The 270,312-nt window shown below is 40.6% G+C and overlaps 37 protein-coding genes and 2 long non-coding RNA genes across 79 annotated transcripts; 22 read left to right on the forward strand and 17 right to left on the reverse strand.

The window, feature by feature from the left end:
• The first annotated feature begins 5,458 nt into the window (after positions 1-5,458).
• Positions 5,459-7,303, forward strand: LOC120452669 (melanization protease 1). The gene is made up of 4 exons (XM_039637007.2): positions 5,459-5,698; positions 5,871-6,034; positions 6,203-6,374; positions 6,427-7,303. Exons 1-4 carry the CDS (start codon positions 5,629-5,631, stop codon positions 7,149-7,151), a joined length of 1,131 nt encoding a protein of 376 aa, XP_039492941.1. The 5' UTR covers positions 5,459-5,628; the 3' UTR covers positions 7,152-7,303.
• LOC120452670 (charged multivesicular body protein 3) lies at positions 7,273-8,452 on the reverse strand. Its single transcript, XM_039637008.1, has 3 exons — positions 8,292-8,452; positions 7,934-8,174; positions 7,273-7,878 (listed from the first exon to the last, which is right to left on the reverse strand). Exons 1-3 carry the CDS (start codon positions 8,334-8,336, stop codon positions 7,493-7,495), a joined length of 672 nt encoding a protein of 223 aa, XP_039492942.1. The 5' UTR covers positions 8,337-8,452; the 3' UTR covers positions 7,273-7,492.
• A 765-nt stretch (positions 8,453-9,217) lies between these two features.
• LOC120452330 (ATP-dependent RNA helicase SUV3 homolog, mitochondrial) lies at positions 9,218-12,148 on the forward strand. 2 transcript variants are annotated; one of them, XM_039636489.2, is made up of 7 exons: positions 9,218-9,372; positions 9,433-9,753; positions 9,810-10,313; positions 10,375-10,684; positions 10,739-10,873; positions 10,940-11,569; positions 11,621-12,148. In XM_039636489.2, the coding sequence occupies exons 2-7, from the start codon at positions 9,438-9,440 to the stop codon at positions 12,021-12,023; spliced, it is 2,298 nt and encodes a 765-aa protein (XP_039492423.1). In that variant the 5' UTR covers positions 9,218-9,372; positions 9,433-9,437; the 3' UTR covers positions 12,024-12,148. The 2 variants fall into 2 exon arrangements, with proteins under 2 accessions (XP_039492423.1, XP_039492424.1); XM_039636490.1 differs by lacking the exon at positions 9,218-9,372 and having other exon boundaries at positions 9,612-9,753; positions 9,821-10,313.
• Positions 12,149-12,259: 111 nt separating this feature from the next.
• Positions 12,260-17,771, reverse strand: LOC120452332 (synaptotagmin-16). Its single transcript, XM_039636496.2, has 5 exons — positions 17,213-17,771; positions 16,978-17,139; positions 16,585-16,917; positions 16,286-16,518; positions 12,260-14,750 (listed from the first exon to the last, which is right to left on the reverse strand). Exons 1-5 carry the CDS (start codon positions 17,256-17,258, stop codon positions 13,767-13,769), a joined length of 1,758 nt encoding a protein of 585 aa, XP_039492430.1. The 5' UTR covers positions 17,259-17,771; the 3' UTR covers positions 12,260-13,766.
• A 390-nt stretch (positions 17,772-18,161) lies between these two features.
• Positions 18,162-26,996, forward strand: LOC120452331. Of its 7 annotated transcripts, none has more exons than XM_039636491.2 (10): positions 18,163-18,374; positions 20,699-20,883; positions 23,677-24,059; positions 24,138-24,355; positions 24,420-24,631; positions 24,830-25,003; positions 25,083-25,167; positions 25,224-25,305; positions 25,361-25,947; positions 26,089-26,996. In XM_039636491.2, exons 1-10 carry the CDS (start codon positions 18,277-18,279, stop codon positions 26,225-26,227), a joined length of 2,163 nt encoding a protein of 720 aa, XP_039492425.1. In that variant the 5' UTR covers positions 18,163-18,276; the 3' UTR covers positions 26,228-26,996. The 7 variants fall into 7 exon arrangements, 5 of the variants coding, with proteins under 5 accessions (XP_039492425.1, XP_039492426.1, XP_039492428.1 ...); XM_039636492.2 differs by having other exon boundaries at positions 20,702-20,883; XM_039636493.2 differs by having other exon boundaries at positions 18,243-18,380.
• LOC120452329 (zinc finger matrin-type protein CG9776) lies at positions 26,777-32,215 on the reverse strand. Of its 6 annotated transcripts, XM_039636483.2 has the most exons (8): positions 32,165-32,182; positions 31,392-32,106; positions 31,162-31,329; positions 30,460-30,650; positions 29,717-30,394; positions 29,084-29,232; positions 27,120-29,020; positions 26,777-26,956 (listed from the first exon to the last, which is right to left on the reverse strand). In XM_039636483.2, exons 2-8 carry the CDS (start codon positions 32,068-32,070, stop codon positions 26,946-26,948), a joined length of 3,777 nt encoding a protein of 1,258 aa, XP_039492417.1. In that variant the 5' UTR covers positions 32,071-32,106; positions 32,165-32,182; the 3' UTR covers positions 26,777-26,945. The 6 variants fall into 6 exon arrangements, with proteins under 6 accessions (XP_039492417.1, XP_039492418.1, XP_039492416.1 ...); XM_039636484.2 differs by having other exon boundaries at positions 30,460-30,647; positions 31,392-32,215; XM_039636482.2 differs by having other exon boundaries at positions 31,392-32,215.
• Positions 32,216-32,835: 620 nt separating this feature from the next.
• Positions 32,836-33,249, forward strand: LOC120452336. Its single transcript, XM_039636499.2, has one exon. The coding sequence runs from the start codon at positions 32,857-32,859 to the stop codon at positions 33,148-33,150; it is 294 nt and encodes a 97-aa protein (XP_039492433.1). The 5' UTR covers positions 32,836-32,856; the 3' UTR covers positions 33,151-33,249.
• On the reverse strand, positions 33,166-35,427 carry LOC120452334 (S-phase kinase-associated protein 2). The gene is made up of 5 exons (XM_039636497.2): positions 35,270-35,427; positions 34,212-35,091; positions 33,744-34,143; positions 33,526-33,685; positions 33,166-33,469 (listed from the first exon to the last, which is right to left on the reverse strand). The coding sequence occupies exons 1-5, from the start codon at positions 35,326-35,328 to the stop codon at positions 33,283-33,285; spliced, it is 1,686 nt and encodes a 561-aa protein (XP_039492431.1). The 5' UTR covers positions 35,329-35,427; the 3' UTR covers positions 33,166-33,282.
• A 56-nt stretch (positions 35,428-35,483) lies between these two features.
• On the forward strand, positions 35,484-38,147 carry LOC120452335. Its single transcript, XM_039636498.1, has 3 exons — positions 35,484-35,638; positions 35,708-36,007; positions 37,305-38,147. Exons 2-3 carry the CDS (start codon positions 35,791-35,793, stop codon positions 37,763-37,765), a joined length of 678 nt encoding a protein of 225 aa, XP_039492432.1. The 5' UTR covers positions 35,484-35,638; positions 35,708-35,790; the 3' UTR covers positions 37,766-38,147.
• Positions 38,148-44,881: 6,734 nt separating this feature from the next.
• Positions 44,882-46,481, reverse strand: LOC120452008 (zinc finger protein 8). Its single transcript, XM_039636045.2, has 2 exons — positions 45,667-46,481; positions 44,882-45,603 (listed from the first exon to the last, which is right to left on the reverse strand). The coding sequence occupies exons 1-2, from the start codon at positions 46,313-46,315 to the stop codon at positions 45,365-45,367; spliced, it is 888 nt and encodes a 295-aa protein (XP_039491979.1). The 5' UTR covers positions 46,316-46,481; the 3' UTR covers positions 44,882-45,364.
• Positions 46,482-60,942: 14,461 nt separating this feature from the next.
• On the forward strand, positions 60,943-69,690 carry LOC120451861 (probable sodium/potassium/calcium exchanger CG1090). 3 transcript variants are annotated; one of them, XM_039635860.2, is made up of 7 exons: positions 60,944-61,364; positions 63,948-64,181; positions 64,235-64,469; positions 64,883-65,172; positions 65,232-66,204; positions 66,333-66,521; positions 66,580-69,690. In XM_039635860.2, exons 1-7 carry the CDS (start codon positions 61,362-61,364, stop codon positions 66,588-66,590), a joined length of 1,935 nt encoding a protein of 644 aa, XP_039491794.1. In that variant the 5' UTR covers positions 60,944-61,361; the 3' UTR covers positions 66,591-69,690. The 3 variants fall into 3 exon arrangements, with proteins under 3 accessions (XP_039491795.1, XP_039491794.1, XP_039491797.1); XM_039635863.2 differs by having other exon boundaries at positions 60,963-61,042; XM_039635861.2 differs by lacking the exon at positions 66,580-69,690 and having other exon boundaries at positions 60,943-61,364; positions 66,333-66,526.
• Positions 69,691-71,556: 1,866 nt separating this feature from the next.
• On the forward strand, positions 71,557-74,531 carry LOC120450916 (sideroflexin-1-3). 4 transcript variants are annotated; one of them, XM_039634176.2, is made up of 7 exons: positions 71,557-71,679; positions 72,426-72,594; positions 72,651-72,800; positions 72,905-73,022; positions 73,086-73,247; positions 73,855-73,982; positions 74,042-74,531. In XM_039634176.2, exons 2-7 carry the CDS (start codon positions 72,432-72,434, stop codon positions 74,284-74,286), a joined length of 966 nt encoding a protein of 321 aa, XP_039490110.1. In that variant the 5' UTR covers positions 71,557-71,679; positions 72,426-72,431; the 3' UTR covers positions 74,287-74,531. The 4 variants fall into 4 exon arrangements, with proteins under 4 accessions (XP_039490110.1, XP_039490112.1, XP_039490108.1 ...); XM_039634174.2 differs by lacking the exon at positions 71,557-71,679 and adding an exon at positions 71,705-71,984; XM_039634173.2 differs by lacking the exon at positions 71,557-71,679 and adding an exon at positions 71,706-72,016.
• A 99-nt stretch (positions 74,532-74,630) lies between these two features.
• On the forward strand, positions 74,631-80,764 carry LOC120450914 (contactin). 2 transcript variants are annotated; one of them, XM_039634172.1, is made up of 8 exons: positions 74,631-74,784; positions 75,194-76,132; positions 76,185-77,870; positions 78,701-78,867; positions 78,928-79,800; positions 79,855-80,023; positions 80,084-80,217; positions 80,273-80,764. In XM_039634172.1, the coding sequence occupies exons 2-8, from the start codon at positions 75,283-75,285 to the stop codon at positions 80,564-80,566; spliced, it is 4,173 nt and encodes a 1,390-aa protein (XP_039490106.1). In that variant the 5' UTR covers positions 74,631-74,784; positions 75,194-75,282; the 3' UTR covers positions 80,567-80,764. The 2 variants fall into 2 exon arrangements, with proteins under 2 accessions (XP_039490106.1, XP_039490105.1); XM_039634171.1 differs by having other exon boundaries at positions 74,637-74,855.
• Positions 80,765-82,086: 1,322 nt separating this feature from the next.
• Positions 82,087-84,150, forward strand: LOC120453151 (protein Tube). The gene is made up of 2 exons (XM_039637707.2): positions 82,087-82,758; positions 82,827-84,150. Exons 1-2 carry the CDS (start codon positions 82,296-82,298, stop codon positions 83,744-83,746), a joined length of 1,383 nt encoding a protein of 460 aa, XP_039493641.1. The 5' UTR covers positions 82,087-82,295; the 3' UTR covers positions 83,747-84,150.
• A 3,501-nt stretch (positions 84,151-87,651) lies between these two features.
• LOC120451604 (E3 ubiquitin-protein ligase TM129) lies at positions 87,652-89,047 on the forward strand. 2 transcript variants are annotated; one of them, XM_039635437.1, is made up of 3 exons: positions 87,652-87,775; positions 87,977-88,357; positions 88,410-89,047. In XM_039635437.1, the coding sequence occupies exons 1-3, from the start codon at positions 87,725-87,727 to the stop codon at positions 88,971-88,973; spliced, it is 996 nt and encodes a 331-aa protein (XP_039491371.1). In that variant the 5' UTR covers positions 87,652-87,724; the 3' UTR covers positions 88,974-89,047. The 2 variants fall into 2 exon arrangements, with proteins under 2 accessions (XP_039491371.1, XP_039491370.1); XM_039635436.1 differs by having other exon boundaries at positions 87,652-88,357.
• A 332-nt stretch (positions 89,048-89,379) lies between these two features.
• Positions 89,380-92,792, reverse strand: LOC120451606. 2 transcript variants are annotated; one of them, XM_039635440.2, is made up of 3 exons: positions 92,536-92,792; positions 92,185-92,472; positions 89,380-89,528 (listed from the first exon to the last, which is right to left on the reverse strand). In XM_039635440.2, the coding sequence occupies exons 2-3, from the start codon at positions 92,395-92,397 to the stop codon at positions 89,388-89,390; spliced, it is 354 nt and encodes a 117-aa protein (XP_039491374.1). In that variant the 5' UTR covers positions 92,398-92,472; positions 92,536-92,792; the 3' UTR covers positions 89,380-89,387. The 2 variants fall into 2 exon arrangements, with proteins under 2 accessions (XP_039491374.1, XP_043862248.1); XM_044006313.1 differs by having other exon boundaries at positions 92,185-92,790.
• Positions 92,793-94,153: 1,361 nt separating this feature from the next.
• LOC120451607 lies at positions 94,154-95,081 on the forward strand. The gene is made up of 2 exons (XR_005616398.2): positions 94,154-94,750; positions 94,809-95,081. It is a non-coding gene; the product is annotated as an uncharacterized LOC120451607 (long non-coding RNA).
• Positions 95,060-97,104, reverse strand: LOC120451605 (E3 ubiquitin-protein ligase MARCHF5). 2 transcript variants are annotated; one of them, XM_039635439.2, is made up of 4 exons: positions 96,767-97,104; positions 96,197-96,698; positions 95,945-96,141; positions 95,060-95,884 (listed from the first exon to the last, which is right to left on the reverse strand). In XM_039635439.2, exons 2-4 carry the CDS (start codon positions 96,692-96,694, stop codon positions 95,458-95,460), a joined length of 1,122 nt encoding a protein of 373 aa, XP_039491373.1. In that variant the 5' UTR covers positions 96,695-96,698; positions 96,767-97,104; the 3' UTR covers positions 95,060-95,457. The 2 variants fall into 2 exon arrangements, with proteins under 2 accessions (XP_039491373.1, XP_039491372.1); XM_039635438.2 differs by having other exon boundaries at positions 95,060-95,887; positions 96,767-97,099.
• Positions 97,105-97,649: 545 nt separating this feature from the next.
• Positions 97,650-99,089, reverse strand: LOC120453471 (Golgi to ER traffic protein 4 homolog). Its single transcript, XM_039638200.2, has 3 exons — positions 98,808-99,089; positions 98,512-98,746; positions 97,650-98,453 (listed from the first exon to the last, which is right to left on the reverse strand). The coding sequence occupies exons 1-3, from the start codon at positions 98,957-98,959 to the stop codon at positions 97,821-97,823; spliced, it is 1,020 nt and encodes a 339-aa protein (XP_039494134.1). The 5' UTR covers positions 98,960-99,089; the 3' UTR covers positions 97,650-97,820.
• A 439-nt stretch (positions 99,090-99,528) lies between these two features.
• LOC120453555 (BTB/POZ domain-containing protein KCTD9) lies at positions 99,529-101,259 on the forward strand. Its single transcript, XM_039638308.2, has 3 exons — positions 99,529-100,173; positions 100,547-100,678; positions 100,832-101,259. Exons 1-3 carry the CDS (start codon positions 99,613-99,615, stop codon positions 101,144-101,146), a joined length of 1,008 nt encoding a protein of 335 aa, XP_039494242.1. The 5' UTR covers positions 99,529-99,612; the 3' UTR covers positions 101,147-101,259.
• Positions 101,260-102,066: 807 nt separating this feature from the next.
• Positions 102,067-106,242, forward strand: LOC120451156 (methenyltetrahydrofolate synthase domain-containing protein). Its single transcript, XM_039634590.2, has 6 exons — positions 102,067-102,289; positions 103,563-103,733; positions 103,795-104,513; positions 104,574-104,642; positions 104,695-104,914; positions 104,970-106,242. Exons 1-6 carry the CDS (start codon positions 102,211-102,213, stop codon positions 105,356-105,358), a joined length of 1,647 nt encoding a protein of 548 aa, XP_039490524.1. The 5' UTR covers positions 102,067-102,210; the 3' UTR covers positions 105,359-106,242.
• Positions 106,243-106,387: 145 nt separating this feature from the next.
• Positions 106,388-119,462, reverse strand: LOC120451155 (serine/threonine-protein kinase 32A). 4 transcript variants are annotated; one of them, XM_039634587.2, is made up of 9 exons: positions 118,978-119,462; positions 113,273-113,436; positions 109,780-109,835; positions 109,553-109,718; positions 108,988-109,058; positions 108,799-108,925; positions 108,461-108,586; positions 107,107-107,288; positions 106,388-107,051 (listed from the first exon to the last, which is right to left on the reverse strand). In XM_039634587.2, the coding sequence occupies exons 2-9, from the start codon at positions 113,325-113,327 to the stop codon at positions 106,488-106,490; spliced, it is 1,347 nt and encodes a 448-aa protein (XP_039490521.1). In that variant the 5' UTR covers positions 113,328-113,436; positions 118,978-119,462; the 3' UTR covers positions 106,388-106,487. The 4 variants fall into 4 exon arrangements, with proteins under 4 accessions (XP_039490521.1, XP_039490522.1, XP_039490520.1 ...); XM_039634588.2 differs by lacking the exon at positions 118,978-119,462 and adding an exon at positions 115,646-116,580; XM_039634586.2 differs by lacking the exons at positions 113,273-113,436; positions 118,978-119,462 and adding an exon at positions 109,954-110,504.
• LOC120451157 (ubiquilin-4) lies at positions 114,023-115,318 on the forward strand. The gene has a single exon (XM_039634591.1). The coding sequence runs from the start codon at positions 114,161-114,163 to the stop codon at positions 115,196-115,198; it is 1,038 nt and encodes a 345-aa protein (XP_039490525.1). The 5' UTR covers positions 114,023-114,160; the 3' UTR covers positions 115,199-115,318.
• A 9-nt stretch (positions 119,463-119,471) lies between the features above and the next one.
• On the forward strand, positions 119,472-128,089 carry LOC120451158. The gene is made up of 4 exons (XR_005616359.1): positions 119,472-119,588; positions 127,479-127,531; positions 127,587-127,810; positions 127,937-128,089. It is a non-coding gene; the product is annotated as an uncharacterized LOC120451158 (long non-coding RNA).
• Positions 128,090-134,207: 6,118 nt separating this feature from the next.
• Positions 134,208-141,290, reverse strand: LOC120451572 (peroxisome proliferator-activated receptor gamma coactivator 1-alpha). Its single transcript, XM_039635383.2, has 7 exons — positions 140,918-141,290; positions 138,462-138,580; positions 138,303-138,408; positions 137,416-138,228; positions 135,530-137,358; positions 135,325-135,470; positions 134,208-135,265 (listed from the first exon to the last, which is right to left on the reverse strand). The coding sequence occupies exons 2-7, from the start codon at positions 138,557-138,559 to the stop codon at positions 135,066-135,068; spliced, it is 3,192 nt and encodes a 1,063-aa protein (XP_039491317.1). The 5' UTR covers positions 138,560-138,580; positions 140,918-141,290; the 3' UTR covers positions 134,208-135,065.
• Positions 138,647-141,023, forward strand: LOC120451573. 2 transcript variants are annotated; one of them, XR_005616395.1, is made up of 3 exons: positions 138,647-139,698; positions 140,390-140,795; positions 140,856-141,023. XR_005616395.1 is itself a non-coding variant. In XM_039635384.1 (2 exons), the coding sequence occupies exons 1-2, from the start codon at positions 138,743-138,745 to the stop codon at positions 140,878-140,880; spliced, it is 981 nt and encodes a 326-aa protein (XP_039491318.1). In that variant the 5' UTR covers positions 138,648-138,742; the 3' UTR covers positions 140,881-140,906. The 2 variants fall into 2 exon arrangements, 1 of the variants encoding a protein (XP_039491318.1); XM_039635384.1 differs by lacking the exon at positions 140,390-140,795 and having other exon boundaries at positions 138,648-139,698; positions 140,856-140,906.
• A 1,116-nt stretch (positions 141,291-142,406) lies between the features above and the next one.
• Positions 142,407-146,400, reverse strand: LOC120452474 (eukaryotic translation initiation factor 3 subunit A). The gene is made up of 4 exons (XM_039636714.2): positions 146,208-146,400; positions 145,024-146,108; positions 142,720-144,967; positions 142,407-142,660 (listed from the first exon to the last, which is right to left on the reverse strand). The coding sequence occupies exons 1-4, from the start codon at positions 146,254-146,256 to the stop codon at positions 142,611-142,613; spliced, it is 3,432 nt and encodes a 1,143-aa protein (XP_039492648.1). The 5' UTR covers positions 146,257-146,400; the 3' UTR covers positions 142,407-142,610.
• Positions 146,401-146,471: 71 nt separating this feature from the next.
• Positions 146,472-149,661, forward strand: LOC120452479 (tRNA (guanine(10)-N2)-methyltransferase homolog). 2 transcript variants are annotated; one of them, XM_039636721.1, is made up of 3 exons: positions 146,472-146,695; positions 148,137-148,932; positions 148,996-149,661. In XM_039636721.1, the coding sequence occupies exons 1-3, from the start codon at positions 146,570-146,572 to the stop codon at positions 149,538-149,540; spliced, it is 1,467 nt and encodes a 488-aa protein (XP_039492655.1). In that variant the 5' UTR covers positions 146,472-146,569; the 3' UTR covers positions 149,541-149,661. The 2 variants fall into 2 exon arrangements, with proteins under 2 accessions (XP_039492655.1, XP_039492656.1); XM_039636722.2 differs by lacking the exon at positions 146,472-146,695 and adding an exon at positions 147,607-148,075.
• Positions 149,662-149,794: 133 nt separating this feature from the next.
• Positions 149,795-150,661, reverse strand: LOC120452483 (putative lipoyltransferase 2, mitochondrial). Its single transcript, XM_039636730.2, has one exon. It carries the CDS (start codon positions 150,564-150,566, stop codon positions 149,862-149,864), a length of 705 nt encoding a protein of 234 aa, XP_039492664.1. The 5' UTR covers positions 150,567-150,661; the 3' UTR covers positions 149,795-149,861.
• A 158-nt stretch (positions 150,662-150,819) lies between these two features.
• Positions 150,820-154,285, forward strand: LOC120452477 (transcription factor mef2A). Of its 2 annotated transcripts, none has more exons than XM_039636717.2 (6): positions 150,820-153,169; positions 153,229-153,382; positions 153,444-153,568; positions 153,642-153,744; positions 153,807-154,075; positions 154,128-154,285. In XM_039636717.2, exons 1-6 carry the CDS (start codon positions 151,062-151,064, stop codon positions 154,231-154,233), a joined length of 2,865 nt encoding a protein of 954 aa, XP_039492651.1. In that variant the 5' UTR covers positions 150,820-151,061; the 3' UTR covers positions 154,234-154,285. The 2 variants fall into 2 exon arrangements, with proteins under 2 accessions (XP_039492651.1, XP_039492652.1); XM_039636718.1 differs by having other exon boundaries at positions 150,821-153,169; positions 154,117-154,285.
• A 525-nt stretch (positions 154,286-154,810) lies between these two features.
• On the reverse strand, positions 154,811-175,881 carry LOC120452480 (elongation of very long chain fatty acids protein AAEL008004). Of its 6 annotated transcripts, none has more exons than XM_039636725.2 (11): positions 175,568-175,881; positions 161,080-161,320; positions 160,209-160,291; positions 159,870-159,977; positions 159,625-159,705; positions 158,799-158,882; positions 158,073-158,129; positions 157,897-158,002; positions 157,692-157,828; positions 157,483-157,638; positions 154,811-156,403 (listed from the first exon to the last, which is right to left on the reverse strand). In XM_039636725.2, exons 2-11 carry the CDS (start codon positions 161,135-161,137, stop codon positions 156,095-156,097), a joined length of 1,179 nt encoding a protein of 392 aa, XP_039492659.1. In that variant the 5' UTR covers positions 161,138-161,320; positions 175,568-175,881; the 3' UTR covers positions 154,811-156,094. The 6 variants fall into 6 exon arrangements, with proteins under 6 accessions (XP_039492659.1, XP_039492657.1, XP_039492658.1 ...); XM_039636723.2 differs by lacking the exon at positions 175,568-175,881 and adding an exon at positions 166,845-166,970; XM_039636724.2 differs by lacking the exon at positions 175,568-175,881 and adding an exon at positions 163,803-164,108.
• Positions 166,960-169,479, forward strand: LOC120452484. Of its 2 annotated transcripts, XM_039636731.2 has the most exons (3): positions 166,960-167,236; positions 168,088-168,205; positions 168,315-169,479. In XM_039636731.2, the coding sequence occupies exons 1-3, from the start codon at positions 166,960-166,962 to the stop codon at positions 168,427-168,429; spliced, it is 510 nt and encodes a 169-aa protein (XP_039492665.1). In that variant the 3' UTR covers positions 168,430-169,479. The 2 variants fall into 2 exon arrangements, 1 of the variants encoding a protein (XP_039492665.1); XR_005616473.1 differs by lacking the exon at positions 166,960-167,236 and adding an exon at positions 167,835-167,997 and having other exon boundaries at positions 168,088-169,479.
• A 4,563-nt stretch (positions 175,882-180,444) lies between the features above and the next one.
• Positions 180,445-186,351, reverse strand: LOC120452481 (elongation of very long chain fatty acids protein). The gene is made up of 8 exons (XM_039636729.2): positions 185,881-186,351; positions 183,347-183,482; positions 183,098-183,288; positions 182,955-183,035; positions 182,733-182,895; positions 182,527-182,663; positions 182,189-182,467; positions 180,445-181,758 (listed from the first exon to the last, which is right to left on the reverse strand). The coding sequence occupies exons 2-8, from the start codon at positions 183,405-183,407 to the stop codon at positions 181,606-181,608; spliced, it is 1,065 nt and encodes a 354-aa protein (XP_039492663.1). The 5' UTR covers positions 183,408-183,482; positions 185,881-186,351; the 3' UTR covers positions 180,445-181,605.
• A 6,546-nt stretch (positions 186,352-192,897) lies between these two features.
• On the forward strand, positions 192,898-197,937 carry LOC120452475 (dynein axonemal heavy chain 1). Of its 2 annotated transcripts, XM_039636716.1 has the most exons (2): positions 192,898-193,405; positions 194,549-197,937. In XM_039636716.1, exon 2 carries the CDS (start codon positions 194,677-194,679, stop codon positions 197,776-197,778), a length of 3,102 nt encoding a protein of 1,033 aa, XP_039492650.1. In that variant the 5' UTR covers positions 192,898-193,405; positions 194,549-194,676; the 3' UTR covers positions 197,779-197,937. The 2 variants fall into 2 exon arrangements, with proteins under 2 accessions (XP_039492650.1, XP_039492649.1); XM_039636715.1 differs by having other exon boundaries at positions 193,323-197,937.
• A 1,837-nt stretch (positions 197,938-199,774) lies between these two features.
• On the forward strand, positions 199,775-202,292 carry LOC120452478 (pre-mRNA 3'-end-processing factor FIP1). The gene is made up of 4 exons (XM_039636719.2): positions 199,775-201,296; positions 201,361-201,453; positions 201,552-201,622; positions 201,674-202,292. The coding sequence occupies exons 1-4, from the start codon at positions 199,877-199,879 to the stop codon at positions 202,178-202,180; spliced, it is 2,091 nt and encodes a 696-aa protein (XP_039492653.1). The 5' UTR covers positions 199,775-199,876; the 3' UTR covers positions 202,181-202,292.
• A 943-nt stretch (positions 202,293-203,235) lies between these two features.
• On the reverse strand, positions 203,236-261,181 carry LOC120451081. 7 transcript variants are annotated; one of them, XM_039634443.2, is made up of 15 exons: positions 261,048-261,181; positions 259,747-260,011; positions 248,367-249,312; positions 245,350-245,711; positions 231,474-231,573; positions 211,669-211,779; positions 210,390-211,182; positions 208,537-208,627; positions 207,474-208,477; positions 206,977-207,153; positions 206,715-206,907; positions 206,118-206,382; positions 205,879-206,056; positions 205,256-205,267; positions 203,236-205,197 (listed from the first exon to the last, which is right to left on the reverse strand). In XM_039634443.2, the coding sequence occupies exons 3-15, from the start codon at positions 249,001-249,003 to the stop codon at positions 204,057-204,059; spliced, it is 5,064 nt and encodes a 1,687-aa protein (XP_039490377.1). In that variant the 5' UTR covers positions 249,004-249,312; positions 259,747-260,011; positions 261,048-261,181; the 3' UTR covers positions 203,236-204,056. The 7 variants fall into 7 exon arrangements, with proteins under 7 accessions (XP_039490377.1, XP_039490381.1, XP_039490380.1 ...); XM_039634447.2 differs by having other exon boundaries at positions 261,076-261,179; XM_039634446.2 differs by having other exon boundaries at positions 259,747-259,996; positions 261,073-261,174.
• LOC120451083 (trichohyalin) lies at positions 213,560-215,422 on the reverse strand. Its single transcript, XM_039634450.2, has one exon. It carries the CDS (start codon positions 215,255-215,257, stop codon positions 213,653-213,655), a length of 1,605 nt encoding a protein of 534 aa, XP_039490384.1. The 5' UTR covers positions 215,258-215,422; the 3' UTR covers positions 213,560-213,652.
• Positions 251,235-253,189, forward strand: LOC120451082 (translation initiation factor IF-2). Its single transcript, XM_039634449.1, has 2 exons — positions 251,235-251,279; positions 251,355-253,189. The coding sequence occupies exons 1-2, from the start codon at positions 251,255-251,257 to the stop codon at positions 253,010-253,012; spliced, it is 1,683 nt and encodes a 560-aa protein (XP_039490383.1). The 5' UTR covers positions 251,235-251,254; the 3' UTR covers positions 253,013-253,189.
• A 4,474-nt stretch (positions 261,182-265,655) lies between the features above and the next one.
• On the reverse strand, positions 265,656-266,409 carry LOC120452192. The gene has a single exon (XM_039636303.2). It carries the CDS (start codon positions 266,317-266,319, stop codon positions 265,813-265,815), a length of 507 nt encoding a protein of 168 aa, XP_039492237.1. The 5' UTR covers positions 266,320-266,409; the 3' UTR covers positions 265,656-265,812.
• Positions 266,410-270,312: the final 3,903 nt, after the last annotated feature.

Genomic DNA, 270,312 nt, shown 5'->3' on the forward strand with positions numbered 1-270,312 from the left:
GATTTGGCATGACTGTTGGTATATATGTTTTTCTATCTATGTGTACGTGTCTCTCTTTTCTCTGTCTATATCTCTGTATCTGTCACTATCGACCTTCTATCTATGCCTAACTGTGCTCTGCTCCTCCAAGTGCCTGTCTTGCAGTTCAGAAAAGTCCACACCTGAATCCATGTGCGTTTCAAAGTCAAAACTACATAAATATGTACATCGAAAGGCCTAAATTCTGCTGTTTATAAAACTGTTGAAGAAATGTGTTTGGACTATGCCGTGTTATCAGTCGTATATATTCCTTCTGCCAAAACGTACAAACAAGAGTTACCCACATAATGTGAACCATTTTGGGTTGGGCATCAGAAGAGTAAGTATGTATCTGAATACGAAAAAACTAAATATTCCTAGGCTATGTAACTTTCTGTTGTGTACCCACCTTCATCATCCAGGAAAGGTAGGTAATCGTAATTTCGTGCACACTACCACAAAAACATCCAAGTCTAACTTAAATGCCACAGCAACGACGACCTTAGTAATTGAAAGGAAATCCATAAGGGAACATATTTCTTTCTTCCCAAATCAAACTCTTTGCTTTTATTTTAAAAATGTTTCTGCTCCACAGTTTATAGGAAGTTTTCTTTTTAATCAAGCATTACTTTGGGCATGTGTGCAAATAACTGATTTTATCTTATTTGTATTTTCAGCAAGGTTGAAAAAACGTCTTAGCGACGCGTTTAAAAATTGTCCTTTGAGAAACTTGTTCTAAACAAAAGTCTCAAATATGAGAGTCGTACCACGATTCGGTCGGTATCGGTTTCAGATTACCCAAACAGACACCTGTACCACCAGCCCGCCCTCTTGGGCGTAGGTGTAAATGTGAAAGAGTAAAGTACTCGGCTCCTTTGAATTCTTCAACGTACATTACCTGGCATATCCTGATCCAGCCAGTACATTAAATGGCGGCTATATTAACTTGTGTGTAAGCTATGTTTACATCAAATGATTTCGACATGTTGATACGCTTTTACTCAACTAGCCCTATTGCCTATAATGTAAGCCACCAATTATAAAACAATTTTACAATTTTAGATTTTTTTTTACTTTGAGAAAGTTGTTGATGGACCCAGGCATGAGAAGCCACATTTTAGCGCTGGCACGTTAAGAAGAGTTGAATATTTGAGTAGTATTAGAACTTTTTTAGTTAATCGTAAAGCATCGCAAATTGATACAATGAGGCAGCCAGTTCTTTTGTACTAAAATCGAATATTTCATATGCACAACGATAAAAGATAGAAAAATTACGATACTTTTACATACATATACTGGAATAGGAGACAACATAGCAAACAAATGTGAAATCAGAGATGAATTAACAACGACTGTAGTTTAAAGCAATTAGAATAGCAAAATCGCCGCATACCCAGAGTCCTTTAACGATGCCAAAAGCAAAATCTTGTAAAACTCATGATAATCGCGAGTAATTTAGGTGACTCGAGTGCTTTCGTTGTTTGCCCAATAATTCATACGATTTTTAAAGTACCTGAAACAATGGCATTACTTCCCTACTGGAAGTTCAGTATTATGTTAGGATCATTAGAATGATGTTACAGTGTTGCTAAAAGCAGATGACCTTCTCCCTAAACTGAAACCTAAATTACCACTTACAATAAAATATAAATACTTGGCTCGGGTCGCTCGATGCGAACTATTTTTTCAGTCTTTTCTGTCACAAATGCCGATTTAGCCTGGTTGATTACTTATCTTTAAAGTTTGAAATTTGAAATCGTTTAAGTATAAATCTTTTACGCAAAGCAATCATATTTGTCTTGAACGATTTCGTGTCTTAATATTTAATGTTACATAATTTTACAATTTAAATAATCTAAAAACAAGGATAATTCAAAAGAATAGACAAAAACACAAATAAATTACTTTTTATAATATAAGTGTATATAATTTACATAAAAAAAGACCGACTGAACTTATTGTTAAAAGTTTTACGAACTTTACTTGCATATATACATGTATTGATATGATCAAGTAAATAAAGGAATAAGGAAATATATACACACAAGGAATTCATAAAAATATATTAAAGATTCTATACCCTAGTCAATCATAAATTTGCGATTCCAAATATACAAGAATAACAAAATTTAATTAAAGACGAATCAATTTAACTTTAAAATGGTAAAAGACGCATATCCCAATATCAATTTAGTTATCTAGGACGATATACAAAGTGAATAATAATAATAGTTTTGACGCATGCATCATTGACATTTGATATCATATAAACCACTTTTGGACACCTATCATGAGATTAAATTGTACCTGCTTTCGTTACATGCCCCTAAAGAAATATCAAGACTACTTCGAAATAATTGCATTAGATTTTCTTGCCTTCGATAGAGTATGATTTAAGAATGGGATACATTCACAGGAATACCGACAAAGTTCCTGGAAAACCGAAACCAGCTACTTAGGCACTTATTAAGCATTCTAGTATTTCAAAAACATTTTGAAAATAGTAACCTAAGCAATGCCAATGGTTCTGTCAAAGAATTATTACTCATAGGTCAAAGTTCTTGTACACGAACCAAACATCCCCGCCATGCAAGAGCGAGTCAAATGATTGCTGTAGCGAATATCAGTATTGTACGAGTTAAATTGCATTGTAATATGTTGTATTGTATTAACTGTTGAGCTGTATTTTAATATAGAACGAGTTAATTTTCAATAAAAAGTTTTAAAATGCATGAAAAAATCAATAAATAGCGCGTTTTGTTTTATTTTGTGGGGTGACAGTCGATTCACCCTCAAGCGCTCAATTGTACTAAAGGCCAAAGTCCCTTACATTCACCATGCTCACAGTAAGGCATATCATTCATTTGACATTTTCCACAGCAGGACGCGTACATTGGAATTTGTTAAAACTCGTTCTTTGCAATCCGAGCTGCTGTCGTTGTGCGGTTGTGTGGTCTGCATTGATGTGACATTACATTCCTAAGTGTTTGGGAATTCGAAGACTTTTCCGTCCCTGATGACTCTCCACCCATTTAGCCATGCTTTCCTTATTTCGACTTGGCTGTGTAAGCCCTTATGCATTGATGTCATTACTGCAATCAATCAATAAAAAAACAAGTGACGATCCCCTTCAACATAACAGGAAGTTCTGTTTTCAACTTTTGCGCAAAAAAATTATTGTGAATTTGACTAAATACGTTCCTATATTCACTACTTGGGTGAACTAAAACAGTACACATTCTAAGCTGAATTTATGTAGGAATTCATTTCGTTAAATTCAAAATAAGTTTTCGTCACGGAAGGTATTATAATCATTTTTGCACTAGTAGTAGTCTAGTATTGACTTTTTTGTCACAAAATGTGTGTGTTCAAAAAGTACCTTGTTTAAAAATGAGGTGTCGTTCGATGCGTATTTTGATGAGAAATTTGTTGTATAATGTATACTCCCTAGCCCCACCTATTTTCTTATCCATCTAGATCGATTAGCAACTAAGGCAACTAAAACACATTTTAATTTGTTTGTAAAAATAGTAGTCGCCTTAGCACACTCCTCCTGCGCCTCGTCACTTCATGGACTAAGATATGAGGTAGAGCGAAAAAGTGGGCGGAAATGATTGTGGATGGTGGCATTCCAACTTCGTCAGCAGGATTGGTGCTCTTATTATTTAAAACAGTGTATTGGTATTTCGGTACAAATTTTAATAAATCCGACGTAGCCCGTTTTCAATACTTTTATTAGATCGGTTTTTTTTTTTAAATTAGAATTCATTTTTAGCGCTGTGTAGAGAATTATTTAGGCTTGGTGCACAATGACAAACGCCATCTTATAAACATTGCAGAAACGGCATTTAATTATACAAAAGAAAGACCACACATTTCAAAGCTGGAGCTCTTTGCAGTCAGCCAAGTGTGAACAGCGGTGTTTATTAGCCCAAAATCACAACGTCGGGAACGGCGATTCACTTGCTTTTCCGTAGAATCCAATTTAATTTAATAGTAGTAGGAAGTTCAGCTCAAAGATAAACCGGAGGAAAGCCCTAATGAAATGCATTGTCAAATGAAATGGTAAAATTAACTGACGTCCACACTTTCTTGAAGTGGTCAACGGCATTAAATCAGCAAACTAATGGCCACTAAGCAAACTACAGGGCGGCAGACATCCCTTCTGATGGAAGATGGTCAACTGAGGGTGTGTTCGCCTAAGTGCTTTTCGTTCGCATCCTGGCCTCGTGGCCTTACCTTAAGAGAATTTGGAAAAAATTGAAATCAGTTCTTACTTTTTGCATTAATTGAAGCCTACATTTACAGCTAATCTTTACAGAAGTTGTAGTTGACAACATATTGGTAAGTATATATGTATGCGAAACAGAATTTGGATAAGGAAAGATGTAATATTTATTAATTCATTGTAAGCGTTCAAAAAGGTCGTTTTTGGATAATAATTTTTATGTGTTCTGAAAAATCTTTCTGGTGTGGTACATACATGTACATATATAGAAATTTACAGTACTAATAAAAAAATTAAAATATATCAAAAAAGTGTGGGCGAGGCAGCATTGGGCGATTTGTGGGCTTAAGTGTGGGCGTTGCAAAACATTTTTCTGCAATTCTATATTAGAGTACTAATTTAAAATATATCAAAACATTTTTCAAAAGTGTGGGCGAGGGCATTGGGCGGTTTGTGGGCGCTATAGTGGGCGTGGCAACATGCGCTGCGTCTATGACCCTGGAAATTATATGCTCAATCTCAACTCTCTAGCCTCTATAGTTTCTTAGGTCTCGACCTTAATACGGACAAAAAGACGGACATTGCCAGATCGACTCCGCTAGTTATCCTGATCAAGAATTTATATACTATACTCGGAAACGCTTCCTTCTGCCTGTTACATATTTTTCAAAGAATTTACCCTCTTACTCTACTAGTAACGAAGGTAAAGGAATATGATAACTACTATAGGATATGTTTCTTTGATTATTTGCACAACAAAAAAAAACAATTTGGTAATGTTAAGTTTAGATTTAAAAAAAAAAAAGCGATTATTAATTTTTTCACGAGCACATTTCAAACTTTTTCACTTTTGAATACAGAATTGTTTTATTATTAATTTATTAAATTAAAAGAATATTTATAAAAATATGTAAATATACATATGTATAATTTACATTTACCAACCAGATGGAACGCTATAGTCAAGTGTCTCATATTAATATGACGTATGATTAATATTCTCTCTCTCTCTTTCTCTCTCGATTAATAAAGTAGGTTTGCAAGATTTTCATCCCGTTGGTATGAGAAGTTCCCTCCCTGATAAGCAACGCATCAAGAGCGGACCCGAAATTGAGAACAGGCTTTGTTGCCAGTATGGGAGTGCCCAAATCCAGACCCTGAGATAAAGCCAGTCTTACTCTCTATTACTACTCGTGTATTGCCGCAGGCTAAACCAGTCTCTGTGAGAGAACCGTTGATAGCTGTAACTTTGAGCTCGTTCGCTTGCCAGTTTCCAGACACATTCAGAGCAGGCGCCCTGTCAGCGGATCGTTCTTCCAAGTACTGTACTGCCAATCTATAGTACTGTACTGCCCAGCTATAGTACTGCCCAAGATATCACAATGGAACCGCTCTTCGCTCTCACCGTTCTGGGAATTCTTTTGATGAGATCACTCAGCACTTACGCACAAGGCAAGTGGTTCAGGCTCTCAGTCGCAGTCGAGGATTGCTTGTATCAAAGCACAAAGCAATCGCCTATCAGGGGTGAACTTCACCCCGCAGACTCTAACGTCTTGTTGAGTCGATGACTGCCACAGTGGGCTGGCCCCAGATCGCAGAAATCATTGATCCGTTTGTTTTTTAGAAATCTTTGGGTATTGTACTACGCCTGATGAAAACAGCGGCACCTGCATTAACCTCAGGGAATGTGGATACCTTTTCGAACTGCTTCAAGGCGAAGAGGTTACGGACCAGGACCGTCTATTTCTACAAAGCAGTCAATGTGGCTATCGGAATGGACAAGTGCTTGTTAGTAAACCCTTAAAAAGTTGCGGTGCTAAGATCATTTGTAGCTATTTTTATCGCCGAAGAGAACGCGTTCTCGATATAACATAGTCCATATATAATGAAGCATACACAAACATAATTTTAAACATAATAATTTAGGAATACGCATTTTTTTGTACCATTTTTCAGATTTGCTGTGCAAACAGCCGAATACGTAACCAACAACCTACAATACGCCCCAGAACCAACCTACTACCCATGGCGCCCAATTGCGGTGATAACTTTGAAGACCGCGTGGTGGGTGGTAGGGAAACGGGAAAGAGGGAGTTTCCTTGGATGGCCCTAATAGAATACACAAAACGTGAGTAACCAACATCTTCCCTGCTGCAGAGACTGATCCTCCCTCTAACTAGCCGGCAACGTTAAGGGCCACCACTGTGGCGGATCTTTAATCAACAATCGTTACGTGCTTACGGCGGCACACTGCGTCTCGGCTATTCCCAGTGAGTGGCAGCTGACAGGAGTACGCCTGGGTGAGTGGGATGCGAGAACCAATCCTGATTGTACAGTCGGCAAAAATGGACTGCGAGACTGCAACGAACCCTACGTGGACAGCCCTGTTGTGGAGCGTATTCCGCACCCGCAGTACCCGGGAAACTCCCGTGACCAGTTAAACGACATAGCTTTGCTGCGATTGCGGGACGAGGTTCAGTATAGCGACTTTATATTACCAGTTTGTTTGCCCACTTTAGCGTCCCATCGCAACAATATTTTCCTTGGTCGAAAGGTGGTGGTGGCAGGGTGGGGTCGCACGGAATATAACTTTACGTCCAATATAAAGCTGAAGGCAGAGCTGGATCCGGTACCGACGTCCGACTGCAACCAACGATACGCCAGCCAACGAAGGACTGTCACCTCCAAACAAATGTGCGCCGGCGGAGTGGAAGGTGTTGACTCCTGTCGCGGGGACTCGGGTGGCCCCCTTCTGCTCGAGGATTCTTCCAATGGATACTCAAACTTCTATATTGCTGGTGTCGTCTCTTACGGACCCACGCCCTGTGGACTAAAAGGATGGCCTGGAGTGTACACAAGGGTTGAGGCGTATCTGAGCTGGATAGAATACAACGTTAGAGCTTAATCGTAAATGGCGTAAGAAACCATTCTTAGGGCTTGATCGTAAATCGTGCAAATTATCATTGTAAAAAGGACACGTCACAGCAAATATCGATTTTTAAAAAAAGGTAGATTATACAATAAAATAAGTTATATTGTGTATATTTAATGGTAAAACGCGTAGAGTTCAGCACTTCTCGAACTGGGGTACTGTGCACTTACATATAATATAAAAACTCAAATTTAGTTTTTGAAGAATATTTTGGTTTTTACAATTCAACGACGACGGGAGAGTTGCCGTTTATGATTTTAAAAAGGTAAGCCAGTCGGAATCACTTGCTTTATGCAATCCCCATAGCAGTCGATTTAAGATCGCAGCGAGGCCAGGCGGCTCTGCATTTCTTGCAGTTCCTCTCCATCCTCATCTTCTTGCTCAACCTCGACGCTCGCAGCAGACACAGACGCCTTGTCTGCCGGTGTAGCCTCTGGGGGCAGGGGAGCTTCCCCAAGCTTGCCATCTGTGATCTCCCACAAAACCTTATCAACCTCCTTGCCAGCCTCCTCCTCTAGCTCCTCAGACTCCTCCAACGACTCCATGGTCTCGTCCAGCATCTCCTCGATGATGCCTGCCTTCATCATTTCCTTTGACATGTCGCGCATAATGCCTGCAAGCTCTGGATAGCGCACCAGGCTTTGCATGGCTTGCAAGACGTCTGTAGACTTTTGCAAAGATCCAGCTACACGCAAGGTGGCTACAAGTAGGATTCGATAGCCGGGTCGTGTGAAAGAAACGAAGATTCCACTCACCTAGCTGATTTTTCATCTGGATCTGAATCGAGTTGAGGTGCGCCTTTGACGTGTATATGCGGTTGATGGCCTTTCGCGAGTTCACAATCTCTTTGGCAAGAATGACGCAGGTGTCGCGGTCATTTTTCTGGGCTGCTTGTTTGAGGGAGCGTTTTACCTTCTCCTCCTCGCGCTGGATACTTCGGATCTGGCGATCCAGCTGGTTGCTCTCCTTCCGTATCTTGTGCGTCCACTCCTGCACCTAAGATAAATTTACAAAGAAAACCAATACGAAGTGGTGATTTACGAAGCAAAACAATGCCTAATAAAATCAAAACTGTAATGACATCATTCCCCAAAGCAATCTCTGCATCGTTACCTGCTCTTTGGGATCTTTACTGGGAGTTTTGCCGAATAACCCCATTGCTCCAGTCGTTAAGATATTTGCCTGGAATTAATGTTATTAAAACAATTTTTTTGTTAAAAAATTCAAGTGATTCATTTTATTTTGATTCTGACAACCAATACACAGCGTTGCCAATAGGGTTGTTGATAATATATCAAAATATCAATATATCGATATTTTTCTGAAAATGATATATTTATATCGTGATATTTTTTTGCCCAAATATCGGTATTGCGATATATTTTTTTGATATTTCCCCTTCGCTCACTCAGATTTCGACGCGATACCAAGAACCCGAGCACGTGATAAAATGGATATCAAATCGAATTACATAGAAATAAAAAACGGGACTGCAAAATGCAAACTGTTCGAAAGAATTATAGAAACCAGTGGAAACACTTCAAACATGTCCTCGAACCTTAAAAATTTATTTATTTTTATAAATAAATTTATATTTTTATTGTGGGGGAAAAAAATTGTATTTGAAAAAAAAAAATAAAATATATCCATATTTTTTGTGATATTTTAAATATTATCATCATTTTGTTTTGATAAAAAAATATCATCGATACGAAATTATTTTAATATCACGACATCCCTAGTTGCCTATATAATAGGGTTGTATATAGCATAGCAAAACATCGATAGATCGATATTTTTAATAAAAATTATATGTTATTAATTTGAATTAACATTCAATCTGCCGATTTTTAAATAAAATATTATTTGCTTAGGATTGATTGATTGATTTTCATCTTGTCGAATACATCAGAATCATTAATCTGATTCATTTTTGTAATAAAAATATTATTGAAACGATATTTTTTAAAAACTATTTGACAACCTTATTAGATATAGCGAGGCTCTGCGGTTGAGAAATACAATATCTTGCGATGTCAATGCACGATATTAATAGTTGATTATTTTATTTTTAAAGAATACCCGCCAACTTATATTAAAATCCATCGACACGGCAACGCTAGGAAAGCATTGTGACCCGTATTAATCAGCTGTGCATAAGTTGATAGTGATTCTCTGTTATATCAGAGTTAACGTGAGTACGCCAATTTAATTTATGCGAATTTTTGAATTAAAAACACATTTTTTCCACTAGAGTGGATGACCATGCAAAACTGCAGGCACTGCATTAGCCTAATGGCCCTCTTGCGGATGCCACTCTACCTGCGTCCGTCCTTTTCAATGGATTTGTCCCTGCGACGATTACACCGTGCGTCCTCCTTGTTTTCTCGAAAAAGGCCGGAGACGAACTTGTCTGCGCTGTTCAAGCCTGTGCAGGTGCAGGCCAACACGGATTCGGAGGACGTGGGTTCCGAGCTGTCAGGAAAACTGGAAAAGTCCGAGCTGTTGAAGATTCTTAACAAGTTCACCCAACGGCGTGAAATCAAGTCCCTTTGCAGCGAAAACGGACTGGACGGTACGTATACACCAGTTTTTCATGACCCCCTCGTCTTACTTTGGATTCGTTCCAAGCCTACCTACAGCAACAGGCCTTTGGCTCATTCCGAAGATACTGCATCGAGGCAGAAAACCTTCCAGTAGATCTGCACATAACCTTTAGCGATATAACACAAGGAGCAGGTCACATCGATGATATATTCCCGTACTTCCTTCGTCACGCAAGGACAGTATTTCCGCATCTGGACTGCATGGACGATCTAAAAAAGATTTCCGACCTGAGGCAGCCCGCCAACTGGTACAGCAACGCTCGCGCGATCACCCGGAAGATTGTTTTTCACGCCGGACCCACGAACTCTGGGAAGACCTACCATGCAATGGAGAGATACCTGAGTGCGAAGTCTGGGGTCTACTGCGGACCGCTAAAGCTTCTAGCCACGGAAGTGTACAACAAGGCCAATGAGCGCGGCACCCCCTGCGATCTTGTTACAGGCGAGGAGCGCAAGTTCGGCATCAGCGAAAACTCGCCAGCCTATCACGTCGCGTGCACAGTGGAAATGACCTCGGTCAACACTCCATGTAAGCGATTCGAGTCGTTTCCCTATTTCGTCGTTAATGTGTGCCGATTTTTCTGTGTCAGATGAGGTGGCTGTAATCGATGAAATACAACAAATCCGCGACTCCCAGCGAGGATGGGCTTGGACGCGGGCCTTCCTTGGACTGATCGCGGATGAAGTGCATGTTTGTGGTGAGCCAGGTGCATTGGATCTCCTGCTGAAAATTTGCGAAACCACAGGCGAAACTGTTGAAGTGCGACAGTACAATCGACTTACGGAGCTTACTGTCGAAAATACTGCTTTAGTATCATTGGACAATGTAGTTCCTGGCGACTGCATCGTGTGCTTTAGCAAACATGATATATATACGGTTTCGCGAGAAATCGAAGCAAGGTCAGTATTGTTTAGTAATTGTTTCCTACTGATCCCTGCCACAATTTTTTTTAGAGGGAAGGAGGTAGCCGTCATATATGGGGGCCTGCCCCCTGGTACTAAGTTAGCCCAGGCTGCTAAGTTTAATGATCCAGAAAATAGCTGCAAGGTAATGGTGGCGACCGACGCCATCGGTATGGGCTTAAACCTGTAAGTAAATTTTTAACATACATATGTGGCTGGTCCAAATATAATGCGCGCAAAATTTACTTGCAGGAGCATTCGTCGAATCATATTCTACTCACTAATTAAGCCGTCGATAAATGCGCGAGGAGAGCGCGAGATCGACACAATATCGGTTTCGTCCGCTCTTCAGATAGCAGGAAGAGCGGGCCGGTTCCGTACTCAATGGGAGCACGGATATGTTACTGCCTTCAAGACTGAGGATTTGCAGATCCTACAGCGAATTTTGGCTCAAACACCAGAGCCTTTAATGCAGGCGGGCTTGCATCCCACGGCCGATCAGATTGAGCTCTACGCCTACCACCTGCCAAACTCGTCTTTAAGCAACCTAATGGACATATTCGTGAATCTGTGTACTGTCGATGATTCTCTATACTTTATGTGCAACATTGAAGACTTTAAGTTCTTGGCCGAGATGATACAACATGTTCCTCTGCCCCTGCGGGCTCGCTATGTATTCTGTTGTGCACCTATAAATCGCAAGATGCCGTTTGTTTGCTCAATGTTCCTTAAGGTAGCACGGCAATACAGCCGTAGCGAACCTATTACCTTTGATTTTATAAAAAAAAACTGTGGCTGGCCGTTCAAGCTACCCAAGACAATATTAGACCTGGTTTATCTTGAGGCCGTCTTTGACGTGATGGATCTGTATCTTTGGTTAAGGCAAGTCTTGCAAAAAGCGCGTTAGAAAAAAACTAAAATCTTGTTTTGCAGCTATCGGTTCATGGATCTTTTCCCCGAAGCGGCCTACGTAAGAGATGCCCAAAAGGAACTGGACGAGATTATACAGCAAGGCGTCTTCCAAATAACTCGCTTGCTTAAAAATACCGAAGCAAGTCAGGACGGAGTGACTTCAAGCTATGCAATGCGCCGAATAACGCACATGAAGGAACCTCGACTACCCAGCTCGTCGCGTGGACGTCTCACCGAAAGGTTGCTTGCGCAGGGTCTTCTTACACCAGGCATGCTAACCGAGCTACGCAAGGAATGGGACGCCCAGCAAGTCGGCAATTCTAATTCGTTATCTAATGAAAAGTTGGAATCAGATGTGAATAGTGACGACGAAGATAATTTCTCAGGAATCGGGCGAAAGACAAGGAAAAAACGCAGAAAATAAACCTGTCAGATTAGTTAGATTACGATGTAAGTAGGTAAAAAATGTGGTTTTTATATAATGTAATTTTATTCGAAGTGGCAATTAAGTAATATTAAAATTATTCACTTGATAATTAACAATGACAATTTAATTGTTTAAATTTAAGAGTTGAAATATGTTATCTGCCTCAGAAAGAAACAATTTGTTTTCTTGCAATTTATGGAGGGAGATTATACGCAGAGTCTGAAACAAGGCTAACGGCCGTTGTACTGTTGAATTTGGAAATGTGTAATACTGTCATTAACGATTTCCTTTAGTTGGCTAGATTTGGCCTCGCTCTCTTTCCCAAATAAGAGTATAGACCTAGCATATAAATGGCCTTTGTATTAACTAGGAACACATATTTATTCGAATTGCGGTTATAAAATATTCGACACGTAAAACATACAGATTTTTAAAGGGTATAAATACATGAAAGGCAAAATACGCTCCTTTTATTCAACATTCAAATAATTATTACGTTAGATGCGCATGGCAATACCTTAATTGTTTTGTTCTTATGGGTTTCGATTTAATTTTTAGTTTACAAACAAATTTATTTAAATATTTTTTAAAGCTTTAAGTTTTCTTCTTTAAGTTTCTTTTAAGTTGTGTAATTTACGCACCTCAATGCAAAACCAAAGTCCCTTTTTTTTCGTAAAGTACAGCTACAACGACTGTCAACTATCGTCAGACTCTTCTTTTAGTCTGATCCCTAAATATAAATTAAGCTCTAATGAATTCCCTCTTCTTACCCTACACGCGATTTAGCATGCTTGCACTCGGAGATTTCCTAAATTTTTCATCCAACATTTTTTTCAACTTTTCTTCGAATGTAGAAGATGTATTTGTGCGTTTAAATTCTAAGCTACCGATACTTTTGTCTTTTCTTAAATATAAAAACTGGAACATGCGCATGGCTCTTGATCAAAAAAACAAGAGTTCCATACGTAGGTTTGTTAAGGTATGTAAATTGCTGGTTTCATGTATATATGTATGCAGTGGCTACAATTGTTTTTATGTGTTTTTGATTTTCATATTTTGGTAATAAAAAAGTGCTAGTCTCAATAGACTTTGGGCAGCTAGTGCCGGACTTAATGTTTAAATATAAGATGCAGAAAGGTCAATTACAACAATTCGTCCCTCATCCGTAACTTGTACAGATGCACAAATGTGCACTCAAAATCTTTAATACGCTCTGTTCGGCCCTCTGGTATTTCATATAGTATTCTTTATCACAAACAATCATAAAATTTAAATTTGAAGTAGTTATTTAAGTACTGGTATGCACTTTACGTGTCATTGCGTATAAAATTTGAATATTCTAGGTGATTTCTTTGAAGTTTTCATATTTTATACATTTTATGAACAAAATTGATTTCAAATTACAAATATTTTATTGCCCAGTTGGGCTAGATTGTTCGGATGGCCCTACCTCTTAGTTGGTCTCATCCTGGGCCAAGCACTCGTCAACGGCAACCGTCATTTGGCATCGACCCTTGTAAAAACAAATCACAAACACCGACCTCTGCTTTAGACAAAGTCAAGCTGCAGGCCTGGCTCAATATCAAGTGCGACCGCGTCATAAGCATGGAATTGAGCTCCGTCCTCCTTCAGAGGGGACTCCTTCGAGCCCTTCTCGCGGGACCGGTCCTTGAATGCAGCGAAACCCAGTTTTCGGAGGGCCTTTCCGCTGCGTCCGAAGGACTGGCCCAGCTGCTCAAATCAGGAGTCCACCAGCACATGCCAACGCGCCAGCATCTCGCCCTTGGGCATCTCACACACGTCTGCCCAATGGGCCACTTCTTCAGATCCGGACGAGTTCAGTCCCAGGCTGAACCAGCCGACCATCTCGTTTTTTCTCATGTGCCGTTTGGCGTACACGGAGATCATCAGCGTAACATCGTTGAGCTGAAACAGGGCTACCTGAAAGGCAAATGTCTCCTTAAAAAGCGGGTTGGGTTGACCCCTGCGGATTGACGTTTTGGCCCGGGAGATCTCTTGTCCGATGCTGCTGACCATAACCATTTTAACGTACGTGTCGGGCGCCTTGTTCAGCGACACGTTACGGAAGTGGCTGCCCTTAATAATCTCCACGCTCAGCCGCCCGGTGACCCCGTTGTAGCTCAAACCCAGCAGCAACTCAGACACGCCCCCATGCTGCATGGACGAGGTGGAGCCCGCGCTTTCTGACCGAGCAAGGCTTAACAGATCGCTGGTAGAGCCCAGGCCTGAAGAGGTGTTGCGAGGCTCTAGGGGCAGCCATAGGTTTGTCTCCAGTTCAAGGTCTACAGTGGCGAAGCTCACATACGCCTCCCCGATCAGGCGTTCCTTACGCAGCCGCTCGCAGCCGTAAAGCCGCACACGCAGCCCCATGTTGTTCACATCTTCTGGGTTGACGCGGTGCAGCAGGAAGCTCTCCATATACTGTGGGGTTTCGCCGCTGCGGATCTTGGTTTTGAGCTTCTGCTTCTTGCTCGGCAGCATTAACATCCGGACCTGCGTATGGGTGGCCTGTCCACTACCTAGGGGCGGAAGGTTTTTGGCCTGCATCACGTGCACTGTCATTTTCCGCATCGGGGCGTCGTACAGCAGCGACAACTCCAGCTCGATGGGACCCCTCTGAACGGGCGACTCCTTGTGGTCCACCCCCACCAGAAGGTCATCCGACTTGACCGAACGCAAGTCGCTGGTGTCGAAAAGGGGTTCCTGGAAAAGGCAAGGTTCTGTCTTTTAGATAAAGTTCTAATGGAAGAGCTTAAACCATAGTAAAAAACAATAAGAAATGGTATAGTTGAGTGCCTTGACTATAAAGTACTTATTACTAAGCAAAAAGATTTTATAATAAACAATAGAGAACGCTATAGTCGAGTTCCCCGACTATCTGATACCCGTTACTCAGCTAGTGGAAGTGCGAAGGAGAGTCTTCAACACTGACAGTTTTTGGCGGTTTGTGGGCGTGGCAAAAAGTTTTTTTTTGCAAATCGATAGAAATTTACAAGACCAATACAAAAATGTAAAAATATCAAGACATTTTTCAAAAGTGTGGGCGTGGCAACTCTGGGCGGTTTGTGGGAGTTAGAGTGGGCGTGGCAAAAAGTTTTTTGGCAAATCTATAGAAATTTACAAGGTCAATACAAAAATGAAAAAATATTAAGACATTTTTCAGACGTGTGGGCGTGGCAATTTTGGGCGGGTTGTGGGCGTTAGAGTGGGCGTGGCAACATGAATCGACTGCTTCTATATCTCTGGAGTCTGTATGCTTAATCTCAACTTTCTAGCTTTTGTAGTTCCTGAGATCTTGACGTTCATACGGACGGACAGACGGACGGACAGACGTACATGGTTATATTCACTCGGTTATTTATCCTGATCAAGAATATATATACTTTTTATGGTCGGAAACGCTTCCTTCTGCCTACATACTTTTTAACGAATCTAGTATACCCTTTTACTCTACGAGTAACGGGTATAAAAAGCCTGCAGGTATAGATAATTTTCGGAATATTAATTGGTACTAGTGAAGTAACATCCAATTTAAATTATTTTTTTTTAGGTATTACCACAAACTACAACGGTCTAGCTTTTAAAGATAGCGAATGATACAGATCGTTAGTCGAAGAGTTGGTTCGTTAAGGATTTATATGTGTAATTTTTTACTTTTCCCATGCTCATCAAACTGTTCCTCAATTATGTACGCAATCCTTTATCAACTTGACGGAATTCTTTTCGATTTGGCATTACAGGATACGGAAAAGTTAAATGCTGATAAACTATTTAAAGTTAGTTTATTTCTAAAATTCGAAGTTTCGGAACAATTTAATGATATTTCTTTAAAGAATTTTTATTCTTGCACACTTTTACCGAGATTTCTCCTCAACCATATTAATTTTCTACGTGTTTGTATGCAATCTCACTCGATTGTTGTACTTGATGTTATTATTGGTGGAAAACCACTGGAGTGGTTTCGGCTATTCACATTGATTCGGCTTAAGGGTCGTGGTAGATATTGAATCATTAAGTCATTAAGTCATTAAGGTCAAGATAATAAATTCTTAATGTACATTTTCAATACCACGCCGTAATGAATTCAAAATATATAATTAACAGATGTTGAGTTGTCAAGTAAAGAAAACGGACTCCACTACGTTTGTTGGGTACATCTTTCGAAACCGACCAAAAGTTGAATGCTTTTCTAGGGGCATACCTTTTTTAAAGGAAGAGACACATGTAGTTACACTTACGTCATCGTTGTTGTTGCTGCTGGGGTTGTTATTGCTGGTTGTAATCGAGTTGTTGTTGTTGATGCTGTAGCCATTGACCATGGGCACCACCAGCACGTTGTCCCGTTCCTTGTCCAGTTTGGGCGCAGCAGCCAAGTCGACCCGGTGCTGGTACTTCAAAGCCTGGGTTGTGGGCCGGTGTCCTGCACACGGGTTGCGGAAGGCTGTTGCCGGGTGGGGGACTGTGGTTGTGCCTGTCAAAAGGTCGTGACTCATTGCAACGGCTGTCAATTAGCTGCCCCTGACCACGCCATGCTTACCTTTGCTGAGGCCCGTCAGGATGCCTATGTGACTGTCCACTGAGACCTCCATGGAGTCGTTGGAGCTGCACTCACTGTGCGACGACGGGATTCCAACCTTGCCACGCTCGGCGATGGCTAAGGGGTCACGCGTTAACGTCACCCTCTGCAGGTCGGCACCGGCGCCTGCCTGGTGGTAGTTAAAGCTCTGCGCCGTCAGCGGATTAGCCTGGCTTATTCCCAGCCCGTATCCGCCAGGCTTCTCGCCCAGCTGGTGCTGATGGTGCCACCGTAGACGCCGCAGTATGTCCTCCTCCGAATCGGAACTGGTGTTCTCGTAACGCCTCTTGCGAGCTACAATGACAGTTAAAAGTTTGCAAGTCAGCCCCAATACATATTGAACACTGTACTCACTGATCTTCTGCACACACTTGACTGCCAGGTGGCGCTCGTCACAGCAGTTAATTGCATGGCGGTAGTGGAAGCAGCACCTGCGACTGATGAAGAGAAACAACAGGAGCAGTAGAACGAGGACCCCGAAAAAGGCGCCCAGCAGCGTGGTCACCTCTACGGTGCCTGAAGGATTTAATAGTCACGGTTGATGTGGCTCAGGTCAGAATGGGGTGGCTTGTGTGGTGCATATACATACCGAGCGTCGGAGTGCTATCCAGGCCAGAAGCAGAGGTGACAATCATCTTGGGTCATACGAGGATCCTGGCGAACACGAGTCTACTACTCGCAATTCATTGCACCCGGACAACACGTCAAGTCACTTACTTCTCACAGCAGCAGGATAGCAAAAGCTCGGATATTTGACAGCATAGTCTTGCAGGATAACTGGAATCGATTTTTCACAGGAAAACCCGTGTTACCCGTTTTTTTGAACTTACGTTTTTTGCAACTGTTGATCTGAGATTTGGTGGCGAAATATTTAAATAAATTATAGAAGGAACAACAATACTATTCTATCACATTTAATTTCTCGAGGGTGCAATACTGTGAATCAGGCAACGGGAGATTCATAAATAAAAATCAAGCGCCCAGAATTTAATTCAACTGCTGCTTCAAACTCGAGGGAAAAACTGCCTCGAGGCAAGCACTTCGGAGCTTAATCCCTTCACCCCCATTGTGTGGTACATACAGAGCTCGGAAAAGCTCCGTTTTGACAGTTGCATCGCAGGAACAACTGTTGCTGTTTTGTGTTTGGGGAGCACGATTTCAAGCTGACGAGTGAGAAACGGAAATCTTTTTTATTCGAAGCTTTTATTAGGATTGTTTAGAATTTCTCTAATAATGATTCTTTCAATAAATGTTTACAACAAAGAAATTTCGTCTATTATTGAAATGCAAAAATGTGGAAAAAAAACGCAGCGGCTTTGGACATAGAATCCATACACGCTCCTTTCACGTAATTAATTTATGTTACACAGAGTTTTCCGACTGTTAGAAAAATAGTCTTGTATTTTAGACCCTAGTTTTTAAATTTACTCGTACTTACATAAAACGCACTGTTATTCGATAGCAGATAGCAGTACCAAACAGCAGCCACCGATAATGGCAACAATCGTTTCTTCAGCGCCAGTCATCGGCTTGACGGAACATCGTAGATTTCCCACCTCTAAATTAAGTGCTCAATGAATTGCCTCTGCTCCGTTGTGCGGATAATTATCGGGTGCTGTTTAAGCTGCAAGTTTCCGTTACTCAGAGCCGCGTATGCTAAACCTCGACCGCGCCCACGCGCTGCCTAAAAGTCCAATACATTTAATCCGCAAACGTGACGCAAGTGAATTTTGGATGGCCAATGCCACTGCGTAAGTGTGAGTGCCGTGTGTGCCAAATAAAGATGCTTCTGATAATAAGATTAACTCTGCGCCCCCCACAACGTGGAATTTGGCGAGCAATATACATACATATGTGCCTTTAAGCTGGGATGAGCTAGCATGAGGAATAAAGTCAGTTTACGACGGCATCTTATGTCGTTACGCTTTTCATTTTGCAGTAGTCACTCTCACACAATAAAAATCGAATGGAAGTGATGGGGGTGGAACTGGGATTCGAAAACTCAATAGGTGACTTTCCCACACCAAGAGCCCAGACAAGAGTTGAGCGCGTGTCACAACTTCTCAACACGACTCATCTCGAAGGAGAAACTGAAATTAATAGCACGCACGAAAACGAAACGCAAAATTCAGTTTAAAACACAAAACGAGCACGCACGACGAATAAAAAAATATTTTATTATATGTATTTGATCATTAAGCGTTCGTATAAACTATTACAACAAGTTATTGTATACAATTTAAAGTTCGTCTAACGTTAAACCTAACGAAAATACTTTATTTATTTTAGTTAGGTATTAGTACTCCCCGATGTAGAAAATATCCATGCCATGCAGAACTATTAGGAATGTTTAAAATATTCTGTGCAAGTTCTTGCCGTATCTTTAAATTAGAGTTCGCCAAATGCTGCTCCCTAAGCTAGAACAATTACGGAACCAAAATGGGCTGGAGAAGATCAATGTCGTGAGAATCCCAGCTGTGGATTATGGAATTTTCTACAATTTTAAATGTCGTTTAACGGTCTTTTGAGCTTTCAAACTAGTATTAAACTTAATAATCAACTTCATTTCTACCAAGCCCAATCTTTTTATACCCTTGCATTATTAATTTTAGTGAGTAGTTTGTAAATTGGTCTGTACTTTCGTCAATTTTAAAGTTATCTGAGTGAAAATATCCAAAAATATTAATTACTGGTTGTACATACATGTATGTACGTCGGAACAGCTCAAAGAAGCTGGGTCCGCAAAAATCGAATTTTTGAAATTTGAAAGGTGGAATCGTTTGACCATGTTTGACCACCAATTACTTTTTTTTGACCACGTCCAGTTTTGAAGATATGGAATTTCGAAAATTTTCGAACGTCAAAAAGTTGACTTTTTTGAACTTTTTTTTTTAAATCGCAATAACTTTGTTTGCCCACGTTTGCCCACCCTTTAGAATTTTGAAAAAACTTTTAGTTTATAAAATATAAGCACTTAAGGAAATAGGCATTTTCCATACCTCAAAACTAAATATTTTCAAACAAAATCGTTTTTCAAAATAAATCTGAAATTATATGTTATTAAAGAACTGGTGTTCTTGCTCATTTTTTTTATTTACCTTTCGAATACTGTTCCAACGAGCTCAAAGATCAAAAATCGAATTTTTGAAATTTGAAAGGTGGAATCGTTTGACCATGTTTGACCACCAATTACTTTTTTTTGACCACGTCCAGTTTTGAAGAAATGGAATTTCGAAAATTTTCAAACGTCAAAAAGTTGACTTTTTGAATTTTTTTTTAAATCGCAATAACTTTGTTTGACCACGTTTGACCACCCTTTAGAATTTTGAAAAAACTTTTAGTTTAGAAAATATAAGCACTTAAGCAATTAAGCATTTTTCATACCTCAAAACTAAATATATTCAAACAAAATCGTTTGACCATCCTCTAAAATTGCATTCTAAAAGTTTGACCACCCTTCAAAAATTATTTTTTTCGTTTGCTTAAATATTTTCAAAAAAAATCGTTTGACCATCCTTTAGAATTCAAAAAACTCAACTTTTTGAAGTTCGAAAATTTTCGAATTTTTTCGAAATTTCATATCTTGAATACTGGACGTGGGCCAAAAAATCTAATTGGTGGGCAAACATGGTCAAACGATTCAACCTTTCCCATTTCGAAAATTCGATTTTTGCGGATGCGAAAAAATTCATTTGTAGATCATTAATTGAATTCCCATAGGATAAAGCTTGTTTATTATTTGTCAATAAATGGCATTGCAAATGACGTCAACATACATTTTAGGTGTGTTGATATGGTGTGCAACCACCACAAAGCCTGTGATGGTGCTCTTGCAAGTGCTAGTAGAAATGTGACGGGTGTTTTCCGGGTTTGCATACGACTGACTCTTGAGGATTTTTCTTGCTGTTTTACTTCTGTTTATTGGCTCTTCTAACTACATACATAAGGTGCAAAAATTAAGACTTTTGTGTGTTCATTTCTGTGTGCTTCTAGTTTTTATGGTTGGCTGCAGAATGGCACGAATAAAAGATCTCGTTTAACAATACATAATTCGTTTATTTTGTTTCTATTTCAGAAGCGTGGTGCGCGAGGAAATGACTACCATAAAGTTAAGCACAAACGGCGGATGCTTGGATTCCCCCGCAGAAGAGACGTCGCTGATTACGAGCAACAGTTTTTGCTTAACGCCAGGAAACAGAGACGGGATTGGTGTCCAGAAGAAAGCAACTACTGGAGCGGATCTGAACAGTACACACAAAGGTGAGCGGGATCTAGATATCTAGTATGCGAAGAGCCCTAAACGGTACTAACTCATTTCTGCACGTGAGACATTATCACACTGTGTGACGTAAAGTGAAGTAATGTTTTCTTATCATCCGTTAATCTAGGTTGTTCAATTAGTAGAAGTTTTAGTTTTTCCCAACATCACACTTTAAGAAGTCCATTTGACACTGTTATTCAAACACAACTTTTTAGCTTGAAAAGTGGAAAAATACAATAAACAATAATAAATCAATTAGGTTACATTTAAACGTTTCGGTTGTTTTTTTCGAGTTATAAGACTTTATGTTGGTATTACTGTTCAAGATATCGACCGCTGTCAAGTGTTTTATTCTCAATTTGATTTGCCAACGCCTAAACAACGCTTGCAAATAGTTCAATTTTATTTCGAAATATAGGTTCTGTGCGAAATATGTATCGCTCCCTACGTCCATTTAATCGTCGGCAAAATCGCCCATCATAGTAGTTAATTCGATTAATTCGTAAGAATTTTACGATTTCAAATTTTGATTTTAAATCATAGAATCGGTGCTCCGGTTTTCGAATTCGTAGGAATTTTTCGATTTGTAAAACGGGCACTTTTGTCTGCCCGAAATGAAAAAAAAGGCATTTATTTTTACATCAAATCAGATTTTATTAACTATGGGAAAGAAATAGTTGTCTAGTGGTCTATTGATGTTTATTCCACATAACCGCAAGATAGTTATTTTATAAAAGCTCAGATTTGACAAACAAAATGTTGCCGTCGGCAACAACAATATTCGATTTGGCGAGGGGTCGATAAGTACGTCGATAATAACTCGCATCCGCAGAGACGTCGTACAGAAGAAGGTTTTGCTGCAGTAGAGCGTAGCATTGAGGAAGACCCAAATGAGTCCATCCGCCATCGAGCACAGGAATTTGATCTGTTACCATCTACTCTATGGAAGATAGAGAAAATTTTGTTTAGCGATGAAGCGCACTAGTGTTTGAATAGCTCGTCAGCAAGCAAAACTTGTGTGGGGCTATGTGAAGTCATTGGTCTATGCGCATAAGCCACAAACGCTTAACGATTTGAGAGACAATATTCGCCATGTAATTTGCAATACACGGCCAAAAATTTAAAAAAAAAAAGGGCATTGAAAATGTGCCAGCAGTCATATGGCAAAAATCATATATAAAATGTAATGCCACAAGATTATCTTTCAATAAATTAATTTCATGTCTTTCGAACAATCTATCGTTGTTTTAATGCCATTTAAAGTTTTATAGTTAAAAAAAAACCTGTTAGCTTAGAAACTTATGTTAAAAATGTTGAATGAAATATTATGTGCTTTCATAGCAATTGCCAAAATTAACATATTTATATAGTAAATACATTTATTTTGCTTTCTGTTGATCTTGAAACGTCTATCAATTTTCAGACAATCTATTCAAATTGTCTGATTTTACGGTCAGTAATCGATTTAATTTTATTTGTTACGAAGCGTTTGTCCATATAATATCATTGAAATAAGATACCTAACGGGATTTTAAGAGACACTTAAGCCCCTCCAAGAAATATGACGGTTTACACTTTATCAATTGTAACAGGTTATATGGCTTAAATATTAGTCGATGATTTTTTTGGGATCGCAAGGGTGCCCGACTGTCTGCCAAACCAGAGAAATAATCGCATTTCTCGGAAAGAGCAGCGGTTTTTTGGGTGACAATTCAACAAAAAACAAGAGAGAACGCTATAGTCGAGTTTCCGTTACTCAGCTAGTGGGAGTGCGAAGGAGAGTCTTCAACACTGACAGTTTTTGGCGGTTTGTGGGCGTTATAGTGGGCGTGGCAAAAAGTTATTTAGCAAATCGATAGAAATTTACAAAACCCATACAAAAATATCAAAACATTTTACAAAAGTGTGGGCGTGGCAGCTTTGGGCGGTTTGTGAGCGTTAGGGTGGGCGTGGCAAAAAGTTCTTTGGCAAATTGATAGAAATTTACAAGATCAATACAAAAATGAAAAAATATCAAGACATTTTTCAAAAGTGTGGGCGTGGCAACTTTGGGCGGTTTGTGGGCGTTAGAGTGGGCGTGGCAACATGAATCGACTGCTGCTATATCTCTGGAGTCTGTATGCTTAATCTCAACTTTCTAGCTTTTGTAGTTCCTGAGATCTCGACGTTTATACGGACGGACAGACGGACGGAGAGACGTACGGGCAGACGGACATGGCCAGATCGCCTCGGCTATTGATCCTGATCAAGAATATATGTATATACTTTCAACGAATCTAGTATAACCTTTTACTCTACGAGTAACGGGTATAAAAATTAAGTGTGGGACTGGCAGTATTAGGTAGTTGTAAAACAAGGTTTCTAGGTTCGGTAACGGTTTCCTGTGTCTGTCACTACTCTACTTGCTCTATAGGCTTATAATGGTAGGGTGAGTTTGTTTGGTGTTCCTCAGAATGAATTAGCTTTTTTAGATATGTGTCTTTATCAGGCATTCAAGAACCAATTAAATAATAAACTTGACCCTGGATCTCAAATCGAGTCGGCTGAATTTATAAAACTAAACTAACAACTTAAAAAAGAACCAGTACAGCCGCGACATTTTTGTGATATCAAGTAACTAAGGCAATTCGAATTCAGTCGTCGAGTTATGCGGTACAAACAACTATAGTTGATATAGTTTGCAGTTTGTCAATGGTGGAAATGAAAACCGTAGGGCCTTTAAATACTATATTTGTCCACACTAGGATCTGAAATGTTGATGTCATGTGTCAACATATTAATTTGTCTTTTAGCCATGGATGCCTCCAAGCGCAAGAAACTAAGGTCGCGTAACGTACCACCTTCTCCGTTAGCCCAAAAAACGGATGTCATGTCGGCTTCTCTTAATCAGCCGAACTTCGGTGAGGTCAATAGAACCGATCTCAATTATTCCAAGGATCACCTTGATGCCTGGTTGGAGAATTGTTTACGCGATGCTACCAACGCTCAACTGTCTTCTTCATCTGAATTTTTAGACTTCATACCGCCCACAGCACCAGGTCACAAGCAAATGATTTTGACTCAACAGCAGCAGCTTAAACAGCAACTACAGCAGCAGAGGCAACAAGAATTGTCGAGGCCTACTCAACCGTATAGAGTGGGTCCAGGCACGCCCTTTAGCATGGGGATACAGCGCGTGAGTAGATGCTTTTACGAAATCTACATTTTGTAACTATATTGACAAGGCACATCAAACGAAATTTCCTTTTTACAGAATTCGAACTCTCTTAGTCATCGATATCCAATGCTGTTTCCACCTCAGAGCCTTAACAGCTATGGAATGTCCTTCGGTGGCGATGGTGGGCAGGAGTTTGCAAGCTTACCTCCCCTAAACGACATCATGGGAGGGCCGGAAGGGCTTGGGTCCGAGCACGAACCGAATTCCACGGATGTGCTTAATGGCAGCGGAAGCCATCCCAACATTAGCAAAGGGTAAGCAAAAACCATAAGTTCGTAATGAACTATTAAAGAGCCGCGCTTACCCCTGTGATAACAGATTTCGGTTCAGCGATCCGTGCCTACTGAACCCCTCCGATACCGACTTTAAGCTAAGTGCCCAGAATACACCAGATTGTCGAAATGATAACAACAATGGCAGTAGCTGTGATCAGGCACATCAAAACAAGTTTTTCGCGGCACTAATGGAGCAAATAAACATATTGCACGACACCAACTCCAAGATCTGCCGGAATTTGCATGATACAAAAGGTATGTTGTACGTAGGATTAAGTTAAGTTTTCGTTCCTGTCTGCTATAATATAATAGTATTTATATATTGTTCAACGTCTTAATTTACACAAATCTGGGATTTTTTAATCTTGTATGCTAATTTATATTATATAAGAATATGTTGCCTCTCATTTCCTCTTTCTATGTACTCTCTTGCACTTGCGAACACAATCACAGTTGATATCGAAGCTTTAAAGCACGCCCCTAATAGCCAGCCCTGGGCAGGTGCCGGTATTGGGGGCATGCGGCACCGTAGAGATAGCTTAAGCGGACTTAGCACACAAAGTCAACCTATTATTCTAGGCAGTGGATTGGGGGGGACACGGAGCCCAGCGTTAACAGTTCATTCAGGTATAACCTATACGGTACCCCAAACTTTGACATTCATAGGAGTTTATAATAACTTATATTCGCTTCTCATTTTTTTTAGGCGCTTACACTCCAGGAGGGATGACTGATGTCGTGCGGGAAGTTAGGGAGGCAGCGCGCGTACGAGAAGATGCACTGTTAAGTCGGTAAGAACTCAAAAACTATTAAATATATTTTAATATTGATTACTTTTTGTTCTCAGAGTCAAATTAATGGTTGAAGAATGTCAGTGTTCCTTAAACGAGGGAAATATCCGAATTATGAGAGATATTGATAATCTAAGGGTAAGTCCTAAAATAAATTGGCATATCAAATCTAAGTATTCGATTTTGGTTGTAGTCGCAAGTAATGCAGTTACAACTAGAGAAAAAGGAAACTAACAAACGCCTGTCACACCTGGAATTTGAAAACAAGTGCATGCGACAAGCTCTGGCCAATTGCTATAACCAGCGGCAAATCTATAACGACATTATTTACGAAAATGACCGTCCCCACGGATACCAAAAGCCATTTCCGAATGTAAGTAGCGGTGGAGATGTGGGTTCCGGAGCGCTCGGTATTCGAAGGGCGCAGTCCTTGAACCTGCACTATGGCACGATGCATCAAACGCCTTTTCAAGCGACACACTCTTTGGAAGAAGACGACGAAATAGAAAAGGAGCTGTTGGTAGAGCAAGCAAAACTGGACGCGGAAGAATCATCCCTGACTGACAACAAGTTACCGTGTTTGAACATCGGGCTTCAGACTCCCTCAACCTTAACTCTACACTCGCAGATACCTAAATCAGAACATCAAACAGTTAGAAGCCCTCCCATTTCTGACCAGATCAATCCGGGAATTCCACCGCTGCAGCTGCAGCGAAAGAAAAGGCGGGAGCTCAGCGAAGCGGCCTTCGTACCTAAGGAGACAAATCAACGTATTATTGCGTGGGTGTAGTATATGCTCTGTTCCATATTTTTAATTAATCATTTAAAACTATCTGAGCTCGGAAACTTATCTGAAAACTTACAAATTTTGCACTTCTGTTTTTATCTTTCGATGTTTATTTGTACTGTGCAACGTTATAGCCTGGAGAAAATTATTGAACACCTAAGTGCCCAGGTGACCGGTAAGTTGAATTGGAATCCGAACGTATCTGGCACAGCATCTAACCTAGCACTAGCATCGAAACTCAGCGTGGCGAACGGTCCGACAACGGACTTATAGTTTAAGCTACCAGCCGTTTCAAAAGCAAAAGAGTTGCGGCAACATAAAATATGTGTTACTCACTTATAGCATTTGGATGGATAAAAAGTTTTAAAATTATATAATTCAATAACATGTGATAAGCCCTAACTTATTATCAACTGTAATTTAAATAAGTTAAAATTCATTGCTTTCTGGCATCGATAAAACATATTTGGATACTAAAAACAAGATGTCACTAAATTTTTTAATGAATATGGTTTATTATTCTTATTATTATTATTTATTAATTCTTTTTTATTTAATTGAGGTACGTTGCACAACTTAGGAATGATTAACTAAAAAAACTTGTACCTATAGAAATGAACAAAAATTACTATAAAGAAACAAATACTTATAAATCGTTAGAATTTAGATAAATGGAAAAGTTATCTATTGATGTAAATTGCTAACCATATTTGTTAAGTGCCATTTAATTAATCACAAAATGTAATGTATTTATGTCAATAGACATACAAATATACTTTAATATGAAGGGAATTCGTTGATAGTCATTTTAAATTAAAAGTGTTTTAGGGTTTCTTACATATATAACGTACATATATGCGCATTTATTTAAAACATTCCATTAAAAAACACTCATACACATGTGCCAAATTAAATTGTAAACTGTTCCTTTTCTATAGGGCTCCTTGTTATTCGATTCGTCCATCCGCCAAAAAGTCCATCAAACCATATCTTACAACGCATCTATGTACATATATAAAAAACAAATAATTTATAACACAAATTTAAGACTTGAACAAAGGTGTTACTTGAACAAAGGTGTTACATAGCTACGGCTAATGAAATGTTTTAACAAAAAAAGGTTTTTTTTGTAATTATATAGGAAACAAACACACGTTCTACGTACATTGTGCCGCCATGTCACTGCTGTCGATTCCCAGCATAGCCAACTCGTCAAGCTCTAACTGACGGCGAAACTTCTCACTGTCTGAAGGCGATGCAGCCGGCTGTGGTATTTCCGAGATATCTGCTTGCTTGTTGAAGGCCTTGCTTTTCGTCTTATCGTCAAATAACGGCTCAGCTGGAGGCGAATTTGGCATTGGGATATCCTCTGCGTCAATTAATTTTAAGTTTTCTGCAGCGTCAGATTTGCCATTCAAAACCTGTGACTCTTCATCCTTCTTGGTTTTTTGAATATGTGATTTTTTTGAGACTTCTGTTTTATTGATTGTTACAAGGTGAATACCCTGCTTAGCCAAGTCTTGAAGATTAAGCTCACTGAGCACTGCGTCATCCTTAACAATGGTGGTGATAGTCACCTCTTCCTGCTTTTCACTGTTTTCATTTGATGTCTCCAAAATTAATCCGTCACTGGGGAATATTATATCAAGCGCTTCGACCAGGTCCTTTGGGAGTTCATCGTCGCGGGGTTGTGCTGCAGTGTCTAACGGATGCGGTACCAGGTCAGATTCGGTTTCATCAATGCCTGGGGGCAAGACGTCCACGCTGTTTTCATTGTCATGCTGATCGCCAGCCTCAAGGCCATGAGCGTTCCCATCAGAGCCTTCTCCAGGCGGTGGAGGAGGTGGGCAACTCGTCATTAAATTTGCAAACTGGACGGGATCTGGCATTAGCTCTTCGTAATCTACCATCATACCCGCATCAGGATGAAATGGGGGAGCATTGCCAAATGCATCTTCCATCATTGCCATTTGAATCTGAGCAGCTGTCGGTGCTTGTTGACGAGCAACTACCTGACTCGACGCTCCACCCAATGGGGGCGGCGGTGGAGGTGGTGCCTCCAAACAGCCGTTGGTGTAAACAGAAGTAGCATCGTAGTTAGAAGCTGGAACAGACTGTTTTTTGAATACTGGCATCTTACCGATGAAAGGCAGCTTTTTGACTCCCGGCAAGGAATTGCTACAGGGCTTTGATAACTTTAACTTTGACTTGCTTTCTGCATCCTTTTTGTCGCGCTTTATATCTGTTTGCTTGCGTTCCGGTACAGTACGGGGCCGAAACTCGGAATGCTTGATCACGGGACGCTCTACCCGTTCAATTGAGCGACTACGGCTGCGTCGACTTCGACCCTCACGGGATCGACTTCTCCGGCTGGATCTCATAGGCGAACGGGAGAAGTGTCGGCCACGACTACGTGACCGACGCCGGCGACCACGGTCTCTATCTCGCTCACGATCCCGCCAATCTCGATCTCGATCCCGTCCCCGACTTATGCTTCGAGAGTAACTGCGCCGCTTAGATCGTGAACGAGAACGACGTCCTCCACCCCGCCTGAACTTTTCGTCATTCGCTTCTATTGGTACTTCTTTATGGTTGTCCTGGTCACGAACTCCCTTGTAATTTAGCCTTCCTTTAAGCTGTTCCAACAGCTTTTTTTCACTCGCACTTATAACAGGCTGCACATTATTCCATTGCTTGGTATCATCCCGTTTATTTTGATCTTCCTTTTGTTCTTCGACACTGGTTGAAGTCCATTTACCCCGTCCTGAAGCAACTGTGCAATCCTTTATGATTGGTGGCGGTGGCGGCACAGACTGAAAAGGCACTTCCTGCTTTAAATTTGTTGATGTGCTTTCCTGCTTTCTCATGGCCAACCGTATTGATGCTGCAGCAGTTGACTTATCCAATTGACCAATTGGTTGCTGTTCGGCACGACCTTTCTTTGGTTGCTGTCCATTTTCCTCTTCCGACGAAGAGCTATCAGAGGATGACGATGTGCTGTTTGCATCCATTGTATATTGTTTGCTCTTTTTTCCGTGCTTGCGCTTATTTTTTTTTTTCTCACCGCTTTTCGTAAAAACAAAACCAAATATTATCTTCTGCGTCCAAATTATATATTCTAACCCTTACCTCTTTCTTTTCTTTTTTTTTGACGCCTTGTCCTCGTCTTCCTTGGCCTTTTTATTCTTGAAATCATCGTGGTCTTTCTGTTGATTCATGGCCCGCTCACGGTTTGCTTGCCACTCCATTTCATAGTTGGGATTCTGATTTATAAATAGCTACAATGGACGGGTTTTTAAAATGAATAAAATATACAAAAATGACCAGCGTATAATGAGCCATGAGCCGAAGAATAAAAGCAATTACATACAAGAGAGCCGAGTTCCCCGACTGTAAGATACCGTTACTCAGTTAGCTCTCCATTTCACTACAGGGTGTTTTAATTTGAAAAAACCTTTTTAAAAAGGTTTGGCAGATAGATAGAAATTATGGAAAAAAAATGTTTGGGCAGGTAAAAGATAAATTATCTTTGTAATTATAAGCCGATTTGATATTCCAATTGTGATGAAAAGATGACACAAAAGTAAAAGGCAAAATCTACTACAGAGATTGCACCTTTAAAACACAAAATTTTTGATAAAAATCCCCGAAATCGTATATAAATATTAATTAAATACAAAACCCTGCATAGACATGGTAAAGCATTTTCTGGCAATATAAAAAAATATTTCATCGGAGCTAATTTTAAGAAAGGGTACACACCTGATATTTATTTGAGTGAAGCCTAGACTTAAGATGAGCGGAAGCGCAGTGCAAGTCTCCAATCCAAACACTGCAGAGCTTGCAAAACCAAGCGTTAGCCGGCACGAGAAATTGCATGCCCCTAACGGGAACGCGCTTGGCAGGTGCGTTTTCAAATGTGGGAAAGGGATCATGGTCAATACCCACATGCCAGGGAGTTTCTATGGTCTCACGATTCATGTGTTCCTCGGCGTGCAAATGCTTTAAATAGTCTCGAGCAGACTTAGGAAAAACTGCACAGCTCTCGCACCAATGCTGTTCGGGATCAAAAAACACAAAATTGTAATTTTGTGCTGGGGTTGGTAATGTCTTCATTTCACCATGTCGCTGCTTTGACTTCATCGATTTGATGGCGCGGTGCTTTAGTCGATTTGTGGGACTACCTACAGCGCCGCCTGTATCTTCTTTGTCTTCGTTATCGGAAGACGAATCCGATGTACTAATAGATGATGAGCTGGATTCCGAGCTATCTGCCGAACTTTCACTGGAAGAGTGGGAGCGGCTAACCTGTTGTTCAGGCTGAGGCTTGCCATGTGACTTCTGCTTAGAAGGTTCATCATCAACATCTTCGTAGCCAATTATGCCGTTCAGCATGTCTATAACGTTTTCTATTGTATCCAGTTTCTTCTTAATTTGATTCTGTACCAGAAAGAATTGAGTTACATAGAATAACTAACAGATATCGTTTTGGGATTCCAATTCACCTGCAAGCGGTCGTTTTCTTCGATGAAATTCTTTGTGGTTGGTGAGGGTGGTGCTTCGCCGGCCGCCAGGTCCTCGCGCTGGTCTTTAAGCACTTTCATTTCTTTCTTGAGCAGCGTTACCTTTTTCACATAGTTTGCCCGCTGTTTCTTGAGCTCATCCTTTTGCTTCTCCGCTTCTTGGGCCACGGCTGCTGATCGACGGTATATAGATGGGGGATAAATAGATAGGTTCTAATTAAAAGCCATTCTTCCCAGAGAAATAAAAGTTCAAATTTCATTTACAAATGCATTCTCGAGTGCATTTCATCGGCTAATTACACTCGGAAGCAGTCGCCGTGATTGCTTGATCTGCCAGTCCTCGTTGAATGAAGAGCCAGTTGTGGTGACGACGGCGGGCGTCCAGGTCGGCGTAATTGCGTGTTTCGATTACTGCCACACAAAAACGGAAAAACTGCGTTTTCTATTTGGAATGAATTAACATTTCGAGACTCTCGCTCGGGTTGGTCTTGGTTAGGTCTTGCAGCGCGTATACTTCTAGAGTCTGATTGATCTGATTTTTACCCTAGACTTTTGGTAATTTCTGGTATGCGCGCAATTAAGTTACAAGTACAAGTAATCATGACAACAGTAATAAAACATAATGTGAGAGGTTTGCATGTGAATGTTCGTTGTGACCACATTTTAATTCATATCCACACTTACCGTCCTGAGGCGTCAAACCTGCGCCTTCAAGCGCTGGCACCTTCTGCTCCTCGCCTATCTCCTTGTCAGAAAGATTTTCGCGGGGCTTCTGTGGCTGGATCAGGGCGTCTGAAGCGGATGGCTGGACCCCGGCCATGGGCTGGTTCATCCAGACCGGCTGAGCGTACTCTGCAAAGTATATAAGGGCTAATCAATAAAGGGATTTTGACGTTAAATATTTAAAGAGTTACCGTTTACGCCCCACGAGCTTGTGGGGGGCGGACCATAGCCAGACCCAAAAGTGCTGTGGTCAGGCGGGGGACCTGGCATGCCGTACACCGGTTCCTGAGGTGGAAACGAGCCAGGCGGCATTCCGTATTGGTGACCGTAGACATTTTGTGGAGCGACGTATGATCCGTACATATGTGCGGCCATAACTCCATAGGCAGTTGTCATTTGAGAAGGTGGTCCTCCCTGCGGCGACGACGGTTTTTTTTTTGGGGACCAGCGACCTACCCGTCGGGGCGAGACGCTTCGCGATCGGGATCGTCCATACCGGCGTCCCCGACGTGGCGGAGAGCGCCTACGTTCGGGAGAGCGTCGTCGGTCACGATCAAAGCGACGGCGGGGATAACGCCCATAATCGGCCGAATCGTAACGACCACGACGCGGGGGAGTTAGCGAGCGGGACACGGAATGTCTTCGCCGAGTGTTCGACGGCGAGGTGTTGTGGGAATCCGACCGACCACGGGATGAAGAACGGCGCCTGGAACTCGACTTGCCGCGCTTTCCCGACCCACCGCTCCTAAGCTCGCAGTTGTTATTTCCGCTTTTCTCGTCGACGCCGGGTGGCCCTGGGGGCAGATCAAGATCGACCGCTTTACCGAGACGCCCATCCCCCAGCTGTATCAAAGCCGAGTCTTCGTCCATCTGACTGTTGGAAGATGTTTTTTCGACTTAAGCGCGCTATTTTGGAGTAATATCAATATCAGATCGAGGTTTTTCTGGCAATTTCCGAAATTACGTGTGGGTAGCAAAATAGTCCAATACAGGCGAACCTGAATAGTTATCGATACTACCTATGCTGTCATATATTGGCCACCATCAAAGATAACCAAGCTACAATCGAATATGTTTACTGCTTGAGCTAAATAGCATATTCACACCAAAGTCAAAAGTAATCGGTAAATACTATTATATACTAGTGCTGTGACATTGGCATTTCTTTCAGAATATAAAAAAATGAACAATCGGCAGGGAGTGACCCGAAGTATTTCCGGATAGATTTTCAACCAGCAAATTCTGTTATCGAAAATATACTACCTGGAAAATATTAAATTAAAAACCTAAATATTTTTTATTGTTTGATTTTGTTTTGAATTAGGTTTTTCTTGTTAAGGTCCAAAACCACGCTTCTAAAGAAACAAACTTGCTTGTGAGTTACTTATATTTTTCATTTTATTATGTATTTCAAATAGTATATTAACAATCATTTTTGTAATGAAAAATTGCGTGTCTAATTGTAACTATTTTAGTTTGCCCAGATTGTAGTCAAGGGCAAGCACAGCTATCTACTTCTTCCTCTCTCGAGTGTTTACATTATGCCAATTTATAAAAGCATTTTCTGGTAGTAGCTGCACTTGCTTACTATACTGCTGCAACAATGTAACTATAAAAGGCTTCGAGTACTTCCAGAAGACCATAGTTTTTCGGAAGATGAAGGTTCAGCTCGCTCTAACCTCTCTACTGGTGATTTCGTGGGGTGTCGCCCTTGCTTATGATGGTGACGGACAGCCGGGTTGCAAGACTCAAGCCGAGCTAGACATTGCCGTTTTCCGCAACAATTGGGATGCCACATCGTATTGGAAGTGTGAGACACTTAACAAACCAGCAATTGAAATGAAGTGTCCCAGCGAAACAGGATTCATGGATAGTCTCAAGAACTGCGTCAACTGGGAGGAATGGGAATGGGAAAAACCAGTGGAGCCCATCAGCGAAGCGGATCAGTGACCAAATGCACAAAAATAAGAACAGATGAATGTGATTATTTATGATGTTAAATTGAGAATAAAAAAACTACGTTTCAGATGGTTTATGTAGCAAAGCAAATTCTGATAGTAACGAAAGCTGCAGAATCGAGATTTAGTCGCGCGTGCGAAGACCCCAAATAGAGGTGCGTCGCGTGCCAACTGTCGGTCGGGATACCGAGCTGTGAATGAATTTGTTAATACCCATTTTTGGAAGTTGTTTCTCAAGGACTTCCATTGCAGCGTCCGACAGCATTCCAAATATGTCTAAATAGGTTAGCGAGGGCATACTTTTAAGTTCACTGCAACGAAAATGGTGGGGTAGATATTAATCAGACGCGAGCTGGAAAAAGCTTACATAAATTTGGTTGCAGGAATAAGATAACATCGAGAAACGGACAAATATTCCAGCATCTTGAACTTCATAATTGCAGTAATGACTGTTGGGGTTAGACTATTGCAATCAGAAAGATCAAGCTCCAACAACTGAGGGCAGCGGTTTTGCAGCGATGCAACATCTAAATAAAATATTTTTAAACCAATAAGGATCATTATAAGTCGACGCAAACTGCTTACGAGAGTCAAACAAAACGCGGCGACAGCCAGCAATATTTAGCCGAATTACGTTTGAAGAAATGTGGGTAACCAACGCCGTTACAGCATCCGCACTCAGGTCAGTCCAAGATATGTTCAAGCTGCTTAAGCTGATAAGAGACTTCATCATTAGACGAACACTGTTGGCCGTTAGTCCGCTAGCCATAGTCAGATTAACCGCCTCCAAAGCTTTATTCTTTGCGATCTCTGCACAGATGCTGTCATCGAGCTCAGTATTCTCTAGGCTTATTTTCTTTAGATGACGGCAGTGGGACAATAGTCTGAGCAGTGAGCTTCGTGTGATAGAGGCCATACTCAGGTCGAGATATTGTAGTCGCACTGTAAACGCTTCTGTTAATGGGGCAAATGCGGGGTCCTGGATCTACAGTAAAGAGATTAAACAACTCAATGCTCTTGTTCTGCAAAAACAAAACGTTAGCTGTTACTTACACTAGTCTGGGCCAGACGTAGTACAAGGACCCCCCGCCTAACAATTTCCTCTAGGGCACGTGGTCTAATGGTCCGCAAACCCAAATCCAGCCTTGTCCACAAAGAGTCATCATGGGAGCAGCGGTTAAAGCGTCGACAAACGGTAGCCATGCGCAACAGCGTCTTCTTCGGGAGCCACTTAAAGATGTAAAGTAGTATTTCGTCTGAAAGTCTTTCAAAGTAGTTTATGCCGCTGCTGATGTGGGCACTCATGGCCGGGGTGCGGAACACAAAGAAACCGTCCCTGGGAATCATTCGGGTTGTGATCTGTGCTGACGAGGGCTTTTTTGTCAGGCAACCTTGCGCCAACCTGCTGGTTGATGGCTGAAAATTGAGCGAAGCCGTGCCATCAATCTGATTGTTACAGGTGACTGCGACCAGGGGGTTGCGCAAACGTTTGCTGGGCGAGTTTGAATTGCTGCTACCTTCAGAGCATAACGCTGAGCGCTTGGTCTGCGCCAGAATCTGCAGGTTCTCGGCCGATTGGCGGCACATCGCCAGTGAATCCTCCACAGCATGGCTGTCTAGCGTGGTATCCCCCGTAGCTCCCATGCTTAGCCGCTGTGTATGCTGTAGCTTGTGCGTCATACGAGGAACACTGGCGTACGGAGTCGTCTCGTTGGAGTTGTCGTCGCTGGTGACACCAGCACTAACCGCCAAAGCGATGGCCGAGAGCGCTGAGGAGCTGCTTTCTTCGGAGTCCAGCATTCCGATTCCCATTTCTTCTAGGGCCTCAAAAGTAAGTGCCGGGGGCGAGGAAGGGTGCTCGTAGTGCGATGACTTCGTGGTGGAAACTAAAGCGCCCACAACAGAAACTTGGTTCTTATTGGTCGAGCGCTTTCTGCAATAGTCGGACATTGGTTAAAAGTGTGCAGCTCGATCGTGCTTCATCAGCAAGGGGTCAAGAACCCTTCAATTCATTAAGTCACTTTCTTGACCTCGTTTGAACACTTGTGGCGCGTGTGTCGTCACTGGAGAAATTCAGTGCCCCCTTGTTTTACCTTAAGTACCAAGCTCACCTGGTCACCGGGCAAAAATTTTCCATATTTTCGCAGCCTCTGTGTTTGCGACTGCTCATATTTACACGACATCTACTATTTTTCACGTAAACACAAAAACTTCGCGCTATTTTTGCAGGGAACCAGGGCAGTCGAATAAGTTTTCTATGGGAATTGTATCGTTATCGAATATACCAGAAGTGCCGGGGTTGCCAGACCGAATACCAAAAGAATGTTACCGTACGCATTGAGAAAAAATATTTGTTCAGTCTTCTCTTCCGAAAGAAAACAAAGGCAAAAAAGTTTATATCAATTGTTTACTTGTAAAACAACCAGTTGTTTTGTGAAACAAAGACTATATTTGCAATCGGCCAACATTATCATAAAAGGGTAAACAAAGAGCTTCGAGGCCACTGGCTTTGGGTCCTCTGCTAACTTACCAGCCTTTCTTCGCTGCAGCTGGAGTCTGGCTCTATATTTCTTAATGGTGAAAACAGCCTAGCCCCTACCTATATCACCGGTCTTCTAGGAGCATTATTAAGATGAGCTTGCACACACGTGCGTTAGTCTTCTCCACCTTCTTCGGCAGCTGCCTAGCTATTGGCCTCTTGCTCGTCAGCATGACTACTAACCACTGGGTGCGGGCCACTCCACGCCGCAAGAACTCGTTGGATGCCAAAGGCGAATTCAACTTCGGACTCTTTTACGGCAGCTACCACCTGAATCCTGGATTCGGATTCCGCACAAATTCGGTTGATGGTGAGTGAATAAAGTAGCCGGGGATAAAGGGAAGCACTATCTAGGTGGTGATCCACTCATTACCTGCATTGTGAATTGGATTAAACTCCTTGGCATCTTTTTAAATACACGAATCCGCGATTATTAGGGCATGTATTAGTTAAATACGTACACGCACGTATACGTAAAAAGAGAGAACGCTCTACCCGTTACTCAGCTAGTGGAAGTGCGAAGGAGAAATTTAAAAACTGACGGTTTTTGACGGTTTGCGGCCGTAAGAGTATGCTTCGAAAGATTTTTCGCAAGCCAAAAAAAAATGAAAAGATATCAAAACATTTTTTTAAAAGTGAGGGCGTGGCAGCTTTGGGCACAAATAACAAAAGTAAAGTAAAGTAAAAATGTAATTTATATACCTGTGACTTGTAGCTCAAGATGCATGAGCGTTAAAATATCCGGGTAAAAATTGCTGAGACTTTTGACACATGAGCATTGCATGTTTGTTTTAAACGCATTCATACACAAAAACATAAAAATTGTTTATACTTTTGGTTACATATGTATTGTAATTCCTACAAAAATGCTAACTAAACGTGTTTTTTTTTATTATTATTCATCACACAAGAGGCACAATTTTTATTTAGCTTTCAGCCAGATAAAGATAATTTCGTTAAATTTTGGGTTTAAAACGTTAAACACCCACAAAAACGTCTTTCTCTTAGTATTATAAATAACTCATGAGCCTAATTAAATTGTAAGCAACATAGGAGAAAACAGAAAGAGAGAAACTTTATAGTCGAGCTGACCAAATATCAGCTACCTCAGACAGTGGAAATGCGAAGAATTTCAAAAATTTCCTGGCAAACCGATAGAAATAGGAACAACAAAAATAACATGGGAAAATATATGGGAAATAATAAAATTGGGGGAAAACAATCATGAAATTAAAAAATGGTCAAATGGTCAAAACTGGGTCGTGGCCAGTGTTTGTGGTATACCGATAAAAATAGGAAAGACAAACAGTTTTTTTGTATTGTTTGAGATTTCGACGTTCATACGGGCGGGACTAACTGACTTTGCTAGATCGACCCGGCTATTGATCCTGGTCAAGAATATATTTACTTTATATGATGGGAAAAGCTTACCTCTACCTGTTACAAGCTTTTCGACGAATATATATACATATATACACTTTTTACTCTACTAAGAACGGGTATAAAAACGTCATAAAAGCTGCAGCTATCGAGATGCAAATAAAATGTACAATTTCTTAAGTAATGGGATGCACTCTAACCTTCGTTATTGTTCACGATATTTTTAGTGTACACATATGTTCGAACAGAAAATGGCGATACCAGCTTCGGGCTCTGGCTACTTACTACCGTAGGCACCGGCTTCGCACTCCTGGCCTGCGCTGTGGCCGCAATCGCCGCTGTCCTTAAGTCAGCCTCTGCGGCCAAAAGAGGAGGCGCAATGATGCTTCTCCTGACCTCCAACATTTGCGCTGCGGCAGCGCAAATAGTGGCGTTTGTGGCTTGGCTGGTGCAGTTCTACCAATACTTTATACATAACGTTCTTTTAACCGAGCACCAGCAGCAGCACTGGTATAGCAATGGACTGGCCTATCTTGGTTACAGCTTCTACCTGGTCGTGATATCTACCGTCGTGGTGCTGCTGAATATCGCCGTCCTGATGTATGCCCGGCGACGCGACCTCCGCGACCGACAATGCTTGGAGGCGCCAAGTGACGATAAAAACAAGGCCGCCATAATGCTGTACTAAGGAAGACGAGAAAAATTCCCAAATTAACCTCTACAGATCTGCTTGACAAACGTTCGAGCAGCGACATTTAGTAATCTCAGTGGCTCAAATAGTTTTGCCTTACTTAATAATGCCTTTACCTTGCCAACAACAAGGGCTGCCTATATTCTCATTTCAATTTGTGGTATATTCGTTTCAATAAGTGTTTACCCCTATGATTTTTCAGCGAAATAAGAGAACCTTAAGCGCACAGCACTGCCAGCACCTATTTATATATCTTTTACATCCATATACATACTAAAATGTCATTTTTCCATAACGTGTATTTAATGCCATCGGCAGCCAAGTATTTTTATGTGCATATTTACAAATAAAACAACAGTCATTGTTCAAAAAAAGAAAACTCGAGCGCTTTGTGTACTAATTGATCCATCAGATCAAGGCCACCCTGGGGGAATTGGGAATTAGCTCATTGGAAGAGCACACGATACACCTCCGCATAGTAAAAGAAACTCCAAGAACAAGTACATTAAAAATAGGTCCGTATGTCAGATAGCTGATGAATTGTCAAAGAATCCTACCTTCTCCCAAATGTCAAAACATTTCTTCGGTCGGAAACAGTCCGGACCTCACAGTGAGCGCAGTATCCAAATGTCATTACATTCAATTTCGCAAACAAATCAATTATATATTTTCTATAAGAGCAAATGAATATATCTGTTTCCTTTCTGGGACCTCTGACGGCTTGTGCGACCCCAAAAGGAACGCGGCACCTTCGGTTGCAGCAGATAGAGCCAATTATGTCATCATTAGTTTTCAAGGCTCATGTTGATGTGAAAACGGTCCCGTACTTCCGGCACCACCTACTGTTTGCTATTTGGCCCGATGTCCTGCTGGGTAACTCTCGGGTGTTCTTTGGTTAGTTTTTGGTGTGATGCAGTGACATTGCGCAATTTTTGTCGACGCGTTTTTGATTGAATCTTGATCGCTGCCTTTGCTGGCGATGAACAACAGGAACTTTTCCAAACTATCTCTGATCTTTCTGGCCCGCGACTTATCTAGGTAAACAGCTTAGGACCACGTGTGGGTATTTGGGCAAACCAGGCGTTTCTACTATCTGTGTATAAAAGGCATTATGAAAGATCTGGCGTTTGGATTAGACCGCAAATTGCGTATATATTTAGACACTGTTCGAGTACGGGGCTCAGGTGCCTAGGTCGAGCTCGGCGAGATTAGGGAGCGGACAATCAACTTATTGTGAGAGTTTATGTAGATAAATCGTCGTTTAGCGGTTTCGGGACATACCCAGTTATCCGCATAAGATCTGCTGACAGACCCCTGGGAAATACGATCGCAAAGCGCTACAGACGAAAGGAATATCGTCAAACTGGGATTCTTAAGTAATTTTGAAATGCCAGAGACACCTTATGCAAACATAATTAACTGGAAATGATTCCGTTTACTACTGGGAATAGAGCCGCCTACTCCCGCTCGGTCTGCTTGTTTACTTGATTGGACCTTAGATTTGATGGAGCATAGCTCCTCTATTCATCTAAAAAGCATTTCCAGAGCCGCAAAACTGACGGCTAATAAATAAATAAAATTATAAATTTCTCAATTAAATGGATCCTCTGACAAGTCGTACAGAAGTCTTCTACCCCTCATGCCCTCGGTTGCGCACTGTCCCGCTTGTTCTCATTCATCCCTGTCCGAGCCACAAGGGATGAGGGTTGCTCGGCCAGGGGATGAAAATGAAATAGTCATCACAGCACTTTTTAGACTGAGGAGAACTGGCGCTGAGAAAAGTAGCCGACTCCATTTTTTATTCCGACGCACTCTTTGCTTGTTTTGATCCCTGGGGTTTCGCAGTGCTTCTATTTCAATTGCAAAATTATGGCCCGTATATTTTTCTATTTGTGATACAAGACAGTTCAATTCCTCGACATGTGCGCTCTGGGTGGGCAGGATAGTGTCACTGATAGTCCTGTCAATTAGCACCTTGCAAACTTTTTTCGGACCACCCGAGGAACCTTGACTGTTGTTTGGCCTCTTTGTGGTTTGAATGGTCCTACATTGTTTTACGATGTCTAAAGGTTATCAATAGCCAAACTACTTTCTTGTTGGAAAGCCATTTCTTTCGTTTTCATATTGTCTGTGCAACAAAGCAGTATTATACGGAAAAATCTAGAGCAATTTTAAGATATCTTGCGTTTAAATTATTAAATCCAGGAAATCTAATGACTAATATCAATGTTTTCTTTATTTCTTGACCTAATACTGTAACTGCGTGAACTTTGTTTATATAATATTATTCGTTGAATTCAAACTTGATAAAACATTACCCATATGCTACTTTCCACTTTTTGTTGAATATTTACATGTTACTTATATTAATAATAAAACAAGAGAGAACGATATAGTCGAGTTCCCCGACTATCTGATACCCGTTACTCAGCTAGTGGAAGGGAGAAGGAGAGTCTTAAACACAATTTTTGGCGGTTTGTAGGCGTTATAGTGGGCGTGGCAGAAAGTTTTTTGGCAAATCGATAGAAATTTACAAGACTAAAACAAAAATGAAAAAATATCAAAACATTTTTCAAAAGGGTGGGCGTGGAAGCTTTGGTCGGTTTGTGGGCGTTAGAGTGGGCGTGGAAAAAAAAAGTTTTATGGCAAATCGATAGAAATTAACAAGATCAATACAAAAATGAAAAAATATCAAAACATTTTTTAAAAGTGTGGGCGTGGCAGTTTTGGGCAGTTTGTGGGCGTTAGAGTGGGCGTGGCAACACGAATCGACAAACTTGCGCTGCTTCTATGTCTCTGGAGTCTGTATGCTTAATCTTAACTTTCTAGCTTTTGTAGTTCCTGAGATCTCGACGTTCATACAGACAGACAGACAGACGGACAGACGGACGGACAGACGGACATGGCCATATCGACTCGGCTATTGATCCTGATCAAGAATATATATACTTTATATAGTCGGAAACGCTTCCTTCTGCCTGTTACATACTTTTCAACGAATCTTTTACTCTACGAGTAACGGGTATAGAGACAAAATATCAAAATATCAAAACATTTTTAAAAAGAGTGGGCATGGCAGTCTTGGGCGTTATAGTAGGCGTGGCACACGAACAGACAGACGGACAGACCGACATGGCCATATCGACCCGGCTTTTGATCCTGATCAAGAATATACATATATACTTTATATGGTCGGAAACGCTTCCTTCTGCCTGTTACATACTTTTCAACGAATCTAGTATACCCTTTTACTCTAAAGTAAAGGGTATAATTACCACATTTTTGGTTATAATACTGGTCTCGGCCCTGATGTTTTTGGCATATCGATGAAAATTGGGAAGATAAATGCTAAAATGAAAAGGATCAATATATTATATAAAAGTGTGATTAATAAACTTGCATTGCGTCTATGTTATAGCTTATAGTTTCTGAGATCGAGGAGTTTATATGGACAGACGGACATGTCCAGATCGATTCGGCTAGTAATCCTAATTAAGAATTTATATACATAATAGGGTCGTAAACGGTTTCTTCTGCCTATAAGGTCCCGTTCGTTGCTTTCTATATCTAAGGTTCTTTTTAAATATAGCTTTCTGTATCTAAGGTTCTTTTTAAATCTTAACTTTTCAATAATACAAAAGAGATATAATTTTGCAATTGATAAATGTACTTAGGGAAGAGTTAAAAAAAAACGAAAAAGTCACGAAAAGAGTAACAAAACTTTGAATATAAATATTTATAATAGTACAGATAAATTAAGCAAGAATGTAAGCTGAAATACATCGAAAACCTTATTTTTTTTATAATATTTTCAATTAATATTAAGACTGTTATTGTTTCAGCTTTATGATATACATAAATAACAGATTTTCATCAAATTATAGACGATATATATTATTAGAAACAGTTGTATACGGAATTACAACGCTTTAAGAACGAAACCAAATGGGCTAAAATGTATTTTCCATTAATTAGCTAGAATGTACATACCTATGGCAGCTATAAAATAAAGTCGTCCAAATTTGATAAAATAAAACAGAAAACAAAGGGTTTTGAAAAATTTGTATGTACCAAATAAAATTACTTTATAATTTAATACAATAAAAAAAATTAGATTAAAACAGAAAAAAAAATATTGAGAAATTTGTGTGTACCAAATAAAATTCCGGTATGATATTTATACCCGTTACTCGTAGAGTAAAAGGGTATACTAGATTCGTTGAAAAGTATGTAACAGGCAGAAGGAAGCGTTTCCCACCATATAAAGTATATATATTCTTGATCAGGATCAATAGCCGAGTCGATTTGGCCATGTCCGTCTGTCCGTCCGTCTGTCCGTCTGTCCGTCTGTCCGTCCGTCTGTCCGTCTGTCTGTCCGTATGAACGTCGAGATCTCAGGAACTACAAAAGCTAGAAAGTTGAGATTAAGCATACAGACTCCAGGGACATAGACGCAGCGCAAGTTTGTCGAATCATGCTGCCACGCCCACTCTAACGCCCACAAACCGCCCAAAACTGCCACGCCCACACTTTTGAAAAATGTTTTGATATTTTTTCATTTTTGTATTGGTGTTGTAAATTTCTATCGATTTGTCAAAAAAATTTTGCCACGCCCACTCTAACGCCCACAAACCGCCCAAAGCTGCCACGCCCACACTTTTGAAAAATGTTTTGATATTTTTTCATTTTTGTATTAGTCTTCCAAATTTCTATCGATTTGCCAAAGAACTTTTTGCCACGCCCACTCTAACGCCCACAAACCGCCCAAAGCTGCCACGCCCACACTTTTGAAAAATGTTTAGATATTTTTTCATTTTTGTATTAGTCGTCTAAATTTCTATCGATTTGCCAAAAAACTTTTTGCCACGCCCACTCTAACGCCCACAAACCTGCACTTCTACTAGCTGAGTAACGGGTATCAGATAGTCGGGGAACTCGACTATAGCGTTCTCTCTTGTTTTTAACTATTTTTATTACAGCTAAATAATATAGTGGACTGATCCGGTCAGGTTTGACTTATAAACTTCCTGCATTAGAATGAAGGCTTTTGCGAAAGTTTCATGCTCTTTGTTTAAAAAATTATACGATTTATAGGTTTTAACAATATTTTGCATGAGTATAATTAATATTGCAATTGGGCATTTGTACGTGTAGTTTTGTTTAAAGGTTTATACGAATCTAAAAACTAAACTAAAACGATATTTTAGTTGTAATCTTTTGTAGTATTAGCTACTATTTCTATGGCTCTAAGAACAACAGTATAACACATTTTATTTAATTCCCAAGAAATGTTACTAATATACAATTTTAGCATCAATATCATATATCATATCATATCATATCATGTCAATATAGCCACATTCGTTAGTCCGTCTGTGGGAAAACCACCTAAACGTCCACAAAACTCTAAAAACCCTCCCAAAGACTTATTTTTATTGCAAATATAAGTACAAATCGAGTTCCCTGACTACTCAGCCCCGTTACCTAGCTACTGAAAGTGCGAACGAGAATTTATCATTTTCCTGGTATATTTATAGAGCTTAGAAAATACAATAATAAAAATATTAAAATGTTTCAAAAGGGCGGGCATACAAATTTTTGGCGGCCCATAGGCGCTAGAAGGGTCGTGGGCAAATCGCACAGATTGAAATTCTAGTCTTGAAAGTTTTTATCGATATCAAACAACTTTTGAACAATGTTTTGAATCTTTTGAAAAGGGTTTGTTTACCCGCTACTCGTAGAGTAAAAGATAGAAGGAAGCGTTTCTGACCATATATATTCTTGATCAGGATCAATACCCGATGTGATCTGGCCCTGTCCGTCCGTATGAACGTCCAGATCTCCGGAACTATAAAAGATCATTGAGATTAATCATACAAATTCTAAAGGCGTAGCTGTAGTTAGTTGACCCATGTTGCCACGCCCACTCTAATGTTACTTATATTTGTATTAGTCTTGTAAATTTCTATCGATTTGCCAAAAAACTTTTTGCCACGCCTGCACTTTTGAAAAATTTTTTGATCTTTTTTCATTTTTCTATTAGTTTTGTAAATTTCTATCTATTTTCTTTTGGTATCGGAGGTTCAGGAATGATATACTCTACCTGCCCGCTTATTAATTGCCACATATCTCGCTCGGATTCGAGGTAATATACATATAGTGATCTTGAGAAATTATTGTTTGAACATGTTGCAGAGAATGGTTCTTTGGGTACGGGGTGTATTTGGAGCAAAAAGTCAAAATTGTAAAAGATCGAATGGAGAGAGTATAGATCAATGTGTCACTTGTGCAATGTGAACGACGACGCATTGTCTGACCGATATGAAAATATTCTCAGTCCCAAAGGGACAATAAGCAGGTAGGGGACAGGTAATGTAAGGACTGCACGCCCCTATCAAGCGGACAAATTTTCGTTTGTCCGGCAAACTGGGTGTCCACCTAGAGCCGCTTCATAACCTGCTCCCATTGTCCGCTTGTAGAAGTCACATTGATAAAGACCAAGGATCACTGTTCGCACAACGAATTCCGAATAATACTCATAGGTAATTTTTCACTTCTCGCAGACACCATGTCTGGGTCGCTTTGCTCAGGTGAACCACTTCATTGTTCTAATGAATGACGCAAGCTGTCAGGTGAGAAATGGCGAATCTACGTGGGGACATCTGGATCGAAAAAGGACTGTGGGAAAGATTACCCGCGACACCACTGCACTTTTTCACTTAGTTTCGGTGCTGATGCTAAAAGACAAATTCTGCTCGCAGAGGCATGGCCGGTTTCTGCTTGTCTGGGTTGCTGTTTCATTTTTGTTAGTTTGTGAATGAAATTTGGATAGATTCGGACCAAATGACTTGAGCATTTTAATCCTTTTATGACATTGCAAATATGATTTTCCGATTTGCTTTGATATTAGCGGCATGACGAGCGAGTTGTCACATGATCTGGTTAGCGGGAACTGGCAGTAGATAATGATTCTTGGCCAATAGGTCCTAATGCAACTTATGCATCAAATAATTGGGGTGCAAATTATTAAGTTTTATGTACACCGCCTTATTTCGAACACAGCCCAAGTAATAGAGATTTCGGTTTCTTTTTTGTAAAATTTCTTTTTGTGTATTTTGTGTTGTAAATATAAATCGTATAATGTAACTCTCAAATTAAACTATGATCGTATAATTTTATGTATAAATCGTTTGTTTCTGGTAAACCCGATCAGCTTATGTGTAACTTAGGTGTACATGAACATTCGGGTATCTCTTAAATTTCTTAATCGCTTAGCATATGAGAAAGGATCACTTAGGTTTTATTTACACATGTGCCGAATTTTATAACCAGTCACGTAGCTGGAAGTGTAAATATGCGTTAAAAAATAAATATCTCAATATTTGCATATATCGTCGGGGTCTAAAGATAGCTAGCATTGATTGGGCTTGGTGAGTGCGCCACATTGCGCCAGGTACGGCTGAGGTATTTGTGTCTACGATTGGCTATGCAGTTTTGGCTGGCATTGAGTTTCGTTGGATTCGGTAGAGCTTGTTTAAAGCGTGCAAGCGCTTAACAGATCGCATGATAAGGGGAAAGCTGGCCAGGATTCCCCTCTCAGTAGCCATAAAGGTATGGGTACATGGGCACGAAGATGGACGGGCCCAGCTGGCGCTCCATCGGCATGTGCGTCTTCATGTGCTTCTTCAAGTGGTCGCGGCGGCCGAACTTCTTTCCGCAGGCACTGCAAGGATACGGCCGCAGTCCGGTGTGGATTCGTTTGTGGCGCGTCAGTTCCTCGTTGCGGGTGAAGGTCTTGCCGCATGTGCTCACGTCGCACTTAAATGGACGTTCGCCTGCAAGACAAAATGGGGAGTAGTGAGTGGGTCTGTCGGTGTCGGTTGTAGTGGTCGACTTACCGGTGTGGATGCGAATGTGGCCTTTCAGCTGGCCGTTGTTTGAGAAGGCCACGTCGCAGTTGGGGCACTTGAACTTCTTCGGCCGCTGCTTGCGGCTGTTTAGCGCCTTCAACTGTGCGTCCTCGGCCATTACGCGGGCATACTCCTGCTCCATCAGGCCCATAGTGAACGGGTCCATGCCGAAGCCCGGGACGGCAGTAGGCGTGGAGGCGGCAGCGGCTGCTGCGGCGGCGGCAGCGTAGTAGAGATCGCTGGCGGCCGACAGAAATGGTGCGTGCTGGGGCGGGGTAGCCAAAGGTGCGGTGCAGGAGGAGTGCGTGTCCAAGGGCGACTGGGGGTGCAAAAAGACAGGGTGCGGGGCGGCGTCCAGCAGCGGGGTGGAGGTACGGGTGTAGCTGCTGTGGTTCAGGGCATCCTCGTAGCAGGACTTGCTGCTGTTGCTGCTACTTGACGCGGATGAGGATGCGGAGGAGAAGTCCCTGTCGCAGTCATGGCCGAGACTGCTGCTGGGCAGCTCCGTCTTAATGGTAATGCCCTCCGGCTCCTGCTTCACTGTCCCGGGCGCCGACGCCGCCGCCTGGCGCTGACTGTCCCAGGGTCGGAAAAGGCGCGCGTAGGTTTGCGGTGGATGCAGGTTAATCGTTGACATTTCGCAGTCGATTATGTAGTATTGATGGAAGGCGTAAATGGCTCTCTCGCGACAATTAAGCACTTGGATGGATAACTTGTGATTCTGTTTTTGATGGGCTTGGCTGTGCGGAGCTGTGTGTGCGCTGCGAGATCTCAACTCGAACTGAGCTCTCCTGCCCCGACGCCTCTCAATTTAAGCCCAGGACTCTGGCTACCTATCATCGTATACACAGGCAGTCATTTGTCCTGCGCTCACACACATACACATACGCACACGGACACGGAGAGTCGGTTCATTCATCGATTATTTGTCTGTCTGAAAATGTGCGAGCGAGAGGGATGCTTTCGGGGTGGGTTTCGCTTTCAGATACGGGCCCGGATTCGGTTTGGTTTCGAGGGCACAACAATGGCGGCCCGTTTACACACACACTTGCAGCGGAAGTACATAAGGGTCTGGCGTGTGCGTGTAGTTCGGAATCAAACTCTCCGCGCGAGTGGCGGGCAGCTTTCTTAACTTGCGCTTTCCATTCCGTACTACATTTATTGGATTTAGGCGCATCTTTAAGCAGAGTATTTACGTTTCACGCTTTTGAATTGTACCCTGAACCGCCCACCGTGCCCCAGAGGCCCCCGGGTGGTTGTTTTTGCGCTTGGCTTTGCATCCTCTCCCACTCCCAACGGCAGTTTCTCCGCCTGCCCCCCGTCCATACACAGATACTTTGCCAAATATATAACTCGCTTATCTGTGGTTTGGGTTTCCTGAGCCCGATGTGGCAGCAATTTATTATTGAATTAAGTGCTTTTTTGGAGGGTGGGTCAGCGTCAGCCCAAGTATGCAAAGTGCGGGCCAAGCAGCTGTGCAGAATCCGCAGCGATGGCCGGGCTTGAGCGTGTTGTTCAGTTGGTACAGTTGTCCTAAACTTTATTCTTGAGGGTGCTTGAGAAAATTTTACTGCTCCGAGGAGGCGTTTGCCCTCACGCGATTGGGGCTTCAGATTACGAGAAAGATACAAGACTGAATGTGCGTTGCCACACCTAATGTTTGTATACAGTACGCGATTTAAACTTGTCTGAGCTGATTGAACATAGGCCTTTTGATATTACTAAATTTAAAAATTAGTTTTTGATTTCAAAGTATTTGGCAGGAATTAGTAACCTCCAAACATTATGTATGCTTTAATAATGCTGTTAAATTTACTTAAATGGACAATGTATTTAATTTTAACACATAATCGCTAATGTTTCCCAACATAGCATGAGTAGTTGTGTTCTGAGTACAGGCTTATTTTCCAGTCAACAATCATCGGAAGGTAAGACTTACATAAATTATGATAGAGTTCATGATTAATCGATGTACGAGTATGCATGCCTCCTATTGTTGTTGCTAAAAGCATTGGGCACAGAAATATAGTTCTTATATACTTGAAATAATTTCGAAATTTTTCTAATAATTCTGATAAAGATATATATATAATCATAAAAATTATTTAGTTGCAAAGTAGTTGAAAACAGAAAATGAGGAATTGAATGAATAATATTCGTTTTTATTGTCGAAAAAAAGTATAACACTGCTGTCATAAGGCCAACGCAATTTTTACTTCCTAAAAGATATATGCTTTCTAGGGAAGGTGCATTCCGCAGACCTAGCGCCTTAAGCCTCCTGTCCTGTGCCATTGTGAACAAAAGGGAAATCATTTGGATTACGTCCAAAAGCATCGGCCAATGCTAATGAATGCAACGGCATGGCTGAGTTGCTGTTGGTTTCTTAGTACCACCTATGTGGAGAACCTGCCATAAAACGCAGTCCGGGGAGAGCATTTCATTCACTATTCAGCTCATTTAGAAAATTCATTCATAAACTGGGATTGCCGTAATCAGGGCCGATCCTGCGATCAGGATGGTTGGTCGCTTGGCGGATGTTAGGTAGATAGCCGATTGGGTTGGTTTGAAGGTGGCGAAGTTGTAAAATTCACCAGCTTATTTGCGTAGGGTTGGACTTCGGCTTGCAGCCGCCTGGGATTTTCCGCCATAGATTCTTTAATGAGCGCCGGTATTTCCACGCAATCGTCTCACAGCCCGACGGGTCGTAAAATGCAACCTACCTAGAACAATGCGGCACAATACGGCACAGTATGAAAGGATGTTATAAAATAATAAATTAATTAGATAACCACTCGGCCAACGAACGTAAATTCATTCATGGAATGCCAGGATTGCCTGGTACGGCTGGCTGCATTGTCCGATGTCTGATGGCTCGTCACTAGAAAATACATTTGAGATAAGAACACGGCGTAGTATTCATTTCATATTTCATATAAGAAAATGTGGCATGCACTCGTGCTCGAGTTGGGACACGAGACATATGCGGAAAGTACATGGACTGTTGATATAGGACGGACGCAGACCTAGACGGAGACATGATCAGGGGAAACTTCCAGTCTTACTAAACTTCATTCGGCGTATTACTTTGGCCACAGGATACACAAGCAATATTATGTTTCAAAGAAGTGGAATTGCAAGGTTAAGTAAGCTAGACTTAATCCCCGCTAATAATAGCCATCATCCCAAGTGTGTGAACTAAATAGAGTTTCCACGATCACATAGATTACGGGATTAAGATAGGAGGTTTTAATAAGCCTCCAGTCCACTGTTTGGTGATCCCGTGCCGAAAAATTGAAGGTACGTGAGATTACGGAATAGCTAACCAATCGCAGTTTTTCACGACTCTCATCTGAATGCTGTTAATACAGTAAAGGGTTATTATTACTTCATAATAACATGTCACCCAACGCTAGTTCTATAAGGAAACCAAATAACAAGATAACAGATTTAACTTTTTTAATGTAAAACATTCAAAAACCCTTAGGTTTTTCCGATACTCGTAGAGTAAAGCGGATATTACAATCGTTGACCAGTATATTACAGGTAGAGGGAAAACTCGATACCGGTAGGAATAAAATTCATTATGTCTCTGGAGTCTGCACGCTGAGTCTCAACTTTCTAGCTTTTATAGTTCCTGCGATCTTAACGTTCATACGGACGTTTAGTCGGACGGGCATGGCCAGATCGACTCGCCTATTGATCCTGACCAAGAATATATACTTTATATGGTCGAAAATGCTTTCTTCTGACTGTTATATACTTGTTATATACTTTGATCCAACGAACGTAATGTGGAGAAATGGAAATACCAATTTCTTGAGATTTACAATATATGTATACCGTAGAGTACTCGTAGAGTAAAAGGGTATACTAGATTCGTTGAAAAGTATGCAACAGGCAAAAGGAAGCGTTTCCGACCATATAAAGTATATATATTCTTGATCAGGATCAATAGCCGAGTCGATCTGGCCATGTCCGTCTGTCCGTCCGTATGAACGTCGAGATCTCAGGAACTACAAAAGCTAGAAAGTTGAGATTAAGCATACAGACTCCAGAGAAATAGAAGCAACGCAAGTTTGTCGATTCATGTTGCCACGCCCACTCTAACGCCCACAAACCGCCCAAAACTGCCACGCCCACACTTTTGAAAAATGTTTTGATATTTTTTCATTTTTGTATTGGCCTTGTAAATTTCTATTGATTTGCAAAAAACTTTTTGCCACGCCCACTCTAACGCCCACAAACCGCCCAAAGCTGCCACGCCCACACTTTTGAAAAATGTTTTGATATTTTTTCATTTTTTTATTAGTCTTGTAAATTTCTATCAATTTGCCAAAAAAAATTTTGCCACGCCCACTCCAACGCCCACAAACCGCCAAAAACTGTCAGAGTTGAAGACACCCCTTCGCACTTCCACTAGCTGAGTAACGGGTATAAGATAGTCGGGGAACTCGACTATAGCGTTCTCTCTTGTTTTTTTTTTAATTTTACATAACATGGAAAAACTTAAATACCTAGTTATAGTGAAATACAAGGGAACAAATATTTAATTCGGACGATTCAGATAATATTTGACACATTTTTATTTAAAATTAAATTAAGGGGAACAATGTGGATCACTTATACAACTGTCCATTAACGAGCATTTTTGGCGAAGCACGCCGAACTGAAAGCTACCAGAAGAAGCATAAAAAGGCGCTTGCCTGTACGTTCCAAGGACAGCCATCGTTCCTTGTTATGGGTGTCAAAGGCAGAAAAACAGGAGAACCAGGAAACTGGGAAACCGAAATGCGAAAACATAAATCAAATTAGCTTTTCGGGCGAATGCACTCGACTAATTCCTGTGGCAAGCCTCTATGCGGGGAACACGGTTGCTCTTTTCTGGGAGTTGGTACCGCAGCAGTCATCAACAAAAGGTTGTGGCAACCCATACAGACCGCCAAGTACCGATGAGCATTCATCTCGTGACACAATGCCGCGAGTATTGGCCGTGTCGCCCATTAAAAGGCACGTCACAAAAGCCACCCCGCTTTTGACTCGATTCGCGTCTCCCTTTCCCAGGATGTCAATACTCGTGATAGGCTCGCTATCAATTGTATTAAAAGTTTCTTGACTTCTCTGTGGCGCACGCTGATGGCCACCTCCGCCGTCCACAATTTTTGGGGCTCCCGTGGCAGCTGAGTGGTGCATCTCGCCTGACAGCAGAGAGATCTTCAGGACATCTGCGACTGCAGGAACAGCTGCCGGGTCAAGCAATGGCGGTCAATGGGATAGCTCCGCCTTCCGCGTGCGTTTCGACGCCTTCAAGTCAAAACATTTGGGAGAGTCTGAAGCAAGAATTCTATTCCAACTCGGCTGTCAGTACTGAAAACCACTTAACCTCAAATCCCATAATCCGCTTGTAACGAAGACCATTCATGCGATGACAACCGCATATGGATGGTGGCCGGCAGCCCAGTGGCGGGATTTCATTTAAATGTTTCTGCGGGATGCGCTCGCATTTCCTCTATAAGGCTGCTTTTTTGTTATCCTTCAAGTGTTGACCTCGGTGGTAATCGTTCTATTATTAACAGATATTTGCATTCATACAATGACGCAGTTGGGCCGGTCCGCCTAAGTCGCTGTTGTATTTACCTGTAGTGGATAACACGGATTGTCGGCTTACAACAGGACATTTAAATAGTAACAGGGAAGTTAAGTTATGAAAACCCCATCTGTAGCATTAAAAATTGCGTTCCAAGCCCTTTGGTTTTTTTTTATCTTAGGATGAAAATGTGTATTTATAGGAAAAGCGTACTAGCAGGCAGCTTAAGACAAAATCTGGTCTGGGAGATCTTTATGAATTCAATATCAGAGTTTGCGAAGAGTTTTCGACAGAAGTATTCGTAATTTTTTCAGGAGGTTTTTGGCAGCAATACCGTACACTTGAACAGCATAAAATAGGTCAGGAGCTAATATGCACTTAAAGATCTTAACTTTATTTTGCAAGGAAAGCTTCTTCCAAAGGTGAATCTTCTGTCTAGAATGACACCAAGGTATTTGTAATAAGTGTTATGCTTTTCAACTGTTTCATTAGGTGACACACCAGAGCAGTTTTTTAACATTTGTCTGCATTAATGCCGATGTTTCAAATGGCAGGCCAGTTCTGCTGTAGTTGCTAGGTTAAAGCAGCTACTTCTTGTTATGACTGCAGTGTCGCATATATATTTAGCATATTTTGCAATTAAAACATAGTTTCGATTACATCTGCTAATTATTGTATGGGTGGGCATATCTGCGGTGGAATATAATGTTGGCTCCAGAACTCTTTCTTGAGGAACGACTGCATATTAGAGAAGACTTTCCAAATGTTGCACGTAAAATTTGCGTTCTTCCAAGAAACTTTTAACAAGCTGAAACAGCTGTGGTGTAAGGTGTTTCTAGACTTTGTGCAGGAGCCGAGGGTGCCACCAAAAACACACTATATCGAATGACAGTAACTTGTGGATGAAATAAATACAATACAATAACAAGATATAACGCTACAGTCAAGTTCCCCGACTCAAGTCAAGTGTCCGTCTGTCTGTCCGTATGAACGTCGAGATCCTAGGAACTATAAAAGCTTGAATGTTCAGAAATTCAGCATGCAGACTCCAGAAACATAGACGCAGCGCAAGTTTGTCGATTCACGTTGCCAAGCCACTCTAACTCCCACAAACCGGCCAAAGCTGTCACTTTAACGCCCACAAACAGACCAAAACTGCCACGCCCACACTTTTGAAAAATGTTTTGATATTTTTTCACATATTTGTTAGTCTTGTAAATTTCTCTCGATTTGCCAAAAATATTTTTGTCACGCCCACTCTAACGCCAACAAAAGCTGTCAGTGTGGAAATTTCTCCTTTGTACTTCCACTAGCTGAGTAACGTGTATCAAATAGTCGGGGAACACAACAATCTCTCTTGTTTAAACGTAAGGCGTGGCAAAAAGTTTTTGTGCCAATCGATAGAAATGTTCAAGACTAAGAAAAAAAGGAAAAATAAAAATTTGACATTTTTAAAAGTTATTAGACAGTTTGTAGACGTTAGAGTGAGCGTTTCAACATTTGGAAATAAACTTGCGATGATTTGTTGTCTCTTTAACCTGCATGCTAATTACTACTATCTATCCTCATACACTACGAGCAACGGGTATAAAAATGATGTATGATACATCAGGAAACTAAAGTTTTCATGCAGATTTCTTTAAAACTGAGTGACTTGTTGGTGTTGAAACGGACGGACATTGATACATATATTGAATTGGCGCCTTATACTGTCTGCTTTACTGCGCGGCAAGCTTTTCACAAAAAAATATATACCCTCTGCAAGGGAATACAAATTAAATGTTATACTATGCTCTTAGCCGATACTAGTGGACTTCAAATGGAATCGGAGAAATGTCTAAGCCTATGCAATACGTTCAATTGACCGTTTGACACGCTTTGCAGCTTATGGCGGATTTAAAAAAAGAAATCTTCTTAGAGCTCACATATTTTCAAAGGTTAGTGTCAAGGAGGAGCGAAAATCGGTAGCAATTGTTTCTTCCTGGGCCCTAATTACAAGACCTGCTAAGACGATACAGGAGCGTCCCGAGCATTGATCCGCATAGGAATCTAAGGCACTAAGGGTGAAGGGCAATTCCCTGCTGGCTTAATAAGTGGTTGGCTCTGCCACAATAGTCGTAAAGTCAAATGCAAATTGAAATGTACGGTAGTAGTTTTTGAGGGCAAGGAGTTTCCCAGAATGCACACAGTGCTAGCGTTGCTTATCGAGGACTCGTCTTCGGAGTTTAATGAAAAGCCTTTTCACACTTAGTTATCATTGCTCCTCCGGACGACTGACCTCTCAATGGGAAGATTCAAAGATTTGTGAAAGAAACAGTAGGATATGGGCTATTGAAATGGGCCTGGGTGACGCGGCTGTCACACGAGGTGCAATTATGATCGAAAGGTGCAAATAATAACCGATAAATTCGTGTTTACCTAAAGACTTCAGTTCGTGGTCCATCTCCTTCTGTCCACTTTCCATGATGAATGAATGGCAATCCTGTGAATAGGCCGGATGAATGATGAACTGAGCTCGCACTGAGCCGCTTTGAAATTAAGCCCTCACCCATTGTGAACTACATGTAGGTGTACACTGTACGTTGCGCAAATCCCCTCCGGCGATCGGGATCAATCAACCATGCGAATGCATTTTATCACGGCCAACGTTGTCTGAGGTCCTCACAATTGTTGAGAGTGCCAAACATTGGTTTTTGGGTTGATTGATCGGCTTTTGGCTTTCAGGCTTCATGGCAAAAAATTAAAAAAATATATATAAAATTTTGTTTTTCAATAAAAAATATGATTCTGAACAATTGATTGATTGCAACGCATTGATGGTCTCCAATATAGCCAACAAAACGAATTTAATATGGAGTGTTCGTATGTCAATTAATGTAATATCAATTAATGGATATATTAATTTCCAACATTAACAAAATAAGGAAACTTAAGAAAAGCTTATCACAACTCCAAAACCTCTTTTTAAGAAAGCTTAGTCAAATAATTATAAAAAAACTTTTTTTATTGACACGCTCGAAAAGTAAATTAATCGGTGATAACTAACCCAATAATCGTTGATATTAAAATATATGGTAACCTTGTCGCTTCCCGCCCCGCGCGATCCTCTGCGATATGTGACTGTCCAAAAAACCGCAAAAACTATCATCAATTGGGTATCATAAATTTAAATTACTTCCACCCCTCTTCACCCAAGCCCAAATCCAACCCGAGGGTTTGTGGACTCTTGCTATAAGGGGGTTGGACCTGGGGTTGAAACCATGCTAAAAGATCGCTGTGGCAGGGTGAAAATCAGAGCGACGAGAACCAAATGAAAAAATGGGGCGAGAACGAAGCCATCAACACGATTATTTCGCATAAAATAAATTGATTTTGGCTAAGAGTCAAGGATCGCCTTTGAGCCCAAATAAAGAGGAACGCTGTACAGATCGAAAACAGAATAGACAGAACAAAAACTGCGCTTGAAATATGTCGAAATTTGTCCACAATAAGTGTTTTATTGAATCGCTAAACACAAAGGATTGACTCATCCCCGAACCCGAATTCATCACCGCAATAAACCACGGCCCAGCCACTCGATGAGGCAAAGTGAACAATGCCATCGGACAATGGACATCGACTCGGAGACGGCGAAAGTAGTGGCACGTCTTTGCCCCTAGGTATCGAGAATCGAAGGGCCAGCCGACACCTTCCCCCGGATTTCTGAATAGAAAGTGGGACATGAATAATGACAAGCGAGCCAATTGCGGGTAGTTACGTAGTTACGTGAAAAACGAGTCAACTCGAATTCTTTCCTCCATTATGCCGCTGGCGTCTTTGTCTCGGATTGAATGAATTGAACGTGGCACCTTTGGCAGCCGCTCAGTAAGTCAGGACTCCTGCGGTGATGTGGCTATCCCGTCCCGTTTCCGATCTTATGCTTCTGTTGTAGACATTGGGTCGCCGCCTAAATTGAGCGTGCGCAATCGATTAGCAGCCGCATTTTCGTCACGAAATTTGTATTTAGTTTAAAACCTAATTCGAAAGTATGGGGCCCGTGAAGTATGCTATCAAACGAGAGTCTTTCAATACTTTTTTCATTCATTCTAAAACCTGCCATTTAAAGAATGATAAAGTGCTCCCAGTTTTATACACACACAAACTTCTTTAATCAAACAAAAATGTATCCACGCAGACTATGCCAGAGTATACCGCTTCTACATATGCCATGCAATTCCGCTATTACTATTAAAAATGTTCATATCGTGATTTGTATACCCGTTACTCGTAGAATAAAAGGTAGAAAGGAATATGCTTGATCAGGATCACTGGCCGAGTCGATCAGCCATGTCTATCTGTTCGTCCGTATGAAAGCTAGAAATAACAACGTTTTTTTAGACAGTTACCACGCCCACAACTGCCACGCTTTATAACCTTTACTCGTAGAATAAAACGGTATACTATATTCATTTAAAAGTATGTAACAGGTAGAAGTAAGTAAACGTTTGCGCCCATATAAAGTATTTATATTCTTGATCAGGATCAATAGCCGAGTCGATCTGGCCTTTTCCGTCCATATGAACGTTGAGATCTCAGGAACTATAAGTGTTGAAATTTTACATTACCACATCCACTAGATATGTAAGAGATATCTGATAGTCGGGGAAGTCAACTATACCGTTCTCCCTTGCTAAATTTACTTTTAATAAGATTATATCCAAACTGACTTCAGTAAATCATTCACTTGTGGTAAGGAAACTCAATTTAATAGCTTTCATAATCGATCTTTGAAATTAAGTTAAGTTCTCCGTGCCATCTGATGTTTACCTTATTTACTAACGTTCCCATATTTATAATTCATAATATTGTATTTATTAATGCATCTGATTTTAAAATATGCCTGCAGTATAATGACATTTTTTGCGATTTGGCCTTACTTAGTCTAGACCGGATCCAGATTGCTTTCAAAAATTATAGCGTGATATCTTAATAGGCGTAAATGTCCCTAAATCTTACATAAATCCAACATGCACGCTAAGTTTACATTTTCTTAGTGAACAATATAAATCTTGCAGACGATCTTGACGTTCTTTTGGACACAAAACTTTCTGATCATATTTCATCCATGGCGAATTAAGACATTGATCAAAGAAAATCGATTTTTCTTACATAACTAAATCCCTATTCATTTCGCTTCCTTGTCCGGGTCTTTAATACGAATTAGGTCCCGAACACGAAGTTGAAACGGGGCCTAATTTTCTTCTTGGCAGAATTGAAAGCTCTCACTTGGATGGTCTGCTTAGCTTTTTTGGGCAAAGAGGACTAAAACAAAATTTTCACTCCCCTACTTTGTATACCCTTTATTCTAGAAATAATTGATATACATTACTTGCAATTATTAAAAAATACCTTTAGGTGAGCTGGACCTAGCCACTCGTAAGCATAAAATGAAAGCGATATTTATGCCCGTTACTCGTAGAGTAAAAGGGTATACTAGATTCGTTGAAAAGTAAGTAACATGCAGAATGAAGCGTTTCCGACCATATAAAGTATATACATATATTTTTGATCAGGATTAATAGTCGAGTCAATCTGGCCATGTCCGTCCGTCTGTCTGTCTGTTTGTCCGTCTGTCTGTCCGTCTGTCTGTCCGTCCGTATGAACGTCGGGATCTCAGGAACTACAAAAGCTAAAAAGATGAAGCATACAGACTCCAGAGTAATAGACGCAGCGCAAGTTTATCGATTCATGTTGCCACACCAACTCCAACGCCCATAAACCGCCCAAAACTGCTACGCCCACACTTTTGAAAAATGTTTTCATATTTTTTCATTTTTGTATTGGTCTTGTAAATTTCAATCGATTTGCCAAAAAACTTTTTGCCACGCCCACTCTAACGCCCACAAACCGCCCAAAACTGCCACGCCCACACTTTTGAAAAATGTTTTGATATTTTTTCATTTTTGTATTGGCCTTGTAAATTTCTATTGATTTGCAAAAAACTTTTTGCCACGCCCACTCTAACGCCCACAAACCGCCCGAAGCTGCCACGCCCACACTTATGTAAAATGTTTTGATATTTTTTTATTTTTGTATGAGTTTTGTAAATTTCTATCGATTTGCCAAAAAACTTTTTGCCACGCCCACTATAACGCCCACAAACCGCCAAAAACTGTTAGTGTTGAAGACTCTCCTTCGCACTCCCACTAGCTGAGTAACGGGTAACAGTCGGGAAACTCGACTATAGCGTTCTCTCTTGTTTTTTGTTGAATTGTCACCCAAAAAACCGTTGCTCTTTCCGAGAAATGCGAATATTTCTCGGGTTTGGCAGACAGTCGGGCACCCTTGCGATCCCAAAAAATCATCGACTAATAATTAAGCCATTTAACCTGTTACAATTGATAAAGTGTAAACCGTCATATTTCTTGGAGGGGCTTAAGTGTCTCCAGAGCGCTCTCTTTAATTAAACGAATTGTCTATTTGTAGGTGTCAACAAGTAAATTCGGCATTGTTAAAGCGGTTTTTTTGTAGGTGACGATTTAGCAGGACAACGGAGATCTGTCCTTTAAGGAACTGTGTTTTCGCAGAGGCATGCTTAGCTGGCGGCAAGATCTGAGAAAGCGGCAAGTCACGTTGCACCTCTGAAGGATAATGTAGCAAAATCCAGACAATTGCTGTCCTTAGCGGCACTTCAAATAATGCGCTGACAGAGGTTGCTTGTTTGCTGACTATGCCGTCGCAATTGACGTTTGATGGCTAGGAAGGGTGCAAATAAATAATAATTAAACAAATACATACAAATGAAGGCTTCTTAGGCTCAAGAATTTCTCCAAAACAGCCCTGCATGAGGAGCTTTAATATCGATACAAAATTGTAAAGCAGGAATATTGCGGTATATACATATGTATAAAGATATATGTATGTATGTATACGGTGGACCATATAAAGTATATACATATATTCTTGATCAGGGTAAATAGCCGAGTCGATCTGGCCATGTCCGTCTGTCCGTCCGTCTGTCTGTCCGTATGAACGTCGAGATCTCGGGAACTACAAAAGCTAGAATGTTGAGATTAGGCATACAGACTTCAGAGACATAGACGCAGCGCAAGTTTGTTGATTCATGTTGCCAAATTCATGTTTGAAAAATAATGTAATAATTTAATATTTTTTCATTTTGGTATTGGTCTTGTAAATTTCTATCGATTTGCCAAAAAACTTTTTGCCACTCTAACGCCCACAAATCGCCCAAAGCTGCCACGCCCACACTTTTGAAAAATGTTTTGATATTTTTTTATTTTTGTATTAGCCTTGTTGACTTTTATCGATTTGCCAAAAAAAATGTTGCCACGCCCACTCTAACGCACAAACCGCCAAAAACTGTTAGTATGGAAATTTCTCCTTTGCACTTCCACCAGCTGAGTAACGGGTATCAGATAGTCGGGGAACTCGACTATAGCGTTCTCTCTTGTTTTTACTATACATTTAATACTTGGCTCCAAATTTTTTCCAAAAAACACAGTTTTTATACACATTTTTAAGAATTACATACATATACAGTGGCTCAAAGCTTATTTTAACCAGCGTCTATCTGAAACTTCAACGGTCTGTAAAAGCTGAACAAAAAATTTTATCAACAAAATTTAAACGCAACATAATTCTGTTTTGTTTTAAGATATTATTTATTAACTTATTTTATTTTTAATTTTTTTGGTAGTATTTTTTAAAGAATTAATAATGAAAATGCACCTCAAAACAATGCCACAGCTTATTTCAACCAGCTGCTTTAAAGCTTTGCAATTTTTCGTTACTTCGCAAATTAGCGGTTTTTTTTTGGTCTATACCCTTGCCCTATTATTTTCTATGCAGTCAAGATTGATTTTGGAAAATTTTCTGCCAAAGATCGTGCTAAAAAAATCGTTTGGCAATATGGGTCCACGTACAACTTTAGAACAGCGGGACCTTGAATTAAAACATTTTAAAAAATGACATTCGCGCAGGAAAATTGCAGAAATTGTTTCTCTTAGTGATTCTACAGTCTAAAGCATCATTTATAGTTTCGTCCCAGAAAATAGAACGCACGACAAGGGAAGGAATGATCCCAAAAAAAATTTTAATCAGACGGACGAGCGCCATATCGTCCGAAAAATACGGGAAAATCTTAGATTATCGGCTCCAAAAATTGCCAACGAAATAGATTTAAATGGTAGAATTGCACGGAAGAAACCATTTATAAGTGCTAAAAACATTAAGGCACTTTAAAAGTTTGCTAAAGAGCATTTAAAAATGGATTCAGCTTTTTGGAACACAGTTGTATTCGCTGATGAGTCCAAGTTCAATATTTTTGGCTCAGATTGAGCATCATATGTGTGGAGAAAGCCAAATACAGAGCTGCAAGCCAAAAATTAAAAAGCTACAGTCAAGCACGGCGGTGGCAGCGTCATGTTTGGGCCTGTATTTAGGCAGCTGGAGTTGGGTAGCTCGAATTTATTGAGACAACGATAAATAAACGGGACAATTTTCGATTTTATCAAGACAATGACCCAAAACATAAGTCTGGCATTGTGCAAACCTGTCTAGTGTGGAATTGTCCCCATGTAGTGTAACCCCCAGCACAGTCGCCAGACATGAATGTTACAGAGAATTTGTGGGAAATTTTGGATAAAAACGTTCGGAAACGCCAAATTTCCAATAAATCTGACCTAAAAGTAGCTTTAGTAGAGGAATGGGCTAAAATCACCCCACAACTCACCCAAAAATTAGTGAATTCGATGCCGAAATTCGATGCCAAAATAATTAAAAATAAAATAAGTTAATAAATAATATCTTAAAACATAACAGAATTATGTTGCGTTTAAATTTTGTTGATAAAACTTGTAGTTCAGCTTTTACAGACCCTTGAAGTTTTTCATAGACGCTGGTTGAAATAAGCTATGAGCCACTGTATGTATGGATGTAGATCAGCTTTTAAAAGAACAAGGGAAGGAATAGACGAGGTCTCGAATGCTGCGACCCCTCTTGTTTCTTTTTGTCAATTGGGTGGTATGCAATTTTATAATGTGCAAGAAAATAAGCGTAAAGCAATTAAATACTTCTTCATACAGCTGCGAAAAAAAAGGACCACTTGCCCAAGCAATATTTACTTATTCAAGATTTTACGTACATTTTAGGGTTTAAAAGGCGTTGAAAAATAAATTAAATTATTAGGAAATAAACAATTGCTACCTTAGATGTACAAATTCTTAACTTAATTAAGAAACTTAATAAACAAAAACAGCAGACCAGTGTCAAACATTGAGAAATTTGTACATCTATACATATATGTACATATACAGAGGTGGTCAAAAGTATTTACACATCGACCTTTTTTTCAATTGAAAAACAACAGCTCGTTGTGTATTACACACAACGTGTAAATACTTTTGACCACCTCTGTATGTATGTATAGCTTTTTGCCCTTCATTGCCAAAAATGTTTTCAAGGGTGCAACGCTGCTCAGACCACGCCGTGAAAAGCTGTCCACAGATGGCGCTACCGGACCATTCATTCGCACATACGTTCACCACCCGCTCTCACCGAAGACATTTTTCAGGCGTCGCACTTTTTTATTCCACATTTCCGGCCGAAGCGTTCGGCTGTGGTGGGTTGCCACTGGGACGTCCGCTCCATCCGTGCGAGTTTGTGCGCCAGCCGACGCTGCATCAGTTCGCGCTTAGACGTCATCGGTGGAAAACCAGGCCAGCTCGGTCCACTCTAGCCTCGTCTTGTTCTGTCTGGCCTCGACTCGTTTTAGTCCGTGAGGTACTTGATTCGAACCGCACATACTCGCCCATGTTCGTCCGGCGGAGGAAGAGGGCCAAAATCATCGATTGTAAAATGATATGCTAGGTGAAACCCTATTTCAAAGCCCCCAGTGAATCGAGATTAAGTGAAAGGCCGATGGATTAGTGGTGCTTGAACCAAGTTAACTCTACTTTCGGCTGACTCCGCATATGTTTTCCAAGGCAACGGTTTCTTCTGTATCTGTATTCCGCAAAAAATCTACCTACCGCCTGTAATTAACAAGATCACAAATCGGCGGAGAGTGAACCTAAAGCAGCGCCACCAGGAAACAGTGAAAATGGTAAAAAGTGATTATGAAATGGCCCACGAGGTGCAAGCCTAATCCGCTGAGCAATGTTAACGCACATCCTTTGCCTTAATGCAAATTGCGAGTCAATTGTCACCACTCGTTTCTTGTTGAACGAGCAGAAGGGGGCACAAGCAGACGCAGCGTGTTTGCTCTTTTCTGCCCCATTGTTTTGCGCCGCTGAAGTAAAACACAAGCGTGTATGATGTAAGCTGAGCCCCCACAGCTTTCCTCTACTCTCCGCCCGACGCTACTCTCCCCTCGGCTACTTAATAAGCATAGCCATTCATTTTTATGAGATGAAGCCGTCATCGTGGATTCCTTCCTTCTCTACCCATATCTTTTAGCAGCAAAAGGAGGCAACAACAGCATTAGCAGTAACAACAACGATAACTAACGGCAAAAGTCAACCGAAAACCACAGCGCCCTCCCGTTCTAGCAACCTTACTCAACAGCAAGCGGGAGTAAAGGTGCTGTCAGCGCAGGAGGACCAGGGGGCAAAGCAAACGTAACTGTAAATCGATATTTTGAGGCATGACCGAGTGGCCCGAAAGGGGGGCTACTGGGCTTACGGAATGGTGGCTTTGGTTTCGTCGCCGACGACGCCGAGGCTTTTCATTACTCCCCACTCTTACGATGCTAAAACTGTTTGGCAGTGCCGTTCGTGTTTAATGGTGAACTCCCAAATTGCTCTCGTTCTCTCTTCAGAGAGAGGGAGAGGCGAGACCCGTTGCTCGAGAATTTGAGTTAAATGTGCGCTGTTATTACAGCAGCAAAAAAACAAACATAATGACAACTATGTATGTATAATAATTATATCAGATCTGCGTTAATTGTTTATGGTGGATGCAGAATTTTCAGAGCTTTTGAAGTCGGGATTTAATGTTGATGATGTTAGATGGTTTAGAGTATTTCCTTGATACTTTTTTACCCGTTACTCGTAGAGTTAAAGGGTATACTAGATTCGTTAAAAAGTATGTAACAGGCAGAAGGAAGCGTTTCCGACGATATAAAATATCAGGATCAATAGTCGAGTCGATCTGGCCATGTCCGTCTGTCCGTATGAACGTCAAGATCTCAGGAACTATAAAAACAAGAAAGTTGATATTAAGCATGCAGACTGCAGAGACATAGACGCAGCGCAAGTTTGTTGACCCATGTTGCCCAAAAAACGACCAAAACTGCCACGCCCACACTTTTAAAAAATTTTAAAAATATTTTTTATTTAATTTTTAAGTCTTGTTATCGATTTAAAAACAAATTTTTTGTCACGCCCACTCTAATGCCCACAAACCGTCCAAATATGCTACGCCCACATATGTTTTCTTATTTTTGCAGTTTTTTATTAGTATTGTAAGTTTCTATCGATCTGCAGAAAAGCTGTTTGCCACGCCCACCCTACCGCCCACAAACTACTCAAAGCTGCTCCGCCCACACCTTTGTAAAGGCTTTGAAATTTTCTTACATATTTGTTGTTTCTCTCCATTTGCCAAAAATGTTTTTGCCACTACCACTCTAACGCCCACAAACCGGCAAAAACTGTCAGTTTCACTAGCTGAGTAACGGGTATCAGATAGTAGGGGAACTCGACTATAGCGTTCTCTCTTGTTAAACTTGCACCACTAGTCCACGAGAAGTGTTCTTCTTTCTTTTAAGCCTGAATATAAGGAAGGTTAAACAATTAAATGTACTTACCGAAATTTATATTAATTACAGTCAGAAGTTTGCAACGCAGTAATATGTATATATACTCTTGATCGGTATCAACAGTCTAGTCGGTAAATCCATGTCTGTAGGTCCGTTTCCACGAAAACAAATCTCTCAATTTTAAAGATGTAACCATGTAACTTTCCCAAAAGTGTTTTTTATATTGCGTATATACATACATAAGTACATATGTAAGTATGATCGAGTCGAATCGAAACACTATATTATACCGATGCAATGGAATACCGGAAAAATGAATGCTAAGAAATGAACCGACGGCGGTTTTGACCATAATATGCCTTAGGTTTAAATACAGCAGTTTTTCCGCAATAATGTACAGATATGTATACATAGCTATACCAGTTACTCGTAGACTAAATAGGTGTACTAGATTCGTATGTAAAAGTATGTAAATATTTGCCAAAGCACTTTTTCTCACGCCCACTCTAACGCCACGTAAAACTAACACGCCCAAATTAAAATTTTTTTTTTTATTTCTATTCATTTTTTCCAATTTCTGCCAAAAATGTAAAAATGTTGAAATTTCTCGTTCGCACTTCCACTAGCTGAGTAACGGGTATCAGATAGTTGCGTTCTCTCATGTTTTTTAATCATGTCCATCACATTGATTAGACCTACCTTGGTCTGTTATGCTTTAAAACCTAGGGCATGTTTAACAATGAGGCGTCATACAAATATACTAAATGAATTATAGAATTAATTGATATATTGTGAAGCAATGAAACAACAATCGTTTCTAAGTTCCAAATTTGTACTGTTCGGGATCGAACATCAGAGACGCAAACCTCTGTTAAATAAAGGATCTGTCTTTCATATTGTCTGTTAATCGCACTAACTTAAATTTTATAGGTTGTACGCCGTCGATCCCGCCGTGCCCGCATGTGGAACATGGGCCTATTGTTCTTAATCTATTACTGCGTCAGCATATATTCCGCCAAGGGAGACACCAAAGACGGACAGTCTCTGCCTCTGGATGTGGGCGCTTTGGCCGAGGATGCTGGCGACGCCCAGGCCAACGGAGAGGATACTCCAGAGAGAAACACAGAGGGCGATTCCGTCCTGGACACAACCCTGTCGTTTGAGGTACGGTGTCTTATAGATCTAAAATCACTTAGAACTGAAACTTTTTCCGATAGCCTCAGGCGACCACGCAATCGACCCCCATTCATGGCGCAGTTCCGACTTGGCGCCCGAAACGTGACAACTGCACGCCCCCGGCAATCGAGCAGTTCCCACAGCCGCTGATGAACAAGTGGGCGCGGCAGCACGGCGGCCTAATCATTCACATACTGGTAGCAGTCTTCACTTTCTTCGGGTTGGCAATAGTTTGCGATGAGTACTTTGTGGCCAGTCTGGATCGGCTTTGCGAGGGTGAGCTGTCACCCAAAAAAATGTTATTATATTTTTCAAAACTTTGGGCGTGGTAGTTTTGGGCGGTTTGTGGGCGTTAGAGCTGGCGTGGTAACATCAGTTAACAAGCTTGCGCTGCTTTTATGTCTCTGGAGTCTGCACTAGTGAGACTACTTTCTCCAACGGTCCAAAACATTTATTTCTCTAGCCATCTTGTTTACATGTTAATATACTTTTAATTTGATGTTTTATCCTTTATTATATGAACAGAGATTTTCACTAAAAATCACCGTAATGTAAAGAAATTGGTTATATATTTTATTTTGCTAACGAGGTGTGAATACTGAAAATTTCAAATGTTTGGTGCAACGAAAGAAAAGGATATTCTAGAAGTCATATTATAATATCCGTTTCTCGTTGTTTTTACAATTTAGAGCTAAAGCTATCGCCAGATGTTGCGGGAGCCACGTTTATGGCTGCCGGCAGCTCGGCACCTGAGCTGGCCACTGTGGTGATAGGAGTGTTCTTTGCTAAGGACGACATCGGCATCAGCGGAGTCATCGGATCGGCCGTATTTAACATTATGTTCGTGATTTCCGTCTGCGCCCTGTGCTCGGGTACCGTCTGCCAATTGAACTGGTGGCCCCTTGTGCGGGACTGCTTCTTTTACTGTGTTTCTATTCTCGTAATGTTAATAATAATTTTCAACGACGTTATATCCTGCGTAAGTTACAACACAATGAAAACATTCGTCGTCTTATCTCTCTTTCTTTCTTCTTTCAGTTTGAGTCCGTCGTCATGCTCCTCTGCTACGTAGGATACTGCGTGGCCCTCCACTTTAATACGGAGCTGGAACGCTGGGCACTGGGTCTAAATTTACCCTTCAAGCTGCCCAGTAAGGAGGAGCAGTCAGCTCTGGTAACCTACAAAAACGTGCCAGAAGGCTCGTACACCCAGGAAAGTGTCGCCCAGACCCAGAGACAGAAGGCCACAAATGATAGTGAGAGCAGATGTGAGAAGCCGCAGAGCGACTACCAGAACTACAGCGATCCGAATCCGACCTGGGACCCAAACGCGGCCTGGGGAGATGAGAGCCAGCCGAATCCAGTTGCAAATCCGCCCATTGACGACTGGGGCACGGGCCACAGCGGCCAGGAGAACATGGGCTACCACGCCGACCAGCCCGAGTCTGTGGTAACTGGCGAGGAGGCAGCGGCGGCTGCCAAGAGTGGTGGCCAGGGTGTGTCTACTCAGGCCACCTCGGCCGGAGGCATCGACTACTACAAGTCCACGGAGAAGCAGCGGGAGCCGCGACGCGATCCTTTAGTGCGGCCCACGGAAGGAGGGCTGCCAGTCCTGGTGTTCTGGTATGTCGTCTACCCGATCCACTTTCTCTGCAAGAAGACGATGCCCGACTGCCGGCAGGAGCAGTATCGCAACTGGTACCCCTTCACCTTCCTAATGTCGATGGTGTGGATATCGTTCTACTCCTATTTTATGGTGTGGATGATTACCGTGATAGGCTCCACGCTTGCCATTCCGGATACCGTGATGGGTTTGACGTTTGTGGCCGCTGGCGTGTCTGTCCCGGATGCCCTAAGCTCAATAGCCGTTATCAAAGAGGGCTTTGGCGACATGGCCGTGTCGAACGCAATTGGCTCGAATGTCTTTGATATACTAGTGTGCTTAGGTCTTCCCTGGTTTATACAGACGGCCATCATAAAGCCCGGCTCGCACGTTAACGTAATATCCAAGGGTATGTATCGCTCGCGTGTCTCTACCTTGTATTCATCGCCGTGTATCCGTGGCATGAAGTAGCTGAAGTGGCAGCGCACCCGTTAAAGTGTCCCCTTTCTCTTTTTTCCTCACCATTTCGGTTTTTAGGACTGGCTTACTCCACTCTGTCGCTCTTCTCCACGGTTATCTTTTTGATCCTGTCGACGCACTTAAACGGATGGAAGCTGGACAAGCGACTGGGCATCATTCTCATGGTTTGGTATTTGTTCTTTATCACGCTGGCGTCGCTTTACGAGTTGAATGTCTTCGGCTACATGAATCCCCCCGAGTGCCCCAGTTAGTATGCCCCACAGGTGCAATCTTGATTGGCTCTAATCGGTCAGAATCATTTCAGGCAACTACTAAGCTCCGGACGATGACAGCAGTGGAACCACATTTTCATTACCAGCACCAAGTCTCGAATACCATATTTACATTTTCGTACATGTAGAGTTGTTCAAAGCCGAAGCTAAAACAAACTGAAAACACTAAAAAACGCAGAGAAACGACGCATTAGGAGTAATATTTACCTAACGTTAATTAGAGGAAAAAATTTAATACTCAAAACGCGTTTTACATGGATTTTTACATTGCACCAAAGGAATGATAAACCAAAAGTTAAATATTTTAAATGTAAATTTATACTATATTTATTAATACGCGTTGTATGGACACATAGGAAAATAATAACCAAAAATGGTGTAATTTCTTCTCAATTGAACAATTTTTTTATATCCTCGGAACTATTTTAAAATCGCATTAAAAAATGTTCGTGAACCTTAAAAAAATACAAGGTCTTTGTGGGCTCATTTTTTTTAATTTCTACGGTGATCATTGTAAAACTTGCATAAGATGATTGAATGTTTTATATTGAAATTCACGCGAAGTGTTTAAACAATTATATAAAGAGGGCCACTAGCCATATATAATATTGTTGATTTTTAACGGCATAAATAGATTGTTAAAATTCCAGAACTCTTAAAAAATTTCTCAATTTAAAGGGAATTACACATGAATATGTAAGAAAGGAAAAGTAATTGTAAAGCAAGAATACAACTGTAGATAGGGAGACAAATGTATTTTATTAAAAACATAGAACAAGCTAAATTAGCTATATGCGGATAAAGGTTTTAGTTAACAACACAATATGACCCACACAACAATCAAGTAGTTATGCGAATTTATAATATAACTTAGTCGCGTTATGCTTATGTATATACTTTTGAATCACATCGCTTTCGTATACGTTGATTAATTATAGACTCTAATTTCGGATTTTCAAAAGATTGTGGAAATTACTCACCTTCTGATATTAAACCAAGAGAACGAATATTCGGAGACAGACCGGGTATGCAGAGCTATGAGCTGTGGAACAAGAACAACGAATTTTATTTAAAATTTTATTACGAAATGTTTTTATTAAAGAAATTTAAACAAATGTTAATACAGTTTTATAATTTAACTTCATTTGCAATCGACTATTTAACGAAACTACATAAAACGTCCCAGCTGTTCGAAATATAAATTAGCAGTAAAGTGCAAAGACTTTAATTACGACGGCAATTAATCGTGTCAATTTATTATTGTAAATAATAACCACATATAAATATTTATTGAACAATGGAACATATATTAAACAGTTCAGGTAAATTGCGCTGCATTCTTTGTTCAAAACCAGACCTTTTCATTGAGACCACCATCAGTAGCACAACTTACCACGTTTTGCAGTTTTGTTGTTTCAAGAGTTCATAGTCATTCAACAGTACAACTCAAAACACACCAAGAGTATATTTTAAGTATGTGTTATTTGTATATTTTAAGACAATTTAAAGCCCGCGTTATTTGATGTTACCCGTTAGAAATATGTAATTACTTTTCATGCAACCAAACTTCTAAATTTGGTCCGAGTGCTGCTGTTTATTCATCCTCACAAGAATAAGTATCCCGTTGAAAGACGTTGAAGCTGGTGGTGACTCGTGACTCATGACTCTGAAACAGAATGAGGCGTTTAGCTAAAAGCAGTGTCTGAGACAAATCGTATGTATCCAGCATATGCACCCAGTTATCCACATCCAACAACCAATACTAGTCATTTAGTAAGCACTGGTATGTGGACAAGCTCAAATCTTAGTTTAGTACTACATATATATATAAATAAATATTAATTCTACATACATATTTATACTGACCGTGGACATACATACATTTACATATACATATACATATATATGGAGGTAAAATTATATTGTTTAAGGGCTTCAGAACCGAATCAATCACAGGGTAGGCACAGTCAGCTGTGTTCAAAACAACAATATACTTACCTTCCACTTTCCACATTTAAATTATCAATTGGTCTTTTTAGACCCAGCAACCAAGAAAGGACATCAGAGTCGACTTGCGAGCTTTACTATGCAATTCAGAACAAAAATATCTCTTCCCCTTTCTACTTTCAGCAAATTGTTACTTCTTTCTGTTGACTATATTATATAATGTTGGTAATAGTAACAACATATATATATATATATTTCAGTAATAAAAAAGCTTATTATTTAATTGTTTAATATATAATAGAGAAAAAAATAACAGTTACATTTTCAATTTGGCGTTCTAGGTTAATTAAAAAGTATTGAAAAGGACCATGTTCTATGTTTAATAATAGAAAAATATTAATTGTATTTTTTAAAAGTGTGTCAGCAAGTCGGATTGACTTCTTAAAAATGTATTATCTTTTCTTATAGCAATTTACCACAGGAGCCTTAATGGTTGAAGGAAAATTACTATGCAGTCTTGTAATCCACACACACAAAATCAACGTTACAATCGTATGAACAATCCGCCAATAAAAAATGCTCACAGACTTCTCAGCCCAGCCCAAGTAAAAGGTTCTTCCTACTCTACAAAACTTGTCGATCCAAATCTTTAAACTGCCATTATCGGTTATGTTTTGAATACAAAAAAACAGTGAAATTCGATTAAAATTATTTTTAATGTAATACTTTTTGTCAAAATTAAATCAAATATAATAGTTCGTGTTATCTTTAACTGAATATTTTGCAAAAGTGCGAAGAAAGTATGCAAAATTATGCAAGCAACCATGTTAATTGCGGAGGATCCAAGCTATCTTAGGATTCTGAGCATAAGTAGACACTCAACTGAAGAAATATTTCCCATAAAAAGTTATACAATGTACAATAACTGTTACATAACCTTATACATACTTACAACTATAACATGATATACCAAAAATTACAATAAATGTTTACGTCTGACATTTGTGTTACTTAGTCTTAATTGTTTGCAAAAACTATATTAAAAACTGTTTATAAATAAACTTCGAGGAGATAACTTATACCTGTTGGTGGGGCTTAACTTAAAACACGAAAACTATTGATAATATACAAAACTGTTATGTTTAGTTAAATATGAATTTTGAAAATAAATGCATAACTAAAAACATAACGTGCAATTGAACCTCTTTTACTCTACAAAAAAGAATACTAAAGGGTGTGTTTTTCCGAGTTATAGAAATTTATGTTGGCATTACTATTCAAGATGGCGACCGATTTAACCGCTGTCAAGAGATTTATTCTCAGTGTGATTTGCCAATTTATCATGGTTATACTCACGCTTGCACAAGGCGCAATGGCAAAAAGTGCAATGTTATTTCGATAATGGTTCTGTGCAAATTACCTATCACGAATGGACAAAGTGCCATTTTATCGTCGACAAAGTTGTCCATCCGAGCCGATAATTCGATTAGCCATGGATCGTTTCTCTTATTGATAACTTGCACCGCTAAAGACGCGGTACAGAAGAAGGTATTGCAGCTGTAGAGCTGGGTTCAGTAAAATCAAATTTTTAAAATTTGAGAACTAGAAACGTTTGTCCATCAATTAGTTTTATTGTCCACGTCCAGTTTTAAAGATATGGAATTTCAAAAATTTCCGAAAGTCAAAAAGTTTACTTCTTTTATATATATTTTTTTTAATAGCAATAACATCGTTTGCCCACCCTTTAGATGTTTGAAAAAAGTTTAAGTTTGAAAAATATAACCCATTCAAGAATTACCCATATCTTAAAACAAAGATTTTCATTATATAACGTTTGCCCATCCTTTAAAAATAGACTTTATCGTTTGCCCTTAAACAAATTATGAAATTTCATATCTTCAAAACTGACGTGGTAAAAAAAAAAAAACTGGTGGGCAAACGGTGGGCAAAAGATTCCAGTTTGAAAATGTACGCAATTCGATTTTACTGAACATATGTATGTAGCTTCTTTGAGCGGGAAGACTTTTGCGGAAGAATCTTGGTTTGGGTGCTTAAAAATTCAACTCGTGCAAGGAATTAAAGCCAAACGATCATTAAGCAAGGCGTAGATTCGTCGAATAGGCCAACATCAGATTGTCGTTTTTTCCAAATTTTATTAGCGAATTTTGTTTAGCAATGAAGCGCACTTCTGGTTGAACGGCTTTGGCAACAACCAAAACTGCCGCATTTGGCACGAAGATAATCCTTAATTGTATGTCAAAACACCGTTTTATTCATCGAATACATGAAATTTTTCAATGAGTAAAAAGTATTCATATTCTTTATCAGGATCACTGGCCGAGTCGTTTCGGCCATGTACGTGAAAAACATTAAGGCAACGTCCTCTTAAACCGCCCAGTACATGCTCAAAACTGTTACGTCCAGACACTCTAAAAATGTTTGTGTTTTTTTTTTTGTTGTTTTATTATTTTCGGAACATTTTTATTGGTATTCCCAAATAGCTTTGAAGACGCCCACTCTAACGGATAAAAAAAAGGCAAGCTGTCACGCAATTGTTAGGAAATTTCTTTCAAAAGTATTTTGAAACTGCTTCCTAACACTGCCAATAGCTGAGGGACGGATATCTGATACTCAAAAACTAGACTATAGCGTTCTTTCTTCTTTTAATTCTTAACAAAATTTCTAGTGTGGCGTGCCAGGTTTGGCCATTTTGTAGGTGTTTTAATGGGCTTGGCCAAAACGTTTTTGGTATTCCGATAGAAATTGCAAGACGAAAAAATATCAAAAGTGTGTGCGTGGCAGTTTAGGCCGGTTTACTTTCAATATTATGGCTTAAATAGTTCTTGAAATCGAGGCGCTCATACCGACAAAATTAGCTAGATCGAGTCGGCTAATGGTCTTGATCAAGAATATATATATGCTTTTATGTTCAAAAAGGCTTTCTGTTTTATACTTTTCAACGAATATAGTATGCATATACTTTTACATTACGAGAAAGGGGTATAAAAATGTATTTCAAAAAGTCTGTAGCTATAAATTGCCAATTATCAGTAGGCTGTGTTTTCGTAAAAGCGTCTAAGGAGTCACAAAAAATAAACAATCGTCATTCTAAATTTTCAGTTACATATTTGCTATAAAAGCGGAAGCATATAGGTGCCGTCATTAGTGTTCTACCGTTTTAAAGGGTATCCAAGTCCATACCCGAAACATCAAATTCTAGACCACCACCTGGTAGCCCAAGCCCAGCTGTTGAATACCGCGCACGCACCAAAGCTCTCTCCCATTCTCACGCCCTTTCCAGCCCCCGACTTCCAGCTTTTCCCGACCATACAACTGTTACGCATACACATTAGTCAGATGGAGAGGGGGAAAGCTTTCTAGAGCTCCAACCTGTGTCGGTGTCTTCCGTTCAGTCGTCAGTTGAATTCCAAATTGGTAGCAACGTGTGGACAAAAGTGCTCCCACTGAAAAATCCCTTCAAAACCAAACGGTGCGTCTGTGTGCACTGCTACTTTCTTTTGGGTGAGCTGTGTTGGATAAAACCCGAGGATTGGTTAAAACCTTAATATAACAGTAGGCTATTATATATAACGATTATATAACTTTCGGAACTCTTGAATACAGAATAGAACAGGCACGTCTATCGACCACTGCCAATTCGTTTTAAATCTCTATATACATAGTATCGGGTGTGTGTGTACATACATTAATACAGAGTGTTTTCTTGTGCGCCTACATATACATGAGCAAGATGCGTTGTCGGGAGAAACGATAAGGCGACTAAGTACGGTTACGAGCATCGGGTTGATAAGAGCAGTTTTCATGGGCGGACCGGAAAACATAGTTGTCGAAACGTAGAATTCCGCCTTGAGAACGTTTTGTTTTCGCAAATACATAAATTGCGAACAATTCCATACTGATTACTTTGCAGGCAATCATGAGCCCTCTCCCCCGAGTCAACATTGACGAGCCGAAATATGATCAGAACTCCTACTTGGGGAGGGCCAAGCACTTCTTCCTGCTGACCAACCCGCTTAATGTGCTGGCCTCCGACTCGAAGTTAGAGGAGGCCCGCCAGATAGTGCTGAGATACCGGGCTGGTAAGAAAGAGGAGTCTATCACCAATTTAGCTCAATAATCATTTTTGAACTTCAAGGAAAGGATGTTCCCGAGTGCAAGACCATCGACGACGTGTGGCGCGCCAAATACCTGTACGATTCGGCGTTCCATCCGGAGACCGGGGAGAAGCAGATAGTCATCGGGCGCATGGCTGCGCAAATGCCCATGAACACAATTATTACCGGCGGTGCGTATGAGCGGCGTTTTCAGTTCGCAATTGTCGTCAAATAAACTATATGCTTCCGCGCTGCTGATTAAATCGAGTACAATAATAGCTAAATCACATTCCAGGCATGATGGCCTTCTACAAGACCACACCCGCCGTCGTCTTCTGGCAGTGGTGTAATCAGACATTCAACGCCATTGTCAACTACACAAACCGCTCGGGCACCTCGCCCATCAGCCAGCAGTAGGTACCTCTTCCAAGCCGCAGTCCCTGACACTAACTTCGACGATTTCGTTCCCTATCCAGGCAACTAATTACCTCGTACTGTCTGGCCACTAGCGGAGCCTTGGTCACGGCTCTTTCCTTGAACCGCGCAGTGAAGAACATGAATCCGCTCTTGGGTCGCCTTGTCCCCCTAGTCGCAGTTGGTGCTGCCAACTGCATCAACATTCCTTGCATGCGGATGCAGTAAGTTCTTTTAAAAAGAAAACAAGATAGAATGCGGTAGTGGGCGTTAGGGTGGTTTGTGGGCGTTTTCTGAAAACTGTATACTAAATCTTAACTCTCTACAGACAGACGGATTCTGATTTTTCTTATTCTTTCTTTTCCGGGTTGCAAACGTGATTGTTGCTCTTTAATTTCTTCCCTAATTAAAACTTACAATCCCAATTTACTAAGAAAATTTTCGGATTTTTATAACCGTAACTAAAATTGTATTCCAATATTGACACAAAGTATGTATGTGTGTCACAGATAAAAGGAAGCGTTTTCATAACCATAATTATGATTTTAAGGCATAGCATGGTCAATGATTTCGGAGAGTATTGGCCAATAAGTGTAGTCGCCGTTATGTGGGACTGCCCAGAAATCTGGGAAACAGTGGCTGTTTTGCATATCTCACTAACACTTATGTTAGCTGCCTAACGGGTATATAATTGTCCAAAAATGTTTACTAGAGCTTGTTTTTTAAACATTGTATATTATTATAAAGAGGTTTTAAACGTATTTATAATCGCATTGCATTTAAGTTTACAGTAAACTATTGTGTTCAACACATAATCATTATCTTTTTTAGAGAACTACGCAACGGGGTGACGCTTTTTGACGAGCACAGCAACGAAATGGGCATCTCAAAAAAGGCGGCCGTTGTTGGAATCTCAACCGTAATCCTGAGTCGAATCGCTATGGCCATACCGGGAATGAGTACGTCTCCTTGCGCACAAAAAATGTTAATACTTACGATACCTGTTTGTCTATTTCAGCTCTGACACCGGTGCTGATGAATGTCCTCGAGAAAAGGGGATTCTTGGCTAAATACCCGCGATCCAACGCTCCCATCCAAACGCTCTTCTGTGGCTTCGTGCTGCTTTTCGCCACGCCCCTAGGCTGCGCATTTTTCAAGCAGCGAGCGGACATCGAAGTGGACAGCCTGGAGTCGGAGGTCCGTGACACCATTAGGAAGAAGCGTCCGGATTTGGAAACTGTCTGGTTCAACAAGGGCCTGTAAGGCCATAGCACATTACGAGCTTAACGGAGACAATAATGTGGAATGAGCCTCTACTTATTTATCCTTCTTGCATTTATTGGCATTTTGCCTGTTGACATCCGTTCGAAATCCTCCTGATATTAGCCTGACCGCATATGCTTACCGTTCACTGTAAGGCGTCACGTCAGGGAATCCAGTTTTACAGTGTATATTGTAGAGATTGTGTAAAAGTGAAAGAAACCAAAATAAATTCTGTTAACTGTTAACTGAACTCAGTTTTAAACTGAGCGCATCTGAGTGAATTGCGACATACATCGGGATATCGACTATGTTTATCGATGACTCTATCGCACTAGCGATTTCAGTGTTTCTCTGCCGTGACATGCACATACCTAATTGCTGATCCGACTCAGCTTTGGTCTAAGTTTTGTTTTTATTTCATTTAACTATAATTTACAGAGCTGTAAATTGTCTGATATTTGTTTTGGCCGGATCCGCACAACTAGTGAATATTATTTTGTAAGCAGCAGCACCTCGCAGTGGTTGCGTTTAGAATCGTTCGTGTACTGTGTCCTGGAGTCATAATTAAGGTGTGGTTGGTTAAGTGTCTGCCTATGCGATCCATTAGTTTTGCTAGCACGGTCCACTTGGATTAAGCCCTCTTCTTTTGTCAGTTAAAACTGTCTTTATTCAATAGAAAACACAACTCAAGTATGTTTGATTATTCTAATAATTCAGTAAGACGAAGATCAATCGCGGCTTACGACCACGCCTAAGCACATACACACACACTCACACACATGCACGTGCTGACACATCGTATCACGAATTTGAATGACCTGCGATCGACAGATCTGTTTACATTACATTTGTTTATGCCATTAGAGCAGCAAAATAAAGAAGAAAATTGTTTTTCTTTTCCTTCCAGAAACTATTGAATTCCACAGCAAAATGTGCGTTTAGTGTGCGGCGCGCCATCTGAACCCGTCCTCACGCTATTCAAACTAAGGATCAACTATGCTATCAAAATGCGGCATTCTGGCGGGTATTCTTGTGCTCAACTTAGTTTGCCAGACCACGCCCCAATCGCCAGGAGACCTGTCGGATCCGGATCCGCAGTCGGGGCAGCAACCTCAGAACTATCAGCCCAGCTATAATAAGGATTACTCTCCGCGATACAATCCCTTGTATACTGGGCAGCAAAGCGCTGACCCCAACCAGTTCGACAATACGTTGCTCGACGGACAAAGCCCCAGCACCTACAAGGGGTACTATGATGGCAGGGCGGTAGGTGTTAGCCTTGGCGGCAACGTGGTCGCTCCTGGAAACAACCTCGCTGGACTTGGCCCACAGTACGACCCCTTTAATCGGAACAGCATAGGTTCAGCAGGTGTCAGCTACAGGGACGCCTTTACCGATGAAGATAATTTTTGCCCGGAGCACTGGGTCTCGTTCAGACAGACGTGCTATCGCTTTATCCGCTCGCCCAAACGAAACTGGGCAGAAGCTAAAAAGATCTGCAAGGCATACAATGCTGACCTGATAAACGTGGATAATGTGGAGAAGCACTCGTTTATACTCAAGAATCTCATCCTGCAGAATCAGCGGCAGAACCGCTTCTTTATCTCCGCCCGGCAAACGGGCCCCTTAAATTGGGTTAACGACGATAACACCCAGTTAGTCCAGATCGATGACTCTTTTTCCATGGACGAGCAAGTACCCTTAGAAAACGAAGATCTGCACGACAATAGATTCCTTGTGCAAAACGACCTCAGCAACCAAAATATCAATAATCCAAATCAATTTTACAACTTGCCTTCGGGGACTGTTAATCAGCGTAATCAAAATAACCTTCGCGGCTTCATAGGCAAGTTCGACAAATTGAAATTGACGATTTTCTAAAAAACGTTTTTTTCCAGGTCCCAACCAGCCGTATGGAGACAACCGATATGTGCGCGATCGCGTTGTCTACGCGTTCTCGAAGAAAAGGGATCGGTGGATGTTTATGCCAGCATATGAAATTGAACTAAATCTCTTTATCTGCGAGGCCAAAGTACTATACAGTTCAGACAATGTCAACATAAAGTTAGACGACAAACGCCCCTACCATTATGGCCTCGATATAAACGACATGGAACGGATTCCACGGGGTCCTTATTTCGTAAAACAGCCAAACGACACGACTTTTGATGTGAACAAGAATCGCCTGATTAATGATGTAACCCTTAGCTGTTTAGCCAGCGGGTATCCAACGCCTTCGTACACATGGTACCGAGAGGTATATATAGACGACAGACTCGAGTACCAAAAGATTGATCCCCTGGTGCAAGATCGATTCACCATATCTGGAGGAAACCTGATCATTTACGAGCCAAAGCAAGCACTAGACCAGGGCGCGTATCATTGTGTGGCGGAAAACAAATTTGGACGAATCAGATCCGAAAGCGCACATCTAAATTTTGGTTTCATTATGGAGTTCAACCTAAAACGGTCTGCCGAGACAAGCGAAATGAACTGGGGAAAATCAATATTCTGCGACCCCCCTCAGCACTATCCGGACGTACGCTATTACTGGGCTCGAGATTATTTTCCTAACTTCGTGGAGGAGGATCAACGCGTATTCGTCTCCCGCGATGGTGCTTTATACTTCTCTTTCATTGAAACTGTGGACAGAGCCAACTATTCGTGCACAGTGCAGACCCTTGTGTCGGACACTGGCCGCAACGGACCCTTCTTTCCGTTGCGCGTTACACCCAACAGCAACTATCAAGCACTAATATTTGCCAATACCTTTCCCAAAGTATTTCCGGAGGCTCCAGTGGCAGGTGACGAGATTCGGCTGGAGTGCATGGCCTTCGGTTACCCCATTCCGTCGTACAATTGGACCCGTCAAGGCCTACCTCTTCAACGCAACGCCTACACCATCAACTATGGGCGCGTATTAATAATCCAAAATGCGACCACGAATGACAACGGCGAGTACTCTTGCACCATTACGAATCCCCGGAAGACACTGATGAAAAGCATATACATCAATATACAAATGCGCCCACAATTTACCATTCCTCTGAAAGACATGATAAAAGACTACAACAGTGACGTGACTTTTATTTGCGAGGCATTCGCTATGCCGGACGCGAATTACACGTGGTACAAAAATGCCGAACGACTCGACCCAGCGACTATTAATCGCGATCGATACATTATCCAAGATAATGTGTTAACAATTAAGTTTCTAGAAAAGGATAAGGACGACGCAATGTACCAGTGTGGTGCTCAAAACCAACTAAAGACTTCCTTCTCTTCGGCGCAGCTCCGAGTGCTGTCTATGAAGCCGTCATTTAAGAAGCATCCCCTCGAATCTGAAGTCTATGCTGTTTACAACGGCAATACGACAATTGTGTGCGACCCGGAAGCCGCTCCACGCCCAAAGTTTCAATGGAAGAAGGATGGACAAGTGATTGGCTCGGGAGGCCACCGGCGCATTCTGCCCAGTGGTACCCTGACAATAGCACCCACGTCGCGCGACGATGAGGGTATTTACACATGTATTGCATCAAACCAAGCTGGCACCGATGAATCACATGCACGAGTTATTGTATTGCGTAAGTAGAGAATGCCATTTATATAATACTAATAATGTGAATCCTATAATCAAATTTTCAAATTATTATATTATATGCATATATGTTTGATAAATAAAATGTTTTCATTTACTTTAATAATGTTACATTTTTATACCCGTTACTCGTAGAGTAAAAGGGTATACTAGATTCGTTGAAAAGTATGTAACAGGCAGAATGAAGCGTTTCCGACCATATAAAGTATATATATTTTTGATCAGGATCAATAGCCGAGTCGATCTGGCCATGTCCGTCTGTCCGTCCGTATGAACGTCGAGATCTCAGGAACTACAAAAGCTAGAAAGTTGAGATTAAGCATACAGACTCCAGAGACATAGAAGCAGCGCAAGTTTGTCGATTCATGTTGCTACGCCCACTCTCACGCCCTCAAACCGCCCAAAGCTGCTACGCCCACACTTTTGAAAAATGTTTTGATATTTTTTCATTTTTATATTGGTCTTGTAAATTTCTATCGATTTGCCAAAAAACTTTCTGCCACGCCCACTATAACGCCTACAAACCGCCAAAAATTGTGTTTAAGACTCTCCTTCTCCCTTCCACTAGCTGAGTAACGGGTATCAGATAGTCGGGGAACTCGACTATAGCGTTCTCTCTTGTTTAAATTGATGAGTTTAGAAAACTCTATTAAAATTGTTTTTATTGCAATAATCTTTGCGTCTAAGTAACATATTTAAACGCGAATTGCCTTGTTCGTGTCTTACGTGACTTGCTTATTAAACTAACTTTGTAGTAATATAGTATTTAAAGTTTTACCAAAACTTTTCTGAACTTATTGACTCAATTATTTGCAGAGGAAATTCGTTTTATTGAAACCCCACCACAACGCATCGTTTCCAAGGAACACGACCTAATCTTCTTGCATTGCGAGGCCGCCTTCGATGAACTGCTGGACATTGCTTATGTTTGGAAACACAACGGTGAAATCTTAAAAAACAATCATGACGGGACCGGACGTATAGTAAGTTAATTTTATGAAATCTGCACTAAACCTGACCTTATCAAAAAATTTTCATTTCAGATTATAGACTGGAATAGATTGACAGTGCATAACACCAGCATGCGCGATGCCGGGGACTACGAATGCGTTGTCAAGTCGGCGGTGAACGAAATTAGCAGCAAGACCAGTGTTTCTATTGAGGGAGCTCCTGGCGCTCCTGGCGGTGTTCAAGTCATACAGATTAGTAAAACGAAGGCCATAATTGAGTGGGTGGATGGATCCAACAATGGTCGTGCGATCCGCTACTACAACATCCTAGGCCGCACAAACTGGAATCGCACCTGGGCTAATGTGTCGACCCATGTAAAGGCGCGAGAGGTAGATCGATATACATCTCGTCAGCAAGCCGAGGTTGTCAATCTAACGCCGTGGTCGGCTTACGAATTTAGTGTAACTGCCGTAAACGATCTTGGAATCGGAACGCCCTCGGCCCCATCGCCAATCTACAGCACCTATGAGGACAAACCATACATAGCCCCGAAGAACGTTGGTGGTGGTGGTGGAAAGATCGGCGATCTAACTATTACCTGGGATCCGCTGCTGCCGCAGGAGCAGCATAGCCACGGTATACATTACAAAGTGTTTTGGAAGCTTAAGGGAGCCATTGAATGGGCATCTGACGAAATTAGAAAGCAGGATCACATGGGCGTCGCAGTTGTTAATATACCTCTTAATAACTACTATACGGAATACGAGGTTAAAGTGCAAGCTATCAACAGTGTGGGTAAAGGGCCGGAGAGTGAAATAACTGTCATACACTCCGCTGAGGACATGCCACAGGTGGCTCCTCAAAAGCCGATTGCGCTTGCCTACAACTCCACATGTTTTAATGTCACTTGGAAACCTATAGACATGTCACGTGAAAACATTCGTGGCAAACTCATTGGCCACAGGGTAAGCTTACTGCACATAATTGTATTGCATTTATATAAATTTTTTGTTCATCAGTTGAAATACTGGAAAACAACGCATCAGGAAGAAGACTCTGTATACTACCTGTCACGTACTACAAGAAATTGGGCGCTGATAGTAGGTCTACAACCAGATACATATTACTTTGTAAAAGTCATGGCCTACAATGCTGCAGGTGAAGGGCCTGAAAGCGAACGCTTTGAAGGTGGGTTATGAACAGTTTAAAAAAAAATTGTAAACAAATTTTTAAACACAATGGTTTTAGAACGAACATATAGAAAGGCACCGCAAAAGCCGCCATCTTCGGTTCACGTGTATGGAATAAACCCGTCTACGGTGCGAGTTGTTTGGCGATACGTTTCACCCTCGCAAGACGAGGAACCAGTCGAGGGTTATAAGGTACGCCGCCCGGCTCAGTGACCAACAATATTTATTATAATCTAAAACTTTTTAGGTTCGCATTTGGGAAACGGACCAGAACATGATCACGGCAAACAATACCATAGTGCCAATCGGACAGAAACTGGAATCGTACATAAATAATCTTACGCCAGGGAAAAGCTACAACATGCGAGTCCTCGCATACAGCAATGGGGGAGACGGTCGCATGTCCAGTCCAACCTTACGCTTCCAGATGGGCAAGACAACGCGCAACGGTGCAAATACCCGACATGGCCACAACGTCAATACTGCCCTTATCTTAAGCACTTTTCTGCTTATTAGCACCTTTTTCTACACAAGCCACTAAATGCAGCATTAGAATCCCGTACATTTAAGCAGTAAGGACATACATACATACTAAGAAGTGACCTTATAAAAGAGTAAGTGCAGCTATAAAAAAGAAATACATTCCATCTCTCTTTTAAGCCCCTTACCGATGTAAATGCAATTCCGTCCATTTTATAGACTTTTATTAAAAAATAAATTGCTATCCTCATACTTTTAATACTATTATGTGATTGAGTATATTGCTAAAGCCAAAACTTATTTTTGCCCATAAATTTTGATCTTGGAAATTTTGGTAAGGAAAATGTTCTGATTGGGGTTTATTTTAAATTTATTTAAATTGTTAATTTAAGCCGAGGTTAAATGAGAAGAAAAATGTCATTTACGCAACATTGTATATAATTTGACAGAACAATCTTGAAACACTGTAGATTAAAAAAATTTGGAAACTCGGCCTTATCTATGAAAACAGAAAGCAAGCTAGCTTTGGCAAGCCAAAGCTTATATATTACTCGTAAAAACAAATTCATGTGTGCCGAATAGAACAAATTTTGTCTAATAAAGACAGATTTTTTTTATTTGAAAGATAATTCGATAGCATTACTAATGAAATATAACTTCGGGCAAATGACCACCACGTGAGTTTTTAATCCTGGAAGTCCAATTCTCGACCACTTTACTTTTCCAAACACCTGGTGCCGTATGTCGGCAATAGCTTGTTCAATGTTGTCTTCTCGGGCCGGAATCGTGGTGGGCTGGTTCGCATAGACCAACGACTTTAAATACCCCACAAATAATAATTCAATGGTGTTATATCACATGATCTTGGAGGCCATAGCACAGGACCATTTCTGGAGATTCCGCTGTTACCGATATGTCGATGGGTTGACGGGCTGTCGATGTGTTCGGGTCTTCTGTTACACTGGCCTCAACGGCCGTAAATCTATTCGGTGGCCGGATGTCCAAAAGATTGGGTGCGATACTTCTCGATAGTATTGCCCACAGTCTGAATTGATGGCCGATTTTGAACACCATAAATCGGGCGAAGCACTTTCACAAACGACCTCCGATTTTCAAAATAAAGTTTCAAAATAAAATTTCATGAATTGCCAAAAGCTAAAGCGCCATCTAGCGGTGGGGTTACCTTAATTGCTTACGACGGTCCGGCGTTATACAGAAATGTTATAAAAAGAAGGTGCGTGTATTACTAACTAACTCTGTATTTGGAATCCCAGCTTTCTCATGCAGACTGGCAATTCTACTACTTACAAACCTTTCCATTAACTGGTATACCATTTTATTTTACGAGTAGAGTATACAAATTGCTGTTGTAGGGCGCTGCTTGCCGAAATATGTTATTTAAGATCGTAAGAGAATTTAAGAAAAATACAAATTCCTTGTCAAAAAAATAATCAAAATAGTTTATTTTTTTACTATGGGTTCAAAATGAATATGAATTAGTCCAGCTATTTTCAGCATTTTAAAATACCACACAATACCAATCAATTTCGAGAATCCCCCTAATCTTACATGACGAAAATAATATGGTGCTGTGGGATCGCTTCGGTCACACTGCGATACTGCTCGCTGTGGGTATTAGCGAAAACACAGAGTAGATAGAAGCAAACGCAAACATGGTTTTATAGCGCAAATCTGAAACAATCGCACTGGTCATCTAGAAACTTGAACCATTGACCTGCCAGAGGAAAAGACTCTCCCGTAAGGTTATCCTGGATAGCTAGGGGAACACCATGGCGTATGGCTGGAACGGATGCGGAATGGACGTTCAGGTGAACGGGAGCAACGGCTCCATAGGTTTATCCTCAAAGTACTCCCGCAGCACGGAGCTGCGACGCGTCGAGGACAACGACATTTACCGGCTTGCCAAAATCCTAGACGAAAACTCTTGCTGGCGCAAGCTAATGTCTATCATACCCAAGGGCATGGATGTGCAGGCATGTAGCGGTGCCGGAAACTTAAATTTTCCTGCCGAAATCCAAAAAGGATTTAAGTATTCTGCGCAGAACGTTAGCCAGATTGACGAGGCTGCAAGCCGACTGTCGCCAGACCAGAGCAAGTCGCAAATGATGATCGACGAGTGGAAAACCTCTGGCAAGCTCAACGAGCGGCCCACGGTGGGGGTGTTGCTCCAACTTCTGGTGCAGGCAGAGCTCTTCAGTGCGGCAGACTTTGTAGCACTAGACTTCCTAAATGGTAAGGCAAAATATGTTTTCCCTAAGCTTACAAAACTAGACAAACTCTGTTTCCGCTGACTACTGCAGAGTCCACCCCTGTTCGGCCGATTGACGGTCCCGCTGCGCCCATCAGCCTGGAGCTGCCGGATGATGACATGGAAGTGGACAACGATGGACTGAACCTCAGATACCAGTTAAGCACTGCCTCTGTTGGGGGAGGCGCTCAAGGTAGCGTTGGCCTGAACCTGGACACTTTTGAAAAAGACATGGTGAGGAGGGACAAGAGTGTACCCCAGTCGTCAGGGAACGTCCGTCCCTTAGTGCCACCTCGACGACAGCCACGGAATAATACTAGCTCCAGCTCCACCGCAGGCACCAGAACCATGTCGGCGACCATCCCAAATGTGCCCAACTTGACAATTCTAAATCCCAGCGAACAAATTCAGGAGCAAGTTCTGCAGCCACGACCGCCGAATATCCCAGATCTGTCTATACTTGTTGCAAACTCGGGTGATTCAGGGGCAACTCTGTCTGACAACACAAGTAACAGATCCAACTCAACAGATTCGACAAACATACCGCGAATCACTCTTTTAATTGATAATTCTGCAGATTTAAGCTCTCGATCAAATCACGATGCAGCGAAAGCTCCAACGGCTACCACATCAATTGCGACATCAAACAACTTGCCAATGATAAGCGCCTTGAATATAAATAATGACAGCGGGGAGACTTTGCGTCCTGAGAGCAGAAGCAGTTCCAGCAGCTTAAGCAAAGATGATGACGATGATATCGATGGGGATGAGGATGTAGAGGAAGAATACCCAGATGCCTTCCTGCCAAACCTGTGTAACTTGGAGCAGCAGAACTCAAACAATGATTCCAGCCTGACAACGGTTACTGGCACCAGCGGTGATAACAGCTTTGAGCTGACCAACGACTCCAGCTCCACCTCAAACGACGATTACGCTTGTAACATTCCAGACTTGAGTGAGCTGCAGCAATAGGTAAAGGCACCGACAGTCGGCGGTGATGACATTCTGTTTGTCACCCAAGCTTACGATAATTTATACAACCCAGGTGTATTCATTTGTCTGTCCATATTGGCAGCTGGGGTAGGACCTTCTTATATTATGCATAAGGTCCAACTAGAATCTAAAACTTAGTGCAATCATCATTCATTCTCCATATCACAGCTACCGACCAAGTTTATGACAAGAACGGCAATATCAAATATTTCCGTTTAAGAAAAGCCATAACCCAATACCAAAATTAAAAAATTTGTATGTGCTTACAAAATACTCCTTAATTTTCTAGTATAAATTTACTTCAACCCAAAATGGGTTTTCTTCGTATTGGGACAAACAGCTAAATCAAATGATTTTTGATTAAAATATTTAATTTAATAAATAAATAAAACGATATAATGGCTAAATACAAATAAAATATTTTTGAAAACAATAAGATCGATTTTTTCAAACATGAAATCTGTGTTTCCAGAGCTCCAAATCCACTTACGACTTTCTGAAGTTTTAAGTTTTAAAAATCTCAACGTTCATACGGACAGACGGCGAACATGGCCAAATCGACTCGGCCAGCGGTCCTGATAATGAGTCAGTTTAATATATACAAATGAATACTTAAGTCAAAGTCATTTTTTAGGGCTGTAGGTTTAGAAGTTAGAGAAGACACTTATTTTTCCTTGTGTGTTCCGATGTACTATCCGTCAAATCTCATTGGTTTAACAAAGAGTTGACACACCTAAGAAATGTAAAGTCCCGACTTTATACAGTCTGGTTTTAAAATTTCGTTAACACTAAGTGCACAACAATTTCTTTCCCTTCCTCGCTATTTTTTGAAAATACTACCGTAACATCGGATCAGGCAATAGCCGATTTATTTGCCTAGTTTTTTCAATCAACATATTTCACGTTACCTCATTTCCAACAACCTTACTCTTACGCGGTATTAAAGTGGAATTTAATATTTTGCCCCACTCTAAACAAATGCTCACTGCTCTAAGATTCGCCAGGCACCGACGAGATTCCCGGCTGTGTGCTTAGAATCTCTGAGGGCCTTGTGCGAGCTTTTATTTGTTTGTGGGAAATTCGTACTCTAAAAGGGTATTCTAGATTTCTTGAAAAGTTACAGGGAGAAGGTAGATTTTTCGACATTATAAGGTATAAAAATTCTTGATTAGGATCAGCCTAGTCGATGTGTCCATGCTCGTCGGTCTGCCCGTAAAAACGTCGGGATCTCGGGAACGCAACCATGACTATTACTATATTACTTCTTTACTAAGCTAGAAGGTTGAGATCAAGAGACTCATTGCATTTTCCTTCGATATGCAAAACAAAATGTAACGAGCTCAAAGAAGCTGGGGTCAGTAAAATCGAATTTTTGAAATTTGAAAACTGGAACCACCAATTAGTTTTTTTTGCCCAAGGCGACCAGTTTTTAAGATATGGAATTTCAAAAATGTTCAAAAATCAAAAAGTTGACTTTTTTGAACTTTTTTTTTTACATCGCAACAACATTGTTTGCCCACCCTTTTGATTTTTGAAAAAAGTTTTAGTGGTGGGCAACGATGTTATTGCGAATTAAAAAAAAGTTTAAAAAAGTAGACTTTTTGATTTTCGAAAATTTTGAAACTGGACGTGGGCAAAAAAAACTAAATGGTGGGCAAAGGCTGCGCAAACGATTCCAGTTCTAAAATTGCAAAAGATCGATTTTACTACGACCACAAGCTGCAGTACTGCAGTACTACACTAACACTGTTAAAAAATTGTTGTATTTTATTTCATTTTATTATTTATTTGGCCAACTTCAAAAGATTTGACAATACAATTTCGAAATTTCGTCCTCGCAAACACACTATTTCTGAAACGGGTCGAGGAACTAGACCAATGAGTAACGTAAGAATGTAATTTAGATTTAACAAAAAAATGTTCCCGTTCCCTTTCCTAATCTAAAAAGTTTTTTGTTTCCAAATGTTTCCACGGCCGCAAACCGTTCAAAACAGCCACGCCCACACTTTTCAACTTTGGTTTGATATTTTTTCATTTTGTTTCGGTTTGCCAAAAATAACTGTTTCACGCCCACTGTATCCCTTACAATCCACCCACAACAGTCTTCTGATATCCCAGAAAAGGTAGAAATTTCTCGTTCCCACTTCCACTAGCTCGGCAATAGCGTTCTATAATGTTATTTATTTTATTATTATTCTATTATTTCAATAGTCAACTGTCAAACCCACTATTTCATTTTTAGCATTTTTGTAATTTTTCACCATTTTCGACCGATTTTCCGGAAAATGATAGTCAAAATCTGATGAAATCGAAAACTTTTTTATAGAAATCATAACTCTTGAACCAGGTGAGATATTTTCATAATTTTTTTCAATTTTTTTAAATGAAAGGTAATTTTATTACTTTTATGGTGTGATAAATAGTAGATTTTATACTCCAAAATTAATGTTTTTAGAGGCAGTTTTCTCAATTTGTATCCAATTTCGACAAATACTTTTTATTTGTTTTCTCTGAAAATGCAAATATGATACATATTTAATGTTTTAAAAACAAAAAAAATATATAAATTTTAAAGAAAAATTTTATTATTTATTTTTATTTTTTATTTTGTAATTTTTTCATCGATTTTTACCTTTTTTTTACAAATAATTAAAAATAATCATTTAATTTTACTTAATTTAATATTTAAAAATTAATTTAATAATTTAAAAATAATTATTAATTCATTTAAAATCATTACACAGTCAGGGATTGAAAAACAAGCCGCCAATACAGGAAAAAAGGTATGCCCGCAGCCAGGCCCGGCGACAGGAAATATAAGTTATGTTTCCGTCAAAAATCCGGGCCCGGGGGGAAACACCCACTTTGCCGTCGGCGGCAAAGTCCGAATTTTCTACAAAAAATACCTGACTTTTTTGCAACCCAAAAAAGGTTCAATTTTGAACACGTGTAACTTCTAAATTACTAAACCGATTTGAATCATTTTTTGGATTCAACCCTTTTGAACTATTACCTGTCGAATGCGATACGTTGTCATCAAAAATTTGATTTTAGTATAGCTGGAAAGGACTCTCTTTCTCTCTCGATTAGAGCTTTCGACAGGTACAATGAGCTTTGGCTTACAGCAGCCCCGAAATGTGTCACCAGGACATCCTGGACTCGGGCAACTGAGGGCAACTGGGGCAGCGCAGGATAGGATTGAAGGCCGTAAGCTCTATCCGGGCACACAGTAGCCACCCTATAGCTGAGTATATGATAGTCAACGAAAATGACTATAGGGTTATTTTTCGTATTTGAATCACTTGTATGTTCCCAAGGTTCGATTTAAGATTTAAAAATTTCTTGAATAATTTATTGATGGTCCCATTGTCTGCTATAAGTTTAAATTTAATAAAAATTGCTAAAAAATAGTTATTATAATAGTTAATTAATCAATCATTTAATAGATTTGTTAACTTTTTTTTTGTTTTTTGTTCCTTTTGTTTTTTGTACAGGTTAGTTTTGGTTAGTAGTAGTTTAAGTAGTAGAAAATGTCCACTTACTTAAACTCATATGTCTTCTTCTTTCTTATGGACGATACCTTCGGCCTTTTAATCCCCGAATCTTAGAGGTTGGCCCTTTACCTTTATCAACAGAGGCCATGTCCATTACATTTTCCAAATATCTAAACATTTTTGATCTTGTTTTTTTTTTTTTGTAATAACAAGCAGCATTCCTACAAAACTATTCAAATACCTCTGTTACAAGCAGAATAGTTTATCCTTAAACTGCCGACAATTAAAGCGCATGTTGTTTGCATTTAAAATCTCATTTGCTTTGGCGGGCTCGTGCATTCCAGTGATATCGAGTACGATTAACAGTATCGATATTTTAAGAACAATAATCGGGGAAATCGTGGGGCACCTCTTGTGTTCGACAAAACAATTGAGCTAAACGAAATCCAAAATTATTCGCAACATGGACGAGTCGGAACTTCTATTCAATTTGTTTTACTTCCTGTTGTGCATGGTTATTATCTACCCGCCCGAGGAGTTCCAACGCCTGGGATTCACAATCGAGCAGTTGTTCGCTCGGTTCCTGGGAGAGGAGTACCTGGACTTTGTGGGCTACCACCTGCGCCGTACTTCGCTGAATCTCTTCGTGCATTCCTGTCTGCCCTTCTCCTACTTTCTTATCCATAGGCTTAAGTTCTCCGTCTTCGCTACGCAGGAACCCCTGGAGGACTCCGACTTGGACCCGGATTTCCCGATGCCCCAGGAAGCGGTGGCGTTTAAAACGCTTACGTGGAAAACCGCCCAGCGGTTTAGTGTGTTGGCCGTTCTGGCGATGCCCGCTTTGATCTTTAACTGGCACCAGCAAAATTGGCGTAGGCACCCGATCAGCAAGGCCCTATCCAAGTACTCTATCTCCCCGGGCAGCTACAGAGCCGTGGCCAGCGAAATTGGTACAGAGTTTCGGCAACCAGACATATACAAAAAAAAGCTGAACTCCATCAGCTCGGTGATTGCCACGCAGAACTGGATAATAAAAACCACCATATACAATGTCCACTTTGCGCATCAGACCAACACGTCGCTCAGCGTAGCTAAGGTCAGTTGGCCACGATTCCTTTACATGTGAGACCCTAATATTTTTCCTGCAGGCAGAGACGTACAATATATCGCAACAAGACCAAAACGATACATTGCAGATGATAAGTATTATTGTGCGACCAATGAGACAAGGTGTAAGCGACTTTCACATACGAATTAATGCCCTGGAGTTTAGGAATCTAGAGAACCGTGTTCGTCGGCCTATCGCAATTCCTTCTAACATTCAGTTCCACCGCAATGTTATTGACCGCTTTGTGGACGTATTCAAGGCGCAAGTCGCCCTAAATCCCATTTTTGCAGAGGATGCAAATACGGATAAGTGTTTTGCCTGTATGCTAAACGAACCAAACACCAAAATCCACAAGCAGTGTGCCGACTTTGATCGTAATGGCGCTCCCCTGGCGGATGGGGCGTGCTGCTCAAACTGCTACTGCCGCCCCATGTGGTGCGTGGAGTGCCTAGCGCGGTGGTTCGCCGCTCGCCAAAGCGATGTGGATCGCGAAATGTGGCTGGAGCAGAAGTGCACCTGCCCTATGTGCCGAGCCAAGTTTTGTGTGCTTGATGTCAGCTACATTACACCGACAGTCGATGCAACTAACCTTACTCAGTATTAGGGCGCCGAAGGCGAGGCTGATGATACCACGTGATTTACGACTGTTAGATAGAATTAAAGGACTTTTAAATCGAAGCTGGTTCTTTATTGGTCTTATTTTATGTAGTTGCTTTCAAACAAACTTAAAAAATATGCATAATTATTAGTGCATTTATCACGTTTTAATCCCTTACAATCTATGCAAGCTAGAATGTCAAATATTTAAATTTTATTTAAGTACAATTAATCTAAGCATAAAGAGAAAGTGCTCATATGAGACTTATTCCTAAGTATGCCCTGCATATAAAACCTGTAGTGCAATAAGTTCACTATCTTACCGCTTTTTATTTTCTTTGTCCTCTCAGTCTGATAAAAAAGGCGCCGTGCTAGTTTATATACATTTGGATGATACGTAATGAAAAAACCTTATATAGCTCTACAAATTCGTTTCGGAAACACTTTTAAAACTCTCAGGCTGGTCCCGTTGGCTTCTTGCCTGCTGAACTGGAGACGTCATCGGTCCTGTCGAAGAGGCAATGCTCTTGTTCAATGCGCTTTTCGAAGTGCAATTTGAGACCTTAAAAAACAAATACTCATTAATTAGATTCTAACAAAGAAATTTTAATTTTTCTATTTCTTGATTTTCAGTAGAAATCATTTTAAACTATCTATTTTAAAATATGACATTTTAATAGGTCTTCTCATTAACATAGTTTCAAAACTTCCCATTGAAGGTAAGTATTTGAATACCTTTTAAATAAACAAACACATGAACATAACACAGATAAAACACCAAACATTTTTAAATAACGTGGGCGCGTCAGCTTTTTGTCGGCGTTAGAGTGGGGGTGACCTATATGTTTTTAGCATGTCGATAGAATCGGGCAAGTCAAAGAATCTGCATGCTTTCTTTTATTCCGAAATCTCGACTTTTATACGTATAGACAGACATGGCTATATCGACTCGTCTTTATTTGGTTGGAAACTCTTCTACCAGTAAAATATTTTTAAACGAATTTGGTATACCATTTGCTCTGCTATACTAATCGAATTTATTATACCCGTTACTCGTAGAGTAAAAGGGTATACTAGATACGTTAAAAAGTATGTAACAGGAAGAAGGAAGCGTTTCCGACCATATAAAGTATATATATTCTTGATCAGGATCAATAGCAGAGTCGATCTGGCCATGTCCGTCTGTCCGTCCGTATGAACGTCGAGATCTCAGGAACTACAAAAGCTAGAAAGTTGAGATTAAGCATACAGACTCCAGAGACATAGAAGCAGCGCAAGTTTGTCGATTCATGTTGCCACGCCCACAAACCGCACAAAACTGCCACGCCCACAATTTTGAAAAATGTTTTAATATTTTTTCATTTTTTTATTGGTCTTGTAAATTTCTATCGATTTGCCAAAAAACTTTTTGCCACGCCCACTCTAACGCCCACAAACCGCCAAAAACTGTCAGTGTTGAAGACTCTCCTTCGCACTTTCACTAGCTGAGTAACGGGTATCAGATAGTCGAGGAACTCGACTATAGCGTTCTCTCTTGTTTTTTTTATTTCACTTGGGCGCTCAAAAAGGGCTAGTGGTTCCGAACTGCGGAAAATTGGTCCTTTTTTTTGCTTAATAAGTTTTAAATGTGAAGTCTGACGTAATTGAGTGTATATAAAAGAGCTACATAGCGATTCATTTTTAAAGAATCACTATTCCGATTTTCCGGAAATCAGTTTATCTGTTTGAAAAGCACAGATAATATTTGGAAACAACATATAGAACAAGTCTATAGCTTCAGAGGTTCCGAGATTTTTCGAAAGCGGTAGACCTAAAGTTTTCTGTATCGAGCAAAGCAAATGTTTTAAAACACACAAGCACACGCACCGTCTAACTTACTGTTAAAGTTAACTGTTTTAATTTTAGTTTTCAGATATATTATTTTAAAATTAATCTCAAAATACCCATTATCTCCAATTTTGTGCCTATTTCACCTTATTTCTTCTGAACCATTACATATTTATTAAATTTAGTATGCAATAATTCTTTTTTTTTGTACTTGCGTATCAAACGCAGCAGATTTCAATTTTTATACCCGTTACTCGTAGAGTAAAAGGGTATACTAGATTCGTTGAAAAGTATGTCACAGGTAGAAGGAAGCGTTTACGATCTTACGCCCACAAACCGCCAAAAACTGTCAGTGTGGAAGACTCTTCTGCGCACTTCCAATAGCTGAGTAACGGGTATTAGATAGTCGGGGAACTTGACGATTGCGTTCTCTCTTGTTTAATTTAATTCTCTAATTTTTTTGAAGGAACAAATCTTGAGTTTTGCTAATTATTTTAAGTCAAATAAATAATAAATTATCTTTTCAATCTATTGCACCCCAGGGCAAATAACAAAACAAGAGAGATTGCTATGCTGTTCCCCGACTATCAGATACTCGTTACTACGCTAATGCATGTGCGAACGAGAAATTAAAAATGTTCTGGAATATCAGTAGAAGTTTGTGATCGTTAGTGGGGGTGGTAAAAAGTTATTTGGCAAATCGATAGAAATTTACAAGACATATAAAAAATAAAAAAGTATCCAATATATTTTCAAAAGTGTGGGCGTGGCATTTTTAAACAATTTGTGGGCGTGGCAACATTTGGAAACAAACTTGCGCTGTGCCTATGTCTTCTACCATTTATAGTTCCTGAGATCGAGACGTTCATACGGACAGATCCTGATCAGCGAATCTAGTATATTCGTTTACTCTACGGTTAACGAGTATAACGAGTATACGAGATTATTGGTTGAAATATCATGGGTCCTCGGAAAAGTTTGGGAACATAATTCATACGTACATATATAGTTATATATACTAAAACAATCACATTTACACTGGACGTCTTCATAACTGAAATTATGGTGTTTTCAACTTTACAGAATCGACTTACAAAATCGTTTATTTATATTCTTCATTGCCAAAAGAAAGGCCAATTTTGTTTCCTATACGACCATTTTTGATGCACCACTTAGTATTCCAACACACACATACACAGTATTCCTAACTTTGTTGCGACCAATACTAATGAACTAGAGATACACAGATACACAACTCACACCCGAAAATCACGAACGCAGTTCGCAAAACGGGCTGCTCACTTAGTGTTTGTTAGATATGGGTTCTATCAAGTAAAATGGTATGGTGTATAGGTACGATAATGAAAAAGCGGAAAAGCGCAGTGGCACACCTTCTCGATGTCCTGCAGAGATCCTGATCCGGCGTCGAAGAACTTTCCGTCGACCGCATCCCGCTTTTTGTTCTTCGAACGAAAGCGTCCGGATCGGGAAATGGAAATATTGCGCCACTGATGGCCGTAGGAGCACCTCTTTTCCTCCTCGCTTAGCACGCTGTCCAGGTAGTGGATCGTCGGCTCGTGGGCGGCTGATTTGGCTTTGCTCATGGTGCCTGGGGGACGACCAACTCCAAATTGAATAAGTTCGGATCCGTTCTTTTTTGGCCGCTGCGAATGGTGGTTCTGATATTGATACTGCAACTGATAAGACAAAACACAGGGCAATAGTCGAACTCGCACTTCTACCGGTTTGGAAGTCTTTTGTTTTGATTGCGTTCGTGGCGGCCAAAGCTAGTCCGCATCCAATGCCGTCGCGTGTGGTTCCCGTCGAGCTTGTGGTCTGCGACTGCTGCCTTTGCCAGCAAACAAGCCAAATTACAACCACCCGACGCCGAATCCCGCTACGGCACTCAGTCGCAAAAAACAACCGATGGAGTAATGTTGAAAAGATGTTTCCACCGCAGATCCAGAACATGTGAATTTGCTCCTGAAAGCCTAAACAGGTGATCCAGGCCACACAACCGCAAAACACACGCCAATATACATATGTATGTGAATTTGGATTGTCCCGCCAGTGATGACCGAATCCACCTATTGATATAGACATTTACCAGTGAATTGCAATGAACAATCTGTAAATGGAGTAGTATGTTTTTAGGTGTTTAGTGCCATTTCGAGGGTAAATTAATATTGTATTAATTTTTTTTATTTAGAACGTTAATTTATAAAAGTTACTACATATCACTTTGGACGCCTGTTCGCGTAGTGACGAAGCGCACAAGGAATGTAACGTTCATTGACTACCATATGTATAAGTATATACACGAGGTATTGCATAAAATGTACTTATTCGGCATTAAGTAGATATTTTGATAAAGCCTGACAAATAAGTACATTTTATAAAGTATATTTATAAAGTCAAGAGGGGATTATTTATTATTCGTGACATCAGAAGTTTCGAATATTGAGAGAGCTTGTTTTTGACCTCGTCAATAAGGGTTTTTTTGTGACTACAGAAATTTAAGCAAGAAAAAGATAGAACGATATAGTCGAGTTCCCTAACTATCTGATACCCGTTACTCAGCTATTGGAAATGCGAAGGAGAGACTTCGACACTAGCAGTTTTTTTTCGGTTTTTGGGCGTTAGAGTGGGCGTGGCAAAAAGTTTTTTGGAAAATCGAGAGAAATTTACACAACTAACAAAAATGTACAAAATATCAAAACATTTTTCAACAGTGTGGACGTAACAGTTTAGGTCGGTTTGAAGGCTTTAGGGTGGGCGTAGCAAATCGATAGAAATTTACATGATAAATAAAAAACTTAAAAAATATCAAAACCTTTGTTAAAAGTGTGGGCGAAGCAGCTTTGGGCGGTTTGTGGCCGTGGCAAAAAGTTGTCCTACAAATCGATAGAAATTTTCAAAACTTATAAAAAATATATCAACACATTTTTGAAAAGTGTGTGCAAAGCCGTTTTGGAAGGTTTGTGGGCGTAGCAACATTGGTCAACAAACTTGCGCTGCGTCTATATCCCTAGAATCTGTATGCTTAATCTCAACCTTCTTGCTTTTACAGTTCCTGAGATCTCGACGTTCATATAGACGGACAGACGGACAGGGCCAGATCGACTCGGCTATTGGTCCTGATTAAGAATATATATACTTTATATAGTCGGAAACAGAAGGAAGGCCTGTAACATTCTTTTCAACGTATCTAGTATACCCTTTTACTCGAGTACTCGAGTAACGGGTATAAATATAAGTAATTAAAGAGAACATACATAAATAGTAACTAAGCAAAAAGAATCAGCCAACAAATTTAAATTTTTTAATAACTTACTTTACTAATTACCATTCCAGTGGTACATATGTGCTTTATCAAGTCGTAGTCAAAAGCTAAACCGGCATCACAGGTCACTGGTACTATATTTTTGTATGTGTATGACAAGAGTAAGCGATATGTATTGGCTTATAGCAAACTTAACTCGTAAACTTATTCTACACCCTGACCAAGACGTGAACTGGCTAAAAAGTAAGACATTTGTCATATATATTTTCAATGGCTATTCAAACTTTTTCGCTTAGTTTTAAAAATGGAATTTCAGAATGGTTAATTTATTGTCTTGGAGAATTCACACATGCATTAAATTGGTAATTAGAAGGGCATCTGACTGGCGTTGTTGCGGAATTTTGATCAGTCATCGCACTTTAGCCTATCTACCAAATGCACACACGTATTTTACTTATGTTCCCGATGATAAGCGCAAATAGACAGAACAAACAAGCACTTGCTAACAATTATAAATGATTAGATCGTTTTTTGTAGCGTTCACTTTGGACAGTTCTCTAACAGTATATTTCGTATTCGCTTTTGCTACTATACGCATACGCCAAACTGAACACCTTTTCACATAATGAATCGCTTGCCGTTCAAACATCGAAGCCAAGTTAAAGTAATGTGATGTATGTGATGTATAAAAATCAGGCAAACTGGTCAGATCCAAAAACACACATCTTCTAGGTAAAGACCAGCCAGGCGGCTACTGTGCGGAGTTATTATCACGATTCTCAGTGACTCGGCAGTGCAGATGGCTTAGTGGATTTAGTAAACGCACCACCTTGTTCCACCTTTGGAACCAGCACCTGCAGACAGAACTGGCGCAAATTCGTTCGGATAGGCTTTTATCTAATGAGCAATGAATGAGCTCTGCACTACAAAAATATTGAGAACAAAACAATACTAAACTATACAGATTTTCTGTAAGTTATACATAATGGTTATAACTCACCCACAGCCGAGGGTATTTTTTATTTACAAAAAGGGCAACGTATAAATTCAAATGAGTGGAAGCATGTACAAATATAAATCCTTTATCTTCTATTTCAATGTTAGACCTACGCAAGGAAATACCGGTTTTTTCACCATTTATTCTCCAGGGCTAGTCAGCGTCTAGTTTTAATATACATCTATTTTCCGGCAATTACACATAGTGTACTTCAACAATTAATTTAGCTTTGTTATCTGCAGACACAGCAAAAATTAGGTTCACCTTAATTAGGTGGTCATGCAAGTGTTTTGAAAGTGCAAGAGATAAAACAATTAACATAAAACAAACGTTAACTCGTAGAAAACAGTTGGCCCTACAAATTTGATGAGACACCAATTACTTCTAGACAACGCTACCGCCACTATCACCGCGTTGTCGCGTGATTACAGCGTCCACTCGCTGTGCTGGAGGCGCTGGCCTTTGCTCGGGCTGCCTATCCTGTCGCGCCGTCCCTGCCGAGTTATTATTGTTGCGATGCATGAAGTTGCGAATATTTTCCTCCGTGTAGTCCACAATTCGGCGCTTCTTTCGGCGTCCGTATTGCTTCTGCTTCAAATAAATTTTTAGGATTCCTTTGACCGTTATAAAGGTAAGACCTCCAAGCAGAGTGCGATGCAATGTGTTATCCACGGTGTCAAAGAGAATACGTCCGACGATTGACGATATGGTGGGCAGCAAGAGAGCCCCGCAGAAGACCCGCGTGGCCGAGACGGGGTCAGAGAGAGCAGGTGTGGCCGGATTGGTGATGTTTTGCTGATCCTCTTCTTGGCTACTGTTTAAAGGTAAAGTATTAAAAGCTTGCTGACCCTGACATTGTCGATACACTTACAGGTTCGGATAAATAAGGCTTACAAAAGGAAACTTTCGCACCACCGTTCCGCGGTTTCGAATAAGGCGCAGCAATGCATCCTCCCAGCGAATCAATCGACCAAGCACAAGCCCTACTGGAATCGCCGGCAGCCCAATAAGGAGAACGAGCGGATCTCCGGCCTCCATGATGGACATGCCGTGCTCATGTCCGACAATCTACGGACGGCGAATTCGCTTAGCATGACAATTCATTGAAATTCATAAGTTGTACCTGTAAGAATGTTACTGCTCCGTAAGTAACTGCTGTCCAGTATAGCGAGCCCACGAAGAAGCCAGCCGCCAGGAAGGGGCTCAGGCGCTTGATGAGGTTATCTATCGCCTCTAATGCACCTCCAAACTTGCCCATCTGGGGGAACACTATGATATACTCCGTTTGGCATTGCGGGCACGAAACAGTGCGTAGAGCGTTACCCTTCTGGGTTTTTTCATCGATCCAACGGTAGAGGCAGCTCTGGTGTACCCACTTGGTGGTTCCCCGGCACTGGCAGGGCTTAACCCACGCCGCCAGGCGGTTATCCTCATCGGTGGCAAAGCAGATCCAGCAGCAGCGTTCCGCCTCCCCCCCATCGACACCCACCTGGACGGCAGTGGAAACATCAGCGGCATTGTTCGCTGAAGCAGATGGAACAATCATCGTGGTGTGGCCCTCCCCGACTGGTACTGCAGGCGCCGCACAGACCACAGAGGGCGCTGCAGCTTTGTCGGGCATTTCGCTGAAAATATAACACCATGTTTTATGTTTATCCCATGCACTGGGGACCGATATTTAGGTACTGCTTACCTTGCTTTCACTAGGCGTTTTTGTGCGCTAATTGGCCTTTTTGGGTTAGGATTGTGTCTTCTTAACTTTTATTTCGGATGGTCCAACAAAAATAAAACTAACTAAATAAACCAGATCTGATTTTTTCTACCAGGGCAATTTCGATGATTTTTTGAAGGGACCAGATCCCAGGTTGAGTTTTTCAGGTCGTCTTCAATTTACCCTAGCTTCGGTCACACTTTCGCTGATATCGCAACATAAAATACTACTTTGGGAATAAGTAGTGTTATTTTTAAGTGGGGGATTCCAGAAGGAGAACCCCTTAAATATGTTGTATATTTTTAAAAAACAGTCTGCCTACTTATAAAAGATTCAACGGATTTGAATTTTCTATCTGTTCCAACACTGACTTAAAATATTAACCCTACTCTGTTACCTCCCAAAGAACAACCTCACTGAACCTTTCGTCGATAATACAGAATAATAACGGAGATGAATCATAAGTTGAAATTGGAAATTGGATTGCCAAGGGAATAACGTGTTGAGAAGCGACAACTGACTTGTTTAATATAGAATATATACAAGAAGCCGTTATTTAATTTTATTTAGTTTATTTTATACACGATATTTAATGATTTTTTATTGAGGGAACTCATTACACAGATATTCTACGAAAACATTTTGGGTATACTATATTTGACAAAAAAAAACACATGCCACAATTAGAGGGATGCATATTGGACCCTATAGAAAACATATTCTTCTAGGTTAAAATTTTGTTCTTATTACTGCGGACGGCCGTCCACGTTGTGACGAATCGCACCGCACCGCACCGCACTATTACTTAAAAAAAAAAACAACATTTTGGGAAATTGTTTTTTTTTTTTTTTTTTTTAACGCGCGGTTTTGGTTGAATTATTTTTTTTCTTTTATTTAAAATTATTTTGCATACAGCGCTTTTAAATTATAACAAACACAGCACGATGACTTTGTGGCAAAGAACTTCATTATAGCAACCCAAAAGAGCAGCAACCAGAGGGTCCTTCTCCGCTACGCGTCATAACTCAAGTGGATGCTATTCCAGTTCGTTATTCTCGTTTTGCCGCCTCTGCGTCGTGTCATGTTCTTCCACATCATCTTCATCAAAGCCAGCCATTAGGCGATTAAATATGTCACCAAACATTCCGCCCAAGCCGGGCGGACCAGAATGGGCAGGCTCCGGCTCCTCGTCGAAATACAGCACACCAATCTTGGCCACGTACTTTAAAAAAGATGTGTCGCGCTTTAGGGATGGATCGTACAACTTGCGTAAGGCCCGAAACCCAGCCACAAGCTTCGCGTCAATAAGGCGAAAAAGGAAGTACAAGAAGTTGACCAGCGGTTCCTGGTAGGGGTACTCATGCTTAAGCAGCTTTCCGTGGTAGCGTGTGTACTCAGTGAATGTGTCCTCTGCAGTTTTTCGATCCTTGAGGGATAGCTGCTGCAGCACTGCTTGCACCAGGAACAAATCTACCTCGCCCTGGAAACCCCTGCTCTGGCTAATCTCAATTAGCACTCGCCCACAAAGGCTGCCATCCTGGCAGAGTAGATAGTGGTGGCGAGCCGACTCAATGTTGCCCTCGGTCCAAAACACGTGCGCAATTAACTTATGGAGCACCGGGTGGCCATACTGGCCATGCAGGGCCGTGCTCCACTTAATGGTCCGTTGCTAAAAGGAAATACCTCATTATCGCCACACGTCGCGAGTAATATCGTCAGAGACTCACAATAAGAGTTTCGCGCTCCACAGTACTGGCGTTAAGTCCGCGGATCAAGGCTCCGAGGCGTGGAACCCACAGGAAATTGTCGGTATCTTCCGCCTGCGGTCCTCGCTTCTCTAACGTGTCCAGCAGAAGGAGGCACAGGTCAGCCGCGCTGCTTTCCTGCTCCTTGGCAATAAGCTGCTGTGCTCCATCAAAGAGCAGATTTAGGCAGTCCTGATAGCGTTTCTGTGCCGTGTATCTAAGGAAAATAATATTTTATTGGATTACATTTCCTCGCACGCCTTATACAAATAGGGTACCGAAAATACAGCGTCCTATACATCATATGCGCTTCATAGAATTCTCCTCCTGCCAGAGACTGGGACAACTTGGCAAGCACTCTGCTGACACCGCGCTGCCCTGTGAACACGGCACTGCCGCTGGCTATTGCACCTGTTTCGGCGGCAGACATTTGGCTGTTTGTTATGTTGTTTCGTACGCTTTAAGCGACCTTTCCGACTAATTGAAAGCTAAAATGTATAATTTATTTTGTATTTACATATATCAGCTTCCCGATGACGGACTTTCGATGTCGATTACCAAATATTACACTCTTTGCACAGGTGCCTTGTGTGAAAATAATAGGGTTCACACTTTTAGACAACCTAATTTAAAATACATTTATAAGAATACATTGATAGTTTTCTGCTTGCCCATTGCTAACAAAGATTTGAAATTTTTCAATGTTTTACCACATCTGTAAATTCTTCCATTATAGTTTTGCGTTGTTGTAAATCAACTTATATTTTTTGTTATACGGATATTAAATTTCGAATGAAAATATTTTATTGGCTTATGGGCAGTAATAAGATAAAACTTATCCAGTTTTCTGATCCTTATTGATTTTGAGCTAATAAAATTCTTCGTTAAATGTAACGAAAACGTTAAGCTAAATTGACCAAATGTTCAAGGTTCACACAACAACTAATGTATATAACGCTGGTGCTGTTGCGGCCTCGTGTGAACAGGCCTAGTTGATGACTCCTATGGAAAGTTGGGGGGAGAACGGGAAAATACAGCAGCTGAGAATTGCCATTGTGGAATATTTTTAAATTTCCATATCAAATGAATAGTGATCTGAAGAAGAGTGGTTCCGTAGCCAGGATAGACAAACCCGCACCGGTATCCGGAAATCTTGTTGCCGCCAGCGGTTTTGCTCCCAATCGTTGGGTCAAACTGAATGTGGGTGGACAAATCTACGCTACTACCATCGACACCCTGGTGGGCAGAGAACCGGATTCAATGCTTGCTAGGATGTTCCTGCAAGATGGCAGCATGATGCCGAGCGAGAGGGACGAGCAGGGAGCATTCCTAATTGATCGGAGTCCTCATTATTTCGAGCCGATCATCAATTATCTTCGCCATGGCCAATTCGTCTGCGATTCGAACATCAGTGTGATGGGCGTTTTGGAGGAGGCGCGGTTCTTTGGAATCTTTTCGCTCGTCACCCATTTAGAGGAACGTCTGGGACAGCAGGAGACGCCGCTGGTGGACAGACCATTAACTCGCAACGACGTCATCAAGGCCATTATTCAGACCTCTGTGATAACGGAGCTGCGCTTTCAGGGCGTTAATCTGTCCGGGGCCGATCTACGAAAGCTAGATTTTCGAAACATTAACTTTAAGGTGTGCACTAGCGAAATTCTTAATGTACTGCCTACCAATCCTGAAAAAATTTTAATTTTTTACGTCTTATCATACGATATTTTAAATCTTTTCAACCGCGTATAACGACACCTTTTTAATACCTTTGGAGAGAGCATGTAGTTTAAGTCAGTAGTTTGCTACTCAGAAAAGGGGATATTTTTGTCCCGAGATATTTTAGTCAACAGCCTATATAATCTAGCCATATATTTTTAACCGTCTTAGCTGTGTGCTTGAAGCTTATTAATAGTCTGCTGATTGAAAATAGAGTGTAATATTATAGGATAGAAAGGCCAATAGATGTTTTAACTTATAGCCAATAATTATTCTAAATACTATTCCTTTCGCTCTGCAGTATGCCAACATGTCGCACTGCAATTTGTCCCACACCAATCTTAACTACTGCTGTCTTGAACGGGCGGATCTCCAGTACGCCAACTTGGAATGTGCCCAACTAGTGTCAGTTCGGGGACTTTGCGCGAATATGGTAAGCCCTGCCAAACGACATTAAATTAACACTTCATTTGTGCAACTAGTGTTAACAACAGCCATTGTTCTTTAGATTCATTTTTTCTATTCTTAAAAGACTCATAAGCCATCCAACTAGGCTAAGAAAAGGGTAACCTGTCTAATTTTTCAGGAAGGTGCCAATCTGCGTGGGTGTAATTTCGAAGACCCAACCGGAGTTCGAACCAATCTTGAGGGTGTTAACCTCAAAGGAGCATGCCTGGAAAGCAGCAACATGGCCGGTGTTAACTTACGTGTGGCAAATTTAAAAAACGCGAATATGAAGAACTGTAATTTGCGAGCTGCGGTCTTAGCGGGTGCCGATCTGGAAAAATGCAATCTTTCGGGCAGCGACTTGCAGGAGGCAAATTTGCGTGGGGCCAATTTAAAGGACGCAGAGCTTACCCTAATGGTTACCCCATTGCACATGTCACAGGCCATACGATGATTTCTGCGTTGGTTACCTATCACGTTTTGGGTCTTTATAAATATAAATAAATACTTTAACATTATTTACTGTAAATAGCGGTAGTTTTTAAAATAAACAGAATTACGACTATATTTCTAAAGTCGTAGGTATTTTAATTGTTATACCTGTTACTCGTAGAGTAAAAGGGTATACTAGATTCGTTAAAAAGCATGTAACAGGCAGAAGGAAGCGTTTCCGACCATGTAAAGTATATATATTCTTGATCAGGATCAATAGCGGAGTCGATTTGGTCATGTCCGTCTGTCCGTCCGTCTGTCTGTCCGTATGAACGTCGAGATCTCAGGAACTACAAAAGCAAGAAAGTTGAGATTAAGCATACAGACTCCAGGGACATAGACGCAGCGCAAATTTGTCGAATCATGCTGCCACGCCCACTCTAACGCCCACAAACCGCACAAATCTGCCACGCCCACACTTTTGAAAAATGTTTTGATCTTTTTTCATTTTTGTATTGGTCTTGTAAATTTTTATAAATTTTTTCAATTTTCAACAACAAAAGTGTGCGCGTTGCAGTTCTGAGCGTTAGAATGGACATGGAAACATCAGTTGCATATATATAGTTACCTATACATATGTATATAAAAACTAAACTAAAGTTCACATATAAATTTTTTATTTCCTTAATTTTGTAATACAATGCAATACAAAATCGTTTGACCATTTTCGGACAGGTCCTAACACTTCAAGCGGAAAAAATACTTGCATGTAGATCCCAGGAAATTTTTCCGCGGCGTGTAGAAACTCAGATTAATAACTTTTATATTATTTCTAGCTAAAGCAGCGGTAAAAAAGCTAGTTTGCTCAAAAAGCGAACCATCGCAGGCAACTCTATACGAAATGTATCGATGTATCGCCACTGCGATGTTTTTTTACGTCACCAGAGAAACGTCAATTTTCAAACGTGGTTTGTTGGAAGCCAGCGGAGAACGGTAGACGTTGCTTGTGAACTGTGAACTGTGTAGCCGTAGCCTGAGACGGAAAATATTGTGAACAGAACTAAGACACAACTGGCAAGCGATTCGATGGAGGACCAAAGCAACGCAGCTCCCGCTGTCGCCGCGGAGAACGGCGCAAACACCGCGCAGGAGGTGTCTTCGACAAGTAAGTGGCCTCCTCTACTACCCCGTCCGCCCGCCCGGGCGTCTGAAAATTGCATGTAATTCTCGCGAGTGCTGGTGACTTCATAAATATTTTGTGCCGCGCTTCGCCAGCCTTTGTCATACAAGGTGAGTCCTCATGTTCGAGAGGGGCAGTTGCACGATTCGGCCATTTTCTAAGTGCGGAGGTAGAAGCAGAAAATTGTCAGATTCCGCCATATTTATTCTAGGAGACCCTAGCTGTAAATAAGAGTTGCCGAAACGTCGAAGTTGCTTGTTGTTGACACTAATTACGTCATCTTTCCGTGCATTCTACACACAATTACAAAAAGTGAAATGAATCATTTTCGGTGCTCTTGGCCGATTTTAAGATTCTGTGCTCGCAGTGTCAATTCGCCCGCCCGTTTTCGACCCCGCGGCCCGCAACCACTACACACGCACGGCATTGCTCGCACGCATACATATTAATTGAGAAATTTGCGACTCGATGCGCTCATCGCCGAGAAATGTGTGCGTGCGAGTGTGTGAGTGTCGAAGTGTTGCCGACGTATTGTGGTATGCTTTAATATCGATATTTGGGTTCTCAATTTGGTTCAACAAGAAAACCGCTAAGAAAGACGGCCGAAATAGTTTTACCGGCCATTATACACTCCATTTTTTTCGACAAGCGCACACACATGCATGTAAGGTGTGTTCTAGAACTAGCATAGGTGGTAACCCTGCTGACTCGATTTGTTTTCAATGATACGAGCCGAAGTTTGCTGGTGTTTGGCCAATTTCACATCTGATTGCTGGGCGTGAAAACCGGTGTATCAGCCGCGGTATCACTATTAGTCCAGCGCCAACTGGTGTGATAACACCGGTTCATTACAGTCGATAGTGCCCGCGGCTGGGAGCGATTCAGCATATTTGATTTGCACTTGCACAATCATCCTCCCCTAACAAGAATCAACATGTGCGAGTTTGGGAATCGGTTGCATCCGCACAATATCGAACTTACAGGTCTGCTCCGGTTTATAAATTGCTTGAGGATGGGGGTTAAGCTACAAGTACTTCATTTAAGGAAGGCGAGCTAAACATACATATGTAGTTCTTAATCACTAACACAAGTGCGAGACAGCTTGGTATGTTGTGAGCTCACTGCTCCATTAAACTAAAACATGTTTGTTTTAGTCATCTACAAATGTTAGATTTGAGGAATTTAATGTAAGCACAATAATAGATGTGTGTATAAAGATTACAACAAATTTTATTTTAACAACCATGCCTTGTTACAGCTCAGCCCATAGAGCCCACAAAGCGCTCGCTGCGCGTGCAGACCTGGAAAAAGATCCAAGAGGGCAAGGTTGGCATTGGGTTCAACAACATATTCAACCGAATTCCTTCGTTCGTGGGTGCCGATAAGGCTGCTGCCTTGTTTGTCAACGAGGAGGAATTTAAGAAAGCACGTAAGAGAGGAGCATAGCCCTGTTTTCAGTGCACCATTTATTCCTTTCCTCCGTATTGCAGAGCACATCAAGGTAAACATCGATCGCGCTTTGCATGAGTTTAAGGAACTGGCGTTGCTGGCCGACAAGTCTGTTTACTTGCCCAGCACCCGTGAATCTTCTGCACTGTGCCTAAAGGTAGATGTGCCGGCCGATGCCACCGAGGAGCAGAAAAAGGAGGCTCTACGCGTTCAGGATATTCAGAAGTTCCGCTCGGAAATTGGACTGGACAGCGGCCTGAAGCTGGACATCGTGGTAATTGGCTCTGTCGTAGTGTCACGCGAGGGCTACCGCATTGGACGCGGAAATGGATTCGCTGATCTGGATATCGGCCTTCTTATTGAATTAGGAGCCATTACACCGAAGACTGTTATTGTCACAATTGTTCACGACATCCAGGTGGTCGACTCACTGCCCCCGAATCTATTCCAGAAGTACGATACGCCAGTTGACATCATTGCAACGCCCTCGGAAATAATCCGCGTTTCAAAACGCTTGTCTTTTCCTAATGGGATTTACTGGGAGCTTCTGTCCGAGCGCCGTCTTAAAATATTGCCCGTGCTTCAGCAGCTTAAGGAGAGGGAGGAGAAAGCGGGAAAATCGATATCCCTTAAGGAGGAAGACACCGATGTGGAGCAGCATCAAAACAATAGACGCCGACGTGGGCCTGTCCGTCGTCGCTTCCAGCGAGGAAACCCAGGGCGCACCACTTCACAGACTGACAACGAACAACCGCAGGGCGTAAGTCGATTCCGCCACACTGCCAGGACTATTGAGTAACTTTTAATCCTTAATTATTAGGAGACCACTCAGAAACGCACTCCACGCCGGAAAGGTCGTTTCGTCAATCGGCGCAGACGTACAAATAAGGTTAGTAGTTTAAGTATGAAAGTTATCCCAATCATAATCATGTTATTTTTAGTCTGAGGGTGATCAGTCTGGTGTTGAAGGAGGTGCCAAGAGTGAGGATCGTAAGTTAGAAGAGGCTGGCGCTGATGAGCGTCGTCCAAAGAAGAACAAGAATCGTGGACCTAGTGATTTTTGCATTAAGTTGACCAATTTGTCTCGTGATATTCGTGTGAAGGACTTAAAGTCGGAGCTCCGCAAACGTGAATGCAATCCAATGTCAATTTCTTGGAAGGGTACGCCACTGATATTTGGTTTAAAGGATCCAAGCTAACTATACTTTCTCGTTAGGACACATTGGAAAGTGTTTCCTGCACTTTGGAAACCGAAACGGAGTTCCCAGTACTCAGGACGACGTGGAAAAGGTGTTGAAGTCCCTTAACGATCTCTCGCTTACCATTACCACTGGTGGCGAGATATCTCCAGCTGGCGCAACAGGAGATTCCGTTGAGAAAACGGAGCCAGCTGAGTCTGCAACGCCTGTGCAGACTAGGACTATTCTCGTCAACGTGGAACTGATCAATTTTGGAGCGAAGAAAAGTGTAAGCTCTCCTGGTGCCAATGCCAGTGCAGGTGAGGACGGAAAACCAGATGCACAAAACGTAGGAGAGGCCGGAACTTTGGTAGGAGGCGATGTGGGTGGTGCGCGCATCGAGGCTGTCGACACCACTACAGTATAGTATGACTTTGCGCTTGGCGCAGCCAATGAACGGTCGCGGCGGAATTCCGCCGGCAGCGCAACGTTTGGAGTTCAACGAAAAAAAGTAACATTTTGTTTAGAAAAAACCAGAAAATACCAAACAAAAAACTATTAGAAAGCGAACTCCGGACAAACACAAAGGTACACTCAACATACACACAGACAGTTACACTACACGTGCATACCCTGAAGATCATGTCTTGCAACTTGTAGTTTCTTCTTCTCCTTCATTATTCTAACAATCAAAAAATCACATGAAACTTTTTTTAACGAGAACACAAATCATTGACGCTTTTTCTAAACAATTGCATTTGTTTTTTGCCTAAGAAAATTGATACGATTGCAGAAATACTCGTTCCACAAATGCAAAGTGGAACCACATTTCTACTAAATAATCCTTTTACTAACTTCTTGTGACTTGTTACAATTCTGAGTTAGAGATCTTCTAAAAATTTGTTAATTTGATTTCACAACTCAGCACTAAATTCGTTTTGCTGTATCTCTGTTAAGCAGTTGACCTGCTAGTAATAGGGTTTGAAGTTGAGTGCGAAGTTGATAAAATGTTCTATAATGTAATACTAATAGGAATGAGAACTAATAAATGAGAAATACCGCGAGAAAGAAAAAATGAATTAAACTATTTACATGTTGCATTTGGTTAGTCTTTTCCAACTTTCACCGCAGACATCAATAAATTTAATAATATTTTTTAACAAAGAACAACAAATGTGTGAAAGCAACAATTATACAATGCAGAACAAAATTATTTACTTTTTTTTATACACAAAAGGCATTACAAAAAATGTGAAACATGAATGAAATATAACTTGAAATAAAAATTAAACAAAAAAATCGTAAAAATAATCATTGACGGTTATTACCCGTTTATTATGTTTTTGGAGTTACATCTTACAATAAGTACAAAAAAGCTTAGGCCATTTTTATTCAAAAGATATACACTTAAATATGTAAAATGTCATAGCTTTGTATATAATATGCACATATACAAAAAATGAAATTAAGGAGTTCAAAAAATAGGATCTGGTCTCATGGGTCTGGTTATCTGTGCACCTTGAAACCTGTTGCTATTAACCGTGTCATAGATTTTATTAATAAAACGGTCTTGTCGGAATGTTAAGCGTGCTGCTAGCAGATTCTTTAATCTGAGGTGAAGGAGTGCGATCAATGAACTCAATGATGTCCCCCTTTAACTGGGCGGATGCGGATGGTGCGGTCACACAGTCGTCGTCGTGCACAGTGGAAGCGACAGGTTTCTCTTGGATGGGCGTCAGGCTGTTCACGATGGAATTGGCCATGGCCAGTTCCAGTTCGCGCTGCCAGTCGTGTTCCTTTTGTTCCATGGCTTTGCGCTTTAGCTCCTTGTAGCGGTTGTAAACAATGAACTCTTTGACCAGCGCAGTCTCGGGATCGCTGTCACGTTGTGCTGACCTCTGCTTGGCCAGGCGCTTTTTCTTTTTATGCAAGGGCCGTGATTCCACAATCATTTCCTCCAACTCTAGACAGGGATCACAGTTGAGGTGGTCTTCGGGAGGTTTATAGATGGGTTTGATCTTCTTTTCGAGCACCATCTGGAAGTCAATGTTGCGCAGCATCGGCGTTTGATGCAGCTCCTGCCTTGTGCTGATCCTGGCACCCGGATAAGTGGAAAGTAACTGCAATAGTCAAAGTTTTAGCCACTGCCCCTTATAATAAAATTACCCAATCCACCTTCTGCAACAGGTCGACAAAGTTCCTGCTCCAGTAGCGGGGATAGTGCACTGGGGTGTTCAATATATTCTTGATCTCCGCCAGGGGGGTGTTCGAGTGAACTACAAAGGGTCGAATGTTTCCCCGCATTTCATAAGCAACGACGCCAAGGGACCACCAGTCTACTGGATAGCTATAGCCAGCTAAAATGGATAGGAAAAGGATAGGTTTAATAAAAAGACAAATTAAAACATTTTTCAAGTGTGTGTAACAGTGCTGATACTCGTTAATCGTAGAGTAAAAGGGTGTAGTAGATTCGTTAAGGTATGTAACAGGTAAAAGAAAGCGTTTCCCACCCCATAAAGTATAAAATATATATGTACATAGTTTATCAGAATTACTAGCCCAGTCGATCTGCCGTTCTTGTCTGTCCGTATGAACGTCTCGATCTCGGGCAAGCTAGAAAGTTGAGATTACGTTTGTTTCCAAATGTTGCAACGCCTAAACTAACGCCCACCAAAACCTGCAACGCCCACACTTTTAAAAAATGTGTTAATTTCCATTGGTTCTATTATTATATATCTCCATTTTTATCAATATGCCAGAAAAATAATGAAATTTCTCGATGGCATTTCCACTAGCTGAGTAACGGGCATCTGATATTCGGGGTACACGACTATAGAGTTCTTTCTTGCTTACGAAGTGTAATCATTATGGTGGGCGTGGGTAAATTTCAACTTTCTAGCTATGGAGTTTAGTTACCCGATAGAATAGTGATCCTGATCAAAAATACTTTACATGTAGCTTATGTTCAAATTATATACTTAGCTTATCTAAGCATTAGTTAATTCCTATCCAAATAAGAAGGGCTTAATAAAACAGACGCACGCACGAATGCCGAATTATGGTGTTTTGATAGCAATAATAGCATCTTCTCCAAGTCATCCGTCCCAGTCAGCTCAAACCAACTTAATTTTAAATTCTCTGCGTTCCATGAAATTTCTTGTTGAAATAACGTTCTGTTCTGTATGGTTCTTTACACAAGGTACAAATTTCTACCAAGTAATTCAAGAGAATAAACCGAAATGGCCAATTACGTCAAAATTGGTCATTCTACATATGAACATATGTATGTTTTTCAAAAAATTGTATTACATTTATACATTTGTAATACTTAGTCAATAAAACAGATATATATAAGTATATCTATTTCTCTTGGAATAAGCAAATTAAATCCTGGACGATTAGTTTAGAAAATTACCTAACTGCAATCTATAAAATAAAATATTTTTTGATTACTATAACTAATTGCCAAAACAAACTTTGGTATTCAAATATTCTTGAAAATGCCTAGTGAATAGTAGTAGTTACTCACCCACTTCGTCCAAAGCACACAGGAACAACTCCGGCGCCATGTAGGGCTTAGTCCCTGACATACTGCAGGCCAAGGAATTTTTTTGCAACCTCGTTGCAATATTAAAATCAGTCAAATGAGCATGTCCTATATATGATGTATATGTTAATATATCGTGATGGTAATCTTAATAATATCTAAATATCTATCTAATATCTAACTTAGTACCATATTTGCGTGTAAGTATTTGGATTTATGCACTTGTGACCTTGTTATTTTTTTTCTTCTTTTTCGGATATCATATTTCACTTTTCCAATCCAACTACTTGCCTAGTTTTTTTCACTATACAAAGCCTTACCCGTATCGTCCAATAAAATATTGTCGGGCTTGATGTCTCTGTGAACTACACGGTGCGCCTGCAAGTACTCCAATGCACTGCCGAGCTCGCACACTAATAAGGCCACACTCTGCTCGGAGAATTCAACCTAGGGAATAGGGAGTACGTTCGTAAGGATACACAGGTAGTAGTTGTCATGGGAAAACTCACTCTGTTCTGTAAATGATATCTTAAGTCCCCGCCAGTCAACAGGTCGCAAACCATAAACAAGTCCTCCTCATCTGTAAAAAGCAGGAGAATTGGGGGATTATGTGTGCTCTGTGGCTTTAAAGGAAATACTGCAAGTTAATTTGCATTTTGATTGACAATTAGCAAAAGACAGATAGCAAAATTAGCGCTACGAGCCGCTAAGTCGAACAAGCCTCGGCCAAGGTAGAACCATATTCCTATTTTCATATGCTTGTTCTTAAATGTGGAAATAATGAACGTTGGCTTATAGAAAATTTAATTATTTTCTTTTTAGTGTTTGCCAAGAACAATGGTAAATAAAATTACATAACAATGTTGGAAGTACTATACCCGTCATACACTGATTTAAAAGGTATACTAGATTCCTTTAAAAGTGTAACAATAGTGTTTTATACAAATATACTTCACTAGGAGCTGCATGCTATGTATATTTTAAGATTACTTGGCAACTTTACTTATTTTCTCGTTTGAAAAGGCTCATACTTGATTGCGTTCATGTTCGAGAATTGTACCTGTTGAGACTTACCCTGAAACGAGAACCATAAATTGACGAGAAACGGGTGCTCCAATGACGATAGCAGTTCCACCTCTTTAATGACGCCGCCGAGAGCTCCGCGCATTTCGCAGGCAGAGCGACTAACATATTTCATCGCGTACAGGATGCCGCTATCCCGCTTTTGGACAATGCACACCTGGGAATTTATGTTGTGAAGCCGAAAGATTTACCGTAATATTAACAAATACTTCTCCTACCTTTCCAAAACTGCCCTTTCCTATGGCGCGAAGTATTTGGAAATGGTCAAAATTTACTGTAACGTAAGATAGGAAAAGTATTTATAAGTATGTGTTGAATATTCCTCTTCAGAGCATAAACATCCGTAACAAATCTATATATGAATTTTTATTTGCATTCGGCAGCCCACACACCCGATGGCTTATAACTTGGCATTTGGCTCTGGCAGTCTAGACACAGCATGTGCCCCATTGTGACCGAGTGCTTCTCGGGAAAGAATTTCGGAATAATCTGGATCAACTGAAGTCTTTGCCGTGGGCACAGGAAAAACGGGGGTAAAACATCCACTCGCAGAAGCCATAAATTCGGAAAACAGTGCACGATGAGCGCCTGGAAATGCTCCCTACCTAGGTAGCTGACTCTCAGCTCAAGCAGCTGCTGGCAGGCGCTTGCCAAAAGAAACCTGAAGTCATCTCCGAGAAGGGGTATCTCGAGAAGGTTTAGCGAGATCCTGGTCAGCCGGTGACGCCATATACTTCCAAGCAGAGGACGACAGCGCTTGTAGCTCTGCATCATAGCAATCTGATCGGGCAGTTCCAGGAGTCCTAATATCCTAGACAGGCACAGGTCGTCTACAAACTCCATTGTCTCCGGCTTGCCTCGGGTGTAAGTGCTCAACAAATTTAAGCAGTAGATGTTTTAGCCGCCCGCCCACTGCGTTTTTCGATCCCATTGTGAAAAACTATTTGAGGGACGATTGTAACGCACATTTTCAGAAAGTGCTCTATTCTACCTAGATAAATACGTGATATCTTTCAAGTTATCAAGAAATTTCGTTTTTCTTTTAACAGTTTCCCCGATATATTTTGAATCTTTCTTCGGCTTTAAAAAAAGTGAATTGTAGATATTTAAATACAATTTGTTTAAATGCGTGTTGTTCGCAAGGATTGTTAAATGGTCAGGTCGAATTAGAGTTTTTATACCCGTTACTCGTAGAGTAAAAGGGTATACTAGATTCGTTGAAAAGTGTGTAACAGGCAGAAGGAAGCGTTTCCGACCATATAAAGTATATATATTCTTGATCCGGATCAATAGCCGAGTCGATCTGGCCATGTCCGTCGGTCCGTCCGTATAAACGTCGAGATCTTAGGAACTACAAAAGCTAGAAAGTTCAGATTAAGGATACTGACTCCAGAGACATAGACGCAGCGCAAGCTTGTCGATTCATGTTGCCACGCCCACTCTAACGCCCACAAGCCGCCCAAAGCTGCCACGCCCACACTTTTGAAAAATGTTTGGATATTTTTTCATTTTTGTATTAGTCTTGTATATTTCTATCGATTTGCCAAAAAACTTTTTGCACGCCCACACTTACACCCACAAACCGCAAAAAACTGTCAGTGTTGAAGACTCTTCTTCTCACTTCCACTAGCTGAGTAACGGGTATCAGATAGTCGGGGAACTCGACTATAGCGTTCTCTCTTGTTGCTATTGTATTAACACAACCACATTATAATTTCATTTCTTTTGTATAAATTGTTTTCACTTCCGTACAAATTACAAAAAGTGTGAACTTATAAAATAGTGAACAATTTTATTTTACCAGCAATTAAAGTTAAATCATCCATAATTTAAAGTTACACTAGTCGGCATAAGTATTTTAACAAAATATACATTGCAAATTTAGTCAGTGAAGCTTTACTAATTTTTATTTTTTGTGGGTAAGTAATATAAACTTAAAAATGAATAAACAAATATTTATTCATTGAAAATTAAAAAAGATATAACCAACTTAATCAAATATGTTGTTTTTTTATGAGCAAAACTATTTGGAAAAGCCTTTAATACAAATAAAAATATTTTTAAATGTTGCTGGAAAAAATTAATAAAATATATATCCTCCTTTGGCATGAATAACTTTTTGAAAAAGAGACAAGATGTTCTCAATAATATTTATATCTGAACTTTGAGGTGGATGGCCAGTTTAGACGGTAACGCCAAAATATGTTTAAGAATATATCACTTCATACAACATGCAACTAATAGTTGGTACTTCGATTTAGTTGGTAAAGAGATTCTATAAGATTATTACTTTTGAACCAATTCTTGTTTGGTTTGAAAAAGACAAGATTTTAACGTAAATGGTTGCCGATTTAGCAAACCAAAATTGCTAAGGGTTTTATTCTTATGGGATTGGGTAATGTCGACAGTTCTATAGAAAGTACGCATAGTAATTGGCAGCGGAATAATATGGTGGCCAAATTGACTCAGCTAGTGCTGATCATGAATATATGTATATATTTTATATGGTCGGGTACGCATTCAGCAACATATTAAATTTTTTTCATTTTACTCAACGAGTACCGGGTATACATTATTGGTATTTAAGGCCCCAACAGTTTAAAGTTCCCTAAACTAATTTTTCCAAATCTTAATCTTGATAAATCTTAATAAATAACAATAATAATATAACGCCAACATCCTTTAGAAACATGGTTATTATTCGGACTTTATGGCATGGAGCAGTATCTGTCTGCAGGATAAAGAATACCCCAATTAGCCCTACACTCATAGACAAAACTTTCTGCATTTCACAAAATCGCCGTAAAAAAAATACAGCCCCAAAAGTAAGGACGGTTTTTTCTTTCTAAAAGCAAGGCTACGCGCCATGAAAATTTTTATTTCTTGACTTAAGTTAAGTTGGCACTACCCTACAATTTTTTTGGCGGCTTGTGGGCGTTAGAGTGGCAATATGAATCGACAAACTTGAGCTGCGTCTATGTCTCTGGAGTCTGCATTCTTAGTCTCAACTTTCTAGCTTTTATAGTTCCTGAGATCTCGACCTTTATACGCACAGACAGACGGACATTCGACTCGGCTATTGATCCTGATCAAGAATATATATACTTTATATGGTCGGAAACGCTTCCTTCTGCCTGTTACATACTTTTTATCGAATCTAGTATACCCTTTTACTCTACGAGAAACGGGTATAATTATGATCATTTTTTGTGGGTAATTTTTCTAAAATTAAGGGTAAGCCGGCAATGGCTCCTTCTTTAAGTACAAGTGTAGTGTTTTATGAGTGTACTATATTTCCGAAAGGAAATTCTTTTTCGGATAGGGTCGTCAAATATTGCCCTTGGTTCATCAAGACTCTAATAGGTTAAATTTTGTCAAAAGCCTTATGCCGACTTGTGTACTTCATTTACATATGTAAGTGTTGGCATTATTTAAGAGGGCATTTTAATTCAGGTCGGATACATGGCTTCTCCTAACTTATTAAGTACTTATTGAAATTTTAGAAAAGGAAATTTTAGAGAATTGTTGAGAATGTCCGCTTTTTAAACTTTTTTTCTGAGAGTTACAAAAATTTGTTATAAGCCATAATAGCAGAGAAAATAAATTTTTAAGGCCTTGATTCACGGCGCGTACTAGGTTATTGTAAAAATAATTTTACTTGATGCCTAGGGACAGATATAATTTGTTCAATCGAGCCTATTTTGTACTTACCATCGTCATCGGCGAGCAGACTCGCGTCGGATCTGCTCGATGTGTTTGCGCCCATGGTGCTACATCAATGAAGTCGATTAAGACGTCCAGTCTCCCTAAGCTAGCTCTTCTTCAAATAGGATCCAATTACTTTTGGAGCCGGGGACGAAAAGTTGGGAGGAGGTCTTGTTGAGAGAAACGAAAACCAGAGTGAATTACAGATATGTTTAAGAATATAGCACTTGATACAAAATGCAACTAATAGTTGGTACTTCGATTTAGTTGGTAATGAGATTTTATAAGATTATTACTTTTGAACCATTTCTTATTTTGACCTATCGCGTTTGGTTTGAAAAAGACAAGATTTTAACGTAAATGGTTGCCGATTTAGCAAACCAAAATTGCTAAGGGTTTTATTCTTATGGGATTGGGTAATGTCGACAGTTCTATAGAAAGTACGCATAGTAATTGGCAGCGGAATAATATGGTGGCCAAATTGACTCGGCTAGTGCTGATCATGAATATATGTATATACTTTATATGGTCGGGTACGCATTCAGCAACATATTAAATTTTTTTCATTTTACTCAACGAGTACCGGGTATACATTATTGGTATTTAAGGCCCCAACAGTTTAAAGTTCCCTAAACTAATTTTTTCTAAATCTTAATCTTGATAAATCTTAAGCTTAAAAATACTTTTCGGTAACTCTCTCTGTGCTCATCATCGTGGAGTGCACTTTTTCAATTCAAAAGCGAATTTGACATGTCACCCAGAATATATTAAATTCTGACTAGCTGTCGACGTATAGAAATACTCCCGGTGCGATTAATATTTTTATTTTATACAAGGTTTACTGTACAAAACATTTCTGGCTCTGGCCCCATTTATCTTGCACATTACTTAAGCATGAGCACCGAAGAGTCTATAGAAATCTGCGCAAAGTGCAGCGGTCGCGTGGAAACCGTTACCGTGCGCCAGAACGAACTGATCCGGAACTTGCGCGTCCTGGTGGCCGTGCGCTTTGAACAGGCCATTCCTCGGATCATCCTGGTCTTCGCGGGCCAGGTGCTAAGTGACGAGGGGACCATCGACGGTAGGGGAATCGTCTCCGGCGTCACTGTGCACGTGGTTTGCCGCGCGGAAGTGGCAAGCTCAGCACCGACGACGCCGAACGCGTTCACAAAGCTTTCCAGGCCGAGCGAGCGCCTGATGAGATCCTGGCAGGCGGCCCACATAGCCTATCTTCAACAAGAGCCCTCTGCGCTGAGAAATCTGCTACAGGCCGATCCACGAATACGCAGACTGCTCGATGAGAATGCGGCCATGCGACATTATTTTAACAGCGACCAGAACCTACGGGAGATGCTCTCATTGGCCTTCAGCCCGGCGAAGCAAGAGTTGGGGCGCCGCCGCGACCTCCACATATCACGCATGGAGTTTGTGCCTGGTGGGTACAAGATCTTAAGCCGCCTGAACTACTGCATGCTACAGGCCTACGAAGACAACGTGGCCATGTCCTTTCAGCAGGCGTCACATGGCGCTAAGACGTCCTCGAATCCCCAGCGAGGTCGCGAGGTGAAGGACCCGCTTCCCAACCCGTGGTCTTTCTCGTCTAGCCCTACTAATCCAAGGGCATGTTCTTTGGCCAGACGTATTATCAAAGGGCGAGCTTCTGTTGCTCCTCTGCCCGACACTGATATCAATTACAGGCAGAAAATCTCATCCAAAGTGATGACTTCTATTGCAACACAGACCACGTGCGAAGACCGTCGATCCGGTGATGAGGGAACTTGCCAGCACTGCTACCAGACTCAGATGGAACAGTTGGCTCAAATGGGCTACAGAAACCGTAATCGTAACAAACGCGCTCTGCTGATATCTCTGGGCAACGTTGCTTCCGCTGTAAGACTACTGGACCACTGGAATCGGTTTTTGGAGGAATGAACCCCATTTGTACTACTTTTGTTTTGTGGTTTTGCCGAGAGCCTGAGACGCCAATTAATATGCACAATAAAAATATACATACAGCTGCGAAAAATAAAATAGCACCACCTGCCCATAAAACTTTGAATAGGTATCCTACCTGCAATTTAGGGTTTAAAAGGAGCAAAAATAACTTTTTAGAAAGGTTAATAAATTCACTTATTAGGAAATGAAAAGAACTACAATTTTTCTATTTATCTTAACAAATAATCTATCTTATCTATATAAGGAACTTCATTAGAAACGACTAAATTAGGCGAAAAATAAAATATATAACCACTTCATGATAAAATGATTAAATGTTCAATTTTAAACTTGATAGTAACTAATTCACTAATTATCAATGTTTGCGTATTAAAACTACACCCATCCCACTAATTTAATATTTGGTAGTGTATCCCTTATTACCAATAACAGGTGCGCAACGTTTTGGAATGGAATCAACCAGCTCCTGGCACCGTTTAAGGGATGTTTTGCTCCAGGACTTTAATTATAGCCCGAAGTTATTGTTAGTAAGTTAGTTGGCTTTGAAGCTTCAACTGCTTTTTTCATATCTGGCCAAGGATTTGTGGTGGGATTACGGCCAATCCAAAACAGGAAGAGATTTATTTTGGAACTAATCTTTGGCTTTCCTGCTGGTGTACTTGGGGTCGTAGTCTTGTTGATAGTATTCGGCAAAGGGTAGCTTCATCGACACCAAAATATCCACAAACACATGTTGATCCATGATGGTTTTTATCCAATGTATTGCCCCAACCGAATTGTACGATCCATTATACTGGATCCTTCGTGTTTAATTGCTTCTACTACGCAATTTGGTGTTCTTAGGGCGCCTCACATACGATCAAGATCCAAAAATAACAAGCTTGTTCTCATCTAACCATAGAAAGTGCCTTCATTTTTCACCTGGCCATTTTAAATGTTCCTTGGCGAACTTAAAAGAGGGACTTTCCTTGGACTACAGCCTTTTACACCATGTTCCCTTACACATGTGTGAACTGTTTGCACTGTTGCGGATATGTTGAGATCTTTTTTCAGGTCGGTAGCAGCATTAAATGGATCCCTCTTGCACTAGCCTTTTGAAGAGATGGGTGCCCAATGATTGTTTTCTCCCACGTATTTCGGGCTTCTCGTTGTACGTGATTGCATTTCGTATCATTATGTTCGAGCATTGAAGGATTCGACCAATATTTCTGTATGATTTTCCTTCAGAAATTGGTTTTATGAACATGTCACGTTTATCTGAAGTGCAATGCTTTCCTCGTCCCATTTTAATTATTTTTTTAAGGTATGTTTCAAAAAGAATATTGAAAAAATCGATAGTGGTGCTATTTACACCCGTTACTCGTTGAAAAGTATGTAACAGGCAGAAAGAAGCATTTCCGACCATATAACGTATATATATTCTTGATCAGGATAGCCGAGTCGATCTGGCCATGTCCGTCTGTCTGTGCGTATGAAGGTCAAGATCTGAGGAACTATAAAAGCTAATGTTGAGATTAAGCATGCAGAGACATAGACGCAGCGCAAGTTTGTTGACCCATGCTGCCACGCCCTCTCTAACACAAACCGCGCAAAACTGCCACGCCCACACTTTTGAAAAATAATTTGATATTTTTCCATTTTTTTATTAGTATTTTATTAGCTACATCTTTTTTCCCACACCCATTCTACACTCTCATACCGGCCAATTCTTATGGGTATATCAAGAACGTTTAGTCCACGCCCTTTCTATCGCCCCAAAACCTCCTAAAACTGTTACGCTTAAACCTTTAAAACATATTTTTAGCGATAATATTCTTCCACTAGCTGAGTAATGGATATTTGATAATCGGGGAACTCGACTACAGCGATCTCTTTTGTTATATTCTTTACTCGTAGAGTATACAGATTCGTTGAAAAGTATATAACACGTTTAAGGTTTCGTTTCCGATCATATAAAGTACATACGTATATTTTTGAAAAAGGGCAATAGCCAGACGATCTGGCCATGTCCGTCCGTATAAACTTCGAAACGGTAGTTGAGATTTGGATTTTTTTCATTTTATCATTTGTCTTGCCAATTTTTATCGATATGTCGAAAAGAAAGAATTTTCAAAAAAGCATGTAGGATGTGTGGACGTAGCAAAGTACAAAAAACTTAATACTAACGTACTTAACGAATTCTTAGATATTACTACTAGCATACATATATTTCCGCGTCCTTTACTGTCTTCTATATCGCGTCTATCTTCCCGCGATTCGAGCCGTACGATACACGGCAGCGCCCCTCGGTCGGTTGGGCGGGAGGTGTGGCCGTGAGACTCGCGCGTTGTAATAAAAAAAAAAAAAAAAAAAATAACGATATGTTAATTGGCAGAAAATTGTTGAAGAATGCTCAATCATTTATACATTACAAAACAAGAGAGAACGCTATAGTCGAGTTCCCCGACTATCTGATACCCGTTACTCAGCTAGTGAAAGTGCGAAGGAGGTCTTCAACACTGACAGTTTTTGGCGGTTTGTGGGCGTTAGAGTGGGCGTGGCAAAAAGTTTTTTTGGCAAATCGATAGAAATTTACAACACCAATACAAAAATGAAAAAATATTAAAACATTTTTCAAAAGTGTGGGCGTGGCAGTTTTGGGCGGTTTGTGGGCGTTAGAATGGGCGTGGCAGCATGATTCAACAAACTTGCGCTGCGTCTATGTCTCTGGAGTCTGTATGCTTAGTCTCAACTTTCTAGCTTTTGTAGTTCCTGAGATCTCAGCGTTCATACAGACGGACAGACAGACGGACGGATAAACGGACATGGCAAAATCGACTCGGCTATTGAAATTAAACTTTATATGGTCGGAAACGCTTCCTTCTGCCTGTTACATACTTTTCAACGAATCTAGTATACCCTTTTACTCTACGAGTAACGGGTATAACAATACACAGTGTCGTTTTCTCGTTTCTTTTATGATTTCCGATTCTTACGGATCGTTAGGAAGAGAGCGTGTTCTTACAATTTCCATCGAATTTTCAATATCTTTGACCTTCTGGCTATATTGTCACTCCATATTCTTAAAAGGAGCTGCGGCAATAAAGAACACGTTTTATGAAAAAATGCGTTTTTAACAACACATGTAAATCGAAAAAATCGAATAAAATTGTAGCAAGCAACCTGAAGATCATGAAAATAACAAAATTTTTATTATAAGACTGAATCCTCGTACATAGAACCCACCTATTGAATAAATTTAAGTCTATTGGATTGCTGACACTGAATTGAAATCTCTTAGTTTTCATCATTGTCCTGATTCTACGCCCAATCAGTTTTGAAAAAAACGGATGACGCCACATTACGCTCTGGCGCGGAGAAAAAATCTATGTATGTATAAGTTGAAGCGACTTGCTGGAGCCGCGTTTCATATTCACAGAGTTTGCGGGACCATTGAATTTGTGTATATCCAGAGCTCGCAAGTAAACGTCGGTTATATCTTAATATGCCCATCTGCTTTGCATAATCCAAATGAAAATGTTAGTTGGTGTCGCATTAGCATAGACACATAAGTCATTGTTGAAGTAGCTCTCAGCTTGTAACCGCAAAAAGGACGTTAGAAGACACCAAAGCCCTTGGAAATCAAGTTGACAAGCAAAACCAATGCGACGAAAGTGAAATGGGGTTCTAGGGTTCATCGACATTCCCTGTCCGTTCTTTCATTCCAGCTGGACAAACATGTACATACACAGCACGGCCGGGTAACCCCGACGTACCTGCTTCTCTGTTGGGAGAATCCTCACAACGTTTATTTGGAGGACGTCAGAGGTTACCACTTCGCTTCCTTTGAATTTATCGATTGGCGTGCCTCGAAGTCGAGATGTTGGTTTTGCTCACGGATGCACGGTTCATTTAGATTGGACTTGCTTTCCGTGCTCTAAAGTGCTGCAAAAGCATGCCCCTACTCCCTTCGCCAGTGCGAATGTGGCTTACTCCACAAAGGTATGTGTGCCTATGAGCCTGTGTTGGTGCAGTGAGCCGTTGCTGTTGCTCCTTTAATTCCTGGCGGAGTGTACGTATATGAACGCAGAGCTGGCGATGGCGAAAAGTCACGCGATTGTCACAACACCCACACAGCGAAATGCAATGACCACTGCTTGCTTTACCGCCGTCGCGACGCGTCGTCGACAATTATTTACGTTTTCGGCCTAGTAGCCCTTGTATCCTGCTGGACCGTTGAGCCACCGCGTTCAGGCGCCGCAAAGTTGGTACTGAAAATGTTTTGTTTTTAAGGACGCGCTCTGCTCTGCCATGCTGCAAACTTCTCTCTTTCTATCTCTATCTCTCTCTTTGCGCAGGTGCGAGTCCTGCGGACGAAAACAAATCGGTGAGTCTTATGAATGAACATCCATTAGCTAAGTTGGCTAGGTGCATTAACTATATAAATGTGCTTACTTTTGCTCCGATTATGACTGGTAAGTCCCTATTTAAATATCCCACTTTTCGTATTTTTACTTTTACATAGCCAAAAAGGCCCATAATTTGGGCGTAAATTGATTGCGCATATGTTGCACCATTATCGGGGACCCTTCCACCTTACTGATGGTCCGGTCGGGAGTCCTCCATTTTTGTCTTTTTCTCCTTAACGGCCTCAAAATGATGTGGATAAGTTGGATTAATGTTTCGATACTCATGGGGCGGGCACGACCGCTATGTTACTCGTAGAGTTAATGGGTTCGTTGTTCGTGGGGCGGGCACGACCGCTATGTTACTCGTAGAGTTAATGGGTTCGTATTCGTTGAAAAGTATAAGTATAGTTATAAAGTATATATATTCTTGATCAGGAGCTATAGCCGAGTCCATCTGGCCCAGTCCGTTTGTTCTTCCGGATGACCGTCGAGATCTCAGGAACTATAGAAATCTAGAGAGTTGTGACATACCATACAGTTTTTAAAGACATAGATGGAGCGCAAGCTTACCCATGTTGCCACGCCCACTCTAACGTCCACAAACCACTCAAAGCTGCCAGGCACACACTTTTGAAAAAGGTTTTGACATTTTTTAATTTTTTTAAAGTTCTCTCGATTTGCCTTTTTTGCCACGCCAAAAACCGCCAAAAACTGTCAGTGTTGAAATTTCTCCTTCGCACATCAACGAGCTGAGTAACGGGTATCAGATAGTCCGAGAACTCGACTATAGCATTCTCACTTGTTTTTGTTGTCAATCCATGTTGATGTTTTGATTAAAAGTATATTCTGGTTGTTAATTCCGACAAGTTAGACAGCATTGCGCAAGTTTGGGTTAATAATTTATTGTCTGCATTTATGAAGTTTAATTTTTTGGAATTAGATCTATTTTTTGTCAATATTAAATTCTTGTCGATCTTTACTTATTTTATCTATTTTCCTTTTTTTCATTTTTTGAAAAGCATTTTGATGTTTCATTGTTCGGCCAAATTATATAATGTGAATTTGTTTACTATGTATATTCTAAATTAGTAGTTGGCTATTTGGAAAGAAGTGAAATTTTCGTGAAATAATTTGGTCATTTCCTTTATACCTAAATATGTAGTTAAAACAGTTTTTTTTGTGTTCGAAGTATAATTTCTTTTCATAAACTAACATTCTTTAATAGAAAGAAACTGCGAATTACTGTAGTGTTGGTGGTATGAATAATACTTTGTGTGCTTTTTGAATAATTTCATAGTCTGTATATACATAAATGGTAATGGCCTTTCATGTGTCATTACATCATATTGAATTGTGGTAATGGAGTTACCGATTATTGTTGAATGCTCACTTTATTTTTATCAGATTTGCTAAAAATTATTTGGTTTTTCGAAATGAATAGGTTACCATTTTCTTCTTCTGCACTATATTGAGTAACTTTGCTATGATGATTTTCTTCTATTTGAATTCTTAATAACGCATCTGCAACTGAATTTTCCTTCCCTATTTGATCGATTTTAAATTGGATTTTAAATTGTCCTAGTAAATAACGTCGAAAAGTGGTTAGTGGCTCAAACTATAGAATAGAACTGCAATTCAATTTGTTTTCATTAAGTGCACTGCTGATAAAAAATGTAGGATGACCATTTTGAGAAAGTCATGCCGCTACTACTTTTACCCTTTGAAATTAGATACATATGAATCTATGGCTTTAACTTTAAGAGGGTTTTGTGTTATGCAATTAGGGGTTACGATGTGGCCAAGAAAACTGGCTTATTTTTTAATAATTCACATTTATCCAGTTGCAATTTTAAATTTGCTACTGCAAGTCTTGCAAAAAAAATAGTTGTATAAATTTAAGTGTTCGATAAGGGAAGTGGAAGAAAATTATAATATCATCCAGATACACCAAACAGTGTTTGTTAAGCAACGGTCAAAGGATATTATTCATTTCTAAGCCATTTCAAATGGCATTCAAATGTATTGGTAATGACCACTGATGATGGAACATGTAGTTATACCCGTTACTCGTAGAGTAAAAGGGTATACTAGATTCGTTGAAAAGTATGTAACAGGCAGAAGGAAGCGTTTCCGACCATATAAAGTTAAATTTCAATAGCCGAGTCGATTTTGCCATGTCCGTTTATCCGTCCGTCTGTCTGTCCGTCTGTATGAACGCTGAGATCTCAGGAACTACAAAAGCTAGAAAGTTGAGACTAAGCATACAGACTCCAGAGACATAGACGCAGCGCAAGTTTGTTGAATCATGCTGCCACGCCCACTCTAACGCCCAAAAACCGCCCAAGCTGCCACGCCCACACTTTTTTTGAAAAATGTTTTGATATTTTTCATTTTGTATTGGTGTTGTAAATTTCTATCGATTTGTCAAAACACTTTTTGCCACGCCCACTCTAACGCCCAAAAACCGCCCAGAGCTGCCACGCCCACACTTTTTTTGAAAAATGTTTTGATATTTTTTCATTTTTGTATTGGTGTTGTAAATTTCTATCGATTTGCCAAAAAACTTTTTGCCACGCCCACTCTAACGCCCACAAACCGCCAAAAACTGTCAGTGCTGAAGACCTCCTTCGCACTTTCACTAGCTGAGTAACGGGTATCAGACTGTTCCAAGCATCGTTCTACGGTTAGCTAAGGAGGGTAAGTTAATTAACATTAATCTATTCGAATAAGGAGGTAATCTACGTGGACTCCAAACAGGTGATCAATACTCGAGGATCGGACGGACTAGAGAAATAAATAAATTTAAAAACGGCAGAATTAGAGATAATGGGATAGAATCTATTATAGTCAGAACATAATACTCTGTAGGGATCATGCAACTCATAGTTAGATCTACAATGATTTAAAATTAGAGGTACGTAATTTCTAGTAAATCTGCTTGGAACAGTGAAGTTTAGCCGACTAACCAAGTCGGGACTATCCACTTCACCACGAATAAAGTTAAAAATAAAGACTGTTCCAAGCATCGTTCTACGGTTAGCTAAGGAGGGTAAGTTAATTAACATTAATCTATTCGAATAAGGAGGTAATCTACGGTTTGCATCCCAATTAAGGCGCCGTAAGGCAAAAAGTAAGAAGTTCTTTTGAACCGATTCAATGCGGTCCGAGTAAACTTCATATTGTGGACTCCAAACAGGTGATCCATACTCGAGGATCGGACGGACTAGAGAAATAAATAATGTTTTGGTCATGTAAGGATCATCAAATTCCTTTGACCACCGTTTTATAAAACCAAGCACACCCCTGGCCTTATTGACAATAGACGAAATATGGTCTGAAAATTTAAGTTTAGGGTCCAGAAGAACACCAAGATCATCAACATGTGTTATTCTGTCCAAAGAGCACCCACTTAAAGTGTAAGTTGCGTGCATTGAGTTGGCACGACAAAAGGTCATAACTTTACACTTAGAGCCATTTAAGTTTAATACGTTATCACGGCACCAGGTTTGAAAGCAATCTAGATCGGATTGTAAGTCCAAATGGCGAGAAATGTCCTTATATTGCAAGCATAATTTTACATCATCAGCGTACATTAGTACACGCGAATGATTTATTATTAAGGGAAGGTCGTTAATAAATAAGGTAAAAAGGAGCGGACCTAGGTGGCTCCCTTGTGGGACGCCGGATGTGACTCGGAGAATACAAGAAAGAGAATTTTTAAAGAATACCCGTTGCGTCCTGCCATTCAGATAACTTAGAATCCAATTTAGGAGATCAACAGGGAAACCTAATAAATCAAGTTTTTTTATTAAAAGTGAATGATTAACAGAGTCGAATGCTTTACTGAAATCCGTATAAATCTGTTTGAAGATTATTTTTGAAACCCTGTACTACGAAGGAGGTTAGCTCCAGAAGGTTAGTAGTTGTTGATCTGCGTTTCATGAACCCATGCTGACATAGTGATATAATAGACCTACAAAGGTGCTGCAAATGAGGAGTGATAACGTTTTCAAAAAGCTTAGGGATCGCAGACAATTTGGAGATTCCTCTGTAATTGCTTGCATCCGATTTGCTACCTTTTTTATGGAGAGGGATCACAAAGGACTCCTTCCATATTTGGGGGAACTGAGTAGATTCCAAAGATAATTTAAACAGTTTTAGTAGAGGTTTGCACAAGGCTTCCGCACAGAATCTAAGCACACAGCCAGGAATTCCGTCGGGACCTGGCGAATAGACAGGCTTAACTCGCTGAAGATCATAAAGCAGTGAGCTTTCGTTTAAAGTAGGACAGAATATTAAATTTGACTTTGATACCGCGTAAGAGTAAGGTCGTTCGGAATGAGGTAACGTAGAATATGCGGTTTGAAAAAACTTGGCAAATAGATCGGCTATTGCCTGATCCGATGTTACCGAAGTATTTTCAAAAAATAGCGAGGAAGGGTAACTAGTTGTTTTGCGCTTAGTGTTAACGAAATTATAAAACTGTTTGGGATCCTGTGCGAACTGGAACTTACAAATAAATAAATAATTCTTATAACACTGAGCATTAAGCACGGTAAAATTTAACCGAGCAATTACATATTTAGAAAATATAGATTGAGAACAGGTATTTTTAAATTTTATATAAAGTCTGGACTTAACATTTCTTAGATGTGTCAACTTTTACATAGTACATCGGAACACAAGAGTTGAAGAATGATTTAATTGCATTATAAAAAATATCTATGGCATCGGCCATTATGTTGCAAGAATATAGATCGGACCAATTAAAGCCAGATATAAAAAGATTTAGCCTCTGAAAGTTTGCCTTACGAAAACAATGAATTCGTTTGGTTGACTTTTCTGGCCTCTCTTTTATTACGGTACCTGTGTCGATTGTCACCTCGAAAGTTGGATGGTATGGATCTTCAGGTTGACTAAGAGGTGCTACTCTAGTCAGAAACACACTTTCAGGACTTGAAACAAAACATAGATCCAATAAACGACCAAGAGAATTTCGAATATAATTAACTTGCGACAACGAATTATTCATTTGTTTTATAAATGCTATTGTTAGGTAACATTATGAAGTTGTTCAACGTAATAGGGTCATTTGATGTCAAAACTTTACATCTAGTATGTCGAAAAGAAATAGGAAATCTTAAATCGTCAATAGACATTTTGGATTGTTCACTGTCCGAGGGTCTTAGTCGTTTGGTAAACGGGAAGTTCATGATATTAGATGTGGAGGGTTGTTGTAGATGAGAGTATGTATTTCCTTTAACATATGCTGTTAGAGGATTTTGGTTTTTATTGTAATGTTGAGGGAATGGACTTTGTGAATAATTGTATGTTTGGTATTGGTATTTGGTATTTGTATTGACAAAGACATTATTGTTTTAATGTCTTTGGTATTGAATTTGTGAAATTTAGAATTCTGATTAGGATTTGAGGTTTTAATAAGGGTTTTCTGAATTTTTAATTAATTCAAAATAAAAATGTTCCTCATAAATTCCCTCATTTTGTGCAATATTTAATAACGATCTTATGTCTGTAATATCATGATGACCTAAAATAGTAAATAATTGTATTGGTAGTTTTCTAATCAGTATTTTAATGTAATCTTCAATCTCCTGAACATAAATAAGAAAATCTGTTTGATTACCTTCCAGTTGTAATTTCGAAATTAACATTTGACGTGGTCTTTCTGCTTCTTCGCAGAATACTCTCAGATTTCCCTTGTATGGCGTTTTCCTGAAGTTCTCCAGTAGTTTGTAGTTCGGTGTTTGGGGTTTAAATAGCTGCGAATAGCTCGATTTAAGGGTAGGCCAATCTGCGATATTCGGAAGTCCGAAAGTTGGATCAAGTAGGATCCTCTGTTGTCGCACATCATTAGTTTGGCAGAGCGCCACAACGTAGTCCACTCCGCCGACGATGTAGTTGGTTTCTGGATCACCGACGGGCTTCAGCAAGATTGATGTCTGGCTGTGCCATTGTTATTGTAAATTTAAATTTTGTTGTTTCAAGAAAAATTTTGTTTTTTAATTTTGTTTTATTGTAATATTTATATATTATATATTTTATATATACATATACATATATATATATATTATAGTATATAATATAATATATGTTTATATATATATGTTTGTTTAACTTAAATTTTTTAGAATTGTAAATATTGGTTTAAACTGCTAGCTACCATTGAATTTAATGGCTTTTCCACTAATTCCACTTCCACTTTTTATACCCGTTTCTCGTATAGTAAAAGGGTATACTAGATTCGTTGAAAAGTATGTAACAGGCAGAAGGAAGCGTTTCCGACCATTTAAAGTTTATATATTCTTGATCAGGATCAATAGCCAAGTCGAACTGGCCATGTCCGTCCTTCCGTCCGTATGAACGTCGAGATCTCAGGATCTCAGGTAGAAAGTTGAGATAAAGCATACATACTCCGGAGACGATAGTCCATAGACGCAGCGCAAGTTTGTTGACCCATGTTGCCACGCGCACTCTAACGCCCACAAACCGGAAAAAAAGCTGCCACGCCCACACTTGAAAAATATTTTTATATTTTTTTACATTTTTGTTAGTCTAGTAAATTTCTCTCGATTTGCCAAAAATCTTTTTGCCACGCCCACTCTAACGCCCCTAAGCCGCCAAAAACTGTTTGTGTTGAAATTTCTTCTTTGCACTTTCACTACCCTGAGTAACGGGTATCTGATAGTCGACTATAGCATTCTCTATTGTTTATTTTTGGACAACCGAATTGGAATTACAATCAAAGTTGAAGGGTTTTCCCGTGTTTGTGTTGGGAAATACTTACACGAACTGGATTATAAAATTTAATTTTCCACTCGAGGACACTTTTTGTAAATAAAAACATTGGAAAAATAGTTTTACGTCTTTATTTATTTCTTTAATTTCATCTTAAGACTAAACTCTTGGGATACAAATCTTACTTGTACTGCCTTTTTGTTTACATTATTTCGGGAACAAGATCTCCCCCTTTGGGATATAGATTGTATGCAATAATTGAAGATTTAAAGCGCCGCTAGGGGAGAGCGGCATCGTTTGCTCCGGATGTGGATTGTTTACATTGCGTGGAGTCCAACACTCTGCATATTTTTTTTCCTTCGAACAATACTAAATAAGTGATTATGTCACTATATATGTATATCCTGAACGAGCATAAATTTGGCCGAAACAAACTTGGCTTAAAGTATACCCTCGTTAATAAGTCTCCTATAACCAAAATTCCCTAATTAGTAAATTGTATGTATTCTCGTATTTCTGTTGACGTTTTCCGATCCTAATGAGTAATACACGCCAATCAAACGGTAAGGCGAAAACTAAAGAGATGGTTCCGGGTAAGAGCGTTCAAAGTCAAATTCTTGATAACAATTGCCACCTCAGATTTGTTAGTCCTTTTGTCTTTTTGAAACACAATGCTATGTCATAGTATGTAACAGGTATAATACAGGAATCGGTTCCGACCATATAAAGTACATATATTCTTGATCAGGATCAATAGCCGAGAACGTAGAGATCTCAGGAACTATAAAAGCTAGAAAGTTGAGATGAAGCTTACAGACTCCAGAGACCATAGTCCATAGACGCAGCACAAGTTTGTCGATTCATGTTGGCACGCACACACTTTCGTAAAATGTTTTGATATTTTTTCATTTTTTTATTAGTATTATAAATTTTCTTTCGATTTGCCAAAAATATTTTTGCCACGCCCAATCCAACGCCCACTTCGTGTTGAAATTTCTCTTCGCACTTCCACTAGCTGAGTAACGGGTATCAGATAGTCGGGGAACTCGACTATGGCGTTCTCTCTTGTTTTTTCATTTAAAACTAGGACTCGTAATTTCCTATCTTTTCAGATTTCCGAAATTTGTATATGTTACCTTACGCGCAACATAAATAAAAATTCCCGGTAAGTGTGGTTTAATTGAGTAAATACTGCGTACCCCAAAAATAAACGTTTATAGGGGGCTCCCAGCACTGTAATTTCTTTCTGAGGCACAAAATCCTCCGTAAGGTTAAGCTACAGGACACTCGCATCATACCAATAATAATACAGCAACTTGCCGCGGGAAGCTTTATAAGCTGAACAGAATGCTGAGGGCAGGGAGCAAGCTAAGCCTTAGCAACAAAGTGTTGCTTTACAGAGCGAAAGTATTCCCTTCAATGACCTATTGCGTCTAAATATCAGGTACGGCGTCAGACTCTAACATTATGAGAGTGCAAAGGGTCGAAAACCGAGCGTTGCGCAGAATCACAAACGCGCCCAGGTATCCGAGAAATGTTGACCACGCTAACGACCTCAACATCCCCACAGTTAGGAAGCAGATCAATCGTCATTCAAATCGCTACAACAATCGGCTTCAGGCCCACACCAACCACCTAGCGAATTCACAAGCTAACCCGACGACCAGGAAAAGACTGAAGAGGCGTCACCCTGGATACCTTTGGACAAGAGGGAGAAGAAGAACGCGAGTGCTTCACCAGTAGTCAAAACTATTATCTAATGTAATAATCTAAATTTAGATTAATAATATCTAAATTGTAATTAGTAGTTGTAATTGTAACGATACCATGTTTTGTTTGTTGCTACTGTTAGTTCCTACATTCAATTGGAAGCTTAACGTAAAATAAAACAAAAGAGAACGCTGTAGTCGAGTTCCCCGACTATCACATACCCGTTACTCAGCTAGTGGAAAAGCGAAGGAGAAATTTCAACACGTGACTGTTTTTTATAGTTTTTCAGTTAGCGTGGGCGTGGCAAAAAGATTTTTAGCAAATCGAAAGAATGTTATAAGATTAACAAATATGTAAAAAAAATATCAAAACCTTTTTCAAAAATGTAAGCGTGACAGTTTTTAACAAATCGATAGAAATTTACAAAACTATGAAATATGTTAAAAAAAAATTGAAACATTTTTAAAAAGGGTGGGCGTGGCATCATGTGGGCGTGGCAACTCAACTTTCTAGCTTTTATAGTTCCTGACGTTAATACGGACGGCCAGACAGACGGACGGACATGGCCAGATCGACTCGGCTATTGTTCCTGGTCGGAACAATCTAGTATACCCTTTTACTGTACGAGTAACGGGTATAAATATCAGTATCAGACTACTCAAAATTCTGCAGTAAGGCTGTTGCCGCACTTCCCAAGACAAGGCAGAAGCTTTTGCTAACAACCTGGAGCAACCTCGAAACAGCCCATGCGGGTCAGTACCGTTTGCAGTGTCTGTTAGTAAGCTAAAATTAAAGAACCCGGACCTGCTTAATAAAAGAACCATTCGAATGTTACCAGGTCAAGCCTTTCGATTCTTTCGATACGAATTTAAAACAGCATCTTTCTTAAGGGTCATTTCCAAAAATTCTGGAAGTCTGCCAGCATAATCATGATTCTCAATCCAGGAAAACGGCCAGCTGTCTCTGGAGTTTGCATGCTTGATCTCAACTTTCTAGCTTTTATATTTATATAGATCTCGACGTTCATACGGACAGACAGACAGATCACGAAAATATATACTATATATAGTCAGAAACGCTTTTTTCTGCCCGTTACATTATTTTTTAACGATTCGAATGTACCCTTTTACTCTACGAGTAACGGGTATTATCACAGAAGTCAAACCAACGAATACATTGTTCTCGCAAGGCTAATATTCTGAAGATAAATAATTATACCCGTTACTCGTCAGTGTTGGGACAGGTACGCTATATTTTTACCTAGGTAAGGTACAAGGTTTTTTCAAAAATAAGTACCTAGGTAAGGTAAAAGGTTTTCAAATTTTTCTGTACCTAGGTAAAGATAAAAGGTTAAAACAAGTATACGAATTTTTAAATTTTTTATTCGGTACTTTTTAAAATTAAAATAACAATTCATATTTCTTTCTTCAAATAATTACCGAACGCAAATTTTTTTGTTCAGATACCTGGCTTGAGCTTTGGAAACAGAAGAAATTTGCTCGCTTAGGCTCTGATGATTTATTCTCTTCCTTTTTTGCCACTTTTGATTTCATGGCCTCATATGACGCATAGCTGTTTGGATGCACCCTCTACAAAAAAGTATTAATAGAATAAAATATTTTTAAAACTTCATAACATTTAATTTTGTGACGGAATTTTAATTTTGGCGAAATATTGTATGTGCGTATGTAAAAATGAATGGCTACTTCAATATATATTATCAATATTTTGGCGCCAATTATTGTATGTGCGTATGTAAAATTGAATGGCTACATCAATATATATATTCAATATTTTGGCGCCAATTATTGTATGTAGAAATGAATGGCTACATCAATATATATTATCAATATTTTGGCGCCAATTATTGTATGTGCGTATGTAGAAATGAACGGCTACATCAATATATATTATCAATATTTTGGCGCCAATTATAGTATGTGCGTATGTAAAAATGAATGGCTACATCGATATATATATTCAATATTTTGGCGCCAATTATTGTATGTAGAAATGAATGGCTACATCAATATATATTATCAATATTTTGGCGCCAATTATTGTATGTGCGTATGTAGAAATGAATGGCTACATCAATATATATTATCAATATTTTGGCGCCAATTATAGTATGTGCGTATGTAAAAATGAATGGCTACATCAATGTATATCATCCATTTCCAATAAATATTGATGTAGCCATTCATTTTTGATTTGGTATAAGAAAACGTCGACACATCAAAGCACAATTTTTATATTTTCTAAATTAAATGCGCTTTTATTTACAAAATCATTTTTTTCCATGTGCGTATGTATGTACATATGTATAAATACACATTTCGCGCATAAAATATTTTCCGAGAAAATACCCATAACAAAATTTGATTTTCTCAATAAAATGTTAATTTAAAAAGTATAAACGAACTTTTATATCTTGAAGCACAGAACTTATACTTATTTTCATTTACTTTACTTCACTTTTAACTTGCACAGAAATACACACGTATGAACATATAATATATTTATACTATACTTGCCTTTCCAGTCGAATTTTCGTCGAATTTAATCGCTTTATTTACACACAAATGACATCTGGCTTAAAAAATTGGCCATTTAAAACAAAAGGTAGTTCCTTTTTTTTGAGCTTTCTTTTACGGACATTTTTCGTCTCTTATGGACAGTTTTGGGTTCTTTCACAAATTGTTAAGGTATGATCAAATATGAGTGTTTGATTTAAGCTAATAATAACCGAACATCATTTGCGTGGAAAATTGTGCAATTAGAATCGAAACATAAATAATTTCCTATGGTGGAATCAGCTTATTTTTATTATTGTGGAGTTTGATTATTTTGTTCAAAGGAAAATGATCAAAAAGTCTATTTAGTAATAAATAAAACTAACACAAATATTTCAGTACCTTTTTACCTAGCTTACCTAATTCTCTAGGTATACAAAAATTGGTACCTAGGTAAGGTAAAAGGTAGCATAATATTTGTATACCTAGGAAAGGTAAAAGATACCACAAAATGGTACCTAGGTATGTACCTAGGTACAAGTATCTAGGTACTCCACAACGCTGTTACTCGTAGAGTAAAAGGGTATACTAGATTCGTTGAAAAGTATGTAACAGGCAGAAGGAAGCGTTTCCGACCATATAAAGTATATATATTCTTGATCAGGATCAATAGTCAAGTCGATCTGGCCATGTCAGTCTGTCCGTCCGTCCGTCTGTCCGTCTGTCTGTCTGTCCGTCCGTATGAACGCTGAGATCTCAGGAACTACAAAAGCTAGAAAGTTTAGATTAGGCATACAGACTCCAGAGACATAGACGCAGCGCAAGTTTGTCGATTCATGTAGCCACGCCCACTCTAACGCCCACAAACCGCCCAAAACTGCCACGCTCACACTTTTGAAAAATGTTTTGATATTTTTTCATTTTTGTATTGGTCTTGTAAATTTCTATCGATTTGCCAAAAAACGTTTTGCCACGCCCACTCTAACGCCCACAAACCGCCCGAAGCTGCCACGCCCACACTTTTGAAAAATGTTTAGATATTTTTTCATTTTTGTATTAGTATTGTAAATTTCTATTGATTTGCCAAAACACTTTTTGCCACGCCCACTCTAACGCCCACAAACCGCCCGAAGCTGCCACGCCCACACTTTTGAAAAATGTTTAGATATTTTTTCATTTTTGTATTAGTCTTGTAAATTTCTATCGATTTGCCAAAAAACTTTTTGCCACGCCCACTCCAACGCCCACAAACCGCCAAAAACTGTCAGTGTTGAAGACTTCGCACTTCTACTAGCTGAGTAATGGGTATCAGATAGTCGGGGAACTCGACTATAGCGTTCTCTCTTGTTTTATATCTGTCTTAAGCTGGTCCGAAATTACGCTTACAACATTATGGCGGTCCTGACATTATAAAATATTTAAATATACCGGCTCTTTTCAAAATAGCACTCGTTTTAATTTATCCGTGCTTAATGATCAGTGTTACACGAACTATTTAATCGTTACAAATTCCAGCGTGCACATTATCCTAAGCAGTTTTATAGTTTCGTCATTAGCGCCAAACACCTTCTTACGCTTCCTTGCTGTTTTTTTTAAACAACATATTTTACGTTTCCTCATTCCAACGCGGTGTCAAAGTCGGATTTAAAATTTTGTCGCACTCTAAACGAAGGCCCACTGCTTAACGATCTTCAACGTGTTAAGCCTGTCTGTTCCGCTACGTTGTTCCGCTCCTTTTTACCTTATTTATAAACGGCTTAGTAATAAAACGTTCGCTTGTACTTATGTAGGCAGACAATGTCTGTAGTATAAGGAAATTTTTTGTCATTCGGACTTACAATCCGATCTAGATAGCTTTCAAATATGCTGCCGTATTAACGTACCAAGACTGGTACGAATGGCTCCAAGTGTAAAGTCTTGTCAACACACAAAACACGCGGGTGCTCTTTGGACAGAATAACACAGGTTGATGATCTTAGTGTTCTTCTGGACATTTTTCAGATCATATTTTGTATTTTTTCATTAAGGCACACCCCTGTGCTTGGTTTTATAGAAAGGTTGTCAAAGGAATTTAATGATCCTCACGTGACCAAAGTGTATAGTTCATCTGTTTGGAGGCCACAATACGGAGTTGAGGCAATACCGCATTGATGCGGTTTAAAAGAAATTCGGCTTAAGGCGCCTTAATTGGGATGCAAACCTTATACTACCTCCTTATTTCAGTAGACTTATGTTAATTTATTTACCTTCCCTAGCCAACCGTAAAACAATGCTTGAACAGTCTTTATTTGTAACTTCGCGGTGAAGTTGCTAGTCCCGACTTGGTTAGTCGGCTAAACTCCTCGGATTCTAGTTGGTTTACTAAAATTCTGAGATGCGTGACTTCTACAGTGTTAAGTTCCGACTATAATGATATATATTTAAATCTGACTCTCTGTCGCTCTTAACGCGATCATAACTATTGAAAAGAGAGTTTGGAGAGTCAGCAGGTTCAAAGGCAAATAACGAGACAAGTCGAACTTTGGACCGGGCCAACTGTAAAATCGTGGACTTTGGATCCGGAGACTGGAGAACAAAGGGATGAACCGTTAGAGGAGGCCTATTTAAACAGGCCGAACGCTGGAAGCGGGACAGTCAAGGAGAACAGGTGTACAAGTCAACAACGTTAGAACGAAGTCAGCAGAGGAGCTACAGCCGTGGTAGTCAACAAGGAGCAAGATCGCTACGTCAAGACGTTCGGGACGAGACAAGTCTCCGAATTGAGACGCAGGTAGCTGAGGTCCAGTACGACGAAGCACTAGTAGCTCAGAGGCACCCAACAGGCGAAGCCACACTAAGGAGGGCACAGGATAAGCGGCGGGGATTGTGGTCTCAGCCCAAGTTCGTTACACTTTTTTAACACATAATTAGATCTCACTTATATTTCTATATTTATTTTCTTTCTTTTCTGTTTCCTATATCGCGTCTATTTTCACGCGAATCGAGCCGAACGATACACAAAGGCGTCTCTCAGTCGGTGGGGCGGAAGCTTTAAAAATATAAAATATAAAAAACAATCAATTTTAAGGCTGCTTTCAAATTCCTTAGTTTAATCAAATCATGACTGGTTTTAAAAAGAGTTGAGGCATTACGTTCACCGTACGATAAATAGCATAATGAAATATACTGCCAAAAAATATCCGTGTAATAGGAAAGTAGCTGGCTTTAATATGCAAATAAGGACGAGTATAATTTATATCTCAAATATAATTTCCTTATTTTAAAAGGGGTAGCCAATAATTGTTTAAACGTGATTTGGGTAAAATTTATCGGATCGATACTCTGGCGGCTCCCGTATAGTCTTGACTTGCCAGAAATAAACAACAGACCGCTATTGACAAGTTCCCAGACTATCAGCTAAGTGTTACTGTGAACTGCTAGTGGGAAGAGTGTGAACGAGAAATTTTAACATTTTTCTGCCATATCGACCGAAATTGTAATAAAAAAAAATTATCTAAATCAAAATAAAATTTTAAATGACTATATGTTGGTGTTAGAGTGGGCGTGGCCAAAATGTTTCCGGCATATCGATATAAATTGGAAAGGCAAATATTAAAATGATAAAATTGCAACACATTTTTCTCGTTTGGTTAATTGTTTTAAAAAAAATAATTATATTGTTTTCCTTGTATATTTTCAACTTAATAATCCAATGAAATTGTAACAGGGTACTTTCAAAGTCAGTGCTTGGACATACAATTGTTAGATTTCCAGAATAAAATTTGAAAAGAGAAACAAGCCTAACTAATAATTTCAAAGATACATTTTAAAGTATTTATAATAGCTTTAGTGGAGCTTCTGTATTTGATGTATTGCTATTCAAAAATTAGGGAGTAAATTAAAAGTACGTACAAAATAGGCTCTTTACAAACTAATATCAAGGTTTAGTTATCAACAGTTAAATTTGTGGCCAACGCAAGCTGCATGCGCGTTTTTTCTCTTTCTCTCAAAATACATAGTTCGTATACACATTTTGTAGGCTTAATGAATTTGAGTTGTAATTATTGTTGTGGTGGCTGGTCGTTTTAAGTTTCATTTTTTTAATTGTTTGATAGATTATTACAAAGCTTTTATGAGTGGATTTATTTCTATTGATCTTCTGCTAACTTATATGCTTTAAATGACTTTGTATGCATTACGCGGTTATCACAATTCAATTTTCTTTGCAATTCTTGTTGTGAGGTTTACTTCACGGTAATTACAAGTATCCTAATGTACATTGCAATAGTTTTATTGCTTTCAATACATCGCCGCTCTGCCAACTGTTTTAAAATAAATTATGAATTGTAATCAGGCGTTTCAGGTTTTTAGATAGAAAATTCTAAAATTGGTCTACAATTGTGCAAGGATAGTGGTGTTGAATGCTTGTAACATACTTCAATTTAACAAAAAAAAAAATAAAAATACGATATTAAGCAGGTTTCTGCCAAGATGTCATATCTGACTGTGGCCGTGTGGTACAGAATCTGTATCTGATGGTGCATCAAGCGTAGATTTAGCTGCTGGTGACTTGCCAGCGTTTAACTTTGCTTTTACCTTAAGTAACAAAGCTTCGAAAGAGTCTTCGGCTACTTTCGGTGCTGGTGTTTCCTTGGGAAACACGTATGAGTTGTAATTATTAATGCCAGCATTATCTATGAGACAAATTAGATAAAAACGTACATAAAATTATGCTAAAAGTATTACAACTCACCCAAGTCAGCGTAAGATGCACGACAGAAAGCTCGTCTCCCTCCAAAACTTATGTCGTACATGTTTATTTGCGAGTCCCTATGACTCGTGTCAATTGCCGTGAATGCGTCCTGCGCTCTATCGTACGTAACGAACCCGTACTTCATTCTAAAATAAAATGTTTTAAATACTAATTTTAAATAATATTGGAAGCTTTCTTTTTGTACCCATTTTCCTTGTAGTGTATTGTTATTTGTTTAATGCTTCCATAGGGTAGAAATTTTCGACGCAGCATTTCCTTTGTGGTTTCTTGTTCAATGCGACCGACGTAGACGATTCGCCGCTCCTCAACGGCCGGTTGCGACACGTTACGATCTACAAATCCACGCCGATTGTTGTTATAGAGGGAGGTGTTGTTAGGGTAGCGTGTATCAGACTTTGAGCGCGAACGGCACCGTGAGTGCTGCAATTTTCTATGCGGACTACGGCTGCGGCTGCGTTCGCGATCGCTTTTCTCGGAGCATGACGAGCAAATACTGCCCCGCTTTTGGTTTTTGGATCTACGCTTGTTGTAACTGGTGCGGCGCTGTTTACGCTTGTACTTGCCATTCTCAGAGTAAGATGAACAGCTTACCGAGCTGCGATGACGTTGAGTGCTACGAGAAGAATAACCGCCGATTCCAATACTGCTTCCCCCACACGTTGCTGCTACATCTAAGTTACGCAGCTGTTCAATCGAATCGCATCGTGACCGAGATCTGTATGACATCAAGCTGCTGCAGTCGGAGGAAGAGTCACTCGAAGAAGATGACATATTTGAACCCGAACCATGCGTCCGTCGCTTGCGGTAATTCCGTCGCGTACGCTCTCGAGACTGTCGCTTTGGTGGCAGTGTCAATAGGGGAAATTCAGGTTTCAGATCAGTTTGTATTGCAATGCTCACAAGAGTTTTCCGAACCCGATCCTTGGGTAAGTGCATGATGACCATGTCCTCGCCATGCTGAACATTTTTATCAGCTGAAGACATATCTTGTGTTGCGTTGGACTGTATCGTTGAGAGAGTAGTATTACTGGTTTGCCTTACAACCTCGCTTTGAATGCTGGCTATTAGGGAGTTGCTGACGTCCTTATTGGCATCTTGACCGTTGGAGATGTTGTACAGCAAAACTGATGACTTTAAGAGAGAGCGAGGGGAGGCCTTGCTTAATTGATTGGGCGGTATCGTTATGTCTGTATTACAACTAACTGAAACTATTATAATCTCCTCATATTCCGGGTGAAGTTTGTTGCTGAGTGGCGTTATCTCTGTGCCGGCATCCTCAGTTTCCATGCAATAGGTGTCCTTTACAATATCCTTAAGTGGCGGCAGCTTCGTTACGCGTGGCACCTTGGTTGATACTCGGGAATCGATTATCTTTAGCTGTTGGGCACGTTTCATCTCTAACATACGCAGCACCTTGTTCTTGGCCACGGTAATGGGATCCATGGGCAAAGAAGATTGCTCTGCGGTGGGGCATTTAAGGCTGTTTACAATGTTGACTATTTCCGCTTTTTTTGGCGATGGCGTTGGTTTTAAAGGGGAAGGAGCAATGCGTTTGCTAGCAACTTCTACTTTCGCCTGCTTGGGCGGAGTTGGTTTAGGATTTACAGCGCCAACACCGCCACAACGACGCTGTTTGTACTCTTCTAAATTTAGCTTTCGCTTTGCTGGTGGTGGCAACGTTAGGGTTGTGGTCGGAGGGGTTGAGTGTGCTGGAGGTTTTGCCGAACACTCCGATATTGCGGCGTCCCTCTCCTGCTTCAGAAGTGAAAGATTTTTTCCACCCAAACCGATACCCGTACATTGAGTATTTTTAACTGGCGGCTGCTTGTTGCTCATAGCCTCGTTTCCTTTTTTTGTTGTCGCCTTAGCTGGCTTGAACAAAGAGGGAGTTCCAACCTTACGTTTAAGAAAATCGCACTGCTTTTTATTAGGCACCAGGCAAATATTTGTATGCTTCGGTTTGCTTAAGGCTGGGACCGCAGGTTGATGTGTTTCCAGTGGTTCGGGTTTATCCTATATTGAGTACTGTTATAAAGAATTTTTTAAACTAGTATTGGACTTAGGACTTACCTCTTTGATATTAGATGTTACCTTTTTTGTAGACCTCGGACTCCAGGAGGGATCGGCTTTTACATTGTCTACAAAGCATAAGTCATCGGAAGTTTGGGGCACTTTTGCTGGCTTATCTTTTGCCCAGATAGCTTTATTCGTATCGATTACATCGACAGTTTCAACGTCAATAATCGAGTCAGAGTCATAATCGGAATCGCGAGGATTAGAGGAATGGCGTTTTGCCATTATTGTGGCAACGGGTGAGGTAAGAACTAGGGGAACTTCTGCTGAAGTGTTAAATCTAGTATATTCCTGTGCTTGCAGAGATTCTTTTATGCGACAGGCGTTTAAATTCTCAGCAAAATCGTCTTTGGTAATAAAGTCAGCCAGGTCAAAGTTATTAACATCAATATTTAGCCCTAAAGCGTCTACTTCGGAGATGATAGGGTTAGTACTGAGCGTACGTCCCTTGCTCTCACAAGAGCTCTGCAAGTTGACAATGTTGTTGTGGACAGCGAGCAAGCTTGGGTTTTTTTCTTCGTTAACAATGTCATATTCATCTTCGTAATCGCTGGAGTGCGATTCATAATCACCAATCGAAGAGCTGTCTGTGCGAGTTCGAAATGTGGACTGGCTTTGGTTGTCCTCCTCCTCTGTCAGACCGTCGATTTCAATATCTTCTTTGTCAAACTCCATAATGGCGCTGATCTGGCGCTGCTTCTCATAGGACACCTCGACCTCGCTTTCGGCGATGGCCCGATAGACCTGGGCATTGAGCACATTTGCATCGTGGTCGCTGAGCTCCTGTTCCACGAAGTCATTGTAGATCAGCTATTCAAAGAAATAATTGAAATAATACCGGTCGAGTCTGTGTTCACTTTAATGCAACTCGAGCCAAAACCTACCAGATTCTTTCTGTGTTGCTGATCCTCCTCCCGGTTATGGCTGAGCAGTGACTCGTCTGTGGGCGCGATGGGTAGGATGCCACTAAGTGTATCTGTCAGTTGCAGTCTGAAAGGTTTTGCATTAGTTTTTAGTACATTTTTGTAATGACAATCACATACTCATCATTAGAGGACCAGAAATTCGGCTCAGACTCGTATTTGGTATAGTTTCCCTCGAAGGGATCTTCCTGGAATACATTTAGCATTCTAGAATCCATTTTGCGTCAAAAGTAAATTAACTGCAAATAAATAAACTCGGTTAATAAGGGTGTTCCAAAAAACAAAAGCAAACAACGTTGTCTTTTCGTTATCAATCCACATATATATGCTTTTAATAGCAAAACGTCAGATACAATTAAATTGAAAAATCAAATTCAAACCATATAATAAAAAAAACAGAAATGCCAAAAAAAGTGATCACAAGGCGTCAACGCAAAGCTGCAGAGTTCAGACTAAAGGCCAACGAAGAAGCAAATGAGAATAATGCGCCCAGGATCAAAGGAGACACGCCGATTTCCTTAATCCCACGTTCGACTAATTTACCTAACGTAAAAGTAGCATACCCAAAGAAAGAAGATAAATGTATCTCCTTGACGACTTTAGATGTAAAGGATGAGAAGCCCAAAACTCCATCTTCAGAACAACCGTTTGGCGAATCTAAAGAGGGCATTAAGCGCTGTGATGCTCTGCAAAAAATTCGGTTAACTAGTCACAAGAAAACTTTTTTGTCGGAGGTAAAAAAGAAGGCTTTGAATTCGGAACAATTCGAAAATACAAGTTCATCCGAATTTACTACACTGCTTCCAAGGATAAACAATAAAGCGACCCCTAAAACTCAAAACTCTAGAGTGCCGTTGATGTCCAAAATTTGCGAACAAATTAAGACGCATTTGCACTCTGTTTTGCCATCACGAAACCTCGGTCCAAAACCCCGAATCCCGGCGGAAAAAGTAGCAGAGCACAGTCCAGATTTGCAGTTTACACGAAAAGTTTTTAATAGCTCGGAGGATATATTTAAAACTGGTGGAGACTACGACCACAAAGTAGCATGCTTCAAGTCAGCTGAGCTTCCCAAAGATCCAGGACCGCCTATGAAGGTTTTCGGAAACGCCGGTTTCATCGTCCTTACTGGCACCAATGCTCAGTTGGCTTTACAGCTCGGCGAACTTGCGACCAGAGGCGTTGGTGTACAATCATGTATACGTCTGCCAAACGAAATGATGGACAAGGTGGAGCAACAGCTCGGTAAACTGGAAAAGGAGCGCGAAAAAATCCTCAATAAAATGCATAACAAACATGCAACACTTGCACAAGGACTAGCTCAGCGAGAGAAAAAACAAAGCAATACTATAAAAATGTAAATAAAACATATTACTTAATACTAAAATCTTTAATAAGGGACGGAGACGTTAGAACCAAAGCCTAAAACACGTTTTATCAGTAATTTAAATGAAGCACTTAAGCACGATTTCTCCAAAACTAATGTAATATAATGACTCATCGATTCACACGCTGCACAATAAGTACCCTTTATCTATGTACGTGTAAGTCAAATTGTTCTTCTACTTTTACCTCCTTGGGACCTTCAATTATTTCCGCAATATGTATGTATTTACATTTTTTATAAATCAATTAAACCAACACAAAAACGGTATAGAAAACATGTAGGGTTGGAAAAGGTTGGCAATATATTCAAAAGTTGTTTCTTTATATTTTCCTGGTTGTTCTTGCTTAAAACTATTATGGGAAGAAGCGTTTAAAGAAGCTTTTAATTTAAGATCAATCTTTATTTAGGTGACGGCAAAGTTGTGCGAAAGGCGATTTTATGGGACGCTATATCAAAAATCTGCTAGAGAAATAACCGAATTAACGTTTCTGGATTTCTGGGACGTCTCAAACACTATTGTATTCCACCTAGATATCCTCGTCAAACGACTTTCCGATTAATAGGATCAATTATTTTAAATCTTTAGTTACAACGGTCGATTTTTGCATCTCAATGAATTATTGGTAACATATTAAAAGCCTTATTACTTTTATCTTACTAGGTTCGGAGAAGAAAAAAAACTTAAAAACCACTTTAATGGGTGCATGCCTAGACTGACAAATTATCAACACGCCCTGTTAGTATAGTATACCCTTTACTGTGCGAGGTACGGGATTGAAATATGAAATTTTTGCGCCTTGCTGAATACTTGATTTAGAGAAATCTTCAGGAATTGACCTGAACTTAAAACACAATAGTTTCAGGCAAAGACTTCGAGAGCCAACAATAACAAACATTCTCACACACCGATGACGATGGAAATAAAGCAGTAGCAGCACATGTTTGCCCCAACCACGTGTATGTGTATGTGAGCCCGCGTTGGCGAGTGTGCGTGCAAATGCCGCCACGCCATGTGCTTTTGATTTTGTTTCTGGGCGAACAGCAATCGAATTGAATACTAAACGCAGGTTTAACATATCACTTTTCACAACTTGGCAATTTTTTTTGAAAAGCCTTTTTCCCCATAGCTCAGCGGATTCGCTATCCAATTAGCAATGAGCAAACTGTGGAACGCGCCGAGTAATGCTACCTTCTTAACTTCCTCCGTGGTTCCGGATCTTATTCTCATAAAGGGCTTTTCTAGCCAAACGCTTGATCCTATTGTTGCCGCCGTCTGTTTGTCCGCCTGCTTTAACCTCACATGTTGAGCGCCGCGTCTGCGGCACTAGCACATGCACAACTCCGGGCCTCAAAAGGACTTATTCGGCCGGCAGTCCAACCGGGTGTTTCTGTTCCGCCCGAGATTCACGATCACCCGCCGTTCAAGGTGAGTCAACGTAAATGCACTCCAAAACACCCCGCAATAACTTTATCTCATGAGCTCGGAATAGCACATTGCCCAAAATTTGTTCACGTGGACCGAGATTCGCGGCAGCGGCGCAGATAGTGTGACCAGGTGCTCGCTCAGCGAAGAACCCACGAGGCAATGGCATCACTGCCTATTTAAGAAAAAATACTAGTTAAGTGTGCAATTGAAAGCGCGTAATCAAATTATTGTGGCAAATTTATAAAAAAATTTATATATAAATTAAATTAATAAAACAGTGTAAAGCCAAGATAGAACTTAAAAATTGTTTAATATTTTGTTATATGTTTAGAAAATTAAATTCGTTGAAAAGTATGTAAGGGGCAGAAGGAAGCATATAAGGTATATATATTCTTGATCATGATCAATAGCCAAGTCGATCTGGCCATGTCCGTCTGTCCGTACGAATATCGAGATCTCAGGAACTATAAAAGCTAGAAAAATTCAGCATGCAGAATCCAGTGACATAGACGAAGCGCAAGCTTGTTGACCCAAGTTGCCACGCCCACTCTATCGCCCACACATTGCACAAAACTGCCACACTTAAAAAAATGTTTTGATGTTTTCATTTTTTATTAGTGTTGCAAATTTCTATCGACTTGCAGAAAAGTTTTTTGCTACGCCCACTCTAACGCCCACAAACCGCCCAAAACGGTCAGTGTAGAAATTTCTCTTCGCACTTCCACTACCTAAGTAACGGGTATCTGATAGTCGACTATAGCGTTCTCTCTTGTTTTTTTTTTATAAATTTATAAAAATAATTATAATGAAAAATTATGTAAAGATAAAATTTAAATATTTTGCATTGATACATTTATGAACAATAAAATTTTAGTTTACATAATTTATAAATTTTTTTCTTAAGCTTACTACACTCAAATTTTTAAATTGCAGTAGTAAAATTCTACTGTCTTGTTTCCTATATTGAGCATCTCAGCAAACAGTTGTAAAAAACCGATCCCTACAGAAAGCATGCGACAAATTGCAGACTCTATACTAAAAGTGTATTGATTTTTTAATTGAACCAAAAAACCCACCGAGATTTTTGGATTCTGCAGGTTCTAATTGGAAAAATGTCACGAAGAAAGCACAATACATATTTAATCTAACTGTTAGTTTGCCCTATAGGACAAAATGGAATTGAGGTTGATATACGTCAATTGAATAGTAGAATGTTAAACTTAACTTAGACTGTTGGGGAAAAGAAGTTGGATTTGTTAGAACATAGTTATTTTATTCAAAAGTACTTTAATAAGTATCGGTCCTACAACCAAGTCAATTCTTACTATCTGGCACAAGCTTTGGATAGATATAATATACCGGCCGAGTAAGCTTTATACCAATAAAGTACAAGTCGGATAAAATAAAAACTTATTGGGAATATTATGTTGGGTATATACGACATTATCGATAATTATTAACGACGCTTTACGCTGGTCCACTCGCCATCATCGGCAGCTTTGTTTTCTGAAAGATATAACGCATAAATAAAAACGTTAATTTGTATTGCAGTTAATATTACTCACCCTTTTCCTGGGGTTGATCGCGTTTAGCTGCGGGCTTCTCCTCGCGGGCCGCAGGAGTCGTACGCCAGTTGCCTCCTCCACCGATACTGACTGCTTCTTTAGGAGCAGGGCCGCGCTGATCGCTACGAGTCTCGCGCACATCTCGGTCGCGCCTCTCACCACCAGCTGTGCGACGGTTTTCCCGATCAGCGTGGCGTGGAGCGTCTCGCCAGTTTCCTCCAGTTTCACGCTGAGGCTCTTCGGTACGACGTGGCCCGTCGTTGCGGCGAAATCCACTGCGCTCATCGTCACGATCCCGGCGAGGACCATCGTCACGTTCACGGCGAAGTCCATCATCCCTATCGCGACGAGCCCCATCATTACGGAAGTCGCGGTCACGTTCCCCACCACGCCGCCACTTGTCATCGCGCGATTGTGGAGCGCCACTGTCTTTGGGAGCAGCAGCACGCTGTGAATCTGGCTCTCGTCGCACACGCCATGAGGAGTCCGCTCCCTCGTTGTCCTTGCGGTCACGGTCACTGCCTCGTTCAATGCGTTCTCCACCACGCTCGATTCGGTCTCCTCCGCGCTCCATACGGTCTCCGCGCTCGATACGGTCTCCTCCGCGCTCGACGCCACGCTCGTTGTTGACCGTAGGCGCACCACGCCGCCACTCTCCGGATCCGCCAGAAGGTGCGCTGGGACGGTCACCGCCACGTGGACGCCATGTGTCACGCTCCTTTTCAGTGCGTTCACGTTCTGAAGCCAACTCCCTGGCCAGGCGTTCTCGATCTTCCTTAATTTTACGCTCGGCTTCCTCCTCCTTTGCACGCTGCTTTTCGTATTGAGCGCGACGCTTTTCGTCCTCAGCCTCACGTTCCAAACGGCGTGCTTCTGCTGCGGCGCGCTCTTCGGCAGCCTGTGCCAAACGAATTTCCTCCTCCTTGCGAAGACGCTCCTCCTCTTTTTCGCGAAGGAAGGCCTGTCGGCGCTCCTCACGGCGTCGAATAATGCGATCGGCCAAGCGCTTTTTGCGCTCTGCCTCCAGAGCAGCCTCAAACTTTTTGAGCTTTTCGACATAGAGGGAGGCACGTTCTTTTTTAAGAGCGTCAAGAAATTCATCCCGGTCCGGATACATGCGCTTAAGACGCTCCTGCTGGCCGACGGCATCCTTCCGTTCGGCAATGGCATTCTCGATGCGCGTCTTCTCGGTTGCTTCCCAAAACTCCTTGTCCTTAACCTGCTTTTCGGCCAAGTATTTTTCGAAAAGCGGAATCTCCTCCAGGCGCTTGGCGCGCTCGAAGTAGTCGATTTTCTTCTCCTGTGACTTGAGTTTTGATTGCAGTTCCTTCGCCTCGCGCTGAAGTTCCTCGCTTTCCCGCTTGGCGATCTGCTCGGCGTCCAACTTTTTAATGCCTTCTTCATCTAGCTTGGAAAGCATCTTTTTGCCATGAGCAGTCTGAGAGATTTGCTGAACTTTCTCCTTGAGACTCTTCTCCCGGATAGCTTGGATTTCGTTTTGATGGCGCTTGCGCTCCCGTTCTTCTTGCTCCTGCTCGAGCCGCTTCTGTTCGGCCAGTTTGGCCTTGCGCGATTCCTCCTCCTGACGACGGGCCTCTTCCTCTTCACGGGCATTATTCTGCTTCTCGATGTACTCCTTCCTGTCCTCGATGATTTTCTGACGCTGAAGAATACGCTGGTGCTCGCGATCCTTGATCTCATGATAGTGGTTTACCATTTGGGTGCGGAGCTTGGCCCGCTGGTCCCGTTCACGGTTTGGATAGACGATTGAAACTGCCCGTGTCAGAACAGTAGACATATTCACCAACTGTGAGCGAATCTGTTCCGAGGGCATCGATTGCAAAGCGGGCCCGTCGGGACGGTATTCACGTTGACTCTCGGTCAAATCAGTGCCAAAATAGATACTGTTTTTTTGGTGGTCGATGCGAATCTGCATGTCATTGTGACGTACGGACTCGACCAGCAGTTTTTCCAATTCAAAAATGTTGCAGAAGCTGGCCAGCTGCATGAGACGCTGGAACTCAATGCTCTCATAAACTTGAGAGATCTGCCGAATCAGACGCATGATAGTCACGTCCTTTAGCGACTGAATGTAAGGAGTGAGCAAGGCGTTTTCGGGGCCGTTCTCAATGAAGTCCACGATAGACTGAATACGCTTGCACAAATTCAGTGGGTTGAAATCCACCTCCAACCAGTTGTATAGGTTGCGAAAGTCCTCAGATACGAGTTGAGGAACATTCAAGCGCACCTGTTTTAATGTGTAAGGATTACTCGTAAGACATTACTATATTGTGTGATTCTTACCACTTCACGAATAAGTGAGACTCGGGTTGGCGGTTGCGGCAGGCCCAGAAGCACGGCCAACTTCTGCGCCTTTTCCAGGGGGCTCTTGTCCGCCTCGATGAACCTGTCGAACTCTGGATGGGCCGAAGGCAACGGAATAGAAAGAGTGGCCAGGAGAACGTGGGCAGCCATACGCTGCAGGTCGTCCTTTGTCAGGTTCTTCTTCAGCTCGCGCGTCAGTTGAAAGAGTTTCAGCAGGGCTGCAGCGTGGAACAACTGGTTGCCAGCCTTGCTGAAGACCATGGCTAATTTTTGGTAATAGTTGGCCATTGTTTTGGGTACGGGTGTCTTTTTGGATAAAGCCATCAGGCCGTGGATATCCTCGATTGCCCTGTAGGCCTCTTGCCACAGCTCCATCTGAATGGCCGAGTCAAGAAGATACAATCTGGTGTCCAAGCATAGCTGCTGAGTTTCCACCTTGTTGATCGAGACACCGGTGGTCTGGTTGCTGCTCTTGCAGATGTCTTCCAAGTGTTTGCGCAACTTGTCGCACAAGCGTCGAAACTCGCTCTTGCGGTTGTACTTGAGGCAGAAATGGAAGGCCATGCGGGCGATGTCGTGGTACAACGCCTCGCAATGTGTGTTTACACGCAGAAGCTCTAGACACTGGCAGTAGGACTCCCACAGGAACTTGACCCACGGGAGCAGAATAGTGCGGTCGGAGCGGTCCTGAGCGTCCTCGCCGCACACTGCGCTCATCAGGATGCTCTCGGGCGTGGCAATGTTGTCCAGGTCATCCAGCTCCAAGACAGCAACGGCCGCCGAGGACTGGGCTTGGGCGGCCTCCGTATGCTCTTCAGCCATCTTTAGATAGCCGCGGATCACATTTTCCAGAGAGTTTACGTTCACCAGCTGGAACATGTTCCGGTACTGGAAGAGACCCTCCTTGGCAATGTGCGACTTCTTGAGTTCCACGCAAAGGTACAGGTACTTGAACATGAGCGGTTCGATGACCGTCTCCGAATAGGCGTAGTTCCATCGCTTGTTCCGGAAAACTTCCTGTAGCGTGTCCAGTGCCCTTAGCGGCTTTCCAACCTCGATGAACTCTGCGACGAAGAGAGTGGCGTTGAGTAAAGAGAACGCTCGATTTGAGGAGCCAAAAGTTTCTCTTCAGACACCGCATGGAAAAATTGCAGCACACTCACCATTAGCCCTTTTGAGGGCGTTTTCCGGGCGTTGCGTGTAACGGGCCATTTCCGATGACTTTACTTACTTGCGGCGGCACTTCAAGTTGATTTTGGTAGCAGGTCTAGACCGTTCTAAAACCTGTAGCTGCTAAATATTGTAAAAATCCTCGGCTCGCCTACGTGTGGCTGCGGAATTCATGCAAAATGGCCGATTTGACGGCACGCAGGGCTGCACCTGGCTGCGTTATCGATAGTGCAGGTCGATAGTTGCCGATAGTCAGCCCAACGCAGTGCAACTCTGCAAGATGAAAGCAATAACACGAGGAGTAATAAAATCATCCTAAAATATAAATAAAGAATTCATAAATTAAAATCGCGACATGGCCAACTGGAGGAAGTTTATCTTGTGGTTCGCCCAAGAGCATGTCGACTTTCGAGTGCAGGAATTTGAGTCGCTGGTCAAAATGTTTGGGCTTCAAGTCCGGCTGCTCACTGAACAGACCATGGTAAAGTGTTTCAGTGTCACAATTTAGAACCTTTTAAGATTATAACAATTTTTGTATACAACTCCACCTTACCTTAAACATTTAAAAAATGTTTTCAATGTACCTACATATGTCATATGTATGTATGTATATCCAAACTTTGATTTTTATTGATAATTTTGTTTAATATTTTGAACTTAAACACAATTGTATGTTTTTAAGAGAAAACAAGTTCCCCGAGTTCTCAGCTAGTGGAAGTGCGAATGAAAAATGTTGACACTGACAGTCTTTGGCGGTTTGTGGGCGTTAGAGTGGGCGTGGCAAAAAGTTTTTTGGCAAATCCAGAGAAATTTACAAGAGTAATAAAAAAATTAAAAAATATCAACGCATTTGCCAAAGTGGCCGTTTCTAACGATTTATGGTCGTTAGGATGGGCTTGCAAAAAGTTTTTTGGCAAATCGATAGAAATTTACAAGACTAACAAAAAAATATCAAAATATTTTAGGAAAGTGTGGGATTGGCAGCTTTGGGCGGTTTGTGGGCGTGGCAAAATGGGTCAACAAACATGCGCTGCGTATACCCTTTTACTCAACAAGTAATGGGTATAAAAAATAGAATCTAGATTCCTAAAAGGGTATATAACAGGTAAAAGTAAGCGTTTCCAACTCTACGATTTTATGGAATATCGGTTACATAGGGGAAAAAATAATAAAATGAAAAAAAATTTGAAAGTTATTTATAAGTGTGGGTGTGACAGTTTTGGGCGGTTAGTGGGCCTTAGAAGAGGCGTGGCCAATATGTTTTTAGATTACCGAAATGAAATGAGATATTTACGAAATTTTTTTGAATTTCGTTGGAATGACCAACGAATTATGAATTATGTTGGAATATAGCAACATGTTGGAATATGGCGTTGCTCGTGCAGAACATCCGCGGTAGCGTGTGCTGTAAAACCACATGTTGTCCAGATCCATATGGACCAATCCCGCCTCCGGCCCAAAATCCGCTCCAAACAGTCACTTTCTGCGTTGCCACGCATTGAACCTCGTGTGGATTGCCGAAATACGGAAATTTTGCTTGCTGAAATAGCCATTCATCCAAAAATGCGCCTCGTCGCTGAAGTTGATTTTTTTTTTTTTTTTTGCCAAAATTGGCGTCAATTTCAGACTGCTGTAATGCCCAGTCAGCGAACATACGGCGCTGTCTATGGTCATTAACCTTAAGCTCCTGGGTCTGCTGGATCTTGTACGGGTGCAGACCCAGGTCCCGCCGTAAAATACTCCTTTCTGCAAAAGGCCGAGATCTTGTGCGCGACGCGGAATTGACTGCCGCGGGTTTTCGAAGACACTGTCGAGAGTTCGAGCGTCCCTATTCTATAACCCTTTATAACCCTACTTTAAAGTACCACCATATACTACCATGAATCATAGTCTTTACTGTACTAATAACTTCGCTATTACAGAAACCATTTTGGGTGGTTGAATTTCGGGACACGGATACTGCGTTGCAATACGCATCTAGGTCGATTTCGTTGCGCGCCATGTTCGAGCTTTACGCCCACTCCAACAAATTACCAGAGTTTCACCAGAGGCTCCGGAATCATATTACCGCGAACTGGAACACGCTTGTGGAATACTTTCGGGTGGAGTGTAGTTTTAAAATCGTTGTGGAGACCTACAACAAGCACTTCAGTCAAAGGGAAAAGGTCGAGAAAATCGAGTCAATGGATTACTTGCCAATAGAGGGTCCGGTCAACCTAAAGAATCCCCAGGTGGAGTGGTGGTACATCGAGTTTTGGGGCCTTAATCCTACGGCTGTGCCAGCTGAGCCTGAGGACATTATGTTCGGTCGGCTGTTGGCCTATGGCCAGCGGCATTTGATCAAGGAGCTTTCGCTGAAGCAGCGAAAGTTTATCGGCAACACCAGCATGGACGCTCAGCTGAGCCTGCTAATGGCCAACCAGGCGATGGTACGTAAAGGTGACCTGGTATTTGACCCCTTTGTGGGGTCGGGCTCGCTTTTGGTAAGCGCCGCCAAGTGGGGCGGGTATGTCCTGGGAGCTGACATAGACTACATGATGGTGCACGCCCGCTGCCGGCCGAGTCGCATAACCCAAAGAGTGCGTGAGAAGGACGAGAGTATTCGGGCCAACTTGAAGCAGTATGGTTGCGCTGATCGCTACATGGATGTGGTGGTGGCCGACTTCTCCAACCCGGTGTGGGATCCTCGTATCTCGTTTGATAGCATAATTACAGATCGTAAGTTTATTGATTTTTACCTCCTTTATGTTTTCATCTGACCAGTTTCTTTGGTTATTTAAGCTCCATACGGAATAAGAGAGGCCATGGAAAAGGTGGAGAAGAAGATTAGCTTAAAGGCCAACACTAGAAGTGACAACATGGTTCATTACCCATCAACGTCCCACTATTCCTTGCAGAGTCTCTATGGGGACTTACTTGTGTTCGCTGCGAAGCACCTAAAACTGGCAGGACGTCTTGTCTGTTGGCTACCATTTCACAGCGAAGACTACGACCCTAAGATGCTGCCACAGCATCAGAATCTGAAACTGATAGCCAACTCAGAGCAGCAATTGACTGGAAAAACTGCAAGACGGCTACTCACCTATGAAAAGTGTTCCGAGTATAGTCCGACTGAACCCTTTTTGGGCAGCACAACACAGTTGCCGACGCTCTCGCAGGACTTCAGGGATCGCTACTTTAACAACGCTCTGGAGTCACGGAAGGAGCGTCGTGTGCGGAAGGCAGAGGTGCGGGAACAGGCTCGAGTGGAGATGAATGAACGGGGAAAGATTCCCTCGGATGGGCGCTCAAAAAAGTGTGATCTGAATAAGGCTCGATTTGTCTGATCTCCGTAAAAGTTCAATTTAGGGCAACTTCTTTATTTGTTGGCTGTGTGTCGCTGAGTTTTCTTTTATGGCATAAGATTTTGATTCAGATTTGAATAAAAAAGGATATAGATAATTATGATTGACACTAGTACCTAAGATGTACATATATAGCTCTAAGAATAGTTTATGCAATACATAAATCTATTTTAAAGATTTCCATTTCGTAAACGTTGTATGGCATAATAGTTAATTAACATAAGGCCAACAAAATATTTATTGAGGCGTTCCTAATTTATTTGGCGGTGTTTTAAATACAATATATATATAAAAAAAACCTCATTAACCGATTTTAGAAGGATTATCTGGATGTGTGGCCTGCTCCTGAAGACGGCATTCGAACACTTTGGCGAAACTTGTGAGAAGTGCGCCACTAGCCTCCTGGACAGGAAAATGTCTGCTCAGCTCCTTGCTGAGCGAGGTGACCCCTTTTCCCTGGATTCCGCAGGGCACAATGTGCTCGAACCACCGCAGATCCGTGCAGCAATTGAGGCCGATTCCATGAGTGGTGACGTAACGTGAGCCGTGGATACCGATGGCACAGATCTTGTTGTCACCCACCCAAATACCGGTGTCTTTGGTCGCTTTGGCATCGCGAATGCCCATCTGGTGGCAGGCCTCAACAACCATTCGTTCTAACGTCGCCACGTACCAGCGGATGCTCGGTATGAACTGTCCCAGGTGCAGAATGGGATAGGCCACTAATTGGCCGGGGCCGTGAAATGTAATCATGCCACCGCGATCTGTACGATGGAAGTCCGCTCCTAGCCGGCGGAGTCGGTACTCATCCTTCACTGTATAGTCCTTTGTTCTCAGTCCGACTGTATAGACCGGCTCGTGCTCCTGAAGCACCAGGTAGTTTCTGAATTCCGCTGGCGGATTCAGGATCTGGTTGGACTTAGCCAGACGTTGCTGTAGCTGTAGTCCTGCTGAATAGCTATGCCGCCCGGCCCGCACCACGGTTACCAGCGGTCGGACAAAAGACATTTTTTGATCGTTTAAAAATCATTTGTCTGCAACGTTTAAAACAACATTATTAACCAGGGCTGCATGATCAGCGGGTTGATCGATACACATATCTGCATAAACGGCTGATTGGTGGCAATGAAAATGTAAGCGAAAAATATTTTTTGATTTGTGAAATTACTGTTTAATAATCCAACAGCGATTAGCTTAGCTGAATTAGCTGAATAGTTTACTTTCAGGGTTGGTCGAGTGCACTTGGAAAATGGAATTCCACCTATCTGGCAACCCTACATTTGACGTTTACAATAAAAAGATATAAAACACTTACACACGGACGCTCCGCGAATTATTAGGAGTTTGGAGTGAAAAAGTGGACTAGACTCAAAGAAAACCGACACCCTCTCAGCTGCGATTGCAGCAATTCGGGACAGACTCGCTGGCGGTGAACACATGGATCACGCTTGAAATTCCAATAGAAGAGCGGAACTGGTGCGCATAAAGACACCATCGCAGGACATGGCGACTCGTCAGGACGACGAGATTGGAGAGGGCGGCTCCGATTCTGCACCCTTTCGCGTCCTGCCGCACACTGACGATATTGACAACTACCTGGCCCACCAACAGCAACATCAGAATCAAGGCCAAAACTTTCTGATCCACCAGCAACAGCACGGACAAGCACCTGTCCCGCTGATGTGGCCCCCTCCGCCGCCGCACCTAGCCGCCCCTCAATTTGCGCCACATCTTCAACAACAGCAGCCACAACCGCACCTGTACAATGAGTATCTGTTTAATCTGTCATACTCGGGCCAGTCTGGACAGCCGGAAACCTATTCGGTTCTGCCTGTGGGGCACGGAAACTTCCTTAAAGTGTACCATTGCCCGGACAACCAGGTCAACGAAGCCGGCGCTCCACTCTTTACGCATATCAACATGGCCTCGATTAATCACCATCATCTGCAGCACCAACACCAGGCCGCACCGCCGACACCTCCGCAGCCGACTCCATTGTATGAACTGTTTGCCACGAATCCTTTGACTTTACCAAAGGCACAGCAGCAAGACGCCCATCATCGAAATCCTCAACAGACCCCGAATCAGGTCCCAACAGTGCCCCAAGTCAATCACTCGTCGAGCAGTGCTAACCTACTTATTAACAACCTGGTAAACAACTGGTCGCCCAATTTGACTGGGGGAAGCTACATTCAATTTGGGGGTGAGGCCAACGAGAACGACATCCACCATGGCGAGCCATCGGCAGCCCAACAACCGCAGGCTCCTAATCATATCCTGCAGCAGCCTGAGCCACTGTCACAATCCGTCAATACACTGCCAGCGGCTTCCAAGCCAGCCAAGCCTCTGAAAATGCCTTTGGCCACTGCCACCGTTTCACCAAGTGCCATCAACAAATCAAGCGTCGCCGTGCCCGTCCAACCCGAGGGCAAGAAGCGAATCGTTGCCGAGGTGAAGCCCATGCCAATGTCGTACTCCGATGTGCTCAGCAAAGGCACAAAACCGAGCGCTGCAGGCAACGAAGGGGAGTACAGTACACAACCGCAGAGGCGTCTTGAAAAGGAGGATGGATATGGAATTCGCGAGATGCGCACGTCAAAACGTTCGCCGCTGCATGATGCCAAGGAGACGGGTTCGTTTACAGCCGGTGTTGGTCATGCGCATGCCAGCCGAGGTAAGAAGCGAGGTCAAATCAACCAGACTGCGTCGCTCAAGGTGCAACAGTCCCAGTATCTGCCACAGTCAACTTTACAGTCGCAAATTAAGTTAAACAAACTGACTAATCAGGAAAAGAAGCGACCACTGCAACCGAAGAACGTGAATACCAACGCCCCCAAGGCTTCGGAGCAAAAGACTACTTCGGCATCGGTACCCGCCAACAGCAGCTTGCAGAACCACACCAATGGTATCCATTTTACTCCGACGACCAGTTCTAGCACTTCACGTAAATCAGGCAATAACAAAATCAACTCCAACGCGAGTCACTCGAATCACTCTGGCCCAAACCCAAATGCGGGAACCAGCAATAACAGCAGCAGCGTTAATTACTCCAGCAATAACAATGTTAGTTCCTCTTCATCCAAGCGGTATTCCTCATCGAATCTTAACCCGAATAACAGTTCCGGCTACTCCTACTCATCGAAGCGCAATCGAAGCAATGCCTACTCGTCGACAAACTCGCCTACCCATGCCAATAGCTTTTCCAGTAACCGCAACTACGAGTTGGCCAAACGTATTCTGCACACCTGGTGGATTTATACCCTAAAACTTTTAACGTGGCTGTTTTATTTGGTATACGATATCGTTGTTCTGGGCTTCAGCATGGGATACGAGCGAATGACGTTAGCCTACATGGCTGCATTGGTTTATGCGCGGCAGCTTCAAAAGGAACTGAAGCAAAACTCTGGCAAGCCAAGCATATGGTGGCGAAGTTATTGGCGCCGATTCGACTCTCGCTTTGCCAAAAACTCGCGCCTGGCCATATGGCGACGTTTCTACAAACGCAAACCGCCAGAACCCACTTCCGAGCAATTTAAAACTGGTCGCCTGCCACAAACGGGAGAAGAAGCAATGTGTTCTCTGCTTAATTGCAAGGGAAAGGATGCATACAGGTGAGCTCTGCTAAACTATTATTGAACTTGTGCAACAAATGTTTCCTTTATTGTTTTAGCATACTTGGTGTCCCGCCAGATAGTTCACAGGAGCAGATCCGTAAGCACTACAAGAAGATTGCCGTGCTCGTACATCCAGACAAAAACAAACAAGCCGGTGCTGAGGAGGCTTTTAAGGTGCTGCAGCGCGCCTTTGAGTTAATCGGAGAACCGGTAAAGCATTGACAGTAAAAATCATTATTAGCTATTTTAAATGTTGTTTCTTTTATTGCAGGAAAATCGTCTCATGTACGACCAAAGCATTGCCGAGACTCTGCACACCGAGAAAGCGTGGACGGAGTTGCACGACCTGCTTTCCCAACTGCAAACTAAAATGGCTGAAGCAGTCAATACCATAAGGTGCGTATGTATGAAACGAGACTCCAAAGATAGGGAATCACTAACTGTTCTCTATGCCGTTTGTTTTAAAAAGGTGTAGCACTTGTGCCCAGCGTCATCCTCGCAAGCTTACCGAACGCCCTCACTATGCGGCACGGGAGTGCGCCTCCTGTAAAATACGGCACTCCGCCAAAGATGTAAGGGTGAAGAGATCCACAGTTGAACCCATGTATGTAAAATGTTTTTGTTTTCGTGATAGGGTGACATTTGGGCCGAGACAAGCATAATGGGCTTGCGGTGGAAATATTTGGCGCTAATGGACGGCAAGGTCTATGACATAACTGAGTGGGCCAACTGCCAAAAAGGAGCTCTGTCACATTTGGAACCAAACTCGCACATGGTGCAGTACCGCATTGTGCGCGGTGCTCAGCAACAACAGCAGCAGCAACAACAACACCACCAGCACCCGCAGCAGCAACATAACGAACGGGGTATGCATCATCCTGGCGGGGGAGTAAGCGGCGTTAGGTAAGGCTTCCTTGAGCAATATGAAAAACATCAAATGAAAGAATTTTTCCAGCGAGGCTACATTGCATGAGTTCTTAGACAACTTGTACAGCGGTCAGCATCCGGGGACGCACAACGTCTTTGCAGGAAATGCCCGTCGGCGAACGCGACGTAACTAAGCATAGCAGGCATAGTCTTAAGTGTTTTAAAATACAGTTATAATATACCCAATGTGTCGACGTCGACTGATTGGCCTTTATTCACTTCCAAACAAAGGGTGACTGCTGCACCTGGTCACCTACATTTTCTACTTTAACGGCAATGACTTGCAACGCGCCTGAGTTCTAATGCTGCTAAGTTGAAAAGTTTCGAAGCTGGTTTCATTACGTTTTGATTTTAGGAAGATTTTGACGTTGTTTGACTTGACTGACATATTGAATTGTAAAATTGCCTCCCACTTAAACTACATATATGTTTTAATATTTTGTCTTGGGCCCTCTTCGACGGTGAGCTTATCACACGTAGTTCTTAGCAGAAGCTCTTAATTCTAAGTTCTAACTTTACTATTTCCGTCAATTTATAAGCAAATGCGACGGCACACATGTATAATTTAAAACATTTAAAACATTATTAACAATAATGTTAATAAAAAATTATTTTACGCAGCATACGACCTTAGTTACATCTATTTTTCTGATCTGAAAATGCCGTTTCTGAGAAATCGAAATGGCTTGCTGGATAGATAAATTAAGGATGTAATTTTAGTGATTTTATTGAAAAAATGCTCCACTCCATTTTTACTTAGATTTCTAAATATTTTTGTTTTCTATTTGTATAATATTAATTACATAGGTAATGTTTGCACAAAAATTGCATACAAAACGTATTGCATTTGCAAACCTAGAGTGTGGGACTTAGTCTATTTTGTTTTTTGATTTGAACAATTTAGTAATTTAATGCTCGCTTTGAAGTGGATCGATCTTATGGTTAGTTCCTTTTGTGTTTAATCTGTTTTGATATTGTTGCTGTGTGTTTGTTTGGTATACACCGTTGTTATCTCGCGCTTTCGTTTTTAGCTTAGCTGCATAATTTATTCGTAATAAATTAATGAAACTTTTTATGAGTAATTAGATAGTCTGTGATTTCTTAATGGATTCGTACATTATTTTTTATACTGTTATAAGTTTTACAAAATTGTCGAATATTTGCGTTTGTAGTTCTCTGATTAACGTAAAAAGTCTGCTACTTCTGAATGACTTTTTTTTTTAACAAATATTGTGCCTAATTTTAAATTGCACTTGTTTTTTGCTTTATACATTTACAAAACTTGCCGTAGACTGCTGCTGTTTTTATTTACTTCAATAATACATGTACATATATGTATATATACACATATATAAATTAAATTCTATGCTTAAATAGTTGAATTCCTTGCTCACACACAATCTAAGTGCATTTGCATTAGTTTTAGCTTTATATTGATTTTGCTGGGCTTCCGTTATCGTTTTCGATTAGTTGAAATCTTGATTTGCGATAGTTGATTTTGTATTATACAATCCGCCAGGATACTTATGATAAATAAGATTTTTACAACTAAAGAAGAAAAAGAAGCAACAAAACGTATTTAAAAAAGTCGGCTAGAGAACAGGTGCATATGCATTCGCAATGCCTATACATCTGCATATGCCTCAATGGGTATACCCATTGGGGAATGCTTGCCACCATTCGCATATTTCTATGTTCAAGTGTATGGATTTGGGTCTGCGGGAGAAGCAGCCATGCAATGCCTTCGACAGTCAGGACTAATAGTGTTTTTACGCGCTTACTTAGCATTTTTTCCGAGCTACCCAAGAACGTGAGTCCTGACTTGGAATTTTGTAAGTGGATGGTCTACGATGAGGATTTGTGAGCGGAAATGAAGTTGTGTGTGCCTTTGGAAATGACTCTTGGAGCTCCGGCCCTTTCCAGGAAGCTCCTGGCGCTACTGGCTCTTGCCGCGTTCTAAGCTCTGTGCTGACGCCGCCCCTCCTTGCCCCGATATTATTTTGGCGTCTTTCGCTGCTTCAGCTCCTGGGAAGCGTCGTCCAGCAGCTTAGTGGCATATCCGTTGGTCAGTCCTCCGTTGGATCCCTTGTGCGCGCTGCCGTTTGCCACTTGCTTGTAGACGTTATCCACCCCATTAGAATGCCCATTGCTCAGTGAGGTGCTGCTCCCACTGGTCTTAGATACGGGCGTCGCTGTCGCCTCCGTGGTGGCATGGTTGGGCATGGCCAGATCGTCATGGGCGTTGATGCTCTTGCAGTAGCCGTTGGGCTTGGCGTGTCCGTTGGCCAGGGCTCCGTTTCTCTTCTAAAAGAAGAACAAATAAAGCAAATCGATTCGATTACCTATAAATGTATTCAAAAAATGCATAATGCAGCTTGATGGCCACGCCCAATTTAACGGCACAAACTTCCCCGAACTGTCACGCCCGCAATTCTACAAAATTTTAAATATATTTTGCCTTGCCAATTTCTATTCGTTTGCTCAAGAGCCGCATTTCTATTCGTTGAATCAATATCTTGGCAATGTTATTGCAATAACATTAAATACAAGACTGCGATATTACAATTTCCTAAAAAGCTTTGATTCAATTCGCATTGGTTAAATCGTTTGGTCGCTTGTAGATTTTCTGATGAAGGGATGAAGGGAGCTGTAACAGCAAGAAAACTACGATTATTTGCCTTGCCGATTTAAATCGATGTGACGAAAATATTCTAGTCACGCCCAATGAAAGCCTCAAAATTAGAAGACAACTAAACACCGAAAATTGTCGGACTGACAATTCCGTTACTCTTCCTCCCTTTGGGTATTTAATAGTCAAGGTATTCGACTATAGCATTCTCTATAGTTTTTTATAGTTTAAAGTTTTTCGAGCCCTCAAGCACTCTAATGACGGCAACGACACACGTATCATTTAAAAACGTTGGTCTGTAAGTCTGGCATTGTCTTCCTTTCGCTGTCGCTGACTCCGAAGCAGTGCGTATTGCCTTTCCGCTAAACTTTCACTCGTGCGGCGCGTCGCTCAGCAAATGCTGGGTGCCGAAACGAAGCCGGTTAACGATATGTACCAACGCCCAGTGCTGGAGTTGCCAGAGACCTACTTGACGAAATCTCGTTAATGAATTTGGACCACAACATCTTGCGCATTTGTAAACGGCTTGCCGCAAGGTGCAGTGCAGGCATGATGATATAACCACGTTTGCCTCACAGCTCCGAATCGCGTCGTTTCTGTTAGGTATTCGTTTTCATTTTCATTAACACAGACCGGAATCTGGAAACCTCCTCGGCAACGTGGGAATTTCAGATTGATAATAATCGAGCGGCCACTTCGCCGCTACTTGCTGATTTCGGTCAGCTACTAAAGCCCATTTCCGGGGCGAACTTACCATCATGCGGCTCCTGTAGGCTGCCTTGTAGAACTCGTTGAACAGGAAGAAGAACATGACAGCGTGCATGCCTATCCACCAGACGAACGCCTTCGGATAGTTGCAGTCGATGAAAAGCAGCTGGAAGGCGTGCACCATGATCAAGATGAACTGAACCTGTGGGAGCAGCGGATTAGCCTAGGCACAAAGTAAAGTTCCATGCAGCTTACCATCTGCAGGGTGGTCAGGTACTTCTTCCACCAGAGGTACTTTTGGTACTGCGGACCCATAGCGGAGAACATGTAGTAGGTGTACATCACGATGTGGACGAAAGTGTTGAGCAGCCCGAAAAAGGTGCTGTGACCACCTGGAGGGGTGCATAGAATTCGGTGGGTCAGAGGATGGACTTCATCGTATACCCACACAGCAACTCACCCGGGGTGAATTTAACGCCGAACCAGACCGACATGGGCATGCAGCCGTGATGGATGACGTGCAGTGTGGTAACCTGGCTCGACTTCTTGCGCAACACGAAAAAAATCTGTGGCAAGACGCAACAGGTTGATAAATGAAACAATTACAGAGCGCGGACTCTTTGATCTGTCACTCACCGTATCCATGAATTCTGTGAACTTTGAGAAGTAGTACCACCAGCAGGCATGAACCATCTAATTTAGGGAGAAGGGGGAGAGATGTATTCATATTAGATCTGTTGTATGTAGCCGTGAGACGTGTTTTTAACATTCGTTTGGACTGAGATTTACGCATCCCTATTCAATGCTGTGAATGAGAACATCTGGGTGGCAGTTAAATGCAAGAGTTCGAGTCTCTCATTCATTACAGATGGAATAGGGAGTGCAGTCGTCATAGACTCATGAGTACTGTTGAAAAATAATAGTAATAAATTATTTAAACACATATGAACACTCGATTGAGTTTAAGTTGCGTTAATATGACTTTCCAAGAAGGGTCAACATTCAATTAGAACTAATGTAATTTAGGTGGAATGCGGATAGATTTGATCGTTAGGAAACAGATAGTCTATTATTGAAGTTGGAACTGGGAATTTTAAGTTTAGTGATTGTGAAAAAGAAGACAGTTTTGTGGGCATCCAATATGTTTTAGGTGCACCCACAACATCGTAAATTAGAGTTTGTGTTTTAATGGTCCATTTCCATAGGTATTTTAATGTGTATATCTATGAGTAAATGTGCGTATATGGTTATCTATAACTATTCGTGCACTCACACCAAAAAGGAAATAAAACGTAACCAAAATGCTTATCGTTATTCGTTATCTAGATTGTTATATTACTGCCTGTGGCGGTTAACACATACCCTTAACGTTCTAGGATTATTACTATAGTCGACTGGCTGACATCGGAAGCTATAATGTCCAGTTAGCCAACCGGAAATTCCTATCTGGAAATGTAGAGCACAGAAGGTAACTTATATATCTTTGCTTGGCTCTCAATTTCTTGGATGATTTGTGATAGATATATTGGTACTGGTACTGGTATTGGCATCGTCACCGGATCTTGGCTGAAAGGCGTCTCTTTCAGGTCGCTTACTTAGCAGTCGGCTATTTCTAGATTTCTAGAGGTGCATTTTTGGCGGTGTGGGGGTTAGTGTAAGTATACAGCACTTAGATGGTATCAGCTTAGGCTTAAGCGCGATAATTTCATTAATTGAAGCAAATTATCCACCGGTCTTATCTGAAGCACTGGTGTTTGACTAGCGTTTATATACATACAAAACAGAGCAGCAGCTGGTCAGAACAGGACAAATGGGTCTTGCACATGAGGTGCGTTAGGGTACTTGGTCGGTATTAGTCAAAGCCGGGCGCCCAAAGCTGGCGCAGGTGTCTCTGGTAGTCGGGGTTTTTTTTGAGTACAATATGCAGTTAATACAATGAAAAGACTACAAGGCGAGGCGTGGCTGGTCAGCACTCCAAAAAGCGTTGGCTAGTTCAGTGGCCAGATCAATAACATTGTGCTAGGATTAGATTAAGCAGAAGCCACGTTAGATTTCCTGGACTGCATATACAGAATTTTACGCAAATAACTTCGGTATTAGCTATTTCTCTGAACTGGTTGGGGTTATATCGGATCAGCACACACTTATAGGTACGCTAGCGCGATGCCGTTTAGACAGGGACACTTACTCTCCGGGATGTGGGACTATCTGTGTAGTCCACCGGCTGGCACCGGAAGCTGTACGAGCCCCACCAGCCGCCCATCAAGCACTAGAACAGAGACATTAGCAGCAAGAATAGGTTAAATTTTATTGGAAAGCATCCTCCGCGGTCCACAGAAGCGTGGTCTGGTCCAGCGACGATGCCACGCGATCATAAGTTGCTGGGATGATGGGACAAGGGCGAGATCTGATGGGTGGGACGGGAATACCTACCTCATAAAACAGCCATGCGCTAAAAACAACCTGTATGGCATTGTACATGACTAGAGTATTTTGCAGATTCAGAGGCTTTCGGTTCTCCATTAATCGGGGTCCCAGCACCTGTGGATGGATGGTGGTATCAACTTTATATAGTAGCCGGCAGACGCAAAGGTATTTAATTGTATCCCGTTTTATTATCACGAAGTTGATAAGTTTATTGTGCGAAACACTACTGTCATAAACCGATCTACAATCGATCTAGTCAGACCGACCACCTTCTTATCTTTAAACTACTACTAAGAAGCCCAAATTGGGCAACCAATAACTTGCAATTTGCTACTCGGTACTCACCTTGACCAGATAGACATATGTGAGGCAAACGGCTAGTGTTGGGAATGGGGACGACATCATGGGCCAGCCCTTTGTCCTCGAGTCTGTGCGAAAGGAAAACATTATAATTATAGGAGTCGGTGTTGACCACTGCTAGAAAAAAGGTTAAAAGGATCCACACATTGTCAAAATCTTCTGGATAAGCGAATGCTGTGTTCTTATCACCTTCGAACACTGTCATTCACCATGATGTTTGTAAAAATATAGATAGTAACCGCATGCCAGCATACCCACCCCTATACTAAACTTCATTGCGCATTCGAAGTTTTTTCATCAAATTTATATGTTTATTTATATTTATACATAAGATTATACACTGGGTAAAATAAACAAACGCGATTGATCAATTCTGAATGCTTGTACGACCATATTGTACATACATATATAGGCAAATAAATAGTGTCGAAACACAATTTTAGCTCGTTTTGCGTAGTTAGCTAGAAACGGCCTAGCATTTTAAAAAACAGTATGTTGCAGTATAAAAAACTGAAAAGTATATATATATTTATATATGTATAATTGCTTGGAAATAAGCAGGGAATGGCGTTTGTATTCGGTCTCCGCATGTAAATAAAAAATAATAGTTCTCGTAAGGAATTAAGGCGGAGAGCTTGGAGATTGGAAAAGCCATTTTTACCAAATTCACCAACCTCTCTTGCCAATTAGAGAACTAGTGTCAAAAACTTTTTATCCCCGATGTTTCGCAGAGAAACGTGCGGAAGGGCAGCGACATTGAGTTGTTCCCTGTGGTGCGATAGCTGGTTGCAGTCCAGCAAAATCAAGGTTAGCCAAATTAGCGAATAATCCGACACCCTAGAAGCCTGGTACTTACCACTATGTGAGTCCATGTATCTGCTTATGCTGTCAATGTATTTCATAATTAAGGCCATTGTATTCTTGAGTAGTGGTTGGTGTTTGTCGCTGACTGCTTCTATACGTAATTCGTGTTGTTGATTGTACAATTGGTTGGTGGTATAAGTCTTAGTTTGAAGAATATCGCTCTGCTTCTGATCTGGTTAATTTTAGTGCTTAGGACTTAGTGCATTTGATGCGGTGCCAAGCGGATTTTTAAACTGCAAGAAAATATAGTTTAACTTTCAATTTAAATACACTTAAATCCACAAGACACACAAATAATAAGACATATTAGCAGACCCCTAACAGCATCACTCAATACCCACCCTTGCCTCCAGATATAACCCCCATATGCCCACTTAAAAAAACGGCAGTAGAAATGAGGTCAATAAACTAAATCCAAAATCAACTCTGTTAGCAATCGTTCGGCACATTTACATCTCGTTTATAATTGAACATTCTCGTTTTGAGCCCCATCTTTTGTTTTCTTTTCTTTTCTTATTTTTATTTTTATTTTATGCACAGCGCGGAATTTGTATAAGCACCTTATCTTTTTCGGTCAGTTATCGCAAATCGATAAATTAAGCGAAAGCGATAGCCAAAACAGGAATACGTGGCGGAGTACTGTTCGTGGAAATGTGCTGCACAATAAGCTCAATAAAACCTTTCAAAAAGTTCTCCTCTATATTTATGCCAGTAACTATATAACATATATTCTTGACCAGTATCACCAGAGCCGATCTACCTGTCCGTCCGTGATATGGTTGAAATTTCGGAACAATGAAAGCTAGTGACGCGGAATGAGTAGTCGAGGAATTGGACTTTTTCTCGTATTCTGTTTACGAATATTTCCCAAATACCTCAAAGAATAAGTTCTCAAAGGTTGATGGTTTAAGCTGAAAGTTTGCATAGATACGTTGTGGGCCTAAAAGGGGCTCTTTCTTCAAGCACGCGCACTCACTCCTTTAAAACCAGACAATGAGTGTTTAGCTTGATGTGCGCATTACTCATACGCCGCAGAGTACGTTACAAAAGAGTGTCGTAATTGTTTAATAATAAACCTTGTTGAATTCGATTTTCGGGAAAACGGGCATAGGCAGGAAATTGGCAAGCATAAAATTTGCCAATTGTTTTTTCTATGTGGGAGAGCCACTTGTAGGTGTAGACTGCATAAGGGGAGTGAAATATGTTGAGAACAACAACTTTATTTAACTGAACTGACATGAAATTGAATTCAAAGTCAGAAACTGTCTTATTTTTGGTAATGTACATATATGTATCTGACATCCGTCTATGAACTTCTAACTTCTATAGGGTGGGATCATCCAAGCAACTAGAGCACCAAGCAAAACAAACAAACACCTTTGCCAATAACCTTTGGCAATAACGGCGAGAAAGTAATATAGGCCACTGTCACCGAAAAGAGACTAAAATTGATACTTATTCAAAATCAAAACAAGGCAATACAAAGAGCACACGGTAGCCGGCGAAAAACGCTGTCAGCACAGAAATCAAAAGAAACTGAAACGAGCTGAGGGGGTGGGGTGTGGTGGTAATCAGGTGTGCAATGCCTACCTTCGCCTAATGTAAAAGGGTTGAGAGTGGTCGACCACCTCTGGAAACCTGCTGAAGAAGCGGCAACTGAAAAGCGATGCCGGCAGCAGCTGTGCCGACTTAAAACCATGCCAAATGTGGCTGTTTCATTGACCTGGTTTTGTTGTTTTCAGCTACGTTTGCTCGACACAAGCCCACACGTTCCACAAGGGCATTCAAGGCGACACCCCACCCAATGCCCACTCCACCCGCCTAAGCTGGCCTATTCAGTAACACACCGCTAAACCGGCGTCAGCCAAGGTGCCACGTTGTTCCAATATCATCACGTGATGCGGCTAGGGTTTCTCTTTTCTCTGGCTTTGCCCTTCGGTCGTGCGCAGAGGCTCGCACCACGTTTCTTGAATGAAAAAGGGGCCACGAGAGCAGGCCACCCGATGACTAGTGATGACGGGTGGGTGGTTGGAATATTGTCTGGTGTCGTGTGACTCACTCAACTTCTTGGTCTGGCCAAGATAACCCGTACGCTGGGTCACAAAAAGGTTGCCGAAAAAAAGGCACCTAATGCCCGCAAAATAAGCAGGTGGAGGTGCCTACTGGTTGCCACAGTTGTTGACACAATACGTACTTGGAGGGTGAAAGCGATGTATCGCGAGGCTCTGAACATCCTCTTTTCCACTCCCATTTATTGAGTATTGATTTTCGAATTTCGCGCACAGTCTCTTGACTTGGCTGAAGAGCTGAATGACGGGCCCGATTGATTGGCCAAGAGAGGTCAAGTGATTTTGATCCCAAGCTCTTGCCAACAATAACAAGCGTTGACATTTGTTTATCGTACATAAGCAGGCATGTGTGGGACTGCGTTAATGCAGAAAGGTATAGAATGCCAATTTGAATGGCATGGCACTTCGTCAAATCTTCCATAGACTCATTTGTAGGCGTCAGAAACAGCCGCCAAAATTTCTATTGCGTTTACGGGTTCAATCACTTAAACGCAAACTAAACAAAATGCGTCGCATAGGTGCATATAAGTAAAAACAAATAATTAATATTTATTTCACATACACGGCTGGAGGAGAGGTCGTTAAATTCAATCCATTCTATTGCTAAATAGGCAGATCATTATGGGGAATCTATCCGAGAATTTACCTTTCTTTTTGCACCGATGGTTTTTTCCCGTCTACCAAGAAGTATAAAACTATAGCGATAATCGGATAGTTCGGTTTTCTAAATAGACTGTATAGGCTGCCGCTCAACAATTATTGCTCTAATTGTTGTAGACTAGCGCCCACTACTCCACTTATTAGGCCTGACATGCCGTGCCTGAATCACTTGTTAAAAGGAGTCCTTGGAAATACAGTAGTAGATCGGATTGGACTAGTTTTTGAGACTTCGGTATTCGAGATTTTGATTAGCGGCGAGAGAGGCGGGAACGGGCGGCGAGCGACACACAAAACAGCGAACCGTCGACATCGACTACCGGAGCACGACTAACTGGTTGCCACAGGGACTGACAAACTAAGGCCGCTGCAGCTCAGCCGCAGTAGCAGTCGCAGTCGCAGTCGCTGCCTCAGTCGGAGTTGGAGTTTAAACCGTAGTCCATTTCGTCGTCCAAGTCGCAGACACCACTCGGCGACCGGAGCTTCCAAGCGGGCAGAGGCGTTGGCGTTGACGATCGTGGGCCATTACGAATTAATTCATATCTCTTAGCATTGATTGCCTTTGTGAACTGGACAGAGGGATGACTCTTGATTGTGCTATGTATATAAAGACCGTCACTTTATGGGCTGCAGGTGGAATTCGCAGTGCGTTGGACGCAAGCTCCGACTCCGACTCCCAATCCAACTCCCGGCGGCACCGTTTCCTTGCAATTGGTTGTGGAATTGGGATTGGGAAAGCCAGCCTTCCCATCGTAAAACAGCCAACAACAGGTGCGCTGTCGCAAGAACGGAGTGGATTTCGATGAGGCAAGGGCCACCGCTTGATCATGATCGATTTCAGTGGCAGGTGATGGCTTGCATACCAAATCAAAGCTCCGCACTTGTCGATCAATTAATTATTACGGAATTTCACACATATTCGCGGCGGGGCGGACTGGGTTTTTTATGGCTTTCGGGTTTTCATTTCACGTTTAGCTTTTTGTGTTGGCTTTTAGGTTTTAGCTTTTTGTTTTTGGTACTTTTGCGCTCAAAATCGAATTCATGGTCAAACTGTTTACGAATGTGTGTCGCCAAAAAGAAGACACAGCAGCAAACGGCGCGGTAACGAAAGGCGGCGAACAACAACAGGTTGACCTGATGAAATGGAAATTTAAACGCGTTTTGCGTCTTGACGCAATAATCTATTTCGGCTTTTGTTATTTATTAGGTCATCCCACGGAGAAAAATGTCATTTCGTAATCGAAACCCTCTGCTTTCTAAGGGCAGCCCACACAGCACCCTAAAATATTCAAACAGACAGTGAAACCCCAATAACTGAATCTTTTCCTATTTTCCACCTCCAACAAAAGAAGGTTACCACAATTATTCGAGCCGTAACACGAAATACATATCGTATTCGAAAATTTTTAAACACTCGCGCAAACAATGTACAGATAAATGCAATCTATTATGATTAATAGATCCATCGATCCATTTTAATATATATGTACATATATAAGCAACATAGGTAAACACATACATATACATATATTAAACATATATTGTACATATTATTAAACCCGTTACTCGTAGAGTAAAAGGGTATACTAGATTCGTTAAAAGTACAGAAAGAAGGAAGCGTTTTCGGCCATATCAAGTATATATATTCTTGATCAGATTCAATAGCCGAGTCGATATGGCCATATTTGTGTGTCCGTTCCTCTGTCCGTCCGTATGAACGTCCTGATCTCAAGAATTATAAAAGCTAGAAAGTTGAGATTTAGAATGCAGACTCCAGAGACATAGACGCAGCGCAAGTTTGTTGCATGTTGTACCGCCCAAAAAACCTCCCAAAGCTGCCACACCCACACTTTATCACTCTGACGCGGACAAAATAAAATAAATTAAAATATTTCCTTGGCACTTCCACAAGCTGAGTAGCGGGTATCAGATAGTCAAGCAGTCTTTCTTATTCTTGTAATTATTTTGTCGGACAGCAGCAAGGGCAAAAAACTAGCAAAACAAAAAATACAAAATATTACCATATATGTACATACATATGTACATACATATGTACATACATATATAAATTTTAAAAAAATGATAATTTAGTTCCCATAAAACAGTGATATCTATGATCGAAAATATTTTTGTACTTTTCATTTTTTTCTTATTATCATCAATTTAAAAATGCTTTTAATCCGGTGGGCGGATTTACTTATGACGGTTGCAACATAGATTGCTGGCACTGAATATGCTCGATGGCCGCGCTTTTCATGTGGGAGGTGGGCGGCGATAGCTGTGGGCGGGACGAGTGTTTCCGCTTAACTAATGAATTCGAAGGCGGTTGAACGCCGCGGCGGTGACTTGCTGAGGGTTAACTTTCTCTGCCCCCCTGTGCACTTTTGCAACCGCTCTTTTCCGATTTCTATTCGACTAAGAGAGAGGAGTGGGAGAGATTTCGGTTGGATGAGAGTGCGAGCGGAACGTCTCGAAATTATGTCATATCTTTACACACATGCGTTACAACAACGTGACAAACTCAGCGGCTCGGACTTGCCTTATGTGGTATCTAATAGTTTTTTCGGTTCTGGCCCGGGTGCTTCCTAGTCTGGAATGGGCTCTTATCGCGCTTGATTAGTTGATTAGATGGCCGTGAGTGCGGAAAATGCAGATTGGTTCGCAGGTAAAGGTAACTGATAACTGGAAAAGGAAACAGCACGTTGGTTTTTTACTCGGAACAGTTTATAACATTCGAAAAACCGGGCGGCGGGGCCTATTGAGAGCATTGAAGGCGGGGGGAGAGGCTTCAACTGATCCCGCCGGATTCCACGGCTGATTTATCAAGGCGGATGGAAATAGGCACGGACAGCCTTTCGGGGTGGAAGACGATACACGGCAACGTTACGTAGTTCCCACAACGCGAAACCGACGCGACAGGCAAGGACACAGGGAACTAGTCAAACCTAAAAACACTTCACTAAACAACCAAAGACAGGCACTCTAATTCGAATCAGTTCGAATCGCAATCTATATCGGAATAACACTTTACTTTTAGTTCGTTTTGCAGTGGTAGTATCTCGGCAGTAGACTAGGAATTTTGTGTGGAAATCGCTCTGGCCTGACCCAAAAAGCGAACCAGACGAGGAGGCACAACCCAAAGCGAAATGCGAACTGAGGCCCGCTGCTCTGGCGAAGAGCGAGAGAACCCCGAAACGGCATGGCTGTCGTGTGAAGAGAGCCAAAGAGAGGCACTGAGCGCTGTATATCTGTATCTGGTGGATGCGGTGTGGCTGGCAAGCGGCAAGAAGCAGACCGCCGGGGAAATGGCAAGACGGGCAAGAAGAAGCATCAGCTGTTGCAGCCGTACTCACATTCGATGTTGCGTCACGCTCTGTTCACCACAAGCAAAAAGCACTGTTATTCCGCAACCACTCTCTTTTGGTATGCTGTAGATACATTGTATTTAATAGCTTGGCGCAAAATACCGGCTGGCGCAAATACACTTTTCTCTTAAACCACTGATAACGGAGGCGCGAGCCACTCTTCGCTTTTGGCCAGGGTTGCCAGGCCTAGCACCCAAGAGAGTCAGCTGCCACCAAATAAGCAACTGCTGTGAAAAAGGCACGGCTTCAAAAGAACAACACACGCTGTTTATGTGTGTGGGTAATGGCATTATGTCATCACGAGCGGGAGAGCTCAACCATCACCCCCCCTTATTAAACACAACATTGTTGTCATTGCCTCGGGCTCGTATTTTTTTTTTAGTTTTCGGGTTTCACTCGGTCTCGATTTGTTTCGAACCACCCCATAACTACGAAACACATACACAGATAAAGAGAACCACCAACACACCTAGAAAACGGAGCGAAGGGAACACGAGTCAAGGTGTTCAGTTCTTTTTTCTTTTATGCAAGGAAATGAACTGGAAATTATGTTTTCCCTTCAGTACCACAATCCGTGGAAGAAAATGTCAACTGAGTGGTCGACCCGAACCAGTTTTTTGAACTTGACACATCGAGCGATCATATATTCGGGGCGACTTTGATCAGTGTTATTTAGTCTTTGCAACATAATTATTACTATTATTTATTATTGCCTAGATTCGTGAAAATATGATATGATATTGCCTCAACGCCCACAAACCGCCCAAAGATGCCACGCCCACACTTTTGTAAAATGTTTTGATGTTTTTTATTAGTCTGGTAAATTTCTATCTACCCAAAACTGTCACACACACATTTTCAAAAAATTAAACAATTTTTTTTTTATATTAATATTTTTTCATATTCTAGTCCAAAAAGCTTCTCTACGTGATTGGGCTGCTCAAAACGCACGATGGCCAGTGAGACCTGCGCCCTTGACTCACTTGTGCTGGCCTGGCCAAAACCATGAGCGGAATACATATGGCTGGTGAGCAGCCAGTGGCCATTAGCATTGCGCTTTGCGTTGCATATCATTGGGGAATTACCCCTCCGCCACAAAACTCGTTCAAATCAGCATCTAAAGTGTCATAATCTAGTTCTAAAGGCCGTCTTTGTGCCCCGGATGATGATGATGATGGAGAGGACGATGCTGGAGCAACCGATAGAGTTGTCCAGGTGGCAGAGCTATATCTAACTTCTATTTCGCCGTAGTCTTTACAGTTGCTTGGTTGTGGCAACGCATTAGCCACTGCTGGCATTTTATTTACGAAACTTATTAATCTAAGTTTACAAACTAACGGACTCGCCTTACGAAATACGGAACTGGGTGGAAGTCAAATCTAAAAGAACTTTCTACACCCAAACCAAAATTATACACTGCTTAAACTCTTCAGAAAAGCTTTCTTTTTACAATTTTTTAGATCAGGGAATACTTTGGATAGTTTAGATTTTTATCCCTTCCGTCTGATCCATCCGGTTCTTAATTTTGAAAAATATAATTGATGTATCCGTTTTCTTATGCAGTCCAACTACAATTAAAGCTTGTTTGTCTATGCTTTTACTATTATTCCGCCCATTAACTCTTCTACGTTGAACGTCATTTAATTTACTTCGAATTGTAATCGAATGTGTTGAAATACTAAGGAGATTTTCAATATATTAATATGGCCAACGACACTTGCAGCACAGAGTTAGTTGGAGTGATCTTGACACATTTAGTTTTGAGATAGCCAAACCGAAGCCCAAATAATTGTGGCCACTGGTCAGCGATCAAATGAAGTCCATTTAAACGTGGGCGTCATCGGAAACGCATTTGCGTATGCCTATAGATTCGCCGGTCTGCTGCTTCCGACCCTACGATTTTTGAAGCTTTTCTTCTCTGTCATAGGTTGTTTGCTTTCACAAAAGTCAGTTATGGCTTCTTTGTTAATCTACTGGCTATTTTAATAGCGCAATAATGGAATATAAATTGGGGTTGATTTGTTTGGCATGTAGATGTAGTGTATACCTCGATTCAGTGTCGTAATGAATGTAAATACTAACGACGGGGGTAGAAGATGTAAATTGTTAAGTGCAGGTTAAAGTAAGAGAACGCTATAGTCGGCATACTGATAAAAATGGGAAAACAAGAGTTAAATGAAAAACAAGAGCGTATGCTATGGTCGAGTTCCCCGACTAGTTACTCAGCTATTGGAAATGCGAAGAGGAATTTAAACTCTGGGCGTTAGAGTGCCAAAAAAGGTTTTCTGCAAATTGATTGAAATTCACGAGACTAACTATAAAATTATTAAAACATTTTTTAAGAGTGTGGGCGTAGCAGTTTTGGGCGGTTTGTGGGTGTAAGAGTGGACGTGGAACCTGAATCGACAAATTTCTATGACTCTGGAGTCTGCATGCCGAATCTCAACTTTCTGGCTTTTTAGTTCCTGAGATCTCGACGTTCATACGGACGGATAGACAGACGGACATGGCCAGATCAACTCGGCTATTAATCCTGATCAAGATACAATTCTTTATTTGGTCGGAAACGCTTCCTTCTGCCTGTAACATACCTTTAAACGAATCTAGTATACCCTTTTACTCTACGAGTAACTGGTACAATTAAGATTAAATCAAGTTTGGTTTTTTTTTTAAATTATACTAAAATTATATTTAATAAATTTCATTTCATTTACACTTTTTTAAATTACCCTAATGCTACCCAACAAGGAGAAGTCAAATTTAAGCGCCAATATAAGGCAAGTTTTTCAAAAGCTTTTCCAAATGATAGTGGAATGTGCCAAAAATTGCCGGTAGTTCCATACATAAAGCTATGTATAAGTACAACATTAGTTTTCCGATCTAACTGAAATCCACTCAGCACTTGAGCCATTTAAATGGCTTATTATAATATGATGCGTGTGCGAGTTTTCAGCCAAAAGCAAAAGCAGCAGTATTAAATAATTAAAAGAGGTGCAGAGTTACTAAAATTAAGAGCTGTGACAAAGTCGAAGACAATGCCAGTGCCAGGCAAAGAAAAATAAAAATCTATTTAAATTGGACTTCAGCTCGGACCGCATTTTTGGGGAATGTTGGCGAGGGGAAGCGTTGGGCACTTTACCCATTTCACAATGGCCACGTCACCGCAATACTCAAAGCACAAAGCCACCTTTCAAATTGAAGGCTTAGTTAGCTAATGTGTGGTAATGATAATGACTATGGTTGGCAAATAACCCAAACGCCAAATATGAATTGTCAACGGCCTCGTCGGATCCCAGACCGAAACGCAGACTCTTGCCTTTGTCATCGCCACCGAAAGTGACAGTTGGAGACGGAGATGACCCAATGAAAACGCATTCCGGCCCTTACAGTGACTTTCTCGACGTTCCACGTCGGTGACAATTCTACGGGCAATAAAATATGCGGCTGCACTAAAAGGTGAGCCATTTATACCATTGCGAGCATTTTGGACTCTGAGAATCCCATGCAATCGAGCTAAATCGCGTCTACTTATAATGAGCAGCTCATATAGCTTCTGCCGACACCTGTGACCACGCCCACCAAATTGGGGATCGGTAGAGCTGTTTGGCTAATGGCGGATGAGTATAGGCCACTGCGGCAGCTATAATCTGGCTGAAAATTAAACTTAGTCAAGCGTTGCGCTTTCGCAACCGGCGTGCAAACACAAAAGGTGTTTGGGAATTTTCCAAATAGTACTGGGAAGTCACAGCCAAGTCGAAGGTGGCTTCTTGGCCCTTTTCTCATGTCAATGGCTGCACACACCCAGGTAGGAGATTTCGCGGGAATCGTGCGCCTCGACTTGGCTGTTATGATCTTAAGCTATTTGCCCAGATCGGGAGCTGTATATCTGTGCCATCAGAGCTTCCAAGCCCCATTATTTGCCTCGAACACACCCAGCAATGCCAATAAGCCCCGAACAGCGTTTTAGGAGGGAATTCGCCGCCCGATGTAGATGAAATATTTCTAGTACTGGCCCCTAACTATGTTGGAGTGTAAGAATGTAATCGAAAGTGGTTTTCGCCGAAGGTCGGGCATGTCGCAATTTATTGCTTATTTACCTCTGGAAGCCCACTCCAACTTTCGAAAGAAAATATTGGATCAGGGTCCAACATCCGACTTCGACCGCAAGCCTCCGAAATTCAAATATTCGATGCTCAACGTGGAGGCGGGGCAAAGGGTCTGGCTGAAGTGCACTTTGGCTCACTGCGATTACGGAAGCGGGGGCTGAACTGTAGATAATCAGCAGTTAAACCTGGGGGCGGGGGCATTAATTATTCGAGTAGCCGTTAAATGCAGTTTCATGATGGCACTCATCAGGCAATTAACCGATGATGGGCGTGAATTAGGAAGAAACCGTCTGACACCTGCACTCTGTAGGTATATCATCAACATTCACCTAGCGACTTTGTCGGCTACAGAGCTCAGAAGGCTTGCACAGAATGCACTGCTAAGCTACTACTTTAGTGGCAATAAAACGGTTTCACATTCGCAACCTCAAGGTTTCCTCTTGGGATCACATCTAACTTCGTAATTCCCAAGTAGTATTCCGAAGATAATTACCAAGTGCTATTTTGGCATTACTGGGCGGCAATTACCTTATGACACCTGTAAGACCAACATCTCGTCAGCCATAGAACCCCAACAGGCTGGGGTTACATAATACTATCTTCCCATGCTAATCAAAACGCGACTAAACAGTCGCGATCTCAAGGCCTCTTCTTGGGCACATTTTCCAGCTCGTCCACCCCAAGGTAACTCTGCCACAAATCTCTGAACAAATCCACACTAGTTTCGCCAACTTCCACATGTGCTCATCTCGCGGTGCCTAAACCGCAAATGAGCGATTACAGGCTCTCAAGATTGGCTGGAATGGAGCAGACCCTTGGCCAAGAAAGTGGTCGTTAAAAGAAGTACAGGGATGGTGGTCAGGAGAGGAAATCATTTTGAAACTGCTCGACAGCTTAATCAGTGGTGCGTTAACGCCATCGGCGTCTTCATCTTTAATGTCAAAACCCCCAAGTAAAAAGTAAGTGCTTTGTGGACAGATTTATTTCGAGTAAAGTAACCGCGCCGGCGAGCAAAATGTTCATTAAAAAGAAGCGGCGCAAATGCGTCGTATGTCTTTTGTTTTGGACATATTAGTCACTTATTTGGGATGATCTGATCACTCATATTTTTGCCATGTCAATGCAAAGCACGATCTCAACGGATTGGATTTTTCCACCCTATTAGCTTTTTGCTTCCGGGACAACTTGAATTTTGCCTAAATAATTCATTCTAAATTATTCGCAACTGCAATTCCACGCGGAACAGTTAACACGTAAGGAGCTGTTGACTCTACTAAGGTAGCCACAGAAAGACAGAAGTCAATCTAACACTTCTAGCATTAAATGCCTTACCTGTTTGGTAAGTTTAAAAAGGTGTCAGCATTTCCTAAACAAGCACTTGGCTAGTGATCTCGATTAAATTACTTTTACACGAGGTGTAACAAAGGTTTTTGTATTAAACCATATTGGCTGATCTTAATTTTTATTTATTTGGGTAAACAAACAATGTTTTAAGCATTTAATATACGCAAGAGAAATCGCTTTCATCGAGTTCCTGACTATGAGCTACCAGTCACCCAGCATAAGGGAGTACAAAGCGACATAACTAGATCGGCTGGAAATATACTACAATTTTAAAACAGTTTTACAAACAAAAATTTAAACATTTTTTACAGTATTGGGTGGTTTGTGGGCGTTTTATAATTCCCTGATCCTGAAAACGATGATCCTTTTAAACAAGGAGAATCGGGTATAATGGTCTACATAATTGATTTTGTAGAAATATGTCCTAGTTTTGTAGATCACAATACTTAACCATGGTATGGGGTTCACATTTTGCCAAAAGGGATACATCTGCACCCGTAGCTAAACTACGAAAGATTTCTGTAACGATCAATTTGTGGTATTTTCTATTCTTATTGGACGTTTCAGCTGCATTTCGGATTGCTGTTCGCGCTTTGGCTCACTAATTACGCCAGTTTACTCCGAAGCTTTTAAGCTAATTTCCCGTAAATTTAAAGACTGCTACTGTTTCTAAATGAATGTGTACTAAATGTGTAGCATCCAGTATTTGATATTCCAGTTACTACCAGTTGATCGAATCACATCGAGAAAGTTGAAACTCAAAACAGAACTTAGATAATGCAGAACGAAATGAAAGCTGGTTGATTTTTCAACCAGTTTCAGTGGCGTGAAAAAGTTTTATCTTCGGTCTAAAGTGCGAAGATGTGGCCGATAGTGTTGTTGCTTCTGGAACATTTTTAATGCCGTACACGTCGCAGACATAGGCGGACGAAATTCTGTTCATTTTTTTTAATTAGTCACTGCAAAACGCTACCTTCCAATTGACATTATAAGAAAGTACGTGTTGTTATCCCAGTCCACGTAGTGACGATGAGCACTGAGAGAGTGGTGCGCTAGTAGACTACAATATTGAGCCGATCTCAGAACCATTTATAACTTGATTGAAATGCTTTATAAAACCTATTTCTTTTTTTTAATGATGATTAGTTCATGAGAAAAGGATGTGAGAGTGTAAAATTATATATTTTCCGATTTTGATCTATTGGGGCGTAGTGCTTAAACTCTTTAACGTTGTTGTTTTCTAGCCTTAAGTACGATTCGAAAGCTACCTCGATTATTTTAATTCGATACCACGTTCAAAAGATATTTAAAAAAAGGTTTTAATAACCTTTTTAAAAGAAACTGTGTTACAATCGTTTCCTTGTCTGTTTGCAAAATTTGTTACAAAAAAGTGTAACTAACTTCGATTTTAGGAGTTGAAGGTGCCGTCATCATTTTAATCCAATCTATTCTAGAGGTTTTTTGTATTATACGTTGTAAAAGGGTTTATTTTTGGAATACGTACTGTACTGTAAGGTTGAAAGAAGTTGTACGTTGGCGATTAGCCAAAAGTATATAATCCACCATCTTTATAAGAAAACAGCATTACGTGAATTAATAGATTGCGGTTTTTTTTTCCTAACCATCAGCTTCCGCAAATCCCAGTTGTTAAGCTATACTCAATCGAAGAGGAAACGAGATACTGTTCTAGACAAACAGAATGTTGTGTTTAAAATATTTATATAGAGTAAGCGGTGTGAGCCAAATCCGGGGCCAAGCCGGCGAGGGTTAAGCGAAATAATGTTTGGGTAAGTTTTAGCTGGCAGCTTGAGAGGCTTCTTAAGAACCGGGCCTCAGATCTCGGATCTGCGATCTAAGGGGATTGGTGTGTAGCCTGTAAATTCGCTTGAAAGGCGGATACGTGCTTGGCATTCGAAAAACGGCGTGCCCGAAGAAACCAAGATGGTTAGCATATGTAAATGCGGAAAGCTAAAACCCCAGCTTACGGTTTATAAGTATTTGTCACCTTAGTGGCCTTAGCATCTGCCAAGAAGCGAGTGAGTGGCTCCAGTCCGTGTCAGAACAATGAGCAAGCCCTTCTCGCATTCCCAGTCCAATTACAGTCAACGCGGAAGCGATCGTCGATCTAGACGCGTTCACCATCATTATTCCATTATCAACCAGTCAGCCATAAGACCTCGTAAGTTGGTCCCTGAAGCAGTTTTCGACCACCTCGGTTGACGGGAAAAATATTCAAGGGAATTTTTTGCACCGATCAGGATTTCCTGCGACAAGTCCAAGGCCAAAATCCGGGTTTGAGCGAAGTGTTTCCGCACTTGTTTCGAATTGTTTTGGATTAATATTAAAATGTTTTTTTTAGCGCAAGAAACACTCTGCTAATTATTCGACTAGAGCGCACTAATTGCGCTTCTGCTACTTTGGACCCAATGTCAACGGTTCACTAGTGAAAAAATTATACGATGCTGGCAAATTCTAATGCAATATTTCGAGAAGTCAGCACGTCAAACGAAACCTATCGTTATATTGGGAACCAACACTCCAGAATCCAAAAACAGCTGCACAAACGATAGGCAAGTCCCCAGCTGATCAGGGGTGCAGCTGCCCAGCTGCCCAGGCGTGACTGGGCTGAATTGCCGGAATCACGTCTGGAACCACATTTGGAGGATTCTACATAGATCATCAGGATCGGGATCGGATCCTCACTGCGAATCAAATGCCCCCAAACTGAGGTTGTGCAAGCGTCGGCAGCAGGGTTGCCACACTATTGGGTCAAACAAATCGATTAACTCGGACGGTCTGCCGCGCAGAGTGGTGGGGGAGAGCGGGAGGGTGTTTCGGCGTGGAGAGCGCCGTCCAGTCCAAAATGGTTATTGTGAACGGACCAAGCGCGCAGTTGCAAAAGAGCGAAAAATTAAAATCACATGTGCGAACAAACTTACAACTTGCAAACTTGCCAACAGCTCGAAGTCCGCAACCGAAGGCGGAAAGCAGTTGGTAAATCGCTGCCAACCGAAATCTGAAATCTAAAAACTGCAAAAACCACAACACACAAATTGCGCGGCCCGAACTATTTCACAAAGTGTTGCCAAAGAACTTTGTAAAATGATTACTTTCGCAATTGCTTTTGGCTCTTGGCTCTCGGCGCTCGCACACGAGTAGCGACTGCGATTAGCGCGCGTTTGACTTCTGAATGAAAACTGAGCCGCGATCGAGCTGCGCGGCTGATTAAACGCGGTTCGCACGACGCAGAACGGCGACGGCGACACAGCGCAGGCGCAGGCGCAAGCACAACCACGAGCGCCAGCGCAGGGAAGCACGCAGCGGCTGTGGAGACTTTACGGTCAGCGGCAGCCAAGTGCAGTGCGAAAACTTTCCGTCGACCGTCAAGTAAAACGAGCAAATAGCGCCTGATTGACCCGCACACCGGGAATGCGACTCGATTCTGATCCGGACCCCAAGAGCCAAATCTGAACCCGAACCCGGTTTTTTTCTGATGTCAGCGGCGTAGGCAAGGTTCAAGTGCAGCAACCCTCGTATATGCAATAGCACTAAACAAGCAAAACAAGAGAGAACGCTATAGTCGAGTTCCCCGACTATCTGATACCCGTTACTCAGCTAGTAGAAGTGCAGGTTTGTGGGCGTTAGAGTGGGCGTGGCAAAAGTTTTTTGGCAAATCGATAGAAATTTAGACGACTAATACAAAAATGAAAAAATATCTAAACATTTTTCAAAAGTGTGGGCGTGGCAGCTTTGGGCGGTTTGTGGGCGTTAGAGTGGGCGTGGCAAAATTTTTTTTGACAAATCGATAGAAATTTACAACACCAATACAAAAATGAAAAAATATCAAAACATTTTTCAAAAGTGTGGGCGTGGCAGTTTTGGGCGGTTTGTGGGCGTTAGAGTGGGCGTGGCAGCATGATTCGACAAACTTGCGCTGCGTCTATGTCCCTGGAGTCTGTATGCTTAATCTAAACTTTCTAGCTTTTGTAGTTCCTGAGATCTCGACGTTCATACGGACAGACGGACGGACAGACGGACAGACGGACAGACGGACGGACAGACGGACATGGCCAAATCGACTCGGCTATTGATCCTGATCAAGAATATATATACTTTATATGGTCGGAAACGCTTCCTTCTGCCTGTTACATACTTTTCAACGAATCTAGTATACCCTTTTACTCTACGAGTAACGGGTATAAAAATATTATATGAAGTAAACTTCCGAAAAGCCCCTGTACCTGGCCTTTTACAACTTTTAATCATCCATATTAATTACGCGTACGATTCCCTATCGTGTAGATGATCTTGCTTATAAACATCCATACAGAAGTTCGGTTTATTCAAAGTTATGTGGTCTAGGGAACTTTTTACAAATAACACAATGACCAACAATTAGAAATTCTTACTACCTAGTCGGAAGTGGAATTATTCCCGAACACCTTCCGTCATACTTCTTTTTCGAGTGGAAGGTGTTCCATGAGGCTTCTGTAAGCATTAAATGAAATGCTTCTAGATGCATTCCCTTAACGGCTTCTGGACGGATTCTTTGAAAGGCTTCTGGATAAGTAAACGTTACTGAGGATTGTTTCTAGATCATTTTTCGAATTAATTGTTAGCAAAATGTCGCATAATTAATAGAAATTAAATATTTATAAATATTGTTCATTGTGTGCTACTTGCAAAATACAAGCTTAAATCTGAAAGCCGTCGCTAAATTTCTAAGAAAACACTGACGATCTTGACGATTCAAAATTCAAAGAGCAACTAAACAGAAACGCAATAAACCAACAAAAATGCGACGCGCTTCTTTGTAGGCTTCTATCGTTTTCGTCATTTGTTTTTCGTAAGTACTATTTGCTTAAAGTGTGCCTTCCCCTCGAGCATGAGCATGAGACAATGTGAGAAAACATGAACGTACATACTCTTCTATACAATAAATGTACATTTATGGTTTTGATTCTTTTAAAATAATGTACGATGTATGTATGTGTGTTAATTTTCACAATTATAATAAGAGGACATTCCAAATAAATTTATGTATGTATACATAATTGAAAAAGATGCTAGTAATTCAGCAGAAACTGTGTGTAGATAGTTATACTTGTACTAATACTAGTCCGGAAACTGCTCTTGCAGAACATCCATCTACTGTGTGGCAAGTAGCGCCGACCTGTTGAATCCACATGTTGTCCAGAACTACATATATTCTTTATTTCAGGCCAAAAGAAGTTCGTTGCCATCGCCCGGTATCGCTCACCATTGACGGTGTGGCCAAGCTCCTGTGCGCGACGCGGGTTTCCGAGGACACTGACTCGTACATCAGCGATATTCTCGGCAGAGCTCAACCGTAAAACAGGCATTTTACATCTTACTCTCGAACAACATGGCCGCAATGAGTTCGAGCAAAGACATTAGAATTAGAATTATAATGTCTTTGGTTCGTGCGTCTCTATTGAATAACGCTTTATTTGTTCGCTTCAAGACTCTTTTGCTTAAATTAATTGCTTATTTTGTGTACACATGACTAAATTCGGATAATTGATAGTAATAATACAATTGATCGGGGTTCAGTGCTTGAACACATCAAAAGGGCTCGTATAGAGTATAGTCTCCGTAGCATCCCCACATACGCCGATTCATTACGATGCATTAAGTTATGTCAACTTGGCGAACATCGCGTCCTCTCCGACTTATGCGTCAAGGGTCGAGAGCCAACAAGGTCAAAAGGCCTTTAAATATTTAATCTGTACAGCAGAGCTGTCGCTAGCGGATTTGTTTGCCTAAAATTAGTATGTTAAGTAATGGCCCATTTCTATGTTAAGTCGGTAGCAACTGCAATGCTATTAGCTTATTTCAATTGTTTCGTTCGCTCCTGAACTGTTGCACAGCCGAGCGGTTCACCAAAAAAATATTTCACTATACATACCTTTTGTGTTCAAAGTTTTTGCTCCGGAGTCCAGTACAAAAATGAAAAAATATCCAAACATTTTTAAAAAGTGTGGGCGTGGCAGCTTTGGCGTTGTGGCGTTAGAGTGGCGTGCCAAAGTTTTTGCAATCGATAGAAATTACAAGACTAATACAAAATGAAAAGTATCAAACATTTTCAAAGTGGGCGTGCAGTTTGTGTGGTTATGGCGTTAGAGTGTGCGTGCAACATGAATCGACATACTTGCGCTGCGTCTATGTCTCTGGAGTCTGTATGTCGAATCTCAACTTTCTAGCTTTTGTAGTTCCTGAGATCTCAGCGTTCATACGGACGGACAGACGGACATGGCTAGATCGACTCGGCTATTGATCCTGATCAAGAATATATATACTTTATATGGTCGGAAACGCTTCCATCTGTCTGTTACATATTTTTCAACGAATCTAGTATACCCTTTTACTCTACGAGTAACGGGTATAATAATGATGAAAAGTAAGTCACAGGCAGAAGGAAGTTCTTGATCAGGATCAATAGCCGATCGATCTGGTCATGTCCGTCTGTCCGTCAGATTGACGGATATCAGATAGACGAGGAACTCGACTATAGCGTTCTCTCTTGTTGTGGTATAATAAGGTGCTTAAATTTCTCTCTTAACTAATAAATATCTTAAAAGAAATCAAAAATGTAGCTCATGATTAGGTAAAAAAAGTGCTATCGCAACCTTCACATAGAAAAATTGTATATAAGCTATTGTGATGAAAGTTCCACTTACTATATAAATACCCTTTATTCAATTAAATTATTCGCTTTATAAAAAAGCTATCATATACCCGTTACTTCCCGATCGGGAGTTTTCTATTGGCAAAAAAATAATAAAATGAAAAAAAATCAAAAGTGTGGGCATAACTGTTTTGGGCGTTTTGTTAGAGTTGTTTTGGCAAAATTGTTTTTGGGAAATCGATAGATTAAGATTAATTTTAAAATTCAAAATATTTCAACAAATTTACATTATATGTTTACATTATTTTTTTTTAAATCTGTGTTTTTGTATCACTAGCTAAGATCGGATAAAAGCAGCCGATTTAAATTTCTTCATGTACATATAATAGTCGCTTGCGCACATACTCCTGGTGCGCTTCGTCTCACAGGGATACACTAAAACTTAATACTTATTTGACTATAGAATCTGCATGCTTAATACTATTTGTTACAGATCCCAAAATCACAGCGTTTAAATAGACATTTTGCTAAAGCTATCTTCTTTTCTTTTTGCGTTTAAGTATTCCTGATTAGGTTCACTAGTCGGGTTAGGTTGATTTAAAAATATCTGATTTCTGCTCCGCGTAATTCTTTTAAAATCGTATTATTTCCAGAGTTCTTTTAAACAAACGTTTAAAAGGCTAACATTTGTTTGATCAACGGTCTTGGTGTATGCCATATACATTAATCGCATTAATTTGTTAATTATTATTGTAAATTTAATATTACAAACAAAGTTCTATAAAAGTTGGATCATTTTCAAAAACTTGTTAACTAAGATTCAGGTATCTGATAGTGAACATCACATTCAAGCCTTTATTATTTCTTGTAAAACTTCAAGTCACTAAGTTTACCGATTTTCGTGGCTGGCAATATGCTTTGGTAATATTTCTAACAATGTCCAATCTCAATAGGGGATCGCCACACATCCAGAGGCTCTAAGGCCTCTACGTATCAGTTATAAGTGGGACTAAATTAAATGTGATCATTTATTAACAACAACAGTGTCAATAATATTAAATATGGATTGAGAATTTTTACTACAATGACCCCAGGGATTCAATACCTGCCATGTAGGTTATACAAACAAAATATGCGTTAATATGATTGAAATATTTTCTTGAACTGTTTAAATATAAATTAATAAGCTTTATTTCGGTTTACTATAGTTTTTGAACTTGTCAGCTTTAGCAAGATAACCTAACAATGAAACCATTCGCACGGGTTAACAAACAGAATTACACTTACAAATAATTTGTCACCAATACTTCTCACTTCTCTGAAATAAACTCGATCAACTTCAAACCAAAAATGGGAACAAGCGGATAAAGAATAGGTAGTTATAAAGTAATATATATGAGCCACACCAAAAGGAGGTTTAATGAAATGTGAATAGTTGAAAACCACCGAATAAACTGATTGTCTCCCCCTCAAGCCGGTTTGCACTTACAGTATAAAAGCTATCTCCATGTTCTGTGTCACCCTTTTTTGTCTGACTATTCTGCGGTCGTCCGTTTTATAGTCATATTGCCTAGAAAGGCGAAAGGGAGGTCTGAGTCGTGTTGCATTTTGCAATTGGCTAGCTAGCTACAATGTATAAATAAGTTTTACAAAGTATTTTAACAAACTGCCGTTCTCTCAATATTCAAAGTAAGCTACAAATAGTATAACGGGTTATTTGAGTTTAGAGCATGTATAGCTTGCTTTCATATATCATAAGGTCGTAACATCTTAATTCGTTATCAAAAATGTCCATAAAATATGTTACACCTAAAGTGAGTATGTACGTCTTTGTAGGTGTTTCTATGCAGTAAGCTACACTAATATAGGTAATTTGAATATGCAGTTGATTTAAGCAGGCTTTATGGCTCTATAAATATTCTTCAAAAAATAACTTTCCTCTGCGCAACGGATTTACGTTTTAACGGGACCTTCATAGTGATTGGTTTGATTATCTCTTAGTTGGCTTGTGCTTCCGCTTCTCTTCCTACTTAGCTTTATTTGACGGTTCGCGGGGGTCGGCATAGGTGGTGTTTGATTCGTAAGATTCCGCTCATCCGAATGAGTTTTGATATAACGGATTTGATGTATTCTACGTATTTAAAATATAAATTATTAAAAACAATCCATAAACCGAGCTCTCCTTATTTTGCTTTGCTGTGGTCTCAATCGTCTTCAGCTACTTCTGCCAAGTTTTTTTGTTTGTTTTGTTCTTCAATCTGGTTCAGTTACACGCTAATCAATTAACATAAACATAATGAATATCATCGAAGTACACATAATCAGCAGTTATTTGACTTTGCGCTGATGCAGACTAGAACTACTGCTGTCCGGGTTAAAGATGGCATCGTTGTTGGATAACACGCCCTCCTTGAAAAAGCCGTCCTTGTAGGCACCATTAGATTGCCCGTTGCTTTTTACGTACTCGTCCTCCATCACCGGCTGAAACGAAAACAAAGAGTGTTCAATTAGTTCAATGGGTTTAGACTGCACTAGACGGTTGCACGTGTGTGCCTGAGCGAATGCTCAATTGTGTGTTTTTCTAATGGGCGGCAGATTGGGGCTGGGACTGGGCTTGGACCATCGCATCCGGCTTCACATGCTAGCGCTAATTGAAACATCCCCCGCTGAGAGTTCGCAAGTGCTGTTTGCTTAACTTAGCTAGATAGAATTTTAAGTTGATAAACAAAATTATGATGATATAACAGCCCACGCCGGCTCACCTCACCTCACCTTGGTGAGGTCGGGGCGTTAGGGCCTTGGGTATGTAAAGAAAATATATGTGCTTAGTCCCCACTTGTATCACTCAGGTGATGACCTTGCATCCCATTAATGGACCACTGATTAGGTATTCGGTGAAGGTAAGACCTACCATGCAAGCCCCAGTATTACTGCCGTTTCCAACCAGGGCGTCACCCTCTCCGAGATGCTTGCTGTGTCCATTCGAAGGCAAGACGTTAGCATAGCCGTTGGCCTTGACCGCCTGCCGGCGACGTCGAGCTGCATTGAGATACTTCGCTTTGTAAAAGTCGGAGAACAGGAACAGGAACATAACGCCATGCAAACCGATCCAGACCATGAAGCCCTTGGGGTAATCACATTCGCGGAACAGAAGCTGGAACTGGTGGGTGAAAATAGCCACAAATTGAACCTGCAAGTCAGAGGAAAACATAAACAAATCTCGCAAAGTATGGGAACCTAGTTCACTACCATTTGAAAGGTGGTCAGGTACTTCTTCCACCAGATATATTTCTGGTATTTCGGACCCATGGCGGCGATCATGTAGTAGAAATACATTACAATGTGCACGAACGAGTTGAGAAGGGCAAAGAAGGTGCTATGACCGCCTGTGATTGAGAAAATTAATGTGCTGTACATTTTCCATCTATGTATATAAACGCGATTCCTATACGTACCTGGTGCAAACTTGAGACCCATCCAAACAGAGAAAGGCATGCAGCCGTGATGGATGACGTGGAGTGTGGAGACGTGCTCGTTCTTTTTTCGCAGAATGAAGAAGAGTGTATCGAAGAACTCTGTGAACTTGGATATGTAGTACCACCAGCAAATGTTGACCATCTAGACGGTGGAATAGAGTTTAAATATACTTTTTCAGGGATATCCCTGGACGAATTTACCCGCATGGCCAAGCCAGTGGTGCTATAGTCAACGGGCTGACACTTGAAGCTGTAGTGGCCCCACCATCCGCTCATTAAGTACTGCAATGAAGGGAAATACGGATTAGGCTGTAGGCAGGACAAGGGGGGCATGAGTCACTTACCTCATAGAAGATCCACGCACTAAATATTGTTTGTATCGCGTTATATACAACTAAAACCGTTCGCAGTTCCATCGGTTTTCGTTTGGCCATCAGTCTGGGTCCCAGGGATTTACTGAAGTAGGCATAGAATATGCACATGCAAAGTGTGGGCAGTGGCGAGGATAGCAGAAAGAAGTCGTTGACGCGAGGATCTGAAATGCAAAGACGTTATCTAAAATTACCGAAGCAAAACTCATGCTTCCGACATACCGCTCTTATTGTCCATTAGGTCCCGATACCACTCCTGGGCTTCTTGCAGTATGATTGCCATTTTGTTGTCACTTATGTTTGTTGATCCTGTGATGCTAGAATTGAGATCGGTTCTGTAAATGGTTTATAAACCGAGCTGGAATGAAGCGGAATAGTGTGGTTAACTATTGGGTGTACATATTTTTATAGAATGTAGGGGACTATCAGCCAGAGAAGTATTTAAATCACAGCCAACTTTTAACTCCGCACGTAACTTTTCAAAGGTTAATAACATTTATATTGACGTAAATCGCCAAACGGCAGACTCTGCAAATCGGTTTTCATGTAATTGACAATGCGTTAGAGGCAAAACACATTTAAAAGCAAGATTCATGCAATTAGCAATTCTCCCGTGTATCAACACTTTGGATCAGGAAATTATAGTGCCAGTTGAAGCGGTAATGAGGGGCGTGACTTGGCCACTTGCACAATGCGAGCTGCTAACTGGACAAAGACTGCACTTTGTACCCGCCGGGCGTATTCCGGTTCCAGATTCCATCACAGTGGGCTCAGGCCATTCCAATTTTGATCTGATCGCGGGTTGAGAGAGTTCAAGCAATACACCGCCGCGGTTAGTACAGGTTCCCGTCAACTGCCTTATGAATATCAATTGATTGCTGACGGGACATCGAACGAAATCCAGCGAAAATATATACACTCGCCGTCTCAATTTTTTCATTCTGAGTCAATCTTATTAATAGGATAAGGATAAGGTTTGTATTGAAATATGTTGAGTGCTCGTTTAGAAATGTGGTAAAAATAAGAAAACCTCAAATTGGTTGGTAATCAGAAAAAAAAACCCCTACAATTAAGTATCTTAAATGGTAATTTAAATGATCATGATTGGTTAAAGAAGTAAGAGAAGCGAATGGCTTTCGGGGGCAATGTTGCACATTGCTAGATGTAGGCATTTGACGAATGAGCACCGATTACTTTTAACCCATGAAGCACCATTTAGTCCCAGCTATGTGACATGCATCGATTACAGAAACTACTTTCCAGATACTTCCCAGCACTAACCAAAGCCATATGAACAAGTCAGTTACGGCAGTTTAGGTGGCTTTTTGAATGTCATGGGCAATAAACTGGCCATGGCTATGGTGATGGCGGTAACGATGGCGATGCCGATGGACACGTAAGACTTGGGCAACTGGCTCAATAAGCGTTGACAAAAATGTGCCGCTTTATTGCCGCTGGCATTGCCTCAGCCAGCGTGAAATTCGCTGCTGTCGCAACCGGTGAGTGGCGTTCGTAGTTCGCTGTGTGGGTCAGTGGCACGCTTTCCGCGTTGGCCTCGCCCGGAGGCACAGCATCCGCGAGGTGTGGCGGCGGCGCCGGGCGTTTGACTTGCGATTTCGCTGTTTAATTTGCATAATATATAAAAACGTTTGGGACCACGCTTCTGCAGAGGGATGGCCATCAGCCACAACCACTTAGCTCGGAAGAGGAGACGGATCCCACTTATGTAAGCGGCACGACGGAGCACAGTGCAGAGAAAAAGATGGAAGATACGGGAACAAGAAAACGAGGCGGCAACTCGTACTGGAACTCGTGCACACGCTCTGCGGGCGTCATCAGCGGGCCATCTTACGGTCGCAGTATGGACCCAGCCACGGTCCTGCTATCAGATTGGGTTCTTAATCGCCATCGAACCCCTCCGTCATGTCGTTTTGGGGGCTAGGTGCCTGCACGCTATTGTTTACACGGTTGAGTTCTGCAGCAGGTTGCATTTTTGAAATCAATTAGAGCGGCTACACCCGCAAGCCAAGGCACATGCACTCCAGCCAGAGCAATACCGAATAGCAAAAACGGCGTAAATAGTTTGATGAGCTTGCTGATTTTATCGCACTCACCCCAGGGGCGGGTGAGTATGTAGATTACACGGCGGTGACCAGGTTTTTCGTGGCAATCGCTCGCTTAGAAAACCTAATTAAGTGGAAAATCGATGCCAGGGGACCAAGAGCTCCACGGCGGAATCGCGGATGACGCATTCCTGGATGATAAGCGTGTGCCCATGATGATCCATATATCAAAGCCGACAAGTGAGTCACGGACTATGAATTTTATTTACAGCAATATGGGACCCATTTTTTTTTTTTAATAGGCTTCTTTTGATAGCCAGCAATCAGAGGATTGAGTTGGCCAGCTGTCCTCTTATCAGCGAACCCCATTGGCCGCATCCGATAGGGCATCGGCTAATTGGATTTGATAAGCCGGCTATCAACCTCTGTCTTTAAACCAGTGGAAGTCCCGTCACGTTTCGGGCGATTATACAATGCGGTTGGTTGGCCAAGATCTATGTGCGTTAGGTTGCACCACGTACCTGCCTATTTTTTGTTCAATATTTAACCGTCTGCTCATATATTTACGTATTTTGATTTTTATTCAGGTTTTGCCTTTGGGACAGTACTAGCTGTTTGGGTTTCTAATTAGGAGGGGGTTTGTTATCTAATCACAGTCACTCGGCAAGGCCACGCACACACTCGGACACTCACTTGGTCAATCAGCGCGGGTCCCGCCTTCTTGGCCCGTCGAATCGGAATTGAAGTCGAATTTGTAGTCGGCTAATCGGTCATTTGGCAACTGAGGCGGACGATCGGTTGTTCCGTTTACGCGATGCTCCACCTCGCACGCTTTTAAGCCAACTGACGACTGGTCGGATGTGCGTCTGAACCTTATCAGGCAGCGGCGGCGAAAACCGTCAACATCGAAACCTCAACCTCGGCGACCCGACGAAGTTGAATTGATCAATGCGCTCACGAGTACAACGATTATACGGCTTAACTGTGAATCACGCCAAGTACCTACTGGGCGGTTATGGTATTTGGTATCTGGTATCGGGTATTGGGTATCGGGTATCCACCATTCACAGGGCTTTTCACAGGCAAAAGTAAAAAGCGGCGCGAGAGTGGTCGAGAGCCCAGAGGCAGACACAAGCCGCTACGTGAACCGTTGTCCAGCGAGTCAGAAATACAACTGACGCAGCGCTCCACTCCGGCGATCAAAGATGGTCAGTCTTCGTACATCGCAAATTATATATTTATTCACAGCGGCGGTGGAGAAACTAGAGACACGCTGCATAGACTTCGACAGTATTACTCAATAAAGTTATTGCGAAAATAGCTCTGAAGTCTTAATCCCCTAACTATGACAAACCCGAAAGTCGGGTGATCGAGGGTTCTTAAACCTTGTATAATCCGAAGTCAAAACAAGAGAATGCTCTAGTCGAGTTCCCGACTATCAGATACCCGTTACTCAGGTAGTGGGCGTGCGAACGAAAAATTTGAACACCTTCTGTAGTATCGGTAAAAATTGGGCAAAATTGAGCAGAATTGGTCAGACCAGATCGATTCCGTTTACTATAATATATTCTATATAGACTCAACAAAACAACCCTATGTGGTATGGCCTTGTTTTTTTTACCGCTGGTGTATGCCAGTATGCCAATGGAGCGAGTTGAGAGAAAACCACGCAGGGAGATTAAAGCGGCGGTTTCTGTGTCTGCAATTCTGCTCTCTGTGGCAAGTCGTCATCTTCTGCGGCACAGTTTCTTTCTGATGTAACAGCGGTTGGCGCGACTGCTTGTTGACCAGTTGGCAATTTCCATTTTCATTCATGGCTGCGATTTGGCTAGCTGGCCAGTTGGCTGTGGGCCACTAGAGTACCGTCGAAATCACTTTCGCTTTCTGAGCCTCTCTATTTTAGCGGTTGCGTCGATGGCTTCGCCGCTAGCCGTGATGGCCACCCTTGTTTACGGGGTTGCAGACGCCTGGCAGACGGATGGTGGCACACATCTTGCCAACGGGTGCATTTGCCGCTTGCGAAAGGGGAGCGCATGCAACAAGTGCGCGGAAGTCTCCGGGCAACCGAACGGAAAACAGGAAAAACCCCGATCGGTGCAGAGAGACAACGGTTCGGAGTCGATAAACCGTTACCTGCATGCCCAAGGCCTAATTTCTGGACTGGCCAGTCGGCTGGTTGCCCGAAAACTTGGCCAACTGGAAATACGATTTTATATTCTCCGCGTTCGCTACTTTCTTTTCGAATCGATTTTGTCGATATCTGTTCTACACAGCCAGATACCCTTGTCGGTCATTAGTTCCTCATCAACCCACTTTAAGGACGTGGTTAGGCGGCGCTGTCAGGTTTTCGCGGGCCCGTATTCCCTGTCGCCTGGCCCTTTAAAACTTAAAATTATATGTTGAAAATACCATTAATAGACATGCTGTATAAACAGCTCCTTTCTTGTAAACTAAAGGGCACAATAGATTATATATTTCTCGAAAGTGTGTTGCAGAGAGATGAAAGGGATTAGCATCACAGCCGATCTGTCCATGGCAGTTAGTCTGTCTGTGCGTAGTTCTAATAGTTGTCACTCCTACCACGTGCTTACAAAAATTGTCCGTGTTTAAACAAAATTCAATATCGGACTATAAGAAACCCTTTGAAATAAATTATAAATTAAAAACAGAGCGAACTACTTACTACATGCTGATTGAGCTGAATAACTAGTGTCAAATAGTTGCGGCACTGGACTTATAGCGATCTCTCTTTTTAATTTCTATCCTAGCTGGTTCTTTGTTTAAAATGTTTAATTAAAAATTTAAAATAAAATCGGGTCTTTACGAGTGATCGAACTCTCTAGAATGCACAAACATGTACGTTTAAGCCTGAATATTTCGGCGCGAAAGCTCATATGCAAAACCATATTACCTACTAATCGGGTCAAAGTCAGATACTGGTATCGAGGGTCTTGAAGATTACTTGTATTTGTTACAGCAATCAAAGACAACGCAAATTAACGAGCTTACAAAACTAAAATAGCAACACGTAATCCGAAATGGATTTCATGGTCAAGTTGCGCAGTGTCGAAGACCCAATTTGTGGGTAGATCGGAAGATGCAGTGCAGCTCTATAACGCTGATCTAATGATCAAACGATAATCCATGCCCAGAAATACCTTTCACAAGCCTAAAAGGTGGCACGGATGCCATAAATTCATTCTATATTATAAATTTATAAATAAGTGTTCACACGTTTGTATACTTTCGTGTAAGTATATGCATATGAACACGCTTGTGCTCGTATATTTCGGCGATATAGTAACGCTTCATGAATTACTCGTGTCATAACTACTAAAACTTTACGTATATTTGTGTTATTACCGAGAAGCGACTAGGACTGCATAATTAATGTAAAAAGAAAGTACAAATTAATTATTTAACGATTGTACGCAGTTGCCTTTATTTTAAGTGAATTATGAATATGTAATTGCAATTTAAAATCACTGCGACCAAGTAAGTAGTAGAGTGTTCAAGTCCGAATTCTAGAGGCAAAATTACAGGAAACATTTTTTGATGTTCGAATAAAACAAAAAGTTTTTTGGCAAATCGATAAAAATTTACACGACTAATACAAAAATGAAAAAATATCAAAACATTTTTCAAAAGTGTGGGCGTGGCAGTTTTCGGCGGTTTGGGGGCGTTAGAGTGGGCGTGGCAACATGAATCGACAAACTTGCGCTGCTTCTATGTCTCTGGAGTCTGTATCCTTAATCTCAACTTTCTAGCTTTTGTAGTTCCTGAGATCTCAGCGTTCATACGGACGGACAGACGGACGGACAGACGGACGGACAGACGGACATGGCCAGATCGACTCGGCTATTGATCCTGATCAAGAATATATATACTTTATATGGTCGGAAACGCTTCCTTCTGCCTGTTACATACTTTTCAACGAATCTAGTATACCCTTTTACTCTACGAGTAACGGGTATAAATATACATATGAAAACAAAAAGAAGCGTTCAAAAAAAGTTATTTTCGTATAATATACTTATTTAGTGAAAAGTGCAATTTTTTTTCCAACATAAAGTAAATTATCTTTGTAACATTTTTAAATCGCTTATTCGTAATGTTGTTGTGGGCTAGGCAGTTTTGAGCGGTTCGTGGGCGTGGAAACATGACTCAACAAACGTGCGCTGCGTCTATGTCTCTCGTAGAAGGAAGTAAACCAACTGTAAACAAATAATACGAAAGTAGATATTACAGTTCTCCGATTATTTGATACCCGTTACTCAGCTAGTGTAAAAGCAAGTTTGTGGACGTTAGAGTGCAAAAAGATTTTTGGAAAATCGAGCGCATTTAATGTGAAAAAATATCAAAACATTTTTTAAAAGTGTGGGATAGGCAGTTTTGAGCGGTTTGTGGGCGTGGCAAAAACTGTATGCTTAATCTTAACTTATTACGAGTAACGGGTATAAAAACATGAATCATCAACACTTTTGTAAATAGTTATACCCGTTACTCGAGTAAAAGGGTATACTAGATTGGTTGAAAAGTATGTAACAGAAGGAAGTGTTTCCGACCATATAAAGTATACAATATATTCTGGATCAGGATCAGTAGTCGAGTCGATCTGGCCATGTCCGGCTGACCATCCGCCTTTCTTTTGCCACGCCCACAAACGCCTACGCACTTCCACTACCTGTGTAACGGGTATCAGACATTCGGGAAACTCGACTATAGCGTTCTCTCTTGTTTTATTTAATTTCGATTTTTTCATTTGTCTTGCAAATTTTTAGTCACAATTATGGGGACAAAGTCAGAAATGAAGAAGCCAGAAACAATATAAAACAGTTATGGGGTAAAGTACTTCTAGATTGTGCGGGGACAGATTAGGATATCTGTTTAGCAATGCCATTTTTAGTTTTTTAGATATATGCCTGGATTTTGTTGTTTCGTATTTAAAATTTTGTAGTATTTGCATCGGTGTTAATATCTTTCGTGATATGATATGATATCGCGACGATATTTTTTACACACAAGATATTTCGATTTCTGATCTCCTCGAAAGCAAATAAAAACGGTGGCCCTAGATCACTGGCTTGGATATATTGAGACAAAAGCGCATGTAAATGGCGGACCGCTTACACCTGACGGCTTCTAGTCAGGCGTTCGATTTATGTACATATGTGCACATGTAATTTGTTTGGCTGCTCGGGAAGGTCAGACCCATGGAAAACTGATCAAGCTGCTGAAACACACGATAAAAGTTCTCATCGCAGGCCCGCACTGCGTTAATGGTATTAAAATGCATTTGTAGATACGTACATATGCACATGGATAATTCCAAATGCATAGGTTACTGGTGTCAGACTTGGATGTTTTTGCTTTTTTGCGACTTTGCTTCGGGCGTTCTAAATCGAGGAGAAACCACTAATACTGAGGGTTCGGCTTTCATAACACTGGCGCGAAAAAGGGCATAATACCAAAAAGGGCATAATAACCACTGCATTAAGACAAAAACAATGAAACTAAAATACCCAAAAGATAGACCAGGGGGAAAATAAAAGAAGGGACAACATCAGACGTTTTCTGTCGTCAGGCAAAACGAGCCTTTGAGGGGAAAATAAAGTAAATGTGCGAAATGTATAGGTCTTGTCAAAGTCAGAAGAAGCAGAAAAAAAGATGGCTTCGAAAAGCCGAAGTTTTTGTACGCTTGCAGATGGGAAATTGGAGGCCACCGAATCTATCGTTGTTATTTGCTGGTATATTGTATTAAAGTATTTTATTATGGCAGCTCAAAAAATTTTTTAGACTTGAAAACTAGAATCGTTTGCCCATGCTTGTCCATTCAATCAGATTTAAATCCCTATATGACCAAATTAAGATCAAGATATAGATTTACATATATATACATTATTATAGATCTATATTATATCGATCGATCTATCGAATCTATAGTTACTGCAAGTTTCAAAATAACATTTAAAATTCGAAACTATAACCTTAGACTTTCCTAATAAGCAGACGATAGCTGTGTATCAACAGTAGTTCTTTTCGACGAAGAAGCCACTGGATTCGTATTACCATCATGAATTGGATCTGTTCATCTCACCGCAGATAACGGAAAATTTGTCTTTATAGCACAGCAGCAGGTCGTGAACCTAGTTCTCTTAACTCTGATGATGCTGTCACTGTCCATCTAATGCTTGTGTCCACAATATGGAAACATCAAATGGTACGGAGATCGTGTCCCAGCATCGGAGACGAGAGTCTCAGGGGCCTATTATTGTTCTCTTCTTTCTCTATAAGGCAAACCGGTTAAAGAACTTTCAGCATAATAGCAGTGCTCAAAAGTGCTTATTAAGCATGCGCTGCCAAAACACATATTAGCGAGCACCTACAAACCAGAGGACTAACACATGCGATTTCTATAGCCCAGTTCTCTTGGACTTTAGACGAATTTTTTTATTGGCTCGAATAATTTGAGAGTGCTTGTGGGGGTGACCCATACAGCCAGCAGATTGTATGTCTCATCTGTGCTGAATTAGCCACAATCTTGTAATCTACCGTGTAAGCGCTGGTGAATATTTGGATTTGATTTGTTTTCCGAGCAATCTAACCAGATAATATGTTTACTGAGTTCTAAGCCAGTCGCGCCACCCAAATACCTGACAATTACCTCTACGCAAGGTCCAAGGTGCAAAGCGATCAATTAGCACTTTAGCACTGCATTTTTGCAATCTATTTGCATAGGCGAAAACCCTTGACTCTTTACGAAGCTCTAGGTTCGGTTTTCTATCCACCGGCCAGCGTTAATTGATGTCACACCACATTCTCCAGGTGGTACATTGGTACATACACATATCTGATCAAAGTATTTAGCGCACTCGTTGGCTGACCCTAAAAAACCTGAAAAAATGCGAATGCAACCACATTTCTCGACGTTTCCGCATTCGCCGGACAGGTGAAACTTTTTGATTGACTGACATAGGCGACACACCATACTGCACTCCACCAAAGGTACACAGTAGGGGAAAACAAGATAGCGAAATGCGTACGGCGACGGAAACGATCGTATTTAAGTCAGACCTAGCGCCATTTCTCGAAATACTTAAGTAAAAGTAAACTAGTAGTCTATAGGAGTAAGCAATTAAATCGAAAATGAGAAAGATCGATAATAAAATACAACTTATTGTTCATAAAAGTATCACTAAAAAAAAGTATCCAATATATTCGAAGTAGCATATAAATTCCTACTTATACCCGCATTTCCAAAATAAAGGTTTTTTTTTATCTCAATCGGGAAACTATTGTCGAAAATATAATTTATATTTTTTTTTCATTAAAATTTACATAATACAAAAAATAAAATTCGAAATAGTAGCATTCGTCTTATCCTACATATGTACATATGTATATATTCATCCCTCTTACAAAGGGCGCCCACGTCCCTGGGCGCTCTCGCTTAGCCGCCGACACGTGTGAGCTCTTTGCTCTCTTAGTTGGCTGTTGCTTCGCGGCGGCTCTCTTCGGCACCGCCTGCTGCCGCTGCCACTACCATAGCGAAAGGGCGCGGCGGGAAGCAGAGCAAGAAACAGTGGTCTACCGCCACTTTTTTAATTAAACCATGAACCCACGGCAATGGCGGTGATGACTAATATAGCCCGAATCGGAAGGCAAAGGTGGAGCAGCTGGAAAATGCCTCCGCGCCGTGGCGTTACTCACCTGCGAGAGAGGCAAGCGGCAATTGGAATGGAAGAGGAATTCCGTGTGCACACATACGAATGCACTCGTACACGGCCACAAATACGCACTCGCGAAGGAGAACGAACGCAAGTGTAGAAGGGCCCGCGTTTAGGAATTGAACAATCGACTAGTTTCCGCTTGGGCTTTCTGCCGATACTTTCGATACTGATACTTCGATACCGCGGGCTGGGATGCCGATGGCTATGGCGATGGCAACAAACAACAGTAACGCCACAAAAAATTTTTTCACTTTAAATTAGCTCGACACACACACACGCACCGCATTGGATCTCACCAATATATCCGACAACAAAACGTAACAGACTTCGCCATGCAGAAAATGCGATCAAACTCAAAAAAACTACATGTGATTCCAAAAAAATATATATTTATATTGAATTACTTCTTAGTCAACTAGCCATATCTTTGGGTGTTTATGGGAAACGACAACGCGAGTGAAATCGTGCAGCAACAAAGAGCGCGTTTTGTAAGTCGCATAAAAATATTTTTGTACAAAATGTTCTCACAACTTCAAACATGTTCGATTGGGTTGGCAGAACCTAAACAGGCACTAGTGTTGCTGTTTTAGCATTTTTAAAGCTCAACCTAGCTAATAGGGGTGGTCAAAAGTATTTTTTCAATTGTTTTTCAATTGAAAAAAAAGCTCGTTGTGTAAATACTTTTGACCACCTCTGTATTTGAAAATGGATACGCCCGAAAAATGTGTTAAAGGCATTACAGATAAAACGATTTAATCCGAAAATGACAAGTATAAACTGACTAACACCAAAATGGAACACTAGTTCTGTCTACCACATTTGATAACCTGGAAGAAAAGTACCAAAGATACACTAAAATAAAAGGGAATAAAATTTCTAGGCTAAACTAAATAACTAAAATAGAATGTTAAATATTTTTTAATATTGTTAGTAATTAAAACAAGAGAGAACGCTACAGTCGAATTCCCGGCTTATCGGCTTTCAGCTAGTGAAAGTCGGGGAACTATAGCGCTGAGACCGATGCATACATACGGTCCTGATAAAGAATATATATACATACTTCATATGGTCGGAAACTCTTCCATCCACCTATTACATACTTTTCCACGAATCTAGTATATTCTTTTACTTTACGAGTAGCGGGTATACAAATCAAAACCTTTTTTGATAATGTGGCTTGGATTTTAATAACTTAGCCTTGATAGTTCCTGAGATCTGGTCTTTTATACGGACAGACGGACATGGGCAGTTCAGCTCGGCTCTTGATCCTGATCAAGAATTGTATACTTTTCAACGAATCTAGCATACCTTTTACTCAATGAGAAAGCATGCAGACTTCAGAGACATAGACGCAGCGCAAGTTTGTTGACCTATGGCGTGGCACTCTAACGCCCACAGACATACAAAAACTGTCAGAATTGTAATTTCTTCTTCGCACTTCCACTAGCTGAGTAACGGGTACAAGATAGTCGGATAACTCGACTATAGCGTTCTCTCCTTGTTTTGTTAACGTTTAGTAAAAGACAACAGTTATAAATTTATTTTGTAACAATCAATAAATACACCTTTTTGGAAGGAACGTCACTTTCCCATTTAAATTCACCATAACAATATATTTCATATGGATCCAGAAAACTTGGAGGTGGGACACAATTATGAAGGTTCCCAGGAATCCTATGCGAGCAGCACCAGTTCAATTAGCAACAATGGACAAGATGACACTCAATTTAAGCGTGAGGCTGAAAAAGCTATCTGCATCATGCCGCCCCGACCGGGAACTACTATGATGAACTATCAGGAGCTATATATTCCACGGAACCAGCTCACAGATGTATATTACCCTATTCAGGAGGCGCAACGATGGCTTACTCTAATGGACAAGATGGGCAAGGCCCACCGTTTTCCACTGCCTACGATTCTGCCGAAAGTGATCCAGACCCGCTACGTGCCAAAGCGTCATCTTCCAAAGGACGTTGAAGTGGACCGGAGGCGTCGTCAGTACCAGAAGATCAACCTAGTAAAAGAGCTGGCCAAGGCGGGACTTACTGACGACGTCCTCCAGCCCACCGAGGAACAATACAATGTAATGTCCGAATTCGCCTTCCCACACAAGTTTCCCCTGAGCTACTTCGACGACAGCAACTTTGACATTAACTCTCCGGCGGCCTGGTTTGAGCTGGGAGCTGTCGGAAATACCCACTACCCGCTTCCAGCGAAGGCGTACCTGCCCTATAACCAAAGTCTGTTAAACTGCCAGTGGGGCATGGCAGCTGTTACCGCTCACCACGAGGACTCCGACCTTTGGACACTCTTATCGCTGGAGGACGGATGCACGTACACGGTACCTAAGCTTCAGTTCATGTTCATGGCCGAAGACCCGCACAAGTACATCAAGCGGCTGCAGGCCGCTGTTCACGAGCGGCACAAGGGAGAGCAACTTATGCTAATGGAGCTGATCGTGGATTGCGTCCTGCACGAGGATATTGAGTCAACCGTGTTCTATAGCTTTAAGCCCATAGAATCGGTCCTGCAGGCGGCTACGGCGTCCGCGCAGTGCAAGAGGCGACTACGCTCCGAGGTGAACTTGGTGTTCGAGCGGCTAATGGCCCTATATGAGTTGGAGCAGTTTATCCTTAAGATGCCCAAAGAATTTCCCCAGTTCCGGAATATCAACCTCAAGGAATTTCTGCCCCGGTCTTTCGCCGTGGACGTCTCCGGGAAGGAGCGCCTAGAACTGCAAGCCCTTGGCATAACCATGCAAGAGAAGCGGTATGACTTTCTAAAGGCTAGTTTGTTTTACTGTGGCGGTGGCATCGAGGCCATGGCCGGAGTGGCCATCGAGTGCCAGTACATCGAAACACTTTCAATCTTCATCTGCAGCTTTAGCAAACCTCTTGCACTAGTGGACTTCCTTCAGGCGCAGGAGGCGCATAGCGACAACGTTGCTACGTTCCTTAAGGTCTATTGGCCGCAACAGCTGACAACGGTCATTACCGTAGTACTCCGAGCCCTGGGAAAGGGCTGGCTGGACATCTCCCTTAACACTTGGACGGTCTATCTCATGTGCAAAATCTCGCGGTTTATACTGCAGGTCAAGTTCCGTATGCAGGAGTCAATGGAGGTGCTGCTCGAGACGTCTCTGATAAACTTCTCGCACTTCGTTTGCGACCCTTGCCTGCAATTCCTTGAATTGAAGTCCAACTACAAGTGGACCAATAACTACATAGACACCGAGTTTCCTTTTCAAAAACCTGTATTCGCCATGACCCTCGGCATCAGCGATGATCGCAAAGTATTTTACTCCACTGACCCGGATGAGTTCCAGCCGGGGCTGGTCGAGATCTTTAAGAAGTGCCTGGAGAAATCGGCTGGCGTAAGGTGCATAGATGGTTCTGTCATGAGTTTTTTGAAGTTCGCCCCTAACCTGTATATCCTCACGGTAGAGCTTATTGAGGACAAGTTCCTGAAGGAAAACGAGCTTCTGAAAAACTGCTACGCCAAGGCGGTGCTGCCCCTCAGGGCATACGCTCGACACTACGAGAGGTTTATCGACTTCTATCTTCTTAATATCACAACCTATATGCAGGCATATGCTGAAGCCCACAAGCCATCCTCGGAGGTAAAGCGGGACATTCTCGAAAACAAGCGATTGAAGGAGGAGGTCCGCGAAATCCTGCCTGCCTTTATTACCATTGGACCGTTTTACATAAACGTGGATACAATGAAGCAGTTTATGATAAAGAAACGCATTGAAGTCGTGAGGCGGATTTTCGAGTATTACGTTGACCGAATGTATGAGACGAATGAGGCTCTGCTGGACCGTTGCCTGGAGATGTTCCGCAGAATCGCAGAACGTCCAATAAGCATTGAACACCTGTACGAGATTCGCGACTTTGCACAAACCGTTCCGGATTTAGTGGATGAGCTAAAGGCTGATATTCAGGTTATGTGGCTGGAGTACGACCTGCTGGACAGCTTCTTTTACAACCTGAGTGACCACCAGTTCGCCATGAAGTGGAACGTGTATGCATGGCCGCACCAGATAATGGTGCGATTGTCCACCTTGAAAGACGAGCAGAAGGTGGACATTGAGGAGTTTCTCCGCCTGCACGCCAGCGAGTGCCAGGCGTTTGAGGAGCGTCTGGAGTCCCTCAACGACGAGGTGCAGGCCTACTCACTGGCGTTTAATACGATCCGCGCCCAGGAGACTTCAGTAGATATTAAAAAGACGTGGGCCCTGATTAAGGAGCTCGAGAAGATCAGCCAAACACTGCAATTCCGGCAGGAACTATTTGAGCTAGAGCCACTCTCTGTTGAATTCCTGGAGAGCATAATCGCGAGCTTTAATCCCTATAAAAACCTGTGGTACGCCTGCGCAAACTTTTTAAAGCTCGAGGACGCTACCTTGGGCAACCCGATAGCGCAGATGGACTTGGAGGATGTGTGGAATAGTCTGATGAGGCTTCGCGATGAACTCACCGAGTCAATGAAAATATTTCACGAAAAAATCGAGATTATGGATGTGGCCAAAACGTTCATTGCAAAGATCGACGATTTCGTTCCAGTTTACAATAGCATTAAGGATATTCGAAATGAGAACTGGATGTACATTCACTGGCAAGAACTAGGAGCGGTGACCGGGCAAGAGATTAAGTACTCCGTAGCGATGAACTATCAGTACCTCATACGTAAGGGAATCTTGGACTTCCTGCCCGAAGTCCATATTATCTCAGAGAAGGCCAACAACGAGGCGGAGGAAATTCGGTGCGCCATCGAGGAGGAAGAGAGGCGAAAGCAGGCCGAATTGGATGCTCTGCTGTTGCGCAAACAACTCCGCAAGTGTCGCAGGGATATACTGTAGTATACTGTAGTTGTTGAAATCGTTTGAATGCACTACAAGATAGTTTCTGGATAGACATCTATCTGCCTGAAACAACGGCTCGACTGGGCTCTGGGATGGTGTTCTGTTTTTCCCTCTTTATAGCCGTAACACGTAAAGTAAATGGGTGTAAAAGATTCATTGTAAAGTATATATATTCTTGATCATGATATTAGCCGAGTCGATCTGGATATGTCGGTCTCTCCGTCCGTATGAACGTCGGGATCTCAGGTACTATAAAATATAGAAATATAGAACATAGACATAGCGCAAGCTTGTTTCCTGAGAAGAGAGACAGCTGTTAAGGAGAACGTAACTCAAGTAATGTGGTGGATTGGGACCCATGGCGCCAAACTTCCCGGCGGCTCTGAGGAAACCTTTTTTCACGAGCCTACTACGGCTATGAGTCCACACAAGAGTCTCAGAGTCATGTGCAGCAGTTTCCACCGGGCATACCGAATCTGAGATGACCGTGCCACCGCTGCAGATGGGCGGTCCACCACCCAATTTACACCCCAAATATGAGTGCGCCGCCGTAGATGAGAATGGGCAGATACATTGAAAGTAATATGTCTTTTGCCCTCTACATTTCAGTTCGTGGCGATCGTGAGCGCAGAAGGCGCTAGAGGGAAAAGCTGTTAAAAAAAATATAAGGTTTTTAAAAGCGAAATTTTTGAGATATTATAATACTTTTTTATACAGCTGAGAAAGGACTTCCTTAACATGCTGCGGGAGCGACATGACATCAAGAGGCACACTAGGGGGATCCGAGGTACCGAACACTGGACTCGGTCTATCGTGGGGAGTACTTTGAAGACTAGCGATCTCTTGACAAGGATAAGAAGAAAGATAAAGATAAAGAGAAGGACAAAGATATGGAAAACGACAAGGATAAAGAGACGGAAAAGAACAAGAATTAAGTGAAGGAAAATGACAAAGAGAGCTCTCGTCGGGAATGTACTCGAGTAACCATAGATGCGATCAACAACCGAGTCGATAGAGCCTTGTCCGTTTAAGGGAAACTATCTCGAGTCTTTTCTATTTCAGGACTTATAAAAAGAATCAAGATAGAACGCTATAATCGAGTTCCTTAAGGGAGAACATTAATGACACCTTTGGGCGTTAAAATGGGCATGAAAACATCAGGAACTTAAATTGCGCTGCGTCAATGTTTCTGGAGTCTGCCTAATGTAAACTAGCACTAGCATTTATGTATAGTTTGGACAGGCATGGCCAGATCGACTCGACTAATGATTCTAATCAAGAATATATATATATATATATACTCTATACGGTGGGAAACGCATCCGTCTACCTGTTACATACCTTTCAACTAATCTAGTACACACTTTTACTCTACAAATAACGAGTATATCTACACGACGACGCTTCATTCCAAGAGGTAAAACATTACGAGGAGTAACGTAAGCCATTTAGCTAAAGTTTTCATTTTAATTTCTTATTTTTTGTTAAGTAAAACATTTTTTAAATGTTAAAGTTATTTGTATTTTCACTTAAAATTATTATGTTCTGTAAAAGGTCCAGTACTCAGGCAAACAGAAAGTGGCCCAAAAATAATAAACTATGTTTAGCCATATATGCCTTAGTGTGTAAACATAGAATTTATAAGCAATTTAAATTGCCGCTGTGGTAGCTGCTATTGCTGTAGCATTAGTTATGACTGATCAAAACCTATTTTCAGATTGTAAACAAATGTAAACAAGCCGTGGTGGTCTATCGAGAGTGATCGATAGCTCAAAAAATGTATAAAATTATATATCTCTTCGACGGCATTTAGTATTTTTTTTCGACCGAATACTACTGTTTAAAGACTTCAACCAAACTGTTGTAATCAAAAATTTATGCCTTTTTCTGTGATGTCTTTTTAGAAATGCCGGAAAACAAGGGCTTAATATAGAAATCTAATTAAGTAAAAAATAATATTTTTATTGAAACTGTCAGAGGTGGTGGTATTTTTAATTTATTGGGGTGGTCACACTGGCGCGCTGTGTTTCTTGTAAAATATTTGTCAATTGCTTTGGAATCTGAGCTGCCGTTTACGCGTTTCTGAGAAACTACAATGGCAGATGACACAAATGAGGACAGCTGGCTATATGGAACCTCGAATCCTGACTCGACTACCGGAGAGCTGGGAAACGGCGGGGATTCTCTGATGGCGGAACACGAGTCGGTGGCTGAGGCTCAGGCATTGGCTGAATTGGTGGCCGGCGAAAAGATGGGCGCTTCGGTAGGGACTGATTCCGCTGAAGACTCGCCGCGCTGTCCAAAGGAAGAGGTGCCCGAGTACTCGGAGTTCGACGATCCCGCGCAGGAAATGGAGGAGGACGAGGAAGCTTTGCCCAGCAAAGAAAGCAGGAGCAGGAGGGAGCGCGACAGAGAACGGGATCGTGGTCGGTGCGCGGATAGGGCGGACGCCCGATCATCGCCAGACCCAGAGGACGACGAGATGAGCGATGGTCCTGCCGTCAGGAGGGAAAGAAATGGCTCAGGGTCCGATGAAGACGAAGACGACGACTCGGACGACGATATCAATGTGGTTATCGGGGACATTAAACAGGCCCCCAGCACCTACAACATCAAGCAGCGACCCAACCTGTTGGCTGGAGGCACTGGTGCTGCAGGAGACAAGGCCAAGCCGTCTGGTCAGGCGGGAAAGTTCAGCATCGAGGACTTTGAAGGTGCCGGCACCATCAACGGAGTGGCCGTGCACGAGTTCAGTATTGATTCGCTTGAGGAGAAGCCGTGGCGCAAGCCTGGAGCGGATATTACTGACTACTTTAACTACGGATTTAACGAAGAGACGTGGCGCGCTTATTGTGAACGCCAGAAACGATTCCGCGTGGCGGAGAGCGGTGTCGGACTGGCCAGCCTCACTCAGAATGTGAATCAAAATGCACCTATTGGAATCCTCACAGATGGCGGAATGGGCATGGGACCTCCCGGAATGCACAATATCCACTCGATGGTGGGAATCGGCGGAGAAAGCGGAATGCAAATGCCCCCACCGGGAATGCCGCCTATGATGCAACACCAGTCGCGATCCGGAATGGGAATAATGCAGCGTCCGCCGAGACCAATCTCAACCACTGGTGGTGATAGGGGGGGTGATCGGGAGAGAGCCGTTAAGGAGAACGCCATTCAGGTGATGACCGCCGAGTGCCGGGAGTATTCTCGTGGTGGCTTGGGATCCATGCCGCCAAACTTCCCACTACCCGGCGCCTCTGAGGAACCCTTCTTTCACGAGCCAGAACCCTTTGACTACGGCTATGAGCCCACACAAGAGTCGCAGTGGAACAATGACAATGCCGGATGGGTACCCAGTGGGATTAAAGAGCTAACTCCAGGTCATGCGCATATGCAAACGCCTCCACTGGGCATACCTCCTCCTGGGATGAGTGTGCCACCGCCGCAGATGGGCGGTCCACCACCCAATTTACGCGGCATTATGCCACCCAACATGCGCATGCCTCCAAATATGAGTGCGTTCAGGATATTTTGATTTAACATGTCCTATGCCCGGCTTATTTATATTTTTTCTTGCAGACATGGGACCGCCACCAGGAATAATGATGGGAGCAAATGCGCTACCACAGATGAGAATGGGTGTGGCACCGCCACAAAGATTGGTCATAGGCGGTAAGTACAAAACTCGTACGATTTAATATTGAAATTATTGTTATATATTAAGCTTAAAGTATATTAAAGTAAAATGTCTTTTGTCCTCTACATTTCAGATCGTGGCGCCTACGACGACGATCGTGAGCGCAGAAGACGCGAGAAGGAGAAACTGCTAAAAAAAGATCAGGTATGTTTATAAATGCGACATTTTGAAGATATTATTATATTTTTTATGCAGCTGAGAAAGGACTTTCTTGACATGCTGCGGGAGCGACATGACATCGAGAGGCACACCAGGTGGTACGATATTAAGAAAAAGTTTGAGGCGGATCCAAGGTACCGAGCACTGGACTCGTCCTATCGTGAGGAGTACTTTGAAGACTATTTGCATCTGTTGAAAGAAGAAAAGCGCAAGGTACGTGACCTAAAAGAACGCGAACGACATCGCGAAAAAGAGCGTTCTCGTGACAAAGATAAGGATAAAGATAAAGAAAAGGAGAAAGATAAAGATAAAGAGAAGGACAAAGATAAGGAAAAGGACAAGGATAAAGAGAAGGAAAAGGATAAAGAGAGCTCTCGTCGGGAACGTTCACGATCCCGCGAAAAGTCCAGCCGTCGGAAGTCCAAGTCCCGTGAGAAAGATCGAAGCGAACGAGGCAGCAAGAGTAGCACCAGCAACACCGGATCCTCTAGTCGCAGCGAAAAGAAAAAATCGTATCGCAAGGACAAAGAAGAAGACGAATAGCACTTGATTATGTATGTACTTTTGAGAAGAGTAACAAGAGGAAACCATCTCAAGCTGTAGAACATAATAATAAAAATAAACAAAAAAAAATACAAACTAATACAAAAAAACATACTAAACAAAAATAATACTTTCAAACGAAAGACGAGTTTAAAGGAGGTAAACAAAAAATGTTGGTTTCTAATAATTTACTGTGAACAGGGTAATTCGTATACCCCTGATTCCAGCCAGATGTTGCAATGCAGTAGATGAGATATGTGTGATCATATAGTACGAGTATATACATTCTTTATCAACAACCGAGTCGATAAAGCCTTGTCCGTCTAATTAAAATAGGCGGCAGCGCAAGTTTGTTGACTGACGTTGTCACGCCCAAAACTGACACGCAAAGACTTTGTATAAGTATTGATATTAGTTCAATTTCTTCTATTATTTATTTTTGACACATACGCATAGGATAGGTGGAGATTACAATACAACTAGGCTATGGTAGAGCGGTTAGAAAATATACAATATATATTATGACACGGAGACAAACCCTTAATATTTTTCTACATTTGGTTTTGCTTTAAAGTAACAACGATTGTCTTTAGAAAACTAAATTCACGTAAGCGATTCTTATTTCATAGGTATTTTTAGATTTCCACTATATTCAACAATTTTCTCAATTATTATTAAAAATTAATCAAATTTTTTTTCTGTATAAAGGAACTTTATGTACCCACATTTATAAGTATATATATTTGAAAATCCACACGACTGAAACAAAAGAACAGTTAGCATTTGAAGATCAGATATTCAGTATGCAGACATTTTTATTACAATTTTATTTGTTTTAGTTTGAGTTCTTGTTGAAAAGTGTATAATAATTCCTTCTGCTGTTACCTGTCTTCTATATACGAAGTTTTAAAATAAATTTAAATATAAAATATAAATTAAAATAAAGTTCACATACATAATTACATGTCAAATTAACCAAATACATTAAGCATTTAGCAATTGCATTGAACTATTTTTGAACTAGAAGAATTTAAGTTATTTAATATGAACACTGAGTACACCTTTTCGTAAACTAAAATGTATATAAATAAGTAACGTTTATTTATATAAATAACGGAAGGTTTTTTGCTATTGAACATAAGATGCCAACTAGGTTATTAGTCACATCTTGAACTAAATTTTAATTGCAGCTAGAAGCAAGCTGCCCTGGATCGAGGTACTTTGCTTTTACATCACAACATTTTTAAATTTATATCATTCACATACTCACATTGCACTCTGGGCCTGGGAAGAATCGTTGGTGATATATAGTCCGCTGATGATTTTTCGCCAAATTGGGTTAGACTTTCAAATTTTGAATACATATTTAAAAGTTTCTTAATTTGAAATAGAATTAACGAGTTTCTAAAGTTGCTAAAAACTATTACTCTTTTGGTAAATACATTTATATGGTATCCCTTCCTTATGGTACCAGATTTTTTATGTTGCCACAATTTCTAATCACCCAACGAACTTAACTACTAGAATTTCACAATCATTAAAATTTAGGCGAAGAGCGTAGAAAAAGTCTGCAGTTCGGAAATATCTTCGACAGTATTGTATGAAAATGGATGACAAATAATAAGCTTTAGAAATCGCAGTACTAATTTTTTCATTTGTTCCACTGGCACTCTCACCCTCACACGAGTCATAGCCACATTTTTAAAGGCATCTTTTATGAAAATATATAAAGAGTAGATGTCAATGGAACATGGGTATTAAACAACATTTCTCCCGCTTGACCTCCCGCCCACTTACACACTCGCACACTTAAACTGGGTTCGGATGAGACCTAAAGCTTTGTTCGGCCCCCTTTTTGGGGGGCTTAGATTGTGCTCTATCTGCTCAGCAGCTGCTCTACATTAAGGGTCAGCTCCTCGCCGGGATGGGTGCCATTGTTGTTCACTGCACCATAGGAACGGGCACTATTGCTGTTTTGGGCATAGATCCCGTTCAAAGATCTCGACGGGGCCGGCGATGTGGGGGCGGAAAGCTGGGGCGAACTCAGAGGCGCCAGCGGCGGCGACTGCGCCTCCAGATTTGAGGGCGGACTGCGGTTTAAATTGCTGTCCAGGCTACTGTGGTGTTGCGAGGAGGCCGGCGACAGCGGGATCTCCTCGATCTTCTCCAGATCCTGAGTGATAGAGGCGGAGTTCTGCTTGTGGGACCGCGTCAGCGTTCCCTTGGGACTGCGATTAGTGTCGTGCAACAGAGGTATGTCCAGCATGGAGCTCTTGACACCCCCACCACAACCGCCCACCAAGCCCGAGTAGGTTGTTGCCTGCAGGGAGTACTGGTGGTGCTGCTGGTCTCCCTTCGCCTGCTGGTCGTCGCGATCCAAGCTGAACTGCCGACGCAGAAGGCGACTGGAGCCGGGCTTGCTGTCGAACCGACAGGCTCCTCCCCCACACCCGCTTCCGCTCAAAGCCATCGAGGGGCAGGTGCCTCCGCCACCTTGTCCACCACCCGCTCTGCCCGCCACACTGCCGTAGAGGTATTTCCCGTCGTAGAACTGAGTGAGGTTGCTCTCGCTGGGACTGAGGCATTTATAATGGTTGTATGGCGAACTGAGGTCCATCATCTCCTCAATCTTTTTGTACAGCCTGGAGCTGGATCCTCCCGTGGAGCTCGGCAGTCGGTTGAAGCTGTTCGGGTTAAGTAGATTTTCTGGAGTCAGTTCGGAGACCTTTCGCGACTGTGGACTGGTACTGCTGGGGGTTGTTTTGCCCGGAAACTCCGGACAAAGGGTGGCGTTGGGGCTAATGGTGTTGGTGGAATTGGACTCCAGGGAGTACGAGTTGGGGAGATTCGCCCCGTAAGCTAAATCTGCGTTGGTGGGTGGTGTTATCTCGACCTTCACCTCGACGGTTTCCCCAGCCAGCGAGGAGCTCTGCGAAGAGGAGGGATTTGTGCTCGTCCGAGATTTGTTTGCCTGCCCCTTCAGCGTTATTGAGTTACGTATAAGGGACTCATCCAATCTGCGGAAAACCAATAATCAGTATTACCAAAAAAGATATAGATAAGAGATCAACAAACCCGTGAGATTCTCTAGTGATATATTGGGAATGCAGAAGTCAAAAGATAAATATTTCATTAATCATTCAACAATATATTGTGTTGTTTGTTTCAAGACGAGATGTCAAAAAAAAAAACAACAGAGAACGCTATAGTCGAGTTCCCCGACTATCTGATACCCGTTACTCAGCTAGTGGAAGCGAAGAAGAGTCTTCCACACTGACAGTTTTTGGTGGTTTGTGGGCGTTAGTGTGGGCGTGGCACAAAGTTTTTTGGCAAATCGATAAAAATTTACAAGACTAATACAAAAATGAAAAAATATCAAAACATTTTTCAAAAGTGTGGGCGTGGCAGTTTTGGGCGTGGCTACATGAATCGACAAACTTGCGCTGCGTCTATGTCTCTGGAGTCTGTGTGCTTAATCTCAACTTTCTAGCTTTATTAGTTCCTGAGATCTCAGCGGACAGACGGATATACAGATATATAACGTGTATAAACATGTTTCTTACTGTGATAAAAAATAAAATGCGATCAATCGAGAATCGGGAAATTCATATTCTCTATGGGAACCTTCCTTTAAATACCGTTTGATTATCAAGATGCTATAATCACTTATATTTATTTGTATTGTATTGTATTCTCACCCAACAGGAGGCGGGGCCGGCAGAGGCTTTTCGAATCCTTTTTTTCCCAGGAGCCAGAAGGTGTTCATCATGCCCTTTCCCTTGATGTCGATGAGACCTCTTGGCTCGATGTCATAGCCACCCCGAGCCTCCAGTCGATCCCGTGTTTCCTGGGACATATGGATGCGCCAGGAGGATCCTCAAAAGCACATATCGTTAGTTTAAAGTGTGGCGACTTAGAAACGTGAATCTGCAATTACCTGTCGACTCCATTCTCGATGCCGTGTTTACTGTGTCTCCAAATAGGCAGTACCTGGGCATCGTGAGACCTACGACTCCGGCGCAACAGGGACCCGTGTGGAGGCCGATTCTCAGTTGGAGTGGAACTCCGGGAAGATGCTTTACATTAAAACGACCACTTTGATGCAGAAGATCTAAGGCCATGGTAGCTATCTGCTCGGCATGGTCGGGTATTTTCACGGGTAGACCGCTAACCACCATATATGCATCGCCGATTGTCTCCACCTGATCAAAGAAGTGGAAAAGGAATCAAATAACGATTAATGTCATTCTTATACCTGTAAAGCAAGCGAGTAAAATTCAGGCAACTTAAGAGGGGTATAGAGAGCTGTGGTTGGGAATTTTTGTGAGCTTTTTTTAGCTCCAAAAAGGGACCTGCAGTCTTGTTAACGGAAATGTATATTGCCTTTATCGTGCATTACTCAATTTGTGGTCCAAGGAAAAATAATTTCGGATTTCAGACTTTTACATGAGCTATATGAAGTGTATATTTGAGGCTTAAGAATATAAGGACCATTTTGTTTTTAATTATATCATCCAAAAACTCGTTCCCTTACCTTATACACATTATACGCGTTGATTGTGGCATCGAAAATCGTATAGAGATCGTTGAGCAAATCCACAACTTGAACTGGACTGCAATGGGCGGCGATTGTTGTAAAACCAACAATGTCACTAAAGTATATGGTTACGTCGGAAAATTCTTCCGGATCGACGGCCAACCCCATCTTCAGTTTTTCAGCAACCGAGCTGTATACAACGGTTTGATAACATAACATATATAGTGTTGGACCTATTTATGGATCGACAGTGTCTTACCTTGGTAACATGCGATTCAGCAGCTGTTCAGTCTTTTTTCGTTCAATGTCCAGTTGTTCAGTGCGTTCCCGAATCAACTCCTCCAAGTTATTCGAGTACTTCTCGAGCATTTGGAACATCGTGTCTACAAAGTTTACTTTGCGTCCATGGTTCAGCATCTTGAAGCGCTCATAAACCCTAATATATACAAAAATAAAGAAAGATACAAGAGGAAATAAAGAGCCATGATACATATAAGGAATATTAAAAACAAGATAAGGCTAATATATCCTTGCAATGATAATATAAATTCAAGAAAAACGAAGTTTAACAAATTTCCTTTTCATTTGTTGATTGTGCTGTAGTCGCTATATGAGGGACGGACAGACCGAAACGCCAGATATATATACAATATAGTGTCAGAAACGCTACCTCTTACCTACTTTTAAACATATTTAGTATACCCTTTTTGTGGTTAAAAATGTGTAATCTTCCAATATTCTGTGGGTATTACTTACGAGTTAAAGTCAGGACGCATATCAGGCTGTTCGGCCCAGCACTGGCGCATGATATTGATGGCCTCCGGTGGAGCGGCTCCCTTGGAAACGGACGGCCGTATCAGAGGCGGAGGCTTTTTAATTTTGACTATTATTTCCTCCGGAGAGAGGGAGAGCATGCAGTAGGGTTCTCCCCTGACTACCACCTCCTGCATGATGATTCCGAAGGAATATACGTCTCCAAGTTGGGTTCCCAACTGAATGCGGCCGTGCTGATTTTGATGGTGGTGCTGATGCTGGTGGTGCTTCGCGTTTCGAAGGAGCTCTGGAGCTGTCCATAACAGCTCTTTGGCACTTCTGGGTCTTGGCGGAAGTCCCTGCGATTCGTAAAAAGAATTCAACCCATAATCGGTGATTTTCAGAACCCATCGGGCATCCACCACGCAGTTTCTCGAGGTCAAGGCGCCATGAACTCTCAAAGGTGAGGAGTGTAGGTATCGCATGCCCCTAACCAGATCCGTAAGTAAGCTCAAGCGAAACGACCAGTCCAGCTTGATCTCATCCATGATAAGCACATCCTGCAGCGATCCTCTGGAGCAGTAATCAAAGACCATAGCCGTACGGTTGGGATCAGATAGCCAACCAATTAGAGGGTTTATATTTTCGTGCCTTAGACCATGGGCCATTACGAGTAGATCCATTGCCTTGGTGCGCAGTTCCGCAGATCCGTTTATATGCACCTCCTTCAGTTGCACGAGATCTCCATTATACCGAGCTCTCATGTCCAAATGGGCAGGATTGTGCCTGGCTAGGCTGCCAGTGCCGTGGGACCCGCTTTTCCCGTTCGCTGCGGCTGTGATGGCTCCAGCCGAGCCCGGAGCGGCTGCACCAGGAATCACGAATCCAAGATTCTTTAGGGAGCCAATGGAACCTTTTAGGAGATCCGGCTTGTCTACTTCCGGGCCCCCAAACTCCTGCAGCTGCTGCAGCCAACAGCATAGCATGGCCTCTATGCCCTCATCGACCTGATATCGAAAAATATGGAGGTGTTTTAAAAAGTAAAGAATTGGGATAGGGAGCTTACTCTTCGAGAATCCACTGGGAAAACAAAATCGCTGGCTGAAAGGACTATTTTGTTTGGGCCATTAGAGAGACGCTTACGTAAGAAGTAGTTTCTGTGCGGAATATAAAAATTTTGTAAGTATCCCATTTACACTTTTATGAAATCGTATTTTTTTTTTAATAAGGTAGGTAGAAACAAGGTAGGTAAACAATAGAAATGTTTAGTATATTACAGGAACTAAATAATGATTCAGTTAAGTTAAATAAAATTGCTTCCAGGTAAATACTACAAATTTAAATATTTCGTATAAAAAAGGAACTAATAACAATTTATGGTATCAATCTATACTACCATAATTATTACTGAAACAAACATAGCTCTTGTTATACAACTATTTATACCTGCTACGCGTAGACTAAAATGGTATATTAGTCCGTTCGTCGATCTGGACTTTATCTCAGGCGTATAAGCGTAAATATCTCAGGAACTATTAAAACTTGAGTTTAAGTATGTAGATTTTAAAAAAGTTGTTGTTTCGCAGCGCAAGTTTGCTGCCCCTGATCCTGGTCCAGGTCCAATACAAAAGAGAAGCCTTTACAAGTGCAAGTTCAGGCAGCAAGTTTGGCCAGCAGAAGAGATGGCAAGAAAAGCTTTTGGGCACATGTGTGGTGTTTGTGAACTGGATTTCAAACTTGAATATCGAGGATCATAGAAAAAATTGTGCGCAGTTCTAATTTTTGTCATTGACAATAAAAACATTTTTGTGACTGATTTGTCGTACCACACGTCAGTAATTTTCAATTTTTTTTGCAAGTTAAATATGGTAATTTAATGCTACTATAGTAGTTTGTTAACGAATATATTTATAAGCAGTAGGAATACAACACAAAAAAAAAAAACACCTAGCTACGGCAATCCAGATCTTTTATATCTTGTAGTAATCATTTATTAAAAAAGATATAACGCTAAGGTCGAGTTCCCCGACTATCAGATACCCGCTAGTCAGCGTGTGGGAGGCGGTCGGGAAAGACAAATAATGAATTAATAAATAATGAAAAAAATTCACAAATTTTTCAAAAGTGTGACCCTATTATTTTTGTGGTTAAAGTGTGTGTGGGCGTGGCAAAACGTTTATTGTTAAATCGATAGAGCATAGTGTAGGCGTGACCACATATGGAAACAAACTTATTCTGAAATCTGCAATGCTACGTCCCAACTAACTTTTATAGTTCCTGAGATCGAGTAGGTGGACATGGCCAGAGTAATTGGGCTAGTGATTTTGTGCTTTCTGCCAATTTTTTAAAACGGAACCACATGCAAATTTGCTTTCAGTAGTTATCTACAATTTAGAATGGGTACTCTCTTTTTGTACATAAGCTATGCACCGTAAGGTATTTGACCCCAAATGTATGGATTAGGTCAGCAAAGCACAATTTAAAGGGTTTTAACTTTAAAACAACTATTATTTAGTATAAATTAATTAAATTTTTTTTTATTTTTTATTTAAACTGAAAAAATTTATGTAAGCATGTAGGCCACTTCCCAAAACTTGTCAAATAATAAAAAATTAAATTTTTAAAGTTTGTTATATACCCTTTGTTTTATTGAATTGAAAAGTGAGACAGAATGAAAATGAGGTGTTTCTTGAATACAAGAATATGTCATCCGGAAGATGTATTTGCACATAATCGAATTCAGTCCCTACCACTATATACATACATACATACATAAGTACTGTTGAAAAATATTCTATAAGCCAAAGCTACTAAAATAATCACAAAAACCTTCACAAACCCAGTGAGTCTGGGTAGTACGGTTAGTCAAAGTTCCCGCTTATGATATACAAATTAAAGTTAAATTGGCAGGCAACTTACCTCATGGCGATTCCCCCGGCTACAATGCCAGCGATTATGATTACCAGTAGGCCCACGCAGATCGCCGCGATGGTCCAGCAGATGGCACCGCACTGCCACAGGAGGACACGGCTGACCAGCAACCACTCGTCGTAAGCAGGGTGTATCGAGTGGGTGATATAAGAGCCACTACCTTCATCATTCAACCCATCTCCTTGACTTACTCTGTCGCTCTCAAGAATAAGCAGTGGTCGCCACTTGTAAGTAGCCACCTGGGCGTCCCTAACGATGTCTAGCACCACAAAATCATATTGGGGACTGGTTTCTGAAGTGGCCGATTGGGTAGTGGTTGTTACTATCGTATTAAAGAGCAGGAAGAGATTGCGGTACGGATACAGCTTGTTCAGGCTGGCATTGCGATGTCCGAAGGGTGGTGGATCCTTGTAGTTGTCATTGAGAGGCGTGCGAAAATTCTGCATTTTTGCCATTAGTCCGGCCGCATTCAGAAAGAGTCGATGTCTGTCGTTTAGCAGAGTCAGCACCAACAGATTGCTGCTAACCATTTCGGCCGGAGAACCAGTGCTGTGTGCGAAGGCTTTAGTTCGGGACCCACCTATTCGAGCCAAATATTTATAGAACCAATGCTGGGTGTCCAATGAGTTGCCCGCCATGTCGATGAGTAGGATTTTTGTGTGCTGCCTCCTGGGCTCTGACCCATAGCCTTCCTTTCTTGCCTGCTCCGTCCACTTCAAATCGATGGTGGACAACATGAGCGTGGTGCTCTCATCGTTCAGCGGTGCTGTGACAATAATTGCTGAAAACCGAATGCTATGAGTTTTCACAACAGGAACCACACATGAATAACTGCTTCACATCGAGAAGTAAATTTTACAAGGTTAATGCAATTAAGATGAAAGATGGCTTTTTCTAAGAAATATAACTCGTGTAACCTTTATATATAAAAGTAATATATATGTATATAATAATATACATATATATATAATTTATATATAAAATAGCCTTTATATAAAGGCGCATCACAACAATTATTATTATTATTAAGCGAATTTGTTTATTTTAAGTTTATTAATTTGATTAAAAATCTAGGACTAGGTTAAGTATTCGAAAAATGCAAGACTGTCTGCTATATTAAAAACTTTATAAAGAACATTTAATTTGGATTTATTTATAAGTAAGTTGATAATTATCGATAATAGATTTCTTCTACTTCAGCTCCATTTTTAAGTGTTGGATTTTTCTCAGTGCAGTAGGCCAAGTCCCCAGCAGAGATGATACTTACCTTTGCCCGGCTTATCCTGCAAATGCAGGTCACGTATTGTCCTGCCAATTTCAATGCGATACGGCACATGCAAGTTGGTGGCAATGGCTAATCCTAGGCCCCAATTATCGTCTGAAAACCACACAGAGATAGAAAGGGGTGTGAGAAAAATAAGGCAGTGATGTAGAAATTGAATTGCGTTTTTGTGCGCCACTGCAGTGCAATCCACTAGTCAAAGAAAGTGGATTTCTAACCGGATTTGGTCCAAATATAAATGACCTCTAATAGCCAATATATTTGGTAAATAAAGATCATGAACGACCTATTTGAAAAGAAAAGGCCATTGGGCTCACACATTTAAGAGGACGTACACTCATAAAAAAAATGTCGTGCCTTCGAAACTCGCCGTAAAAAAAATGCGCCCACCCTAACGCCCACAAACCGCCCAAAACTGCCACGCCCACACTTGAAAAATGTTTTGATATTTTTCCATTTTTTCATTAGTATTGTAAATTTGTATCGTTCTGCAAAAAAACATTTTGCAACGCCCACTCTAACGCCCACATTTATTTATAAAAGTATTATTAAAAAAATTAAATAAAAACAAATACATCTAATAAAAATATAAAAACAACAAGAGAGAACGCTATAGTCGAGTTCCCCGACTATCTGATACCCGTTACTCAGCTAGTGGAAGGGAGAAGGAGAGTCTCAAACACAATTTTTGGCGGTTTGTAGGCGTTATAGTGGGCGTGGCAGAAAGTTTTTTGGCAAATCGATAGAAATTTACAAGACCAATATAAAAATGAAAAAATATCAAAACATTTTTCAAAAGTGTGGGCGTGGCAGTTTTGGGCGGTTTGTGGGCGTTAGAGTGGGCGTGGCAACATGAATCGACAAACTTGCGCTGCTTCTATGTCTCTGGAGTCTGTATGCTTAATCTCAACTTTCTAGCTTTTGTAGTTCCTGAGATCTCGACGTTCATACGGACGGACAGACGGACATGGCCAGATCGACTCGGATATTGATCCTGATCAAGAATATATATACTTTATATGGTCGGAAACGCTTCCTTCTGCCTGTTACATACTAGTATACCCTTTTACTCTACGAGTAACGGGTATAAAAATACATCGTTTTATTTGGGAATAATTTAGAAAATTGTTTTCAAAATTTTTAAAAATTGCCTTTCATTTTAGAAAAGTGCACCTTAACTTTAGTGAAAGTCATCCCTAAATGCAAGAAAAATCGGCATACATTTTAGAAAATTGTGTCCTAGTTTAATGTCCACTTACCCTAAAACAAGGGAAAAGGGACCCTAGAATTAAGAAACACTTGCTCTATATTTAGGACAAATCATAATAAAATTAAGAAAATTTTTCCTAACTCAAGAAAATCCACCCCAAAAGTAAGCAAAACAATAGAGAACGCTATAGTTGAGTTCCCCGACTATCGAAAAAAATTTACAAGACTAACAAATATGTAAAAATATATCAAAACATTTTATAAAAGTGTGGGCGTGGGATGTATAATATGTATACTTTATATGGTCGGAAACGCTTCCTTCTGCCTGTTACATACGTTTTAACGAATCTTATTACCCTTTTACTCTACGAGTAACGTGTATAATTATGATCAATTTTTAGGGTTAATTTTTCTAATGTCTCCTTTTTTAGGCCGTTTATCTTTATATGCAGGCGTAAAGTTTGATTTGTGGGGAGATTTTGGGTAAGCATTTTATGAGAATATAAAAACCAGTTTGGTAATTGGGCGTATCTTCTAAAAATTACGAATGCAATTAATTAAATGTTTCGTCAATGAGCTTAATGCATAAAATGTTGGGGCTATTAGACTTGGTTTACAAAGAATGCTGCCTAACCAAGAATTTAAAAAAAAATGGAGCGGTAAAATATAATTATTTAACTTAATTATTTATTGTATAGACTCAAGTGCTAACTTCAAACTCAATTTCAAGTTACTTTTAAAATACTGCCTTCCAAACAAATTAATAGAATTTACAGTGGCAATTCAGAAATGCAGATTTTTGTGGTTTCTGGGCCGGATCGAACGTAGCGGCTTCCACATGGTTCTTGGCTCCCTCAGGAGGTACATCCTGCTTAGGTAGTTCAGCCATGAAGCCGCAGTGCTTTTTGGCTTCTTTGGGGCAAGGACATTTGTCCACACTAGCACCGACTACTCTGGCATTAAAATCGTGATCGGTGGCCGGAGGTCTGGGGATGTACTTATTGGGATTACAGGCTATAATCCGCCAGTTTGGATGCGGAGCAAGGTAATCAATGCCATTGTCCAAAATCTCCTTAGATAATCTTTTGCAGAGGACAGGATTATCGACAGCGGCCATAAGGCGACTATCAAATAGTTTCTCTTCCTCCAACTGGATACGCTTCATCTCTTTGATTTGTGCATCCAAGTCTGCTTTGTGCTGTATCTGGCGGCACACAATCATTTCATGAGTAACCTCTGGATGAACAAAGCGATTCTCCAAAATTTTGTCCTCCCGAAGTTCAGCATCAGACCGGATTCGACGTTCGAAGTCCTCGCAGATCTGTTTCCGGAGGATCTCGTGGCACTTTTCTGCAGCCTCCCGCTTCAGTCGTATCCTTTCTGTGATGTTGACCTTGGTGCACATGTCCAGCTGGTAGAGATCGGCAATGCGCTCGTCCATCATCTTCTCGATTCCCAATTCAAGAGATTGCATGCGGTGAAGGTAAGCAAGGTATTCCAAAGTAGCTCGGTTAAGATTCTTCTTAGACTGAGCAATCTTGGCCAGGCCTTCGGCTTGCAATCGTTGCGTTTCCCGGCAGAAGGCCATGTGGTCTGCCTTCTCCACCTCCCACTCCGTCAGGCGGGCGCATTTTTTTCGCTCGATCTCTTTCAGCAAATCGTTTTGGTAGGCCAGTTGGTCAACTGACGCAGGCTGGTGCTCCTTCTCAAACGCCTCCAAGCGGATCTCCTCCAGAAGAGAATTGAGTAACCGCTCGTCTTCCATCCTTTCTGCCATCGTCGCCTTGCGCTTCTCCTCGTGCTCAGCTACTTGGACGGCCAGGACATGATTTACTTGTTCTTGCATCTGGTGGCGCCTCAGATTCTCCTCCGCTTGGTTGCAGTCGAACTGGGCCCACCGGCGGCGATTCAGCTCCAGCCAATAATTATCTTGCTGGCACTCGCGCTGCTTCTTCCGTTGATTCTCCAGAATTTGCTCCTCCTGGACTATCTTCGTCTCCACGAGGTCCTGCTGCCGAAGTGCCTCGCGAATCTCGTAGCAGTCGAGCATGACCTGCTGAATATGCTTTTCCTCGAGGAACTTTTTTTGCTGCTTGGCCACCTGCTCCTTGATGGCGTGGAGGTGCTCCTTTCGTTCCTTGATGTCCTGGTCGATCCGGGTCTTTACCGTGTTCGAAAACTCCTCCTCGTACCGCTTGTCCTCCTCATCCAGCATGATCTTCAGCCTTCTGCTCCGTTCCTGCAGCTCTGCCGCGGCCACCTGTTTCGCCTTGTTCACCAGCATACCGATTTGGGTGTGTAGACTTTTGCGGTCCGTCCGCGTAATGAAGTTGAAGTGGTCTGCACCACGTCCGGAGGTCTGCATTTTGTCCAATTAAACTAACCAAATAACCAAAAATGTGTACAGCTCGGGTAGTGATAATACTCTAAAAATTTGAGAGGTGTATGCAGGTTCCGCTTGAAGGGATTTCGTGACGGGAAAGTCAATCGTTGTATTTAAAACAAATAAGTGAAAATACATAGTCGACAATATAAGGCTTTTTTTTTTGGGTTCATTTGCTTATCAGTAATTTCAACGCATTCTATCCCCAAAACTCAGCATATAAACATTTTTTGGAGGGCTTATGGGCGTTAGAACGGGCGTGGCGATATAATTTTTGGCATACCTGTTGTGTATGTGTGCATATTAGAAACGACGCGTTCTGCTTTAGGGTGAGACAACAACTGACTTTTTTATTTTGCTTTGCTGATCAGGAATGATTTTTGGTATACTAGGGTTAGTGTTGTATAACGTAGATATTAAGAGGATAAGTAGAGTAATTTCAACAGAGTGGTGAGATGTATATTTGAATTAACATATATAACACATCTCTCCCCTTAATTTAATGGCATTTTTTTGTTAGTATGGCGCTTCCTGAAGTTCGTGGTCTGATAGCGGTTGACTTCTTGGCGTGTCCGAGAGCTTCTACGAATCGGAATACCTGAACGGCGAGGCTGAGGATTCTTCTGAACGTTGGGCTGTGACTCTTCAGAAACTCGGCTTGGCTGAACATCCTGTGACGGTTCGGATATCGGATCTTCTTGTTGTGTAGCCGCTGACTGAGCTTCCAGCTGAGTTGTGGGCTGATTTGGGAGATCAGGTGCCCACCAATATGTAGTGTTTTCTTCCTTAGAATCCTTGATGGCATCTGGACCAAATCTTGGCTTGATTTGATTGATGTGACGCTTGATGACACCTGTTTTGGTACGAAGGATGAATAGCATATGTCCTACAGGCCGGTCGATGACAGCTTCTATCCACTTTTCCCCTCTTGCGTAGTTTCGAGCAAATACTTTCTGGCTTGGAAAATACTTCGTAGATGCTAGTGGCTTACTATCAGATTTCTTCTCTAATAGTTGGCTTAAAATAGTGCGAACTGGGCGACCGTGTAGAAGTTCTGCTGGAGATTTACCTTCTGCATTTGGTGTAAAACGATACGAACTTAAATATTTCGTAACGGCTGCTCTGACAGATAACCCATCTCTGATATTTTTGCCCACTGCTGTTTTGAATGATTGTACGAATCGCTCAGCAAGACCATTTGATGCTGGATGAAATGGTGCAGTGGTGATGTGGTTTATTCCAAAGTTCTTGCAAAATACCTTGAAACTTTCTGCTGTTAGCTGGGGACCATTATCGCTAACTAAGGTTTTCGGATAACCTTCGATGGCAAATATTGTTGTGAGTGCTGAAATAGTATTTTCTGTTGTGGTGGACGACATTTGCGTTATAAATGGGAACTGAGAGTAAGCGTCAACGCAAATTAACCACATTGAATTAAAAATCGGACCCGCAAAGTCGATATGTATTCTTTCCCAGGCGGATGTAGTGTTTGGCCAGCTAAAAAACTCTTTTGCAGGAGCTGGATTAGCCACTTTGCAGATGTTACAATCTTTTGCTAATTGGTTGATATCCTCGTCGATCCCTGGCCACCACACATGTTGACGTGCTAGTTGTTTCATACGTACGATTCCCCAATGACCATCGTGTAGGAAATTAAGAATCGTTTTACGTAGCTTGCTTGGAATAATAACTCGGTTTACTTCAGAATGAAGGCAAAGAAGGCTGCTGTTGAACGTGAGGGCAAATCTTCGGTTAAAATATGGCATTAATTCTCTTTCTACCTGTTCAGGCCAGCCATTGTAAACGTATTTATAAACTTCCTTTAGAATATAATCGTGTTCAATGTTTCGCTTGACTACATCGACATTTATCGGGCAAGATACTTCGACTATGTTATAGCATGCCTCCTCCTGATCAAATTTATCATCAGAGTTGACTGGAAGACGTGAGAGTGCGTCTGCATTTCCATGTGCGGTTGTCGAACGATATTTTATATCGTACTGATAGGCCATCAGAATTATAGCCCAGCGCTGGAGTCGGTTTGAAGTCATCGTTGGTAGATGCTTGCTTGGTGAAAATATCGTAACTAAAGGCTTATGATCAGTGATTAGGATAAATTTTCTACCGTATAGATACTGATGAAACTTTTGTACTCCAAATATAATAGAAAGTGCTTCCTTTTCTATTTGGCTGTACCTGACTTGGTGCACATCTAGAGTTTTAGATGCAAAAGCGATTGGCTTTTCTCTGTTACCCGGATGCAGGTGTGACAACACGACTCCTATACCGAATGAAGAAGCGTCGGTAGCTAAAACGAGCGGAAGGTCCTCGTTAAAATGTACTAGCTCTGTAGCGTTTAAAATATGTGTTTTAAGTGCTGTGAATGCCCGTTGCTGGTCTGTTCCAAACTTGAATAGTGTGTTTTTTCTGCGCAGCTGATTCAGCGGAGCTGCTACTTGTGAATAATTTGGGATAAAATTGCAATAATAGTTTACTTTACCCATAAACGCATCTAACTGTTGTAGATTAGTGGGCGGCTTCAATTCCTTGACAGCTTCTAGTCCTGAGGTATCCGGAAGGATGCCCTTACTGCTCACTCTTCTCCCCAAATATTCGATTTCTTCTTTGAGGAAGAAACATTTTTCTTTCTTACATTTTATACCATTCTCTTGTAGAATACCTAAAATTCTTTCAAGGCGAGCAAGGTGTTGCTCAGTCGTAGGCGCTGAGATAATTATGTCGTCGAGGTAATTCCCACAACCTTCTATGCCATTTAGAAGTTGCTCGAGATACCGTTGGAATATAGCTGGAGCGCTGGCTATTCCATACGGTAAACGTTGGTACTGGAAAAGTCCTAACGGCGTGTTGACAACCATAATTTTCTTCGTTGCATCATCTAGTTCCATTTGTAGGTATGCGTCCTTCAGATCGATTTTGGAAAAATGTTTTCCATGGCGAATGGCATGAAATAGAGTTTCTCGCGTTGGCAATGGGTATTGCTCGATGTCCAATTGGGAATTGACACCTTGTTTAAAGTCGCCACAAATACGTAGTGCTCCACCCGGCTTGGGTGCTACTACTATCGGAGATGCCCAATTGCTGAATTTAATGGGTTTCCAAATACCTGCATTTGTGAGACGCTGCGCTTCCTCTTTAAATTTGTCCATTTGTGCAAACGGAATCTGTCGGCTTTTGTAGAATTTTGGAACCGAATTTGGCTTTAAGTATATGCTTGCCTTAAAGTTTTTTATAGTTCCGATAGCAGGTTCAAATACTTCCTTATATTTGGTGCAAAGGTCAGTCATTTGAGACAGCTGTGCTTCGCTTACATTTGAAATTTGCTGAATTTCGAAATTGAATGTTTTGAACAAATCCAAACCAAAAAGATTGTTTGAATTTTCCACGTTTGCCACGATGATCGTTACGTTTGCTGATTTGTTGCCACACTTTGCCTCAGTGTGCAGTTCACCCAAAACTGGAATTTCGCTTTGGCCAAACGCATGCAAAATACGAATACATTTTGCTAATTTAGGGCTGCCAACTTGGCGGTATGTTTGCAAATTCATCACCGACACAGTTGCACCTGAATCCATTTGAAACGGAACGATTGTATTTAGAATTTGAACATCAATCATGGTTTTATTGATTTCAAACCTAGCTAATTTTTCCACAGTGTATACCGTTTGGATAGTATCGGTGTTTTTGTTTTGGTTCTTTTTGTCACTATTTTCCATCTTCATTTTGCACTGTTTTGACATGCATACAACAGCTATGTGTCCCTTTCTTCCACATGTATGGCAAATGGCATCACGAAATTTACATTTTTCGCGCATGTGTGAGTTTCCACAGCCGGAGCAAGATTTGAGCGCGATCTTGCCTCCTTTTCCATCCCCACTGTTACGGTGTTTGTGATTGTTTTTGTGTACGTAAACTGCGTTCATGTCTACTGATTTCTTGTCACTTTCCTTGATAACAGCTACTGTTTTCATTGTTGCCTCGTATGTTTCGGCAATAGAAATTACATCTTCTAGCGATGGCTGAAGCTTTTGCAAAGCTGCTGTGCGAATTGCGTCGTATGGCGTATGCACTATTATTTGATCGCGGATCATCTCATTTACATAGTTTAATGTACACCCTTCTGATTGGCATACAAATTGGCATTCGCGAGCTATGCCACGTAGATCAGCTACCCACTCCTTGTGTGTTTGTGAGTCCCGCATTTGCCGTTTGAAAAATTCATAACGAGCAGCGACAACATGCCGTTTTTGCTTGAAGTGCTCCGTTAACTTTTCGGTGATTTGTACATATGTGTGTGTGTTCGGATTTTCACTCCCGAATAGATTTTTCACTAGTTCGAAAACATGTGTACCTACCCAAGAAAGAAAATAGGCTTTTTTCTTCTCTTCGGCTAGAACTGAGTACGCTTTAAAATGTTGCGTTAGCTGTTGTAAATACGTCTCCCAATTTTGGCTATCCTTACTAAAACTTGGGAACGGCGGACACACAACGATTTGTTCTCCTGCTACGGGAAAGTTACGTTCCCGTTCAAGAAATGCTTGCATCCATTGTTGTTGCTGCTGAAGTAATTGTTGCTGTTGAGCCAACAACTCTTGTAAATTACTTTGATTCTCCATTGTTTTTTCGTTCGATCTCTTGCAATAGACTACCGACACGAATTTCTGTTTTTTTTACTCGTCGCCAATAATTGTTGTGTATGTGTGCATATTAGAAACGACGCGTTCTGCTTTAGGGTGAGACAACAACTGACTTTTTTATTTTGCTTTGCTGATCAGGAATGATTTTTGGTATACTAGGGTTAGTGTTGTATAACGTAGATATTAAGAGGATAAGTAGAGTAATTTCAACAGAGTGGTGAGATGTATATTTGAATTAACATATATAACAATACCGATAGAATTTACTTTTAAGTTCTTTAGATCGCGGCGCTCATACAGACAGACGGACATAGCCAGATTGACTTGGCTAGCGATCATGATCAAGAATATAAGTTAACTGGAGTTACTTTTTGCTTATGTCCGGCTTAATGAAAACACTTTGGAGCTTTCGAGAGGAAAGCTAAGCTTTGCTGAAGAACGTAGCCAGCGACAAAGCCAACGACGTTGCCGGGGACAGAGACGAGGGCAGTCGAGATTTGGAGATAACAAGCGCTATAGTCGAGTTCCCCGACTATCTGATACCCGTTACTCAGCTAGTGGAAGGGAGAAGGAGAGTCTTAAACACAATTTTTGGCAGTTTGTAGGCGTAATAGTTGGCGTGGCAGAAATTTTTTTGGCAAGTCGATAGAAATTTACAAGACTAATACAAAAATGAAAAAATATCAAAACATTTTTCAAAAGTGTGGGCGTAGCAGCTTTGGGCGGTTTGAGGGCGTTAGAGTGGGCGTGGCAAAAAGTTTTTTGGTAAATCGATAGAAAATTACAAGACTAATACAAAAATGAAAAAATTTCAAAACATTTTTCAAAAGTGTGGGCGTGGCAGTTTTGGGCGGTTTGTGGGCGTTAGAGTGGGCGTGGCAACATGAATCGACAAACTTGCGCTGCTTCTATGTCTCTGGAGTCTGTATGCTTAATCTCAACTTTCTAGCTTTTGTAGTTCCTGAGATCTCGACGTTCATACGGACGGACAGACAGACGGACAGACAGACGGACAGACGGACATGGTCATATCGACTCGGCTATTGGTCCTGATCAAGAATATATATACTTTATATGGTCGGAGACGCTTCCTTCTGCCTGTTACACACTTTTCAACGAATCTAGTATACCCTTTTACTCTACGAGTAACGGGTATAATAAAATATTAAAAATCGAAAACTCAGTCGAACCAATTAAATTTGTAAAATGTAATAGCGTTAATTTCTCTGACATAAAAGACATCGTAGTACCAAACCAGATTGCCGACAAATTCCACAGAATGCTAAAAGACCGATTGGGTGTCTTTGCAGACCCAGAAGAGGCACTGCCATTCAATACCAATATTATTGCTACCATACGCACGGAAGATGACCAACCGGTATACTCTAGACTTTATCCATACCCCATGGGCGTAGCAGATTTTGTAAATGAGGAAACAAAGGCATTGTTAAAAGACGGAATTATACGACCTTCGCGCTCACCCTACAACAATCCAGTTTGGGTAGTCGACAAGAAGGGTACAGATGAGAAGGGAAATTAGAAAAAAAGGATGGTTATAGATTTTCGGAAGCTAAACTCAAAGACAGTGGACGACAAATACCCGGTGCCAAATGTTGTATTCATCTTTTCAAATTTGAGAAAAGCCAGATTTTTTACCACTCTAGATCTAAAGTCTGGATTTCATCAAATCCTACTTGCAGAAAATGATAGGGAGAAAACCGCATTTTCAGTTGCACATGGAAAATATGAGTTTTGTAGACTTCCCTTCGGCCATAAAAATGCACCCAGTATGTTCCAACGTGCCATAGATGACGTACTTAGGCCCCAAATAGGAAAGTCTTGTTTCGTTTACGTCGACGACGTTATTATCTTTTCTGAACGACTTGAGGACCATCTGAATCATAATCGTTGGGTACTAGATAGACTACTTGAAGCCAATATGAGGGTGTCTAAGGAGAAATCGAACTTCTTTAAGGAAAGTGTCGCATATTTGGGATTCATAGTATCTAAAGACGGCATCACAACAAATCCTAAAAAAGTAGAGGCTATCCTTAACTATGAAGAACCCACTAACTTGTTCAACGTTAGATCCTTTTTAGGGTTAGCAAGCTATTATCGCTGTTTTATAAAGGACTTTGCCTCAATAGCTCGACCTTTGAATGACATCCTCAAAGGAGAAAACGGAAAAGTTTCCGCCGCTCGTTCTAAGAAGATACCTATTATTTTTGATGACAAGCAACGCTCTGCATTTGAGAAGCTGAAAAATATCTTAGTGTCTGAAAATGTAATGTTACCTTACCCAGACTACACAAAGCCTTTTGATTTAACTACGGACGCTTCAGCTCTTGGTCTGGGCGCAGTTTTATCACAAAACGGCAAGCCTATTACGATGATATCTAGATCCTTAAAAGGTAGAGAGCTTGGTTTCGCAACAAACGAAAGAGAGCTTCTAGCCATTGTATGGGCTTTAAAAACATTAAAGGACTATCTGTATGGCGCTAAAAATCTGAATATTTACACGGACCATCAACCACTATCATTTGCCGTGTCAGATAAAAACACAAATGCTAAAATCAAAAGGTGGAAGGCATTTGTAGATGAGCACAACGCAAAAATTTAATATAAGCCAGGGAAGGAAAACCAAGTCGCAGATGCACTATCCAGGCAGGCAATCCACGCTTTAGAAAGCGACCTTCGGTCAGATATGGCAACTATACATAGCGAAATTTCGCTTTCATATACTATTGAAGCAGTTGACAAGCCAGTCAACTGCTTTAGAAACCAAATAATAATAGAAGAAAGCACAGAGGATAATACTCGCAGCTTTATTATATTTGGTAGCAAGTCAAGGCACGTTATACAATTCGTAAATAAGGAATCGTTAATAGGCAGAATTCGCGACGTAGTTAAACAGGACGTCGTGAATGTAATATTCTGCGAATTGCCCATACTAGCATTCATCCAGAACAGACTTATAGAAGAGTTCCCGGCAACGACTTTCCGGCATACAAAAAAGTTGGTGATCGACATCTATAGCAAAGAGGAACAAAAAGAAATAGTAGCAGTTGAACAAATCGGCGAGACATTACACATTGATATTTTCTCTACAGACAGGAGATATTTTCTGACCTGTATAGATAAATTCTCCAAATTTGCAGTTGTTCAACCCATAGGTTCTAAAAATATAGCTGACATAGAGCCCGCAATAATGCAATTAATGAATCTCTACCCAAATTCAAAGACAATATTTTGCGATAATGAACCATCAATCAGGTCACTTTTATCAAACCGGTTCAATGTTCAAGTGAAAAATTCACCACCCTATCATAGTACCTCAAACGGACAGGTGGAAAGGTTCCACAGTACACTGTTAGAAATTGCACGATGCCTAAAACTAGAAAAAGGCATAGGTGATACGGTAAACCTCATACTTCAAGCTACAGTGGAATACAACAAAACAGTACATTCGGTCACTAATAAAAAGCCGATCGACATTATGCATGCAATGCACTCAGAATTTGCAGAGGAAATCTCAGAAAAAATAGACAGAGCACAAGAAATACAATTAAGAAGAATTAATAAATCAAGATGTGACAGAACTTTCCAGGTCGGAGACACTGTCTTTGTAAAGCAAAACAAACGACTCGGAAATAAACTTACCCCACGCTACAGAGAAGAGAAAATTGAAGCAGACATTGGGACAAGTTTCTTAATAAAGTGGAGGGTAGTGCATAAAGAAAATTTACGTTAGGATTATTATTTTCTTTGTTTAAGTCCACCATTTATATCTTAGTAGTGTCAATTTGTTTACTTACCTAAACATTTATAAAATTTAGACAACTACCACAAACTTTCAGTACAATATAAAAAATCGTCAACTCCTTAGGTACAGCCTAAAAGTAAATCTTGAACGACCTTCTCTAACGATTTCAAAAACTTTAAATTCAACTAAAACCTTTCGACCCAAAAATTAAGCAGCAAAACAACAATAGACTTTAAAATCAAAAAGCACAGCTTACAGAACAATAACTCAGAATAAAAAACAAAAACCCACCAGTGTTATTAATGGCCTTCTTCATCCTATTCCTACATCATGATAAAAAACAAATTTAATCAACGAGCGTTGTACATTATTATTATTATCACTATTATTAACCATCAATGTACTTGCAATTTATATTTTTTGTATTCTATAAAAATTTAAACAAAATGTTAAAGAAAGCTCTTAAATCGTATCGGCCTAAACAACATACTTGATTGCGGCAACCGGAGAGAACAAATCGACAACTCAATCACCAAAATACATTGAGTTCTCCCCCACCAACTACTTTATCCAACATGCGCATTGTGACGACACTACAAGACCACCAGGGCCAACGTCAAACAAAGCACCGATCGCCAGGATTCCCGTTCATCATCAACCATATAATTTGAAAACACTGAGGACAGCATTCATCTTAGTAAGGGAGGAGTTAACTGGAGTTACTTTTTGCTTATGTCCGGCTTAATGAAAACACTTTGGAGCTTTCGAGAGGAAAGCTAAGCTTTGCTGAAGAACGTAGCCAGCGACAAAGCCAACGACGTTGCCGGGGACAGAGACGAGGGCAGTCGAGATTTGGAGATAACAAGCGTCGGTCATCGCCACGCACTAATATACGAATTCGGCTCATTACGTGCAGACCGCACTAGTCTTATCATAATTTGTACAACTACTCGAATAAACATATTGAAATACTTCGAATTATAATTTATATACATACAGAAAACTAATTAGAAACAAATAACTAAGGTAGATTTAACAAACATTAACATTTTTGTCCCTTAGTAGATTGAAATATGTTATGTGAAAAAAGAGTATATGCTAATTGGTATATATAGATTTTGGTTTAGTATATATTCTGTACTTCACTTTGTATTAAGTAACTTTAGTTCTGATTGGCAAGTTCATTTTTGCCCAAGTGCCAAAGTGTGCAATTACGCAGCGCAGAGTTTTTGCTGCGAGGAAAGGACCAAGATAACGATGGTGTTGGAGGCTGAAGGAAGCCTTAGCCATATAAACTTCGCCTGCGTTTTTTTTTTTTTATTCCGAAAAAGTAATGTGGTTAAATATATAGGCAATTTGCGTAGTTCTCCTAAAACAATAACAAATGTCATAAGTGCTGGGCCAGTATAACCAATGAAAGCGTGATGAGAAGCTGCAGCTGTTCGGTTTTTTAACTTTAAGCCCTAGGAAAAACCTTGTTCCTGATTTGTGTAGTTATACCCGTTACTCGTAATGTCAAAGGGTATACAATATTCGTTGCCGTTCCGACTATTTAAATTTTATATATTCTGAATCAGGATCAATATACGAGTCAATATGGTCATGTCTGTCTATCCGTCTGTCTGTAAGTCCGTCCGTCCGTATGAACGCCGAAATCTCAGGAACTATAAAAGCATTTTTGTTACTCTTGTAAATTTCTATCGATTTGCCACGCCCACTCTAACGCCCACAAACCGCCAAAAACTGTCTGTGTGAGTTTGAATTCTGAACAGGGAAGTGTACTTTAATCATTACATCTGGATACTCAGAAACTCTTGCTATGTAACGGCTTGGGATTTCTATTATTCTAAAATTTATGGCCATCGGTTGTTCCCAAAATGCTGCGTGTGTCAACTTAATGGTGATCTGTTTGCCCTTCCCGTGGATCTCACTATCTTTCGACGCCTGTCAGCGTTTGGGCAAACATTCACATAGGCACATAAATAGAGTTTGCTACAAGCTACCCCCTCATCCCCATTCCCACCTAACTCCATAATTTGGCATTACGTGTACCCAGCTCCTATCACAGCTACGACCACCAAGTGCCCACACTCATCGTCCTTTGAGCAATCGGCAAATGTGTATATTTAACATTTAGGCAAGATTCGCTGTCAGCCATAATATGGGCAATTCTCCAGAAAGTACAACCGCCGCCAGAAATTTCAAAGTCTATAAAAGTGGGGTTTTTCACGTATATGTATAAAAAATAAAGTAAATTTAACTAATATAATCACTTTTTTTAAGCGTTTTATTTATATATTTATTTAATCGTAACACATTTTGAAATATTTCGATGCAAAGCCGAAGAAGTGCAAAAGTTCTGTTTAATACATTTATAGGATACGATTTGATTTGATTCTTTTTCTGAAAGAGAGTCCCTAAGACCAATATACCCTATTTTACATCAAGCTATATAGTTAAAGAATATACATATACAAAATATGAAAGAAACCATGCGATAGCAAGTTACGGTAAATTTCTCATGGGCTTATCAGTTTTTATTAATGTCGCGTGCGACATCGAAAAAGAACATTTTTTATCAGTGCGCATAAAGTTTTTGTCCAGTGATCTTCCAATCTTGTGTCCAAACAAATGTATATTTGGACATCAAATTTAATAAAAATATAAAATTTCGCTTTCATATACTATTGAAACAGTTGACAAGCCAGTCAACTGCTTTAGAAACCAAATAATAATAGAAGAAAGCACAGAGGATAATACTCGCAGCTTTATTATATTTGGTAGCAAGTCAAGGCACGTTATACAATTCGTAAATAAGGAATCGTTAATAGGTAGAATTCGCGACGTAGTTAAACAGGACGTCGTGAATGTAATATTCTGCGAATTGCCCATACTAGCATTCATCCAGAACAGACTTATAGAAGAGTTCCCGGCAACGACTTTCCGGCATACAAAAAAGTTGGTGATCGACATCTATAGGAAAGAGGAACAAAAAGAAATAGTAGCAGTTGAACAAATCGGCGAGACATTACACATTGATATTTTCTCTACAGACAGGAGATATTTTCTGACCTGTATAGATAAATTCTCCAAATTTGCAGTTGTTCAACCCATAGGTTCTAAAAATATAGCTGACATAGAGCCCGCAATAATGCAATTAATGAATCTCTACCCAAATTCAAAGACAATATTTTGCGATAATGAACCATCAATCAGGTCACTTTTATCAAACCGGTTCAATGTTCAAGTGAAAAATTCACCACCCTATCATAGTACCTCAAACGGACAGGTGGAAAGGTTCCACAGTACACTGTTAGAAATTGCACGATGCCTAAAACTAGAAAAAGGCATAGGTGATACGGTAAACCTCATACTTCAAGCTACAGTGGAATACAACAAAACAGTACATTCGGTCACTAATAAAAAGCCGATCGACATTATGCATGCAATGCACTCAGAATTTGCAGAGGAAATCTCAGAAAAAATAGACAGAGCACAAGAAATACAATTAAGAAGAATTAATAAATCAAGATGTGACAGAACTTTCCAGGTCGGAGACACTGTCTTTGTAAAGCAAAACAAACGACTCGGAAATAAACTTACCCCACGCTACAGAGAAGAGAAAATTGAAGCAGACATTGGGACAAGTTTCTTAATAAAGGGGAGGGTAGTGCATAAAGAAAATTTACGTTAGGATTATTATTTTCTTTGTTTAAGTCCACCATTTATATCTTAGTAGTGTCAATTTGTTTACTTACCTAAACATTTATAAAATTTAGACAACTACCACAAACTTTCAGTACAATATAAAAAATCGTCAACTCCTTAGGTACAGCCTAAAAGTAAATCTTGAACGACCTTCTCAAACGATTTCAAAAACTTTAAATTCAACTAAAACCTTTCGACCCAAAAATTAAGCAGCAAAACAACAATAGACTTTAAAATCAAAAAGCACAGCTTACAGAACAATAACTCAGAATAAAAAACAAAAACCCACCAGTGTTATTAATGGCCTTCTTCATCCTATTCCTACATCATGATAAAAAACAAATTTAATCAACGAGCGTTGTACATTATTATTATTATCACTATTATTAACCATCAATGTACTTGCAATTTATATTTTTTGTATTCTATAAAAATTTAAACAAAATGTTAAAGAAAGCTCTTAAGTCGTATCGGCCTAAACAACATACTTGATTGCGGCAGCCGGAGAGAACAAATCGACAACTCAATCACCAAAATACATTGAGTTCTCCCCCACCAACTACTTTATCCAACATGCGCATTGTGACGACACTACAAGACCACCAGGGCCAACGTCAAACAAAGCACCGATCGCCAGGATTCCCGTTCATCATCAACCATATAATTTGAAAACACTGAGGACAGCATTCATCTTAGTAAGGGAGGAGTTAACTGGAGTTACTTTTTGCTTATGTCCGGCTTAATGAAAACACTTTGGAGCTTTCGAGAGGAAAGCTAAGCTTTGCTGAAGAACGTAGCCAGCGACAAAGCCAACGACGTTGCCGGGGACAGAGACGAGGGCAGTCGAGATTTGGAGATAACAAGCGTCGGTCATCGCCACGCACTAATATACGAATTCGGCTCATTACGTGCAGACCGCACTAGTCTTATCATAATTTGTACAACTACTCGAATAAACATATTGAAATACTTCGAATTATAATTTATATACATACAGAAAACTAATTAGAAACAAATAACTAAGGTAGATTTAACGAACATTAACATTTTTGTCCCTTAGTAGATTGAAATATGTTATGTGAAAAAAGAGTATATGCTAATTGGTATATATAGATTTTGGTTTAGTATATATTCTGTACTTCACTTTGTATTAAGTAACTTTAGTTCTGATTGGCAAGTTCATTTTTGCCCAAGTGCCAAAGTGTGCAATTACGCAGCGCAGAGTTTTTGCTGCGAGGAAAGGACCAAGATAACGATGGTGTTGGAGGCTGAAGGAAGCCTTAGCCATATAAACTTCGCCTGCGTTTTTTTTTTTTTTATTCCGAAAAAGTAATGTGGTTAAATATATAGGCAATTTGCGTAGTTCTCCTAAAACAATAACAAATGTCATAAGTGCTGGGCCAGTATAACCAATGAAAGCGTGATGAGAAGCTGCAGCTGTTCGGTTTTTTAACTTTAAGCCCTAGGAAAAACCTTGTTCCTGATTTGTGTAGTTATACCCGTTACTCGTAATGTCAAAGGGTATACAATATTCGTTGCCGTTCCGACTATTTAAATTTTATATATTCTGAATCAGGATTAATATACGAGTCAATATGGTCATGTCTGTCTATCCGTCTGTCTGTAAGTCCGTCCGTCCGTATGAACGCCGAAATCTCAGGAACTATAAAAGCATTTTTGTTACTCTTGTAAATTTCTATCGATTTGCCACGCCCACTCTAACGCCCACAAACCGCCAAAAACTGTCTGTGTGAGTTTGAATTCTGAACAGGGAAGTGTACTTTAATCATTACATCTGGATACTCAGAAACTCTTGCTATGTAACGGCTTGGGATTTCTATTATTCTAAAATTTATGGCCATCGGTTGTTCCCAAAATGCTGCGTGTGTCAACTTAATGGTGATCTGTTTGCCCTTCCCGTGGATCTCACTATCTTTCGACGCCTGTCAGCGTTTGGGCAAACATTCACTCATCCCCATTCCCACCTAACTCCATAATTTGGCATTACGTGTGCCCAGCTCCTATCACAGCTACGACCACCAAGTGCCCACACTCATCGTCCTTTGAGCAATCGGCAAATGTGTATATTTAACATTTAGGCAAGATTCGCTGTCAGCCATAATATGGGCAATTCTCCAGAAAGTACAACCGCCGCCAGAAATTTCAAAGTCTATAAAAGTGGGGTTTTTCACGTATATGTATAAAAAATAAAGTAAATTTAACTAATATAATCACTTTTTTTAAGCGTTTTATTTATATATTTATTTAATCGTAACACATTTTGAAATATTTCGATGCAAAGCCGAAGAAGTGCAAAAGTTCTGTTTAATACATTTATAGGATACGATTTGATTTGATTCTTTTTCTGAAAGAGAGTCCCTAAGACCAATATACCCTATTTTACATCAAGCTATATAGTTAAAGAATATACATATACAAAATATGAAAGAAACCATGCGATAGCAAGTTACGGTAAATTTCTCATGGGCTTATCAGTTTTTATTAATGTCGCGTGCGACATCGAAAAAGAACATTTTTTATCAGTGCGCATAAAGTTTTTGTCCAGTGATCTTCCAATCTTGTGTCCAAACAAATGTATATTTGGACATCAAATTTAATAAAATACAGTTTTTTTAATTATACGCACATCGTTGTTTTTGAAAATTGATAAAAGTGAGTCGCGTGCAAAATTCTTTATTTTTTTTTGTTCAAAAACTTTTTTTTACTTTACTGAACTTTACTGAAGATATTTTGTTAAGTTTGAAATTAATTTTAAGAATAAAAAAAATTTGTTTTATATATTAAAAAAAATTTTAAATGCAATCTATGTTCTTCTAATTTACTTAAAGTAAAGATTCGCTGAAATCAGTGCTCCAACTGGTTAAAAAGTGACTTCTGTGTATGTCGCGTGCGAATGTCTTACATTATTGTAATTATCTTGAAAACGAATAATTGTTTGAAATCGACTTTAACACTAATTATAGTGCTAACCAAGAGCTATACGTTTAATATTATTTAAAATTAAAATTAAGTCATGGTACTAGCTTTTTTTAGTTTGAATGCGTACAAATGTTGCATGCGACATCAGAGAAATACCCATATGGAGTTAGGGATTAATCTTCCTTAGTCTAGTATCAGATCTTATGAAATGGGATATAAATAAGTTCTGTAGACAGGTCCTCGGTTCAAATTGGACACAAAACATTATACAATATATAATATTTACAGTGGTGGTGGGACTAATTTAGCACACTATGCATGGTCGATTTTTTGCTTTTTTTTTCAGTTGTTAAATTGATTAGATCACTAATCTTTTATTGTGGGGGTAGGTTACTAAGTAGAGAAGATGTATCGTTATCTTTCTAGGTTTTGTCTTATTTCCTTGCCATTTGTTTTTATCTAGACACCCTTAAAATTAGCTGGACACGAATGGCAAAGAATAAGGACTACAGCTAGAGAGTTGAAAATAACGGTACTTTTTCCCTACCCCCACAGTAGAATATTAATGATCTAATCATTTTAAATTAGTGTCCACCACTGTATATCAGAATGTATTTAGTTTTAATGCAAATTACTCGTCGATTTAAAAAAGAATTAGGGTCAAAAACATGGCAATACGCCCTTGATTTTATATATCCTTAATATGGTCGGAAACGCTTTCTTCTGCCAGTTATATACTTTTCAACGAATCTAGTATACCCTTTCCTCTACGAGTAACGGGAATACAAATTTTCATGGTGCTTTTGTGTAGAATTTATGATCCGTAGCCTTGCTTTTAGGGTGCATTGCCTGACTTTAAGGCACATTTTTTTTAAATAAAAAATCGTTCTTAGTTAAGCGCAATTTACTAAAATGCAGAACATTTTTTCTGTGAGTGTAGGGGTATTACGTAAACTCTATCGTAAATTTTATTTTCCATTTATTTTCGAATATTCCTACGGTCCAGGGCCTATATACTAGAAACTTGCGATAGAAAGAAGGCTATTGGAAAAGTAACATGCAGATAGCTTTATAGTAAGACAAAGAGACTAGTTTGGGTAGAGCTGGACGGGCCGGAACGAAAATTACTTACCGCCAATATAGATATCAACTTGCGAAAAGTTCAATTTGGTGGAAATGCTTTGCACAGCTAGGGAAATTGCTTCGAATGATGGAAGAATATTGCTGGAGATCTGTAAAAACAAAGTAGTTAAATGTAAGATAAATAACCAACCAGGGGGTCACACCCTGACCCCATTAACATAACTTTTCACCGCCTCCAACCCAGATTTCTGTAGTTTTTACTCTGTTTCAGGGTCCTTTGCTCTCTCATTATACCCGTTAGGCGTAAAGTAAAAGGATATACTAGATTAGTTGAAAACTACGTTTCCGACCGTATTCTTGATCAGGATCAATAGCCGAATCGAGCTGGTTATGTCCGTCTGTCCGCCTGAACGCCTTGATCTCAGGAACCATAAAAAGAAAGAATGTTGAGACTAAGTATGCAGCTTCCAGAGACATAGACGCAGCGCGCAAGTTCCAAATGTTGCCACGTCCCCCAATCATTGAATTTGGCCTGTCCTCAGGTCGTTAAATTTGGATATATCATAACATTGTTTTCTGGTTGAATATTTTCCTCGACATTAGTTTCAAGGTGCGGATGTTCTTCTTTTTGTTTACAGTATCTGACAATAATTTTCTTAGGTATATTTATACCCGTTACTCGTAGATACTAGATTCGTTGAAAGGTATGTACAGGCAGAAGGAAGCGTTTCCGACCATATAAAGTATATATATTCTTGATCAGGATCAATAGCCTAGTCGATCTGGCCATGTCCGTCCGTCTGTCCGTCTGCCTGTCCGTATGAACGTCGAGATCTCAGGAACTACAAAAGCTAGAAAGTTGAGATTATGCATACAGACTCCCAAGACATAGAAGCAGCGCAAGTTTGTCGATTCATGTTGCCACGCCCACTCTAACGCCCTCAAACCGCCCAAAACTGCCACGCTCACACTTTTAAAAAATGTTTTAATATTTTTTCATTTTTGTATTGGTTTTCTAAATTTCTATCGATTTGCCAAAAAACTTTTTGCCACGTCCACTCTAACGCCCACAAACCGCCCAAAGCTGTCACGCCCACACTTTTGAAAAATGTTTGAATATTTTTTCATTTTTGTATTAGTCTTGTAAATTTCTATCGATTTGCAAAAAATCTTTTTGCATCGCCCACCCTAACGCCCGCAAATTGCCAAAAACTGTCAGTGTTTAAGACTCTCCTTCGAACTTCCACCAGCTGAGTAACGGGTATCAGAAAGTCGGGGAACTCGACTATAGCGTTCTCTCTTGTTTTAAACTTATATGCTAAATACAGAGTCAAACTAATTATCATGATGACAAAAGTTGTAATGCATATAATTTGGAAAAAGTTGTAGTGTTTTACATGCAATTTTATCATTTCTCTTGTTTCTAAGTGATTTATTGGTTCTAAACGCGTAACATTGTTGGTGATATAAATCGTTTGTGTAAAATCTGCTACATTATTAGAAATTAGGAATTCATCTATTTGCATGTTGTTTCCTGATATTAATATTTTGTTGTTTGTACAATCTTGGTTGACAACTGTTTCAGGAATATTCCATGTTAAAAGTATATTTGGTTCTATATAATTTATTTGGAAATTTCTTTGGGTTTTAATGTATTTGCATTGAGTTTGCTCTTGTCTAATACGTCCAACAATACATTTGTCGAATATTAATTTATCTTTATCTTTATGAAATACTTGGTTGTTGAATACATAAAACTTATCGAATATTTGCTTGGTTAGAATATAGTTATGTTCATCTGGGTACGGAACTATTTGAAATATCGGAACTTTAGTGACCTCGCTAGGAACGTGGGATACGAGGGTCGTTTGATAAGTCCGTGACTTTTTGAATAAAATATATTTTTTTCGTCAAAGAAGCGTTTTATTTCTCAACATAATCTCCTTTTAGCTCTATACATTTAGTCCAGCGTTTTTCCAATTTTTTTATTCCTTCCAAATAATAGGTTTTCTCAAGGCCCTCAAAATAGTCGTTTGTTTCTGTGATGACCTCTTCATTTGACCCGAATCTCTTACCGCCGAGCCATTTCTTCATGTTTGGAAACAAAAAATAGTCACAGGGGGCTAAATCTGGAGAATATGCTGGATGGGGTAGCAGTTCGTAGCCCAATTTATGAAATTTTGCCATGCTGACTACACACGTGTGCACCCGTGCATTGTCCTGATGGAACAGCACTTTTTTTTTCGCCAAATGCGGTCGTTTCTGCTTCAAATCAATATCGAATCTGTCCAAAAGCTCTGAATAATATTCGCCGGTGATCGTTTTACCCTTTTCAAGGTAATCGATGTGAATGATACCTTGTGCATCCCAAAAACTGTGGCCATGACCTTGTTGGCCGACAGACCCACCTTGGCCTTCTTTGGTGCACGTTCACCCGGAGAAACCCACTGTCTTGATTGTTCTTTGGTCTCTGGTGTGGTGTGGTGGATCCATGTTTCGTCTACGGTAACGAAACGGCGCAAAAATTCGTTTGGATTGCGGTTGAACATCGCCAAACACTCCTTTGAAATGGTCACACGGTTGCGCTTATGGTCGTGTGTGAGCAATCGCGGCACCCATCGCGCGGAAAGCTTTTTCATGTCCAAATATTCATGTAAAATGTGATGTACCCGTTCAGTTGAGATGCCTACAGCCTCAGCTACCTCACGCACTTTCATTCTCCGATCATCCAATATCATTCCATGGATTTTGTCGACGATTTCTGGCATGACGACCTCTTTTGGGCGACCTGAACGTTCGGCATCACTTGTACTGGTACGACCACAACGGAACTCAGTAAACCATTTCTTAACCATTGAAATTGATGGTGCAGAGTCCCCAAAATTTTACAGTCAGCTGTTAATCGATAACTGCTGACAGGAGCAGTGTTGTATTTAGAGCAGGTGCGCGGCAAATACAAAAAGTCACGGACTTATCAAACGACCCTCGTATAATCAAAATTTCGTTTGTGTCTGTGTTGGGCCAAGTTGATGTTTTTATCTTTAGCATTTTCTCCGAATTTACGTGTTTCAAATAATCGTGTTTTAGTAATTTTGGGTTAAAGATTCCTAATCTGGTTAATTGCATACCTAACTCAATGTCTTCTATGTATTCTGTAAAGTGCTGTAGGTTGAATATCAGTATCGCAATTTGTTGGTTCTGTTCTTTTTCCACCTTGAGCCTATTAATTATGTCTATACCGCTGTTGATTATGTCGATGACCATGTTTAGATCATGAGTTTTCACGAAGTCTTCTGACATGTTATTAATTTTTTCCTCTAACTCCTCCCTGTCGTCTTCATCTAATGTACCAAATAAGTATTTATATGCCTTCCCTACTACGTTTAAGAGACCTCTTTTGCTTCTGTTAATAATTCTTAATCCATTTATTTCCCGTTTTAGTTTATCGACTAAATATTGTATCTGATGTACATTGGGATAATCGTTTGCTTCAGTTACTAGATTTTCGAACATAAGCATTGTCTTTGTTATGTTTATACTCAAATAGTGGTATTCGTAGCTGGTTGGAATTTCCATCGTTCCGGTTTGGAATATAAGGTATCCATTTTTCGCACAACTTCGATTGGTGATTTTACTCTTCACGAGTGTAGCCTGTCTATATTTTATATCAACTTCAAAATCATGCCTATTCTTATTAATTTATTCGATCTTATCAATTTTGTTTTGTTGTACGTTAAAGTCTGGGCTGCCTGCATATAGAAAAATGTCTGGCGGAGACCGTTTTGTACTATTATGTTTAGATTTATGATTATAGACGTATAAGATTGTTTCGAACCTTGCAAACCTATCTTCGATATTTTGTTCACTACCGATGATTCTTAGCTTTTCGTTTATGGTCTTGTGAAATCTTTCTATATCGGATACAACATTTTTGCTGGTTGTTACTGAAATTTGTACGCCTTCGGATCTTAACCAATTTTGCAAAGCTATGCACATAAAAGCTGAATCTTTGTTTGCTTTAATTTCTTGTGGCTTCCCCATATCATTGAATATTTTAATAATGGTCCTTTTCGCTTCTAGCCAATCTCTACTTTTACTTCAACTAGTGAGGCAAATTATGAATAAATATCAATACAAGATCAGAAGATCTGGTTACCCGTGAGATAAAAATCGATCACGTATTTTTCCCTTGTGTTAAATATTTCTGGTGTTGATTCAAATGTCAATTTTGTGTCTCGATGTTCTGGTTTTGCCAGATTACAGATTTCACATTCATTAATAATATTTTGAATTAGCTTTTGACTATCTGGGTAATAGTATTTTTCTTTAAACCAATTAATGGTTTTTTCTATACCTGGGTGTAAAACTTCCTTATGTCTCTTTAGGATTAAATCCTTAAATTCCGCATAAGTAAGTATTTCAATTAGCTTCGTGGTACATCTCAATAGTTTTGTGAAATTGTTAGGGCTTATGATTTCGGTAAATGTCCTCTGGGAGATCAGAAAGTCCTCATCATTAGGGAAGTAAATTGCGCTTTTCTTGGTGCACACATATTCCTTAATGAGGGTTTTGGCGAGTTCAAGTGTCATTTCTTTGTAGATTATTTTAATCTTTAGTTTTTGAAAGTAGTGGCTTACACTTGTTGTGTCACTGTCGCCTTTTTCTATCTCTGTCTAGAGAAGAAGTTGATTGGTCTCTCCGTTATGGATATATAATTTAAATTATCTTCATTAGCACTACACTAGTTGCGTCTGCGCTGTTTGCGACTTCGCCAACCATGACTTCTTCTATCTTTGTGCGGGAAAGAGCATCCGCGACATAGTTTTCTTTGCCTGGAAGATATTCTATTTTATAATCGAATTCATTAAGTTTGATTTTCCACCTTTGTAATTTCATGTTCGGCTCTTTGATATTATTCAGCCATACCAATGGCTTGTGATCACTCATTATTTCAAATGGCCTGCCGAATAAGTATGACCTGAAATATTTTGTCGGATCTGAAGTTATCAAAACCTTTAGTCTTTCAAATGATTCGATGTAGTCTTTACACTTAATATCTATTACAGCACCTTTCCTTAGTTTGAGGGTCATGGGTTTAACTATCTTGGCAAAGTTAGGAATGAACTTGCGATAGAACCCAAATAATCCCAAAAATGATTTTATCTGTTTAGGTGTCTTAGGTAACGGAAAATTTGTGATTGCATTAGTTTTGTTTGGGTTTGGTTTAATGCCATTTGTTGTGACAATATGTCCCAGGAATTCAGTTTCTTTTCTCATGAATTCACATTTGTCTAGCTACAACTTCAAGTTGGCGTCTCTCAGTTTTTTAAAGACTTTCTTTAGAGATAAAATATAGGGTGTTTTTTTTAGAGGTATAGAACTTTAAATTGCAATAAAACAACGATGGATTATTCGATTGACATGAATTTTATTGACATGAAAGATAATCTTGTGGCATTACATTTTAAATATGATTTCTGGCATATGACCGCCACGGCTGGCTCGGATGTAGTCCAATCTGGACGTCCAATTTGCAATGACTTTTTCCAACATTTGGCCGTATATCGGCAATAACACGGCGAATGTTGTCTTCCAAATGGTTTAGCGTTTGTGGCTTATCCGCATAGACCAATGACTTTACATAGCCCCACAAAAAGTAGTCTAGCGGTGTTAAATCACAAGATCTTGGAGGCTTATGAAAAATCGGGAACAACAGCAATCTCGTTTTGGGCCCATTCGACGAATCTACGCCTTGCTTGATGATCGTTTGGTTTCAATTCTTGCACGAGTTGGATTTTGTAAGCACGCATGACGAATTGCCAAACCAAACTGAGAATAAATCACTTGACAGCTGTTAAATCGGTCGCCATCTTGAACAGTAATGCCAACTTAAAGTTCTATACCTCTAAAAAAAACACCCGTTATGTTACTCCCATGAAGTGGAGTAAACAATAATATCGTCCAAATAGACTAAACAATCTTTGTAGATCAAATCTTCCAAAAGATTATTCATACATCTCTGAAAAGTAGCTGGAGCATTCTTTAGGCCAAAAGGCATACGTGTATATTCGTTGAAAAAGCTGTTTTTGCAATAGAATTTTCGTCCATCTGGATTTGGTGAAAACCCTTAGCTAGGTGGTAAAATATTGGCATCTACCCAATTTATCCAATATCTCATCCATTCGAGGAATGGGGAATTTGGTAAACACTTGGGGGTACTTATAGGGTTTACGGTATACTGGATCCTCATGCTGAGTCTGGATGACATGTTTAATAGTACTGGTGAAGGTCAAATTTTCGCCTTCCTTGTACTGAATGTCTCTATATTCATATAGAACTTTCCTTAAACATTCAATTTCCTCTACATTTAGATGTTCGAGTCTGTACTCGTTACATTCGCGTAACTCATTGTTGATCGCGAAGTTGACTATATCGTTGTCAACGGACATGGGATCGAGATGTGTTACATCATTGTCCACTGTGTCACTAACAACTTCTAAAGTGATGCATTTTGGTAATGCGGTCTCCTTCTTCTGTTGTTGATGCTTTGGCTTAAGGCACCTAGGTGCGGTCTTAACCTTTTGCATCTTTGGATTGATTTCCTCCACTGGAGCAGAATCATCCTTTTGCTGTGGGTCGAGGCATTTAGATGCGGTCTCGCCCTTCTTTTCTCCATACACAAATTTAAAGGTTCTTGAACCTAGAGTTACCGCCTCGTTATCATAATCTATATTAGCTTTCGTATCCTCTAGATACTTTCGACCTAACAGGAAATCATAATTTTCGAAAAATTTGTGGATATAGAATTTCTGATCAGACGGACATACTGAAGTGGGGTTTCATTATTATGCTTTTCTTTAATTTTATTGCCCCTTTAATGGTATACACTGTTAGATCTTCTTTTTTTTCTTCTAAATTTTCAAAATTTTCGCTTTTGATATTGACTGATGAGCCTGTGTCGATCATTCCTTTGTAAATTTTGTTATGATAACCTATTCGTACATGGGGACTGGTACGTCCTCCTGTGTCACTTGAGTGTCCGAGGCAGTTTGATGAAAATTTACATCCATTCTGCTTTGGCCACTTTGACTCCCTCGTTGTCTTTTTACCGGCATCTGACCGTTAGTATTATTTGAAGTTGAAGGTTGAAAATTAAGGGAATTGTTAAGGGGATTGTTTTGTTGGCCTTGTGTTAACTCCCTTCTAAACGTGTAATAATTTCTCCTTTGATTAACCGGTATGGGACGAGTGGAATACTGATTTTGATTTATTGTAGGTTGATTCGAATTTTGAGGTTGCATATTGTTATTCTGATTCGTTCCAGGATAATAATTGCTGTGATTGTAATTTCTATTATTCTAATATCTTTGATTATTGCTTTGACTATGATTTCCCCTGTTCCTGCGACTGTTCCCTTCTGATCTATTAGAACGCTGATTTTCTGGACTGGCGTCATAGAGGCCTAGCTCCATTGAAGCTTGTTTTAATTTATAAATAGAACAATATCTTTGCGTGCCAATGACATATAAATTCTATCCGGCAGTTTTCGATCTATTACAAATTTAACAGTTCTTTTTAATTTGATTTATCTACAGGGTAGCTTTCTAATTCTAACTTGTCAAACATAATCCAATATTGTGATTCGAGCTTCTCGATGAACTTACAGATGCTTTCGGGGTATGATATATCCTCCAGTTGTCTTATAAGTGTTATGTAGGGCCTGTGATCCTTGAATGCCATCGCCAGGACCGTCTTTGTATCCAGCCATGTGTTTACTCTTTCTTGGGTCACGACCTCCAATGCTGCATCCACTAGTAACCGTTTTACTGCTCCGTAGATAACATTTGCTTGTCTACATCTTGGGTAGGGTATAAGTTGAGTAGCTGCTCGACCTGGTTAACACACACAGACAGCTTACCAGGTGTGCCATCGTAGTAGTTCAGTTCTTTAATTTGATTTAATAATTGATTTAGGTGGGTTTCCGAAAGTTGCGGAACTGCCATGGTGTATTTGTATAAGTTTCTGGATACACGGTGTTTATTTTAATTTTTTGTTTTAAGTTACGGAATTACAAATTTTAATTAATTTTGTTTCCGACCGCACGGGATTTTTAATTGTTTTGCAGATGTTACTGACCACACGGGATTTTTTTTTTGAATACTGCTTTCACGTAGATTCCTTTGCGGATCTCAAAATAATTTTAGAATCACTGTTTTAATTCGCCGATCCTGGATAGCTAGTTGTATAGCGTATCCTTCAATGGATCAGTACCGTACTAAACAGACTCTTTATTTAACAGATCCTACCGACTGCGCCAATTAAATAATCGCAATACTCATATGTAAAAAAAATATAATTTTATTTTACTGAATGATTACAATATTTTTAGTTGAGAAGAACACCGACCGATTATAATTAGGTCTCAAACTGAACTCTGATAATTACTCTGATTTGATTGACTTTCAAGCCTCGGTTTCGAGCTTTTCTAATATGGAGTTTAGACTTTAGGGTTCTGATCAAATGAAGAGAGAAAGCTTTGGAGTTGCTGACTTTAATAGACTTTGCATTTCTCTTGGATTCAAGTGCTTTCGCTCTTGGATACAAGTGCTCTTAGATTCTTATAATTTTGTTTATTGAAATCTAATACTTCTGTTTTTCGGGATTGCGAGTCCGAGCTTTGAAAGTGGGAACGCAACGATGATGCAAGGGCTTAAGCATAGATTGTTTAAATTAGACAACGGATGTTTAGTCTACCAGTGAGTGACTTTTCAGGTATCTGGTATCTGTTGGGTACATCCAGAGTTGTGTAGGGTGTGTGGGTGAGTTTGGGTGTACATGTTGTATGTGTATTAGTGTGTAGGCATGTGCTTAAGTCTTAGGGACTTATGGATATGTCACTATATATATTTCTTTCTGTACAAGGATAAATCAACTAGGCTACTAATACTGAAATGTATAGACTTCTTGTATTGAAGCAAAATAAAAAACAAGAGAGAACGCTATAGTCGAGTTCCCCGACTATCTGATACCCGTTACTCAGCTAGTGGAAGTGCGAAGGAGAGTCCTCAACACTGACAGTATTTGGCGGTTTGTGGGCGTTAGAGTGGGCGTGGCAAAAAGTTTTCTTGCAAGTCGATAGAAATTTACAAGACTGATACAAAAATGAAAAAATATCAAAACATTTTTCAAAAGTGTGGGCGTGGTAGCTTTGGGCGGTTTGTGGGCGTTAGAGTGGGCGTGGCAAAAAGTTTTTTAACAAATCGATAGAAATTTACAAGACCAATACAGAAATGAAAAAATATTTAAACATTTTTCAAAAGTGTGGGCCTGGCAGTTTTGTGCGGTTTGTGGGCGTTAGAGGGGGCGTGACAGCATGATTCGATAAACTTACGCTGCGTCTATGTCCCTGGAGTCTGTATGCTTAATCTCAACTTTCTAGCTTTTGTAGTTCCTGAGATCTCGACGTTCATACGGACAGGCAGACGGACAGACGGACGGACAGACGGACATGGCCAAATCGACTAGGCTATTGATCCTGATCAAGAATATATATACTTTATATGGTCGGAAACGCTTCCTTCTGCATGTTACATACTTTTCAACGAATCTAGTATACCCTTTTATTCTACGAGTAACGGGTATAATAAATATTTATTGATTTATATTCTTTGAGAACACTTTCTCTACATTAGTTAAAATATACTCTTATACTTTAATAGAATATACTTTCTAATAATTAATTCGGGAAATTATTCAGAGATAATCCTTAATAGCGTTTACAAAAGTAGTGAATATAAATATTCTGGAATACATGTTTCGGAAAACATTTAGAAGCCTTTGAAAGAATGCAACAAAACCCGTTCAGGAAAGCCTTTTACTGAGTGCTTACATATGTATAAAAAATGAAGTTATGAAAGGCACCCGGCTTTACTTGAAAAGGAAGTATGACGGAACGTGTTAGAAAAGCGTAGGGGTCAATTAAATGCGATTTAAATGATAAATGCCTGATGAATTCGTGAACCTTTTGTTTGTTTTTCCGCGCCAAAGAACAAATTCTTTTAATGACGGGCAAAATACCAGGAAAACTTTGGAAGACAGCGTTCGCCGTTTGTTGCCGATATACGGCAATATGCCACAAGATTATCAAAAAAAAAATAAACAATCGAATAATGGTGGATTTATTTTATTGCAATTTAAATTTCTATACCTTTTAAAAACCCCTTACATATAATGTGATTTGACTGCTTATAAAACGGTTTAATTTCTGATGGTCCTCTGCCCTTGGAGCTCTCTTTGTGAAAATTAAGACCTCACTTTTGGGTCACGTGTGCACAGTGCTTTGTTGAATATTTTAGCGGTGCCTAAGTGGCAACCTCTTTGAACCGCCAGCCTTTTTATGAACGGCGAAATAAAGGCTGAAAATGTCGGAGAAAACGAGTAAAAACCGAGAGGGCTTTTTGCATCTCTGAATTTGTTATGACTTTTATGCAAATTTCTGTATCCGCTGAGGACGGGCGATAAACGCAATTAATGTGGAAAGAGACGTTTTATGTCCCTTAAACTTACCCTTACAAAACGCTAACCAGATTATCTGAATGGTCACCGGGTTCCCCGATTTCACCCTATATACATCTATATACCATAACTGCGACCTGTCTTCTGATAGATAGTCCACAGATTTCAAAATTTGAGAGAACGCTATTGTCGATTACCCTTTACTTAAGAGCATATACAGCAAATGCTACCCTCCTTAAAAAACTGATTATCTTGCTTTTCGTATTTGTAAATGTTCAACTGCAGCTTTCTGCAACAGAATAATACGTTCTGTTCATATGAACGCCTCGATCTCAGGAACTATAAAAGCTGGAATGTTGAAATTAAGCATGATTTGTAAAATACTGTTTTTTTTCTGTTAAGCAGCTTGATATCAGAATGCTGAGTTGCTGCGTTTTGTACGCCCAAGGTATAACGAGTCCTAATTTAAAAGTGCGTTAGCTTTTAAAAACTAGGTTATAAATTCTGATCACGTTACTGGTATATGAAAACTATCATATATTTATACCCGTTACTAGTAGAGTAAAATGCATACATATATTTATTTTTCAGGATCGATGATTACTTAGGCGATCTGGCCAGATCTGCACGCCTCGATCTCAGAAACTATACAAGCTAGAGAGTTAAGATTACAGCGTTCTCTTTTGTTTAATTTGACTAGAATCCTTGCATATACTTCTCCAAACCTCCAGATATAGCTTGAAAACAAGGTATTAAAGATTAATGCGGCATCTGAAATCTGAAATCCCAGTGAGACAACTCTAATCGTTAAATGATGCATTGCCATCATCTCGGCATCGATGCATTGCCAATCTGGGACGACTGCCATTTATCTCAGTCAGTCGATTCATTCAGTCACTCATTCATGCAGACCGTAAGCTGTCACTGCATCTTATCAAGGCCAAAGTGTGGATTCAAGCACTCTGAATGCCATGCATCCAAGTCCTATCCTTCTGCTGTCCCACAAAGCATTTGCCTTTCACTCAATCAGCTTGACAATTGACATCAATAGCAAAGAAAGCTGAAAGCTGCATAACCATCACATCTGTTCTGACTACCAATGGGATTGACAACATTAAGTTGAAGTATATGATTGTGGAAAATAATTGTGTCAATAAAAATAAAGAAAGGCAAAACACACATTTTCAAGAATATTAAGTAAGGTTTTTATTGTACCCGTCACTCCTAGACTAAAAAAGTTACTAGATTTGTTGGATAGTATGTAACAGGAAGAATGAATCGTTTCCGACCATATAAAATATATAATCTTGATCTTGGCCATGTATGAACGTCGATATCGCCCTAAAAATAAAACTTTTCGCCCGTACATTTAGAAAAACGCCCTAAAAAAGAAGTCATTACCAACATACCCTAAATTTTAAAAAAATTAAGCCTAAAAATTTAGCTTAAATTTGCTTACTATTAGGGTGAATTTTCTTGAGTTAAGAAAAATTTTCTTGATTGTATTATTTGTCCTAAATATAGGGAGAGCCTTTCTTAATTCTAGGGTCCTTTTTCCCTTGAGGGTAATTGGAAAACCCTGAATGTATGGCAAACTTTTCCTTAAAATAGAAAACCGTCTTTTTTTTAGGGCGAGTTTCTAAAATTCTGTAAGTGTTTTCTATGAGTGCAAAACTAGAAATGCTAGAATGTTGATACTCATATACTTAAAAAAAATTTTTTTTACATTTTTTAATTTTTTATTAGTATTCTAAATGTCTTTCCTTCCAACGAGAAATTTCAAATTTTTTTTTTAATTATCGATCAAATTTGAGAAAAAAACAAGAGAGTATGCTATAGTCGAGTTCCACGACGATCTGATAGCCGTTACTCAGCTAGTGGAAGTGCGAAGGAGAAATATAAATATATTTCTTTGTTGATACATTTTGCTTATATTGGCATGCTACCCACATGTGGCGAACTACAAGGTGACCTGGCACATCAAACGGAGCAATGACCTTAACATGACAACATAATAATAAAAAAGCGAATTCAGCTCGTCCCCCATTTAGCGAGCTTATAAAGCTGCTGTTGATGATGATGCAGGCAAACAAAGCTCCATTTTCGTAATAATTTACAGCGAAATATTTCGTATACGTCGGGTGGATAATGGAACAGCAGAGCTTTTGGAAAACGGCAATGAATTGGCAAGTTGCAGGAGGAAGAATTGTTTGGGGCATGCTGAAGATGTGCTGCAAACTTTGTTGAACATGAAAACATCAAACAATGAAAAAGGATACATGCATGCGTCTGTTGACTCACGATGGAGTTTATGTTCACAGGACTCTTAAATGGAAAGCGCCACCGTACAAAACAGCGTAACATTTTATCATTTATTTAGAGTTTCAAGATATTTCGTTTTCAAAAAATTGATTGCATAAATATTATTCCGTTAATCTGTGATTTCTCCCATGCAAACGCTGAGAAATCGAATCACAAAGATTCCACAAGCGAAAGCCCGAGTTACCCAAGTGCCAAAATTCAATTTTAACAGTTCCATCAGCGAACGCAGGGGCAAAACATCAATCAAATATCAACATTCACCGACTGAGTGTTTCACGAGCAGAGTCAAAGTATCGATAGGGGCAGGGTTATATTAAATTTAAGTCTACCTTTTATATTTATACTCGTTACTCGTAGAGTAAAAGGGTATACCAGATTTGTTGAAAAGTATGTAACAGGCAGAAGGAAGCGTTTCCGACCATATAAAGTATATATATTCTTGATCAGATTTAATAGCTAAGTCGACGGGGCAATATCCGAATGAACAATTTCTATCGATATTCCATCGACGTCTCTTGATATTATTTATGATTGTCCGACGATGTCTCCTCTTAAAGTTACAGGACGAAAAAGGCCGAGAAGGTTAGGAACACGTGGCTTCAATCGGCAACAAAATTTAGTGGTTTTATTGCCTTATTGTCAGCAGAACCCAGCATGTGGGCAAGCAAAAGGATGAAATCATAACTCTAAAGATGTAAAATACTAAGGCACGTCATAAGCACCACTTCGCAGATGCCATTTAATTAATAACATTACTGACAATCTCAACAAATTATCAAACTTTCAATTGTCAACAAAAATTGAACGCTACGCTGGCGGGTTCATAACAAGCACAACTTTTCGTTGCACGATTTGTGTGACAGTTAGCCAAGTCACACATGTCGGCGTACGACCATGCCCCCCCCCCCCTGCCCTTAAAATCTTATATTAAAAAAATTTTTATTTCATTTTTTCAAATAATTATCGCGGGGCCCGGATAATTAACACACAACATTTTTCTGGCAGATAATAATTCACCCGTTTCATGACTCCATCAAAGATATAATCAAAGATATGAATCAGCAGTTTTAAACTAAGGAACTACTCACTTTCATTCGAGGACAGGGCCACAGGACAACGGTCTTATTGAAATCGACGGCAAGTTGCTCAGCCAGCTGATGACAGTGACCCGAGAAGCTGCGGGCGTCGTCCCAACGATTTTTCCCGTTTTCGCCGGATGAATGGGAGTCCTGCTCGACTACTAGAACCTGTTTTGCTACGGAGTCCTGATAATGATGACGATTAGGCTCCTGCTCCGAATGCAGCTGTTGTTGCTGACTTGGCTGCCTGGGCGTATCAACGTCCATATTGGTATTTTGTTCCACGCTGTCTACCGTAATGCCCGCATTTAAAGTCTTTATAACGCTCGTGTACTTCGGTTGCTCGAGTAATTTTATTAAGCCGCTTAAATCTGAGCGCCGTAGTCGGAGTCGTTGTTTTCATCAGCGGGGGAAAAAAAAGAAAAACATTTTATGTGGCGTGTAAAAAAGTTCTGCATACTTAAGCTTATTGCAGTACCCTTTTCTGCCAGTGTATATGAGTATGTTCTTAGGCAGTAAAGTTACTGTAGCTGCTGATACTGGCATCCCCAGCCAGTTATGCCAATAACAGAGCTTTTAAAATAAAGCCCGTGAAGAGGGTAACATTACACATGGCTAACTTAAATTCTTGGGGGCAATTTATTTTCATTAAAATAAAAACAAAAATATTTATATTGAGTATAGTTATTTATATATTTATATATTTATATATTCCGACATCTGCTTTGTAATCGGACAAACATTCAGATGTCATAGAAAATATAGTAAAGTAAAAGTACCTTCGTTGTTTTTGCTCATTAAGTGTTTTAATTCGGTATACACCAGTTTGTTGGTGTGTTGTCAAAATCTGCTGACGGCCGCCATCTAAGGCACCGTTAAGAATCCAAAAATAGGATGGGGTTATGAATGCTAGTGCACAGGGAGAAACGCCCCGGAAACTACTACTAAATGCTGCTCATTAGCTAAGTTTTTCTAACCGGGCCTTGCTATTTTTTTCGGCGAGTATAGCTCTCTACGCTAAAGGAATACTGCACAGATTTTTCCCAAATAAGGTTTGCACAAATGATGTTGTGTTATTGCTGCGTTTTATATTATATTATTGTAGTTCAGCATTTCCTTGGTCGCAAGCTTCTGCAATAATGATTGCATAATTTTGATTGATAAATAGCCAAAAACCTGATGTACCAAATTTACACACTTGATGATTTAAAACATCGAAGGTAAATGTTGTTCCCTTTTTTCGATTATTCCTTTGGCAGCTGAAGTGGCATAGGAATAGTTATATATGGTACGATCCGTTCCGACTAAATTACTTTCAATACAAAGAATGCTTTTGGGACATCTTATATAGTGATGAATAAATAAATTTAAATGAATAAATAAACATTTGAAAATGTTTTGATATTTTTCCATTTTCACAAAACATATAGTTTTGTAAATTTCTATCGATTTGCAAAAAAGCTGTCACGTTAAACCTTGTGGAACATTTAAAATTTTTTTTTCAATTTCCAATTCTAGAAAATGTTGAAATTTCTCGATCGTACTTCCACTAGCTGGGTAACGGGTATCTGACAGTCGGGAAACTCTACTGCACTTCCATTCGACGACTTTTCACCTGTGAATCTAAACTCAATAAAAATTTCGAACAAGTGAAAAAAATTAAAACAAGTGATAATTTTAGCATTGGCATGTCCAAGGAAATCATCGCTATCTTATAAACACTGCAAAAGGAGCGCAAAGTCATCGCTTTTAATCACCGCTTTTTAACCGCTTTTAACGGTATTTTCATCGCTTTTCACCACTTTTTCTAGAAAAACTTTCATCTACCTTTCATCGATTCTTTAGGGATTTTTCTTGTCCCATTTTCATCAAATGTTTCAGCAATAAAACGTCAAACTTATTTCATCAAACATTTTTTTACAAAAATTTTATATTTGTAAATTTAAATTATGGAAAGAAATTAATTTCATTCTCTTGTTTCAATTTTCATTTTGCTCGTGCCCGTACGCCTTAGCCACATAATTTGTCTTTGCATGTCACAAATTAAATGTTTCTTACGATGCCTATGCGGTCGCCAGCTTAGAGCGTCGGCCTCGCACTCGGGAAGAAATTAAATCCGATGATTTTGTTTGAAATATCATCGCCTATTCAATGGTATGAGCTGATCAAGCTGATCGATATATGTATTTAATTTAGGGGTTGCCTTGAAGGTATCATAAATAAAATAATAAGTGCGCAACAACGAAATTAAATTTGGAAACCAAACTAACGTAACGTTTGCATTCCGTACAAATAAATTTCATTTGCCGTAATTTAATATGTCTGCCTGGCTGCGGTGCAGGTTTTCAAAATATTGGAAAGGATCCAAGTTGCAATGTCTGCGAGTTTATTTGCCGACCATCGGTGGCAACAGCACAATTACCTAAGGACAACATGAAAAGGGGTGTCTTCCCTGGGAAATAGTTGCATAATCTACCATATTATATAAACAGTCTAATAAATGTGTGGATTGATTGGTTACTTCACGTATTGCTGTTGTGCAACGCAAGCGAATTGGCAGACATTGCCATTCGCCATTTGGTCTAGTGCCAGTCACTGGTCAGGGAAAAAGGATGCATAATTAAAGATATAGCTTCAGCCTTCAGGGACTACAATCTAAAGTTTGAACTTTAAATCCAATTAATGCGCTTGATGTTCCACCGTTCCACCCCTGAGCAAAGTTTCCTATAACTTCCAATATGTTGGCTACCAGAAAACATTTAGCCCCACCAAACAAAACAATTCATCTTCATAAAGTGGTGCCACCTACATGTATGTACATCCTGCGACCTATGTGGAATTCTTCGAGCAGGAGCGGAAAGCAAATGGAAACTTAAGCATCGAGCGTACACAAATCGTCGATAAAACACGATGTCTAAATGCATGTCCGCAAGGACTTTCAGGGCTGGGAAGACAAACAAGACAAACAATGATGCTTGGCCTGTTCTGATGGGCTTGTTTTTCCGCTTGTGTGTACGTGTACTCACCCACATCACGTAGGAAATCGACGGTGACATTATATAAATTCAGTTGGAAAAAGGCGAGGAAGTTTTGAAAGCCCTGTTGCACATGCGTCAAATCAACGTGCAGCGAAGTGGGTATTAAAACGCCCACTCGTTGAGGGTGATGTTGCCCTCGCTTTTGATGCTGCTGCTGCTGTTGCTGCTGCTGTCGTCGTTGACGCTGGTGTGCCTGTTGCTGCTGCGGGTGTTGATGTTGCTGCGGGGGATCAAGTTGCTGTTGCTGCTGCAGGATTGTGGGCTGTTGCAGCTGACGTTTCTGACGTCCAACTTCACGCGCATTACGTGGACTTTTTATTTGTATAGATGTCGGCCGAATTGACTTGCTGAAAAGTGTTGTTGATGCCGCTGTCGCTGCCACAGTCCGCGAAGCCGCAACTGATTTTGTGGAAAAGGCTCTGGCTGGGTCGTCCGCTCGCAGGACGAGTACACCCGAGCGGTGGGGTCTTTCTGAGAGGAAGTGGGAGTGGGAAGTGGTCGAGAAGCTGGAGGATAAGGTGGGATTCGAGCCGTAGAATAATAAGGCTGCGATCGGAGAATTGAGGAAGAAAAAGGCTGTCAACAGCGGAAATAATTTAGCAATTTGACAGGTTGTTAACTTCATTTATGTTGCGTATTTCGTTTGGTGTCCTGATGCTGCTGTGATTGCGCTTGTTGTCGATTGTTGCGGTTCAGTAATATCGCTGTTTCTGTTTCTGCTTCTGTTGCCGTTGAACGTTGCCCACTGCCAAACTGAGTGGGCCCTTTTCAGTCCACGCCCTTGCCCAATTACATTTTGTTGACCCTGCAGATGCCGTTGTGGCAGCAGCATTTATTGTCATTACCTTGATTGATGATGTTAACAAAATTTGACGCAGCCTTTTTCGAATTTGGCATAGTTGTGTTTCTATTGCTCGTAAGTTGCATTAGCTGGCTGCAAGAAAAGGGAAACAAGAATGTAATTTATCATTTAAAATTTGTTGAGCGAAATTTCCAATCTGCCAAACGTAGTAAAGGCAGCCTATTCAGGGTAATATAATTCGCCTGGTAATCACGAAAACATTTTATCAATTTTAAAAAATGGCACTTTGGTCCAACAATTTTAAGGTCAACATTTTTGGCTTTTTGAGTTATTGATTTGTCAGAAGTTGGTAACACAGTAAAAGAGACATTTGAATCCATTAATAGTGTACATATACCTGGCTATGCCAAAAAACTGTTAAAATTAGAAAATTTTCAGAAAATTGTAGTAATAAAGTTCATTACCTTATGGGGCTTAATAACTAAGCTCCTAAAACGATGATTTTATACAGACAGTCAAAGGCACTTTTATTTCGAAAAGGCCGTTACATTTTAAAATAATTCAGAGATTATAAAAAAAAGTTCGAATTTAGTTCCTTTAATTTTATGATTTTCATGATTTATGATTTGAATTTTATGGTTTCACTATGGGTGCTAATGGTCACTAGGTGGAAAACTGCCTTCCAAAGTGACAAAGAGAAATCGGAAAGATTGATTTGCCTAAATAAACATTTTGTAGGCTTACATACCGAATTTTTCGCTTTCCCACCCAACTAGGTTTTGATTTATTTTCTTTGAATACTTTATTCGATAAGGCACCCACAGAAACACAACTTCCACCCTTGATGAATTTAAACATAAAGTTTTGACCATGCTCTATTTATTTGTTCTGACTCAGACCCCGCCAATTTGATGGTTGATTACTTGCGTGTTGTTGATTACAACATGGCATTGTAAACTTTCATTTAAGTATTAAAAGTCTGCATCGTGGGCGTCTCCTGTAGGTCCTAAGGCATTGTCACCCGATTGCCCGGAAATGATTAATGCCCCTATCATCTTGGTTGTTTGCTAGGCGTAATTAAATAATCTACCCAGAGATATGTAAGACATCAACTAAAAATTATAAAAAATTATACGATGGGATAATAATACCAATAGCCATATATTATATTAAGGTACGTGAATCGATAAGGTGAGCTAGTTTTCTTTTAATACTTATTAATTTGTATTGTTGCGCAGAAAAATAATACAAGTCATGCTACCATTTTTATACCCGTTACTCGTAGATTAAAAGGGTATACTAGATTCGTTGAAAAGTATGTAACAGGCAGAAGGAAGCGTTTCCGACCATATAAAGTATATATATTCTTAATCAGGATCAAAAGCCTAGTCGATCTGGCCCTGTCCGTCTGTCCGTATGAACGTCGAGTTCTCAGGAACTACAAAAGCTAGAAAGTTGAGATTAAGCATACAGACTCCAGAGACATAGACGCAGCGCAAGTCTGTCGATTCATGTTGCCACGCCCACTCTATCGCCCACAAACAGCCCAAAACTGCCACGCCCACACTTTTGAAAAATGTTTTGATATTTTTTCATGTTTGTATTAGTCTTGTAAATTTCTATCGATTTGCCAAAAAAACTTTTTGCCACGCCCACTCTAACGCCCTCAAACCGCCCAAAGCTGCCACGCCCACACTTTTAAGAAATGTTTTGATATTTTTTCATTTTTGTATTAGTCATGTAAATTTCTATCGATTTGCCAAAAAACTTTTTGCCACGCCCACTCTAACGCCCACAAACCACCAAAAACTGTCAGTGTTGAAGACTCTCCTTCGCACTTTCACTAGCTGAGTAACGGGTATCAGATAGTCGGGGAACTCGACTATAGCGTTCTCTCTTGTTAGATTTGACATTAAGTGTACCTTACATGTAGACAAAGTGTAAAATGCATATTCCGACAAAAAATACTGTGTCCAAGCGCATTAGTACATATCCGACCGCGAAAATTAACACATTTAATCATAAAAACCCAATTTAGTTTTAAGCTCCAGTACGAGTGATAGATGTGACCACAATGGTGTCTGCTGTGCTTTTCTATGGTATGTAACATCCGGTCCTAGCTTTACGAAGGTACTGATTTTTCCAACGCAACGCACCATGTGCTGCTCATAAAGGGCTCCTAGTGTGGGCTCTTCTCTTTACAGCTATGGGACTTCTTGGGGATCTTGAACGAAGGTTAAAATACCGTATATTCCATGAATTGGCTGTTCACGCTCATAACAAAACTGTTCACCCAATTTCGGTTTCTCAATTGGCGGAGGCAAAAAGGAGGATTATTGCGGCCGAGAAAGGACCCGACTTAAAGACTATTGATCTCCTTCAAAAAGATCTTTTGGATATCTGCGACATGATCAAAGAAGACCCTTGCGATCTCAGGAGGGCCGACACCTGTCCTTCTTGGAGGCCAGGGTGTTATAACCGTCCAACGTCACATTGTTCCCCTTGGATACCGGGATGCAATGTTTCCATACCGCCAAAAAAGTGTTGGTTTAAGCCAGGCCAGCATTGTCCACTGCCTTTTGGGGCTTATTGCCATGGAAGTGGTTGGTGTAAGCCAGGCAGCAAGTGCCCGGGTGACCCATTATTAGAGGTGGACCAAGAATCAACACAAACGGAGAGCGTTTCTACTCTATTTGCAGGGAGCCAAAATCCGATTACAACGTCTCCCAGAATTTCAACAACTTTAACGCCAAGAATTAGAAGCACAACTTCTTATCCGATTACAACGTCTCCCAGAATGTCAACAGCTTCAACGTCAAGAATTCGAAGCACAACATCTACAATAACAACTCCTTCAAGAATGTCAACATTTACAACTTCAATAAGTCTAAGGACAACTTCACCATTAGCAAAAACTTTTATAATTTCAAAAGCTCCATCTTCAATAAGTCAAAATTCGCCAATCACAAGATCTTCCACGAAAAGTCAGATACAAATTCAAAGCACAACTTCTACAAAACCAACGCCTTCAAAATCTTCCACAAAAAGGGACATACAAATACGAAGCACAACTTCTACAATAACAACTCCTTCAAGAATATCAACATTTCCAACTTCAATAAGTCTAAGGACAACTTCACCAACAGCAAAAACATTTATAATTTCAAAAGCTCCATCTTCAATAAGTAAAAATTCTCCAATCACAAAATCTTCCACGAAAAGGGACATACCAAACACATCAATGTCAACTCTAAGTTCACATTTTTATTCGCCAAGTTCTTCGACTTCATCTGAGCTTGGCGTATGCGGAAGGCCAGGGGCTCCAGGTGGACCAAATGGCCCAGGAGGTCCCATGGGTCCAGGTGGACCTGGCGGTCCTGGGGGACCTGGTGGGCCGGGCGGACCCGGAACTCCTTGGGGTCCCGAAGGACCTGGAGGACCCGGTGGTCCAAATGGACCTGGTGGCCCTGGTGGTCCAGGAGGACCTGGAGGTCCTGGTGGTCCTGGAGGACCCTGCAGCCCCGGATGTGAAAAGGCGAAAAAGACAACCCGAAAGCGAAAATGCTGCACAAAATTTAAGCATTGGCCTCCGAAACATACACATCCACCGCTTGGAACTCAATTACCAATTGGTCCACCTGAAATAAAACAATTTAGAAGGCGGCCAACAGATAATCAAAATGATAGTATATGGAGATCAGCCCGTAAGAAAATATCGATTAAAAACTCAAGAAGTAATCTCCCAATATTCAGTAGTGAATCGCAAAAAAATTGCATTGTCGCACATATTCTCAACTCTTTCAATGAGGATGAAAATAAAAAGAATGGATAGAATTCGTTTAGGACTTTAGTTAGGTTTGTTGCTTAACAAGTAAGCTGATCACTCATTGGTCGCGTATCTCATCTTGGATTTTCCCTTTGTTTTGTTTAAAAACAACGTTTTTTATGCTGTAACCTTTTCATACGTCAAGGGCATAAAAACTGTAAGAAGGCGAAAAAAATTATTTCATGTTTTTATTTTATCCAATACACAAATTTTCTAAATCCTGACTTAAACAATTATAATATTTCCTGCTGGGAACATTTACTTACTCCGGCCGATTTCTTGATCTTAGCAGCAGAGTTAGTCGTATTCAAAGCAAATCTAACAATTTAGAGCACTGCTTGTTTAGATAGTGCCTGTTTTTCCCCTTTCAAATTATTTCCATATGCCTCCGGATCCTTAAAATATTTGTTAACAGTTCTGGAGCTGCGAATTTTGTACTTGGCAATGTTTCGATTTTGTGAGTGAAGAAAGTCTACTTTTTGACGTTCCAATCAGCTTTACGAAAATCATTTTGGACAATTAGAACAAGCGTGATAATAAATAATCGATTTTGGTAAAAAAAAAAAACGATGGTGCGACTAACCTAAGAACGGAACGGACCGGTTTGGTCCACTATATTACTTAGCTGCCAAATGTATATTTGAAAAAATGTTTTTTAGTTGTTTTTGATCATAGCATTTTCTATTTCGGAATAAATCAGATTATTGGCAATATACAGTCAACATGTGACATGAAAAGTAAGTAACAGGTAGAAAGAAGTGTTCTCGGCCCTATGAAGTATATACGATTATATTCCTGATCAGGATCACTAGCCGAGTTGATGTGGCCATGAACGTTGGCACACCCACTCTTTGGTAGACGCAGCGCAAGTTTCTTGACCCATGTTGAAATTTCTCCTTCGCACTTCCACTAGCTGAGTAAGGGATATTAGATAGTCTCTTGTTTATTATTTGTCTTCCCAACTTTTGCTTGACACCTACATACATAATTGTTTATTTAAATATGTATATACATATATAAAAAACAAGAGAGAACGCTATAGTCGAGTTCCCCGACTATCTGATACCCGTTACTCAGATAGTGGAAGTCCGAAGGAGAGACTTCAACACTGACAGTTTTTGGCGGTTTGTGGGCGTTAAAGTAGACGTGGGAAAAAGTTTTTTGGCAAATTGATAGAAATTTACAAAACTAATACAAAAATGAAAAAATATCTAAACATTTTTCAAAAGTGTGGGCGTGGCAGCTTCGGGCGTTAGAGTGGGCGTGGCAAAAAGTTTTTTGGCAAATCAATAGAAATTTACAAGACTAATACAAAAATGAAAAAATATCTAAACATTTTTCAAAAGTGTGGGCGTGGCAGCTTCTGGCGGTTTGTGGGCGTTAGAGTGGGCGTGGCAAAAAGTTTTTTGGCAAATCAATAGAAATTTACAAGACTAATACAAAAATGAAAAAATATCTAAACATTTTTCAAAAGTGTGGGCGTGGCAGCTTTGGGCGGTTTGTGGGCGTAGCGACATGAATCGACAAACTTGCGCTGCGTCTATGTCTCTGGAGTCTGTATGCCTAATCTAAACTTTCTAGCCTTTGTAGTTCCTGAGATCTCAGCGTTCATACGGACGGACAGACAGACGGACATGGCCAGATCGACTCGGCTATTGATCCTGATTAAGAATATATATACTTTATATGGTCGGAAACGCTTCCTTCTGCCTGTTACATACTTTTCAACGAATCTAGTATACCCTTTTACTCTACGAGTAACGGGTGTAATTATTTGATATGCGGCCAGTACTTGCTGTATGTGTAATGCCATGTTTAATCACATGAAGTTCATGTTGTTGTAGCCATGACAAATGTTTTCTTTGCGAAAATCAGCACGTGCTTGCATGGCAGCTAGCCAAGTGGTATAACCGGGAAATGGGGAGGTACTTTACGAAGTGCACTTACAAGTATGTGACAAGTTTATGTCTTTAAGTCTGCGACATCAAAGGCAGGAACTCAGGAGTACCCTCCCATCTCGTATATCGTTAGCCGAAGCCCCCTTAATATTCCGCTAATCAGCATGACGGCTGTTCCTGCTTCATTGAAAAGCCTTGATTTGTTTGTGGTTTAGCTATAGTTTGTTTACAAAGACGCATCGATTAAGCCAACTATGGTTTAAACAAGGTGTTCAAAATGATAAATAAGAAAAAATGTAGTACTTCTTGTACCTAGTTTATTCTTATCGTTTATTCTTATTTTGCCGTTACATAACTCTATATAGTGATGATCTCGCCTTTCCCATTCGCACCCCCATATTACTTTATGGCCCGCCTAAGCTAACCCGACTAGAAATTCCCTTCTCGGCATTTGCATTCTAGCCAGCCAAGTTTCCCATTTCACCATCTTACTATAGGTTAGCAGGCTTTTTGGGCCTCCCCTTGTCAGCCATAAATGAATTTTTGACAATTCCAAAGTTGGGGAAGGGCCTAGCCGTTGCCTGCGATGTTTGTCTGGTTCTAGTTTACGGTTTGGGGATATTAAACTGTTTGGCTTCGTTCTTTCCCTGATCCTAGCGCACTCCGTTGAATCGCTCTCCGATTGACTTACTGCTTGCCCTGCAATTTTGATTCGGAAAAAGTTGTGTTATAGACTCCCGTTCTTTGACTTGCAAAGTCATTGTCGGCACCACGTCCTTTTCCACTTCGCCGACTGCTGTGGTTAATAACAAACCTCGCTTTACCCAGATATAAACAAATGTAGCCAAGTCGAAATCGATTCTACGCTTTTCCCCTAACATGGTTCTAGTTAATAACTAGTTAGCTGTAAAGCACAGTCCATAAAGTATTCAGTATGAACCATATTTGTTTTATTAATTGAATGGTTCCGCAATAGTGGTACAAACCCAACCACGAAGTATGTTTGATGAAGGAAGTGCTTCCGACCATATAAAGTATATTGATCAGGATAGCCGATTCGATCTGGCCATGTACGACTGTATGTCTGTATGAACGTCGAGATCTCAAGAGCTATAAAAGATAGAAAGATTTTCTAAATAGTCTTTTCCACGCCCACTCTAACGCCCACAAACCGCCCAAAACTGCCACGCCCACACTTTTGAAAAATGTTTTGATAGAAACTTTTTGCCACGCCCACTCTAACGCCCACAAATCGCATAAAACTGTCTGTGTTGAAGACTCTCCTTCGCACTTCCACTAGCTGAGTAACGGGTATCAGATAGTCGGGGAACTCGGCTATAGCGTTTTCTCTTGTTTCTACACTAATTACGCGGAAGGTTGGAAATGACTTCAGATTCGGGAAAGAGAAAAATACATGACGGCGCCATGTGGCAATTGGCAGTCATAACAATTATCAGTGCTCATTGAATCAAAGCATGGTCAAAGCTAATATTTTCGAATTTAGTCGCCTTCTGCATAGTATATTTAATCATTGTTCTTAAAAATTTTTTAAATGTATGGAAAATTAAGTCATTTTGAATGTTTCCACAGAAAACAGACAGTTTTATTTAGGAGACCAATTATTTAAGTTTCATTTGAAAGCATAATTATCCAACGTCAAGCCCAGACCAATGCATTTTCAATGAAAGCAGTTCGCAGACATAATTAACATATAAATGCATATTTGACTTAAATACGGCAATTGAATTCAGTGAAATTTAAATGCATAGTGGATTAACTTTTCGCTCATCAATTGTGCATATGAACATATGTACATATATATGCAGTGAGGTATGTATCAACCATATCAACTAAGAAGACTATGGGGAGTATACATATAGCACATACATATGAGTAAATGTGTTGCAAGGGTGTGTCCATGAATTACCAAAAGTAAAAGCCATTATTCGACTGTACTATTTAGACGATTAAGCTGCTGATATGTTTGGAATAAATGGCATTGTTTATCAGTACGCATAATGAATTCGAAATAAATGGGAACACCGCAGGAGGGAGTGGCTGAGTTGCAGCTATAAACGCCATTCTTCTGGCTGTTGCTTGAATTTAAAGCTAATTTTGGTTTGTTTTGTCTGCTTATTAATTTTATTTTAAAAGATTTTGTTTGATTTCGCTCCAGTTTCCCTTGTTTTCCCCGTTTCCGGATCTTGTCTTCTGCTGATGCTGACACATTCACTATCTCTTTCCCATTTTCCAATTTCAGTGCAATGACCTGAGTGCGGGAGCAAACAAATGTCCCTGGCAATATATATGGTAGTAACATCAATTTACATACTTCGCACAAAACAGATAGCAACCGATTATTGTGTTTAATAGCCAGTTCCCCTCATTGTAGTTTTTTTTCCTTTCTTCTACGTGAACAGGAGATTTTATTAACTTCTTCGTATTACCTTTGTCCGTTTTTAAATGGATGATGTCTATCTTTATGTATAATAATTACAATAACGAGATTAAATACAACTTTTACCTCATAACATTCGATTCATTTTTTATTTAATATAGTACAATTTAGAATGGCATATACTTCTCAAGTGCCTCCTTGCTTCCGACTTAAATAAAGGGTACAAAAAGTATTAGTCCGTAATAATATATTTTGAACTAATTTAGCTTTTACAGACTTACATTATAAAATATTTCAAAATCGTTTTAAAAATTACCAAACTATGTACAATTTTGTGTTTCTTTTTTAGTGTAGCAAAATTTTCTCAAAATCTTGTTGCATTCTATGGAAAGCATATATGTATACCAATTTTGTACTTTAAGTCACAAGACCTCGCACTTGGCTTTTTAACAGTCTCTCGTAAGGCGCTCAAACTTTAGAACCCCGCAGAAATTCCTCAAAACAAACTGTCTCTCAACAACTTTTTGTCTTGAATATGTCGTGTGTACATACTTATAGCTAAGTATTTGTGTATATGCTCGAATGTAACTTGCTAAGTTTGGAAACAAGTAGACTGCACGCTGGCGCCCCTACATTCAACGGCAGCTTAAGTTTCTCTAAGAACTTGGCCGAACTTGAGAAAAGCCAAGAGGTAATTTCAAAGGAATTGAGTTTTGAGGTTTCTTAAAGGTTATTAAATAGCTAGAAACTATTTAAGTTTGTTTATTTCTTATACGAATATGTGAACATAGTTTATGATGTCCTGTTCAGGTATTCATTTAATGTTAGGACCTTCCCATTCTAATCACAGGCATCACCTTAATTTTTAACTGTCAACTGACATTGAAAAGGCAGACACTTCTTCCTGAGAAATAATTTCATTTTATACCCGTTACTCGTAGAGTAAAAGGGTATACTAGTATATAACAGCCAGAAGGAAGGGTTTCCGTCCGTATATATCGTATTTTTGATCAGAATCAATAGAGGAGTCGATCTGTCCGTATGAACGTCGAGATCTCAGGAACTATAAAACCTAGAAAGATGTGATTTAGCATGCAGACTACCAAGACATATACGAAGATCAAGTTTGTTGATCCATATTTCTACACCCACTATAACGCCCACAAAACTGCCACGCCAACACTTTACTTTACTCTAACGCCCACAAACTGCCAAAAACCGCCAAACCGCCAAATTTCTCCTTCGCACTTCCACTAGCTGAGTAACGGGTATCAGATAGTCGGGGAACTCGACTATATACTGTGTACTATATGTAAGTTTTGTCATATTGATACAAAATCAGATTAAACAATAGAGAATGACACAGTCGAGTTCCCCGACCATCAGATAGATAATCGTTACTCAGCTATTGGAATTACGATGGAGAAAGTTTAACATTTTCTGGAATATTGGAGGAAATTGGGAATAAAAACAAGAGAGAACGCTATAGTCGAGTTCCCCGACTATCTGATACCCGTTACTCAGCTAGTGGATGAGCGAAGAAGAAATTTCAACACTGACAGTTTTTGGCGGTTTGTGGGCGTTAGAGTGGGCGTGGCAAAAAGTTTTTTGGCAAATCGATAAAAATTTACAAGACTAATACAAAAATGAAAAAATATTAAAACATTTTTCAAAAGTGTGGGCGTGGCTGTTTTGGGCGGTTTGTGGGCGTTAGAGTGGGCGTGGCAACATAAATCGACAAACTTGCGCTGCTTCTATGTCCCTGGAGTCTGTATGCTTAATCTCAACTTTCTAGCTTTTGTAGTTCATGAGATCTCGACGTTCATACGGACGGACAGACGGACGGACAGACGGACATGACCAGATCGACTCGGCTATTGATCCTGATCAAGAATATATACACTTTATATGGTCGGAAACGCTTCCTTCTGCCTGTTACATACTTTTCAACGAATCTAGTATACCCTTTTACTCTACGAGTAACGGGTAAAATTAAGTTTCTTATATCGAGACACTAAAATGACAATTTGTTGCAGACAAACAAAACAAAAAAAAATGTTTTTATTGTTTTGGTATGCACTCCATTTAGTTTTTGTAATAACATTCGGTTCTGATCAGACAACTACAGCAGATTTTCTTTTCTTTATGTATACATAGTAGTAGCCATCGGACAACATTCTGAATCGTTTTGACCATACCTGGTTCTAGCATACTCTTTAAGCTATGAGCTTGTTGCAGTCAATTTCCCTTGACTCTGGGGAATGTATTCCTTAATAGATAGGAGTAAATGAGAATGGTTGTACCATACTCTTTAAGCTATGAGCTTGTTGCAGTCAATTTTCCTTGACACTGGGGAATGTATTCCTTAATAGATAGGAGTAAATGAGAATCCTTTCTGCGGCGTATATGTAACCTACAGGCGTACAATTTCAAAGCATACTCACCAACTTACGGAAGTGCCTATGTTTGGCCGAGACTTCTCACTCGCTTTACAGTAACTCTAAGCCGCTTTGATGACTGTCGACTGCCGAAAGTCTTGTATGGCAGGAGATTTGTTCTGTTTTTTAGGTTCTTAGACCGACTGCGAGAAAAGCGCACTTTGCCCGAATGCACATACACGAACTTTAAGAGGGCGGAAAATAACTTCAACCGGAGACAGTTAAAGAGCTTTGCGCTGTGGTTATTTTGAGCTGGCTGTAACAAGATTCACTAAAAAAATGTAAACTATTTTACACTTTTCCTGGCAAGTTTATTGAACACCTTCGTTGCGCCGAACACAAAATTTCGGCAATTAAGCTCAACGGGCGGAAAAGCGCTGGTCGGCGCACGGTGCGTATGAGCGATAGCGAGTGGGGGAAATTGATATCGGAGTGCCTTCAGAGTTCTCGTAATATAAGCAGGCAGCAGCCGGCTGGCGTATGTCATCTTTAATGGCGGCCATGGCGACGATAATGTTTAAAAAGCATGGAAAGGTTTTTCCTCCTTTTCCGGAGTCTTGTTGCTGACGGAATTGCGGTTTGTTCTGTGATCCGATCACGTAGGGATACATTCTCAAAAAAATACTTCGCTTTTTGGCCTGGGAAGCTCTTACAATATTATGTAGTTACTATTGAGCTGCTTTAAACAATTCTTTAAATTCCACTAAACTTGCTTATCATTTAAGATTGACGCGAATATTAAAAAGTCTCCCTGTCGCCTGAGCAATCGTATGAGCGAATTTCTTTAAATTTTTATTCAGTGTGCTAAAACACTTTGAGTGCTTAGCAACTGTAAGTAAACTTACTTTATATCCCTTACTTTTATAGTCCTTCTTTCCCTAAGGGATGAAGACTGACTATTATGAACATATATAGTAAATAGAACCTACAAGGCGTTAATTTCTTGCAACAACTTATGAATTTGTAAGCCGTAACATTCCATGGAAAATATTAATAAAATATATTCCATTGAGATAGTAGAGTGGTTAGTCTTCCAAGCTTTTCATCCGCGTGTATACATATTATATCTGTATTCCTATGCGTTGCTGAGCAGACACTGTGATGCGTTATTCCTGAAGCGCGCTTTATATTTATTTCGTTCAGAGTGCTCATTAATTCTAATCGAAGACCATTCGAAGGCCTGGCACGCCCAAAACTTCGACACCGCGCACTTATCACCTAAAATTAAAACAACCCGCTGTCGACCGAGCGATTCATTCATAAAAACTTTCACCCCAGCAATTTAAAGCTTTAACACCGATACCCACGGCTTGAGTGGGGACTTGCACAGACCACGTTGCCTTTTTTTGGGGCAGTAGCAGCCGTAACACAAATCGAAGTCAGCGCGATTTTGGAAGAACTTTCTGCGGACACACGACCAGACGCATTAGGACTTGCACGGGGACTGAAATCGAACCCGAAACGGAACGAGTCTGATTGGGTCGCAGCAGCCGCCAAATGAAAGAAGCTTAGCAACTTCCTCGCCAGCGAAAGTGAATCGTAACGCATACGCAGTGTTGACCCGCTTCCCCACATGGCCAGCAAAAAGCTTTAGCCCCCTGCGAGCTTTCAGAGCAAAAGTACGGAGAGCAAGGACACCGAACAGCTGACTTGTGTTATTACATCCGTCGCCTTGCCGGGCGGCCTCCATGGTTGTTGTCATCAGTCCGCCTATTCTATCGCAAAGCAGTTTTGTTTATGCAAAGTTTTGCAGAATGGTTATTCAGTAATTGATTGCATTACAATATTTTTCGCCAGCGATATTTACTGTTGTTAACACCCAAGGTCACGGTAACTCGATTACGCAAACACATAAAACACACATAACCTACTAATAAACAAGCCTAACTGTTTTCCTTCCTGTTCGGCTACTTTCATTATGTTTATGATTCGATCTTTATTGAGAGACTTATTCCGCATAGTGCACAATATCTGTATGTGGCACGGAAATATTTGCTATACCCGCTACTCGTAGAGTAAAAGCGTATACTAGATTCCTTGAAATGTATGTAACAGACAGAAGGAAGCGTTTATTATTCATTATAATTATGCAAAAGGCCTCTTTTATGTTATTGGTTTACGAAAGTTTTTCGGTCAGCATGAATTTAAAAATTAGTGCTTCTCTTCAAACTTTATAAATGGATTATAAAGTTGTGCGCCTGTGCGATTCCTAATTCTATAGTCTGGTATGATTTCATTATACCCGTTACTCGTAGAGTAAAAGGGTATAGAAGATTCGTTGAAAAGTATGTTACGGGCAGAAGGAAGCGTTTCCAACCATATAAAGTATGTATATTCTCGATCAGGATCAATGGCCGAGTCGATCTGGCCATGTCCGTCCGTCCGTCTGTCCGTCTGTCCGTCCGTATGAACGTCGAGATCTCAGGAACTACAAAAGCTAGAAAGTTGAGATTAAGCATACAGACTCCAGAGACATAGAAGCAGCGCAAGTTTTTTGATTCATGTTGCCACGCCCACTCTAACGCCCACAAACCGCCCAAAACCACGCCCACACTTTTAAAAAATGTTTTGATATTTTTTCATTTTTTTATTGGTCTTGTAAATTTCTATCGATTTGCAAAAAAACGTTTTGCCACGCCCACTCTAACGCCCTCAAACCGCCCAAAGCTGCCACGCCCAAACTATTGAAAAATGTTTTGATATTTTTTAATTTTTGTATTAGTCTTGTAAATTTCTATCAATATGCCAAAAAACTTTTTGCCACGCCTACTCCAACACCCACAAACAGCCAAAAACTGTCACTGCTGAAGACTCTCCTTCGCACTTTCACTAGCTGAGTAACGGGTATCAGATAGTCGGGGAACTCGACTATAGCGTTCTCTCTTGTTTTTATAATTATTTTTAAACAATTTTAAAACAATAGAAACCCCTCTTAGGCAGGAATTAAGGTTGGAATTTATTAAATGTTAAAGTAAATTTTGGTCTTTGGACGCTCTCAAATTATTGTTATTGGCGAAAACTCGACTTGCTAAGTTACCCCAGATTTTCTCAATTGTGTTTAGGTCTGTGGAATTATTCTGTGGTCACAAATGAAGCGCAGGGTCTCTTTGTTCCGGTGTATTGATGCATAATCTTGTACAAAAACATGATTTGTTTTTCCATTTTGCTCCAAAAATGGCAGAAGACGCTCCTAAAATACTGCTATATATTCTGCACATTTATTCGTGAGCTTGTGAAAGTCAAATCAAGCATTCCGCCACCCAAATTTCATCGACAATTTTTCATCAAAATTGCCTACCAAGGTCCAGCTTCTTTCCAAGTATTTGTCAACAAATTGAAGCCGAGCCGTTTTGTGATGCGGGCTTAAGAACGGAGCCTTCTTTAAGACTACTCTCACAATGCACTCCGAATATTGCAGCGTCCGTCAAAAACATTCATTCGTGACATGCAACTTGTGGCAAGTGTGGAGCATGAGGCAAACAAATTACTATCTTTCACGATAATACGACGTTTATCGCGATCGGACAACTTTACTTTTCTTTCAGACCTACGCCTCACACCGTTTCCATCCGGATCTTCCAAAAATTCGTGATAACACAACGTGTTCGGCCAATTTTTCGCGATATTTCGCTAACATTAAAGACTTTAGGTTGTAGGCTTTTATTCCTTATATGCAATTTAAATTATCTAGTACATATAGTTACAATAGTACTCCACATTTAAATTCATCTCTATGCTGGCAATATCTGGTCATCAATAGGGATATCACCTCTTTGCCCCTTTTTTCTGGCCGTGGCGACCTATGTCAGGCCGTCCTCACCCAAATCCGTTAAGCAGTTCTGGGTTTATAGCGTGACAATGGAAAGCAAAACATTTTTATATGTATACGAGGGCGGCTATATATATTTCTGGTCCAATAATGAAAATACGAATATTTATCAACAAAAATGGTTTTATTGTTTTTCAAAATATTCTCGATCAAGATTTATACACTTTTCCACTCCGATTGAGACACCTCCAAAACATGTTTTTTGAATGCTGTTGGGGTGTGATGGGGGTTGCTGGTCTGGAATTTTCCTTTTGGGCTGAAAGAGAAACACTCGAAAAAAAGCGAACACTTGACTTTTCGTAAATGCGCGGGCGCGACCGGGCGTATGTTTATTCTGCGAAAATCAGTTTTACACTGAAGCTTATTCTAATTAGCTAGGCTCTCCCAAGCGCAGCGGAGACTCCTTGGAGACGCTGTGGTGAAGAGCGAGAGATCGTGAGAGGGAGCGGAGAGCGGCTGACAGTCCAAACCCCGTAACTTGGACAAATGCTTCACCAGCATCTTCTGACGACGGAAATCGTTACCCAAGCATTATTTTCTTGTTTTTTTTTTTCTTATTTTTCATGACTCGTCACCTGTGACGATCTTATAAACGTCTTTTGAAGCACCGCGATCGTATTTCAGCATTTCTGTACACCAATCAGCACGAGCGATTGTAAAATTGTGCGGAATCCAACGAGAACAAACCTTTTCTACGGCCAGGTGATCATGCAATAGCGAATGTATGCTGGTGGTAGAAATGCATAGGCATGCCTTTGTCTGAAGGTATGCGACATGTACGATTTACATTATCAGTATACGTACAGCATCGATGTTTTCTGGGGCACAACGACTTTTTTGGACGACCTTCACGGAATTTGTCTGGAGCGAGCGTCGGCTAAGATTGAATTCGTTGTACCAGTTTTCACAGTGCTATGGAATGGTGCTTCATAGCCATACAAAGATTTTAGTTCATCGATCCACTTTTGTCGTGATAATCCACGTCGAAAGTTGTAAAAATTGATCGCACGAAAATGTTCACGAGGTAATTCCATTTTTTGGGCGATATGAATTTGTTAATTCCCAGTAAATAAAACAATTTACGATTAAATGACAAAATGTTCTGAGTGATGTTATGCTAAAACATGTCAAACTTTCCAATGGAAATGTCAGATTGCACCTGGCAACACTTAGTGTCGCCTAGGTCAGCAATATATATAGCAGCCCTCGTACATACATTTGTATATAATAGATGTAAAATTGTCTGCAAGCAATATATCTGCAGAATAGTTCAATATATAAATTACCCATTCCAAAACTCTTACTTCAAAGTCATTCATACAAAATGTACATATACATATATTAATATATATTATATATATATATTAAATTATATTAAATTGTGGTTTCCATTTCGCCAATTGAATATTCTCTTTTCTTCTTGCCTTACGGTCAATGAATTGCTTTTTTAATTTGCATATCAAAAGATCTGAAAGTGGCTTTTAGGTCTTGAATTAAGAACGATATATTTATGCAAGCCTTGACCATAAGTCTGGGCTATTGGCCAGGATATGTATGGCAGAAATTATCCACTTGTAGTTAAATTTTGACATCATCCAGCCCGTTTCGGGTAGTAGAATTTTACCTGAGACCGGGAATGGTTTCAAAACAATTCATTGCCCTTATCAAGTGGCCGGCATTGGAGGCCATTGCAAACTCTTTTAGCTCATAGGGAATAAAAAATAAAAGAGAACGCTATAGCCGAGTTCCCCGACTATCTGATATCCGTAACTCAGCTAGTGGAAGTGCGAAATTTTTACACTAATAGTCTTTGGCGGTTTGTGGCCATTAGAGTGGGCATGTCAACATGGATCAACAAACTTGCGCTGCGTCTATGTCTCTGCAGTCCGCATGCTTAATTTCTTTCTAGCTTTTAAAGTTCCTGAGATCTCGACGTTTATACGGACAGATAGACGGACATAGCCAAATTGACTCGGCTATTGATCCTGATCAAGAATATATATACATACTTTATATGGTCGGAAGAGCTTCCTTTTGCCTGGTACACACTTTTCAACAAATATCAAATACCCTTTTACTCTACAAATAACAGTTGTAACAGGGGAAATAAATTTTAAATTCAAATAGATTTTACATTTAATGAAATTCACTATATTAAGCTTAGTCATGCGGGCGACTTTATAAAAGAAGATCTACTAGAGTTCTACTCCTACCCAGGGAGCTCACTTAAAATCGTTGATCGCCTATCTTAAGGTACCCGTCTTAGTTTTCGATAATACGGCGTACTGTTTGGAGAATACGAATCGGTGATACTGTCTTGCTAAATTAGAGCACTGCAAAGGTTCGTTTGGAAACCGTTGATAGCAGCGAACTAGCTCCTCCTCGAATTTTTCGATCTCGCCCTCGCAATCCTTGGCCCATTTTACAGGTGTACCGAATAATTCTTGAACCAATTTTAAGGACTTTCCAAACTCTTTTTCCTCGACTTCAAAAGAAAGTTTCTTCCAGGACTTGACCACCGGCACTGGATTCAAGGCTCGCACATTATGCTGCTTATGTTCCATCGTAGTCCCAATATCGGAACCTGGTTCTTTTATTGGTTTCTGCTTATATGCTTCACAGGCGGTACATCCGAGTTCAGTACTTATGGCGGTGACCTGATTTATTCTATCCACCACATCCGGAGTAATCTCGAATGCCGTTGAATTTTTAATCTGCACCGTTTGCGGCTTGCTGTTCCTGGCACCCATATCTGAGAATACTTCCTGATTTGATTTACTTTACTTTGTTCTCCGTTTTGGGGTGACGGATAATTTAACACATTTGACCACAAAAGCAAAGACAGCTAACAAAAACGTTTTGCCACACCCACAAACCAAAACACCCAGGGAAAAAAAAGTTCTGAAGGTGTCTGATAACGTGTCTATTTGAGTCTTAACAAGAGAGAACGCTTTAGTCGAGTTCCCCGACGATCTGATACCCGTTACTCAGCTAGTGGAAATGCGAGAGAGAAATGGAGAGTCTTTAGCACTGACGGTTTTTGGCGGATTGTGGGCGTTAGAGTGGGCGTGGCAAAAAGTTTTTCAGCAAATCTATAGAAATTTACAAGACCAATACAAAAATAAAAAAAATATCAAAACATTTTTAGAAGAGTGGGCGTGGCAGTTTTAGGCGGTTGGCAAAAAGTTTTTTGATAGAAATATCGATCGAAATTTGGGCAGCTTTGGGCGGCTTGTGGTTGTTAGAGTGGGCGTGGCAACATAAATCGACAGACCTGCGCTGCGTCTATGTCTCTGGAGGGTGTATGCGTAATCTCAACTTCTAGCTTTTGTAGTTCCTGAGATATTGACTTTCATGCGGACGGACAGACGGACATGGCCATATCGACTCGGCTATTAATATATGTATGTATACTGTTTCTTCTGCCTGTTACATACTTTTCAATGCATTTTCAAACGAGTAACGGGTATAAAAAAGCTGATTCCACCATAGAAAGTTATTTATGTTTCGATTCTACGTAAACGCTCTTCGGCTATTATTAGCTTGAAGCAAACTCATATTTGAAACTACCTTAACAATTTGTGAAAGAACCCATTACAGTACATAAGAGACGAAAAATGTCCGGAAAAGAAATCTCAAATAAAAAGGAACTTCTTTTATTTTAAATAGCCAATTTTTTAAGCCAGATTGCAAATGTGTACTGTGTATAAATAAAACGATTAAATTAGACTGGAAATTTACACAGACATCTTAAAGCAAGTACAATATAATTATATTGTGTATGTGTGTAAATGAAAATACGTAAAATTTCTTTGCTTCGGCATAGATACTTTTATACTTTTAAAGAACATTTTATTGACAAAATCAAATTTTTTAAAGTGTTAAAAGGGTATTTCCTCGGAAAATATTTTATGCGCGAAATGTGTATTTATCAGTGTTGGGGAGTACCTAGATACTTGTACCTAGGTACCATTTTGTGGTATCTTTTACCTTACCTAGGTATACAAATATTATGCTACCTTTTACCTTACCTAGGTACAAATTTTTGTATACCTTACCTAATTAAGCTAGGTAAAAAGGGTACTGAAATATTTGTGTTAGCTTTATTTATTACTAAATAGATTTTTTGATCATTTTCCTTTGAACAAAATAATCAAACTCCACAATAATAAAAATAAGCTGATTCCACCATAGGAAATTATTTATGTTTCGATTCTAATTGCACAATTTTCCACGCAAATGCTGTTCGGTTATTATTAGCTTAAATCAAACACTCATATTTGATCATACCTTAACAATTTGTGAAAGAACCCAAAACTGTCCATAAGAGACGAAAAATTTCCGTAAAAGAAAGCTCAAAAAAAAGCAACTACCTTTTGTTTTAAATGGCCAATTTTTTAAGCCAGATGTCAATTGTGTATTGTGTGTAAATAAAGCGATTAAATTCGACGAAAATTCGACTGGAAATTTACACAAACATCTTAAGGCAAGTATAGTATAAATATATTATATGTTCATATGTGTGTATTTCTGTGCAAGTTAAAAGTGAAGTAAAGTAAATGAAAATAAGTATAAGTTCTGAGCTTCGGGATATAAAAGTTCGTTTATACTTTTAAAATTAAAGAACATTTTATTGACAAAAACAAATTTTGTAATGTGTAAAAATGGTATTTTCTCGGAAAATATTTTATGCGCGAAATGTGTATTTATACATATGTACATACATACGCACATGGAAAAAAATGATTTTGTAAATAAAAGCGCATTTAATTTAGAAAATATAAAAATTGTGCTTTGATGTGTCGACGTTTTCTTATACCAAATCAAAAATGAATGGCTACATCAATATATTCATTTTCATCATTCATTTCTACATACAATAATTGGCGCCAAAATATTGAATATATATATTGATGTAGCCATTCAATTTTACATACGCACATACAATAATTGGCGCCAAAATATTGATAATATATATTGAAGTAGCCATTCATTTTTACATACGCACATACAATATTTCGCCAAAATTAAAATCCCGTCACAAAATTAAATGTTATGAAGTTTTAAAAATATTTTATTCTATTAATACTTTTTTGTAGAGGGTGCATCCAAACAGCTATGCGTCATATGAGGCCATGAAATCAAAAGTGGCAAAAAAGGAAGAGAATAAATCATCAGAGCCTAATTGATGCAACACCAGTTCAAAAGACTAAAATCCTAGAAAAACGTGTAAACTTAGCAGAAATCTCAAATGATTGGCTCGCAGCTGAGCAACGTCAGCTGATATTGTTAATAAACTGAAAACAAAAAATTTCACAGATGATATTGCCCAGACTTATGAGCTTAGAAATACAGAGGAATGGAAGGACTCGTTGTCTGCCAGTGACACATGCATTTCGATGGTCGGTAATCAATCAAGTTCATGAGTCTGTTATGCATTTAGGTTGGAAAAAGACTCTCGATAAGACTTATCAATATTATTGGTTTGCCAAAATGAATTAATACGTTCGAAAGTTTGTCGACAGTTGCATAACGTGTAAAACTGTAAAGGGGTCATCTGGGTAGATGCAAGCAGAGTTACATCCAATCCTAAAAGTAAATGTCCCATGCATGGCATACATTGCATATCGATATAACGGGTAAACTAAGTGGGAAGAATGATATTAAGGAATATGTTATAGTTCAAATTGATGCTCTAACCAAATTCGTTTATTTGTTTCACACTTAAAAGATGGACACCGATAGTTGCGTGCAGGCACCGAACCGAATAATAGCCGATCAGGGTAGATGTTTTACCAGCGGATAGTTTGCAGAGTTTTGTGGATCTCAGAAGATAAAGCTGCATCTTAGAGCTACAGGAGGGAGTTTAACAAACGGGCAAGTTCAGCGCGTTATGGGAACGCTCAAGAATCTCTTGACTGCGGTGGAATCAAGTAACAGGTCATGGCAGGATGCTCTTGGCGAGGTACAACTTGCATTGAATTGCACAGTTAGTAGTGCAACCAAAGCAAGCCCTCTTGAAATGCTGATTGGTAAGGGGACCCGTCTCCTGGGCTTGGTGCCAGGGCAGTAGTTAGTATAAATATTCAGGCTAGTAATAATAAATATAGATTTGACAAAAATAAGGCAGCAGTTGTAAGACATAAAATTGGAGATTTTGTTTTATTAAAAAATGAAGGATGTCATCAAACTAAATTAGATCCGACGTTTAAGGAACCATTTAGGATCAGTGAAGTTTTAGATGGAGTTCGGTACACATTGAAGTTATTGCATAATAATCGGTCATATAAATATTACCATTAGAATTTGCGAGAGATGCCAGATGCTTATGTTCCGTATGAGTTGGAAATCCCGCTTGATTCTTGTTAAGATTGTGGCAAAATATCTGTGTGATATGCTGTGTCAGGTTGAGAATAGCGGAAGAACACAGGAGGTGTTGTTTGCGAGTTGAAGTGGAAAATACCTGGCTGATGCAAAGCGTCTGTATTGTTTGTTGTTTGGCGATATGGTTTTGAGACTTACGATACCTGCGTCATTGAGCAAGCACAAGTGGACAATTATGGTTGTCACATGGCGTGTGGGGCTCTTGACGGAACCATGCTTAAAGCAAAAGGAAACCATAGGGATAACAATGAATGTTGAATTTTGAATTTAAAAAATACCATGAAACTAAAATGCAAAGGTTTAATGTAACTATAGCTTAGGAAGAATGCTATATGGGCAGGTGCATCAAATAAGCTGAA

The sequence above is a fragment of the Drosophila santomea genome, chromosome 3R (assembly GCF_016746245.2).
Source record: "Drosophila santomea strain STO CAGO 1482 chromosome 3R, Prin_Dsan_1.1, whole genome shotgun sequence".
Taxonomy (NCBI): domain Eukaryota; kingdom Metazoa; phylum Arthropoda; class Insecta; order Diptera; family Drosophilidae; genus Drosophila; species Drosophila santomea.

What these genes read in the sequence shown, in the direction of transcription:
- LOC120452669 (XM_039637007.2), top strand. Translation starts at nt 5,629, where the DNA reads ATGGAACCGCTCTTCGCTCTCACCGTTCTGGGAATTCTTTTGATGAGA. An exon ending in ACTCAGCACTTACGCACAAG is followed by an intron (nt 5,699 to 5,870) that starts GCAAGTGGTTCA and finishes TTTGTTTTTTAG; the next exon opens with AAATCTTTGGGTATTGTACT. An exon ending in CCTAATAGAATACACAAAAC is followed by an intron (nt 6,375 to 6,426) that starts GTGAGTAACCAA and finishes CCCTCTAACTAG; the next exon opens with CCGGCAACGTTAAGGGCCAC.
- LOC120452670 (XM_039637008.1), bottom strand. Translation starts at nt 8,336, where the DNA reads ATGGGGTTATTCGGCAAAACTCCCAGTAAAGATCCCAAAGAGCAG. An exon ending in GTAAAGATCCCAAAGAGCAG is followed by an intron (nt 8,175 to 8,291) that starts GTAACGATGCAG and finishes AATTTATCTTAG; the next exon opens with GTGCAGGAGTGGACGCACAA. An exon ending in CCAGATGAAAAATCAGCTAG is followed by an intron (nt 7,879 to 7,933) that starts GTGAGTGGAATC and finishes TCCTACTTGTAG; the next exon opens with CCACCTTGCGTGTAGCTGGA.
- LOC120452330 (XM_039636489.2), top strand. Translation starts at nt 9,438, where the DNA reads ATGACCATGCAAAACTGCAGGCACTGCATTAGCCTAATGGCCCTCTTG. An exon ending in GACCTCGGTCAACACTCCAT is followed by an intron (nt 10,314 to 10,374) that starts GTAAGCGATTCG and finishes TTTCTGTGTCAG; the next exon opens with ATGAGGTGGCTGTAATCGAT. An exon ending in GATCTGTATCTTTGGTTAAG is followed by an intron (nt 11,570 to 11,620) that starts GCAAGTCTTGCA and finishes CTTGTTTTGCAG; the next exon opens with CTATCGGTTCATGGATCTTT.
- LOC120452332 (XM_039636496.2), bottom strand. Translation starts at nt 17,258, where the DNA reads ATGATTGTCACCTCTGCTTCTGGCCTGGATAGCACTCCGACGCTCG. An exon ending in GGATAGCACTCCGACGCTCG is followed by an intron (nt 17,140 to 17,212) that starts GTATGTATATGC and finishes TAAATCCTTCAG; the next exon opens with GCACCGTAGAGGTGACCACG. An exon ending in CCTGACGGGCCTCAGCAAAG is followed by an intron (nt 16,519 to 16,584) that starts GTAAGCATGGCG and finishes ACCTTTTGACAG; the next exon opens with GCACAACCACAGTCCCCCAC.
- LOC120452331 (XM_039636491.2), top strand. Translation starts at nt 18,277, where the DNA reads ATGCTAAACCTCGACCGCGCCCACGCGCTGCCTAAAAGTCCAATACAT. An exon ending in TTAGCATGGGGATACAGCGC is followed by an intron (nt 24,060 to 24,137) that starts GTGAGTAGATGC and finishes TCCTTTTTACAG; the next exon opens with AATTCGAACTCTCTTAGTCA. An exon ending in ACAAATCAACGTATTATTGC is followed by an intron (nt 25,948 to 26,088) that starts GTGGGTGTAGTA and finishes GCAACGTTATAG; the next exon opens with CCTGGAGAAAATTATTGAAC.
- LOC120452329 (XM_039636482.2), bottom strand. Translation starts at nt 32,070, where the DNA reads ATGGACGAAGACTCGGCTTTGATACAGCTGGGGGATGGGCGTCTCGGT. An exon ending in AAGCTCGTGGGGCGTAAACG is followed by an intron (nt 31,330 to 31,391) that starts GTAACTCTTTAA and finishes TATACTTTGCAG; the next exon opens with AGTACGCTCAGCCGGTCTGG. An exon ending in TTCACTCAAATAAATATCAG is followed by an intron (nt 29,233 to 29,716) that starts GTGTGTACCCTT and finishes CGTCCATTGTAG; the next exon opens with CTATTTATAAATCAGAATCC.
- LOC120452336 (XM_039636499.2), top strand. Translation starts at nt 32,857, where the DNA reads ATGAAGGTTCAGCTCGCTCTAACCTCTCTACTGGTGATTTCGTGGGGT.
- LOC120452334 (XM_039636497.2), bottom strand. Translation starts at nt 35,328, where the DNA reads ATGAGCAGTCGCAAACACAGAGGCTGCGAAAATATGGAAAATTTTTGC. An exon ending in CCGCGTTTTGTTTGACTCTC is followed by an intron (nt 33,686 to 33,743) that starts GTAAGCAGTTTG and finishes TATTTTATTTAG; the next exon opens with ATGTTGCATCGCTGCAAAAC. An exon ending in ATTCCTGCAACCAAATTTAT is followed by an intron (nt 33,470 to 33,525) that starts GTAAGCTTTTTC and finishes TTTTCGTTGCAG; the next exon opens with TGAACTTAAAAGTATGCCCT.
- LOC120452335 (XM_039636498.1), top strand. Translation starts at nt 35,791, where the DNA reads ATGAGCTTGCACACACGTGCGTTAGTCTTCTCCACCTTCTTCGGCAGC. An exon ending in CCGCACAAATTCGGTTGATG is followed by an intron (nt 36,008 to 37,304) that starts GTGAGTGAATAA and finishes CGATATTTTTAG; the next exon opens with TGTACACATATGTTCGAACA.
- LOC120452008 (XM_039636045.2), bottom strand. Translation starts at nt 46,315, where the DNA reads ATGTCAACGATTAACCTGCATCCACCGCAAACCTACGCGCGCCTTTTC. An exon ending in CCACATTCGCATCCACACCG is followed by an intron (nt 45,604 to 45,666) that starts GTAAGTCGACCA and finishes TTTGTCTTGCAG; the next exon opens with GCGAACGTCCATTTAAGTGC.
- LOC120451861 (XM_039635860.2), top strand. An exon ending in TCTGGATCGGCTTTGCGAGG is followed by an intron (nt 64,470 to 64,882) that starts GTGAGCTGTCAC and finishes TTTACAATTTAG; the next exon opens with AGCTAAAGCTATCGCCAGAT. An exon ending in TCAACGACGTTATATCCTGC is followed by an intron (nt 65,173 to 65,231) that starts GTAAGTTACAAC and finishes TTCTTCTTTCAG; the next exon opens with TTTGAGTCCGTCGTCATGCT.
- LOC120450916 (XM_039634176.2), top strand. Translation starts at nt 72,432, where the DNA reads ATGAGCCCTCTCCCCCGAGTCAACATTGACGAGCCGAAATATGATCAG. An exon ending in AGTGCTGAGATACCGGGCTG is followed by an intron (nt 72,595 to 72,650) that starts GTAAGAAAGAGG and finishes TTGAACTTCAAG; the next exon opens with GAAAGGATGTTCCCGAGTGC. An exon ending in ATTCCTTGCATGCGGATGCA is followed by an intron (nt 73,248 to 73,854) that starts GTAAGTTCTTTT and finishes TATCTTTTTTAG; the next exon opens with AGAACTACGCAACGGGGTGA.
- LOC120450914 (XM_039634172.1), top strand. Translation starts at nt 75,283, where the DNA reads ATGCTATCAAAATGCGGCATTCTGGCGGGTATTCTTGTGCTCAACTTA. An exon ending in TAACCTTCGCGGCTTCATAG is followed by an intron (nt 76,133 to 76,184) that starts GCAAGTTCGACA and finishes GTTTTTTTCCAG; the next exon opens with GTCCCAACCAGCCGTATGGA. An exon ending in AACCAGTCGAGGGTTATAAG is followed by an intron (nt 80,218 to 80,272) that starts GTACGCCGCCCG and finishes AAAACTTTTTAG; the next exon opens with GTTCGCATTTGGGAAACGGA.
- LOC120453151 (XM_039637707.2), top strand. Translation starts at nt 82,296, where the DNA reads ATGGCGTATGGCTGGAACGGATGCGGAATGGACGTTCAGGTGAACGGG. An exon ending in AGCACTAGACTTCCTAAATG is followed by an intron (nt 82,759 to 82,826) that starts GTAAGGCAAAAT and finishes TGACTACTGCAG; the next exon opens with AGTCCACCCCTGTTCGGCCG.
- LOC120451604 (XM_039635436.1), top strand. Translation starts at nt 87,725, where the DNA reads ATGGACGAGTCGGAACTTCTATTCAATTTGTTTTACTTCCTGTTGTGC. An exon ending in CGTCGCTCAGCGTAGCTAAG is followed by an intron (nt 88,358 to 88,409) that starts GTCAGTTGGCCA and finishes TTTTTCCTGCAG; the next exon opens with GCAGAGACGTACAATATATC.
- LOC120451606 (XM_039635440.2), bottom strand. Translation starts at nt 92,397, where the DNA reads ATGAGCAAAGCCAAATCAGCCGCCCACGAGCCGACGATCCACTACCTG. An exon ending in CTCTGCAGGACATCGAGAAG is followed by an intron (nt 89,529 to 92,184) that starts GTGTGCCACTGC and finishes TTGTTTTTTAAG; the next exon opens with GTCTCAAATTGCACTTCGAA.
- LOC120451605 (XM_039635438.2), bottom strand. Translation starts at nt 96,694, where the DNA reads ATGCCCGACAAAGCTGCAGCGCCCTCTGTGGTCTGTGCGGCGCCTGCA. An exon ending in GAGCAGTAACATTCTTACAG is followed by an intron (nt 96,142 to 96,196) that starts GTACAACTTATG and finishes CGCCGTCCGTAG; the next exon opens with ATTGTCGGACATGAGCACGG. An exon ending in AGCCTTATTTATCCGAACCT is followed by an intron (nt 95,888 to 95,944) that starts GTAAGTGTATCG and finishes ACCTTTAAACAG; the next exon opens with TAGCCAAGAAGAGGATCAGC.
- LOC120453471 (XM_039638200.2), bottom strand. Translation starts at nt 98,959, where the DNA reads ATGTCTGCCGCCGAAACAGGTGCAATAGCCAGCGGCAGTGCCGTGTTC. An exon ending in TATAGGACGCTGTATTTTCG is followed by an intron (nt 98,747 to 98,807) that starts GTACCCTATTTG and finishes TATTTTCCTTAG; the next exon opens with ATACACGGCACAGAAACGCT. An exon ending in TGGAGCGCGAAACTCTTATT is followed by an intron (nt 98,454 to 98,511) that starts GTGAGTCTCTGA and finishes ATTTCCTTTTAG; the next exon opens with CAACGGACCATTAAGTGGAG.
- LOC120453555 (XM_039638308.2), top strand. Translation starts at nt 99,613, where the DNA reads ATGAATAGTGATCTGAAGAAGAGTGGTTCCGTAGCCAGGATAGACAAA. An exon ending in TTCGAAACATTAACTTTAAG is followed by an intron (nt 100,174 to 100,546) that starts GTGTGCACTAGC and finishes TTCGCTCTGCAG; the next exon opens with TATGCCAACATGTCGCACTG. An exon ending in GGGGACTTTGCGCGAATATG is followed by an intron (nt 100,679 to 100,831) that starts GTAAGCCCTGCC and finishes CTAATTTTTCAG; the next exon opens with GAAGGTGCCAATCTGCGTGG.
- LOC120451156 (XM_039634590.2), top strand. Translation starts at nt 102,211, where the DNA reads ATGGAGGACCAAAGCAACGCAGCTCCCGCTGTCGCCGCGGAGAACGGC. An exon ending in GCAGGAGGTGTCTTCGACAA is followed by an intron (nt 102,290 to 103,562) that starts GTAAGTGGCCTC and finishes GCCTTGTTACAG; the next exon opens with CTCAGCCCATAGAGCCCACA. An exon ending in GGCGCAGACGTACAAATAAG is followed by an intron (nt 104,643 to 104,694) that starts GTTAGTAGTTTA and finishes TGTTATTTTTAG; the next exon opens with TCTGAGGGTGATCAGTCTGG.
- LOC120451155 (XM_039634586.2), bottom strand. Translation starts at nt 110,404, where the DNA reads ATGGAGTTTGTAGACGACCTGTGCCTGTCTAGGATATTAGGACTCCTG. An exon ending in TATTTTATTGGACGATACGG is followed by an intron (nt 108,587 to 108,798) that starts GTAAGGCTTTGT and finishes CATCATATATAG; the next exon opens with GACATGCTCATTTGACTGAT. An exon ending in TTGTCGACCTGTTGCAGAAG is followed by an intron (nt 107,052 to 107,106) that starts GTGGATTGGGTA and finishes TGACTATTGCAG; the next exon opens with TTACTTTCCACTTATCCGGG.
- LOC120451157 (XM_039634591.1), top strand. Translation starts at nt 114,161, where the DNA reads ATGAGCACCGAAGAGTCTATAGAAATCTGCGCAAAGTGCAGCGGTCGC.
- LOC120451572 (XM_039635383.2), bottom strand. Translation starts at nt 138,559, where the DNA reads ATGGATTCTAGAATGCTAAATGTATTCCAGGAAGATCCCTTCGAGGGA. An exon ending in TAACATCTAATATCAAAGAG is followed by an intron (nt 137,359 to 137,415) that starts GTAAGTCCTAAG and finishes TACTCAATATAG; the next exon opens with GATAAACCCGAACCACTGGA. An exon ending in ATACACTACAAGGAAAATGG is followed by an intron (nt 135,471 to 135,529) that starts GTACAAAAAGAA and finishes ATTTTATTTTAG; the next exon opens with AATGAAGTACGGGTTCGTTA.
- LOC120451573 (XM_039635384.1), top strand. Translation starts at nt 138,743, where the DNA reads ATGCCAAAAAAAGTGATCACAAGGCGTCAACGCAAAGCTGCAGAGTTC. An exon ending in CAAAGCAATACTATAAAAAT is followed by an intron (nt 139,699 to 140,855) that starts GTAAATAAAACA and finishes TTTTCCCCATAG; the next exon opens with CTCAGCGGATTCGCTATCCA.
- LOC120452474 (XM_039636714.2), bottom strand. Translation starts at nt 146,256, where the DNA reads ATGGCCCGTTACACGCAACGCCCGGAAAACGCCCTCAAAAGGGCTAAT. An exon ending in TCTCACTTATTCGTGAAGTG is followed by an intron (nt 144,968 to 145,023) that starts GTAAGAATCACA and finishes ACATTAAAACAG; the next exon opens with GTGCGCTTGAATGTTCCTCA. An exon ending in CGATCAACCCCAGGAAAAGG is followed by an intron (nt 142,661 to 142,719) that starts GTGAGTAATATT and finishes TATATCTTTCAG; the next exon opens with AAAACAAAGCTGCCGATGAT.
- LOC120452479 (XM_039636721.1), top strand. Translation starts at nt 146,570, where the DNA reads ATGGCCAACTGGAGGAAGTTTATCTTGTGGTTCGCCCAAGAGCATGTC. An exon ending in TGCTCACTGAACAGACCATG is followed by an intron (nt 146,696 to 148,136) that starts GTAAAGTGTTTC and finishes TCGCTATTACAG; the next exon opens with AAACCATTTTGGGTGGTTGA. An exon ending in TGATAGCATAATTACAGATC is followed by an intron (nt 148,933 to 148,995) that starts GTAAGTTTATTG and finishes TGGTTATTTAAG; the next exon opens with CTCCATACGGAATAAGAGAG.
- LOC120452483 (XM_039636730.2), bottom strand. Translation starts at nt 150,566, where the DNA reads ATGTCTTTTGTCCGACCGCTGGTAACCGTGGTGCGGGCCGGGCGGCAT.
- LOC120452477 (XM_039636717.2), top strand. Translation starts at nt 151,062, where the DNA reads ATGGCGACTCGTCAGGACGACGAGATTGGAGAGGGCGGCTCCGATTCT. An exon ending in AAGGGAAAGGATGCATACAG is followed by an intron (nt 153,170 to 153,228) that starts GTGAGCTCTGCT and finishes TTATTGTTTTAG; the next exon opens with CATACTTGGTGTCCCGCCAG. An exon ending in TTGAGTTAATCGGAGAACCG is followed by an intron (nt 153,383 to 153,443) that starts GTAAAGCATTGA and finishes CTTTTATTGCAG; the next exon opens with GAAAATCGTCTCATGTACGA.
- LOC120452480 (XM_039636725.2), bottom strand. Translation starts at nt 161,137, where the DNA reads ATGGCCTTAATTATGAAATACATTGACAGCATAAGCAGATACATGGAC. An exon ending in ATACATGGACTCACATAGTG is followed by an intron (nt 160,292 to 161,079) that starts GTAAGTACCAGG and finishes CCTTTCGCACAG; the next exon opens with ACTCGAGGACAAAGGGCTGG. An exon ending in CGGCGTTAAATTCACCCCGG is followed by an intron (nt 157,829 to 157,896) that starts GTGAGTTGCTGT and finishes GCACCCCTCCAG; the next exon opens with GTGGTCACAGCACCTTTTTC.
- LOC120452484 (XM_039636731.2), top strand. Translation starts at nt 166,960, where the DNA reads ATGCGAACTGAGGCCCGCTGCTCTGGCGAAGAGCGAGAGAACCCCGAA. An exon ending in TCCGCAACCACTCTCTTTTG is followed by an intron (nt 167,237 to 168,087) that starts GTATGCTGTAGA and finishes TTCATATTCTAG; the next exon opens with TCCAAAAAGCTTCTCTACGT. An exon ending in GAGCGGAATACATATGGCTG is followed by an intron (nt 168,206 to 168,314) that starts GTGAGCAGCCAG and finishes GTCATAATCTAG; the next exon opens with TTCTAAAGGCCGTCTTTGTG.
- LOC120452481 (XM_039636729.2), bottom strand. Translation starts at nt 183,407, where the DNA reads ATGGCAATCATACTGCAAGAAGCCCAGGAGTGGTATCGGGACCTAATG. An exon ending in CCACTGGCTTGGCCATGCGG is followed by an intron (nt 182,896 to 182,954) that starts GTAAATTCGTCC and finishes TCCACCGTCTAG; the next exon opens with ATGGTCAACATTTGCTGGTG. An exon ending in ACCTGACCACCTTTCAAATG is followed by an intron (nt 182,468 to 182,526) that starts GTAGTGAACTAG and finishes TCTGACTTGCAG; the next exon opens with GTTCAATTTGTGGCTATTTT.
- LOC120452475 (XM_039636715.1), top strand. Translation starts at nt 194,539, where the DNA reads ATGGATCCAGAAAACTTGGAGGTGGGACACAATTATGAAGGTTCCCAG.
- LOC120452478 (XM_039636719.2), top strand. Translation starts at nt 199,877, where the DNA reads ATGGCAGATGACACAAATGAGGACAGCTGGCTATATGGAACCTCGAAT. An exon ending in GCGCATGCCTCCAAATATGA is followed by an intron (nt 201,297 to 201,360) that starts GTGCGTTCAGGA and finishes TTTTTCTTGCAG; the next exon opens with ACATGGGACCGCCACCAGGA. An exon ending in AACTGCTAAAAAAAGATCAG is followed by an intron (nt 201,623 to 201,673) that starts GTATGTTTATAA and finishes TTTTTTATGCAG; the next exon opens with CTGAGAAAGGACTTTCTTGA.
- LOC120451083 (XM_039634450.2), bottom strand. Translation starts at nt 215,257, where the DNA reads ATGCAGACCTCCGGACGTGGTGCAGACCACTTCAACTTCATTACGCGG.
- LOC120451081 (XM_039634441.1), bottom strand. Translation starts at nt 219,909, where the DNA reads ATGGAGAATCAAAGTAATTTACAAGAGTTGTTGGCTCAACAGCAACAA. An exon ending in CTGAATCGCATGTTACCAAG is followed by an intron (nt 206,908 to 206,976) that starts GTAAGACACTGT and finishes CGTTGTATACAG; the next exon opens with CTCGGTTGCTGAAAAACTGA. An exon ending in ACGCGTATAATGTGTATAAG is followed by an intron (nt 206,383 to 206,714) that starts GTAAGGGAACGA and finishes TTCTTTGATCAG; the next exon opens with GTGGAGACAATCGGCGATGC.
- LOC120451082 (XM_039634449.1), top strand. Translation starts at nt 251,255, where the DNA reads ATGGTGTCTGCTGTGCTTTTCTATG. An exon ending in GTCTGCTGTGCTTTTCTATG is followed by an intron (nt 251,280 to 251,354) that starts GTATGTAACATC and finishes CTGCTCATAAAG; the next exon opens with GGCTCCTAGTGTGGGCTCTT.
- LOC120452192 (XM_039636303.2), bottom strand. Translation starts at nt 266,319, where the DNA reads ATGGGTGCCAGGAACAGCAAGCCGCAAACGGTGCAGATTAAAAATTCA.